General features: G+C 33.0%; 2 protein-coding genes and 1 long non-coding RNA gene across 9 annotated transcripts; 2 read left to right on the forward strand and 1 right to left on the reverse strand.

Moving 5' to 3' along the window:
- Positions 1-16,207: 16,207 nt before the first annotated feature.
- Positions 16,208-50,347, forward strand: mRpL21 (mitochondrial ribosomal protein L21). Its single transcript, XM_035357189.2, has 6 exons — positions 16,208-16,364; positions 25,681-25,854; positions 35,942-36,105; positions 36,897-36,949; positions 42,259-42,356; positions 50,200-50,347. The coding sequence occupies exons 1-6, from the start codon at positions 16,334-16,336 to the stop codon at positions 50,304-50,306; spliced, it is 627 nt and encodes a 208-aa protein (XP_035213080.1). The 5' UTR covers positions 16,208-16,333; the 3' UTR covers positions 50,307-50,347.
- Positions 50,348-56,173: 5,826 nt separating this feature from the next.
- On the reverse strand, positions 56,174-209,714 carry LOC118187008 (adenylate cyclase type 2-like). 7 transcript variants are annotated; one of them, XM_035357191.2, is made up of 26 exons: positions 209,572-209,714; positions 193,020-193,162; positions 190,267-190,410; positions 183,501-183,697; positions 179,666-179,846; positions 167,803-167,952; positions 163,854-163,999; positions 158,471-158,582; positions 146,632-146,759; positions 144,490-144,648; positions 135,749-135,893; positions 132,391-132,507; positions 130,600-130,658; positions 119,955-120,038; positions 113,947-114,114; positions 112,501-112,597; positions 110,526-110,660; positions 83,394-83,501; positions 80,447-80,616; positions 78,567-78,651; positions 76,859-77,032; positions 69,217-69,363; positions 66,101-66,193; positions 63,056-63,182; positions 59,480-59,604; positions 56,174-57,485 (listed from the first exon to the last, which is right to left on the reverse strand). In XM_035357191.2, exons 2-26 carry the CDS (start codon positions 193,152-193,154, stop codon positions 57,330-57,332), a joined length of 3,342 nt encoding a protein of 1,113 aa, XP_035213082.2. In that variant the 5' UTR covers positions 193,155-193,162; positions 209,572-209,714; the 3' UTR covers positions 56,174-57,329. The 7 variants fall into 7 exon arrangements, 3 of the variants coding, with proteins under 3 accessions (XP_035213082.2, XP_085681559.1, XP_085681560.1); XR_015043518.1 differs by having other exon boundaries at positions 57,346-57,485; positions 63,060-63,182; XM_085825433.1 differs by lacking the exon at positions 144,490-144,648.
- LOC118187010 (uncharacterized) lies at positions 187,272-190,890 on the forward strand. Its single transcript, XR_004757871.2, has 3 exons — positions 187,272-187,495; positions 189,992-190,153; positions 190,254-190,890. It is a non-coding gene; the product is annotated as an uncharacterized LOC118187010 (long non-coding RNA).
- Positions 209,715-252,977: the final 43,263 nt, after the last annotated feature.

Consider the following 252,977-nt stretch of genomic DNA (forward strand, 5'->3'; position numbering starts at 1 on the left):
CTCCATAGAATTTAGCGATGGTTAACTTTGGCAGACGCGTACATTTATTGCTTTGGATTTTAGAATTAGTTTCGTTAAGAGAGTTTTCATTATCCGAATTTGTTACTTTATTCAATTCTTTCAATTTTTTATTTGCTCTGAATTGCCATAACTGAATTTTCTCTTCGTATTCGATACAAGATAGAATTTCTGTTTCAAACTCTTCTGCCTCTGATTTCAAGTCACGCTCTATCTGAGCATCTAACTCACTCAGAGCTTTTGATTTCGTGATTAATTGATCTAAATTTTCTTCTAATGTACTTGTATCAATTTCTTCTTTTTTCAACTCCGATTCGATTTTTTTTAGAATCTTGGACACGGTGGTCCTGATAACTTTGCGTTTCGATTTTAATTTAACAACGGTCTCTTCCGCCATAGTTACTCTACAAATCAGAAAGTTTAGCCTTACCTTTTTTGACGACTTCGCACACTTGCAACGTGCTAAATCCAATTCTTGACGGCCTAATGCACCAGCTGTTTCAAAATATTCTAAGATCTATAAATCGACATCAATCACTTTTAAAGTGTAACTTTTAATATGTACAATATTTACAGATCATAGATCAAACATGGTGGTTCAGTTGACAAATAAATCTATATGCTTTCATAATCGAAAATCGAAATCAAATAGGAACCGAAGTGTTCCTAATCAAATAGTGTGCGAACCACCAGACATCCATCTATCGAGCTGCCGGTGGAGAGTCTATGGAAATTCAGAAGGCACGTCGCGTCGCCTTAACACGCTACGCTAGCGCCATCTATCAATTAATCAAAATAATTTCCACATATGGTATTACATGCAGAGGCGGAAAAGTTATTCCACAGACACATTCCGAGAATTACTCACTCACGTGATACGTTTTACGTAATACGTGCGCAATATGTTTTTCTAATATTGATTTATATTTCTACCTTGATAATTTCCACTATTAAATCCTTGCGAATGTAAGATATTAAATTTTTCGGTGCAATAAATCTCATTGATAAATTAGGCGATATTTAAAAAAAAAAAAAAGGCCAAAGGCAACGTTTCAAATACTGTATTTGCTAAATTCAACGCATGTTAGACTAAAAACTGCGCCTTACGATCTATGCGCAAAATATTCTTATCTCGATGAGAGCAGACTCTTTTCAAACTAGAAAAAGAGTTAAAGATTAGTCATTACAGTAGATGCCGAGAAAAGCTTCTCATGGTATAAAAATTTAAGTACTAACAACAGATCTTTTACTTTTGTAAACATCAAGGAGCACTCATTCATTCGGTCCAATTGTAATATATTTATGTAAGATTGAAAATGCAGAAGAAACAAATAAAATTCAAGTGACTCATATGTAATTTTGCTTGGGTTTTAATTCATTTGATTCAATGATTGTCAATTGTCTAATTTTTATTTTTTAATTTCAGGGGATATTTTTCTGTTTATGACCACATGGGTTTCCAACCTAGAATTTGTAGCTAAAAGTGTGTAACCTTGAGAACTGGTAAGCGAAAAATCGCTTTAGTTCAGGAGACAGACACGTAAACTTGAGAAGGGTTAATTACCCTTTATTGTTCAAAGTAAAGTTCACAGATGGCGCTTTCTCAGAACGTACATAAGAGCCTTTACTTGGGCTTGAACTCAGAAATACTAAGAAGTAAAAACTTTACTAATGTTTAACTAAAAAGATATAGGCGAAGCTATCAAAATTCTACAGGAGTTGGCCCCTTAAACGCTAACTAAACGGCGAAGCTATCAAGGGCCTGAATTACGGCCGAGCGTAGTAATAGCTATAGAGAGCGTAGCTAAAAGGCGAACGCGCGCTAGTCAGAATCTCTGGCTCTCTAAGTCAGTGGAACTTCGCCTTTAAATACTGCTCTTCCTTCCTTTGCATTTAACCACGATTCTGAAAACGCATTCTGGTAGGAAATTGTAAGCTGAAATTAAGAATGATAGGAAAGTGACTTTAACTAAAAATTAACTGTTAACAACTTAGGATAACTCTTGCAACCATTTTAAGTGCATTTTCTGGCCGTTTTAAGAAAAATTTTCAGTAAGTAATTTTGAAGTCATCAAAATCCGGATCCTAGTAATGATTATATACGTAATAATAACGTGATTGTTATTCATCCGTTGTTCTTCATGCATGCATTTAGTTACGTTTTAAAATTTTCATTAATATTATTTATGTGTCGGACAAATACTGAGACTTAAATGTCAAAACAGGTCATGTAAAATTTTGCTTCCCAAATGGAAAGAATTACTTTCATTCCTATTTGCTTTCTCATATTGTTTTATATAAAAAAGCAGTCAGTGGCTAAATATGTTTATCAGCAATATACTTCCATATAAGGGATCAGCAATAGGCTCCTCTTCTTGATTAATGAATACTAGATGATTAAGAAGCACATAAGTTCATTTTATATACATTTTCAGAATTCGATAAGGTTTTTCAGTTTTAATAAATATAATTAGAAATGTATAATTATTACTTGAATTAATAATTTTGATTTTTAGTTTACTGTTTGCTAGATATTATCTAACTTTACTTTCTTTTTAAAAAACCTATTCCCTTACTTTCTAGTTTGCTATATTTCGTATGGGAACGAACTTTAGGAAAAACTTGCTACATTCAATTTTTGGAAAGAGTTTTATGACAAACAGCACATAGAAATACAAATTCCGACTCATTCCCTGCTTAAGAAAACTCTAAAGATATGAATTGGTAGTATATTTAGGGTAGACATTTTTGTTAATGTGTTAGTTTTCTGTTAAAGCTTAAGCGAAACTTAATCATGTTCCATAGACTTTGCAACTTTTTTTTAACAAATCGTATTTGTTTAATTAGCTCTTTATACGTCTCAAATGAGTGGTAGAAAGAAATTCCATCTGTTTCATTTCTGAAAAGCTAAAAAAAATTCAAATGAAAATAGAATAAAACTAAGAGGAAAAAGTCTAAAAGGTTTCCGATTTTAGTGGTTACCTGAAAGTGTCTGTGAAGACTTTTGACGCTCTCGCTGAGTTCCCCGGCCACTCTTGCACAAATACGCTTTTTTTAAAATTTTTTACGTCATATTATTTTTTAGTACTGTTAAGAAATGTACAGGCGCGGTAAGATGGCTTCCCCGCAAAGCAGTTTTAGAGTTGCCATAAAATGGCAAAAGAAGGCAAAGTTGCCACATTTGGCGAGTAATCGCCCATTTGGCGACAAAATTGGCGATATGCCTTGGACGGATGGAGAACCTTCTGGAACGAATTCTGTTTAGCCCAGAATGTTCTCGAACACAAGCCGAAAGCTATATAAACCCTGCTGGTCCGCAGTCAGTTAGTGTGTGTGTGTGTGTGCCTCGTCTAGCGAGCTGATAGTCAGTCATTGAGCGAGTGTCTCGAAGTCTAGCGCCGAGGTGGTCGTCGAGTGCATCGAGAGAGTCTTTTAGTGCATCGTCGAGTTTTGTCTTAGACTGTTCTGAGTCGAGACCTATACTCTTGTGTATCGTCGAGTGCATCGCGTGGAGAGTCTCGAGAGTACGTGAAATTCCGAGAACAACCAGGCAGAGTTGGGAGCTGTACTCGGGTGCTTTGCAGTGAAGCTGTATCCACCGTTATTGCTTGACAGTGTGAAGGCTGTATCGCTGATCGTGTCAGCCTGGTTAAGTAGTTCATCGACGACTATAAAAGTGATTTTGGATCTATCTGATTAATACTGGCTAAATAAAGTGTGTTTCGATACTTCATCAAGTGTCGTAGATATTCACTCCAAATCTACGAACACCGTACGAACGTGAAGGAAGAAAATAACGTAACAACTGGTGTCAGAAGAAAAAGAAAAACGCAACAGTACTTTTAGTTCTGCTAATGAACATCTCTTACTTCGCACTTGCAAAATATACAATTCAACAGAAAAATACCAAAAATTTTAAAAGCGGGTTAGTAGCATGAACTCATGTTAAATGCTGGAGTACAATTTTCTATTTTTTTCAGTTGTTTCTCAGTCTATCACATCAACTGTCACTTTTCTTAGAAAGATGGCTAACAAAAAATATTTTTTCTTTCTATTATTAACTTTATATGTGTTAACTTTAGCTATTAAATACCTCTTTCTTCACACTTACGCCACATAAAGTTCAATTCAACAGTACAATCACAAAACGTTTAAAAGCAGCATATCTTTAAAGAACTTCCGATAAACAATCTCGTGTGCTGGAGATAGAAATGTTTTATTCGGTACAAATTTGCCACTGCTACTTTTCAAGTCGTTGAGTTTGCTAATTAAAAATTCATTAAAAGTTTTACAAAATATGAAATAGATAATAAAAAATTTATTAAGCCGTTCTATGAAAATTTGTTCAATCATTTTTATTTAGGGTATTCAGTTCGTATTTGCACTTCATCTATTTTATTTTCCCTTGTATTTATTATTTGAAACATATTTTGTGATAATCTTCGCTAAATTATCCGGACATGGTAGGTGTAGTCACAGTTAAAATTTTTTCCGAACATGTGATTTCCCCTTACTTCTATTATTTACATCCCAACTCATTGCACCCCTATTTACTGATGGTGTATTCGATCTTTCGAATTCTTTGTTTCTTGTTCACTTCCCTACATCTACGTTTCTCCGATGTCCGTCTTGGTAGCTGCGGTCGAGCCTCTTTTATACTCATATTATTCATAATTATACTATTTATACTCATTCATACATAGCATATATATCATATTCATACTTGTACTATTCATGCTCATTCATACATATTCACTTGGTAGCTGCGGTCAAGATGCCCCTGGGATTTTAAAAAGTAAATGAGCCGGAGCAATCAGTTACCGTCAGATATTAGCTAAATATCCGTCAGATATTGTAATATTAATATATTGTGTTCTTATTGGAATGTAGATCTCTTTTAAAGAAATCATATTGTGATAACTACCAGTAGTTTTATCCATGAATACTTTTCGTTCGTTATGGTCTTACAGTAACCGCGTTCTTCGGAAATTTAATTACTTGTATAATTTTCCCCTCTTAATTTTCGAGTGATAAAATTTATTTAAAAAAGAGGAAAAATATGCGTGGAAGTATGGTGTATGTTTAAGAACATTAGGAGCATTGGAGAAAAATTTTGTAAAATAATTCGGAGGAGAAAATTTCATCATTCGCCTTGACATCTCTCCATCGGGTTTATTTTCTTATTACTATGATAATTGTTTTTGATTAGCTGAGCATGACATTCTCACGAGTATTACAGTTTAAATAATATACAAAATGTATTATCAGTAAGCCCGTTTATAGTTTTATAAAATTTAGATGACTTACAATTTAGTAAGAAATACTGTTTCCGTTTGAAAGATCTGCGAAACACAGTCTAGAATTTTAATACAAACTATATTGACTAAATTTAAAAAAAATTTAACCAGTTGAACAAATTTAAACTAATTTATTTGAAAAAAATATATAGTATGTACGTCATGAAGTATGCACTATAAACTTCTAAAATTTTGATGCAGGTTATTTATTCCCTGAGCATATAAAACCTAATTAATCTTTCGGAATATGAATATTTGTTTATTTCATAACATCATATGGGCATAACATTTGGTTACTTCTTAACATCATATATCATTACATTACGTCATTTGCACACATTCATCATTCCGTAACATTTGTTTTTTTTTTTCATAACATCATAACATCATATATTTCATAACGGAGGCAATAGAATACAAACACTGATTATTTCTTTATTTTAGAAATATTATATGTAAATTGTAGTTAATACAAAGACATTTTAAAAGAGTACCTGGTACCAAGCAATTGTAAAATCCTAAGTTATTAAAAGTATATTGTATTATTGCAATGTCCACGCTGGAATTCGAACTCCGGACCTACCAAACAACGTGTCCAAAGGGCTTCCAGTTACAGCCCAAAGACACGCCAAAAGGAGGAAGAAAATGACTTTAAATAGAATTATGTACTTAATTAATGTACTTCCATTAGAATGTATAAATTTCCTTGCTGTTTCAGTAGAAAATCTTACAAAGCTTTTATCACTTCCTTAAGTGTGACTGGCTAGGCTCAAAAACGGTACACTGCAATAGAAATTTTTAGCATTCATCCGTTATAAAAAAATGAAAGTTTCTGTGTTAAATGTTAATCAGATATTTTATACTCTGATGATTAATCAATATCTTCGTATTTTGTAAAAGCAAGGTATTTGTTTTCGTATGGGATAATAGGTTTCTACTTCATGTGACTTTCATGCCTTACCGCATGTCTTCGGGGTGTAATTGGAAAGCACATCCGGCAAGCAATCGGAAGGTCAGAATTTTGAATCCTGGCAAGGGCATTGCATATTTTTCATGTAACCTGCTCCAAAATAAAATGCCTGATGGTCTCTACATAAACTGTTTCAGGTATAATAAAAAATATATTCATTAACAAAGCTGAAGTTTGAACTTATTACAATGAAAATGCATTCCTTGCATTACAGATACTTAAAAATGCCTCAATGCATAATCCGTAAGACTTACTGTAGAATGCATATTTAATTCATAAAACCAACTGTTTCATTAAATTTTCTATTTGTTGGAATTGATTTTAATTCACTATGATAATCTTCAAATGAGTTTATACGGCATCCAGAAGTACAGGAGAATTATAAGCACAGTTTACTGAGGTCACTGGAAGTTAACTTTAAACTACTATCTACTTATATATGACCCATGAATCATTTGTATTCTCTGTCATGACTGACACCAAACAGTGGCGTAGCTAAGGTGGGGCAAGGGGAAACATCTGTCCCAAGACGCAGCATCCAGGCGGCGCCAAATTGATGCTACGAAATTTTTTAATGAAAAACGTTTTCCATTCATGGCATACAGAAAGGGGCGCAAATTCTTCAGTTGTCCCCGGGTGCTGTAATCCTAGCTACGCCACTGACACCAAAGAATGTAAAATGGATTTTATATTCATTGATTTTAACCAAGAACCACATTTCATCCATGAATGACGCTTGAAATGGAGATTATCAATTTCAAGTTGAACAATCATCTGTAAGGTCAACTTAATGTATAGTCAATTTACGCATGAACAGCTCAGAAATTGCCCAGGATAAATGAATTTTATTGGCTTTGTTGAAAATAGTATGCAAAACATAACCAAATGATAAATTTCTCGAATATTTTCGAATTGACATTGCTGGGCAATAAAATGACGTCTATCCATTGTCCAGATCGCTATTACACTAATTAACATTGTACTTTTGTGCTATTTTGAAATGCATTTTCGAATGTATTTAAGAATGTAGACTTGATAGGAGTAGACGTCTTCAATAGTGTATCTCTCCAAAAATATTTGAAGAATTCAAGTTAGGTGAAGTCATTGATCCAGGATTATGATGGAGATGTTTACTTCAAAATGACTGCTGGTACAGGAATAATTAACATTTCTTTCGTAGGTATGAAGATGGTGTATTGATATGCCTTTTCAGTCGATCGAGAACCAAGCCTGTTTTTCGAATTTTTGGATTCAGATTTTTAACATTGAAGGACATGGTTGTGACCTGTTTTTGCACTTTGCTGACCATTTTATAATGAATTTTCTTCTTCTTTACAGAGGGCCAGTGTGTTGTAATTAGAAAGCAGGCCAGGCTAGCAGTCGGGAGGTCTAGAGTTCAAATCTGGGAGAAAATATTGCTTGTTTCTCATATTTTCGCTTTCGAAAGCCTAATAAAACTCTAAAACTGGAACTCGAACATAGTGAACGATAATTTGTCACCACCATAATTTGATAACTGGATCCTCTCTTCCCCCTTAAGTGGATAAAAATATAAGAAATTTTCTCCTTCCTTAAGCCTGTGAAGCACGCCTGTAAAATGTCTGTAAAGCACGCCGAACTAGCAATCAGTAGATCGGAAGTTCAAATCACGGCGAAGGCATCACCTGATATCTCATTTTCTGCTTCTAAAGCCTAAATACACTCTATAACAATTATCCAGCTAGAAATTCGTCATAATAATATATTTCAATTACAATTATTCAATAATCGTACTAGAATTACTCAATTCTCATTTTAAACAAAAACAAAAAAAAAAAAAAAAAATCTAGTGATTGGTGTCAATTATCTTTTCAATTTATAAAATGTTAAGGTAAAATTAAAGTCATCTGTTGAGTATGTCTTGAATTTTTCCCTTTTAATATTTATTGACATTAAACGTGAAAGAATTAGTGAAACCTTATAAATAGAATTAAACAACTTTTATATTAAGTTAGACAGAAAGAAAACCTTAGTCTGGCGTATATTTTGAATAAAACCTAATTGATTTCGATTGTAATCAGGCATAGATCTCTTCTCTTCAGAAACATTTTTTTTCTCCCGAAGAAAAAAGATTTATATTGTAGAGTACTTTGTGTTAAATAATCCATTATTATAAATTAAACTTTTACTGTAACTTCTCCTTTTCTGTTGTCTTCTTCAGAATACAAATTAGTTGGTAGAGTGGAATGTTTTAATCGTTTTAGATATAGTTTAGCTAAATGTTTTACGTATAGAGCTTTTGGCAGCTTCGCCTGTAGTTTACTTTCTATCACCCAGCTATTGTCAGTGAATATTCCGGCTCCAGCCTTTTCGCAAGACGATATTAAAACGCACCATTAAAATTTGGAACGAGCTTAAGTAAACCAGTTTTCTGTAGTCTCCGACTACGACACCTTGATTTTGAAATTTCAACTTACATTATTTTAAGTATTCGAAAATGGTGGAGTTTATTTGTACGCAGAAGCTTCGCTTTCTGTTCAGTTTAAAAAAATTAATAAAAAAAAATTAATTTTAACCATCGTAGGAATCTGTCTTAATGTTACAGACCGAAAGATAACTCACTTATGATTCTAATGTTGTGAGAAGGATATTTAATTAATGTTATATAATTTGGACCCTATAACATCTAAAATTTACAGCTGTTTAATTTTAAATTTAAAGCTGTTTAATTTAAAATTTAAGGCTGTTGTTAATTTTAAATCTACATTAGAAGCTTTTTCTTTGACTTAATTATTATTCATCGATAGAAACTCACTTGATTTTTGACTCAATTTTAGATTATTTGTAAGCTCTGTTTCTATCGATTATAAAAAGATTTTCACTTTTACAGGGTAAAATTTATTTATTTATAAACACTTTTGGTCATTAAGATTGCAACAGCAGGAAGGAATGATTTGATAAACGTCAAAATCACTTGAAAGGGATTCGCAAATTGTTAGAAATTCAGTGCATTTAGACGACGCGCGAGGGAGAAACGACATCTTCAGCACTGCATAAAGGAAAAGTTGTGTGGTGGATTTCTCATTCGGAAAGCGCTTTGCAAGATCTGAGTTTGGCCAGAATATCGGATTATGCCTCGAATAATACTAAGAAATGTTTGCCAGCAAGTCTCGGAATTCGATAGAGGTAGGAGCGTTGCATATCGAGAATGTGGTTTGCCGTTCTTTGATATCGGCCTTCGCATTCGTCGACATCCAACCACTGTCATGAGAATATGGAATCAATGGGTTGATGAAAGTCATACAGAACGGCATGTACGATCTCAACGCCCTCGATGATTAAAGCACGAGAGGACAGACATAGTGTGAGGTCATCCCTGCAAAACCCTACAACCATATCACGGATCATTAGGGCATGTTTGTAGAGCGTCCAGTATCCGTTAATTCGACTTCCCTTGACAATCCTGCACAGAGAGAACCGAAGACTGTGCGTCGAACGACAAAGCTGGATATAAGATGGAGTGGCACAATGTCGTCTTTTCAGACGAGTCCCTGTTCTGTGTGAAGTATTCTGATGCCCGTATATGTGTCTGGAGGCTCCTAGGAGATCGCACGTTGCCTGCTTACATTTGATATGAGCACAGGGACCCTACACCTGATGTGATAGTTTGGGCAGCTATTGGGTACACAACACGCACATCTCTACTTCGGATTGAAGGTAATATGAACGCGTTTCGGTATATTCTAACATCTTACGTCCAGTGGTTGTGCCCTATTTTTGAGGCCTGCCAAACGTCATGTTCAAACAAAATGCATGACCACATATTGCAGTCTTGTTCTGACCTTCCTCGATACACTGGGTATTCGGCTGCTGTCTTGGCCTGCACGGTATCCAGATTTATCTCCCATTGAAAGCATCTAGTCATGGGTTGCCGAGAGACTGGTCCGCCATCTCTCTGCAGCTAATACGGTTGATGAAGTGTATTAGCTTGAAGCAGCATGGAATGAGGTGCCCATTTCTGTATAGTTCGACTCCCTGCCTAATCGGCTAAGAGTCGTTTAAGCTGCCAGGTTTGGTAGCTGTTTCTTTTAATTCCCCCCTGTAAACCCCCAAACTGCTTACAAATTTAATCATTTTGTCTTCATACCATACTGTTTAAGTACAATAAATATATTTTTTGTATTTGCTTTTCTTTATGGTGTTGAAATTTAATGGCCAGCAGTGTATCTTCGACTTCTTATATTATGTTGTAAAATTTTTGTGTGAATATTGTTCTGAAGAAGACAGAGTCTTATTTCGTTTTAAAAGCAGCACTGAACAGAATATTTTAAAATAACTGCTCTGCATAAAGAGATTATTAAGAATACAAAGGTGGCAAAACTTGAAAGATAGATAAACCAGAAAATTGCGTTTGATGTTAAGAACTGTTTTTATGTTAACAACCTTTTTCGGTATTGAAATAACTAACAGTGTTCACTCAGATAGGATCAGGTCTTATATTTTTATGGCACATTATGAGAACTGCTTTAAAGGGGAAAAATGGCAAAAATTTTAGAGTTGTAGGAACACCGCGTCTGTATAAAATGGCACATAAAACTCGCAAAAACGTTCAAGGAAACATTCTAAACACTGAACAAAGCATATTGTAACGAATTTTAGCGAAATTATATGTGAAATTGTAGTATTTTTTGTGTAATGTAATATGAAATGCTTGAAAGGGACGAAGTTCTTCCGGGAAAATATGATTCCAGGGGCAAGTCTATTTAACATTGAGGTAAATGTCTATTTCGATAAACTCGCCAGATATCGCCAAGCTGGCGATGGTTAAGGGGACTAAATTTTATCCCCAAACTTGGCGAGAAATCGCCACACTTGACGACTATTTGGTGACATTTGAGTCCGGTCCCTGTATTGTACTGTAATTGAATTACTGTAATTGATTTCTATATGTAACTGCAATCATATCTTGTCCTTATTTGTGACTTTAGCCGTATATACCTTCCAGTAATTTCGAGACATGGAAGGTACTAGAGATTTCTCGGCGGTCGGGATAAAACTATATATAACACAGAAGAGAGCATACGCTCTTAGATTCTCAGTCAGTGCCAACTTCAGATAACCAGGCTATCTCAGTGTGAGATTCGCTGTTTAGGTGTTCTTTGCACTGCGTTGCATTTAACATTATTTGTAGTTTGAAGTGTAACTACTGGTTGTGCTCTGGGATATTGAGAAGAACTGCACGAGGAAAGTTTCAGAACTGTAAAGTGTTTCTTTTGGTAAAATTAATTTTATCAAGCTACCATCGGTTGTGTGTGCATTCAATCCATTACTAGACCTTACGCAAGCAACAATCTAATGATGATTATATAAATCGTTCGCAGTGCTAATTGGTTTCAACATACTAAGGAGAAAAAGCTCTTGCCGAAGATCCAAGGACTGGAGGGCCTTCCACGTTAACAAACGATTAACATGTTCAGAGTGCACAATGAATTTATACCACACTGTTAGACAGTAGACAGAGAAGTCTACTAGATAATTCTAACACGATTGACATACCCTATAACTAGATGAAAGAGACCTGAAGTGCAGGGTGTTGTGGATATCATAATAATGCTCTAGCTTACGCATAGCTCTTTTTTACCAACTACCTGAGAAAAATTCACACTTCACTTCCGTTGTATATTACCCACCCTGATTTTTGGATTTAGTTCCAGTAGAGTTTTTTCTGTTTCAAAAACTTAAGTCCCTTTGAAAGGACGCCGTTTCCAGTCCATAGAGAAATTTTAGGAAAATGAGGTGAAAAAAATGCAAGCCATTGAAAAGCAAGAACTCCAAAAGTTAAAATAATGGCAGCAAGAATCTCAAAAGTGTAAACAAACAATGGGAATGGTGAATTGACACTAGAGGAAAGTACTTTGGAGGGAACAGAGTTTGATGGTTTGTTATGATTATCAATAAAGGACAGAAAATATGTGGCTATTTTTTTCACGGTCCTTGTAGTAATATTATAAAAACATTCCGAAATAATGATTCTGGGGTAACTTAAGCATATTATCCTACGAAAATATAAAGGACCTAAATTGTAGTTTTTATTTGCAAGTTATTTATAACTGCGTGATTCATAATTCCGTGATACATAACTGCGTTAGGGAATTTGTCCGGTATTTTTAACTGAGACTGTTTATAAATCTAGTTAGTCATTTTTGCTGCTAACTGTATCAGCTCCAATGCAAAGGAGGCCCTCAGCAGCCAAGCGGTAAAATTGTTCGAGATAAAAAAATGTTGAATTGAGTAGTTTTTGTTTTTACTCTGGAGAAGAAAATTTTAAAAAAATTTGAGAGATATCGTTTTAGGCAACAAATACAGGAACTGACTGGACCTATTGTCGGAACTGAATTATTAAAATCTTTGTGGCTTCAACGCCTTCCAGCCCAGATGCAAGCCATATTGGTCCCTTCTGGTATCGAACTTAGAAAATTAGCAGCTATGGCTGACAAAAGCTCTTACATCACAATGCTTGCTTAGCTTCATGACATAAAAGTCAACTCGAAAGTAACTAATTCTACTGATATAAGTGGTGCTTTTTATATTTTGTAGCAACAAATATCTGATTTATATAAAACAGTATATAAACTTTTTAGGTTTTATTCTCGTATTCGATTTCGCTCCCATGACCGTCCTAATTCTAGATCTAGATTCGTGCCCGCGAATAAAAAAATCGTAAAATCATCCATGTGTTTGTACCACGTCAAGTTTGATGATAAAGCCTTTAAATGCAACAACACTTGCAATTTTAAATCGGAAAACTAGAAAGCCAAGCGTGTGTGGCGACAAACGCTATAGGCCAAAATAATTGTCGACTCCTTGCATTATAAAACAAATTTTAAGAACTCATTTTTTGGTTGTCCGCAGGAGCTGATTTGTCTGTCTGGACTGCTAATTCACAAGGCTATTTTGAATCAATATCTTTGTTCAGTTTAGTTGCAGTAAACAGTACAAAAATTTATTTCCATGTGAAATGACTAGTACATTTAGAAATAGGTCTAAACAGAATTTTCCATGGACTTTTACTACTGCTAATGTCTGACGCCCAATTTTGGGCACATACATTTTAAGTAATTAAGGTATTGTTGTAAATTTGAAATCCAGAAAATTAATTGACAGTATGATTAACGTTACGTCATTTGGGAAAATATGCCGAGTTATTGTACCCAAAATTCAAATTTTACAACCGTTAAATATATTAAATGCTTATTTAATGATTATGTCTTTATATGATTTTATCTTTGAAGATGTTTTAAAAGTGCTTCTGGATAAGAATACTCATGGTATTACACATGTAATCGAAACTGAAGAATCTTCAGTAGCTTCTGACATATTGGCTGTCGCCTAAGCAGAATTCACTTTGTCACAGACAGACAAATAAGATAGATGTCTTGTTTTGCACCCGCTAAGTCTTTCTACACCGATGGGCGAAAAATGAAGCATAGGTGCGAAGGAAAGGTATATAGAAAGAGGTCAATTTCGTATTTGAGGAGAGTAAAAAGGAACTTCGTACATTTTGTACGAGTTCAAAAGGCCAGAGAGAAAAGATGGGACAAAATAAAATTTAAAATAAATGACCCAAAAATAATAGAGGGGAAAAAAAGGGCCTATAGAAAGAAAAGGAAAAGAAGTAGAAAATACCCTAATATACGATTGTGTCCATGAGTGTAGTTAAGGAGTTCATCTGCGAAAATTCGTGTCTTTAAGAAGCAAACTTTAGCTAAGTTTAAAAAAAAATAAATAAATGAATGAATTTCTACATGGTAATGTGTATGCCCTTATCTTGAGACCTAACTAGAAAAGACATATATCATCAAAGGGATGTACATAATATTTTAACTAAAGTAACATTAAATATTACCGTTCCCAAAAAATTCATGTATATTTCATAAAAAAAGTAACTGACAAAATCATAAATCCATACACAGTGTGAGAGCATTCCAGCAAAAATAAATTATACAGTTTATTTTTCTTAAATATTAGTTAAATATAAAATTAATTTATTAATTTAACCGTTGTGATTTATTATAGTACAACTTTACCGAATTCCGTCACACTGTATTTTTATTTGCTCATAATTCTAAGTCTGAGACCTGAAAAAAAAAGTCGGAGATCTTAGTTACAAAAATTACAATCTATACTCATCGATGGTCAAGAGATACCCATTTTTCCCTCTCAAGAAATTCCTAAGCACGAAAAGGGAGGGTCCTCCGAAGGGTGTGAGTTGCTGATAAGAACGGACTACTGATAAGGAATGTGGCGTCTCGACGGAATAGTTACGAAGAAAAAAACCACATGACCTGCTACTATTAACAACTATTGTATAATGCTAGAATCTTATGAAAATAATAAATAAAGAAATTTAATGGCACTCTAGTGATAGAGAAACAGATATTGTATAGAGAACAGAATGTTACTTATCTGAATATTCCGTGTCAGCGCCTCTTTTGGATTTCTCATGTTTCTGCTAAGTCTTTCTGCATCGTATTTGAGGAGAGTAAAAAGGAACTTCGTACATTTTGTACGAGTTCAAAAGGCCAGAAAGAAAAGATGGGACAAAATAAAATTTAAAATAAATGGTCCGAAAATAATAGAGGGGGGGAAAGGGCCTTTAGAAGGAAAAGGAAAAGAAGTAGAAAATACCCTAATATACGATTGTGTCCATGAGTGTAGTTAAGGAGTTCATCTGCAAAAATTCGTGTCTTTAAGAAGCAAACTTTAGCTAAGTTTAAAAAAAAATAAATAAATGAATGAATTCCTACATGGTAATGTGTATGCCCTTATCTTGAGACCTAACTAGAAAAGACATATATCATCACAGAGATGTACATAATATTTTAATTTAAGTAACATTAAATATTACCGTTCTCAAAAAATTCATGTATATTTCATAATAAAAGTAACTGACAAAATCATAAATCCATACACAGTGTGAGAGCATTTCAGCAAAAATAAATTATACAGTTTATTTTTCTTAAATATTAGTTAAATATAAAATTAATTTATTAATTTAACCGTTGTAATTTATTATAGTACAAGTTTAACAAATTCCGTCACACTGTATTTTTATTTGCTCATAATTCTAAGTCTGAGACCTGAAAAAAAAAGTCGGGGATCTTAGTTACAAAAATCACAATCTATACTCATCGATGGTCAAGAGATACCCATTTTTCTCTCTCAAGAAATTCCTAAGCACGAAAAGGGGGGGGGCTCCGAAGGGTGTGAGTTGCTGATAAGAACGGACTACTGATAAGGAATGTGGCGTCTCGACGGAATAGTTACGAAGAAAAAAACCACATGACCTGCTACTATTAACAACTATTGTATAATGCTAGAATCTTATGAAAATAATAAATAAAGAAATTTAATGGCACTCTAGTGATAGAGAAACAGATATTGTATAGATAACAGAATGTTACTTATCTGAATATTCCGTGTCAGGGCCTATTTTGGATTTCTCGTGTTGATAGTGAACAGCTAACAAAACACCTGAAGTTTCGAAGAAGCGAAGTTTCCTTTTTCAATTTGATGAATGAGACATTGCATAGGAAAGGTGCATTAAACTTTTTTAGAGAGTTGAAAACATTTACAGAAACTTTTATTTAAAAAATTTCGGAGCTATGTTTAGACACTACTTTCGTGATCGCAGCGCCAGTCCCTCACTTTGTCAGACAGAACTACGCCGAGACTACCCGTCAACGGTTGTTATGAACAGGCTCTTAATATACGTATTAGTAATAATTAGACACAATGAGTCTACTATTAGAGGATCTGTTTATACTTTCAATATTTATAGAAAAAGAAATAAATTTTATCTACTTGGATTCTGGACATGCTTCTTGACGAATAAAAATTTTATTAAACACTTGATATCAGCAGCTTCACAGTTTCCTTGAAAACAATAATTCTGTATTTTGGGGCAGAAAGACTAGTAACTAAGAAAATACTAAATGGCCGTTCATTATTTATATTTTCTTGAGTTAATTTGATCTTTTAGGTGGCTTGTTATGTATAACATATAAAAATGAATTACATGCGAAAATTGGCATTAAAATGTAAGTTATTCGTACAAAGTTCATGATTATCTTTACACATATATTTGAAGTAGATCCTAATCCATTAATTTTGCTACGTACCCTAACTTTAGTTTGTGCAGTTTTGCTGTTGTCTGTTTTTCTGTTTACCAGGATATTGTGAAATATTTTTTCTAACTTTTTTTAAACATCAGAAAAAAAAAAAAAAAAAAGCTTAGGAAATCTGAGAAAATAATCTCGTGTAAACGATTTTATAGATGTCCATGTATGTCGTTTTTTTTTTTTTTTTTTTTTTTTAAGGGATGGTGAAAAAAAGATAATAATAATACCCATTTTAAAAATGCACCTTATAACTTCTGAAAAAAGAGCCAAAGAATAATAGAACAAGAAAAAAAGTTTCTGAAATTCGAGACTATTATGTTCATTTTACTGTTATTAGGTTCATGTCTTGTGGATAGCAGTATTAAAATTTCAAAACAGTTTTTTGTTAATCAGAAGTAAATGATAAATAATATAAAGCTATTTCTTTACATTATTTATCATTTACTTGCAGAATCGCCCACTTAATGGTTCGTATCGATGTGTAGATGGACAAAATCGGGGTTAAAGTGCAGTATTTCCTTACTGTAATTTCTCGTGCAGTTACACTTAAGAAGGATTAGTCGCTGATCTTTCTACTTCACAAAATTTACCTGCATTGAATTTTGGTGGTCAAATTTGAATTTACTTTTCTCTCTTGAAGTTATGTCAAGCAATATATTTGTAACTAGAAGTTAAGTTTGACTTTAGGATAATTTGTCTTCATAGGAAAGTGCGTTTCTGAAATTTGTTGACAGTATTTAGTTGACCAATCATTGCAGAGATGAGGTGGCATTTTTTCCGAAGAAAGAAATTTTTTTAAAAATTATTATCAGAGAGTATATGAAAATTACCATAATGCAATTATATGTTCTTAAGGAATATCTGGATAAAATATAAGTAGTTAAAAAAAAAAGGGTGATTCATCTGGATTAATGTTAAAAAAAAAAAGTGAAATCGATCTGGCGGTTTTTAATTTTAATATTTCTTCTTGGCAGAAGAATTCACTTCCATTAGAGAATGTGCCATGCAGCAAAATGTGTGCAAAAATATGACAATGAAATTGTCCTTGTAATTCATAAGCTAATAAAATTGTTTTTTTGTAATGCAAATGAAAGAATCTTGAGAAAAAATAGGTGATTGATATAGAATTTTAGAGATAAGCTGAAGTCTGTTCATCCATTGTTAAGCATTAGTATGGTTATGCCATAATAATGGTTAACTCTCCTACAGCAACCCTCTATTTTTTTTTTTTTCCCCGCCGCCATTTTGTCTTCACGAAGTAAAGACATGTTTCTTTTCTTTTTATCTACTGAACACTTCTTACAACAATCTACTAGCCGAATTACACTTATGCTAGAAATTTTATCTAACAAAACTGCTTAATCATGACAAGTATTCACTGCAAAATTGGGAAAAAGTGCACAATACTATACTCCTTACGTGTTTTTCAAAATAACACATACACATAAACCATGTACACGTCGACTTATTTTTACTTAAAAAAACATCCCAGAATTACACAAAAATGGCATTGCGCACACTCTTCACTATATTCATGTACACTGCTTTTTTCTCATAAATTAGAAAAATTTCACGAAAATACATGACAATTTTCTGAACCTTTAAACCAGGTAAAAAGAACATATATGAAATCACCTGATCGCGAAAAAGTATATACCCTTTCCAAATATGAACATTTCCACATATAAAATATCCAAAAACTTTTACCTCTAAATCATCTATTATATTATAAACGTCACCAATGAATTCATACCGCAAGCATTACAAATACTTACGTGTCAAATATTTAAATTATTTCCATGCACGTTTACTTCAACTAAAACGTATACCAAATTCCTACAAACATAAAATTCACAAAATAACTATCATTTCATTAAAATATCGCTAAACCATGTACACGTCGACTTATTTTTACTTAAAAAAAAAATCCCAGAATTGCATAAAAATGGCATTGCGCACACTCTTCACCATATCCATGTACACTGCTTTTTTCTCATAAATTAGAAAATTTCACAAAAATGCATGACAATTTTCTGAATCTTTAAACCCATTAAAAAGAACATATATGAAACTACCTAATAACGAAAAAGTATATACCCTTTCCAAATATGAACATTTCCACGTATAAAATAAATAAAATATCCAAAAACTTTTACCTCTAAATTATCTATTATATTATAAACGTCACCAACGAATTCATACCTCAAACATTACAAATGGTTACAAATACTTAGTGTCAAATATTTAAATTATTTCCATGCACCTTTACTTCCACTGAAACGCATACCAAATTCCTACAAACATATAATTCACAAAATGACTATCATTTAATTAAAATATAATTAAATTCACAAACACTACTTAAATATAAATAAGCACATACATGAAATTAATAAAAATTAGCTCACAATCCTAATTACTTTAAACTAAATCATTGCTAATAACAATTTTCCAATAATACCATAAAAATAATATCCTCAAATAATTAAAAATACTAACTTACCTAATCTTCTTCAGGATCTTGATTACGTGGCCGATAAACTTTTCTTATTTCTTCCGCTAAATAAAAAGCAAGTGTATGTGCACCTGTTTCAGGATCTTTAAAATCATACTTATAGTTGTTCACAGCAAGGTACCAGGTAAAATAAATAACTTAATAAAACATCTTTACTTCTATATCGCACAACCTTAAAAAAACACCTATTACTACCCCTTTCAATCCCACTAAATACCCATTTCGAGTTCACTTTAGTTAGGGCCATGGGATCCAAAAATTAACCAACACTGTTTCACACAACACAGAATAAAGCTAAATACAAAATTTCCAGATTTCCCCCCTTTTCCGATTAAAGAACCGTAATTCGTCCATTAATATCACATGACATATCCCATGATCTCTCATTTCCCTCACACAAAATAATGCGTAATCGGAACTGAGTACCGCTCACATTATTACCAAAGTCCCAGGTAGTAACCTTTATCGCCTCCAAAATGTTGCCAAACTACCAGTTACCATATTCTAAAGATCAGCCAAGTGCTTAATCATGACGGAGATTAGGTGCGAAATTGGGAAAAAATGCAAAATCGCAAACTGCTTGCCGCGTTTTTAAGAATTGCACGTACACGGTAACCATGTACACGTCAACCTATTTTCACTTAAAAAATGTCGCAGAATTGCACAAAAATGGCATTGCGCACACTTTTCACTTTATCCATGTACACTGCTAAAGTCGGTACAACTCTAATATACGCCCTAATTTCACCAAATGTGGCTATATGTGTTCTGCGCTGGTTTTTGGCGCGATTGCGTGTTCTATGGCAACCCTGTTGACGTTGAAAAATCTTTCGCTGGAGCTCGTTGGTTCGCCTCTGTGTCTGAGAAGATGGGAGGGAAAGATAAATTGGTAGTTGTTGAATTGAAGTTCGGCAAAAGGAAATATGATTGTGGCTATCCTTTTGAGAGGTAGTGGGTATTTGGAAGTGTGGAAAGAGGGTCTGGGAGATTATTTTTAATGGCAGTGCATGATAGAAGTAGGGATTTGTAATTTTATTTATTTGTGAACCATAGTATAAATTTTCTGGATAGTGTGTCTGGCTGTCATGTAAATACGATAGTGATTACGTGGCGGCATGTTAAAGGCGGTATGAAATTTATATTTCTGCTATTCGAAAACGCATTAATTCATGGTAAGTGCATTTTATTTTATCCTTGTTCTTATTTTGTAGAATGCTATGTTCATTGGTTCTTTAGTATGAATTTCTGTCCTTATTGTTGTTTTTTTTAAATTGTTTGAAATTTATTTTAGTTTATTTTGTTGTTTAGTGTCTAGACTGTACAATTCGTAGATGTTTTTTAAAGTTGAAACAGAACGGTGTGTACATGGTATTATTTGAAATTTATTGTTGTTATGTTATTTTATTAAAGCGAGGAGTGCGTAGATCGTAGATTCCTTCCTTGCCTAAATTGTGCAATTTGTAGAATTTTTTATAAGTTTAAACAGGATGCTGTGTACATGGTATTCTTTGAAATTTGTTGTTGTTATGTTATTTTATTAAAGCGAGGAGTGCGTAGATCGTAGATTCCTTCCTTGCCTAAATTGTGCAATTTGTAGAATTTTTTATAAGTTTAAACAGGATGCTGTGTACATGGTATTCTTTGAAATTTGTTGTTGTTATGTTAATTTATTAAAGCGAGGTGTGCGTAGTTTGTAGATTCGTTCGTTGCCTACATTGTGCAATTTGTAGATTCTTTTAAAGTTAAAACATGTCGCTGTGTACATGGATTCTTGTCAAATATTTTTGGTTAGAAACTTTACGTTTTTGCTATCTATAAATTTTTTGTTTTTGTTTCAGATTTTTAGCTAAATTGTGTGTTCAAAACGTAGTTTTTGCATGTGCGAAAAACGCGTTTTTGGAGACATTTTAGGCTAAAAGTTCAAAATGTAGACAAAAAATTTAGATAGTAATATGGCATCGTGAAGTTTCTCGCCAAAAATATTTGGCGACTTGAGGGCGCATATCAGAGTAGTTCCCTAAAGTCCTAGCTAGTAACATTTATTGCCTTACCAAAATGTCGCCAAACTAACTGTTACAGTCAAAAGTCGTTAATCCGGACTCGTCGGGACTTCAGCGATTCCGGATTATCGATTTTTACGAATTATAGATCATCAGTTTAAATCTGGTAAGATGGCATGCAGAAATTATAAAATTAAAAATATGAAACCGTAATTTATGAAATAAAGAACAATTATGATCTAAAGGGTATCAAAATTTACAAAAAAAAAAGCTTAATATTTATTTGTTTACTTTATTAAACATTTCTTTCAATGTAAGTTGTTTAAGTTGCTTCATTTTTTATGTGATAATACATTCTCTTTAATTCTATAAACAGACATAATTTCTTGTTCAGTTACAAAGTTCCGCTGTTCAAGTCCTATAATTGCTGTGTCGAGAATACCGACTAATTTGTCAATCGAAATTTTTTCGTTTTCAATAACCTCTGTGTCACTTTCTTCACTATCAGAAGCGAATTATAATGACGAGGAACTTGATTTAAATCATATCAAAGACGGAGTACATCGAGATGAAGTACTACATTTAGTAAGGAATTATAAGCCAAATGAAATAAAAACATCTGCCCTGAAGATAAGGATAGTGCTGACAGATCAACTTCCAATTCATTGCGTACCGCGCCGTTAAAGATAAACAAACGTTAAAGTTTAGATAAACAAAGGATATGCCTTTATCCATTTTTTGCAGCAATTCCACTTTTTGTTTAATGGATTTCAAAACATACTTTCGCTTTGTAGATCCTTTACATATTAGTAAATATATATCAGAAATTCTATTTGACATAATCGAAAGTTCAAGCTTACTTTTATAAAATTGCTCTAACAGTCTGCAAAACATAATAAGTGGAATCCAATTCGAAGATTAAGGAACAACACAATCTGCAACATTAACTGAATTTGATAATTTTAACTTAGCTTATACCGTCCATTATACATTAAACGCGCATTCGTAAACGTATTTTGCGCACGCGTATTCGCAGCCGTAAGGGTCTTACGCGCATGCATCAAAGCGTCGGAATGTTTGTAGCTTTGAGGTCCGGATTATAGATCATTCCGGATTATGGTTGTCCGAATTAATGACTTTTGACTGTACCATATTCCAAAGATTAGCCATGCAGGGTTACAGTTTCAATGGAATTTACAAAGAAATCCAAGTTTTTTTTTTTTTTTTTTTTTTTTTCAATTTTTTCTGGAGGCAAAATTCTATGGCTATTCTATGGCTATCCATATGGCTATTGGAATTGAGCATAAATTTTTCTTATTAGCCTATAAGACGAATTGGAAAAGGTAAGATAGATAAGTGTCATTTCAGAGTCAACGTAAGTACAACTTCGGAATTCCTATACCTGGTACTCACTTAGTAAAAACAGAGTTTTCATCAATCAGATTTTTGGAATTCTTCTGTTTTATAGGCAGTTCAGCATTCAGAATAAGTTGTCTTTTTTTTTTTTTTTTTTTTTTTTTTTTTTTTTTCCCCCTCTATTTTCTGTGATTGCACTGAATAAAGGTGTGGTTTTTCAGTTGGGCACTGCAACAAGAAAGTTCTCTTTTGTTATCTGGCTGATACCATGAAAAGTACATCTAGGTGACAGAACGTGGCTAGCATTATATTTCTTTTTAAGAACAGGCTTTCATCAATCTCTATGATTAAGTCTTCACTACCTATTTTTTTATTTTCATTAATCTGCATCTCATAGATCCATATTTTTCTCATATAATTGTTTAAGGCTATATCAGCTATGTTGAATACTTCCTTGCAGAATTTTATTGATGTCATTTTCTCAGACAGCAATAGATGAATATGATAACAGTTAACAAATGCCAATCTACTTGCTGCAAACCAGTTGTCGACTTTCATTTCCACCAATTCCTGTCTTTTGAATATCACCATGCACTCTTCGATTGACTTATATAAAACTTTATCTTGTGTTAATATGGTGGTATATTGTATATACATGGCAGAAACCTGTCATTATATTGTACCATATGGAAAGAAGAAAGTAAGCATCACTGTAAGAAATTAATAGCATCATGTTTACTGTTTGTTAGATCCCAGAGACCCATGATCGAACTATCTGGTTGTAATGAAAGTTTTCCATTAGAAAACATTCTTAATAAAGTTAGGGAAAAAAAACATGAAAACAGTACCTTTAGTGCAGGTAGTAAATAACCACCAAAATTGATGATTTTCTGAAAATGTTTTGGTAGTTTTTCAAAGCCTTTGGCCCAGAAACTTAGTGGAAGCAAGTCCAAAAACAGATCAACCTCATTTTAGACATCCTGTGCAGAATGGAAGATCATACCAGCAAGATATAGCTACAGGTGGGAAAAAAGGTAGAAATCCGAAGGAACGATCTTGGGGCTATATGGTGGGTGTTGCTTTTGCGTTGATATTTGAGCAGATTAGTACAGGCCCGAACATGTGTGTCTTTATCAACTTGAGTCAGCTCTTGCGGCACACAGGGATTAAACTTGTATGTCAAGTTTATGTGATGCATAGCACGACTAATAGACATGGAACAAACGTCTTAACTCTTTAGCAAGTTCTCAAGTGGTTGCATACTGATCTTCTTCCACAAGTTCTCACAGGTGGGCTCGCCACCATCAGTAGAATGGCTAGAGTGCTCGGCTTCTTGAATATTATAGTCCTTGTTTTTGAATTTTCAGTACGAAACCTTCAGCTTCGTATAATACAACATTAGTACCTAAAGCTATACACATGATTTGGTGACATTCTGTGCTGACTTTTTGCAGCAGAACTGGAAGTATCTGGTAGCATGATAGTTTCATTTCATACACATTGTACTTATACCAATATATATTTATTTCAGTACACAATGTTCGAAGCAAGTGTGTTTCTTTCAAACGGCAAAAATCATTTGACAAAATAGGATTAAACATGCCAATGTGAACTGTTAGTGCAGACGATATTTGCTGTGGTGGAAAACTTTCGTTAAAACCCAATATGAAACTCCGTTCTTAAAACTATAGCTTATGGACATTCTTAAAACTTAGTGACATCGTATGATTTTAACAGCAATTAATTTGTGTTGTGATTCCAAAGTTGGTAACTAATTGTTCTTTTTTGGTGAATTTTAGTTTTTTCTCCATTAGCACACCTGTATCTTGATATTATGAATAAGCAAGAAGAATGATCATTGTTCTGTTATTTTTTCTTTGTAATATTTTCAGTTTTTTTTTTTTTTTTTTTTTTAATGAAAAGGATCAATATAGATTTTGCAGTTTTGTAATTGCGAAATGACAAAGAGTTACAATTAGCTACTTGCAAAACATCTGGGATAATATTGTGCTTAATAAATTTTGTTAGAAAATATTTTAACTTAGTCTGTGCGGTGTAGCTAGCTGTAGGGATTAAAATATTTAACTTAGTCTGTGCAGTGTAGCGAGCTGTAGGGATTATTAAAAGGAAATATTGACTCTTTTGTATGTATGCCGCAGTTTGCTTTTGTATTATGACACCTATCTCTTTGCATCATTTATCTCTTTATCTTTGCAGGAGGATCATCCATTAATCTATGATCTATTTTAAATTATCAAAAATATCTAATAGCTAACTAAAAGCCAGGTCAGTGTAAACACTCACCTGGCCTTTGATCTTTGCATAATAATTTTGTGCACAAACACATGTTACAAGGGTGAATTTTAATTTTATAGTTTTTCTCCATTTCATAACATAGTTCTTGAGACAGGTATTTTAATTATGCAAACAAACATCTTGGGATAAATATTCTAGTGAAAACTTTTTGTTTTGAAAGATTCTTCAAAAACTTGCTTTCTAAGCCAAATTGACCTTGTATTCTTTTCCTTGAGTATTTTACTGTTTTCTTACTTTTGGTTCAAACATGTTTCTACCTTCGAGTTTTTTAGTCAAAGTGTAATATTTTTTATTTTATTCTTTCAGGAAAATTTTGTTAGCAGTTGGGTAATTTTATGTAGCAACTTTATAGGGTTCCTCACTTTGTAAATGCTAAGTTACAGTTGAACATGAAGTATCTTAAGAACTGCTAAGCGAATAATCGCTTAAGTTCGTGTGACAAGAAACAACAAGATGGAAGAATAACTAACCCTTTATTATTCAAATAAGATTTAACAGAACTCTGTCTTGGAGTGTACAATAAAAGCCGACACTTGGGCTTGAACTTAAGAGGCTAAGAAATAAACTAAAACTAATCTAAACTAAAGAGATAAAGCCGAAGCTATCAAGATTCTAACCGAGTCATCCCCTTAACGCTAATTGACTGCGAAGCTATCAAGGGCCTGAGTACGGCCAAGCGTAATAACAGCTTTGGGAGAGAGTAGCCAAGAAAGCAGGTGCACACAAATCAGAAACTATTCTCTCTAACTCAGCAAGTAGAACTTCGCGGTTAAATACCGCTCTTCCTCATTATGTATTCAGAGTGATTCTAAAACTACGTTCCGGCCGTAAGTAGTAAGTTGAAGTTAAGAATTTGACAGGAAAGGAACTTTAACTGTTAATAAAATTAACATAATCCTTACAACTTAATGAATAAAACTTTATAAATTGTTTTTATTACTAATATCTTTTCTGTATATTTTTCAACAGGTGTGTTTTTTTTTTTTTTTTTTTTTTTTTTTTTTTTTTTCCCAATGCACATTGAAAAAAAAATAATTATTCATTTCAGATATTAAGAATCCTTCAAAATATGCACATGTACTATTGAGAAGTCCAGCAGCTGTTTGTTCAACATTTTCTAATGAAAATTTTTATCGAAAACAGTCAAGTTATATCCCTAATAGTGCGCAGAGTATAATTCTAGATGATGTCCAGTCTGAGGAAGAGGAAAAAATTTCAAAAGGTAAAATGTATTCAAATTTCTTTCTTTCTTTTTTTTTTTTTTTTTTTTTTTTTTTTTTTTTTTTTTTGTTATTTGAGAAAAAAGAGGTTTTACATCATATTAATATTATTGAACAGAATTTATGAAGGTGCAGAAAGTGAAGATTAAACTATGTTTCTTCTTTAATTCAAAGATTATCATTAGAAATGTGTTGTATCAATCTTCTATTAAAGGATGTATTAATGAATTTTACAGTTGGCAAAAAGTCTATAGAAGTCATGATTTGTTTTAATGTTTTGGCATTTTATGTTTTTAATATCAGACAAATATGTTGGTATGTTTTCCTTTGACTCTCTTTTATATTTTATACTGTTTATATTCTAATACAACAACTGAACGAAATGTTTAATAAAGTAAACAAATAAATATTAAGCTTTTTTTTTGTAAAATTTGATACCCTTTAGATCATAATTGCTCTTTATTTCATAAATTACAGTTTCCGTAATCCGGAATCGCCGAAGTCATGACGAGTCCGGATTATAGACTTTCTACTGTATTTCACTTTATTGGTTTAGATTTTAATAGCAGAATCAGCCTTATAAGATGAAAATTGCAAGTCATAATAAAATTCCCCGAATCATGCCATCTTCAGTAGTTGGGATCACAAGAGTTCCCTCTGATACCCCATTGCAAATGAGTGAGAAAACTCACTTAATTTATTTCTTATAAGGTATATGATTGTAGAACACATCGTGCTTTTTCCTGTAGTGAATTGAGCAAACTTGATGAAATAAATTAGAGCCATATTTTAAGAAGCTGGCTAGGTTATTGCTATATTAAAAAAAAAATATCCAGCCCATGTGCAATATTGCCTATTAGTGCTTTTCTGTATGATTTATATGATGAATATGATTCTGAATTTAAAATTATATGCAGAGGGGGTTCACACATTTTTGGAGCGATTTCAGGGCTGTTTAATAAATGTTTAAAATCTAAAGAGTTTTTTTTTTAAAGGCTCACTCTGATAGTCTTTTCTCTGGACTCCTGATTTCCATGATAGATTAGTTCCATTCAATTATTTCCACGATAAAAGGACTTTTTGTAAAATCTCCAGGAGGGTTGATTTCCATTTCTGTGGTATTACTTCCCAGAGTTAAAAAAAAAGCTCTTTTCAAGATACCAAAGCCACATAGTCTATAAATGAAACATCTTGGGATTTCACAGGAATATATTTTTAAAATATATACAGTCAAAAGTCGTTAATTCGGACACCCATAATCTGGAATGATCTATAATCCAGACCTCAAAGGTACAAACTTTCTGCGCATGCGTCGCGTTGACGCTGCGCATAGGCGTTTAAGCGCACGCGTAAGACCTTTACGGCTGCGAATATGCGTGTGCGCATGCGCATAATACGTTTACAATTGCATGTTTAGTGTATAACGGACAGTATAAGCTAAGCTAAAATGATCTAATTCAGTTAATGTTGCAGATTGCGTTGTTCCTTAATCTTCGAATTGGATCCGGCTTATTATTTTTTGCAGACTCTTAGAGCAATTTTATAAAAGTAAGCTTGAACGCGATTATGTCAAATAGAATTTCCAATATATATTTGCTACTATGTAAAGGATCTACAAAGCGAAAGTATGTTTCGAAGTCCATTAAACAGAAAGTGGAATTGCTGCAAAAAATGGATAAAGGCATATCCTTTGATTATCTAATCATTCCGAAATATGTTTATCAATTTCACGCTGCTCTGCAGGGGGAGGGAAACGACGCGGCATGCAATGAATTGGAAGTTGATCTGTCTGTCAGCACTATCCTTATCTTCAGGGCAGATGTTTTTATTTTATTTGCCTTATAATTCCTTACTAAGTGTAGTATTTCATCTCGATGCACTCCGTCTTTGATATGATTTAAATTAAGTTCCTTGTCATTATAATTCGCTTCCGATAGTGAAGAAAGTGACACAGAGGTTATTGAAAACGAAAAAATTTCGATTGACAAATTAGTCGGTATTCTCAACACAGCAATTATAGGACTTGAACAGCAGAACTTTGTAACTAAACAAGAAATTATGTCTGTTTAATAGAATTAAAGAGAAAGTATTATCACATGAATCGAAGCAACTTAAACAACTTACATTGAAAGAAATGTTTAATAAAATAAACAAATAAATATTAAGCTTTTTCTTTTTGTAAATTTTGATACCCTTTAGATCATAATTGTTCTTTATTTCATAAATTACGGTTTCGTATTTTTAATTTTATAATTTCTGCATGCCATCTTACCAGATTTAAACTGATGATCTATAATCTGGAAAAATCGATAATCCAGAATTGCCGAAGTCCCGACGAGTCCGGATTAACGACTTTTGACTGTATATGCAATATATGTATCAGTGTTAATTTTTTCAAAGGAATGCAGTAGTTCTTTTCAAAGTATGACTTTGCTTTGCAAGGCATGACTTTCAAAGTTGCTTTTTCTTATTTAAGTTTCAGTCTTTGAAAGTCATTGGGATAAAGAAGTGGAATTTCTTCTAGATGGTTAGAGAGAAGGGTATCCTTTGTATTATCGGGAAGTTGTTTTTTCATTTATCGTTAAATTGTTATTTCGTTTATGGTAGCCTGAGTAGTTGAATGTTATGGAAATCTTGTTATGATGTAATCAGTTGCATGATTGTGGTAAATTTGTAAGGGCTTGTGTGTTGTGTTGGTTAGGAAGTATAGTGTTTGTTTTGTGGTTTAGATGGTAAAATGCCTGAATGTGGTAAGATTAATTTGAAGTTTCTGTATGGTTTGGAAAGAAAGGAGAAAAGAGCATTGCTTGACTGGTGTGTAAATAAATGTTTATTTAGTAGTCATTATTAAGTGTCTTGTTTGTAGGAAGGAAATGCATATGATCAATAATAACGGTGCTACGGAGGATATTTTTTACTCTTATTTTGTGAATTTATGTAGCGATGCCAGTATACAGATTCTAGTTCAGATAATTTTCGGAAGTTTTTGGATGCTGTTACGGAATCTTGTTTGACTGAAGACATGTTAATTTGTAAATAAGTTAAGTGGATATTTCCTCTGTGTAGTGCAAAGATGAATGTCCTTTTTCATGTTATTTCTTTGTTTGATTTAAAATTTAGTTTATTGAGATTATATATTTTTTTGTTGGCTGCTCCTTTGATTTTTTAAGTGAAAATAGATTGATGTGTACATGGATAAAGTCAAGAGAGTGCACAATGCCAAGTTTGTACAATTCTCTGATGTTTTTTTTACATGGATACTGAGTTTGTGCAATTCTTTGTCGTGTTGTTTTGTGCCGCTACACAAGCCAAAATAACAAGACCTTGCACAAACTCGGTATCTATGTACCGCCAAAAATTGCCAATTTTTTTGCCAAGGGGTACCTGTAAATATATTTTTACCCTTCTATACACATATTGGATGTAAATATTTCTCTTGGTGAAACATTAAGTTGATTTTAACATTTTCTTCTTATTTTTAATTTACCGTTGTTAGAGAATCAAGCGATGATTATAAAACCTTTACTGAAACTATCTTTGCATTGACGAAACCATGTTTGTACATTTTTTTCTTTATTTTTAATAATAAATAGACTTTTTTTGTTGTAGTCTTTTTGGTAAGCCCATGCTTCAGCAAAAGTCATTGTGTGTTTTCATTTATCTCATACCCTGTATGTTTTTCATACAGGGTTTTACAAATTATTTTCCATTGAGCTATATGACTTGGTGAAACTCGGTGAACATAATGCTTAAGTAACAAATCTTGGTTTGTTGCTACAGATGTATTTAAAGACTTTGCAACTGATTTCTGCATTGGTGGGTTCTTACTTGCTATCAATTAGTTTTTAAAACAAATTTTGTATCTTTTTTGGGTATTCGTTTGGAGTCATCTTTCCATGTAAAATTAATGACTGATGATTTGTCTCCTTCCAATCAATAATGTTGCTTATTTTGCCTTTCAAAATTTTAATACCTTACATTTCACATTTTTGAAAAATGGAATAGGAATATTTCTCTTCAGAAAGGGCAAAATTTATCCTTCAGTCCACAACTCATTTACATGAGACATTTTGAAAGAAGAATAAATTTAAAAGTAGCAGATAATATTTCTTATTTTAAATAATAAGCTGTTGCCCAAGATTTTTATTAAAAGATGTTTGCTTTTTTAAAATTCTATATTGAAATTGTTCTAAAATGTGTAAACACCCTCTGTATATGCACACATATATTTAATGATCAACCTTGCAGTTAGGTATTCATTGAGAAATAAGGTTCAACTTATATATCTTTTACCTGTGTCATATCGAGAATGCTGTTCAAGGTATCCCACAGAATATTCACCGAGGAGACAGCTAACAACATATAAGTAATCACACATTACATGAGAACTAAATCAGCAAATTCAATTTCAGTCTGGCAGTTGCTTACTGTATCCACCATACCATATAAGGAAAAATTTAAAATTATGAACACAGTAATTCATCACATGCTAGTAAGATGACTACATTGTGCTCGTCAGTGAGCTTAAATAAATTCAAAAACTTTAATTTCATGTAAATTATAAATAGTAAATTTTAGATTTGATGATTATATGCAAACTTGAACTTCAATAATTGACAAGATTCCATTTTTATTTTGCATTAGTGGCTAGAAAATCTTTCTTAACACGAGTAAAGTGACCACATTTTCACTGAGAAAAAGCGGGACAAGGCGAGAAATATAATTTAGTTATGAAAGCAGACCAATAATTCAAAAAAGTATATTTTATTGTATACATTCATATATTTGTCTATAAATATACAAAAATGTATTTATTATTAATTATTTGTAACTATAAAAATATTTGTAAAAAACAATAATTTGAACATTATGAATTTTAATTAATTAACATTTTTTATTTAAAAAGCTATGATTTTCTTTCATGGTCATATTTTTGAGCCAAGTGCAATATATTCAGATCATTTATTGAAATGTTGTGAAATTTCTCACATGAATTGGTCAAATCGATTAATATAGATTTTAAAGTTTTAATGTTCAACTGCATTTTTTCAGTTGTCCATATTTTAATGGTACTAGAAAAACACTTTCTGTTGTTGCATTTGTTCCTGGAAGAGAGAGCGTGTATTCTACAGTTTACAAAATATTTTGATAAGGAATATTATTCTGTTTAAAATGAAGGAATAACTCTGTCCATTTTTTGTCTGTTTGCACATTTGCAGACAACCAACATTTAATGTTTTCATTAGTAACGTATTTTCTTACCAATGACACCTCATCAAAAAGATCATTTTCGCAAATATTACTTTTCGGAAAATGGTTACTAGTATATTCAAAAGATTTTTCCACATATTCCCATAAAATCTCCCTTTTTTAATGTCACCCAGTGAAAATTTTGAATATCCCTGAAATGAACTGTCCATTCTTCAAGATATTTCAAGCAGTTATTATAAAAATTTCTGACTTCTTTCAGAAAATCAACTTGTCGTTTAATGGCACTTTTTTCTTCCAACCTAGTCATGTCCTTTCGAATAAATAAAGAAATGTAATCGTTATCAATTCTGTCTCGCAATTTTGTTTTTAAATTATTGATTTCATTTGACACTTCCATGTAATTGAAATTTTGTCCCCTTTAAAAATTTTCACAGCATTGCGAAATAAAACTGCTTGGTTGTGGATGAACTGAAGCCAAATTTGTGTTATGTCATTTTCAAAAAAAGAGCTGCAATATTCTTAGACATTTATCTTGTGATAAAAAGTATGATTTTAATAGTTTGTATAATTTAAAAATATTTTCTACAGCTGTTAATAGAGCTAGCCATCATGTTCACAAAATTCCTTCAAACTTTCAACACTCACAGAACATATGTTACAGTGAAAGACCGAAATTGGAGATTGTCGACTTTCACTGAAGAATGTCAACATTGACCAAATATGTCGGTGAAAAATCGAATATTGCATTACATTCGGACCGTCATTGGTGTATGTCGACAATCACAGATATGCTCTGGTGTAGGTTGAAAAGAGAGGAGTACATGTACACACTGTCATTGCAAAAGGAAGTGTTCCACAAATAAATGCAGTTTTAAAAGCAAGGGCCTCTTGTGCAATTCAAAGTGTCATAATAGCTTAAGTTGTTGTAATAAATAAGATTTGAATCACCTAATTTAGTAAGTTTTTAACTTCTATTATTTTCCTTTCTCATTTTGAATGTAATGTGTGTTTTAAGTACTTAAGTTCTTATTTTAAGTCTGAAGTGCGTTTTTTCGCGACTGAATTATGGAGAAGAATATATAATATTCTTATATATTCAACATTCACCATTATTACATGGTGAATGTCGATATTTACCGGTGTAAGTCAGAAATAAGAGGATTTGGAAAATATTTCAGACATACATTAAGCAACTATGTGAATGTTGACATTCACTGGTAAAAGTCGACGTGCTCCAGATTTCGGTGTTTCACTGTAACACATATATATACAGTACAAAGTCCGTGATCCGGACTCGTCAGGACTTCAGCGATTCCGGATTAGGGGTTTTTCCAGATTATAGCTCATCAGTTTAAAGATGGCATGCAGAAATTATACAGTTAAAAATATGAAACCATAATTTTTGAAATAAAGAGCAATTATGATCTAAAGGGTATCAAATTTTACAAAAGAAAAGCTTAATATTTATTTGTTTACTTTATTAAACATTTCTTTCAACACGCGCATGCGTAAAGCATACATTACGCAATGTATGTGCATTCTTTACCAGCATGCATAATGTATGCGCATTCTCTACGCGCATGCATAAAGTTTGTGGCTTTGAGATCCGGATTATAGATCATTCCGGATAATGGACATCCAGATTACAGACTTTGTACTGTATATAAATACGAATAAATTTTTGCAATAATATTCTCAACATCAACTGGAAGTAAGTCAGATGCTGTTTGAATAGTATTGTGTAGAATGTATGCTGCACAACCTACTCCAATAATTTTTTGGTGGAAATGTTAAGTTTCGTAAAAACGTTATTGATGCCTCTTCTAGCTTTTCCACCAAAATTTGCGTTACTGTTATCCGCATAATAGGCAATAATTTTATTGTTCAAATTATTCTTTATTAGAATAGTACTTATTGAATCAAAAATTATTTATGAAGTTTCACCCGGCAATAAAACAAAATGTAATAATGTAATTTTAATTCCTGTTTCTGAATAAAAAAAAAATCTAACAATTATGGGAAATAATTTTAAACTTTTGTAATTGGAAGCATCAGAATATATGGAAATAAATGTGAATTTATCTAATTCTTTCTGCAGTTGTGAAAACGAATATGGTGAAAACACATTTCAAATAATTGCTTCTGTTTTCATCCTTGCACATGCAAATTTTTTGTTGTACGATGTTTTGATCATTTGCGACATACAATCCATTGATCTGAAACTTTGATTGTGGTTTATGGTGCAGAAAGCAAATAGTCCTTCAGCTAATGTTAGCTGTTCCTCTGTGTTGTCAAAGCTCTGCGAAAAAAACTGCTCCATTTTAGAGGAGGAATCGGCATTATTCAAAAATCTTCTGTGCCCCCTAGATGTTTAGTAATATCATTTTTTCCGCCATGTGAGACCAAAAATTCAGTTTTGTATTTATCACACCATACCATATACAGTACAAAGTCTTTAATCTAGACTCGTCGGGACTTAGGTGATTCCGGATTAGGGGTTTCTCCAGATTATAGATCTTCAATTTAAATCTGGTAAGATGGCATGCAGAAATTATAAAATTAAAAATATGAAACCGTAATTTATGAAATTAAGAGCAATTATGATCTAAAAGGTATCAAAAATTTAGAAAAAAAAAAAAGCTTAATATTTATTTTTTTACTTTATTAAACATTTTTTTCAATGTAAGTTGTTTAAGTTGCTTCGTTTTATGTCCTAATACCTTCTCTTTAATTCTATAAACAGACATAATTTCTTGTTCAGTTACAAAGTTCCACTGTTCAAGTCCGGTAATTGCTGTGCTGAGAATACTGACTAACTTGTCAATTGAAATTTTTTCGTTTTCACTAACCTCTCTGTCACTTTCTTCATGCCTTTATTCATTTTTTGCAACAATTCCACTTTTTGTTTGATGGACATCGAAACATGCTTTCATTTTCTAGATCCTTCGGCAGCTCCAGAATTGGAAACTCTTTTCGACATAATCGAAAGTGCAAGCTTACTTTTTATAAAATTGCTCTAACAGTCTGCAAAAAATAATAAGCCGGATCCAATTAGAAGATTAAGGAACAACGCAATCCGCAACGTTCACTGAAATAGATAATTAGATAATTTTAGCCTAGCTTAGTTTATACCGTCCGTTATACATTAAACGCGCATGCGTAAACGCATATGCATTTACGCATGCGCAGAAAGTTTGTAGCTTTGAGGTCTGGATTAAAGACTTTTGACTGTAGTTGCTGTGGTGATAAGATCAATATTTCATTGTACGTGTGAATTACCAAATTGCCAATTTCTACAATTTTGCCTTTTGACATGACTTATCTCCTTTAATTTATCTTTCAAATTATAATTTTATTACTTAATAAATTGAGTTATTTGAAAGTAATTAGCACATTTCTTAATAATTTAAAAGAATATTTTATTTTTAATTATACATCCTAATAACTTTTATGAGCATTTATACCATTATTCTCATAAATAAGAGATACTGTATATGGTGTATCTTGATGCAGAATCATTTGATTTTGTTTTGCTTTAGTAGTGTAAAGTAAAGGACAAACATTGGATGATTCTATGTGTATTTTTTTATTTTTTGTGTTTGCCTAGCGAAACTATTATTTTAAATTACTTGCATTTATTGTAGGAACAGTCATTATAGCTAAACATTTTGGAGGTTTTTCTAATATTTTTTGCTTTTATCTGCAAAACTACAATCATAATACAAATTTGAAATTACCAGAAAATGATGCTGTGCTTTAGATTGTGGGTTTTTATATATATATTACTTTATTATTTGATACTTTCCTCGCATGTTAATAGATCATGGTATGGCCCATTGGGAAACAAAGTAACTCATGCGTAAGAAGAGACTGGATAAAGCTGGTGTAAAACAGATATTAAATTTTTTGGTACTTTTCCATTTTGCCAGCGCAAGTCTCGCCAAGCAGACTTTATTGACGACAACACACAGTATACACATAAATTATGTTAACAAATGTTAGTTCTGTGAAATTTTTATTTTGAAGGCATAAACATTTTAATATAATTCAAAATTTTGTAAAAAGACATTAATTTAAGAATTTACTATGCTTTCATGGTACAATATTCGCCATTTCATATCACGTGATCCCAAGTGATCTCATCTCAGGTAAACTACACTACAAAAATCTAATTCTGTTAGTAATTATCTACATTAATTTCAAGTTAAATCTTAATTTGGAATACAAGTACAAGAATTATTTCAATTCGTACGAATAGCTTACTCAGAAATTATATAAAACCTCAGTGCTTTACTTTGCTAGTGCATTCTCATTAGAAGTGATGAATTTAACCCTTGACTTTTCTGAGTTTTTGCCTTTGGGTTACATCCTAATTGACTTAATTATTGCGAATGGGCTTAGGATATAAAATTGAACTATCTGGTAAAAATTCTATGTAATTGTATGCCAGTATTGAAAGAAACAATCAATCAGTCTGATAAGAAAAGGCTGTGACTTGTTTTGAAAATGAGGCATAAAAGGTTACCAGTGAGGATATTCCATTTGGCATCGGTTGTACCATTTTTGGTGACTTTATCGCTTGCGCCAGCAAAATGGAAAAGTACCAATTTTTCATTCTTATCAATAATATATAATCATTTTTCATTCTTATCAATAATATATAATGTAATAAGATATCTGATAATTGAATATCTTATTACATTTTTTAGACTCTTGCATCCCAGATGTGAAAATATGCTATTTTAGTGTACGAGGGGCTATTTAATTATCTGATATACTTATTTAAACCATTTAGTTTTTCCTTATTTTGGTGAATTCTATTCTTAGCTTTTTTAAAAATAGATATTTGATGATATTTTTATTTGTAATTTTTTTTAGAGGTGATATCAAAAATCAATGACCAAATAAAGAACAAAACCCATAGTCGCCTTTTTGCAGTTATTCAGCTTTGTGAAAGAAAATTTAAAATAACTGATGAAGATATTATTGCTGTTGGATCATTTTTTCCTGCCGGTGTTGGAGACAAAATTCGTCTGGAGAAAGTATGACCTTTAAAATGTTAAATTTATTCATGAATTTTTAAAGATTATTTTCTATTCTTACTATCCATTTCATTTTCATATATTTATTTAAATGCTAGTGTAGATTTGACTGCATGAAATACAAGTAATATGCAGATAATCCTCCCAAATGGTTTTCTGTTGTGATGCAATATATATTCTGTATATTCCGAACTTCTGATTATTTATGTCTGAATCAGCCATCTGTAGGTAAATAATAATTAAATAAAAAGAAGTTTAGAATAAGTTCTTAAGACTGATATTTGAAGAATTTTATGTTATTTTGATACAGTGAATTTCATTGAATAAAGGATTTCCTAGAGAGGAGTTAAAGAAGTAAACAGAAATTGATATTTGGAGGGGACTATCCCTTAACATTATAAAAAAGGAAGTTTTTTGCTGATAAAGAGGTAATAGAGTAAAATTCTGTTAAAACCTTATCTGTATTGAGGGATTTCAAATGGTTAAAATTGCAGTATTCTTTTTTTTTTTTTTTTTTTTTTTTTTTTTTTTACGATATACAGAATATTTTCATGATCTCAAATTATCTTTATGTTATTATATAGATAACTAAGAGTTCAGTATATTGAGAAATAAATTTTTTGGTATTGATAAATAATTTGAACTTTCCAATTTTAAGATATCCTGGTTATATTTTAATTTAATAATGTGTGGGAGGCATATGTTTAAACAAATTAAGTTATTTTATTTCAGTATGTAATATAATTGTGTATGGTTAAGTGCTATAATTTTTTCCAACCATAATGTTACAGGTATTGGCTGTTGGGAGCACTGATTTTACCCTCTTAGGGAGGCCTTTATTAAGGTATTATATCTGTTTTTTTTAACTAAACATGTTATTTGTTATTAATTCATGTCAAATTTTACTGCTTCTTGTCTTTTTAAAAGACAGTAAAATTCAGTTTGTTTATAAATATATGAATAAATTGATATATAAGGGAAAAATTGTTACATGCAGCACATTGAAAAACTCCTATGTCTTTCATTCTTTTGATGGCACAAAATGAAACAAAATACATTGACAATTTTAATATGCTATATCAGGTTCTGTGTGACAAGGAAAAAGAAAAATCACTAGTACCCCTAAAGATAGTGTAATATTTTTGAAGAACGAAATTAACTTTGCTAATCCAACTCACTGCTACCATTTATCCTCTTTATTTTTATCTTTTTTTAACTTCAAATTTATAACTCTCAACAAAAACAATTCTGACATTTCTTAGCAATGGTTACAAGATACAAAATACAAACAATATCAAATGTAGCATTGCCACTCCAATATTAAGGACATAAATGTGGATAAAAAAGAGAAATATAAATGGGAAAATACTACAACCAATATTACAAGACATAAATTTGTATAAAAATGAGAAATATAAATAAGAAAATATTACAGCCAATATTATAATAGAATTCAGAGTTCTGTACCAATTGCCCTGTTAATAGTGTCTTCTTAAGAGGACTTAAACAGTGACAGAATTTAAGGGATAACATTTTACAGAGACACTGCAGTTGCAAAATGCATTAATTAGGATTTGAATTCAATCCCATCAATAACAGCCCACTTCTGATAAACACCATATTGATTGGAACAACATATGGTTTGAAAAAGCAGGCAATAATTTCAGAATAAATTCTGTTAATGCATAGCTTTTATTTTGCTGTGTCTCTGCAAAGACAAAATGCTATTATTTTAAGGTGCTTGTGATAAAAGATTGATAATTTAATAATTGAAAAAAGATAATCCCTTGAAATTTGAACAATATCATTATCTTAAAATTAATATTTAATATTTATATGCCTAAGTACCTCAGCGTTTTCAATAGATTATTATTCTCATTAGAACTAATACTAAATGTTTTCTGATTCCATCACATAATACTCTAACCTATATTGTAGCATGTTCATGGAACTGATGGAAGAGTTTGTATATTAAGTGAAATTACTTCTAAAGTTAAGTTAAAAAGTGATTTAAAAATTTTCTGAATTTACTTAATAGAAAGAAATCTTACTGAGCTCTCACACAATATCTTGATGATGAAATTCAACATCAGCACAGCTGGCAAATTTTTGCTAAAATCCATCATAGTGTAGTGCAGAGTTTTTTAAATTGAACAAATTCAACCAAAACATATACATGTATTTTAAAACTGAACAAATTCAACCAAAACATATACAGTCAAAAGTCGTTAATCCGGATTCGTCGGGACTTCGTCGATTCCGGATTATCGATTTTTACGGATTATAGATCATCAATTTAAATCTGGTAAGATGGCATGCAGAAATTATAAAATTAAAAATATGAAACCATAATTTATGAAATAAAGAACCATTATGATCTAAAGAGTATTAAAATTTACAAAAAAAAAAAAAAAAAAAAAAGCTTATTATTTATTTGTTTACTTTATTAAACATTTCTTTCAATGTAAATGGTTTAAGTTGCTTCATTTTATGTGATAATACTTTCTCTTTAATTCTATAAACAGACATAATTTCTTCTTCAGTTACAAATTTCCGCTGTTCAAGTCCTATAATTGCTGTGTCGAGAATACCGACTAATTCGTCAATCGGAATTTTTTCGTTTTCAATAACCTCTGTGTCACTTTCTTCACTATCGGAAGCGAATTATAATGACGAGGAATTTGATTTAAATCATATCAAAGACGGAGTACATCGAGATGAAATACTACATTTAGTAAGGAATCATAAGCCAAATAAAATAAAAACATCTGCCCTGAAGATAAGGATAGTGCTGACAGATCAACTTCCAATTCAGTGCATGCCCCCCTCCCCCCGCTGCCACAGGGCAGCCTGAAATTGATAAACATATTTCAGAATGGTTAGAGAAACGAAGGATATGCCTTTATCCATTTTTTTTGCAGCTATTCCACTTTTTGTTTAATGGACTTCGAAACATACTTTCGCTTTGTAGATCCTTTACATATTAGTAAATATATATTGGAAATTCTATTTGACATAATCGAAAGTTCAAGCTTACTTTTAAAAAATTGCTCCAAGTCTTCAAAAAATAATAAGCCGGATCCAATTCGAAGATTAAAGAACAACGCAATCTGCAACATTAACTGGATTTGATAATTTTAGCTTAGCTTATACCGTCCGTTATACATTAAACGCGCATGCGTAAACGTATTATGTGCATGCGCAAACGCAATTTGCAGCCGTCAAAGCGACGCATGGGCAGAAAGTTTTTAGCTTTGAGGTCCGAATTAACGACTTTTGACTGTACATGTATTTTAAAATTGAACAAATTCAACCAAAACATATACAGTGTTTAATCAAAAGTCACACAACAGCAGATTCGCCACTCAAGCTCTTTTTGACTTTTACCATAAAGTAAGAAGAAGTTCACTTTCACTGCAGTTTCAAACCTTAAAGGATTAAAAAAAAAAAAAAAAAATTGTTTCAAATAAATGAAAAGTTGGAGAGTGAAACTTAGTAGTGTTTGCAGGTAGTGTCATCGCTGTACAATTAAGATTAGTCATTCTTCATTTACATTGTCTTCAACGTAGACTGTATGCATGCTGAAACATTTTGTAAGACTTTGTTAAAGAAATACGATACAAAGTCTTTAATCTGGACTTGTCGGGACTTCGGCGATTCCGGATTATAGATCATCAATTTAAATCTGGTAAGATGGCATGCAGAAATTATAAAATTAAAAATATGAAACCGTAATTTATGAAATAAAGAGCAATTATGATCTAAAGGGTATCAAAATTTAGAAAAAAATTTTTGATATTTATTTGTTTACTTTATTAAACATTTCTTTCAATGTAAGTTGTTTATGTTGCTTCATTTTTTGTGCTAATACTTTTTTTTTTTTTTTAATTCTATAAACAGACATAATTTCTTGTTCAGTTCCACTGTTCAAGTCATGTAATTGCTGTGTCGAGAATACCGACTAACTTGTCAATTGAAATTTTTTCGTTTTTAATAAACTTTCTGTCACTTTCTTCACTATCGGAAGCAGTACATCGAAACATGCTTTCGCTTTGTAGATCCTTTGGCAGCTCCAGAATCGGAAACTCTTTTTGACATAATCGAAAGTTCAAGTTTATTTTTTATAAAATTGCTCTAACAGTCTGCAAAAAATAATAAGCCGGATCCAATTAGAAGATTAAGTAACAGCGCAATCTGCAACATTAACTGAAATAGATAATTAGATAATTTTAGCCTAGCTTATACCGTTCGTTATACATTAAATGTGCATGCATAAATGTAATATGTGCATGCGTAAAGGTATTATGCGCATGCGTAAATGCATATGCACAAATGCGCATGCGCAAAAAGTTTGTAGCTTTGAGGTCTGGATTAAAGACTTTGTACTGTATGTGTTAGAAAAAAGATCTAATTTTGTGTGTAAAGCTATGATGTAAGGCACAAAATATGTGTTTAGGTCATGGAGTAATGTTTTAGAATTTTTCCTCCATACATTTGATAATTTGGATCTGTTGTACTTTAAATGAAGCATACGAATTAGCATATAATGTTAAACTACTGCCTGATTTTAACCATCTTTTCAGAAGAGATGCTCTTTATTTTAAGAAGTCTCTCTATTTATTTAGTCTCTTTATTTTAAGTGAACTGAGAACTGATGAAGTTCTGCAATCTTTGCAGATGCATTCAGATATTGGCTGAAGAACATTACCAGATGTTGTTTATTATGATGAGGCATCCATTATTATCCCAGTAACAAAACCATTTTATCAGAAGCTACATTTGTATTTCTAGTAGCATTTCTCTGAATGAGCATATAGAAGTCTGTTTACTAGCAGGTGAAAGCTTCAGTGCTTGAAAATGCAAAGACGATATTCTGAACTTTTATGAATGTTTTTATATTTATCCAACAGGGAAAACATTTATGTCAAAAGATAACTGTCATGTAATCACTGTGAGCTTAACACTCTGAGTGGCATGACCGGCTTTATCCGGTCATGAGATTTTTTGTCACTTGATACATATTAAGCTTAAGATATTTTGCTTTTCTTACTTTCTTTAATAATGTAAGTGTATTCTTAATGAATATAAATTTGTGAAAATAGTCTAAAATAAGTAATTACAGAAATTTAGCTAATAATTGCTGCATAAATACAGGCCTTCATGACAGATCCAAAAACCTGTGTCACTCAGAGGGTCAACAAAGGAAAGTCATTTTTGTCAAACCTGGGAGGGATTGGCCAACTAGGTTTATAGATTTAAATATGGTTGAGTATGTATGGCTTTCTTTAGGGAACTGTGATTGTACCAATGAGAAGCTTCTGCTTTAAAAGAATAATGAATGAAATTTTCTTCTGAATTATTTATCAGAATTGACAGGTGACATCACTATTCATCCTGAATTATTGTAAGATGACCAGTTTCACATTTAAGTACTTTTTATATAGCAGTATGACCCAATTTTTAGGCAGACCTTCTTTAAAATTCATGATAAAATTAATATTTTCTGTAGATTTCTTAAAAATATTTTCTATCTTTTCTTTTTTTAAAATTGTTTGTTTTATTTCTTTGCTGAGATCTAAATTTTTTTATTTTTTATTTATTATTTTTTTTTATGGAAATTGATGTAATTTATATCAATGATTCGATGGTGAAAAATGCAACAAAGTTTAAAAAATAAATAAATAAATAAGGTAAAAAGAACTTGCACAATCCAAGTAACTATTAAAATGTCAAGCTCGTAAAGAAAGGAATTGGATTAAAATCAGAAAAAGAGTAAACAAAAGCAATATAAGAAGCTAAAATAACAGTTGCAAGAGTTATACATTAATCTGAAATATAATAGCTGGCAAAATATTTATTCTGACATGGAGTTACTTTTAATGCAAAAAAGTGTCAAAGGCTTAGTGCATTTTGGTGAACATCAGGGCAGGAAGGGGATTTATACTCCTTAAAAAAAAAAAAAAAAAAAAAAAAAGTACTGAAGTTCAATTTTAATAAACTTTTAATTTTCAATTTAGAAATGTTTCTTGAATCTGTTTATAGTTATTAGTACATGATAATAATAAATAATTCTTTCTTATGCATCACATGTGGTTTGTATTTTAATAATGTTTACTCAATTGTCATAAAATAATATGTATATTTGTCTTTTAGCAAAGATTTAATTCGTATTGATGCTACTGTAATAGAGAAAACATACATTGTACCAAGACCATTATTTAGAATGGGAATCCATTATCAAAGACTTCATTGTAAGTATTAGAACTGTTTTAATGACTACTATCTTTATAATTAGTTATTTTTAAAATAATTTATGCAATGAACAAATGGGTAATTAATTTATTAAGTACTTCTTGGAATGAAAGTATTTTTTATTTATTTTTATATATATTTATTACATGACTGATTAGCATTATATGGACTTAGTCAAAAAGATGGACTAGAATTTTGAAAAAAAAGAAAAAAGAAGTAGCAATAATTCAGTAAATTTTGGCACTTTGCGTTATCAGTGTAGCAGAAAAGAGGAACTGGAGATTTTGTGCTTTGGTAGTTTTCAATTAGGGTTTTGCTGCAAGAACTCATTGTAAGAAAAAAACCAGTTCTGCTGTCAAAATGTTTAATCTTTTGTTTAAAAGTGTATAAACATTGTTCCATGTCATTGATCTTTGTTTATGCATCATTTATTATAACAATTTTGGCTCTTCTAATTAAATCCTTTATTTCTTTGTTTATTTTGTAAGTGAGAGCAACTACGAAAGGGAAGGTATTTTGCATTGTGAAGCTTTTGTTTTAAAAAGTCGGTTATTTCTATATGTTGATCATTTTGAATTCAATAACTTAAATCTGCACTAAGAGAGAAGCATATTCACAAGTTGCATTCTCAGTCTAATGAAATAGGCTACATATCAAAGGAAAATCACCAGGTTAACTGTCTGTGTCTGAAGACATTGCAAATCAAATTAGATAATTATGCCAGAGGAGTCCTAAAAATGCATAACTACAGCTACTCTGAAATTCACACAGAGAATAAAAATTATGCAAAAGATTATTACTGAATTTGTCAACTAGTGCTGTTTTTTTGGAATACAAAATCTTCATGAAATTATAGAACATGTCTGTGGAAAGGGGGGGGGACTGGGGAGATGTTTTACAGTCCATTTGCCTTCTCCCTGCATAGAGTTTTAGGAATATCATGCATGGATGTGCTTATACATACATTGATTTTGGGGTTTTCCTTATTTTACATAATAAATTATTTTAAGTTTGGTACCTTTCCTGAACCTGTCATTTTCCCTTCATATTTCCTCGCCAGGAAGCAAATTTAAAGTCAGGTGAAAAGAGTATTTAAACAGATGAATCTTGTAGTTTATTCAGAGCGTGATTTTGCTGCCAGCATATGTTACTAGTTTGTCCTTGCTGTTATGCTATGCTGAGCAGGCCCGCACCGACAATAGGTGCAGGGTCGAGCGGCGCACGACGGCGGTGTGTTAAAAAGCTGCCGGGCAGTCATTAAAACAAGAAATTTCTATCCTCTCGCTGACCTAATCCAAAATGGGCCTCCTAGTGGCCACTCTGGTAACCAGATTCGCCTGTGCCAACTATGTTCGGATAACCACTCCTGGGGTCGATTGGGAATGGCAATCCCAGCATACTGGCTAGATCAATATCTAGAGAGCTTCGACTTCTGGGGTAAATAAATTGTCTTTACAGTGACTAGAACCATCGGTTATTCCGTGGTAGGTTCAGGCTCGGCAGGGATCGGACTGTTGCTGTCTTGTCTGCCCTTCCTTTTGTTGTGGAGGATTACATGATCAGATATCGAAAGTTGCCCTTGGGGAATAGGCTCCCATTGGTCAAAACTGGGGGACGGTTGATGTCATAACTATGACCATGTTCTGTGTGAAATATTTAAGGCAGCCTGCTTGGCCCGGGGGAGGAGGAGAGGGATGGCACCTCCTCAGATAGCCTCCAGGGGCTGGGGCGATTTAACAGTGTAGCCAGGTCTAGATGTCCCATTCTTCTGGTGCATTGTCTGGAATACTGGTTATAATCTATACCTAGGCAGTCTCGGCCACAGAGGTATAAAATTGGTCTTCACAGGACTAGCATCATCGCTGGCGATGGCTGGTTCAGGCTCGGCAGAGTCTGGTATTTTTAGACTGCTTGAGGTTTTCAGGGAGTGCATGAAGCCTCAAAACTGCATATTTATATTCTCCCTTGGTTCACCCTGGGGTTGCCTGGAACCGACGTCTATACACCATGACGTAGGGTTAGCAGGCCCGATCTATCTGATAGTGTTTAAGTGACTTCGTTCTGCTGTCTGGGGTTGGGGCCCCTTTTGGTGGCAGATGTTTTTACTTTCCCTCCAGAACGGGGACGTGGAATCTGAGTTGCTGAGTATTCTTGTCGGCTCGCTTAGTCTTGGTTCGTCGGCTCGATCGATAGGTTAGTGGCCCTTGGATCTCCTCTACGGGTTGGGGCGTTTATAAGGCAGCCTCTAACTGGTCAGGTCTGGATGCCCTTTTTTCCTAATGCACTGCCTTATTTGAACGAATGTTATAACTAGGGCATAAGTTTGTTTCTGGTGTTCTCTTATGTCTTAATGGACGTGAAAATACGGGGTGTCGATGCGTATATAAGGGTAGACACGTTTGATAAATTGCTTAATCTTTATTCTGTGCCTACTGTTGCAATCGTAATAATTTGTACAACTTTTATCTTTTTTTGTGATTTTCTATTGCTGATTGCTTGTTGTTCTATTTTCACTTTAAAAAAATCATCATTTCTTTTGAATTATTTGTTATTGAAACAACGAAAGGCTAAGTTTTATTTATGTATAGTACAAGATCAGCTCAACGTATGTCAAAAAATGCAAAAAGCATTAACTAATAAAAATGAAAGTGATATAAATAGTATACATCTTGTGCATGAACTGCAGTTTTTGCAAATTTTTGGGAAATATGTAGCATCACAGGTTGAAACTCTATATCGTTGTCAACAACATAGAGGTGGGCAGAAAAGAATTTTGAACATCAACCCTAGAGCATTTTTTTGGGCCCTACTGTAATCACATTTCGGACCTTGTCAGAAACAACCCTGCAGACAATAACTTATTCAGTGCAAACTTATTAGTTATGTAAATTAATGTTTTTTAAGTTTAAGAAAATAAATAGTGTTAAGCAGTATATTTGCTATCCAATGTGTTTAGTATATTATTTGCTTCACTTGCAATGTTATTTTTTGGTATAATTCTTCAATAAATATGTTTGAGTGTGGGTTTTAAGAAAGCACAAAATGTTTACACATTTAGAAAAATTAAAAGAGAAAATGCAATTTTTTTTATTGTTATGTTAATAATACATCACTTAGTTAGTGTTATGTAAGACAGTAATGACAGTAATGCAAAACAAGTGTTAACCATAAGCAGTTTCTCTTTAATATCGTCACTGCATAAAAGCGCTCGCTAGACATTTGCATGACGGTTCAGATTAGGCTTGGCACGGGCCTGATGCTGAGTTGCTGATATGCTCTTTTGGCCATTTAATAAGTATATTGCCAGATAGGTTGTTGAGTCAGCCTAGTTAGCCTTAAATTAGATTGTTAGTCCAGCACTACATCTTTATTTTTGAATTTTATTGAGAAATTATTCTCAAGTTTCACTGCAAGTCATCGATGTTATTGTAAGAACATGTTTAGAGGCACGAAGCATGTGCATTTGTGTTAAGAGTTGGATAATAATGAAGGGTTATTTTACCCTTCTTCTGTGCTGGTATTATTCATGCCAGTGCGAAAAGTTGCCAGGTTTCCTTAATGAGATCTATTTTATGATAGCAAAGAGGGTGAGATCCCATAGCATATACTAATACCACAGATGCAAAAAGCTATAGATGTATTTATCTAATGAGCCAGATTGAGTTTGCCTGTGAAAGTACTACAGATGGTTATGTTGTTTCTTAATTTCTGTATTCTACAGTTCTGACACCAGTGACATTTTTATATGGGTATAGGTGGAAAAAGGATGTTCTATTTCTTTCATTTTTACAGTTATAAGATGATCTGAAGAGGCACATTGACATGGTTGTCACTACTGTTATGTCGGTAGTAGGATAAATTAGACTCAGGATTACATATGTTGCGCGACAGATGGGACTCTGCAAGTTTGGTAGGAAAACAAAATTCATTATTCTTCGATAATTTCATGTCTGAACAGTGTGATTCATTAAGAATGCATACTGTTGCTTTCATTTCAGATCTTTCTTTTGTAACTCTCCAGTATTTTAATGTATGAAAATAAATAATATTAATAATTGCATGCTACTACAATTAATATGAATTAAGTACTTTATGTTTTAACAAATTTATTGGTTAAGTGGCAAAAAATTGAAATTCATAGTAATATAATTGCAATATGTGTTACTAATTTTGATGAATCAAATTATCACATTGTTCAACTATTTAATATGAAATATATAAAAGATCTCTTTTGATGCATCATATCTGTTAATTTGATTAACTTTCTACTAGCTGCTAATACTCTTCTTCAACCCTATAACAAAGCACACGAGTAATTATCTATGCCAATGATTTTGTTTTGATAGTCGCCAGCAAAACCATCATTCAAAATATCCTTCAAGAAAGCATGGACACCTTCATAACTTGGACAAAAGAGCAGAAGTTCACAATTTTAGCAGCTAAAGCTCTGCTATTTATAATTGGACACTTTGGCATTTTAAAATATAACCCCAGTATGAAACTCCATGATAAAATCATCAGATTTGTCTCACAAATTAAATAGCTCAGAAAAATGCTAGAACATACATGGCTTCCCCATATTCACTACACAAAGCAAAATGTATTCCATCTTTCCAATTCAATACTCTGTGCAGATGCTATGAAATGGGAAATACCATTGACTCTTTTGGTTATGGCAATGGACAGTAATGCAACACATTGTGTTTTATGGGGCTTCAGCCTTTGCATGAGACAAAACTTCAATTCTTCACAGGAACTTCTCATCATCTGCAGAGCATATCACAACAATGTCAATAGCAACACTTCGATTTTGGTACTACAGTCAAAAGTCTTTAATCTGGACTCGTCAGGACTTCGGCAATTCCGGATTATCGATTTTTCCCGATAATAGATCATCAGTTTAAATCTGGTAAGATGGCATGCAGAAATTATAAAATTAAAAATATGAAACCGTGATTTATAAAATAATGAGCAATTATGATCTAAAGGGTATCAAAATTTACAAAAAAAGAAGCTTAATATTTATTTGTTTACTTTATTAAACATTTCTTTCAATGCGCGCATGCGTAAAGCATATCTTACACATAGCCGAAATTAGAAAATTGCAACCAGAAAACTATTTGATTTGTATTTGTGATATTTATAATGACGAGGAATTTGATTTAAATCATATCAAAGACGGAGTACATCGAGATTAAATACTACATTTAGTAAGGAATTATAAGCCGAATAAAATAAAAACATCTGCCCTGAAGATAACGATAGTGCTGACAGATCAACTTCCAGTTCATTGCGCGACGCAACGCCCCCCCCCCCATCGCGCAGAGCAGCGTGAAATTAGTAAACATATTTCGGAACAGTTAGATAAACAAAGGATATACCTTTATCCATTTTTTGTAGCAATTCGTTTTTTGTTTGATGGACATGGAATCATACTTTCGTTTTCTAGATCCTTTGGGAGCTCCAGCATCGGAAATTCTATTTGACATAATCGAAAGTTCAAGCTTACCTTTATAAAATTGCTCTTACAGTCTGCAAAAAATAATAAGCCGGATCCAATTCGAAGATTAAGGAACAATGCAATCATCAACATTAACTGAAATAGATAATTAGATAATTTTAGCTTATACCGTCCGTTATACATTAAACGCGCACGCGAAAACGTATTCTGCGCTTGCGCAGTCGTAAAGGTCTTGCGAGCACGCGTAAAACGCCTATGAGCATGCGTCAACGCGGCGCATGCACAGAAAGATTTTAGCTTTGAGGTCCGGATTATAGATCATTCCGGATTATGGGTGTCCGAATTAACGACTTTTGACTGTATAACTGTGGTTAGGCTTAGCTGTAGAATGAGGAATCACCTGGTGCAGTTATCACTATGTGATTGCTTCAGTGTTTTCATAGAACATATGATCTCTCAGGCCAGACATGTTTACGTACTTAAAAACACAAGGTCACTTTGCATCGCCACCTTATACATTAAGGTATGACACAGAACATGTGTGTGGACCTACTGCAGTGTACTGCTGTTGCCGAAGCCATTCAAATGGATGGATCCAAGATGAAAAATTGTGCTTGCAATGCCTTTTGCTACCTACAGAGCAACATCATTCAGAACAGTGTACATGCAGGTTCAGCTTAAATAATTTTTTTGGGTGGAATTCGCAGCTCTATGCTTCAGTCTACTGTGAATTCAACCATGTACCAAATGCCATGATTTTTCATGTCTCAGTGGCTAGCCTTCTGTTTAGGCATACGCACAGAAATTCATGCATGCATGCCTTTTGTCACCTAATGTTGGAAATTTCTTTTTACTAATCTTCCTGCTAAAGAAATAACTGGAAATGATCTGGCTGACAAGTTAACTAAATAGGCAACAAACAATGTTTTATGATGAAAGAAATCTTAACTCTTCCCCACTCACATCTTAAGTGCGACACTCAGGAGCATATGCTCAGGAAGTGACACGAGAGATGGCTGATAGTCACTATGGATCCCATGACATTCTTGTTTTTTCCCAGAGGTGGCAAAGATATGTACCAAAAGCAAATATATGTATGGCAAAGATATTGTTTTAATTATCATTATCATTGGGCTATTGTTTTGTATATTTTCATTACGTTTGCTTATCATGATAAGTGTATTATATCCTTCTACATAGTTATACATTAACTTGAGCAGCTGGAATTTTGCTGTGTTCGTGTTGTGCTGTCATGATTTTGTCTTTGCCTGATTGCTGAAGGTAGTGCATGGTGATGACTTCAGCTAATCATTGTATGCTCTCATTATGAGCCTGTTACTAAGCTACGTGCTGTCAAATCCCAAGAACTCATATCACTGTCCTAGTACCATGCAGGTAGTGTATGGTGATGACTTCTGCCAATCGTTGTATGCTCTCACAATGAACCTGTTACTATGCTATGTGCTGTCAAATACCAAGGACTCATATCACTGTCCTAGTACCTCTTAGCCTTAGAATCTTCAGATAAGCTAGCATGTAAACTCTGCATGGCTAACAGCCTGGAAGGAAGGCAAGTTAACTGTCATAAATAAATAAATATATATATATATATATATTTGAAAATATTTATATTCTGTGAAATTATGTTGTATACATTATACTTATGTGAACCAAATGACCTATCTTAAAACCTATATGTGTAGAGAACTAATAGTTCAAATAAGTAAGCATTTATTAATATTTTGTAATAAAATATCCCTTGTTATAGAATTAGCTGTAGCACAGCTTTTTTCATTTCATTTGTGTAGCATTCTATTCATGTTAGCTGAAATATCTTTACGTCAAATCAGATTATCAGAGAATTATGGTGTTTTGTATCAATACTACAGAATACAGTTTTTCATTCACAGGCTTTATAAATTAAATTACTCTCTATTGGAATATGAATAACTGAAACTGGGTTCAACAAAAAGTTATATATGATAGCTTTTATGTATTTCTGTATGCAAAGGTTACAATAATTTAGGAAGTAGATAAAAAACATACATGTTAATAGACTATTTTAGAAATCAACAAAATCAAGGACAACATTACCTTTTAAGGTGAATCAGTTTTGATAGAAGGTATTATGCATTTTAAAATGTGTTACATGTTTAATTTGTATAAATATTTTATTCCATACTACTAAACCAAATATATACTATCTTAAAAATCTAGAGCAAATGGTATTTTATCTGTTGCTATGTAAATTTTTTATTGGTTGAAAATGCAACTAAAAATGTAAATGGTTTTAAAAGAATTAATAATATTTTAGTGATAAAGATATGTTTTGTTCTAGTTGCAATTATGATTTGTAATGCTTTCAATTTTTCTCTTTTCAGGGTTTCGCACACCATATGTTTTAATAAGAATTAATAGTATCAATTTTCTACACTCATTGGATGATCTTCCTTCTGTAGAAGGTGTTGAAGACAGAGTTATTTATTAGTTTCTTGTTCATTTTGAATAAATTCTTCAAATTTTACTAAATCTGTTTTTATTTGTTTATTTAATTAACATGTTTACATAAAGAGAAGAGGTTTAGAAAAAAAATTATTAAAGACTAGTAAAATTTGAAACAATTTAACCATGAATTGGCATTTTCAGAAAAAAACTTCATTCTATTTGAAGATGCCTGTTTCAAATTCTTTTGAAATAAATATATATAACTATTTTCATAAAATACATGCTGCCCATGAAGTTGGATTTTGTGTGACTTTTACAAAAATAAATAAATAAATAAATAAGGCATGATCAGTATGCAGTTGATATCAGTATAGAGAGGCTAATACATTATTTATATAGGGCTCTAACACTTTTTCTTGCTTATTGGATCACTGTAAAATTTTATATCCCAATTTTCATAAGTAATGGGAACCACAGATCATCACTGATACTTACTTCATGGCCATGTGATATCTTTGAGGGAAGTGAGAAGATTTGTGTATGATAGGAACTTTATCAAAAGAAAGACTGAAAAATTACATTTGTGTTATGTTATGCAATTTTTCAAAAGAAGCGAGAGTTGAAATCGCAGCAAAAGTCATCTGAGGTATGTATTTGGAATGTGCTTCTTCTGCTTAGCGTGATAACAAAATTAATTTCATAGATTTTGAAATCGTGATTTTAATTTGGAAGATAAACCTCACTTTGGACAGCCTTTTTGCATGCTTTAATATAAAGTAACTCAGGGATTGATGTATTTTCACAATTAAGAGAAATTTGGATTTAGAATATTGATTTATTTTCACAATTAAGAGAAACTTCGATTTCCTTCAAAACTTGAGGTGTGTGTGTATTTTTTTCTGGAAAAGAATAGATTAGAACATTTTTCTGTGGCCATTTCTTTGATGAGCATCATATGAAAGAGCTATTCTTAGATCATGCCATAAGAGGTGATGAAAAGTGAACCCAAAGTGAGAACATTTAATGGAGAAAGTGCTGAAAACAGACGGATAAAATTGCCAAATTCAGGACAATAGCTAATTGGTAGAATTGCAGAAATATGAAGAGGTATTGCTATCTGATTGGTTGGATTACAGGAGAATTATTTTCTTTCATTTTTTGACATAGGCTGAAACAGTTATGGCTGCTTACCAAACTGAATGTAGAAATTCTCAAAAAAAAATCTAGTTTTAGCCTCTTGAAAGGCATGTCATCTATCATGACAATGCCATACATACCACATGTACAGTTAATGGTATAAAAATGAAAAGCCCTACAGAAACCACCAAAGTTTTTAGACCTTCTTGCTATACAATTTTAGATGTTACAGTTTCTACCAAAACGTTCGAAAATAGCAAGAAATCTGATTGGAGGAGTAAAAATGGAAAATCCTCCAGAAGTCATCATAGTCTCCAGACATTCATATGACGTTCCAGTCTCTGCGAAGTATTTGAAGAAGTTTGATTTTGCAGAAGTTGTCAAAAACTATCTCACATCTCTCTTTGTAGAAAAACCATGTATTTTTTATGAAGAAGAAATCATAACAACAAAATAAAAGTGAAAAAGGAGCGGAGAAACGATGTCTGGTGTAGTCTGTGTCACCTACAAAAGAGTTGAGATCTAATGGTTGGCAAGTTTCATAGCATTTCCTTTAATCATAGCTGTAGGAGTGTACAACATTCTTCATTTCATTTAAAAAAACAATTTATTACTTTCTTTGATATCAGATTTCTAACAATTGTTTTTTAAATGAACTGAAGAACTTTGTACATTCCTCTGTGATTAAAGAAACTGCTGTGAAATTTGCCATCCCTTAGATCTCAGTTCTTTTATCGGTGACACAGACTACACAAAACATCATTCCTCCCAAACTTGGCTCCTTTTTCACATTTATGTTGTTATGGTATCATTAATTTTTAAAAAGCTAAATTAAAGTTTATGTTCTGATTTAGACAGTTAAATTAAAAAATGTGTAAACAAATGTGTGCCATTCAATTTTGTTTTTTCCTTGCATTTACGCTTCATCGATTTCTTTTTATTAGCAATTTCTATATTTTCTGTAATGGTAAAAATGTAGTGTTTATGCTGCATTGTTTTTTTTATTAGCAATTTCTTAATTATTGAATTGTCATTCCCCATGACTATAATTGGTTTAACCTCGATAGTTTTTTGAAGTTCTGGATTTTTAATGAGACGTAAAAATATAAACAATAAGTTTAAACAGGTATTTTTAATTATCAAACAATATAAATATTCAAATTTTATTTTAAGGTATAGATTCACGTTTCCTGTTTTTTATTTTTATCTGGCATCTGTTTCATTACTTAAATGAGTTACTGAACAGCAACACTTTTATTGTTTGAAAGCTGTTTACATTCTTTTCGTGATGTCACTGTAGTTAGTTTATCATTATAGGTAGGCCTGAACCCACTAACAAAATTTTTAAAAAAATCCAGTCCTGCACTCTACCTCTATGCTATCATTTCATCTATTATAAATAGGTTTTGCATTCTTCACTTTCGCAAAGTCAATTAGCATCTGGGTGGCGTGGAAACTGGTGATCGATGCAAAGCCATCTATTGGTGATGTCAAATGCTCATAATGAGTATTATTTGATTTAATCTCAATAATCAGTTTCTTGAAGTTTTAGATTTTTTCCTTTGTATATACCTAATGGTGGCAAATTTCAAGTATTTAAGTCATTTAAAAGTAGTCTAGGTTTTTGATTAGTGAGTCGTGATAAAAATGGTATTTTCAGACCTTAATAATTCCATAACTATAAGAAATAGATTAATGAAACTAGGGATTCCAAGTGTTCAAGGGATCTCTATTTAATAAACAAAATTTCAAGTTTGTAGGTCTAATAGTTTTTGAGTAAGGGGGAGGTAGAAAGTAGCTTGAAATGGTTCATTTAAGATGCACGTGGCCGGCGTCTCGCTGTTTCCTTTTCCATCTGTTCCAAACTCGGTGCGTCATACATAAAAGGACCAGTTTTCTTTTAAGATATCATTGTGCTTTATTTTTAAATAGAGCATGGAACTTTGAAGTCATCTAATACTTTCAAGATGTATAAAAGATCTTTATTATAGATATAATAAGCTCTGCTTAGAGTGATCTCCTTTGTGCACGACTATTTTGATAAAATTAACCAAATAATAATATTAAATGATGAAAAAAAGGTGTCCTTCAAAACAGGTATGGAATTTAACTAATTTAATATAAATGTAACTAGATACATAAAAATATGTACTTTCATAGTATTTTAATTAATTAAGGAGAAAATGTGCTTACTGATGGAATGCCTGCAAGTGTTTTCCAAGTATTCATTTGCAAATTACTTATAATGTTTCTGGAAATTATTTGACCAATGTGCTGTACCCCTAATCTTAATAATCATAGGGCATCCCTCATCTCAGTTTGTAGGGAATTCGCTGATTTCATCATAATCATTTTCAGATAGTTTATCATGTGATGTGCTTTCCAGAAAGTGGATATATTTTTCAGTCAGCAATATTATAACATAAATTTTTTCATCTGTACCCGTCCGTCCACTCGTGCATTAAATTCCTCACAATTCATGTAATTTGGACATATTGCTTTGTCATTTTCAGCTTTCTTTATTTGATCATCTATTAAAAAGGTTTGTTGTGTTTAAAACAGTTCTTTGTTAACTTTTCTGAGACATGATTCCAAGTTTTCTTCGCTAATAATTCATTTGCATATATAGCCATAGCATCCATGTTGTAAAGGACTCTAGTACTCATGCCACGGTAGTAGCATTCTTTCATTGCTGCAATAAACCATTAATCACATTGTTGAATCAAGGCTGTGGTGTTTACTAGCAAATACAGTAGTACTAAGTCCAAGATCGAAAATCGTCAGGGCTTCGGAGATTCTGGTTTGGTTTATTTGATTACGGCTAAACATTCTAGGGCTGTTATGTTTAAGGGGAAGGAGGATTTTCTTAGAGAAACTGGCTCGAGGATTCCGAATATCGGAAATTTCTGGAATGTAGATTATCAATTTAAATCTAGTTAAATGATACGCGGAAAATACAAAATTTTAAAAATATGAAATAATGAAGCATTTGAGCACTTGAGGAAACCAAAACTTTTAAGAAAAAGTTTTGTTTGTTAACGAAATTTGTAAAAAATGTTTATTAATGAAATGTACAAGAAAAAGTCGTTAGCATCGTTTCGATCATAACAAACGTCGACGTTTGTTTTATTTAACATTTCTTTCAACTAAAGTTGTTAAAGCAATTTTATGGTACGTGTCTCTCTGTCTCTTTAATTTTTTAGAGATATATTAATCCTTATTTAAAGTACAAAGTTTGCTGTCCTCATAAATTTTATCGAGAGACGCAATTTCTTTGTTAGGTACAAATTTACTTCTCTTTAAAGTCTTATAAACGCTGTCTCGAAAATTCCCACTAAATAGTCAATAAAATTTTTCCATTCTGAACAACCCCTTTATCACGTTCATCACAATCGGTGGCAATATTTTCTGGATTTAAAACCATATCACAGATTTCGCCATTTGTTAATTAACCAGTTAACTGTGATTGACGAGTATACTCGTCATGCATATGAAATGGAAAGATAAGAGGGAGATTTATTTAGTAAGTACTGTACATAATGACAATGTAATAGAAACAGAGAAAAGAAAAATAATAACAAAGAAACTGGAGCTAGTGATTGATTATAATAAAAAAAATGGGCGGAGTGGATATGAGCGATGGAATTATCATAGCGTACTTCACAGCAAGAAAACGACCTAAAAAGTACTACAAAAAGATATTTCTCTATTTCTTAGATGTTATGTGTCTGAATGCATTCATATTACTTAAAAAAAAAAATAATAATAATGGAACATTATCGTGTATAAACTTTTTACTTAAATTTATTGAAGACACTTTTGCGACGTATCCTGTTGAAAGAACTAAATCGACATAAACTCGGCCATTTAGACCTAATGTAAGCCAATTAGGCGGGAATCATATTCCGGATTATATAACCCGGAACATCGAAAAAAAAAAAAAAAAACCCTACGCGAAGGTGTTCGCATTACTACAAACGTAAGATCAGGAAGAAATCGCGTTACTGGTGTTCGATTTGCAAAGTCCCATTGTGTATAGTTTCGCTGAATATCACTCCTTAGCAGAAATTTAAATTCTTACTTTCATATGTATAATAGTTAATTTAATTTATTGCGTTTTTAGTTTAATATGTATGTAATATATGCTTATGTTAACCAAATAAGTAAATATTAGTAATAAAATTTTCAATTGTATAAAATAAACCCATCTTTTTCATCCAATATTTTACCAGCGCAACTTGCTTTGTGATTGACGAGTATACTCGTCATGGCTCGATTCTGGCGACACAAAACGGTGCGCACTCTTAAACGAGGCCGCCACAGTTAATTGGTTAAGTGCTGATAAGGACGTTGTCATAGCAATAAAGACTTAGTTATAGCGCCTTCATTTAGCATTTCTTCACATATTAGTCGTAAATTTCTCATTTCTTTTCTGTCAGTCTTTTTATGTGTTGTTGTTATTGTTGTTTCTGTATTTCCTTGACGGCAAATGTCACCACTTTGGTTAATTTTCATTTTCTTTTTTTTTTTTTTTTTTTTTTTTCTTTTTTTAAATTGAAACGGATTTTGACGATTTGAGATTTGCCGAGAGATGAAGAAGCCTCTATTTTGTTTCTTTAAGAAAGAGTTATTGCTGCACAGTTTGTGCTATTTGAATAACACCCCCATAAAATAAAAATGTTATTGAAGCCCCAAAATGGCGATATTTTCTGCTAGTATCTTTTGGATGATTGATCGATGAACAGTTTTAAAGAAATAAGTAAAACAAAGATGCAATGTTTTACTAAAAGTTTATTTTTGATAAGATAACAATAATAATAGACTTAATAAAATAATAAGCTGGATGAAATCAGAAGGAGTGCAATTCGCAATGGTAGCTGAACTTAAGTTAGTCGAGGTCTAATTCTTCCTCTCTTCTCTGCAACTGCCAACAAATGAAAACCAGTCTGCGTAACATTCCATTTCAACAAACATTGGTTATCGGGTTTCATTTACTGTAACTAATAAGATGCTCGTTCTCCCCCCCTCCCCTCCACATATACAAACACTTGCTGAAAATGAAGATGTGGTTTGTTAGCTGGCAGGCGAAACAATATACTGAATTCAGTCATTCAATACAATTTTCGATAATGATGCTTTTTGGAAAAAGAAATAGCTCAGCTAATCGGTTATTTTGTTGAAGCTCGGGATGACCGAATCATGGGTCATAGTGCTACTTCATGGCCAGGTGGGCAGTCTAAATCTCCTTAATTAACAGTTTTATCATAAAAATTTTAATTCTTCATTGAAATTCTTTATGATTATCCGATTTTTGTAATGAAAAGCTGCTCATATATTTAAAAACGCATCAATTTTCAGAATTTTTGTGTTTAGGTGAATGAACTTTCAAGAATCTTAACTCAGAAGGAAAATGCATAATGAAGTATATTTTAAATTTTTAGGAGATAGTTTTTCAGTACTTTTCTCATGTTATTAATAAAAAAAATTACTTTGTGAAATAAAATGAGATGCGATATCAAAACATTTCTTGTTTGGAGCTATCTTTGTTTCAATAGCTTTCCACGTGCATTTTTTTCCAGTTTTTTTTTCATTAATTTTAAGATTATGACTGATGATTATATGACACTTAAAAACGTTAATGACTGACTGCTTGATTTTAGGTTTTTTCTTATTATTTCTCAATTTACATATTTTAAGAAAGTATATCAAGTTTCATGGTATTTAAAGTGCATAATGAAAATAAATGCATGTCTAGATGCAGTTTAGATATTTTCATATCAATTGCTTTCTGACTTTGTCATAAGTTTCTTTTATGCTGCTGATATTGAATAAAATTCACATGTTCCCATGTCATGATGTGATCTGTAAATGAAATCCTCTTAATGAAGTTCAGTTGGTGGAGAAAAGAGAAACTAGTGATCGATGCTCTTTACAGCTGCGTGTCTTGGATATTGGGCTCATCATAGGGTGTCTGAACTAAATACGTTTTCAGTTTACCTTTGCCTTTGACGAAAATATCCCCTCGACATTCACACTTATAGGGACAGTCTGAAGCTGTTATCAAATCGGCAACTTCTTGAACGACCTACAAAGAAGATAGAGATATTTAAAATAATATAAACATTTTATACATCTAAAATGCATATAGTGTTTTTCCTCCAGTATTCCCTCCTTTGTTCTACTAATTTTACTGTCTGAAAGTCAAGAGAGAAAAATTATGCGAATATTTTAATTTCCGAAGGACGCGATTACAGTAAGATGAGATCATGGATAAAGTGTAGGTAACTATCATAATATTATTTCTTTAAAAGAAACTTAAATTCTAACTGGAAAACATATTAATATTAGCATTACAATATCCATTAAAATATCTTCATTTCTACTTTCCTGTAACTTGAATCTCACCCGTTTTCAGTGTTGTCTCTACTTCTTCTTAGGTCTAAAATCATACATAACTAATTAGAGAAGGTTGATTTAGTACAGCTGACTTAGTAAAACCGTAAACTGAATGTCAGTTCTTGTTTGTTTCGCTATGAATCGTCGGTTCCTTTATTAAGCTGGCATAAAGTTCAACAGTTAAAAGGAAATGATTCGGGGTGACGTTCCCAGGTAGTTTGGGAGAATTTGTTTCGAACGATGAATACAATCAGTACATGAATCTATTTTAAAATTTAGGGAAGTTCGTTCTCTGAACGCACTTAAAGAGGGGAAAATTAAAAAGCTGCTGCTAAACATCTAGAAAAAAAAAATAAGTTAGGAAATACGGAAAAAAAAAAAAAAAAACTATAAATGGATATCTGTAAACGTATGTCTAAAAATTTATAAATGAATGTTTTTGTTTTATTCGTATATTTGTTTTATTCGTATATTCGTATATTAAACATTTTCAAAGGTTCTTCGACAAGTTGCATTTCTTTAGCTATTTATGTCATTTGTCTCTATTGTTAGCTGGATGTAGTAACTTCAGATATGGAATTCAGTAACTTAGTATCTTTGATACGACAAATACCGCTATTACTTTTAATTCTAATACAGTGAATTGTAAAATGTAGCCTTTAATTGTAAAATATATTTGTCAACTTTTTGAATAATCTACTTCGGTCTATTAAAAGTAACAAATATTTGTTTGAATGAATAATTTATGAAAATTAATTACTTTAGATCAATTAGTAATTGGAAAAATTTGCGATTCTAAAAAGCCATTGATTCTGATTACATTTTTAACGACTTGATATGGAGGGAAAAGAAATGCGAACATTTTTAAATCAAATCATTGTAAGAATTTTTTTCTTGGATAAATAAAATTGTTTTAAAAAAAATAAAAATATGCATTCCTTTGGGGGTATCCTGTCGACCATCAAACTGTCGTCATGATTTAGCACCAATTGCGGGTGATGTAACAATATATTGACAACATCTGCGCTTTTGTTAGATGTAAACCCAATTGATTCTGGATAAGCTACGTTATTACTATTAGTATTTTAATTAATAAGGATTTAAATTAACTGTTATTGCTGTATTTTACCTTTACATTAAAAAAAATTAAAATTTGCGGCCTGCCTTTTACAGAATAGTGACCAGTTTTAAAGTTGTGGGATATTACCATCATAAAAGTGTCTATTAATGGACACTATTTTATAAGCTGAATATGGTCGACAAATCCGTGATAAATTGGATCAATTACCTGGGAGATGTTTGCAATCATAAGCGTTCTAAACGGAGCTTCCGGAAAAATCGGAGGGCCTAACAAAATAGTAGAAATTGACGAAAGCCTCTTTACTAAGCTCAGAAACGAAGTGGCTCGAATACTGATTGTTTATTAAAAAGAAAGCGTTACTTTTTTCAAAATTCCGCGGAAACGATTGGCGCAGCTTTGACCTTATCTCCGTCAGATTTGATGGTAAACAACTTTCACAGTCGATGGGATAATGCGTTACTACCAAAAATATTAAAATACTCTTGTAGTTATACGTAGTAGTACGTAAGTAATGTCCAACTTACTGACTGAATACATGGACATTCCTTTACCATTAAAAACACTAGAATTGGCATATAACTCTAAATGAAATAAATAATTACTTGAATTCTTCCTGGAATGCCTGTGGTATCCATCCTACTAGCAACATTTACAGTATCTCCCCAAATGTCATATTGTGGTTTCACTGTGCCTACAACTCCTGCCATAACTGGCCCCACTGAAATTCCTGTTAAAAGAAAAAAATTATCTCAGAATTAATTTTTGTTTCTTAATTTCTTATTTCAAACACGATCTGAAGCTCAATCATAATGTGAACATTTTCCCAAGAATAAGGTAAAAGTGTTAAATATAAATTTTATGAAAGTGTTTATAAATCCAGAATCTGTCTCTCCGTAGAAAATGAAACGTGCACTTTTTATTGGCTTATAACAGAAAAACCCTTTCATATTAAGGTAATTTTTTTTCTTTTTATTATTTTTTATGTTAAAGGTTTTTCTAATAGACATATTATGAGTGTGTTCTTGCATTTCTGTCAATATTTATATGATAATCTTAACATTTATGTAAAATATTATTAGATGAATTCAATTACAATATAATAGGTTGAGAAATTCTCCTTTCTCTCTCAGTTTTTGTTGTTGTTGCTATTCAGTTTATAGACATTGTATTTGATTATAGTATTACACATATGAAACTGGGAGGTAATTGAAAGCAAGCAATCTGTCTTGGCAAAGCGTTCGAGAATTTGATAATTTTCTTCAGTACACTCCAGAGGTCAGCTAAGTACTATACCCACGCATATTCACTATACTCATAAGAAATGCCAATAATACCTTATACTTTCATATGTTTTGCTTCAAATTTAATTTCCTATGTATTGCAAGTTGAGATACATTTTAAAATTTTCTAAAAATGATTTTTTCATGGATATTTCAAATCGATCATATAACAAAGTTTGATTTGCTTTCTTAAATATCATTTGTCAAAAGTAATTTTATTTCTTTTAGTGCAAAAAAATCAATTTTTTTTTTCAGTAACACAATCTACGTAAATAATGTTTGATAAATAGTTTCCAAAGTCTTGATGAAATCTTTTTAGCAGCCATATTAATTCTATGTCCATTGTAGGTATTTCAAACAGATATATAAAAAAAAAAAAACACCCACGGAAAATTCTATGCAAATTAAAAGTAGTATTGAACGGGGAATATGATAAGCTCTAGTAAAAAAGAAAAAAAAAATTTTTGAGGGAGGGGGGTTATAATTATCAAATATTGTAGCGATTGACTGGAACATAAGGTAATGTTAGAAATACTATAAAACTACTAGTGGAAAAGTTGTCCGCCCAATGACATACTTCTATGGATATCATACAGCAAATATCTCATAAAACGCAGTTAGTATAATTATTGGATTACGCTTACTTTAACTCTTATAAGGCCGTGGAAAGCATATTTACCACCAACTTCATCAATTTTTAAATGTCCATGGTAAGCTTTTCGCTACTTTTGAATGTTGCTGCAATCTAGTAATAACTTCAGAAAATACAAAAACAATATCAATGAATGCCTTGATTATATAACGTGAGTTTAACAATAAAGGTTAGCATGGGGCAAACAGAGGAAAACGCTAGAAAACCGTTTTTTTCCATTGCATGACCCTTTATTCATTTGATCGTTTCTAAGTAGCTTTATTTGTGGTTATAAAGCACAGAATTTATAAACACAGAAGTTCAAGTTTATGCCCAGTTCTTTACGGTAAGTAAAATCTTAATTATATTGGGCAATGTTTTATATTTGTCTTCACTAGAAATCTTAGTTTAGAATTAGGTGTAGTTCAATTATTTTTTACACTTACTTTGTAAATGAATTTAAAAAAACGCAAGAAATACACAGCACATGGAAGTTACTGAACTATTTTTTACTTCGCAAATGGCCCTGAAGATTCAGACAAAGGTCCACATAATATAATGGAACAGATGAGAAATTTTCAACTGAGGAAAGAAATATATATGAATATAAAATATGCCTAATTTACAGTTCCTTTTGCGGACTGTTATTTACAAAATATGTTTTATAAATTCCATGTAATGAAACGGAAAAGGAAATAAAAAATATAAAATATCCTGCATATAATGGGCGATGGTAATCCTGCATATAATGGGTTTACGTCCCACCAAAAAAAAGTGAGTCCTAAAAATCAAATTTATTTGATCTAATAAGTTAAATGAATTTCTTTTCTTAAATTAATCTAAATCCCAAAAATATTTTAATATACAATCACTATATTAAATACTTTGAGTGGTATACTGGTGTTTAGCAGAATGATTTTTCCTGCTCTTGGCAGTTAGTTCACTGAGGGAGTCCCTTTGAAGAAAACGTGAAGGAAATTCTCCATGTGAGAAGAAACTTAGCCGGACTAGATTAAAATGGCCTTATAAAGGGTTAATTCTTTAAAAAAAATGTTTTTTAAAGTGGTTTCTAACAAAAGTATTAATAGTTTATTTCTAATTATCGCTATCTTTTTCCCCGCTGTAGCTTCTTGCATCCCGACTCTCATCGGGCTCGGGAATATCTAAGGGATCACCGAAATTTTTTATAACATTGTTTACGTTTTCATACTTGAATTAGTGCCGTTTTAATAATAATGAAAATTAATGTACTAATGAAACGCTCTTCAGCGGTAGATTGGTTCAGACCGTTAAGTATTGGGAGTTCGATACCCATAGACTATACGGGGCCCCTTCTTTTGAGCTATGGGGACACTTGTGTCCAGGTGGGCTGAAGGGAGGGAGCCTCCAATTCTTACAATTCTTACCCATAGACTGTGGGATACAAGATCACAAGCTTCGATTGGGAATTAGACTGGCGGTATGTTTGGGTTTCATATATTTTCCCATACGTAACATGGATAGAAGTCAGTTTCTCTTAGAAAGCTCTCCAGAGGTCTCTTTTTTTGTTAAGTAGAGAGCCTTCGCCTTGTTCAAATAATCTGATTTAAATCAAAGATGAAACTTAGAAATACTAACTGCTGAATATAACTGATATTAGCATATGTAATTTTAAAAAAATGCATATTCAATTAAGATTGCTAACTGCAAATTTATTTGTGCTTGCGATCCTTAAAGGCAGATAATTCTTCGGTAAAATTGTATTCATTTGAAAATTTGTGCAGTATTGGTTTACTTCTCTGTTTCAAATTTTGTTCCAGGAATTTTTATCTCTGTGTAAGCGAAAGGAATATTAATTGTTTCGTGTACAGAAGACTTTAATTATATTTCGTACACATGTACACAAAAGCTTGCAGAAGCACATTTAATGTGCACTTTATTGAATTTGAAATTGTATATTTCTAAATTTAATCCTAGTACTTCATTAGAAAATTCTATACTTAAGTTGTTTACAGAAAACTATTTCAAATTAATTCATCTTACAAATCGAAATTAAAGAATAAAATTTATATCGAAAAGGTACTAATATATAGCAGAACCTTTGCATAATAATATTGCCTCGTATTGATTAATCTTCAGCATATACGTTTTTGGTTATCTTTTAAAATTAATAAGCAGTTCCTATTCCCATTCGATTTTTTAATAACTAGTTTATGATGTTTATTAACGCCAAGTAATAACAATTACTCCTGAAATCGGCATATTATGAAACAAAACTGTTTTCTCACCTACTCTAAGTTGAAAATCTTGCATAGCATCTTTGTTTAGTTGTTGCAAAGAAGACATCATAGCAACCGAGAACTTGACGAGTGTTACTACATTCTGTGTGGGATTTTCTTCCGTAAACAGAGATCCCTGTCGATAGAAAGACATATATATACTGTATGGTTACAGCTTTAAGGGGTAATAGAACATGGCAAAAGTAACGGTTTTCGGAATACACTACGAAGGAATGTGAATGCAGAAACAAATTAAGTATGCAGCTCATGGAGAAACTAAAATCGCGATGATCAAGAATATTTACATGAAACGATGTTTGATATTTACAAGATAAACGACCAGGAACTATAATAAATGCATCACAACGAAGACGGCTCTTGTTTTTCAGACATATATCGACTATCCTAGAAATTACCGGCAAAATTAGCAATTATGTTCCTTAATAAAAGTATAGAGACCTAAGGCACATGTAAAAAGTTATATTTCGTATTTTAAATAAAATTAATTTCTTTAAATTTAAAAATACAAAAACGTGAATCTTTGCATCATTTAAAGCATTTACACAACTGGCGAGTTTCTTCACAATTAACTTCTTCTAACTGTAAGTTTCTTCACAACCAATAGAAAATTATATAATTTTCGACCAAGAATCCTGTTGAACAGTCAGCCTTTGGAAGTGGAGAAACACCCAAAATGTTTGGGTTTCATATTGGATCCTGAAATTTTGGGTAATAGTCACTTGGGATATCTTGTTTTGAGAGCTAGGAAACGCATTAATATCCTATCCTTAAGTACATCTCGGGACGTGATTGGAGTGCCGATTCTATTACCCCCAGAAACACCTATGTTTACTTATTCGACCCATTTTGGAGTACGGCTTCTTCAACTTCTGTTGTGCCTCTGATTCAAACCTACAGAAACTTGAACGTGTACAGCTTAGTGCTGCAAGGATTATAACTGACATTCGCAATTCATGCCCGAAAGATATTGTGCTTTATGAAGGCAATCTGCAGCCTTAAGAGAAATGCATGTTTAGTGAAGTACTACTATAAGCTCTCCAGTCTTGGCCTAGAGAATCGTACCTCGAAATTTCTAGGGTCATGAAGCAATAACCAGAGGCTCAAACGTGGTAGTCCCTTTGGACAGTTGTTTCTGACCATCTCATCGCCAGTTCTGTAGAACATCACAGTTTTTCTCAGATTATCGACCCCTCTGAAGGTCTCGATGGGATTTACTTTCATGTTAACCTTTCTGTCCAAGTTAGCAAACAAATGGAACTGCCGTGCTGCTTGAAACAGTTAGCTCTTGAAATAATTAATAATGGCCTTACGGGCGCTGTCCACGTGTATACGGACAGCGAGTGAACTTGTTAATGACAGTTCTGGCAGTGGCATTTATATTAGATTTCGGGATCAAGAAATCAGAATTCAATGAAGAAATTCAGACTTCTGATAGGTATTTCGAAGCGAGCTTATTGCATTTCTGGAGGGTCTGGACTCCATCATGTAGCTTCCTCAGTTAAAAGATATCTGGAACTTTTCGGATAGTAGAAGTGCCGTCTAGCACTTGGCTGATTGGCATAATATGTAATACAAGTGCAGACATCCTCAGGAAACTAAAACAACTTTTCCTTTCTCATCGAATCCACTTTTAGTGGATTCCGTCCCATGTCGACGTTGCTGGAAACGAAATTGCGGAGAGATTGGCTAAAGGCTGGTGCTAGCGAGACCACAACGCCTGCCGCTCCTCCTACTTATATGGAACTATTTTCTAAATGTAAGGCAAAGAATAAGGCCATTTGGATGGTTCCACCAGTGCACCCATGGTATCAGAGTAAGTGCCCTGGTGGGTCCTTGGTTCAGAGCAGCAATAGACGAGATCAAACTGCACTTACTAGATTCCTTAGTGGTCATCTGTTATCAATGACTTTTGTCGGTGGTAATAAACACTTTGAAATATGCACTAAGTTTTCTACCGCACAGGCCAATCCTGAAAACATTTTATCTTGTCTGGGGCTTACCAGACAGGATCTGGTTCAAGATCCCCTTTTTGTACTGGACTCTTTCAGGGTGAATGGGCTCATGGACACAACAACATAACTAGTAGCATATATCTATTATCTCCGGTTGCAAAAATAAAGGCCGGGTAAGGATTTTGTGGGCATGGTATATTATAATAGCAATAACAAACAATAATACAATTATTTTAATATAAAAGTTAATTTTAAGCTGAAGATTTCTACTATATTCCATTAAGTACGTATTTACAGTTTCCCATAATCAGTATAATTATAATAGTGTTACGACGTTTGAAAGATAATAGGTGACGTTACTCTGTTACAAATTCCATTTACACTTTTTCGGCATATAGCTTTATTAAGAATATATATAAAAGCCAAAATTTCTATTATCCCATTTCTACTTATTGAAGTAGTTTAACCATCTTAGTGAAACAGCGTTAGTGAAGTACTTTAAATATTTTACAGGCATATACTTTTATACATAAACTAATTTTAAACTAAAGAGTTTTAAGAAACTACTTCTAATAAAATGCACTTAAAATATTTAAATTTATGTAATCAGACTAATAAAAAAATTTATGTTTGGATTTACTGACTTTTAAATACCTGAGTAGCTTTGTGATCATACAGTTCAGATGACGGTAAGAAATAGTAATTTGTGTATTTCTTTGAAATCGGATTAAAATCTTACGTGCACACATATTATGTATTATTCGTATCCTGTAAATTATATACATATTAGACACGCGCTTAGACATATTAGCCAATTCTTAGAATTCTAATCTGGGTACTGTACTTATTATCAAGAATTAGTGATTATGATAGAAAGCATTGTTCACTTCAGCTTCTTATTTCTTGCATTTGATTGCTTTCGGTGAATGAAAAGCTAAATGCACTTTGTAAAATTAAACTTAAGAGAGCATTTTAGATATTTTAAACCGTTAACACTTTTTTTTCAGACTTGAGATGTATTTGAAACGTTATTTGAGTTTTACGTAAAAGGCTTAAGAGAAAACTGGATTAAAAATTTTACCTTTTCCTGGCTCCGAAGCCCACAAGCAGCCATATAAGTGCTACCTATTGTCTTGATTTTTTCTACTGAATGAAATCCTCTCTCATATAATAACTGGAAAGAAACGATGCTGGAAATTAACTAAGTTATTGAATTAGAAATGATTAAAACAAGAATTCATATACTCACATTTAATTTTAAAATCTTTTAATTAAAATTAATGATTTTCCTATAAAGTTGGTAGCACTGCATTATATGTTATTGAAATTAAAGAGAAATATACCCAGATTTTCAGACATATCCAATGTTCAAAGCTGATACTTATTTCTAAGTAATTTGTTTGGATACTTTGCTTAGTGTAGAAACCATTTTTCGTTTCATTTAATTTCATATAGCAGATCAGGATCTCGTTATTCTTTTTTTGCCTCGATAATCCCCATAAATATCCCTAATAAAATAATGTTTTAAATGAAGAACGACGTCGTTAAAAAATTACCGCCCGGGTAGACCGTCTTATCCGCCTCCTTCTAGCTATGCTGTTGTTCTACTGTCAGCGAAAAGAAAGAAAGCAATCGTATTTTTATATAAAAGTAATTTTGATACAAAATTTCGTTAGAATTTCCAAAAAATAGACTGGTAATTAACCGTATTCCTAAATCTGGACTAAAAGAACACATTCTGAATCGTCCTAAGTTTTCCTGGACTTCCAAATACGAGAAAATATTATTTCCCAAAGTATCATTAAAGTATATATTTTTGAACCTTCCCTTTGCCCGCGCTGACAACCAATTTCCATGTCGAATAAGTAGAGTATTAAAAATATGTTAATAAAAAAGCACTGTTCAATTAATTGGTAATCTTGAATTTTTTCCCAGAATCTCATTGGTTTAAAAATGTAAGCTTAAATTACAAATATATAATATAATTTTTATTGAATTGCATACTAGTTATTCGTGTTATTGCCCAGCTTCTGTTATACGTCGTCTACGAAAAGTTAACATAAGCCTACAATTACGAAATATTTCTTGAAGTTGTTAGTATAATTCCCAGACTGCGAAAGTTTTGCAAATTTTCGCTACACAATCACTTACTTTTCTCGTTATAAAATTTTTCCCTTATACCTATAATATCATTCACAATAAAATAACGAATACTGTTTTTTTTTTCAGAATAATCGAGGCAACACATATATGAAATTAGTAATACATTTTATTGGATTCCCAAACGTGAGGAAGCACAATTTAAGAAATGAAGTTTTGGAATTATTTTATTGCTCAATCAGATCTACTGATATTTAATTCAGGATATCTCACGCCAGTGCTCTCAGACTCAAATTGCATGTAGGACGAAAGTACGATCTGAAAACAGCTGACGGGTCAGAATTTTTATTTTTTTATCAAAAATTTCATTAACAAAATAAAAAATATTTTAAATCTCAAACAATAATACTAATAAGGAATAAATGGTAAAAATTCAAATTAATTTTTATTTCCTATCTGAAATCTAAAGTTTGGTACCTGAAAGACATTTTTCTTGGTTAAACTTTGTAACTGAAATATGTTGCCAGATAAATTTTAAATTCTCAGACTGCCATGGCTTTCAAATAATTCTAATATGCTTATCTAATCATTAAATAAATTAATTTAAACTAAAAATAAACATAGCATTTACCAGGCGAAACAAAACCCGAGAACAAATTATAACAGCTCTTTCTCTTATTTATAACATTCTTCGTCGACATATAATTGAAAATTCATATGTTATGTTAAATAATTATAAACTTCTTTACTTCTTACTACACCTTGACTCTGATGGCGTTTCAGTACTGATAAAATTTGTAGGCTTGCAAAGAAATTACTAGAAATTATCTTCCTAAAGGATTGTAGAAGCTCATTCGTCAATCGGGTCCTTTTGTTATTAATTTTCAACTTTAAGGAAAAAGCTGTTTACATATAAATGTATTGTAAAATAAAGCGATTAGACAAAAAATTCGTAATTAAGCTTAGTAATTTTTTTGAGAAGTACTAGTAAAAGTTATTAAAATCTGTATTGTCGAATCTTTCAATAAGATTGATACCATATTATAAATTAATTAGCGCCTTTTATAGGTTTCCTGGTGCGTTATTTATGTTCGTTTTTAATTAAAATGAAATTAATATAACTCGGTTTTGAAATAACTACAGTTTTGAAATCTTTGCAACATCGTATGTGGAACAAATACATGATTTAAATTTCGCGCGCCGCATAAAATTGCCTCGACGGCTTCCAGAACTTTGGCCTTGTTATATTTACAATGTACCGGGCTAATGGCGGAGAAGCTCAAGGAAAACTGAAAGACACGTGTAATCCAAAATATTAGTGTTCTTAGATATGGTATGTGTTTATTTCTTAAAAAAATAGTAGTTTTATTTTGTTTTTGATAGCGTTTTGTCGAATTTCACTGCGCATTTTTCGAAGTGTTATTTAATCATTTTATTCGAATGCCCTTTGGTCTACTAAGTCTAGCAGAGTTTCGACAAAAGTCATTGCTGTCTCACGACTAAATTAATTATTTCAATCTTCTTCGTTTTCATTTTAAGTATCACTCACTGCCTCTTCTATTCTTGTGACATTTGAAACGATATCCGCGTCACTGAAGCATTGAAAGCTCACCTCAGTCAAATCGCCGTCGAACCATTCCCCGATGTTTGCTCACACAACGTTTTCGATATTTACATTTTCAATTGTTTGGTGTATAACTTTAGTTATTGCCTCGTTTGGCATACAGCTTTCTTGCATTTAGTACTTGTTCTTCATTCAATTTTTTATTTTTAAAACTTTAAATAAACTTTTAAAAGAATAAGAAGAAAATGTACACGAAAATACGCACGCAAGATAAAAATTCCAGTGATCAACTAAAACGATGCCTTCGATCTGCACATGCAGAACGAATTGTATTGCGTAATCGTTGCTACTAAACATAAAGATGCAATTCAGCGGTTTTTAGATCATGCATGGATTTGCATACGTTTGTTTTCTATACATTCTCGCGCATAGCTTTGAATATACATGCGCCGGCACTGCCACTCACGGAAAACATCTGTACCTGGTTAATCGAGAGTATACTGTATATACATATACATTACATGCTTACTTACGAGATCGAAATCGCATATAATTTCATTCAGGAGTTGAATGCAACGTAATCCTTCCTCGTTTTCTCCATCCTCGTAGTAAAAATCAGCAAAGTTTGGAATGGATGCAAACAACACTGCAACAGCAGAGTGATTTTCATGATAGGACAGCTTAAAAGGAGAAATTTTTATCAGTATAAATGAAGGAATAATAAACTGTCTACATTACAACGACTTTAGCAATTTCTGCTTTCTATTTCTTAGCTGCAAAATTTTAGTTTTTGGTACATCAATATACATATAAATTACAAATGTACGGGCTATTTGGTCCGCAGAAAGAACTATTCCCTCCCTTTCCCCACAAAAAATAATTAAATATGTGGTGAAGTATTAATTAGATGTTCATTTTTTAGCATCAAAGGTACTTACTGTTAAAATAATTACATAAAAACGGAATGCTCTAATTAGTACCTGCGGTAAAATTTTCTTGAAAAATATGATAACTATAAAGGTTATAGGGTTGCTATTGTTACTGGTAGCTAGAATTAAATGTTCTGTATATCCTACTAGACGAAGAGCGAGTTATCGCTACGTCTTAAACAACTCATAAATTACTGAAGAAGGTTTAAATAACCTTTCAGTCTTAAATTGAATACACAGGCACAACTTGTACTACAGACGACACTTCCACTACTTGTGGATATTTTTAAATTAGAATAACGGACAATTAAATTCAAACATTGATAACCTAGTCTAACACCTATACCTTAAGTAACTTGGGTAAGGAACTAATTAAACTTGGTCAATTAACTTTTAATTAAGTTAATTTATCCATTAACTTTTGCAAATATATCAATTAAACTGATATAAACAAATTAACAATACTAGATACGGTAAATTACTTTACTTGGATGTCAAACAATGTACACTGCGAAAAAAAAAATTGCGACAGTTCTATAGCTCTCGTTCTACTGGGCCGATTAACGAAATTCAACTTGTGTTTTTCATGTCTTGAAAGCGCGACTTAGGATATACATTAGACTTATAGCGTTATTCTAATGTAGATATTTTGACACGAAATCGGACTTCTTCCGGAATCTGAAATTTAGGCTTCAGCCAAACAATTCGCACATTTTCCATGATTTAATTTTTAAATTTGTATTTTTAAATAATTTTTATAAATTTTTTGAAAAAGTGTTTGTATAACGTATAAAAAGTTTTAACATCATCTTAAAGTAAATGTATTTCTAGGCACACCTGCAAAAAATTAGAGTTTTTCATTCAAAATTTTTCTAAGATATACATGAATTACATATTGGAGCGTTTTGAATTTTGCTACCTTTCCTTTGAGCGATAATAACGCCAAATGTGGTTTACGCATGTTGTTAAAATAATTTGAAAGCATGAACGATGACTTTTTCCGCTCACCTGCAATGAAAAAAAGAAAAGGAAAATAGGTTGCCATAAATTAAGAAGTTCGCCAAGTAAATTATATTTGGCGAAAACTGAAAAAAAATGCCAAGATAAATTTTTGAATTTCACCGTAAATTTCACACCAAATTTTACAAAATTTAATACTTAGGCATAATTTGAGTCGTAGAATCGAATATAAAATGGATGTCATTTCAGAAATTGTCCGATTTTGTGTCGAAATACCTATGTTAGAATGATGAATAAATCTAATACGTATCTAAATATCTAAGTCGTGCTTTCGAGGCATGAAAAACGCAATTTGAATTTCGCGAATTGGCCCAGTAAAACGGCAGATACAGAACTATTCCATTTTTTTTTTTCGCAGTGTACCTAAAAAAATTTGGAAATTGTTTTGTATATCAGATCATGTTATTATATTTCTTAGATGCAAAAAGCGATGATTAATAATCCATAAATAGATAAACTGTGTTCCCTTGATTATTTTTATTCAGTATATTCAATTTGCATATTTTCATTCTTGTATTAGTACTGCATCCATTTTATTTTCTCTTGCAGTTATTATCTGAAACATAATTTGTGCAGAATCATCGTTGACCTATCCGGAGGTGGCAGGTGTTATCACACTTAAGAAACTTTTTAAAGATGTGATTTCATCTTATTGCTAATGCTTACGTTCCAGCTGATCGTAGTCTTATCTCTTGGTGATGTGTCGATCTGTTAAAATGCGGGGTTTTTTTTTTTTTTTTTTTTGTTCCCTTCCCTTCTACTTCTTTCCCCCGATATTCCTTTTGGGAACTGCAGTCAAGTGACTCATGCATGTGAAGCGTCCTTGGGACTTTACAAGGTAATTGAGCTGTCAAATATCGGCTTGTAGCTATTTCGATAGCCAATCAAATGCTCGCATTACAAAGCACTGCGAATACCAGAATTTTCCGCATTTGAGTTCGTTTGCATTAGCAGCATAACATTCGACTGCCACCTAACAGACCTAGGAACAAATCCCAAGATCATCGTAATCCTGAATAACAAACAAAACTCGTGAGCTATTGCACTTCTTATCTGTGGTAGTAAATGGCGACACGAGCAAGTAACTACATACAGACCAGCACCAGGGAGCTTACAACTAAAGTGATCGCTACAGGCTCAGTATCCACCATCTATTATAATGTTAATATTATCATGTATTCTTACTGGAATGTAGATTTTTTTAAAAGAAATAATATTGTGATAGTTACCAGTAGTTTATTCATTTTGATTTGTCATATACTTACTTCGGAAATTATATTAGTCGAATAGTGTTCTCCTCTGGATTTTCGGACGATAAAGTTAGTGGAAAAGGAAAAAAGTGTGCGAAAAGTACGGTATGTGGCAGCTTTTTAAAGGGCAATAAAGTTTTATCTCAGAAATTTTTCTTCAATCTGTAAACATTTCTATTAAAAACGGTAATTCAGCATTCCTGAATGAACGGTAAGCAGAATTCCTGAATATTTTTTAAATCGAAAAAACTGCAAGCAAGAAGCTTCAAATTCTTTACTTTACTCACATATGATGATTGCAGAAATAATAAAATGGGATTTGGTTTTTGTGAAGAAAGTATTGCACCTGTAGACGCGATCCTTCTGATGACTTCGCCGCTCAATGGATCCATTCTGTAAGCATTTGTTTTCTCTTAGTGAATATTTTCAGCTATAGTCATAATATATTTAGCAGCGCTATTTTGACTGCATACATTTCACAGTTAAAATTACACCAAATTAAAAAAAAAAAAAAAAAAAAAAAATCGATTAGTAGTTGTATAAGTATGCAGACAACTTTCGACTTAGTTTTTAAATAATTTCGCTGAATTATTAAAATTTTAAAAAAAATGATTACATTCCTTCCTTTTTCTCTCACGAGAGCTTTTCGAGAATTCTTCTGTAACACTCTTCAGTTAAGAACGATGATAATTTTTTTTCTTTCTTTTTCTTTTCTTTTTTTAACAATAAGAAGTATTTTACGTTTAATTGAAACCTTAATTTGACGAAAAGCGTTAATTTAATTCGTTACAGTTTGATTTGAATGGTATTTGATACATATAAAAATAAAGAATGTTATTTTGCTTGAGTCTTTTGGTGTTAACAAATTTATTGTCACAAAAAAAAAAAAAAAAAGTATAGGGCCTGCAGATTATCCCTATTCCAAATGAAAGAAACGATCATAAAATATTTCATTCAAGCTTCATATCGTATATATAAAAGAGTATTTATGTTATTATTTTAGCTAGTTTCCCCTAGAAAGTTTTTCACGAAGGCCTTAACGACTAATACTCTTTAAGCATTCCCCTTAAGCCATAAGCAGAAAGCCCTCGTGTACTTTGCCATTTTCAAATAAACTAACTTTTGTTTCGGTTTCGCATTTTTTTCTCGAAAATTGTAATTTGTTAGAAGGCAATAAATAACTCAGAATATGAAATAAACACAGGATGATTTATCGCGGGAAAATCCCTCATAAGATCACTTTGTACAACATTATAGTGCTGCCATCTATTAAATATAAAACGCAAAAGATGATTGTATAGTAGTGCTGCCATCTAGTATCAATAAAGCAAAACACAGGGGACAAATATCTACATTAAAAAAAGTGGTATACTTAAGGGAAGCAGAGGGAGAAAAAATTCCATTCTGAAAACTTTGCTTTATAATCAGTATCTTAATGTATGTTACATATGTATGAGGTATTAATGACTTTTACTGATACAGGAAAAATAAAGTGAAATATGATAAACACAAAATTTTCGTCTTACGTGGTTACAAAATATTTTAAGAAACTTACATTAGAGGTGCCAGAAACATTGTTGATTTAAGGGTATCATTCAGATTATTTATGATATTTTTTTATGAAACTAGAAAACTGTATTCGCTGTTAAAAATATTTGTTCGAAATTTTTAAATTTAATATTACAAATACACAAAGAACAAAGAAAACTCGAAATTTCGAAATTTTATGTTTATTATAAGGCATATGACAAAATATTTAACTGATTCTGAATATGTACTGCTATTTTTAGTATTTAAGCAAAATTTAAATTTAATTTGCAGTTTTTTTTTTCTGAAAAACTGTATGAGTGTCCATCGAAAATTGAATTATTCGAATAAAATTCCCTTCTCAATTTTCGGAAGACAAAAAAGAGGGGGAGAAATAACGTAAGGAAATAACGCTATCAATCGAAAGCTGGTCAGCATACAAAAATCAATTCAAAGGTTGAATTATTAAAAAATTTTGAAGTTTTTACTTTGATTAGTTACGTTACGATATTTGATTTATTTATCGAATTCTGAAATCGAAATTGTGTTTGATTTCTTTCCATTTGCGTTTGATTATGTGATGATTATATATGTGATGGATATGACAATTATTTAACTTTGTTGAAGATTAAGAAGTTCTTCAATCCTTCTTGGTTTATTCCCTCAAAGTCCGTTGGACGTTTTCGTGGAACTAGAGTATCCAATTCATGAATTTCTCGGTGGATTCATGCAATGTAGTGTAATGTAATATATGACTGTCCTGCAACGCGCCTGGCCCATAATAATAGGCCTCATAGTTAAAGAAGCACACCCAACACAGATTAAAACAAAAATACAGTTAAAAAAAAGACAAACTAGCAAAATTCTGATTCATGTATTCCACGTAAATTTTGTAGCAGGAGAGGTCGGATCGCTAATGGAAAAATCCGATTTCAAATAGGAATCGTTCTCAGTCAGAGTCACTGGATTGAGAAGAATCGAGCAAAACTGCCAGGCAGCCCAGAGAAAGGCTCTTCGCTGGAAATCCAGTCTCTTCGCTGGAAATTAAGAACCGTTCTCACAGATAAAAATAGGTGAACGAAGAAATATAAGTCGACTTGTTTGAAATGACGAAAAATGTTAAGCATTCACCGATCCCAGACCCGATGTTTTTTGGAGGGACATCATTGATGGATTTGAAGGTATTTTAACCAAAGAATACGAAATCTTTTCTTCAAAGCTTCTCGGATGCACGACAAGGCCATCGCCATTCTCGGTAAACATGAAGTACAATTTTAATGTTTTCAAATTTGAATAGTTTTCTCACTATACATATATCTCGCAGTAATACATATATCTCGCATACATATATCTCACTATACATATATCTCGCAGTAATACATTATGCTAACTCCCTCTTCTTGAAATAAGTTCCCAATTTCAAGCTACAGAAAAAATTTCATGTTTTAAAAATTGACTAAGAGCATCGAATAATTTTATAATTTTTTAAAAGCCTTAGTTTTTGTCTATATTGATATCTTAATGGCTTTTTCTACACTTTTTTATTAGTCTTTCCGACAGTGAGCCAAAAAAAAAGCTTTTAAGACAGAAACATTTTGAAGCTCTTTTCAGTATTACGAAAGAACAAGAATATATAGAACATCAAAAATGTACATATCCACCTATCTCGACCCAATATTGAATAACTTCCTATTTACATTTTATCCACTCCACATCCAGCAAATAGTTCCTTGTTTCGCTGCCATTTCACCGCTTGATTCATCTCAATGTGTCTGTAACACCTGCTGTGGATTCCAACATATGTAGCGATGACTAGGCACCCTGGTGCTACACCGCTTCCATGTGCGATGGCGAATGATCCCCACCCGAATACCTAAGCATCAAACAAACAGATAAACAGAGTTAAAACACTTTTAAGTTTTTGCTACATCACCACTTGCGAGAGATTAAATTAAAATATACAAACATAAAATTACAAGACAACCTCGGCCTGGTTTCAACACAAAGCTTCCTTTCAAGAAATGGCAATAAGTCCAACATTTTTAATCTAACCTAGGCAGAAACCACAAGATTTTCTATACCGCGACAGAATTTCGAACACACACTTACCAAGCAGGACCTAATATGGCCTAAAGAAATCCCGACAAGAACAGTCTTATTCTCGTTCGGCAGGGCAACGAAAATAGGCCTGACTCTCACACTCGTGTTCATAAAATTCTACTACTTGTATTGTGGCGAAAAGAGGCAGAAAGGAAAGAAAATAAGTAACGTTCCGCTAGCAAAACTTAAACATAAATGCCATATGTTTAACAGTTTAAGTAATACGTTCTTATAATCCAGCATTCTGTTTCGATGGCTCTGTTTTACACACGTTTAATATTCAATGAAATACTTATCACCGAAGAGACTTCTTTTGAGCAACTTAGTTTATTTAGTAAAGGCTTATATTCTACTGAATCAATATTACGCAGTAAAATGTAACAATAATTCAAAAAGACACAAAAGGATTTCAAGTCTACTGCTATTACTTACTGTTACTGATATTCTCATAGGAAAATGTTCAATGAAAATGTATGTCAGATGTCAGCAACAACACACTCCACTCACAGACAACTAATGATTAAAGCCCTTTCAAGCATAACTGAAGGGAACTTGTACTGTAATTTACAAAGCTGCGAAACTTTACATAAAATGCTTGCAATAAACTGTCTGAAACTGTACAAATCTCTAAACATACATCTCATGTTAATATTGTACTAATACATTGTTCTGATACACAAATACTATATTAATTTATAGGTAACTTTATGCCTTATTTTTAACTGTATTCAAATGTACAAAAACCGACTGACAAGTTTATGCAAATATTATCACATCTACATTTTACTACTGTGTATTCTGCTACAGTTTCCGTTCTTATAATAGTTTTAGTATCTTTATAATAGTGTATTTATGTGTATTGTATTAACTATTTTTTTTGTTTCTTCTCGTGCATGAAAATAATGTAATGCATAGAATTGAGTTATCTGAACACACTGCATGTTTTCCTTCCCTGCTAGACCTCTAACCATTAACCGAACGACAAGTTTCCATCTTTAGACACACGTTTGGATTGCATCCCAAAGACAGGTCATCGCATAAGAGAAAAGTTATAAGAAAGCTTCGATAATGGGACTTTTGGCCGAAAAGTTAACTAAGAGGATGACTGCTCCATTATCGGTGGAAAAGAAGACATAGATATAGTAACTTCAGGCAAGAATGGAAGCTAATTAAAACACATGTTTTTTAAATTTATATTCTTCATTTTCTAATATTGCTGTTGAACTAAGTATTACAAATTTTGCAAATAAATAAATAAACATTGCAAATATTTAATATCATAAAAAGTGGGTGTAAATTCATAAATTTTATGCAAACAAAAATATTCATTCACAATTTTTTTTTTTTACCTCGACTCGTGAGTTTTCTTCCTCAAGCTGCTTGCTAAGATAATATTGTGATACATGCGGCGGCAAAATGTTGAAAAGCAACATGCGGTTGACGAGTTCCATTGTTCGAGCTTCCTCTTGCTCCGCTTTTAGCTTCACCTTCATGAGATAATCCAGGCGGCACACATATTCAACCTATGGAGTTTATGAAATGGTGATAGATAAATAAAGTGATCAAATTTTTCTTTTTATAATTACCCTTTCTGAAGAGTTGGTACCCTGCAATTATTTGAATATAAGGTTATAAAAGTTTAGGCGCTGACTGATTGAAAGTGGTCCAGTATTCAATTTTTCAAAGCAATTTAAGAATAAATTTCAGACTATTGTATAATTTAAGCGAAATGTCTCTTTGATTTCAGCTGTGATATATACAGCTCTTAATAACGTATTATGTTACTGGCAATATATGAAACGCTGGCATTCTAAAGAATACCTGGGCATTTTATAGAATGTCTGCCGATTTTAGGCAAAGTATGAAATATGAGAATTATGGTATACTTGCATTCTTAGAATTATTATATACTTTCCCTAGTTTTCGTATATAATTCCTACAAATTCTACAGAATACCTGGCTTTTTTAGGCAAAGTATGAAATATGACAATTATTATATACGTTCTCTAGGCATTGCATAAAATACCTAGGCATTCTGTACAATTACAAAATGTAACACATGAAAAAAGTTGTGATAAGGTTATAAGATATTTTCTCCCTCCTTCCAAATATGCCTTCGTGGTGTAACGGTTAGCACACTCGGTGAATATTCCAGATATCCAGGTTCGAGTTCCGGCGAAGACATTGCTCATTTTTCACGATACTTGTTTCAAAATAACCTAATGTCTCTACATGGTTATTATTTAAAAGACATTCTTTCCTCAAAAATACGAATGTTATGTTGAAAAAATAATGAAAGAGTGCCATTAAAAAATTTTATTCAAAAAACGTAAAGAAAAAAAAAAAAAAAAAAAAAAAAAAAACAAGCTGTGTAAAACGAAATTTGTGCCTTTCTCATTAAATGAAACACAAAATTCATATAAAAACTAAGAAATTAAAATTAATCTACTTGTTACAACATGGTAAGCTCAATTACACTTTACTGCTTTTTTTTCCACGCAAAGACATTTCATATTTCGGCATTCTTGCCCTTACGGTTTGCGAATCCTCAACTGCTTTCACTAGACTGAGTAAGTGCAACCGAGGGAGAGGAATTTCGTGATCAGGGGATATATTTTTAATCCTCTTAAGATTATTTTCAAAACTTCTGAGATTGTTACTTTACTTCAATAGGGTAAGACATAAAAGTACTAGTGACGTATTTGAAACTGATTCTCGAATTTTGGAAAATAAAATAATTAAATTATTTTCTTAGACTTTAAAATAAGCATAAAAGAACGTTTTTTGTTTATCAAAATTTTGTTTTTATTTGTTATTTGAAAAAATAAAGAATAGAGCAAATAATGATATTTTTATTTCCCTAGATAAGGCAACAAATGATTTAGCTTTTAATTTGAGCTTAAGTTAAAATAACTTATAACAGGTTATATATATCATCCTTTTAGATTTTTGAGAGAAAATAATCACAATCTCACAAAGCTAATATACGAATACAATGTTATGTAAAATTTGCATATGATATCAAATTTCACTAAACATTTGCTATGATAAACATACCTGTCTGTCCAAAACGTGCAAGATGAGCAGGACAAAAGTAAGATAATAACAATGACTGCGATCAGCCGGAAGGCCAAATTCTTCCCTTTGAAAAATATAAAAATCAAATGTCAAACAGACGTTATAAATGATTTAAATATTTAATACAATAACACTGAAAACTAAGGAATGGCGTTTCATTAAATTCATGCGAAATTTCGATTGTAGCAAAATTTCCGAAAATTAGAGCTTTAAAGCTGATCATTTCTCAAATATCTACTACATACTTAACTGAGCCATTTAAATCATAAAAATTCCCTGTAATATCTAGGCTTATGTTTAAAATTTCAATAAGATTGTGAAATGTTTATGTATTAACATGCTTTTAAAAATATACAGTGATAATTAAACTCCTTTATAATCAAGGAAGAAAACTAAATCATTATCAGAGAAACAAAGTTTGTTTAGCTTAATTTAGCTGATTATGGCATAGCACCTCTAGGACTATCTTCGTAAGGGCAAGGATGCCTTCGTGGAGAACATTTTATATAATAGAAACAAGATCGAATGGAAACATTTGGATGTGCAAATAAAAATAAAAGCAGAAAAAATACTACTACACTTCCTTTTAAACAAAAAATGAAAAATCGTCAATTTCATATATATCCAGCATATTTAAATTAGATTTAAAAGAAATAAGGAATTTCGCTGCTAAGATTTTCTTCCGTTAATAATCAAATACTCTTCGTTAGGAAAATACAAAATTTTGCAAATAAGAGAAGTTGAAATTTCCTGTCATATTTTTTTTTACAAATGGTTGCATTAACAGGACCTGATTAAGGCAGCCTGAAGCTTTTCGCAGAGCCTCGTTTATGGATCCTCAACAGTGGCGTAGCTCGAAGGGGGAGGAGCGGCGGTCCGTCCTGGCGTCACATATTACGAGCGGCAACTTTACTCACATGGATAGTCGAGATAGGTGAAGAATAATGAGATTCTTAACTGCCATATGGAATTATATTGAGAAGAAAAATAATTTTTACTCTAGATAATCTATTTAAGGGAATCATCGTAGGTTTCAAACGATGCATACCTTTGTTTCACCTATTTTATTCCGTCCATATTGAATGAAAATTACGAATATTAACTAAATTAGATGACGGTGACATGAATAAGGAAGAATTGCAATTTAAGGGAGAATTATTTCAGAATTTTCTTTCCATTATTGCTAAGAAAAATATAACAGAAACGTCGAAAAGCGGTTCTTATAAATTTTCGCAGTTTATTCTAAAATACAATTTCTAGAACAAAGTTTCAAGCATTGTAATATTACTGCGAACTTTCCTCGCAACTGCTGCTAATTATGAGAAACGTTTTCTAACTAAAAATAATTTAAGAAGAACATCGTTTAAGAACTGCGAGTGCTCATTCTGCATTTAAGGAAAGCAGAAAAATCTAAGAAGAAAGAAAAAAATTGAAAAAATCTTTATATACCCTCTATATAATTGCAAATGGAGCAATCAAGTAGAGCTGTACAATGTCACTGATGGTTTTGGTAACAGAAAAAGAAATAATAATATCATTACAATTTACATTACTGAAATTACAGTTTTTCTTCAAAAACGAAGGGAGAGTTTAATTTATTCTTCTATACGTTATTTTGGCACTTTTTGTTTGTTTTTAAATCAAGAGAGGCGACAAAATCAAGGATCGCCCCGGCTCATCTAGCTACGCCATTGTCACTCAATGCCTATCTTACTAATCCTTTTTTGCGATCGTTAAAATCCGAAATCTTTCAGACTTTTTTTTTATTTAACTCGATGCCGTTAAATGGGAAAATCTAATATTAATAAAGAATTTTTCAAAAATAAATAATTTATTATAAAATTTAAAGAGACACTGACCAATCAGCGAGCTTTGCGGTCCGTTGCCGAAAGACTTCTTCCCCTCGAATATCCATAATGTACCAGAAGGCAGCCAGTGATATGCTATTTAATGTAAGCTTCATCAAGAAATGAATTCGTAAGAAAACAGACGTAGTTGTCATGGCAAGAGCAGCACAAAGTGTGTAAAACTAAAAACACAAGAAAAGAGGAGAAAATTATAATGCATCTTGTGCAAAGCACTAGAATCATACTTCATGCAAAGCACTACAATGTACTCAATCAACATAATGATATATATCTACCGTATTTTCCTTGCATATTTCCCCCCCCCTAGCTTTTTAACTCTTGGTTCTGAAATTTTAGAAAATATTCAAAAAAATTTCCCCTTCCTCTATTACATATATTATTTTCCTGTCCGAGGACTAGCATATTCGTAAATAGCATTCCCTTGATTATTTTTATTTTTATTCAATGGGTTCAAATTCTATTTTCATTTTAGTATTAGCATTTCATACATTTTATCTTCTCTTGAATATATTGTTTGAAACGTATTTTGTAAGATTCTTCATTAAGCAAGCCGGACGTGGCAAGTGTTCTCACATTTCAAAATTTTTCCAAACACGGGATTTCACAAAGAAACTTCAAAACATGTGATTTCTCATTAGTTCTGTTATTTATGTTCTAGCTCACTATAACCTTATCAACTGCTGATATGTTCGATTTATCGAAATAGGTCTTTTGTTGGGCTCCTCGTATTCCTTCGTTCCTACGATGTCTCTCTTGGGATTTGCAGTCAAAACTCATTCATGTGAGGTGAGCCTGGGACTTTAATTACCGTCAGATATCGCCTTCATACCCATCAGCTAGTTTAATGTTAGCATTACTATGTATTCGTGTTAGAAAGTAGACTCCTTTCAAAGATATAGTATTGTAATATTTATTAATAGTTTATATCCATGACTAGTTTTTTTACTTGTGTTCTTACTGTAACCGTCTTCTTCGAAAATTAAATTCGCATAATTTCCCTTTATCGGTTTTTGAATGATCCGAAAGCTTTCAGATTTTATATTACGCTGAAAGGGACTTTTTTTTAACGTTTCGTGTGTTAACTTTATTTATTAAATTGCATGTTCACTTAAACCACGTAACATTCAATTCAACAACAGTATTACAAAATATTTAAAAGTCGAATATCTTTAGAATTTCCGATAGACAGTCTCGCGCGCTGGAGATAAATTTGTTCAGTCTTGCCATAGCTCGCTTCGAAATTGATAATCAAAAATTCATTTAACTTTTACAAAATATGAAATAGGTAATAAAACAGATTCGAAATTCAAAATTCGTGCTTCCATTTGCCCATGTTCGGGTGGAGGATGACGTTATTCAAAATTTGATGGCTCTAGGTACCGTCATTTTTTCACAATACGAGACATACATACATTCATGCAGATTCTTCATTATTTAATTTCTTTAAATATAATTCACGGCGATAATATTTGGTGGCAACAGTTTAAAAAGTGATTCGTTGTTTATAGTGAAGCGTCACAAAATGCCGCTTTCAGACTAATAGCCGTTCTGGGCTAAGGAGAAAATTACGACAGAAAATACGGTATTCAAACCAGTTTGTCGACTGCAATCGTATTTAGTACACGTAGTACTTTGATTTTCAACCTTTGCCCAGTTGACTGCTAAATATTACAATCTTAGACTGGTATTTCTTTTAAATAATTCTAACACTTTCAACTAAAAATTAAATCACTTCAATTTACACTAAAAATAAAAAGTTATGTAAACTTTCTAAGTTTTCAAACACAATTTTCGGAGAAGGACAGAACTTGAGAATAAATATAACAGTTTAATTCCTTTCTCTTATTTATGTAATTTTTCGTCGAGGCATAAGTAACAATTCATATGTTTGAACGCATATAATTCTAACTTCTCAAGCTCAGCTCGGTCTTCAAGCTCAATCTTCAGGCTTGGCGATTTCTGAGCATTTATCGCCAAGTTTGGCGACAAAAAGTAGTCCCGTAAACTATTGCCAGCTTGAAGCTATCTCATCTACCTCAATGTTAAATGGACTTGTAACAATATTTTCTAGCCGATGCTCCGATTATGAGCTAAATTATTATACTAAAGCTACTAAAATTTAGACATCATAGAATTTCTCTAAAATTATTTATATGTGTAACAAAATTCGTAACAATATGATAATTAATGCACTCAAAGGAGAAAAATTTTTTATCATATAGTTTAATGGGAATAATAGATAAAATAATTATGTTTATAGAATTCATCTATAGTTTTATATCGCGAATAATTAGAAGCGTTGACTGTTTCAATAACGCAATTTATCAATTTAATTGTATTGTGAAATGTTATTTAATTGCCATTATTATTAATTGTTATTATTTATTTAACTGCCATTATTATTAATTGTTATTATTTATTTAACTGCCATTATCTTTTTAACCTGTCTATTAATTTAATTGCTTTTTTAGATGTATAATGTGCAATCTTTTTAAATTTATCATGGGTACCCCATGTTTTTATTACATGCAATATCAATTTACACATGAATTCTGTTAAATAGAATTATTTAATCTATTATTTCCGTTAAAGAATATGATACATTATTTTTATTCTTTTGATGCGTTCTTTTGATGCGTTATGGTTTAAATAATAGCTTATCACATAAAAACCTTCCTTTAATTGTACTCATATTTTGTTTTTACTTTTAGAAACAGTTTAAAAGATGCAGAATCCCCTTCTAATAAGGCGGTCTTATATTGAAGCCACTAAGATTACGCATATTTACGTATTCAGAAATCATAATTTTCTATAGTTATTCATCTAATTTTTAAGATAAATTTTAGATATCTTTGACATATATTTTTCTTACACCTGCGTACTGGCATTCATCTAATTTATGAAAATTTTCAGACATATTTAACATAAGATTTCTTACCCATGGATACTGGCAGCTCAGGTCGTGGTGTGTGATTTTACTGGTTTCGTTCATGGAAGCGTTATGGTGTTTAGAAATCTGGAAGATGCCTTCGTCCAGGCATTCATTCTGAAATAAGAAAGAAATGTTTAGAAGTTGGTTTCAAGGAAAGTTTCTCTAATTTTAATCACTAAATCAACAGGATGCTGGAGTTTCATTAAGTTGGGGCTTTAACATTACCAACAACCTATTGCTATTTAAATTTTTAGTTCCCGAATTTTTTATATGTTTAATACAGCCATAATGTTTGTAAATGTTGTATCGGTTTGTTCGCAACGTTTTAATTCAGAAATATTTTTAAAATCTGAAATACGTTTGGATTTCCATTCTATGATCTTGCGACAATCATAAATCCTTTACTAAAATTTTTTTTACATTGACGGAACCAAGCTTGTATACTTTTTTTCTCTTTGTTTTCGGTAGTAAATAGCGCAGTCATTTAGGTAAACCCATGTTTCATCAAGATTCTACAATGCATTGCCAATTATCTCCTGCTGAACGGTTTCCGTAAATAGTCTCCTCCTAAATAATTTCCACGGTTCTACACATTGCTTTGCGTTGAGTTATATGCCTCGGCAAAAGCTGGTGAACATTATATTTATTAGCCTTTTAAGTCGTAAATCTTGATTTATTATTTTATTTATTGTTATTACAGATATATTTCAAGAATTTGCAACTGCTTTCTACATCGGCGGATATTCTCATGTCATTAATGATTTAACATTAAAAACATTTTTTACCTTTTTAGGGTATTTTTGGGTATCTTCTTTCAATGCAGAAGTAATGGTTAATGATTTCCGCTTTTCGACTGATAATGCTGCTTATTTTGCATTTAAAAATTTCAACACCACGCATTTTATAAGATTTTTGAATTATGGAATAAGAATATTTCTCTTCGCAAAGCGCAAAAATATATCCTTCAATCCATAACTTGTTTACACGCGACATTTTGAGAGAAGAAATTTAAATATAGCAGATGATGTTTCTCATTTGGAATAGTAAACTGTTGCCAGAAAGTTTTATTCCACAGTTTTTTTGTTTTTTTTTTAATTTTTCGCCGAAATCGTTCTAAAAATGTGCAAACACCCTCTATATTTCGGTCATTCTATGATTTTTCGAAAAAAAAAAAAAAAAACCCTTTGAGTCTGTTTTATGCTTATTAATAATTTAAAGCACTGAAATAAATCGGAGAATAAGTAACGCATGTAATCAGTTGAGTTATTTTAAGCATTGTATTTGTGAATATGTTACTTGGATTGAACTTCAGAATGATAACAGGAATAGACTTGGACATAAAACAGGACATGAAACGAACATATTTTATTCAAAAATTACAACAAAAATTATGATGAAGAAACTCGCACATGAACTTTTCTCCTGGAAGAGTATTTCTATAATAAACCTGATTTATTTATTGAAAAGTATAACTCTATTTTAACAATGCTACAAATAGTCATTTTTCTTTTGCAACTGCAAAACAATGACATTTATTTGCTATTTTCGGTGCGAGACAAAGGAACAGATTGACCTTGAAGGATTTTATCAACAATCTTTTTTAAAAACAAAGAAGATTCTTATAACATTAATATGTTAGTATTTCTAAAGGGCTGAAGTCAAACTTTATCTTTTGACATTATAAATAAATTGTCAAAAGACGTTATATTTAGCTTTTGACATTTTTTTAAAGGATAAGTTTGTCCAAAATCCTTGAAATACGTTCGAGAGGAACAATATTAGACATTTAGTAATACTTATTGTTTAACTCAAGGAAATATTGCTGGAAATATCATCAAATAACAAGACAGAGCAAAATAAATTCGCTGAAGTTTTCTATCAGTGGAATAGAGTTGGGATATTTTCATACCTTCTCTAACATTTTTTCGTCACCAAAATTGCTCATTCAGTTAGTTACCGTTGTAAAATTTTTTATTCCTTCGGAGATCGGTACTCTTTTGGGGAAAAGTACAGAATCACCCACTGCTCGGCATGTTTTTAAGAATTGCACAAACTCGGTATCTATGTACACATCGACCTATTTTCACTTTAAAAATAAAAATCCCAGAATTGCACAAAAATGGCATCGTGCACTCCCTTGACCTTATCCATGTACACATCGACCTATTTTCACTTAAAATGTCAAAGAAAATTGACAAAAATCCAATTCTTATTACGCTTGTAAAAAGCGACAAGCAAACGCCAAACAAATAAGTGGGCGATTCTGCACTTTACCCCTCTTTTGAATAGTCTACAGAATATTGAATATTGTCTTATGCTACTACATTTTACTTATCTCATAATGATAAGTGAAATATCCATATTCTTTTTGAATTGAATCTCACCTTTTGAATATCCATATTCAAAAGTGAGAGCGCCATAGAAATGCAAACGATTGTAACAGATATCGCCAAAGAAGCATCACAGGCGTTTTCGTGGTTTTCCCCATGTGTAACGTGTATACAAGCCAGTTTCCCTTAGAAAGTCCTCCACGAAGGCATCCCTCCCTTTAGGCAGATAACCCTCGTGTGCTTTGCCATAATTAAATAATCCAATCCAATCCAATCCAATCCTATTAAAAGTCTTTGCGTGTATTACTCCCAAAATTTACTTCTGAGCACAATTTTAATTATTAATATTTTAAATCCATTAAAGGATTCCAGGATAACTGCATATAAAATGTCAAGTTATTTTGATGAATCCGCAAAATACTTATCGATGTAACAGAAATATTATACATGCTAAAAATATAAATATTTCCCCCTGTATTTCATTAAAAAAGTTTTTTAAACTTTAGGTGCTATACTGATGTTTTGAAAATAACTTCTTATTAGCTTCCAATTCTTCAACAAGCTAACAACAATGGATCTTAGGCGCAGCCATCTAGTCAACATGCACTTTAGATGTAGCTAAAAAAGTCTGTTAGAAAACTAAATGTTAAAATGCTCAAAAATAAACAACTGGGATCAGCGTAACATCAGTAAATTTTCAAGATTATAATATTCGAACTTGAGCTACGGGAATGAAATAGACAAAAAAGAAAGACATATCCACATGAGAACAAAAAAGAAAAATTCCAGATTATTGTGGCTAAATAAGAGGAAGACCAAGTCCCTAACGCTGTCTGCTTATCCATGATTAACAATAAAGCAAGCAAGAAAATTCTTAAGCTTAGGGTAAAGAGGAATTAAAACTAAGATCAATAACCAAAATGCGAAAATTTTTAAAAATGTGAAACGCCTTAATTCGCCAACAGAAAACATTTTTGACAGCTTTCAGCTGCACAGAAATGGAAAATTTGCTTTTTTGAACCAGAAGTGATCAGCAAGAGAGACTATGAATTTCTTTCTGCGAACGTGAGTCTCATGCTCATTAGTATGCAACTTCAAAGTTGTTCATTTTCAGTAGTTCTCAATCTATTTTGCCCCATGCACACCTTTCACCATCGCTAGAAGATCTCCCCCCCCCCTCCTTTTCAAAACTCGAAAAATGCAAACACATACACACACACACACACACATATATATACACATATTTAGATTTAAACATTTTTAAATGTGTTTTGTAAATTAAAAACTAAACAACAAAATATCTGAAAGCTTTTAGATTTTACATTACGCCCAAAGGGGCAATTTTTTTAACGTTTTGTGGTTACCTTTATTTATTAAATATCATGTTCTTCGCACTTAAACTATAAAATTCAGTTCAACAGCAACATCGCAAAATAATTTTAAAACGAGCATATCTTTAGAATCTTTAGAATTTTTAGAATACTGGTGATTATTTGCCGGAGATGGTCATCATAAGAAGGTTAGTGCCTATTGAAAATAAAATTAAGTAATTTCCCATCGAAGAATTCGACTACAAACTCATTGAAAGAGATTGAAGGCATAGACATGCTTTTTAGTTTTTGAACTGTGTTACTATGCTATCTAAGGCCAACAAGTAAATAAAAAATCTGATGTGTACACTAAATGACTTTCTAGTACGGAACATTAATTTATACGCGATTTTCCTGCATTTCATTTAAGCATATTGAATTAATAGTTAATGAATTTTGAATTAAGTCTACTTCCTCGATAGCTCATAAACCGCAATAGAATAAATGCACTCTTTAAAGTTCACTATATTCATTTACCATAGCGACACTTTGGCGCTAGGTTCACTTAATAGCGTTATATCTCAGTGATTTTATAACTCAGAGTGCATAAAAATTATATCATCTGAAGAACTGCAGCATGTTCTATTAAAATACTATAATGAATCTAAAACGATGTATTAAAGAAATTAAACAAATAAAAAAAATCTGAAATGCTTCAGATTTTAAATTACGTCCAAAGGGGCGGTTTTTTTAACATATTTCCTTTATTTATAAACCTTTATTTATTAAATGTAATGTTCTTCGCACTTAAATCATTAAATTCAGTTCAAGAGCAATATCGCAAAATAGTTTTAAATTGAGCATATCTTTAAAATTTCCGATACAGTATCTCGCGCGTTGGAGATAAAATATTTTTTTCTGCACAGCGTTGCCACTGCTCACTTTGAAATCCTTGAGTTTGTTAATCAAAAATTCGGTAAAGTTCTACAAAATATGAAATCGATAATAAAAAAATTCCAAATTTGCCCATATTCGCAGTTGGATTACGTCATTCAAAATTCGATGGCTCTATGTACCGCTGTTTTATCACTATGCGAGAACTATACATACATTTATGCAGATTTTTCATTATTTAATTTCTTCAAATATAATCCAGGAGTCTAACATTTGGTGGCAACAGTTTGAAAAGTGAAACGGTCATTTACAGTGAACCAACGCAAAATCGCAAAACGAAACAATAGTCCTTCAGGGACAAAGCCTCTTTGGACTAAAAAGGAACAGTTTTTCACAGACGATTCAGCGCCGCTTACCTAATGCGCATGCGCTACTAATTAATTCAGTTCTCACTTCGCGGCAAGGCAAAAATATGTAAAAATTCAAAATATTTTCATTTAAAATTGAAAGATATGGAAAACCTGGAAACACCAAGTTCGGTTAAAACAAATTTAAAAAAATTTTTTGCAAAGAAAATTTCAGTTTCTACGTAAAAACAAGCAATTCGACCAGTGGGCAAGAAGGTAGATTTTTCGGTGCACAAAACTGAAAGTTTACTTTTGGTCTCATTCTGCAAAAAGACACTGAAAGCACACTCCACAAAAAAAGACACTTAAACTGCCTTAATTTGTTGTGAACGCTATGCTGAGTCAATATATAAGATTATTTAATAACTTAAATGATAGTTAAAAAATGAATTAAGCATAATTTAATTCGCAATAATAAAAGAAGATGTTACTTTGTTGCTGCGAAGCTTAATTTCTCTAGATTGGCAACAAATACACTATTCTGCTAAGTTTCAAATGCAAACAAATATGGTGGCTATCGTAAACAAATTAGGCTTAGCCGCACTTAAACAACTTTTAAATTGTTGATTATAACATGCAGGTATATAGATAAATAGATAGACAGCATAATTCATTCATTTCAAAGCAAAAAATGCACAATTTACAAACATATAAGAATAAAGAAACTGAGCTTACTGAGCCGAGTAACAGAGTGGATATATATATATTTTAACAAACATGCATATACGTAAAAAAGTAAATTTAAAATAATGTGCAAACATATAAAAGATTTAATTTTCGAAATAATTTACAATATCATTTAAATTCAGATAGCATAAGTAAATTAAGTGCAAAACCAAAACATGAAAAAAATTCACCAATTTAGCAAATTAAAATTAATCTAAATTTTTTTTTTTTTTTTAAATGCATAAGTGAATGACTGTTGAGCAGGCAGGAGACAGACTTATCAAGGGGAAGTTGCCTCCTAAGCAAACTCTTCAATCATTCAATTCGTGTTTCGTCATTCATGCAAGCAATGGTAAAAGTCAAAACCAAAAGTAGTGAAGAATGTCCAAAAAGAAATACCAACATATATATATATACATGTTTTTATATACTTTTGGTGCGGCCGATTGGCAACCAAAATCGGAAGTGCACATCTGCATGTTATAGCAGCCCTATATACAAATTTCAACGTTCTGAGGCTACTCGTTTTTGAGTCATGCGAGATACATACTTACATACATAAGTACGTACGAACAGACTCCATGAAAAAGTCTCTTCAGAATCCATTTTAAGTCAGTTTTATAATTTTGTGGGGGAAAGTGTCCTTTATTCTGTCCTTACGTACAGATGTCACGCAAATACATCATTAAATTGCCTTCGATAGCAGCCAAAATGGATATCTTCGTTGAAATATGGTATCTGAAATTTTTCGCGATCACAATACATAATTTTTACTTTGTACAAAGAAGTAAAAAAAGTAAGTATCCAAAATTAAATCAATCCAAAAATTTGAACGGGGGTGGGATGAATTATGTAAAATTATGTAAAAGTGAAAAAAATAGAACTACATTTAATTCTATTTTTTCACTTTTACATAATTCCGCTTTGATGACACAAATCTTGAAATTACTCGACAAGATCTAAGAAAAACACGATTCAACGAATTTGATGGAAAAAATACTTGAACTATATAAAGTCGATTCACAGAATGATAATTATAGATAAAAATGAGGAAATTCGAATTTTATTTTAAACGGGATATCTATCTGTCTATCTATATACTATGTATAATGAAAACATGAATTAGCTGACGAAAAGGAAAAATTACTCCCCCCTTCTCCCCCCCAAAAAAAATAGAAAAACCTATCTCTTATTTAAAGAATTAAAATTTAAAATATAACTCAAAATTCACACATTTTTAGTTTCATCCGATGGAATTTGTACGGATCTGCCAAAAGATTAAAGGTGAAGGATAATTTTTTTTAAGAAACCTTAAAATATAAATTATAGTACTGCACAGTAGAACTCAGAAAATGATGATATTATGCCAGAAAGAAAAGCTTAATGGTACTTAAAAGCTGCAAATAATAAAAAATGAACGTGCATTATTCAACAGTAAAGCATTATATATTTGCATTAATGTACGTTACATTAATACATATAATACCTTTGATTGTTTTCATTAAATATAGTATTTATTCTAGTATTTCCCCCCTTTTTTAACTAATTTTATCGTCTGAAAATAGTTTTTTAAGAGTGAAAACATCTGCCAAGTTCGGGAAGCTTAAAGAGGATTTGCATAATCATAATACTCTGTTTCAAATAATAAATGCAAGAAAAAGTAAAATGGACGAAATGCAACAACTACAAAAATGTAAATACAAAATAAATACACCGAATAAAAATAAAATTAAGTAAGGGAAAAAATTTACCAATAAGGCTAGTCTTTAAAGAGAAAGGAAAATAATGAGAATATTTTTTAAATTTTCAGAACTTAGTGCTGAAAATGCTAGCGAGAAAATGCGATAATACTTTTATTCAATTTTACTGATACTTTTAATGAACAAATTTCATATAATTATGAAAGAAAAATCGTGCAATACTGTTAATTTTTACAGTCTAATCTAAGTCGTTTTGCACTAGAACTTGCTGACTTTCAAGTAATTATGAATCTTTCATTTACATAGCTAAAACTAATATGATACTTTTAGCTATGTAAATGAAAATTTTACATGAAATTAATTTTTATTTATAGAAAACTGAATTTATAATTGCTGTTATAGCTACGGGAAACTAAAGAAAACGATAAATAACGAGCGAAAACTTGAGACATAATGTTCTCTCTTATAGCAAATACCTTTCAACTCGCTTAGTCGTAATATAATAGTATCTTTATCAACATTATAAGCACACTTTTCCACATTTTAAATGAAGTGGTCAACCTTATTCTATAGTTAATAGCTTTTTTATGCCATGCAAAAGTATCTAGTTAATGAAGAGGAAATGCATTAATGTTTTAAAAGCATTAAAAAGCACTTATTAAAGCCAATTATCGACCAGACGTTGTGATTAGCATATCTTTCTGGCATGATGTCCTATCCTTTTGCTCCAATTTTCTTTTTTGTTCACATTCGCATGGCAACGGTATGGATAACAAAATGGAGAATGGTATTAAGTTTAACGGTTACATTTTTGCTTCTTTTTTTCTAAGCACTTATGTAGTTCATTAATCTAGGAATCTAGATAAGCCCGGAGGTAAAACAAAATAATGAAATATTTTACGTTAAATTTAAAACAAAATTTTTAATTCTTTTTAAAATTTTTAATTCAGAGCACAATTTTTAATTCTTTGTAGCATTTCCCTCTTTCCATACCTATAAAATGATATTTTGATGAGTTTTTATTTAGTTCAGTCATGATGTTTTTATGAGTTTTTATTTAGTTCAGTCATCACTGTGAGTAGAATTTGGTCTTCAAATTTTAATCTATTTCAGACTGACTCAATTAATATATTTTTTTTATTATTCGTGTTTTAAAATAGAGCGAAAGATTGTTTCAAAATTGAAAATTTCACAACTTTATACTTAATACATTTTTAGACGTTGACATTTAAAAATCATAAATGCCAAAATGTCTAAAAAAATCTAGCTATTGCCAAAAATTCAGTAATTAAGTTGCATTTTTCATACAAGTTTATTGAAAAGACACTTTACCGCTATGTTATGATATGCTTAGTTTGTTCGTTATGTACGAATATTCGTTAAAATATTAATTAAATAAATTTAATTGAATTTTGAAAAAAAAAATCTGAAATGTTTCAGATTTTAAATTACGTCCAAAGAGGCGTTTTTTTAACGTTTTGAGTGTTACCTTTATTTATTAAATATCAAGTTCTTTGCACTTAAACCATAAAATTCAGTTCAAGAGCAATATCGCAAAATAATGTTAAATTAAGCATATCTTTAGAATTTCCGATATACACAGTCTCGCGAGCTGGAGATAAAAGTATTTTTTTTTCTATATAACGTTGCCATTTCTCGCTTTTAAAGCATTGAGTTTGTAAATCAAAAATTCGTTAAAGTTTTACAAAATATAAAATCTATAATAAAACAAATTCCAAATTTGGGATTTCAGATGCCCATATTCGCAGTAGGATTTCGTCATTCAAAATTCGATGGCTCTATGTACCATTGTTTTATCACAATGCGAGAAATAGACAATCATTTATGCAGATTTTTCATTATTTAATTTCTTCAAATATAATGCAGGACTCTAACATTTTGTGGCAGCAGTTTGAAAAGTGAACCGACGTTTATGAGTCCGACGCAAAATCGCAAAACGAAAACAATAGTATTTCAGGGACAAAGGCCCTTTGGACTAAAAACATCGTTTACACTTTGCATTGTCATCGACAAATAGCGCATGTACAAAATTTGAACACTATAGCCTACCTTTTTTTAAGCGTGTTGCAGTCTGAAGCAGACGCGGAAAAAAAAAAAAAAAAAAAAAAAAAAAAAAACTGAAATGTTTCAGATTTTAAATTACGTCCAAAGGGGCGTTTTTTTAACATTTTGTGTGTTACCTTTCTTTATTAAATATCATGTTCCTCGCACTTAAACCATAAGATCCAGTGCAACAGCAATATCGCAAAATAGTTTTAAAACGAGCATATCTTTAGAATTTCCGATACAGAGACTCACGCGCTGGAGATAAAAATGTTTTTTCTGCACAACGTTGCCATTGCTCGCTTTGAAATCCTTGAGTTTGTTAATCAAATATTCGTCAAAGTTTTAAAAAATAGGAAATCGATCATAAAACAAATTTCAAATTTCAAATTTGGTCTTCCACATGCTCATATTCGTTGGAGGATTACGTTATTCAAAATTCGATGACTCTATGTACCGTTGTTTTATCACAATACGAGAAATATACATACATATGCAGATTTTTCATTATTTAATTTCTTCAAATATAATGCAGGACTCTAACATTTTGTGGCAACAGTTTGAAAAGTGAACCGACATTTATGAGTCCGACGCAAAATGCCAAAACGAAACTAATAGTCCTTCGGGATTCAAATCCCTTTGGACTAAAAAAAAAGCGTTTCTCGTGGCAAAACTGCATTTGTGTTTTCCTTGTTGGCGCATATAATAACGAATTGGTAATATTCGATTCTTTATAAGTTTTCTTTTTTTAATGATAACGTGCAACTGGGATTGAAAACAGAAAATGAAATACAATTTAAAAAATGGTTCTTATACAATAAATTTTCATTTAAAATGGATATGATTAATGCACTAAAATAAGGAAAATGATTTATCACATAACTTAATGGGAATAATAAATTAAATATTGCTATTTAAAAAATTCATTTACTAAAATTAAATTAAATTAATTAAACCTTAAAAAATTCATCATAATCATACCTTCCAGAATAATCAAAGAGTGAGGTGCCTAAATAACGAATTCTATTAATTTAATTACATTGTGAAATGTATAAACCGTTTCCTTTTTATAAAAAAAAATTGTCATGGGTACGAGAAGCATTTCAAAATTTGCTGTTGAGCAGTCGTACATGACTGCTGCCTATACATCACCGCACATAAGCTGATAGATAGCAAAGCTGCTGTTAAACAGTACAACTACTTACTATACTAGGTTTCTGCAAAATAAATATAAAGATATGAAGTGTTTGAAATATACCGCTATCCAAAGATTAAGCACAGAATAACAAAAATGATGCAATTCACGAAGTTGTGACTTTATTGATTTTAAATTCGCTTAAAATAGCTAACTAAATCACTATTCATACGTATACACAAAAGTTATACTGTATATTTAGGATTTTTGCAATCTTCAAATATGGATATACTAATTACGAAAAGCTGAACTTCTTCATTTGTATCTGTATTACAAACAATGAAGTGTGTGGAGAAACGAAATAACCTTCCAGAAGCCTAACAGCTTACCGTGCGTTCTGTAATTAAAACAATTTGTTTCCATCTAACCTATCTTCCCGCTCGTAAAATCTATTCCATTAGTTTTGAAACACCCTGCACTTGGGTGACCAATTTATAAAGGGTAAAATTTAAATAAACTATTGATTTCGAATTTTCGATGTAAATGAGATTTTTTTAACCGCCCCCCGAAAATAAAAATAAGCGTGCAATTTATGAATGGAGATGAAACTAATAAAACAGGAGGTTTTTAAGACTAGTAAAAATCAAGCGAAATCTCTGAAAGACATTACATTTTCCAAATTTTTATTTATTTACTATCTTAGAATTAGAAAATATGGATTTTTATTACTTAAGTTTTTTTTCGTCTATTTTATCGCACTAAAATTTTGTAATATATTTGATAGTTATTAATGAGATAAAATTATATAACTGAAACATGTAATTATTTTAACAATATAAATACTCTTAGTTACAATAAATTTGGAATGATAACAGATAACAAATTTCAATGTACTCAATAAATGCAAAGTGATAATTTTGGAATGACTTTCTGTAATAATTTAGGCTCTTGTATTTCCCATTCTACAGCTAACATTTTAATATATTGAGCTATCTTCTACAGCTAACATTTTAATATACGCCAAAATTTATAAAATCATTCACGTTTCATTAAAATGTTACTCAAAGAACTAATTATTCTTTTCATTTAAATTAAATAAAAACATCATGCAATATCATCTGAAAATTTTGTGTAATAAATATCATTCATCGTCATTGTTACTGTAATGGGCTTCCGCAGTAGCTAGTTATTAAAATTCAAACTCATTTACAACTTTTAGCATGTATTAAATAAAATACCATAGTACAATAAGAAAACTATAATCTGGGATCTTGTAAATGCAGTTTAACGTCTCGTAGAATGTACTTACGTATTAACGCAAACCACTTGGTATAATCTGGCGACTTTTTGCAGATGAAAAGGTAAAAGTTAGTTATCGAGACAAATTGGTGGTTTTCGGGACTTCTTTTAAAAAGATTCCCAAATTATCGATATTTATTGTAAATTGGAAAACATTATCAAAATAAAAAAAGAACCAATTTGAATACAAATTTTAATTATTAACTAAGAATTACATGATACATTAAAAATAAACACATTCATCTCCAAATTTTTCTGTAAGTTTTAGCGCTTTTCTTTTCCTCATGTACACAGCGATCTGTTTTCGCTTAAAAAAATTAGACTCGCAAAGATACAGCCTCGGAAACACGGGCTATCTATCGAAAGTGGCAAAATTCGGAATTCTTGCTGAAATTTTACTGAAGAAAATTTTCCTTTGACTCATGTATTATTTATTATACATTATTGTATTGAATTATTTATTATACATTATTGGATTCAATTATTTATTATACATTATTGTATTGAATTATTTATTATACATTATTGTATTGAATTATTTATTATATATTATTGTATTGAATTATTTATTATATATTATTGTATTGAATTATTTATTATACATTATTGGATTGAATTATTTATTATACATTATTGTATTGAATTATTTATTATACATTATTGGATTGAATTGAGGGATGTAACATAGCAGGCCTCCACGTGGTGCTACCTGGGTAACGCAAAATCTGCTGCTGCGACTGCCGCTTTCCTCGAATCTTCTTTTGGGATGCATTCAAACTTTAGTACCAACCATCCTTCTAAGGATTTGCAGCGACTGAGTGTTCTCCGGTGGAATGCTGGTTGTATTTCTCACGAAAAAAACTCAGTTGCTGACTATTCTAAACTCTTATGATATACATGTTTTTATTATTGTTGAGGCTAATTTGTCTCATGAATCACTGAAATTCCACACTTTTGGACCTTATTATCTTAGAATTCTTCCCAAATCGAGAAGAATCGCTAGTGGTATTTTGGTTCGTGTAAAGAGTGGCCTGATTTCTGATTTTCATGAAGTTAGTGATCTCTGCTCATATAACGGAGCTGAAATAGTGAAACTAGATGTGTGGAATGGAAGAAACACTTTAAAATTCATAGTTGTTACAGCCCACCCAGTAACACAAACTTGACTTTAGCCCATTGACTCTCTCCAGTAAAACAATTCTTTGTGGAGATTTTAATGCCCATAGTCAACTCTGGAATTATAATGACACAAATTTTGCTGGATTAATGAAGGAAGATCTTTTGAATTCTGATAAATTGGAGCTTCTGTATAATGATTCAGGCATCCCAACTTATTTACACAATAATGGCAGGTGACAGGTGACGGAGGACGGGGACGCCTGATGTTTAACAGAGGTAAACAGGCATATGTCCCGCGCCCTCCCCTATCTAGTGGCAGCAACTCCCAGGAGCCTCATGAGGCCACCTTGGGAGTTTATTGAAGAATTTTACGTAATTGTACATGGCCATACAGAAGCGTCTTAGGAATACATTCGTTTTGATCGATAGGCGGATGATTTGTTACATCTTGGTTTTTAGACACTGTTAGACACTAATTACAGCATATACATACACATACAAGTACATATAATTGCACATATAAAGATACATACAAAACACTTGTAAAACACATATAAAAGCACATATATAACACATATAAAACATGTAAGCACATTATATAAAAATAGAAATTAGATACTAGTTTGCACACACTTATACAAGTAAAACACATACTTATAATGAAACATATTTAAGCTAATATATAGTATACACTTACACTAAAGACACATTTAGATCATTTAGACACATTTAGATCACATATCACATGTAAAATGCGCAAATAAACATACATAAAGCATGCAGGCACACTGTAGAATATTAAATTTTGTTATTAGATGATATAGTAATTACAGATGAAACTTTACTCTGGAGAATACATTATGCAATACGTTATATCAGGTACACAATACTTATTTAATTTGAATAGATATGCAGCGCTTTTTATATACATAATGCTTACAGAATTGATACACAATGTAAAAACAGATACACTATGCTTGTAAAGCATTAGATATTAGAATTTATACTGCGCACAATTGTACAAACGAAATAAGACACTATACTACTATATACAACACAGTTATGGTGTACAATTATGCAAACACAATTATACTAACGTATTAAAACGCAGAATAAAACACTATACTATGGTATATAACACAATTGTGCACAATTATATAAACACAATTATACTTACACATTAAAAAAAAAAATTTACTATTGTATACACACAATTATAGTACGCAGCACCATGCATGCTATGTTGCCAAGCTATATATTTCTATGCGAAGCTATGAGATTATACAGGTAATGCAGATACAATATTGATAGATATAGATGAATTATACATTATGCATATGTCATATACAGTGCAGATATAATACAGATAGTTTGAGTAATACAGATATGATGTGCAGGCAATAACTGTAGTGGAGACACTATGTTATAGAATGCGCTGAGCTTATTTTATATTATATTAGATGCACAGTGTTTATTAGATTAAAGTAGGTACACAGTACTTTTTATATACACATTGCTCACAGAACAAATGCACAGTGCAAAGTCAGATACACAACAGGTTGTAAGGTATTGCAGGTAGTGCACACGCAATGTGGATAGTTGCATAGTAATTATATGCTTTATATACAGCAGATACTGTGCAGAATTTGACAAATTCAGTGCAGAATGAGGTGCATATTTATTGCAGATAGTTTGTATAACGCGTTTGTGTAATACAGTACTGGCAATGACTGTAGGAGAAACACTATGTTGTAGAATACACAGTGCATATTAGTATTGTAATAGATACATGATGCTTGTTATATACACAATGCTTACAGAATGGTTACACAATGCAAAGTCGGATACACATTTGTTTTACACTGTTCAGTTAAGCATGGACTAGCATGGACATGCAAGTAGTAATCTGTGATTAGTCAGTGTTGAGCTCTGTACACTGTTGATGAGTTCTGTACACGATTTGTCAGGGCGTTCCAATTACTCTGCGCACAGTACCTTATACACTGATATATAACTTGCAGTTGTTGTAATAACTGTGGTTATTCCAGGAAATACTTCTATAGATATTTCAGTCGTTGTAACTACTACAGAGACACAATGCAGGTAGCAGTCTGTTCATAGTCAGTAGTTTGCTCTATACGCCGTAAGTGAGTACTGTACGCAGTAAGCAGCTATGTCTGCAGTTATGTTGCAGTGCAGTTATGTTATAAGCGCAGCACATAATTTAAACATATTGTAAGTTGCATTCAGCTGATTGTCAGTATAAGAGACTGTCAGAATTCTGTTGATGATTTGGTGAAAGCTGACTGTGGTTGCTTTATGAGACGCCTTAATTGACGCTAGTTTGGTTGGCAGATATCTTGCCCTAGGTCGTTGACCTGCCTAATTATTTGGCAGATCTTTTTGACCGCTGGTGGGTACTTAATGATGAATCGTTTATATGATTCTATATTTGTGGCTGGGAGTGGTAGGTGTAAGTTGGATGTAAGGCTGCATTCAAATATGTAGTGGTCTGGGGAGCCAGTTGCCCCGCAGACGCATATATCTGTCATCGAAATTGCATGTCTTTGAAAATAGGATGGAAATGGGCCGTGCCCCGTGATATAGTATGTCAAGGGTGCAATGGCCTGGAGACGTTCGTTGTCTACTATTGGGTAGAATCCGTGTGTCCTTCTTCCTGTATCACAGTTATCCCACTCCTGTTGCCACTGTTCTTTGCTTAGTTCTCTTAGCTTTCGCTTTAAATACGAAGTCGGGATTGGAGTTGTCATTTCTTGCGCGTCGTTGTTGAGTGCCGCCTCGTTTGCTAACTGGTCTGCCATCTCGTTACCCTCTATGCCATCATGTCCTTTCACCCAGATTAGTTTGATGTGTGTTTGCATATTGTTACGCAGGAGCTGTTGGATTGCTATAATTGTGGGTGAGGTATGGTGGTGATTCATGATTGCCTGTAGCACTGACATGCTGTCTGTGTGAATTTCGGTTGCTGCTAGATTGATATCCTGAGCATACTGAATTGCAGCTGCTATTGCCACAGCTTCTGCCTGGAAAATGCTGTTGTGGGTAGCGAGATGGCCTTTCCATTTGCTTTCCACTCGGTCATTTTTGAAGTGAACGAAGGCGCATCCCACTCCATTGTCATGCTTTGATCCATCGGTGTAGAATCGTGAGCTCACATGTGGAGTTTCTCTGAGAGGCGTTGGGTGTTGTGCTGTCACGACATGGATGCCTTTACTTTTGTGTGCCGGGTGCACATACTGCACACTCCCTGGTAATTCATACTGTGTTGCATGGAAGGCGGTGCCAGCAAAGTTGGCATCTTGTTTTAGCCTAATTAGGCGCTCATATGCAGCTTCTATGCTGGCCTTTATGTGCAGGGGTGTTAGTCCCGCAAGGACCGTTATTGCACTTGATGCCGTTGTCCTATATGCCCTACTTATGTTTAGAGCAAATGGCCGTTGTATTGTTGTCAAGAGTTTGATCTTGCGACTGCTCATTGGTTGCGCCCATATAGCAGATGCGTAAAGAACAATTCTCTCCGCTACCGTTAGATATAGCAGTTTCTGGATGTGAGGGTTTTGCCCCCAGTTTCTTCCCTGGAATTGTCTGGCTTTCTTAGCTATATTTGCTGTCTTGACTCTGATGTCTTGAAGGTGGGGCAGCCATGTGAGACCCTGATCCCATGTAAGTCCGAGATACTTTATGGTTTTTGAGATCTTTAGATTTCGTCCCATCAATTTTATACACGGCCGTCGCGTTGGATTAGTTCTCGGTCGTGGGATGACTACTGCCGTTGACTTCTGTGCGGAAATGATCAATTTAAGTCTACTGCATTTATCTGAAAATATGGAACAGGTTTCCGTACCATTTCGTTCGAGTTCTTCTCTTGTGCGGCCAGAGACTAGCAATGCCGCATCATCTGCATATGCTATCACTCTGGTATGGGTAGGCCATTTGATTTGTAATAAGGAATTAAACGTGATTATCCCGGCACATGACCCCTGTGGGCACCCTCTTTCCTGCTGTTTAGTGACAACACCGTTATTATTGACTATAATTAGACTTCTAGAGTGGAGATAGTCAGTGAAGATATTAAAAAGGTTCCTTGGACACTTTGCCTCCCTGAGGGCCTGCTTTATTGCAGGCCACCAGAGAGTATCAAAGGCACTTTGAAGATCTAAAGAGATAAATGCAGTATGTAGATTGTTGATTCTGTTGTCATTTATATGTTTTCGAATGTGTTCTAGAGCATGGATGGTAGATGTGCCTGTCCTGAATCCATATTGATGTGGGCTAAGAAAGTTTTGTCGGTATAGATGGTGCTTCAGCCTGTTGACTAGCAGTTTTTCGTAGATCTTACCCAATGCAGATAACAGACATATGGGTCCTAAAGGATCTTGGATCTTCCGGGGATTTGTGCTTTTTTAAAAACAGGACGACCTGTCCTTGTTTGAATGCAGTAGGGAAGATTTGACAATGTAGAAGCTTGTTAAACAGAACTTTAAAGTAAGTGGGTCGAGCGTTGAAGGCGACCTTGATTATTGCATAATCCAGGCCGTCAGGACCTGGTGCCTTTTTGACTGGAAGCTGTCGAAAGATTTGCTTGATCTCTTCCATTTCAAATGGTTCGTCGTCTGAAGTCTCTGGGATAGTGGTGTTTCCCCTTGTGTGCCTTTGCTCTGGCGTGTCATCGTCCGGATCTTCTGCTGGGAAGACTGTGTTTAAGGTTGTGGCTGCCGTGGATTCTGCTATGTTGGTGGTAATGGGTTGGTTGGCAATTTGGGCATAGAGTTGATCCGGCTTAAAGACCTTGTTGGTGGCAAGCTTGTGTAGAATTCCATATGGGTTGTTATTTTCTGTGCAGAACTTACGCCAGCTGGTTATTTTGGCTTTAAGGATATTATTTTTATAATGCGCTCTTTCCTCCCTAAAGGTTGTTAGTATTGCATTCTTGGTGGTTTCGTTAATGTTGGTGCGAAGGCGACGTCGTAAAGCCCTGCACTTTTGCCGTTGCTGTCGCAGTTCCTTTGTCCACCAGGAAATTCCTTGCAAACATTTTGCTGCTCTGGTGGGCAGGTGCTGATCGCAAATGCTCCGTAGAGTGTCAAGCAGCCGCTCGGTATAAGTGTTCAGATCATTGGGGCTCTTGTATTGACTTAGCTCCTGCTCTTCTTGCTGTAATGTTAGAGAGAAAGCTTTGTTAAGTATTCGCAATTTGTTACCCGGAAGTTTGTATCTTTTAAAGATGCTGATCCTTGTGTCGCTTGCAATATTGAAGTGTATGTAGCGATGGTCCGAGCAGCTCTCTTCATCTGCTACCATCCAGTCTTGTAGGTTATTGGCTATATCATTAGTAGTCACTGTAATATCTGGCCATCCGTGGTGGTACGTGTTGTCAAATGTGGGTGGCGCGTTGGGGGTGTTTATGATTTGCAGATTGCTGGCCAATATGTAGTCTTCCAAGACTTGCCCTTTTGGAGTGGTAGCTGGGTAACCCCATATGATGTTGTGGGCATTAAAATCACCGCCTATAACATGTGATGTTGTGGGGCACTTTGTCTTTACTTCTTCGATGCTCATGATGGTCTGGTGGATATCATCCGGTGGGGGACTGTAGATGGAGGAAATGATGATCTGTGAATTTGAGAAGCTGAGGAGGATTGCTACATGGTCTCGCTTCTGTGTAATTATCAGCGGGGACCAGAGCGGGTTGCAGCAGGCGATTGCTGCTCTTGGTGGTGGCTCATTCTGTTGTGCTTTGCGCTGAAATATTTTCCAACAGAGTGGCAAACAGGCGACTTCCCCTGCTCTGCAGTAAGGTTCTTGAATCAATAGTATATCAGGTTGATGGTTGATTGTATGTTGGATCAATTGTGACGCGGCGGCTTTTGCTCTTTGTAAATTAATCTGGATGCATTTGATAACTTCTCGTTGGATGTCTGGTGTTTGCATTATTTGAGTGGGCGGCTGTGGCAAATCACTCGTATCTGGTACTGCGTCTGTTATTAGCGATGTATCTTCCGTACGAGGGGCAGTTGACATCATAGGCTGGATGATCGCAGGGGATGCTCCTGTTTGTCCTATAGTTATAGTCTGCGCAGTTGATACACGCGGGCTGCTGCGCTCGGCATTCACGGATGTCGTGTTCTTCTGTGCAGTATGCACAATAATGTTTGTTGGAGCACTCCTTTTGAGTGTGGCCGAGTTCCTGGCATCTGTAGCATCGCTTGGTGTTGTAGAAGTCTGCAATTCGGTATGCCCGCCAGCCGAGGTAGAGTCTGGGAGCCTGCATGATTCGCTGGTAGACTGTAGGTTGGCAGTCAAGAACCCATTTAACTGTGTTTCTTCTATCTCGGAGGCGGTAGAGGATCTTGACTGTTGATTTGGTAGCATTGTGCTCCGATGCCAAAGCTCGTTCTATTTCGTGTTCCTGGACTTCATGTGGGACGCTGTGGATAGCAACTCTTGGAAGTCTTGTGGCGGGAAGCTTGGTCTCTACCAGTTCTTGTCCCTTTGCACTGTTCAGCGTATTTTTTAGCTTGTCAAGGTCCTCCTTCGTGTGACAGTCAACGGCTAGCCCTCCTTTTTGTATGTTTCTGACTGTGGATACCTTTACTCCTATCTTGGGGAGTGGGAATTCCTGGCTGAGTTTAGCCTTAAGGTCTTGACTGGTGGAGCAGGTGGCTTCCTTAGGATATAGTAATAGTGTGTGCCGGGGCGTAGTTATGTGACAGTGGAACGAATCCAAACTTGACTTCTGCAGACATTTCCATATTGCCGGGAGAGAAGTAATTTATGATCCTGTGGCTCTGGCCATCGCATGACTGTCACTTCTTTCAATTTTACCTCTAAGAAATCACTATTCCATTATCAGGAATTCCATTAGACATAGATAGAATTTTACTAACGCTAATTGGAATGCCTTTACTCTAGATCTTGAATCTATTTTTGGATCTAATTCTAGTTTCTGTGGAGCAGGCGAGAGAGAGTATTCATTGCGCCTTTTCTAGACTTACTAATATTGTTCTTAAAGCGGATACCGAGAGGCAAGCAATTTATCTCTAAACCTGTCTGGAATGAAAGTCTTGCCATTCTTAAAGAAGATAAACCTGCTATGGCTTGTACTGCTGCTGAACATTCTAAGAGACCTGAGGATATTCAATACTGGAGAAAGTATGCTGCTATCCTTCGTAAAGAAATTCTTTCTGATAAAAGAAACTGTTTTAATGATTTCATTTCTAAAATTGACTATAGGAAGTATGGCAAAAGAGTTTACAACTATGTAAACAAATTACAGAATAAGAAGATTTGCATCTACTAGAGAGCCGTTGAAAATTGGTAATTGTGTTTTAACTGACGACAGAGATATTTTATTTTCAACGCTTTTAATTCTTTTTATTCTTCTAGACACCGCTTGAGGAGAGGCCTCAAGATCCAACAGAAGTTTATTAGACGGGAACTTCTTCACTCTGCCTCTTCCCTAAATTGTGAACACGAGATGTTTTATCAAGACTTTAATACGGTAAAACTTATAGAAGCTATTAGACGTGTCAGGAGTGGCAAGAACCTTGATCCAGTAATTTCCACCCCGATTTTCTGAGGCACTTTGACAAAAATGCACTTTCTGTATTACTGGAGCTCTACAACTACAGTTGGAACACTGGTGTTTCAGCGATTTGGGAAAAAACAATGATAATTCTTATACTTAAAAGAAATAAACCTCTATAATTTTTTAAATAGCTATCGACCCATTTCTTAAATCAGCGTTTTACCCAAGTCCATGGAAAGAATGATTACATCTCGTCTGAGTTGGTTTCTCGAGGCTAATATCCTTATTCTCCAACTCGGGCCACATTTAGGAAATGGATACCCACAAACTAACAAGTTATCTTGCTGAGTCAGTTCATAAAGGACGTTCTAGATCAGGGATGCTCTGCTTGTGGACTTTGAGGCTGCTTTTGATAAAGTTTGGTGATTCAAATGCGTCCAGAAATTACAAAACCTGGGTGTGTGCAGCAATATGCTCTCTTGTATCAGGAACTTTCTATCACAACGTTTCTGCGCCACTCGTTTTGGTGATTCCATGTCCAACTTTAAACAAAGTGAAACTAGCTTACCACAGGGCACTGTGATCAGCCCTATTTTGTTTAATACCTTTATTGATGACCTACCGAGTATATTGACTTCTGATGGCTTGAATAACGCTGCTCTTTTTTCAGATTATCTTGCTATTTGGTGCTATGCTTTTAATAACTACTTCTGTACTTGCTATGCATTTGCTTTGTGACCTGCAGCCAATGACTAAGTTCGGAGGAATGCAGCTATCCTTTATAATAGACTTACTAGACTCCTAAATATTTCTTTTTTGCGTGAATAAGATAGTAACACAGTATGTAATCTAAAGACTCAGAAGGGCTCCATTCAATGAGTCCAGGAGAACGCTCAATATATTGCCACGACAAAGTCTATGAATTGTATGAACTCATATAAATCCACTGGAGTTTATGGTTCTCGATGTCAGATTGGACTTGACGTTGAATACGAGGTAAAACGACCTATGCACAACTGCTCTTCGTGCCATCGCTTTGGAAACTATTAATACTCGCTATCCTCCTGGTGAGTGGCTTCATGTTTACACTAATGGTTCCCTTTTGGATTTCACACAGGGCACTGGTGCTGGCGTCTTCTGTGATCTGTTTTCCTTTTATCTACATGTTGGCTATCATATAACCCATTTTGACGATGAAGTCCAGGCCATCCATTTAGCCCTTCAACAGCTTTCTGCCCGTCTTTCTTCTCTTGATAAGGCTGTAATTTTATCGGACTCAAGTTCTGCTCTCCAAGCAAGTAACCTAGGAAAACAAAGTGCCCGTAATAATTCTAGAACTGCAGAAAGCTGTTGAGCAGAATTTAGACAAAGGTTGCTTTTCAGTGAGTGCCATCACATTGTGGCCTTTGGGGAAATGAGATGGCGAATCTTTTGGCAAAAAAAAGGTACGGATATTCTCCAAAGGTCTTCCAGAGACCTATCTTTTCATTGTGTTAAACTTGAAATCAATAGGATTTTTAAAAATCCTTTCGTAATGTTGCTCTTAGTGCAACTAAAAATAAGCCATAGAGGGTGATATTAAAAGCCGACTGTGTTTCGGATTCTCCTCGTGGTACTGCTGTGAATGAGTGCTACTGCTTAGACTATTGACTGGATATGACTATCTTGGTGCTCATTTGTTTCGTTTTAATCTAATTGCTTTTATGTGCTTTGGGTGATTCTGGACAAGTCATGGACGCTGTTCATCTGGGCGTGTGCTCTACACTTAAGAGTTTGGACTCTATTCTAAAGAAGTACTGGCGAGCTCATTGCCTAATGACCTGATGGTCAATGGCCCGGCATTTATTAAATAAATAATAAAAATGTATTGAATTGTTGCCTGAAGAATGTTTAAGCTTAAGGCTAACAGAGTTTGGTACATTCTGAAAAGTTGGCAGTTTATGTTAAGGTGGTTCACATAACACGCAAGTACCTCGAGGACTTTACCATTAAAATCTTAAAACGATTAAAAATTATAAGAACAAAATTAAGATATAAGTATTACGAAATTGAAAAGAAACTGGAATCTCATCTTGACATGCAGACTTCAGTTTAACACCTGAAAACATTTTATGTTAAGAAATTATGGATGTCCTGTTAGCTTATAAATTAATCTACCCAGAAATCAAAGATATAAAATATAAAATTTTATGCTAAAATAAGCTGTTCAAAATGATAATGTGAAATGACACGAAAAAAACTATAAAGTATTATTTTATCGTAAATTAACGCAAGTTGGAGATTTATGTTCTTATTTAGAAAGGAAAAAACTTTGTTATTGAAATGTAGGTGTACACTTATCTTACTTGCAAATAATTCTCTCATGAGGCTATCATAGCATGAAATTAGTGAACCGAAAACAATACTGTATTTCCTTGCATATTCCCCATATTCCCCCCCTAGCTTTTTAGCGCCAGGTTTCGAAATTTTTTAAAATATTGTCAGAATTTTTCCCGTCCTCAGTGCGTTCAGACAAAAAGCATCTATAATTTGTAAAAAAAAAAAAAAAAAAAAAAAAAAAAAAAAAAAAAAAAATGGATTCGTGGACGTAGTCATCGTTTTCGTCTTACTAACAAAGAAAAACCCTTACAAACTAACTGCAAAGGTCACGCCGAACCTTTCTCATCGACTCATCACAATGAACAAACACGAACTGATATTCGGTTTGCGATTTCGCAGAATTAACTACACATTCACCTTCTATAATTACTTATCCATATTTAGAGGTCTAAGGAGGTGCAGAAATGATAGGCGATATTGAAGTTACAAGGAAATGGAAACGAAAATATCTTATTAGATACTCTAATGTTAATACTTATTTTTATTGGGATATAGGTTTCTTTTAAAGAAATGATATTTGATAGTTATCTGTAGTTTATCTAGGATCACTTTTCATTTGTTATGTTTTTACTGTAATTGTGTCCTTCGGAAAATAAATTATTCGCCTAATTTTCCGCTCTTGAATTTCAGACGATAAGCATAGTAAAAAGGAGGGGTGGAAAAAAAGAGTAAAAATGAGATAACGTGAGTAACTATGGTATATTAGTTTCATTAGAGATTTTAAAAAAAATATTTTTGAGTAATCATTAAAAACTCCTTCTTCACTGATTCAGTTGAGTTGATTGAAAATTCCTTCTTCACAGATTCAGTTGAGTTAATTGAAAGTTCCTTTTTCATAAAAGCATAATTCTGCCATGATTAGGATGTACCTTTGTAAAGAATCCCATTAGTATTTTTAGTACCCATTAGTTAGAAGTCTTAATATTTAGTCTTCAGAAGTCTCCCATCTTTAAAAGCCTTAATAATTTTGAATTAAGTATAATAATTAATTGTTATTAAGTAAATTATAAAAGCTTCTTGATTAGTAACAAAAGAAGATGTTGAATGTGATATATCAAAATGCTTCACGTAAATTTCTAGAATGAGTTAATATCCAAAATCGATATCACCGTATTTCCTCGTGTATCACTCCCTAACGTTTTACTGCTAAGTTCCGAAAATTTTAGAAACATTCTCACCATTTCCCTCTTTCTCTGTAGAATAAACTGTGTTCCCTTGTTTATTTGTATTTTTATTCAGTGTAGTTAATTTGTATTTACATTTTTGTACTTGTATTAACATTTCACCTATTTTAATTTTGTACATTTATTATCTGACACGTATTTTCTGAAGATTCTTCGTTAAGCCACCTGGACATGGCAGGTGTTCTCACACTTAAGAAACTTTCCAAACATGTGATTTCACTGTACTCCTCTCATTTATGTTCCAGCCTAATTGTAGCCTATCTACTGCTGATGTGCTCGACATTTCGAAATCCGAGTCTTTTATTCGCCCCTTCTACTTCAATCACGGAGATCAGAATAAAAAGATAGGAAAATTTGAGGTATTTGTGTATTTAGATCAATTAGCTGTTTTAACTGTTTTAAAACATGAAGCAATATTATGCATACTAAGGTAAAAAAGACTGCGATTTGATGACAGTAAGGTTAATGTTTAAATGTGAAATGCATAGTTATTGTTTATTATATTATCAGAGAAATATTAAATCGCTAAAAGTACCCAGTAGTTAAAACTAGCTACCCATTAGCTAAAAGTACCCATTACTGAATCCCTGAATCCTCTGCCAAAATATATTTACTAGAATATTTGAATCTGATAATGAATGTATCCTAAAACGTGTTTTAAGTCAAAAGTTTGAAACTTGTTGGCTAGACGTAAATATAAAATTATGCATGCTAAAATATTTGTAATTAGGCACATAGGTCAGGTTAAGTTTCTATTAAATAGGGTAAGCATGCAAGGGCTGTCTGCCTAAAGGGAGAGATGCCATCGTGGAGGAATTTAGAAGGAAAATTGACTTTGAATGGATATTAAAATAATGCATGTAATTTTCATTCAAATTATATTTATACATATTTCTTATGTAAAAATTTATGGTATATGCTAAATTACTGTAAATTACTATAGTCGAAAAAAGAACGTGAATGCATAGAAATTAAAGATTTGCACACGGCGAAAATGAAAAATACTAAATATATATGGGTATTTATGCTTATGCTTGTAAAAAGTATGTATCTGGCGTTAACAAAATACGTAAAATACATAAAATTATTTATAAATGTATCTGGAAATGAAGGATTTAGTCATTCATAAACTTCCGTGAAAGTTACTGTGAAGAAATTTAGTTATTAAATATATCTAAATTTATAATGATTATAAATATTATCTAAATATATAATAAATTTAACATTTAATTATAAACATAATTTGAAATTTTATCGACAAATATGTTTATAAAACTGTTTAAGCAAGACTTTTCGTACTAAAAAAGCAATCTGTTAAAAGGTATTGTAAAGCAAATTCTATGAGAAGCCTACTTAAGGAAGTAGTAAAGAAAAGTTTTAGAATATATATTGTTGAAATTAAGGGTGAAAAAGATCTGATAAGTACTAAAAGAATTATTCCGTTACATTTTATAATAACTCAATTACACGTTTTAAATAATATTAAAAAAATCCCTTTTTTTAATTCCCTTTCAAAAATATTAACAGAAAGTTAAATACATGGAAATAGCACCAATATTGAGCGTATTTCAATATTAAAATAAAAGGTGCTCTAATTTGGAATGGACCAAACAGAGCATTAATTATAAATTGACTTAGATTTTTCGATTTAAAAGATGCCTCAGAAGCTAAAAAATCATGTCATATTTGAGAAAGCTGTATAAGCTGTATAAATAGAAAAGAAATAATGCATAATTTTAATATTAATAATGCAATAAACTCTGTTCTTAATTTTTGTAACCCTTAACCGAATAAAATCGAATTACCTTATTTTTTTCTAATGTAATTAACGAAAACTTGTGAAACTATTTCATTCAAATTAAACTGTTCTGGAAAAAGTATAGCACTTAATTCCGCTCGGAATGAAATGTTGTTTAAAAATGCATTCGTGTCACATACTTAGGACTCTGAATTATTGTAGAAAAGGAAAAAAAATACACATTTATACGTATATTTACGACGTAATTACAAAATATTTACATTCGATATATACAATGTCAAGACTTATGGTAAGTCACTGAACGTTTTGGTCTTCACGAAGGGATCGCCACCAAAGAATTTGTAGGGAGCAAAATTCCCTACAAATTCTTTGTCGTCACTGCTTCAAAGCAGTGAATGGGGAAAACCGATTAGAGCCTGTCCTCTTACTTCCTACCCCATGACTTCAATCCTCCGATGTCTTTCTTGGAAAATGCGGTTAAGACTTATTTATGTGACGCGCCCCTGGAGCTTTACAAGATAATTGAGCCAGAGAAGTTGCGCAGTGAATTACCGTCAGATATATTTTCTATATATCCATCAGATATTGTAATGTTAACATTACCAATTAACATATTCTTAACATATTCTTATTGGAATATAGGTTAATAGAAATAATATTGTTAGAGGTACCAGTAGTTTATCCATGACTACTTTTCATTTGTTATGTTGTTACTATAAGCGCATCCTTCGGAAATTAAATGATTCGCATAATTTTTTCCTCTGTATTTTTAATTTGATGTTTTGATGCTTAATATAATGAGATAAATGATCTTTATGTTACGAGTTGCCAATTTTAGTTATTATTTATAGTAATTTTAGTTATTAATTTCAGCGTCAGCAGCGACATCAACGTCTTGGTTAATTTGATTCAAGATTAAAAAAGCGAAGGAAAAGAAGGGAGAAGAGAAAAAAAGGTGTGTGAGTGTGTGGGAGGGGGGTTGACGTACTTAGCTAAAAAATGTTTACGAGTAATACTTTCGAAAATGAGAGTAATAAAGAAGTCTGACAGAGATCATTGAGCAGTCAAAAATTTTAGTTATTTCCGTGCTCTCAATAGTTTAACATAAATATTAATAGATTAAATAAATTATTCGAGACGGATCATTAGGGATTGAAAACAAGGGTTGAATGTTGGGCAGGACACAAGTACGTTGATTGAATATTTTAATTATTTTGATTGAACATTTTAAACACTATTCGATTCGTCAGGGAACTGGGGGTTCTCTAGTATTATAATGAATTATGTAATAACATATTAAGTTCTTTGCTCAAAAGAGAATGTCTTAAAAATCTTTTTCTTACCAGTCCTGCTATTGAACAAAACAGTATAGTACTAGAGATCGCTAGCCATATAGCTACTCGCACGGAGGTTGTTTTCCACACCTTTCTGGATATCTTCAGAGCAGTAGAATTCAGAACAGGATCGGTATCATCTTTCTAAAAATAGGAAATACATTATTAAACAGTTTCACAGAACTGTTTTCATTTGCGGTTTTGCAGCTGATGATGGTGGTTCGGTAAAACCATCGAAACTAGTCCTGTGAAAATTTTGTAAATATAACGCTGATTTTTGTTGTTTGACTTCTGAATTAGTTTCACAGAAGTTCATAGTTTGTATTTATGTAATTAAATATAAAAATGTCCGTACTTACGAACTAGCTGTTAAGTCTCCATACAAAGATAACTTATAATAACTAAGTAACTTATGAACTACTATCTCCAGCGTATTTAATTAAACCTTCATGGCGCAAACGGTTTATTGATAAAACATCTTTATACCACGGGCTAGTCCCATTACTTATATATTTACATTTAATATAATTAGAAAAGGCAAAGCCCTATGTAAAAATGCCAGGCAAGAGAAACAAAACCAAATAAATAAAATAATAAAATATTAAAAAGACTGAAAAAGGCTCTGAAAGGGTTCAGATTTTAACGACCACCCAGAACAGCTCTTTTAAAGTCTAATATGGTTTATCAGTATAGAATATCGATAGAGATGTCCCAGGTGAAATAGCGAAATATGATATGTATTTTAAAAAGTGAAAAAATATATAATGCAATTGTATAAAAATATTAAATGTTTTTATTTAGACATATGATGAATTAAATACATTTTTATTTAAATCAATTCGATTCAGAAATAAATAATATTTTTAAGAAGTGTATTTGTTGCTTTTAAATAGTTAAGTTTGTTAACGAAGAATAATTTCTGGCATTTTACCGAATGGAAAGTGAAACAATGCAAAATCGTATTGAGACTAATAGACCTTTTGGATTAATAATTATTAAAATAATAATTAATGATGTTACTAATTATTAATTGCAATAATAATGTTTTAACTAATTAAATCTGTTGTTAATCAATAATATTTTGACTTGTCTTAAATGTCTGACTATAACATCAGAACAAGGCTACGAAATTCATCGTGGCAAGGTGTACAAGATTGCGCCTGCCGTTGGCAAGAGCCCCGATACGAGTCATGACTTTTTTCTTTTTAGTTTAATGTCCACTTTTATTCAAATAATTTTAATATGCTTAATTAACCATTTAATAATTTATTTTAAGATATTAAAAGCTTAATTAAACATATTAACATACTTGAATTTAAATTTCAATTTGAAAATTTAATATTTAGCTATCAGTATATTTAAATTAAAAAATAGAGCCTACAAAAATTTCTCGCATATATCAAACTTTAGTTGTTATATGGAAAATAAATATAAATTTGAATTTTTTCCTTTTGCATTACTATTATTATTGTTTAAGTGTGTTTTCATAAATATTTTGTAAGCCAAATTTAAAACTGTTTTTACTGTGTTGAGAAAAAGTTTTCTTTTTCTTAAAAAATAATCAAAAATTCTGGCCCGTCAGCTGTTTTTAGACCGTGCTTTCGGCCTGCGTGTTATTTGAGTTTGAGGCCACTGGTCTACAGTACACATTACAAAATTTAATTCTCGATTATAATTTATATGAAAAATAAAAAGAGTTCATAATTTATATACTGTCTTTTTTAAATATTATTATTAAACTCACTAATTACTAGATCATATCTCGTAATCCAGCAAATGCACTAACATTTCAAATATTTATATAAATGCTTCTCAGTATAGTCTGAGTCAGCACAGTCTCAGTATATTTTACTTATAAATGCTTCTCGGTATAGATGCATTTTCGTACTTTACATTTGATCCATAATACTATATATATATATATATATATATATATTAAAAAACTTTTTTCTAAGCTTTTAATAAAAAAATGAATAAATGTCACCTTCAAGCATAGCCAGATGTAACCGGTCCATGACGGAATGCAGGCTGCAAGTATCAGCAGTAAAGCGACACCGTAAGTGACCCAGAATTCCACGGTTCTGTCAAAAAAGAAAATTAAAAACTAATTACGCCATAACAGACGAAATAATGGTACTTTAATGAATAAAAATAGAGAGAAAATATTACTTATGTTTATATCCTTAAGATAATGTATTGTTCTATCTGAGAAAGAGGAAAGTATTCTTTTATTCTCATATCCGAAATATAAAATAATGCATTTTCAACTCTAGCCAATAAATTTGTGGATATAATTCACATATTTTTATTTCTATATTTCTTTTATAAATTTGCATGTATCCAACCACGTTGGTTACATATTTAGTTCTCACTGCATGAATTATACGTGCGTGAATATATGCTGCATAAAATATGCAAATCGTAAGATGAAAATTTGATGTCGCATTTTAAATCAAAATTCATTTTCGAAAACATTGTTATCGTTTAAGATTCTGAGTAAGCTATTAAGAAAGTAAAATTAATTTTGTTTTGTTTTATTTGATTATGGCAAAGAACGCTAGTGCTGTCTACTTAAGGGATGACTTCGTGCAGAACTTTCTAAGGAAAATTGCTTCGTATCCACGATACACATAGGGAAGCCATCACAATGACCATACAGCCAGCTCTTTCGTCTGGAATCGAACCCTGTTCGAACTACTATTATTCAGTGATTTTACTGTTTGGCCGCTTGGGGTTGGCAGCAAAAAACGAATCTATAAAAATAATAAATTCTTCAGATGTGAAATTTTACCAAATTAAATACTTAATTACATAAATGCTGTACTGTATCGAATATAAGATGACCTTATTTATAACAGATCTTTAAAGAGTTTTGCAATAAAATAAGACAATAAAATAAAATAATTGGTATACGAGTTTGGTATGTTAAAGAAGTTCTAGAGAAGAAATAATTAAATAATCTAAATACTTTATTTTAAAGTAAAACTAAGTAAACATGATTTATTTTGACTTTGAAGTAAAGCGATAAACTTTGAATCATTTTAATGTAATTTTTAAGACCTCTGCATATAACAAGGTGTAGGTTACAGAAGGGCATTTTGAACCAATGTTTTAATAAAATACCCATACACTTATTTAATCATACAGTTTATGCTACTAAAATTATAATTACGGGCACAAAATTAATAAAAAAATATTTGACCTAATTTTAGTCGTCGTCAAAAATCGAATATCTTGCTAATATTATGTTATAAGCAAAGTAATTAAAGTAATATTATGTTATAATTAGTTTTCTTATTATCAGCTTTTCAAATTCTTGATGAAAATTCAAGCCTTTTCTACTTTTGTTGACATTTTATATTAGATACTTTCAATACAGTGACGACATTAAATTGGGGAAGTTATAAAATACATTTTAATTCCTACTTACTCGGACATGATGAGCAGATGTATGACGGTTATGCCTCCAAAGATAAATAGCATGCACAGCAAATAATATTTAAACAAAGGATCTGGCTGGTTAAGATAAGGTTTTTCAGTTCCAGGTTCTCGAAATGTGAGTAAAAGTGGCTGAATGCCAATTCTGGAGAACCACTGGCTGAAAATATGGAAACATAATTTAAGATTCTTCAATGATTTAATATGAAAATGGAATGCATATGAAGGCAGTTTCAAGTCATGCAGTAACCAAACTAATGGCTGACTTGCTTGATAACTGCATGTTTCATTCATAACAGTCAATATAAGTATTAAAGAATTATCTTCCAGAAATTTCACTGAAACATCTTCAGAATATACTATGAAAGAGCTGTAGCCTAAGTTCTTATATCGATATCCAATTAAAAGATAACCCTTAATAAGTAGGGAAAGCCCTGAAAGACATATTTGTGTGGAACATTTTTCACCCCTAACAGTGTTGTTCGTTGTAAAAGATGGTAGTAAGATCACATCTGCGGGTTTATAATGCTTTTCCGGTAACCATTGGTCATCGTTTTAAGTACGTATACCCTGATTCTTGCTGAAAACTTCTGTATATTTGTGGGGTATACTTATCTATACTCAGGGCCAGAACTTGGCATTTTGCTGCCCGGTGCAATTTCAACGAGTCCTAATTTCTGTTGCGTGGTACCTTCCTAAATTTTGAAAATATTTCCACCCCTAAATTCAGTTGCTCACTGTCTTTAATAAATTCTAAAAAAAATCCAATTTCTAAATTTTGATGCTGAGTGTTTCTCTAAACTGTAAAAAGTTTGGCTACGCTGAACGCCTCCGGTGCAGTCGCTCAGGATGCACCGGTTCTGGCACTTGCCTCTTCGTACCAAGAGTAATGGATACGAATAACGAAAAATGCAAATTTTGCCATTCTAGAAATTTTATTTAAATCACTTGGAAAAATCCAGTGAATATTTTGGTTTTCTTTCATTTAGGATAAGCAAAATCAGCTAATAGCTAAATCCAGAATATATTATCTCTTCAGAGGATGTCATTAGAAAACATAGAATTAAAGCTTCTGTTCATTTGCAAATTATGCCACCAACAGAACCTAAATTTATACCTCAATAAGGGTACTGCGTCATCAATAAACATACAGTATTCGAAAAAATGAAAAACTTTCATTAATTTTTTTATTTTTAAATTTAAAACATTGAAAACTGAGTAACAAAATTTTTCTTTGAGGATGAAACTCGCCCTTTGTTTTTCAGTATTATATGATCCTAGTTTTAAGTTCTGTTTTACAATTAGTTAAAAGTTAAGTTCAAGAAATAGCCTTGCACTAGATACCGTCCCGAGTTAGCCTTCACTCGAGTGTAAGCCATGCGGGACTTTGATGCTAAGTTTGTCGGATGGTTTCTATGTGACAGCAGTAGCTATGCTGTAGATTTTCTGATGCATAACATGGTAACGAGTATGAGATCCTTAGCAGAAGTCTTAAATACACCAACCACGTTGTGAACAGTCAGGAATAGATAAAATTGAAACAAACATGACGTGAGCATAGCAACAGTGTATTTAGTTGCTTAAAGTAGTGTATACTTATGTAGGAGAATATAACGATTAAAAAACTTGAACTATTAATAATCAAAGCAAAACCATTTCAAAACAGAAAAAAAGAACACTTTGATTATGATGTCTGACATGAAACAAAATACGCGAGACAAAAAAATAAATAAATAAACGAATACCTAAATCGTGTGATTAGAAAATAAATTACAGAATTGAGAATCTACTCATGCTCAGTTGTGATGAGTAATAGCACTGCACACAAGAGAGAAGTGTGCCCCGCATTGATATAACAGCCCAAGATGAGAAGTGTTAAGGTACTATTTTGATGGCTGTCTGCAATCAAATAAAGTGGGTTTAAAACTGCTTGTGCATCACATAGTGTCACGCAACGATTACAGAGGTAAGCAAAAAAAATGCATCAACACAGAATAAAATAAAGTTACAAATTCACAAATGAAAAGGAAGAAATAAATTTACAGAAGAAAGAGAATGCTGTTTTGTCTTGAAGAAACACATACAGAAGGGAAGAAACTTAATGTTTAAAGAATATAACTGGGAAATAAGTTCTTTTCTTTCTTCTGTAAGTTTTGGAAAATAGAACTATAGGATTCTAGTTAAATTGAGTGTCCTTGGCAACTAGAAACTTGAGAAGAGTGTAGCGACTATTCGCTAATCTTCAGAAAACTACAAGAGCAAAGTCCAAAGAAGGGTTAAAATACCCTTTTATTTAACTCAAAGAATATTTCCCACTTGCCCCTCTCAGGCTTACAGGTTACCCTCCATTTGAGCTTAAAATAAGAAATTAAATTATTCTAACTAACTAAAACTTAGCCAAAACTGTACACAAATAACTAACCGAGTTGACCCTTATTTAAATCTTACCGACGACCACTAATAAGTAAATAAGAATATTGCCGAATGTAGTAAAATTAGTTTAAATCAACGATGTAAGCAGAAGGCAGAAAACGCTCTACTGAGAACTTCTGAACTATTCTACGGAATTGACCAACACTTCTATAAATACTAGTTCGATCTCATTTACATAAAACGCGATACTAAAAACTCATTCCGACAATGGGAAAGAAGAAAGTAAAGAAAAGGGTTTCAAAATTAAAAATAACTAAATGGTGTCCCAAAATTAACGCAAGATTTGAATTCAATATAAAAGAGAGTTTTTAGTCTTTAGATATTTATTTTTTAAGTGAATCATAAAGTACATAGAATAGGGTTATTTATGGAATAGCACATCAGGCAAATGGCCTCCACGCCTTTGCTGGCACATATGCACTCTTTCATCGAAATTTTTCATGACCTTTGTGGATAATTGTTGCTTAATTTCGTTCATGCAGCGTTTAATTTCCTCTTGTAATGCACGTGTGGTTGTGGGATTGTTGGCATAGACCTTTGACTTCAAATAACCCCAAAAGAAGAAATCTAATAGTGTTAACTCACATGATCTAGGGAGCCAATTCTGATCACCGAAACGAGAACTTACACGATCAGGAAATGTCTCATGCAGTAATTGAATTGTTTCATTGGCTGTATGGCATGTGACACCGTTTTGTTGAAACCACATATTGGCCACATCAATGTCATCCAATTTTGGCAGAAAGACCTGTGTTATCACGTCGCGATATCGAGCATCATTAACAGTTGCTGCTTGACCAGCCTCATTCTCAAAAAGGTATGGTCCGATGATGCCTCCTGCCCCAAATCCACACCAAACAGTGACACGTTGTGGGTGCATTTTTTTTTTCGCTAATCACACGTGGGTTCTCCGAACCCCAAGCACGACAATTTTGGCGATTAACAAAGCCATCGAGGTGATAATGTGCTTCATCGCTTAGGATTATTTTGCTAGAAAAACCAGCATCCACTTTTTGATGATTAATAATCCATTCCACTCTCTGTTCATGGTCATTAGGCTTCAGTTGTTGTGTTAATTGAATTTTGTAAGCCTGAAAGCACAGATCTTTAGTGAGTATACGGTGTAGAGAGCTTCTTAAAATTTGCAATTCTTGTCCACGACGCCGAATTGATGTTCCTGGGTTTTCACCAACACTCTCACGCACTGCTTCAATATTGACATTTGAACGGCTTGGTTTTGGACGCCCGTCCAAGTGATCCAGTCTCCGCGAATTTTCAATTAATCTTTTCACAGTTGACGACGTTAAAACACTATTTTTACCATATTTTGCATAAAATTTTCGAACTGCGGCCGCCAAACTTTCATTATTTTAAAAATATTCTTCAATAATGAAGACACGTTGTCGTATCGTATAACGCTCCATTTTCACTAACCCTAAACTCTCGGCTTTCAAACTGTTCTTTTTCAGGGTTGCCAACAACTTAATGCAAAAATAGCGCCAAATTCAAATCTTGCGTTAATTTTGGGACACCCTTTATTAGGAAATTAAAATAATCCCTACAGAATAATTGTTCGACTTTTTACATTCTCATGAAGCTACAAGAGCACAAATCTGTATGAAATAGCCTAAATCTCTTCAGATATGAGTTTGGATTGTTAGAAATTTAGTGTCCAGTTAGAAACTTAGTAATTTTCAAAACTGAAAAATAATTGAGTCTGTGAGGAACAAAAGGGAAAAGTAATTTAGTCAAAGAGGCAGCAGAAGAATTTTTGTATAATTTATTCCATTTGAGAATTGCTTTATACACACTTTATTTCTTGAAGAATGACTTACAAAGAGTTACCTTGATGAGTGTTCACATCAAGGTTTGTAGCTTGTTTTCTCAACCAATCAGCCCTTTCATTTCCTAGATTACTAGTGCGGCCACGTACATGAGAAGAGATGATATCAATACCTTTATATTTAAAAACTGCAGGAGAATTGACATTGAATTTATTACAGGAGAAGATATTCATAAGAGAATATAAGGATGAAAGAGAATCAGTAAAAATTAGAAAGTTACAACATAAAGAAAAATGATTAGATGTCCACTTAACTGATTTATTGATGCACAGTAATTCGTTCGTAAAAAGATCTTCTCACGCAAAAATGTGTTGCTGTGTCAGATTTTTGTGCAAGCGACAGAACCATTAAGATTAGGTAACATACAGATATGGAGTCGTGGACAAAGATTCATGCTTAGAGAATCCGTGTCAAGCACAAACATATGCATCCAGAGAACTGCTAGGCCAGCAGATATTTTATAGCTCTTTTGCCATCTTAGGCATGAAGAGCATTTCTTTTGTAACACCCCTTCCTTTAAATAAGATAACGTAAAGTCAGTGCTTACAACGGTATAACACTTTTTTTCTCGTGATATATCTTTTTGCTATAGTATCTGAAAAAAGAATAATATAAATATTAACTCTGATAAATGAATATTCTGAAAACAGTAATAAATGCTATTTCATACAGATTTCAATTTTATTTTGTATTATTTTAGTAGATGGTTTTAACTTTATTTTACACGTTTCCATAATTTTTCTTTTACATGCATCTTCGGAATAGCTGTTAATTCTTTCCCAAATTTTCTAAAACAAAACATTTTATGGTTTTGTATATCAGTTTTTGTTTCATCGTTCATACATACATATATTCCATTTTTCTAAAACGTTGTTAAAAGAACTCTTAACATAATTAGTATAGAGCAGTGCGACAAGCTAACAAAAGAAAAAAGAAAAGGAAGAAACTGCTCTTAGAAAGTGAAAGATCAAATGCGAAACCAACGTTAGATTTTTTGGTACTACGAACGGAGGGTGAATATCATAAATCTACCCTCCTTTATGTTAGTTTATAAGAGTGGATGGAAAACGAAAGCAAATATCGAAATGGTAGTCAAAAGCTATGTCTGATTCGGGTTACATCCAGAATTAAATCGTCAAAGCTCTTTTGGTATAAGGCTATTTTGAAATATCACCTGTGATCTGGTGTAATCCGTTTAAGATGTGTTTTGATATACTCTACTTTATCTATATTTTTGATAGATTATTTTTGAAATGGAACTGAAATGTTTAACAGAGTTAAGCAGGTTTAGTCTTGCACTTAAGTAACTGAAAAACTAATAGCACTATACTTCTTTTTCCCCGAATAATGTTAGAGACGTTTATTCAGATACTATTAGAATTCTAATCATATCCGTGACTTATTTCTCTAACGGCAAAATTAGTGTAGTTTAGCTCACTAATTTTCACATTAGTGGATTAATAGAAAATAGTAATTTCTTGGAAAGTGATTTCTGTCATTTAGGGCCAAAAATAAAAATTAAAAAACATTTTTTTTGGGTTAACAGTTTATTTGAAGCTACAAAAATGACTTCAAGGATTCAGATGTAATTTGAAAACGCGTAAAATAATATACCGTTATTCAAAAGTCATATCACAGTCTCCTTCTCGTTTATATTTTTCAAAAGAAGAACATAATATTTCAATTAAAAAAATCCCCATACAGGACACCGTGTGATACTTACTCTCGTTTGCTGAGAGCCATCTTGTCAATGGTGTTCTCTAAAATTTTATTCACTTGACTCACCATCTTGCGGTATCGAAGGAGGCTGAAATGGAAATATATTATTAATTGCTTTGAAACTGGAAGAGGAGGTTTTATTTAACTTTAAAAATTTTTTCAAAAAATATTTTACTGAAATCTATTAGTTGCAGTTCATAGCGAAGAACATCAAAATGATGGTTTTAAATAAGATCAAAATTTACATATGCCATATATTTTTTATATTTGTAAATAAGGAGTACTTAGATACTTTTCTTATAGCATCCTTCATGATATATTTTATTGCAACTGATTTGAATAGCCGCATACTAAAGCGAACACATGGAAGCGCGAAGAGTTAAGAAATTTTACATTTTTAGATTTCTTGAGGAAAGCAAAAGCTTAGTCTCAATAGCATATTAACCCCCTGAAAGCGATACCCGTGAATAACACCTTAATCTTGTAGAGTCATTAGGTTATTCTGAAGCAGGAGACATGAAAAATGAGCAATTCCACCGCCGGCATTCAAACCTAGATCTCTCGAATATGAGCCAAATGTGCTACCGTTACACCACGGAAGCATTCGAAAAAGGAGGGAGAAAATACCTAAAGGGCGACTGGGGATTAGGGGACCCAATTACCAAATCTGGTGTCGACGAATTATCGTTTACCACCTTTAAGTTCGGTTCGGTGGCACTGTAGAGCCATTAGGTTATTTTGAAGTAGGAGACGTGAAAAATGTGTTCCTTGCTGAGACTCGAACCCGGATTTCTCGATTACACGCCGAGTGTGCTACCATTAGAAGGATGCTATAAGGAAGGAGGAAACACCGTGTAACATTTTATTCTGAATATACGTGGAGAACGTCATTACCGCATTGGCAGAAACTGGGATTTCAACACTAGCAGTTTCGCAGGAAGAGATGGTATGAATTTTTTAGGCTTTAATAAATTTTGTACCCGTGGTCAGAAGGTTAAAAGGAATCCGATTATAAAGATTAATTATTAAACGGGTAAGCACGGTTAACACTCAAAAGATCCTATGCATATGCAGCACAGATAGGTTCCTCTTAAAATCATAGTAAGATTCAGATATAAATTTTCATTTTTCTTCCAGAGAAAAGTATTATGCTCTTTCGCTTCCGCTTCATGCTGCATGCAGTTGAAAAATATGAAGAATACCGACCTAAACAATGAATTCATTAATTCAAAACTTTTACATAATCTGACAACTTATTTAGATGTTCCAACGGCTCATTGGCTCTTGGTTTTTCATTTTACCCACATTATTTTTTTTGTACTATATTTTTTGTACTATAGAAGCATTTTTTGTAGTTTCCTTATTGCCAACTTATTTGCTGCATTTGAGACAAAATATCTGAGTCTAATATAATCCAGTATCCTTAGTTTAGTTTTTTTGCAGATGCATATTTCAATGTTTTGTTAATTACATTTGAAATTCATCGCCGCCGGAGGTGATTTTAGTAGGAACTGCATTGCATCTCATCGGCAAAACTTTTCTTCTTCATGTTATTAGGGATCAGTTTAATTGTGAATAACTTGTTTCGTGGTTGCCATCTTATTTCTTCGATAGATGAAGCCAGTAACTCGACTCCTCTTATTTTTATCGCCTGAGCACAGGATTCTCTTTCATCATTTGCATTTCTGCAGCTGAAGAACAGTTCTCTACATTTAAACCTCCAAAACTAGCTCCGAAAATTTATGAATATTACACTGATTCTTGTTGCCTTAACACCTTCAATAACCGTTACTCGGTGTGTTATTTTAATTCATATTGATTAAGTTATCTCAGTTCCCATAAAAATTTCCCAAGGAGACGACAGTCTCATGATCAACAGATTTCATAATTAGATCCATATAGGATCATCATGAAAGACAAGTTTCGTAATCAACCATGCTGCAGTCAGAATAATTATTCCGTCCAGTCTACATCTAAAGATCATTTTAAGGATTTGTTGAAAAGGTCAGCTCTAAGATCTAACTTCCGATAATCTGTATTTCGCGCATAAGAATTTAATGTTTTGATTAACTAGCACTACAATTTTATTCTTAAAACTTACGGCCATAAATATTTCACTGAAAAAAATAATACTTGAATCACTATGTGTATTTTTCCAGTAAAATATTTCCCCAAAAAAATTTGTAATAAAAATTTGCAAATTTATTTTGTAATAAAGCATGTTTATTATTTCAAAATGTATCCTAAATATTGTCTAAACAAAATATATTGTATTGTCGATGATGCTAAGGTACATACTAAATTAATTCTGGCATGTAAAAAATGGCTCCTTTGAAGTAAAAAATAACTTCGTTAAATAAATACGATTCTTAAAATATCTTCTCATTATTTATAAATACAAAAAAAAATGAACATAAATTGCAAATTTTTAATAAAAACAAAAACAAAAAATAGAACATAAGTATAGAAAGTATGCGAAAACCAAAAGTGCTACTATATTTAATTGAAGGAGAAAATATGGCTGTCTGTTTTATGCGAAAAGTACTTCAAATTTCGTTCTCACTCATATACAACCCGACTTTTATTTCTAATAATTTTAATTCAATTTTTGTGGTTTTGGTGGTTTTCCCATGTGCAATGTAAATACGAAGCTGTTCTTCTCAAAATATCCTCGACGAAGACATGCCTCCTCTTAGGTAGCCTTTGAGTGCAACCTAAGTAACCAGAACTAATTTGATATCGTTCGACAGTAAGCAGTTTTGTTTTTCCCGGAGAAAAGTATTTTAGAATTTTCCACCAGACAAGGCCCGGGTCCGAATCCTGGAAGAAGGCATGGATGTATTTTTCCGTCCCTTCATAGGAGGCAACAGTGGTTCTCATATTAGGTACCTCCAATACGAAGGAGACCACCGCTTTAGTGATGGCCAACCCCTATAACCGGCTAGAGCCCGCCATTGGAAAAAAAAATATATTGTACAATTTACTTTATCTGTGACCTTTAAGAAAAACAACTGACTATACCATTAATTTACTTAAAAGCGTTGTTGATGAAGAATATAAAATTATAATAAAAATCTTTAATAAAACATTTGCTGTTTTCTACTACGTTGTGAGTTAATTGGTTAAAAAGGGATTTTTCAGAAGCATTTTTTGTACTATAGTAGACGGCGCCGCCGAAAACATCGCGGGAAAAACGTCTCGGAGAAAATAATGCAAGGCGAAAACATCGTCATGCAAAAAACCGTCGGAGGAGGAAAAAAAGCAATGATAAAAACATGGCAGTTTTGAAACATCGTAATATAGAACATCGTTTTAAACACATGTTTTGACCTGCGGTGTTTTTGAATCCCTTTATTTTCGACGACAATGTTTTATAACCACCATATTTTAAAACTGCGATGTTTCTTTCTCGCTTTTTTTTTTTTTCCTCCTAGGATATTTTATACGACGATGTTTTCGCCTTGCGTTGTTTTCTTGGCAACGATTGCGTCTGCGATGTTTTCGCCTGTAACCCAGTAGACGCCGCTTCATGTGACCACATTTAAGATTATCATTCCGGGGGGGGATATTGCTATCCAATTGTTGAAGTTCCGCCTGTAGTATACAAAGAGATGGAGAATACATTGCTTATTGTGATAAAAATAAAAAAAAATAATAAATATAGTCAAAGTATTGTAGAAAAAATTTTTTAACTAAAATAAAATCGTCAAGTAAATTTAAAAACAAAAAATTAAAATTGCCAAATGGTACAGAAATTACGTTGGTAAACTGCTTGATTTCAATTTCAGTTAAGCATTTAAAAACTTGGCCCAAAAAATAGATCTAATGATGTATATTTTCATAACCTCTATCAATTTTGAAGGTGATCAAACGCAGGTCGCCTCTTCATCAAGAGTTAAAAAGAACTCTGAGGGGGGGGACTGCCCTGAAGATATTTACGCCAAACTTTGGTTGTTGCTTTGAGTAATTGTAAATTTTACATTAGCATGCCCTTCTTCCAAAGAGGGCTACTCTCAGAGTATTAAGATTAGAGGTATAGCATCGGCCCAATAAGTTCCACACATGTTATGAATGGTTGATGTATTTAACTTTTGCATTAAAGATATTATGAATAGTTCATAAAAAAGCTTTTGCGTTTTTCTAATAAAAGTGCTGTGAAAATATTTATTTATTTGTTTCCATTTACGTTTGTATTCACTTACATACATCCAATTGCAATTCTGAAGAATATTTCTTCTCATCTTTTAATGTTATCAAAATAGCCGTGGAAAAGTGTGTAATAATATTAAGCGACGTCATTGAAACACCCAAATGAAAGTCAGCAACTGTCAAAATTATAAAAGATACAATTTTGCTTTGAATGAAATTGCATCTTTCATAGAGACAGGCTCGTAATAGTAGAAATAATAAAATTTTGGTAGTTAAATCATGAAAGAAAAAAATATTTTGAAATCTATGAACTAAGTTATCCTATCGTATTTAAGAACCCAGGGACTTAAACGCAGGCACGCCCTCTTTTAAACACTTAGCGTTATCAAGCTGAATATTATATCGGCCTTATCATTCCGTTTAGTTTACATGCGATAGCAAATTAAGCCCAAGAGAATTTTAAAAATGTCTTATGGTGAGTAATGTTACATCTAACCTAGTTTTTCTTTCTGATAAGGGGTAAATGATTCGATGTTTTACCGTTAATAAATCAAACATAAAACTTTTAGGACAATCTTAAAAATACTGTTAAAAAATTAACACAATTCTTCGCTACAAGTGCAAAATATTTATTAAGACTTCGAAGAGCTAGATATGTTATAGCTTACAGAATAATCTAAGTAATATAAATTATAGGCAGTTTAACTTTCTTACCCTCCTTTTTAAAGATTAATTGAAGAGAATAAAATTGAATTTAAATTTCGCATCAAAGTTGAAATCATCTTCGGACTCAGTATAACAGTTTAAGCTTTTAATTGTTGTCTTCGCAATTTTTACTAGTTACCATCCTGCTAAAGATTATTATTGGAAAATCATCCAGTTGATAACGAAAACAATGACGATTATCGAAAGGTCAATCAGGCAGAAAAGTAGGGTCATTTCCGTGACTGAGGACAAAAGGATGCTCAAGAATCCATCTAATATCCTTATAGATTCTCGATGGTAGAGGCAGACTTCCCTTTTCATGGTAACTTTGCGGAATGACGTAATTACATTGCCTATAATATAACTAGTTTCTGATGGCCACACAGGAATTATCGGAAAGCTGAATGTCACCTACAATTGTGTACCGTTCTCGACTCATTTAATGGAGTTCCGATAAAAACATTGCTCCGTTCCTGAGAAAAACTGAAGCGTGGGAAGTCCTCACTCAAAGTTTGCACGCACCTAATTGCACACTCACTGTCATGCATCAGTTACCTGTCTTCGACCACACTTGTAGATGGTAATGAATTGCGTTCCACGTCAGAGCCTGGGAATTTTCAAAAACATTTGTCAGGCCTGTCAACATTAAGAATGAAAACAATCAGAGTGCACTTGCCAATCGAGAGAGGCCCTGAAGATTTCGGGCAAAGGAAAATCCAGGAAACCTTTCCGATACCCCAGAAATTCAAAAACTAAAACCATGAGCGCAGCTTCATTGTTGGCTAGTTAGTGACAGAGAGAGATTGCTTTTCTTATGATTTCAGTTCTTCCAAGAGCATCTTCTGCTAATTCTGCGAAAAGATATGGTTTCTGACGCTCCGCTATCGACCTAAAAACAACTCGTTCGGAACCGTCAACTGCAGCGAGAATGTTGAGACAAATTGCCTCTTCGAACTTGATTTCACTACGGTGAGAAAAACAAAATCTATTAGCAAACTTTCTCCCGATGTGAATGAACTTCAAAAAAAAGATTTTTTTTTTGTGCGTATTTTACACTTAGTCTAAAAATTTTAACAAACCTCTGTCGGTTTATGCATTGTCACAGCGAAAAAACAAGTGCGGCCGCCGATACAGTTCCTATTCAAACCATATAAACAGTGTCTCTATATGCGTGCACTTCGCGGTTTTTATAGAAGTGATAGAGAATACTTTGCATTCTCCAGATTAAGAGTCGTCTGGAATCGGGTTGTATGCCAAACCATAAAAAAATCACAGCGTCCCATTCCCGTAGAATTCATTTAAATCAATTCAGTTGAAGCCAGTTCTACAGTGGAAAAGTTTGATTTATAAAAAAACGCTTGGCCTCTTGAAATTTTCTAGAGATCAGCTTAAGCCGGCTTTACATGAAAATGTTTTAGAAAGTAAGCATAGGGACTTTATATAATGCTTCATTGGATGAGCACCATCATGGGACAGTACCTGTATCACCATATGATAACGTTATGATCACCCATACATTTATTTTTGTGCAATAATGTCAGTGGAACGAAAACGTTAGTCGCCTTACATGCAGTTGATCCGTATGAAGCCATCTGTAAATAGTTTGTATTCGTACTGCTTTTGTTGCCTGCAAGGTCAGAATTGTAATCGTTGAATAGCTATTTATCGGTCTTCTGTTATACTTTGATACAGGTTTCACACGTGGCAAATCACAGAAAGATCTGCATTTAGAGCTTGGACTAATTCCAATTATCCGTGGCTCCTTTCAACAGTCTACGTTATTTTCTATCATCTGACGTGACCAGAGCTAGATTAATAGTTAAGCAAAAAGCACGTGTTTAGGGCATTTAGAAAAGGGGGCACAACAAACGGTTACTCAGAAACTGAGGAAAGAATATACCACAAAGTGGTGTTTAGAAATTGAGGAAAGGGGGCGCCACAAAAATTTCTCAGTTTTACCATGGAATGTATGGATGAAAACCGACAGAGAAGAAATGGGAAAAATATGGTATATATAGGGGCATATATAGAGCGAAGATATAGGTTCAAAAGTCGTCTTTATACTAAAAGACATTTTTTCTTTTTGTCTTTGTCCAAAACAAAAAGGTGGCATGTATGTTTTTTCGGCAGGGTAGTTATCGCATTTATTATACTTCTAAATTTTGTAACTACAAATGATTTCTTTCATCAAATACGCTATGCTCTAATTTTCTGTTTCTTATTTAGCTTTTGGATTATGCTTATTAGCATCAATGTATTTGCTACTTATCTACTAGTTCTTGTGAATACTATTCCCTATTTTTGGATTTATTTTGGAGCAATTTTCACGTCAGCACAGTTTATCTGGCTCTTAATCCTGCACTGTAATGGAAATAAAGAGAGGTGCATCGAGCCTATGAATAATGCGAATGGTTTCTTTAACCCCTTGGGTACATTTGACGTCTGAGACACGTCATTCACTATTTTTCCCCTAGGAGCGGATGACGTGTCTAAGACGTCAAACCAAATATTAAACTCTTGGGTACATTTGACGTCTGAGAGACGTCATTCACTTGTTTCCCTAGGAGCGGATGAACGAAACATTCAAATGCTGATTTGATAAACACAGGCAAAAGGAGAAAAAATGAAGGTGGCGATAGCGAAAATATTATAAAACCGGCATCTGTGCTTGAGTATAATAAAGGTATGGGAGTCGTTGATAAACAAGACCAATTGCTAGCGTGCTTCTCAGTTATGAGAAAATTTGTAAAGGGTTATAAGAAAATATTTTCTTATCTAATAGATATGGCCTTTTATAATGCTTATGTTTTATATTCTAAAATCAACTGCACAACTAAGGCAGGCATTACTTTCTTTCGTTTAGCTATTACCGAAGAATTGCTGGAGCAATTGTCATTGCCAAATTATAAACGTCGTGGACGCCCGTCAAGTAGCCATACAAAAAACCATTTCGTTTCGCAGCGAAAAATTGGGCACACTTTCCTGAGAACATTGCATAATATTAGGAAAGAGACTACGTGGCAGTGCAAACAATGCAAAGTAGCACTGTATTTACTTACTTGCTTTGAAAAATATCACACTCTGCATAATTATTAGTAACTGGTTTTTTGTTATAGCTTGAATTTATTTCATTTAGTTTTATTTTGTCGTCATTAATTTATTTTTGTTTTGCAATTATAATTACTTGAAGATATCTTAATACTACATATGTCACCAATATTTTAGAAATAAATAAATTCTTACGTAAAATGTACTGCTTTTACATTCTACTCCAAGCAACCAAAAATTATATCCGTTCCACATGCAAAGATTTTCTCAAATAAATCCGTACCCAAGGGGTTAAACACTCAGTTGAAAGCACAGAGCACTTACAGGACACTGGATGATTTCAGACTTGGATATATTCGAATATTTAAGATTATATGTGGTGTGAGAGAAAATTCTTACTTTGCTGATTCATAATTTCCTGCAGCATAATTAATTTCTCCATTTCAGTCATGAAAGCGAAAAACTGTATTTTGAGGTAAGTTTAAATAATATAAATGTTTTGATTAATATATAAAAATAACATAAGTTGTAGTTTATAATATCCTAATTAAATTATAAGTCTTCGAGTGGTATAATATTGAAGAGCTAGGTAGCGACTATTCGCTGAGTTCTTGTAAATAAGAAGTCCAAAGAAGAGTGAAATTTACCCTTTCTTCCAACTCAAAATAAGTTGACAGATGGCTCCTTTTCGGGCTTGCAGTAAGACTCCACTTAGGATCTACTTAACTAGGATAGGAAATAAGAAACTAATCTAATACTAACCAAAATAAACCAGCCGAAGCTGCACAGAATTAACTAACAGAGTTGAATCTTATTTAAGATCAACGACGGATTCTAGCGGGCTCATAACAATAAGGTCAAACAGCAATAAGCTTAGACTAGTAACGATATGGCCGAAGGCAGAGCACTCTCTCCTACGCTCTTCTAGGGAAGTGACCCAGACTTCAGCTTAAATACTGGTTTCTACCTCATTTACATAAAATGTAATCCTGAAAACTCATTCTCGCAGAGACACGTAGATGGAAGATGAGAAAGAAACGGAAAGGCTTGGTCCAAAATAAAGTTAACGATTGGAAATTTTAAATAAACCCTACAAGTTATTAATATAATCTAGATCAAAAGCATTCATCGATCAATATACAACGACTTCAAAATCTGGATCTTAAAAACATAATATATACGCAAGGTTGAAACAAAACCATTAATGCTTTCTTGAAGTTTATATATTCATTTCTATTATGTGACATCGAACTTTTATTAAGATGCACTTAGGCACAAAGGACATTTCAAAACGAGAAAGCAGAATTTACTCACTCACAAATACAAAAGTATTATTTCTTGCAGCACAAAAAGTGATTAAAAAGAAAAGTGTTAAAAAGAAAAGAAAATAAATTGTACGCTATGAAAAACGCTACGTAAGCACATCTGATAACCTTTACGGTGCTGAAAATGGTCGGCATTCACCCGAATGCTGACCAATTCCTAATGCACATTGGTATGGCAACTATAGGAGTGGCTTTTAAAATGGACTAATGAGCTTTAACTGGAAATTTGCTGACGTGATGTTTTGTGATAAGGAGAATTAAGAATCCATTTTCTGAATTTCTGTAGCGTATTTATACATTCATGTTCTTTCTAAATTCAATTAATCAAGAACTGAGGCCTTCTTGCACATCATTGCAGTTTTAATTACTTTGCAAATAAAATTTAACATCAAAATGTTTCCCTCGATTAAAAATCAATGGTAAAATTCTCAAGAAGCAACAAAAGTTGATAGTTAATTCCCAGAAACAACCATTACACACCCATTGGTCCTCTCCTATCCGCTGAGAATAACAATGTGCAGTTAGGAAATTCGCATTCGGGTGTTCCATACGAAGTTTCTATGTCAGTTCGTAGGATGATTTCTGTATCCTGAATAATTCCACGCTTCTCACATTCAAGTTGAGTAGCAGTTATGAAAAGTACTGTTGAAGTTCTTGTAAAGTGGTGTTTTGGGGAGACGCACATTATATCTTTAATAAATGCCCGTCAGAAAAATGTCAGTTCTCCGCCTCCTGTTTTTTAATAGCTTTCATGCTAATATAAACACACTAACTTGCCTCTAAATTTTAAAGCCTGAGCAATCAAGAAAAGTTTTGCATAACACGTCAGTGAATTATTAGATTTTTGCTAATTTTCAAGTTTTTGTAAGCAATGTAGAAAGCAATCACAAATCAACTCGTATAACATTGTATTTTAGGTTGCGTTAGTTTATTTTAATATGGTAAAATCCTGAAAGCTATCCGCCTAAGATGCTTTATGGAAGATTTTCTGAGGTAAACTCTCTCGCATTCACATTACACATGGGGAAATCCACGAATCAACCCTGCAGTCAGTTCATTCGTTTGAGATCGAAAACAAACCAGTTCTAATTATCAGTATTCAGAAGTCTTAAACCCTCGGCCTCTTCTGCGGTACTATGCAGCATTATACATTGCAGTTCAAATTCTTAAATGAGCTTCAAACGGTGCTTCATACAGTAGCTTCTTCGATATTCATTCACTCTCTAAATATAAGTTTTAATGATATACATATGTATATGCTACCGTTATTGAAAATACAGCACAGAATATGCTGCCTCAAATTTTTTATTTTTACATATTTTCGAAAAGTATTTGTTTTGGTTTGATACTTATAAAATTTTTCATTTATATTTTGTCAAAAAATAATTTATACGTTTCAATTACGAAAACATATAAATAAACCTGTAACCAAGAGCTCCTCTTCTGGACATTGGTAAAATCGTCTCGCTGCTTGATTGCCTCTACAAAAATAAAAATGAAAAGAAACTAAAATTGTATTAATCAGAAAATTGTAGCAATAAGCTTAACAAGCACAGCAGTATTTACGCATCAAAATATTATTGAAATGCTCAGTTCAAAACAGCGAATAATACGTTCAATAAAATGAAAATATTTACATATAATCACACGCAGTAATAATGTCAGAATTAATGACTCTCTTGCGTTAGGTGTTCTACTATCCTAGAGTAAATAATTTGAACAAAAGCAAAGAGCTTAAAAATGCAGTACTCAGTTGATTAAGAAAATTCTGTATTTTTTTGAGACAAAACCTTATATAAGTATTAGATATAAGTTTTTAAATACAGTTTCAGCTCTATAATTACTTTCAGATTCCGAGTTTTGAAATCTTGTCTAAAACTCGACGTAAATAAAAATACTGAAACTGTAAACAGAAAGGACTTATATTAAAAAAGGAAAGGAATCATAACGTATACAACGAATGCATTCTAATCTTTTGGGCTTCAAACATTCTTTCCATCAAATTATTAATTTTTTAATATTTAGTGTCCCCGTTTTATAACAATCTGTACAAACTTATCTCTACATATAATAAAAGGAAGAGTCTGTCTCTCTCTCTGTGTGTCTCTCGTTTGTGCTGCGCGTAAGCTAATAGACCCAGAGCTACGAAATTCGGTACATAGGGTGCATTTAGACAAGAGTCAGTGCACCTAGAAGCAAGTTTTTCAAAGTTCGGTAGAGATTTTTTCTTTTCTTTTGTATTTTTTGATGAAATCGCATCAAATCGATAATTCTCTCTCATTATATCAGCAACAATGGCACGTAGCCATTGTTGCTGATATATCACTGTTGCCATTCGGAGAAATGAGGGCGATCATTCTGTGCAGTTTTTAAATTTAATGTTTCTCTTGGATACTGGACGTTTGTCGAGAGAAGACAACGGGAAGTTGGTTAATTAATTTATTAGGATAATTAGTATTTGCCTTAAGGGATATTGCTTATTTTGTTGTCATTTTTTTGATATGTAATACATATTTATTGAAATTTGTATTTTTTTTTAATAAAGTTGTTCTCCAGAGTAAAATTCTGTGCAGTTTTTAAATCTAATGTTTGGTGTCCCTTTAGGCATTTGGGACCGGTACATTTAAAAGCCAGACGAGGGCTGGCAGCGTAGCGGCTAGTAGTAAATAAATTCTTGTACTATAAAACATTTCACTGTGCTTTCGAAAATGACAAGTACAATGCACTATCTTTCACTGAATTCCGATCACAGAGAGCTTGCACGGAATCACACAACAATAATCTAAATTTCATTATAAAGGAAACTGCTCTCTTGAAAACAATTTATTACCTTTTGATTTTACTTTTTAATTTCATTTGTCGGACTGAAAAAAGGCCTTTCTAAACGCATCAACGGTAACAATAAGCGCCGTAAAAAGAAATGTTCATATGATTGGTAAAATAAATGTTCAGACGAAAATTATCCAGTAGCTCAATTGGGAGACTTGTGTTTGCGCAAAGTCATCCAAGCAGTAAAAATGTATTTAACTATAATTAAGGTTTTACCAATTTTAAAAATAACTATAATAAAATTACGTATAGTGATTTAGAGAAAGGTATTTTTAAAAGTTTTCGAAACTGAGAGGGCATATTTTAAAGTGGGTAGCATTTTTTTGTTTTAAAGAGTTTAAAAATGAAACGAGGAAATAATATTTAAATTTTATTTATACTTACACTGGACAATCTTTGAATATTGGATCTGACGTTCGTCACTGAGGTTTGCCTTTGTAAGTAAATTCCATTACTGTATTTGTCAGCTTTAGGTGTAGAAAGATGTGATCCACTGGTCTCCTAAAATAGATCACTAAACTGAAATATTTCTTATGAGATAATTTATTCAAATGGTAATATAAACTTAACATAAGGGACACAGCATGTCTTGCCCTTGTACTACTATTTATCCAAATAAAGATATTCATTATTTTAAAGCGCTGAGCTTCGTCCATTCAAAATTTATTTTGAGAAGAGTAGACAGACAATGTTACCTTCTTTCAAGTCAAACCTTTTTTTCTCCATGCAGCCTTTTCCTCACTGCTAGAAGATCATTCTCCACCCTTTACTTTCCAACACGTGGAAAGTACATGTACAATTATTTAGATTTAAAGAATTATTTAACGGCACAGCAGGAAGCAGGTGAAATCAAGCTGATCGTATTCGCGCTCTGAAACTATGAAATCGCCCCCCCCTCCGGTTGAGAACCACAGTTTAGACTGTGAGATGTATCCTATCTATCGGTTCAGAAACGTCATTTTCCTCACAGAAGTGACAGAAAACTTGCTTTGGAGTAGGAAGTCGATGTCACCACCCTGGTTGATCTTGGTCGAGAAGAGCATACCCTTGTAGTCTAGTAACCTTGGTTTATTCTTTACAAAACGATAAAAGAAAAATAACACCAATCTGAAGTTCATTACAAAATTCAACTTCATATCAGAGTTGGTTTCAGAAAGCTGTACATTTTGCTAGAATTTGGTAAAAAATTTATTTTTAATAAAAATTTATTTTTAATAAAAATTTTTTACACTTTGTGCACATCCGAGACAAATTCTTTTCTTGCAAAACTTGTCGTGTAGACTTTGAGTATGCTAAGGTCTTTTGTCGACTAACAAAAAAAAAAAAAAAAAAAAAAAGGCAGAGCCTGTACCAGACGAAAACTCTGCCCATTCTGGAAAAAATTTCAAGCGAAATATATATTTATTATTTGCATTATCTTTTCTCCGGATAATAAATCTGGAAACACAGTAATGTGGCAAGGCTTTGTATGTGACTTTCAAAAGTATTTTCATGTTATTAACGTCATTTGCATATATTATTATTTTAGCCCAAAAGAGCTATTAGTTATGACACATGATTTTACATTAATTGTCTTTAAATGTTGTCCACTGTAAATGCGTTGTTCCATTTTTCATCCTAATCTGTTGGCATTTGACAAAATGTAACATAATTATCTTTCATATTATCTGACTATGGATTAACAAACTAAGCTATTTGAAAGTAATAGATGCAATAAGAATATAATTTTCTTACTTTTTAAATGGAATGGAATATAAATTCATTTAATTCATGCTATACCTAAAAAAATATAATAAAGACGTGTATAGAATTTCATTACGTATTTTTTCACTTTTCAACTACACAGAAGTTATATCACGTTTGCGAGTTAATCTAAATGTATATTAATTTAATATCACATAAAAAGGTTCACCATTCCACTTCGGTGATCTCTACTGACAAACCATAGTAAACTTTAAAAAACTCATTTTGGGCGACAGTTAAAATTTGGAAATATTCATTTTTTTTCACCAAAATTGCAATAAGTTTACTTTTGTTAACTTTCAGCAGGTTTAAAGATTAGTTTTCAGTTAGCATATACAAGAAATTAGAGGGTCGAAGATGAAGATAAGAAGAAACGAGAGATAATATCAATATTCATAGACGTTTAGGAAGTTTTAGAACAGACTAAAACTTTTTCCTGTTCTTAAACTGAAAGGAAGCCCGATGGATTAAACAATTTCTGTCGCGAAAAGTCTGTTTCAGCTGAAGATGATTCAGCCAAAAGGCAAAAAATAATATATGACGGTTTTACTAAAATGTAGCATTTTTTAATATAGTACATTCACGTTGAAAATAATAAATGTAATCTGTTTAAAATGCGCTATCTATTTGCATTGTGTAAGTGTTTCCCAGCTTAATCGCTTTCCCGAATTCATCGTTTTTTCCCTCTGTCCTGTAAAAAATGGGAAGTCAAGAATCTACTCTACTCAAAGCAGGATTAGATTAACCCGCGGATATTATGTTGAATTCATATCTGAAAAAAACAATTTTTGAACGCATTCACTCGGGTGCGCAGAAATAATTTAGTTCGATGTACCCGAGTTAACTCAATTAAGTACACTAAGAGGTTAAGAAATCTTTCAGTCATGCATTATATTTATAGAAATTAAGAAAACCTTAAACGATTATAAATCAACTAATAATCCTGATTCCTTTGAGCAGTATATGAAAAAAAAAAACAAGTCCTAAGAAATGAATAACAGTCTGTTCTTTTAACCAGTTAACTGTGATTGACGAGTATACTCGTTATGGAGAAGCGACACGATTTTGTGTATTGACGAGTATACTCGTCATGCGTATATTATGTTAATGAAATGGAAAGATAAGAGGGAGGTTTATTTAGTAAGTACTGTACATAATGACAACGTAATAGAAACAGAGAAAAGAAAAATAATAACAAAGAAACCGGAGCTAGTGATTGATTATAATAAAAAAATGGGTGGAGTGGATATGAACGATGGAATTATCATAGCGTACTCCACAGCAAGAAAACGACCTAAAAAGTACTACAAAAAGATATTTCTCTATTTCTTAGATGTTATGTGTCTGAATGCATTCATATTATATAAAAAAAAATAATGGAACATTATCGCGTATCAACTTTTTGCTCAAATTTATTGAAGACACTTTTGCGTCGTATCCAACTAAAAGAACTAAATCGACACAAACTCGGCCATTTAGACCTAATATAAGCCAATTAGGCGGGAATCATGTTCCGGATTATATACTCGGAACATCGGAAGAAAACAACCCTACGCGAAGGTGTTCGCATTGCTACAAATGTAAGATCACGAAGGAATCGCGTTACTGGTGTTCGATTTGCAAAGTCCCATTGTGTATAGTACCCTGTTTCTTTGAATATCACTCCATAGCAGGAATTTAAATTCTTACTTTTATATGTATAATATTTAATTTAATTTATTGCGTTTTTAGTTTAATATGTATGTATTATATGCTTATGTCAACCAAATAAGTAAATATTAGTAATAAAGTTTTCAATTTTATAAAACAAACCCATCTTTTTCATCCAATATCTTACCAGCCCAACTTACTCTGTGATTGACGAATATACTCGTCATGGTTCGATTCTGGCGACATAAAACGGTGCGCGCTCTGAAACGAGAGCGCCACAGTTAACTGGTTAATATCGCTTACCCTTCCATAACACACAGCAACAGGTATTACAAGAATAATAAAGTACCTTTCCTGTATTGAAGGGTCTTATGAGGAATGTCTCAATCTGCTCTTTCTGCAAATATGGATCTCGTAAGTGCCCATTTCCTGGTCTGATGTCGTACCCATCGTCCAATAAATTAATTCTCGTCTTCTTCGTAATATGAACCTGGCTAGGAAACAAGACCAATCTTTATCTTGCCTTTTTCTGCCAAAAATGAAAAATACTTCTTCAAAATGCGATAAAACAATGAAGAATCGTTATAGTATGGCTTCATTAGTCTGCGTGATTTGCAGTGCCCAGACATGAAGTGATAAAGACACGATGTCAAATTACAAAATATTTCTTTTTGAAAATTAATAATGATGCAACAAAATGCACATTTTTCTTTTAATTAACTAATTTTAATGTTACTTTAACTGATAAATGTAATATCTGATTAGTAGACTTCATCGCATGTACTACATTGGTATGGAAAAACTAATGACAAGGCGGATAATTTAGCATAAAAACAAGGCAAAAGAATGGAACCAGAAAACGTCAGGAGATAGACTTGGGATCAGCGCAGAATTGTAAATATGGACCAATGGTATATGCACGTGCGCATATGTGTGATATAATTTAGAGGGAGGAGTGTCGGAATGATATAAAGCTCAAGGGCGGTGCACGCTGAGCAATTCGATGAAAGTTATTACACAGTGCACAGTGACTTCAAGAACGTCTACTTGTTGGTACTATGTGTTATGGCCAACAAACTATCCAGGAGACATCATCTGGATGACTTTACTGACGTCAGATCATTGGGAAATTGAATGAAAGTCATTGTGATCAATATAGCTGAGGAGTCGGGATCACTCACAGCATCATTTTACGAATCTCGAGAACATTTTAAACGGCAGGAATACCTGTTCGAGAGTTCAAAAATGGTCGTTCAATGGCGGTGGACCGATCAATATATTGTCTTTCTGAAGAGACGAAATAGTCGGCAGGCAGCGTAAGATACAGCAATGCACGTACAATAGACTACTGAATATCTGATATCCTGTTTACCGTTACCAGAAGACTGCACCAACGGAGAACGACCAGTACGGTATGTGCCGTTAACGCCTAGTTACCAGAGACGCTGGTTTCTGTGTCGCAGGAGCACAGAAACTGGGCACAATAGAAGTGGGGTCGACTGGTGTTTAATCCCTTAAGGACCAGCGCCGGGAGAACGAAGCGCAGTCATGGGATCGGACCCTCTGAAATGGATAATTACCACCGGCTCGCGCATTTTCAGCAGCCTAATTTTACAAACAAAATCGTATAAAAAGTATAAAAACAGCATTTTGATATTATCACTTCAATTTTTGATGCTGCGTATTTAATTAACTTGTTTTTAATGTGTATTAATATAAAGAATATCACATTAATAGAAATAAATCAAACAGGCAAAATACTAAAATCATAACTATACACACAGAAATAGTAAATACTATAAACATGAAAAAAAATTCAAAAAATACGATATTAAAAAAAAAAAAAAGAAAGAAAGAAAGAAAGAAAGGGGGGAAAAAACTAAACAAGAATTACCTGTAGGTAATTAAATTCTAGTTTAAAAATTCTGCTTGTGTGAGAAATAATTCAAAACAAGGATCGACACACAGTCCTACATTGCATATTTCGCACTCAAAACACGTTGTTTGCTTTCGCCTTTCCTTGGTTTTAGCGCATACAACGCATCTTCTCCTACCTTTATTACGGCCCACCAACGGCCGAGCGGTAAAATCGCTAAACACTGGTAGTTCGGTTTGAGGTTCGAATTCCGCGAACGGGCTTGCTGCATGGGCGTTTTTGTGATTTTCCCCATGTGTAACGTGTATACGAGCCAATTTCCCTTAGAAAGTCCTCCACGAAGGCATCCAGCCCTAGTGTGCTTTGTCATAATTAAGTAAACCGAAACCGAAACCTACCTTTATTACCTCCTCCGTCAATATAAATTTTCGGAAACTGTCTTCCAGTTAGACGGAAAGGTGGAGTGTCCGGTGATTTTGGACAAGTTTTTAGGTAAGGTCTCTTAGCCATGGCTAACGGAATGAAACTGAATATAATCCCAACACATATCACAAAACTTCAAAAGAAACTCAGAAATATTTAATTCTCAAACACTGTGTGACATCAGGTTTATATTAGAAAACTTCCTGTTTTTCTAAATCGAAAATAGCGTCCACGATTACCGGAAAGTGATGAAGGAAACACCTCCACTGGCGGGATATCCGTTACTTATCATGTCAATCTATACATTATATATAATTACATTATATGTAAAGTAAATACATTATATACAAAAATATAATGCCTGTTTCATTATAGTATATAGTGACCATTCAAGGCATTATATATTAAATCGAATAACAAAACCAAAACGCTGGCTCTTTCCTGAGAAATGCGAGACGCGTCGAGAAAGGCTGATAGTCTTTCCCCTTCTGTAATAATGTTGTAATGTTACTTTTTAATTAACCAAGAAAGCTTATGTTAAGTTTCAAAATAAATAGAAAAACAAACAAATAAATAAATAAAAAAGAAAGTCCTATCGAAATAAACAAAAAAGCCCTTTAATTCACAGGCGCACTTATAAAGAGCCGTGATTTCCAGTTTATTTATTTCAATAAATCTCTCAAAACCAGAAGCACAAAACAGAAACTAATGCCAATACAAGAAGATCAAATGCCGTATGAATCAATCCATGTGAAAACGATTACCACTTAGCTCCATTTACTGGCTTTTAAAAATTCAAATAAATCGTTTCGTTTAAATGTCATGTATACGCGACGCTGGGTTCCTAGGAGCAGAATCGTTGGGTCGCGTGTACGGGACGCTGGGCTGGTAGGAGTGGAATCGTTGCGTCGCGTATACGCGACGCTGGTCCTGAACGGGTTAAGGATGAGATCCGATTTAATCTGATGAGCGACTCTAGACCTGTATACATCTGGTGACAGAAGGATAAACAGTCACCCCTCCAACATCATTGAAAGGGATCGCGAGATGCCGGGGTTCTTGTTTGGGGTGTTATCATGCTTGGTAAAAGTACTGAGCTCCGCATTTCCCAAGTAGTGTCCGCTATTGAAATGACGTTCTTTCGAATCATGTATATCTGTTTAGAGGTACTGTGGGCTCGGACCTTTTCTTTATGAAAGTCAACGCTTTATGGAAGCCAACGTACGACTTATCGTACGGTAGTTATCCCAAAGCTCTTGAAAAGGGAAGACATTGAACGACCGGATTGATCTGCGAGATCTCCGAATCTAAATTCCATAGAAGACGTGTGGGTTCAAGAGACGTTTTGCAGCACATAACTAGCAACCCAGCAACGATTCCACAGCTAAAATTCGTGCTGAGAGAAATGAGGAGCGATGTCTCAACAACTCCTTGACTCCTCAGCATAGGCAGGCACTGTAATTCCTGTATCGCAGTCAGGATTGATTACATCCCCTTTAACGACTGGATTTTCCTTGCAAGGCGCCTGTCATATAGGCGTTTTTTTCTTTTCCTTACTTGTGCTTGGAGCTTCTTTTCTTTAAACTGTTTTTTTATCTTTTTGATTCCTTGCTCAGAGGATTTTGTTCACTTGTCTTATATTTCCATATCTTGGCGATTTTTATTGCATAATTTAGGTCGATGTGAAACATTTTTCGCACAGCGTTACATTCAAAAAACATCCCGTTCGTAAATTTTGCATACCAATGTATTACAACTCTACCTATCCATACTTATGAATACTAAATCCATATATGAATAAATATTATGTTCCTAACAACTGGGCAGTTCCCTCGGGGATGGTCTCCTGTTCTCTTCCCCTGCCATAAAGCCTCTCGAGAAGACTTTCGGCTCTCCAGTATTTTAAGTGCCGCCATGTCGCACAGACACTATACAGTTATAAACATGTAAGTCAACAGTGCTAACCATTATACTTATTAGGCGAGCAATTAAGTAACTTACTTAAATTTAAACTGCTGTTAAGTATTATAACAATTCAATCCGCATTTCTGTGGGTTGTTTAATTGCTGTATATGAGAACAAATGAAGACATCTGAAATGAAGAGACAGTATTCACTTATATAACTTTGTAAGAAATATTCGCTAAATTTTAGGACAATAAAATACCCAACGATTAAAGGCACGAAATTTTGGCAGTTCTACCCAGCTTCGTGCCTGGGTAGTTAAACATATTGGTTGCATGAGATTTTGTGGTTTTCCTCGAGTTGTAACACAAATACGAGGCAATTTCTGAGAATCCTATTCGAAGGCCTTCTTTCCTATAGCTTTGGAATGTTCAACCAGGATCTAATAATAAATATGTAGTAACATTGCAGCGGCATCGCCAAACAAGCCCCAAACAGCAGAGCAAACCGCCAATGGGCGAAAGACAGTCTAAACCTGTATGGCAACCTTACAGGCTGACGGAGTGGGACGAGGTTCTTTCCAGCAGCTTGACCGGAATGTGTGAACCCCGGTATCCGTGTCTGTGTTGGGTTCTGTCTTTTTCAGGCTCTTAGAGTGTATCCAACTCTGGCAACTATGTTGTTTTTCGTTATTAAATTTGATTAGTAATTGCTATATGTCTATTTTAATTAAGACTGCTGTTTGTCTAGTTAATGCTGTCGATACTCTCTTAGGCACGTGTTACCCACACGTACCTCAACATGTTAACGCAGAAAAGCCAAAATTCTATAGAAAAGACAGAATAGTTTCCAAAGGCAACATAACATAAATTAATCGCTGTTGCAACCATAAGACGTAGCTAAATTTTAAGAATACTTACAAGCCGCAGCTTTTAAAAAAATCCCCCCCCCTCGGAGTTTATAGGTCGATCATGGGTCTGTGGGATATACCAAGTAATAAAGGTGATGCTATTAGTTTCTTACAAGAGTATAATGTATTTTCGAGTAACCGTTAATGTTCCACTTTGCACTAAATCATTTTATTTGAATCAATAGCGCATGGCGATGTTCGAAGGATATGGAATCGGTGGAAATGCGAGTCGACAACTTTTCAACAAGTAGATTACAATTTGTTACTGTCATCAGATTTATCAACTGCTGGTCTAAGGAAATGATATCAATAAAATATTACATGGAAGATTTCAAGATAGCTGATACTATTGTTATAGATTGGAACACAATAATTTGACAGAATATGCGTCTACGAGACGCAGTGATAGAGAAATGAAAACGCGGAACAAGAAACATAGGGATGCAGTAAGACACATTTTGAAGTCGTACTTAGCAGGAAGTTGTAGTTTGAGTAAAAACAATTCGTAGCTGTTTTAGAAGTGATTACCAAATATTTTCCACTAGAAGTAAGAAAAACTAATCGTATTACCGCCAAAGTTGGCCACATATGGGTTTTCCGTTAAAACTTAACTACCAATAAGTATTTAAATTTTAAGGTCAGTTTTTCTAATGCAAATCTGTCTCGTGGAATTTGGAGTCATCAATGGCCGAATGGTTTAAAACCCCTGAGTACTAATATTTTAGTCCTGACTTGAGTCCCAGCAAACGAACTGGATGTAGGAATTATTTTTATGCTTTCTTATAACATAAATATGAGACATTTTACCTTTGAAAGATTTCCACCAAGAAACGCCTTTCAGACAGCCCTTCATAGTATTTAAATTATAAAAATATTTCCTGTAATTCAAACAAACAAACAAACAACTCGTAAAACTTTGGGTAAATGTATTTTAACCAAGCACGTTTTCAATATGTTATTCTTACCAGTTCCTTCAATATAAAGATGTTTGAATTTGCTTTTTTTTTCTTTATCTTGCATCAGTTAACTTAAAAGGAATTCCCAGCATTTGGATTTGCATTTGAAAGTTTCAGCTTGAAGAGACATGTATTAAAATGGAGCAAAATAAGAATTTGTTCATTTAAAATATTCCGATTGTTGTTATATTTATTATTGATACTCATAAATGCATTTTCTAACCTTTGCATCTCTTTCATCTGTGATATATATCCGTTTTTTATAAATTTCTCTTTAACCGAATTTTATGCATATGTAACCGTTCGTATCTCATAGAAACAAAAATATTTACATAGAAGGAAAAGGCATTTTTACTTTACTGAATGTACATGCGGATATGTGTTAGAACCTTTCTTAATCCTGCTGAATAAATAATACTGCATAATGCCACATATAAATCACTTGTTTCACCCATTTTGCAAAGCGAAGAATATTGGTTATTACATTTTAAAGGGCGTTAGATTATTATACTAAAAATCCCTAATTGAATATTGCTTAGCTATTCATTTTTGCTAATCCATTTAATCATTAATAGTATAAGTTAATGGCCACCCACAGCTCGAGATGAACTTTGCTTTCTGAGGAGATGGATATCTTAATGAGGATATATATGTTCAACGCCGATTTTGATTAATCTTCTCAAAAAAAACCTGACCACTTTCAGAGATGGTCACATATGGGGTTCCAATATGACTGTGCGTCTACCCATGGTGGCGTATAATGTATCTACCAGCATTAAATAAAAACAAAAAGATGGTGAGTTTTTGAAGTAAATTCATATGTTTGTGAAATTTTAGGATATATATAGGCATTTATTGCAGTGTTTAATACCGACAATACAATATAGACATCAGTGAACCTTGGAAAAAATGTCCTCTAAATGTCCTTGGATGCACTGTTCGAGGAGATGCGCAAAAGTTTCCCAGACTTCTCTTAACATGTCCTGTGGAAGAGCATCGGACTTTACAGCCATACTTGTGCTTGCTGTTGCGCTCTACTATTGGAATCATACTATATCCTCCAACTATACTCCCCACATTTCCACAATTCCCATTGGTAGATAAGATATGCGCAGTATTATATACACACTTTACATCAAATTCTATTAAAGCTTCACCAAATTAGGTTAGGTATGTTATTTTAAAAAATATCATATTTAAAAAATAACATACCTAACCGAGTCTACCCGAGACAGCTATCTGTATGAGGCCTCAAATTTCTGTAGGTTCGGACTTCCTCTTTATGACCGACAACGCTATGACTCATTGTACAATAGCTGTCGCAAAGCTTTTGGGGAGTGATTATATTCAATCCATGGATTCAATGCTTGACAGCACGTGAACAGATGCCAGCAACGCTTTCGTAGTTGAAATTATTTGAGTTTCAAAGCTTCAAAAGCTCCCTGACAACCTTGTACTCAGCATGGACAGACGTTGTGATTTCTGCATCTCAGTCAGGGGTGATCATATCCCCTCTAAAGAGTGGATTTTTTTGCCAAGCACCTGTCACATTGACGTTTCTGTCTTCTCCCCAGATGCGCTATGAGCTAGCTTTTCAATAAAGTGTATTTTTATCTTTTTTATTCCTTCTTCGGATGGTTTTTGCCATTTATCAAATCTCTTCTTATCTTGGGGATCTTATGGTATGATTTGGACCCATGTAGAACACTTCTGCACGAAATTACATTCGAAAATCCATCTCATCCTTAAATTTTGCACTTATGTATTTGCACAAATGTATTCTTATAATTGTGGTGCCAAGATTATTGATAAATCACCAACGTGCGTCGAAAATCATCGCCAAGGGACCGACAATCCTAAATATTATTTCTTAGAACTTTTTCCTTTCGAAAAGAGCTCTGAGTAGGCCACGTGTTATCATTGTATTTCTATCTCAGTTTCTAATATTTTTCCAAAATAATTAAACATTATTAAATTTGCCGAGGAAGATACCGAGGACCGTTAGCCGTTTGGGGACAATTTTGACATATATTAGCAAATTATCGATAATGTTGGCGGCCATAATATTACAGAAGTATCAGATTTCATTCATAAGTTCACAATTCTTTCGCGTAATATATTTAGAATATTAATAAATCTAAATCACTGAAAAACATCAAATTTGTTAGGGTAACTTCAATTAAAAATAATTTGTCTAAAATTCTGTAATCACAACAACATGACAGTCCTGGTGCACTTTGTTATAATTATTTAAGCAATGAAAGATGAAAATAAATTAGTTTGCAAAAGAAATGGTTAGACAAAAGGAAAAATATAACTACGAGAAAAAACGGCATATTGCACTGCATTGTTCACCTGAAATTCATTCCGAGGTTTTGCCAAGAACTTAAAAAAAGAGAAGAAAAAGAAAGGGAAAAAAGAATTCCATAAATTTAGAATTTTTAGAATTTGTTTTAAGTTCTCTTAAAACAAATTCTAAATTGCTAACTTGTATTGTCTTAGTACCCTATTGAAATGTGATGGTATGAGTAGCCTTGTAATTCAATAAAAATATCTTCACGCTATATTTTTTATGAAGCACATTATAAAAGTTTTCTCTCTTAAATCACGTATCCTTAGTCACGAAATCATAAAAAAATGCGAGAAAACTTAAGCAAGTGAATATGATAATATATTAAAACTAAAAGCACCTTTTTAATGCAAATATTTATTATTTTTAGCAATATTTAAATTTTTTCTATTGTAAAAAATTCCATTGTTAGACAGGAAAAACTTCATAACATAATAAACCAAACGAAATAATAAAAAATACATTCAGAAATAACAAAAAGATAGTTCGTGATGTTCGAATAACATCCAGACATGAAACCGGATATTCATGACATGGATTTCACGAGCACTTTTTTTTTTTTTTTTTTTTTTTTACCTTTTTTATTCCGCTATTTATGATACCATGTTGTAAAGCCCTGCTATTACACGGCAAACCTGCAATCACGAATTAAACTTATTTTTAATACGTACCCTGGTACACCTGCTTGTTCCATGTGACTCGCAATAGTAACGTCTTTAGACCAGATATCGAACTGCCATTTTCGGAGTCCCAGCAAGCCTCCAAATATATTACCTGTATGAATACCAATCCTCATATCTACATTGATGCAACGTTTTTCACGAACACTTCTGGAAAATATTAATTGTAAAATACGAATATACTACTTTAACTTACTCATGCTGAACATTAAAAATTTTTATAAATTTAGGTAATCATGATTTTCACACTTACATCTTGATAGTTCAGACTCTGGAATATTCATCAGTGACGTAGCTAGAGGGAGGCGGTATGCCCCGTGTGGCGGATTTTTAGAGGTAGCACTTTTTGAGTGAAACATTATTTTATAGGAGTTGTTCAGAGAGATCATCGAGATAAGTGAAGAATAATCAGATTCTAAAATTGCCGTACAGAATTAAATTGAGAAGAAAATAGTATACAAGGTGAATCTGATCAGGTGGACAAACTTTAGGGGGTGATAGAAGACTAAAGCAACATTTTTCATAGAATTATGGTAGGAAACCAAGCGGTGAGAAGTGAAAAGGTAGTTTTCCACTGTCATATTTAAAGAATTAACACAAGAATGAGAGGAGATACTTCAGAAGACATTTTAACAGAACATACTCATAGAAATTGCTCAAAAGACCGTCTGCCAGCTGTAATGCAGGCTTCACACCTACAAGATAGGGATTGATGCACATTTGCGAAAAGACCAGGCATTTCCCGAAAATCGCCGGCAACAACGGCGATCCTGGCGACTAGATTCATATCAGTTTGAAATGACCACTCGTAGATTACGCTTTTCATATGGTCCCACAGGAAAAAGTTCAAACACAAGAGATCCGGTGATCTTGGTGGCTAAGCTATAGGACCATCTCTACCAATCCATCGCCCTGTAAATTTCGTGGTTCGTATAACCAGCAATACTCTCGGCAATCCACGGTAGAAAATGCCGTTGGGTTTCAGTTTCAGTTCTGATGTTAAGCCGCGAGTAGCTTGCAAATTTGCTCGCTTTTTTCCGGCTGTCGCAACATAAGGTGCTACTACGAGCGATGCAGTGAGTTGAATGCTCAGGGTGTGTCCGGAGGACAAACTAGGAGTTGGAAGGGTCGGGACCAATAGTCACATGTGACGTGGCAAGGCATCGGGTTGGCTGTCCAAGACGAAGTATCTAAAATATAACATGCAAAAATAATGCTGTTGGGTGGTAAGACCGACCCTTTTTATATCATTTAATTACAATGCCATCTAGCGGTTCGCCGTTTGTGTTCCGATCATATATTCTATGATGAATATTGCTGGTACAGCTGACTTGTATCGCCCACTTGTTCAGATTCACCCTGTACATAAAGTATTCAAAGAAATCACGACAGAATTTCAAAAGGTAAATATTTTTGTTCCATCGAAACTTTTGAATGCAAATTACGAATATCAACTCAATAATGATCATGGTAACATCCACAAGGGAGAATTTCTCGTCAAGAATGGAATATTTCAGAGTTTTATTTCCATTATTGCTAGTGAAATAGAAACAGGAAAGCGGAACAGTAGTCCTTTTGAATTTTTGCAGTTTATTCTAAACTACGATTTCCAGAACACAGCTGCAAATATTGTAATGCTAGTGCGAACTTTGATCGCAATTGCTGTAAGTGTTGCAAATTGTGATAAGCATTTTCTAAATAAATATCATTTGAGAAGTATTAAAGGATTGAAAATTTCTATTTTGTATTTAAGAAATCTTTCTGTGCTGTCTACAATCAAACAGACTTTACAATGTCACTCATGGGTTTGTAAATAGAAAAAAAAAAAGAAGCAAAATGATAATATAATTTTAAAAAAGTTGGAAATTAAGTTTTTCTTCAAATTAAAGCATAGAGTTTAACTTTATTTCCATACAAGACGTTTCGCCAGTTTTTGTAGTTATTTGTTTGTATATGAAGAACAACGGCAAATTCAGGAACCGCCCCACGGTAAATTCATGGGCCGCCCCGAGCAACTAGCCCAGGCGGCCCATGAGTAATAAGCCTGCGATAATTCTAGCTATGCCACTGGTACTCATTTTCAACCAATTTTACTTGCAAAAGCTGGGAAGTTCATATGAAAAGTATAATTACCTAATTATATCGATCATTTCAAGGCCGGTCACTACGCAATTATCCGCATGCCTAGGGTTTCTGTATGGTACTCCACTGACACAATAGTAACAGTCGCCAAGCAACTTGATTCTCATACAGCCATTGTTCTGGAGAACGGAAAAATAGATTGCGTTTAAAAATTAAGTGCATTAACTATAATATTTTCACTTGTGCTTAACACGTTCGCTGCCATGTGCGAGAATACTCGTAGTTGCCAAATTTAGTTTACTTGATAGCTTATTAATCACCATACCTAAATCATAGAGTATTGCCTTAGCAAATACATAGGGGTTTTAGGTTTTAGGCATAGGAGTTTACGTTTACGGGTTTGGTGTAGAGGAGGGGACTAAAATGGCACACTAAAATGGGTCATTTATTTTTTAAAACTTAGACACAATAATTAAATGTTTAGAACGTAAAGCGACTGGGGAATTTTTCACTTGGAAAATGTTAAAAATGGACTGTCCAAAGTCTTGTTCAGTGACTCTGTCAGATTAAAGGTCCATTATGCACTAACGGAACATTGCTGCCAAGAAAAATGCTGTAGCTTGAATGCTGTGCTTAACCTAAGCCTAATAATTGCAATTTTCCGTATCTTAGGCATGCGTCAACCGGCTCAAATCCCCTTTCAAAACTGGTCGCTCTACTTCGGTCAGACGGAGCAACTGAGTTAGCGTACGTTTCTTGGATTGGTTTTGGTTTATTTAATTATGGCAAAGCACTCGAGGGATATCTACTTAAGGAAAGGGATGCCATCGAGGAAGTCTTTCTGAGGAAAGCTGGCTCCTATATACGTTACGCATGAGGAAAAACACGAATGCCATGCAGCTCATTCGCCGGAATTCGAACCCCGGATCGAACTTCCATTGTTGAGCGACATTACCGCTCGGCGCTGGTGGGCGTACGTTTCTTGAAAGCAATGTTTCGTTGGTGTTAACGGCCTTAATAGGAAATAACTTATCGTACGTATATGAATTTCGCCCTGAATGCTCAGAAAGGGTAAGTATTGTTCATCTAATTCCAGGTTAACTAGCAATTGGGAGGGACCAAAAATACTATTTCGGTACTTTTCCGTTTTGCCGGCGCAAGCGATAAAGTCGCCAATAATGGTACAACCGATGCCAAACGGAATATTCTCGCTGGTAACCTTTTACGCCTCATTCAAATAGTTCAGTTTTATGTCTAAGGCCATTTTCGGCAATTAAATCAATTAGGATGCAATCACAGCGCTTACCCGAAGCCGAAAATATAGAAAAGGTAAAGTCAAGGGTTAAATTCATCAATTCTAATGAGAATGCATTAGCGAAGTAAAGCACTGCAGTTTTACATAATTTCTGAGTAAGCTATTCGTAATACTTTCAAAACATTTCAAATAATGAATGCAAGGGAAACAAAAATGGATGAAAAACTTATACAAATTGCAAACACAAACTGAATACCCTGAAGAAAAAATCAAGGGGACACAGTTTAACGAAAGACCAACCTTCAGCTGGAAAAACTATGTACAACAGAGGAAGGAGGAAATTATGCGAATATTTATATAGTACGTAACGCTAAAACTGCTACGGGGAAAAATACACGAGGAAATACGGTATATCAAAGGGCAGATAGCTGAGAGGTGATTCATAGAAAAACTAACACAAAGTTTTTAGTATAGCTAAGAAACGAACCAACAGAAATCATTGTAGAAGTTTTTTTTTTTTTTTTTTTTTTCTCCTGATCACGAATAAGTATATGTACACTGCTCAAAAAAAAAAAAAAAAAAAAAAAAAAAAAAATGGGACAGTTCTATATCTCCCGATCTACTGGGCCGATTGACAAAATTCAAATTGCGTTCTTCATGTCTCGAAAGCGCGACTTAGGATATATATTAGATTTATATATAGCACTATTCTAACATAGGTATTTTGACACAAAATCGGACTTTTTCTGAAATAACATACCAATTTTTTTACATATTTCGATTCTACGACTCAAATTACGCCAAAATATGAAATTTTGTAAAATTTGGAGCGAAATTTACGGAGAAATTCACAAATTTATGTTGGCACTTTTTTGTCAGTTTGCGCCAAGAATACTTCACTTGGCGAACTTCTTAATATATGGCAACCTAGTTTCCTTAGGAAAAAAAGTCACCATCGTTCTTTTTTTCCAAATAATATTCTTTATATTATATTTTTAATTATAACTTATTATTTTAAGTAATTTTTTCTTTTTCGAATTTCATTTTAATTGTTTAAGTTGCACTTTTTTTTTTTTTTTTTTTTTTTTTTCGAATAACTGTTTTAAAAATTTCTATTTACCTATTCGAACTGCGTAAATAAAGGTGCAGCGTTTATTTTTTTTCAAATAGTTTTCTTTATATATATTTTTCGTCATAGCTATTATTTTAGGTCATTTTTAAATTTTTATACTATTATTTTAATTGTTTGTGTTGCATTGTCTCTTCAGATAATTGTTTTAAAATTTTCTATTTATTCCTTCGAACTGAGCATTTTAAATATATTTATTAATATCAGTTTTCCAGAATTTGATTTTATTTATTTGAACTGCGTTTTTTTTTTCGGAAGAATACTTAACCCATAACCAGAATTAGTAACCCAGACTACGATGCGTTTGAAAACTGCATACTATATTAAAAGAGAAAATACAGTAAAGCACAGTTTTACACGCCTTTCAATGTTCCGTTCAGAAAAAATATATATAAATAAGAGAGATGTATAACCGATATTTTAAATTAGGATGACTTGCATACACTGCTTTAAACAGTTTTATCATTGTGCCCATTGCTTTACACAATTTTATCCTACATTTGGTTTCTTAAAATGTTATTCATATTTTAGACAAATATTTTATTTTTGAAATCGCAAGAATCAAATATCATAAGATTGAAAAGTTTTAAATTTAAAAAAATACGAATACTAAATTTTACGAAAAAATTTATTTTTCTTCTCTGTTTCTTTAAGCATTCTGAAAGTATATTGAAAAGTATCCAACTTTTCGAAACATTTTGGTATTTCTGACAATCATTTTAAATAAAGTTATTGCCTTCCATTTCATAAAGGCCCACAAACGGCCGAGCGGTAAAGTTGCTGAACACTGGTAGTTCACTCCGGGGTTCGAACCCCGGTAAACGGGCTGGTTGCATGGGCGTTTTCGTGGATTTTCTCATGTGTACCGCGTATGACAGCTGGTTTCCCTTAGAAAGTTCTTCACGAAGTATTTCGTCAGAGCCTTTATCAGTCTTTAGAGGCTAAACATTTTGAAGCTATGAGATGAAAGGAAAGACTGGTTTCATCAAAAGGTTTTGGTTCATTTTATTATGACAAAGCACACTACGGCTAGCTGCCTAAGGGGAGGGATGCCTTCCTGGAGGACTTTCTAAGTGAAACTGGCTCGCATACACGTTACACATGGGGAAAACCACGAAAACGCCCATGCAGCCAGCCCGTTTGCGGCATTCGAACCGCGGGACCGAACTACCAGTGTTCAGCGACTTTACCGCTCGGCCGCTGTTTCATCAGGAAGGGAAAAAAAACATCTTTAAGTGACATCCACATACATCACTGGATAAACTCCTGAATCTTCAAATAATTCGACTGAGGAAATCATGGGATTCACCATTTATGATACGATATGATGTTTTATAACGTAATTTACACAACCATATAGTTTAAAACCAGTCGCTCTTCACTTTAATCTGCAATGATATCGTTTTGTCTTTTCTGTTAACACAAGCTCAATTGATGGTATTTGCTGGTGTACTCGTCCAAGTTCTCTTTGAACACCTAAATTCTTTGAAGTATCCTGAAAGTATATTCGAAAGCGTCCAACTTTTTGAACATCTTGGTATGTCTGACAGCCAAATTTCCTTGCAAATTTTTGCTTACTTTTCTCCCTAATTTTCTTCTTTCCTTCTACAGTTATTTTCAATGCTCACACAAGAAAATTAAGATTTTTCGACTGCTAGACTTCCATACATTTTGCATTCTTGTCAATTTTTTAAAATATCAATTATATGAATTGCGTTTCAGCTAAAGACAGCTTTTCATTTTCTAGTCATTTTAGCTATAAATAAAGTTTAAAGCGAAGTCCAAAGGATAAATATTTTAATTAAAAGATTTTTGCTAAATGACAAAGAAATAAAACAATCCAGCAGGGTTTATTCTGTACCACAGAGTAACCCGATTCTTATATCGGCTGAAACAATCTAAATCATATTAAAGATCATGTTTTTTTATACAATCTATAACGCGAGAGAAAAATTAGCTTCTTAAAACATGCTTTCTAATAGAATTAATATAAAAATTTATATTTATATATATATTTTTTAAAGTTGGGACTTGAACCAAACTGTCAGACTTTTAAAGCTTATTTTACATGGTGGTTATTATTAAAGTTCCACTTTGAAATGGTCATAAAAGGAAAACTACCGGACCAAATGTTATCAAACTTGGGAATCGTGTAAAGGAGGTTATGAGAATTTATTTTCGGCGAAAAAAAAAAAAGAGTTCAAAAACTCACCATCAGGGGAAAAATGGCGCTGTATACAATATTGTTAAATGAAATAAGACACGAAAACATCTGTTTAAAATGTGTTTAATATTTTCCGAAACGTGTTACAAAGCATGTTCAATGTAGCGTCCAGCATTTTCCGAAAGCAAGTTAAATCATGTTACTGCATTCTCAACAGCAGCTCTTAGCATATCAGGTTTGGTTTTGGTTTGGTTTATTAGATTACGGCAAAGCACTCGAGCGCTATCTGCCTTAAGGGAGGGATGCCTTCGTGGAGGACTTTTTAAGGGAAACTGGCTCGTATACACGTTACACATAGCATATCAGGAGGAATGTTATCAGTGTATCACATTTTTCATTTCTGCCAAATTGTTTAGATTATCACCATAAACAGTGCTTTTGAGATAACCTCATAGACAAAAGTCACAGAGGTTGAGGTCTGGTGGGAAGAGGGGAAGTGTTGGCCTATAAGACCTTCATTCGTGAAATGTTGCCTAAGTAACTATGCGACACTCTTGAGGTGGTGCCCAGCCCTGCATAAAAATCGTAGTATCTAAAATGCCACGTTACTGCAGTTCATGTATCACGAAACATTTTAATATTGGCTCTAAGTGAGCTGCAATCGCAGTGGTCCAGCTGTCGACTGCTCTTCAGAAAAAAATGGTTGTTATAAAACTAGCTGTCATTCAACAGTAAACGGTGTGAAATAACTGTTATGCAATCGAATTCAGTAGGAAAATGCAATGGAACTAGATAGATAACATGAGAGATTTCTTTGGCCCAAATCGATTAAAAGCGTTTTGAATCAGTATCTTCATGTTTTAGTACCGAATTCAGGCTTAAAAAATTACAAATTAGCGATCTGTAAGAAAACGATTTCCAGATTGTACGCACTTGTGAGAGTGATTTGCGATCTCACATTTTCTAATCGCTAATTCGTGGTTTTCACGGACGAAATTTTCACTTACAGGGATGGCGCACTCGACATTTATCCAATTTAACGTCTTTAAATGGTAATTTGCCTACTTCAAAGTTTCTTAAGGGTATACAACATATTAAACACGTTTAACAAAAGGTTAAGTTAGATTCCGACCCATATTTCGTTTAACAATATTGCATACAGCGCCATTTCCCCCCTGGTGGTGAGGTTTCGAACTTCCTTTTTTTCGCGGAAAATAAACTCCCATGACCTCCTTTACACGATTTCCAAGTTTGATAACATTTGATCCAGTAGTTTTCCTTTTATGACCGTTTCAATGTGGAACTTTAATTATAACCACTCTATATATTATTAAATTTTAATTTGAAGCTATGCGTTATATGTATACCATGCGTAAAATTTTCGCTTTTATGGAAAAATAAAAAATCTAAGCAAATATAGTTAGTATAATGGACCAAAACTGAAAACATGTCCCCTCCCTCCGAAAATAAAATATTGAAATTTCGAACTTGAATTTACTGGGTTATCGAAATATTTAATTTGACTTATCTTCTAAGTCCTAGTTCCGACAACAATTCCGTCAAAAATTCCGAATTACTTAAGCTAAAGTAAAAGATTTAGTATATATTCACTGTATGTTAATAAAGTAATCAGAGTGTAGTAAAAATAGATTATAGAATTTACGCTGATGTAACTTTTTGTCTGACTGCACAGCATGTAATGGAAGAGAAGGTTTGTAGAGATCTGTTTTTGACATGCCTCTAAAAGTAGATGTCATATTAATTTTGTCTCTTCAATGTCAAAAAACTTTCCTTTGAGAGGCAACTTTAGTTTTTGAGAAAGAAAAAAAATCACAAGAAGACAAATTTGAAGAACATGCAGGACGATTGAATATACATACTTATTTTCCGAACACAAGCGGTTCTCCGACTGGTTATTGAATAATGAAAAGATGCATTGTCATGCAATACAAAACATTTGGAATACGTTTTCTGGCTGAATAACGTAAGATTAAAAGTCATCTGCTTAATTCACAACCATTTACAAGTCAACTACTCGGGCAATTGCAGAATCGTTTTGATCCTGAGCTTGTAAGACAAACCTAATATCACTGGATTTAAACACTTCTTTAATCTTCCGAGAACGTTCCTTCTTTAGCTCATATTCCAAGAATATTAAGTGAATACAATTATTGCCAAAGAAATTGAATACTCATTTGCACTACGGCTTGGTAGTTTACTAACGAGTTAACAAAACTTAAATTCTGCTTTTTGTGTCAAAGAATACAACAATATTTTAATTATTTACAAATAAAATATTAAATTGGAGATTTAATTGGAGCCTTATCAGTTGCCTAGCATTTGAAAAAGAAAAGATTGTTAAATACTAATTGTTTGCTGCTCAGTCTAACCCAGGCTGCATGGTTGGTTTTCGTAGCTTTTTAGGTTCTCTTTACAAAGATTCTCTATGAAAGCATCTTAATCAAATAGGTCCCATGTTCTTTCTATGTTCAAATAACCAACTAACCTAGTTTAAGCGCGATTTCCAAGTGAAGTTACTAGTAAAATCCGAATACTCATTAAAAATCATGTAGCTAGCCAATCGGGAGTAACATGAAAGATACGAAACCAATAATTGAAATGCTGTTACGGTACGTTGTTTCTTAACTTAGATGGTCATTCCTTAATTAAATAGCCCACCAACGGCCGAGCGGTAAAGACGATGAACACTGGTAGTTCAGTTCGAGTTTCGAATCCCGCGAACGGGCTGGCCGCATGGGCGGTTTCGTGGTTTTCCCCATGTGTAACGTGTATACGAGCCAGTTTCCCTTAGAAAGTCCTCCACGAAGGCATCCCTCCCTTTAGGCAGATAGCCCTCGTGTGCTTTGCCATAATTAAATAATCCAATCCAATCCTTAATTAAATATAATTGATTTGTAAATTCTACTAGAACTGACGGTAAGAATTGAAGTGGAAATAAGTAATATGGTGTGCAATCTTGATTAATATAAAATTTAAAATATTTGCATAGAAAAATGTTTGCATTCAGACAGAAAGTTTTTTGAAATATTTGCAATTACTTTATAAGAAGGATTTATTAATAACCGTAATAATTACTTATTATATTACTGATGATTAGGATTCAGTTCTTGACAATTACATTCTAAATTAGAATTTTAAGGATATAATGAAAATACGCTACGCACAAAAATACATTTTAGGAAAAAAATGAGTTGATTTTTTATGTTTTAAAACATCTTAAATTCATTTAGTAAACATCGTATCCTCGTTGTTTATTGAATCCAGAATGTTGGTGTCGTTTATATAATTATTCTTACTTGTCCACAGAATCTGCTGACTTATCCAGCCATTAAGTAGCTGCAGATCATTTCTACATAACCATTGAACTTCCATTAATTCAGTCTCTAGAGGGTTGTATGTTTATATCATAATTTGACTTTTATAAAAAATGATTATTCTAAATATTATGTTTCTATAAAAATATATTGTGCTTTAAAAATATGGATAATAGTATCAGCCGCTCTTTCAGCCACTTCAAAAGCAACAGTTTGTTTAGAAATAAATTATGCAGTTAATGTCATAAAATTCAAATAAATATCAAACGAAAATTCTCAGTTTTAGACAATTCGATTTAAACGAAGTAAAGTAGCAGACGATAAAACGCCGAAGGTAAAAATTTACTCTTTCAAAAACTTACTCTTAAATTTTTTAAAAAAAGAAAAGATACGAGAGAAATTTAAAAAAAAAAAATAGTTAAAAATTTTAATAATATCATCTATAATTTAAAAAAAAATAACCTTTCATATAGTATTAATAAATATTTATTACGCATCATTGAGGGAAAAAATGTCATATAATTAATTATCCGTAAAATTTTACTTGAAGATTAAGGTTAAAAATAGCTGTGGCAATTCAGTGTAACAAAAATCTATAGACCACATTTGGCGTTATTATTGCTCAAAAAAAAGGTGCCAAATTTCAAAACGCGAAATTATGTAAATTCGTGTATATCTTAGAAAATTTTGAATAAAAATGTCTAATTTTTTTGCAGATATGCTTAAAAATACACCTACTTTAAGATGATGGTAAAAATTGTATAGGTTATAATTCAAAATTTTTTTCGAAAAATCTATAGAAATTATTTAAAAATAGAAATTTAAAAAATAAAACGCAAAAAATGGGTAAATTTTATTTGGAATGAACCAAAATTTCGAAATGTGAGAGAAAAAATCAAAAAGGTTTAATAAAAAAAGAGATATTAATAAATATTTGCCAAATTCAATTAACATTGAGGAGCTAAAATTTTGAGAGCTAATATTTTAAAAACTATTCGTACGATTTTTACAAAACTTGGTATTCTGGCATAATTTGAGTCGTAGAATCGAAATATGTAAAAAAATTGGTATGTTATTTCAGAAAAAGTCCGATTTTGTGTCAAAATACCTATGTTAGAATAGTACTATATATAAATCTAATATATATCCTAAGTCGCGCTTTCGAGACATGAAAAACGTAGTTTGAATTTTGTCAATCGGCCCAGTAGAACGGGAGATATAGCACTGTCCCATTTTTTTTTTTTTTTTTTTTTTTTTTTTTTTTTTTTTTTTTTTTTTTTTTTTTGAGCAGTGTACCTCATCTTTTGCTATAGTTATCTACGTCCTCTATCAATGTGACCACATCCCTTCATATTCTTGCTAAACCAGACAAATATTCGTATCATCAATGTTTCTAGTCTTAACGCTAGTTCCTTAAATCTTCAAAAGTTAGCGAAAACGTCTTAGTAAGACAAATTTACACGATAAAAGGAAGTCCGGGCTACTCATATGGAGCAAAAATAATGCTGATAGTTTCTTAGAAGTTATACAATCATTAAAAGTTTTCTTTATTATTAATTTGGATTCGCAGCAACTTCGGCATATTGTTTTATTTTACTGTATCAGCTCCACATCAACTAGTTGTTTCATAATCTCGAACACAGAACAAGGTCGACAAAACCTTGGAAAGAATTTCTTTTCGGTTTCAGTTTGTGGATGCAAAGCAGTACGGGACTGACGAGGGACAAAGAATACTTCTGGCACATGAATGTGCATTCGACACAGAGTAAGGCAACTTTCTGAAAGTTTTTATCATATTTTTTATTCATTATTATTAAATCCCAAACCCCTTGCACTCAATTTTATTAATCACCGGGTAAAAGTATCAGAATTAAAAATGTTAAGTAGAATTATTAACGTAGTACCTGTAACCATTAAAACTGGGAGGGTACTTACGTATTATCGGTCGCCAAGCAGTTCCATTTTGTGCCAAATACAGATAAGCGCGATTTCACAACACAATCATAATATCTGCGCTTTCGTTTAATGTAAACCTGATTGATTTTCAGTAACACACCTTTTGTATTTATGAACAAGGCTATAATTTAACTGTTACTGCTGCATTTTTTCCTTGCATTTTGAAATGACTTAGTCGGAGGAGTGTAGAATCACATTTGTGATTGCACTCAGGTTCATTTACAGTTGATTGATAGAAAATTAACATATGTTTAATGGGAAGAACAGTTGGAATAGGTTTGTAATCATAGCGTTCTATACAAAGCTTGCGGTAAAATCGAAGAGCCTTTCAAAATAGTATTTAGAAATCCAGGAAATATTTTTAACGAAGCGAGTCAAATACTTCAGTTGCAGTGGCTATTTGGTGGATTGCCCTAAGAGACTGACGAGTGTTTTCTTGCAAGAGTTGCAGATAAGAGTACGGAGCAGTGTTGCCAGAAAATTTTCAACTAAAGTAACAAAAGTTGACTAAAAATGTAGCAAAAAAATCACAAATCAGGGAAGGCCCACCAGCGGCCGAGCGGTAAAGTCGCTGAACACTGGTAGTTCGGTCCGAGGTTCGAATCCCGCGAACGGGCTGGCTGCATGGGCGTTTTCGTGGTTTTCTCCATGTGTAACGTGTATACGAGCCAGTTTCCCTTAGAAAGTCCTCCACGAAAGGCATCCCTCCTCTTAGGCAGATAGCCCTAGTGTGCTTTGCCATAATTAAATACACCACCACACCACCACAAATCAGGGATTTTTGTGACGTCATAGTTACGCAGACTCACATGACCTTTGACGTCATCACAAATTTATCGTCTATTGTTTCTGTAAGTTAAGAGACTGTATTCGATTCTTAGTCTTTTTAATTACATGTCTTAGGTTCAACGACAATTTTAAAACTATATTGCTCATTTTCAATTGTTTAAATATCTTTTTCTTTTTTAATTAATTCTCATTTAATTTAGTTTCAATTTTTAAATGATGCAGATATCGATTCTTAAGAGATTTCTCACGTTTAGACTGTTAGCTCTTTTGTATTAAACTTTTTTTGTTGGCAATTAATTTTTTTTAATTGATTGTTTTTTTTTTTTTTTTTTTTTTTTTTTTTTGCTTAATAGTGAACATTTTTATTGAGAAATGCTTTTCAGTGAGTTTTTCCGTTCTGTGTGGGGGATCTGTTTCAGATTCTGATTACTTAAGAAAGCCTTGTTCTTTTACTGTTAAATTTATTTTTGTATTTTTGTTGCTATTTAAAATAACGGCGTTGCTTTGATTTTCAAGTCATTTCCATTGCCTAGTTCTTAGCAATATTACAATCAGGAGTATGAATTTAAATTATTTCTCTGTTTGAGTACCTAATATATGGCGTGCAAACTGCAAGTTCTTTGGTTCGATTCGTTATCACCTTAGAACTGGGAGGGGAGAACTGACTTAAAAAAAAAAAAAAAAAAATGCACGGGGGGACGAGGGAGGTCCCGAAGCAATTTTGTTTTCTTTCTTTTTACTTTTTTCACTTCCCTTAGCCTTTTTTCGTTATACCGGCATCAGGCTGCTCAGCCTTGAAAAGGAAAGCCCACAACTAAATAAGATTGAAAGATGTCAACTTCTGTTTAAATAAACTATTTTTTCACATAATTTTATATTTAATTGATAAATTTTTTTAAAATGAAAGCATTTTACGATAAATTAAAAAAAATCTTTGAAGTCGCAAAAAGTAGCATAAGAAAATGATGGATGTCGCAAAAATTTCGCAAATTGCAAATACTAAACTTTTAGTAGCACAAGTTTGTCAGAAGTCGCAAATTTTCGCAAAATCGCACGATCTGGTAACACTGGTGCGGCTCAGAACGATTAAACAATTTTGGGGGATCATCGCCAACTTTCCTGATTCGATATTAACCAAGTTTGACGGTCAACGAGATAATTTATTAATACCAAATTTAGATTAAACTTTGGTACGGCAATTTAAGTATAATTTTACAATAAAATCGCTAAAACAATAAAATAAAAATAAAATATGTACATACTTCTGCAGAATAATCGAACCGTCCAAAAAGGTCGTTCAGAGTTTCTACCAAATCAGATACCTTAAGGCTTGCACCCAAAAGCATAGAATTCACGATATCAGCATATAATACGCTATGGGAAAAAGTAATTTATTATTCTAAAATTCAACTCTTTAGTAGCAACTTTTAAAAACTAAAATGAGCTTACAATATATAAAGTAAATATTGATATACAAATAGTAACAGCTTTCATTACACATTCTAAACACCATAGAAAGGGTGTTTGCACGTTTTTAGAACGTTTTCGATAAAGAATTAAAAAAAAGAAAGCAAATGTTTTGAAATAAAAAAATTGTTAACAGCTCATTATTTGCAAGAGAAATATAGTCTGTTATTTTTTGATTTATCCTTCTTTCAAAATGTAGCGAGTAAATAACCTGTGGATGGAAGGATATGTATTTAATATTTCCGAAGCGACTCGAAACGAATACCGGAAAAAGGTTTATAATTTTCCTATTGTTTTTATATCGTTGTAAGATAAAATATGCTAGCTTAGAAATCAATTGCAAAGCTTTTAAATACGTTTGTAGGAGCAATAGATAAAATAATGAACAAATATTGTGGGGAAAGGCAACGACCATAGTTGATAACACACATTTATTACTATTTACAAATATAGATTACATTAGGATTACAATTAATGAAAATGGTATACGAGCGATCGAGCGACGTCTGCTCGGCTCGCCAGCTAATCCTCGTCTTCTCCCGAAGGCGGGAAACACATGCTGACGCAATGCATACGTCACACAGTAGGGGATTAGGGAATATCATGACATAACATTTCCCACAATATTTATAACTTAGAAAAGCTAAAAAACATAATGAGCACCAGATTTAGCCGACACATATGGCTCAAAGCAGAATAATTTGTTGAATCCTGTAAGATAAACGATTTAGCGGGAGGTAAATGGAAGCACATCGCGACCCTTAATGAAGCATCGGTTTAACCCTAAATGACTGCAACAAAAAAGTCTATTATCGAAAACGAAGAGAAAAAAATATACAAACCTGGTTCATCAATTAAAAGAACGTTTCAGTAAGGGGTTTATGATTGTCGCAAGATTCTCTTACATTGCGAAAACAATTTACTCCGATATTTAGAGATGAAATTCCATTTCATTATCGCAATAACTTTCAAAGAGTGAAACATCAATACAAACCAGCAAATCGTACTTCGAAAAGTAGCCCTGCATTCCTTGCGAAAATCTGAGACAGGCATTGCGCTTTTCTTTTCAAATGTATTCTTGCTAAGTCTCTGGCATTTCACCTATGAGCTATTGTACCTTTGGTCTCTTGTACAGAGCTCTTTTTAAACGCAAATCCACCATGATTGATGGACTCTGGAAAGTAGTGGAAGAGGAATGGAAATCGATATTCCTAAAAGTTTTACAAAAGACCTTCAGTGATGGCTATCACAATGAAGACTAACAATCCAAAAGAAAGGATATCAGATCAAACGTTTAAAAAGCACTGTTTACATTTTAAACATTAATTGAACAACCCCGAAATCATTTTTTAAATTAACCATTTTTAAAAATGTGTAAGCACCCTCCGTATTTTTTAGTTTGAATGCATTTAATACTGTATATTATAAAACAGTTTTAAAAAATTTGCAAGTAAACAAACTTACTTTTCAATTGAATTTCCTTTAAATGCAAGTTTTAATCATTAAATAAAGATTTTTGGATGCATTTAAAACTAAAACACTTGCATTTTTCTCGAAAAACCTTTTGAAATTTTTCTGCACTGTTCTTCCCATATACACATTGATCTGTTTCCACTTAAAAAACATCAGAGAATTGTACCTAACTCGTCACTGAGCAACAACTATCTAACAAACATATCTCATCATTATTCTCTTTACCGATTTTGAGATAAAATACAACTAATAAGCTACTGGACCTTATTTTAAAATTTAGGCTTTTAAAAAATGGAAAGAAGCATGTGTTATCTGAAATTAATACTGCCATGAAAATAATTTTGGGTACTTTCCTACTAGCAGTGCCACCTCAGAAAATTAACAAAGTCCTAAGGTAAACAGATGTAATAGCTTCTTTTAATATATGCACTTCAAGGTCATTGCCACTCTCCATTTGCGATCATAACTCGTGTCGTTATTACCGCCCAACATTTATTTTTCCCGCGCTATCCGAAACTGCAGTTCAAGTCAGCCAGCCTTCATTATGGAGCTTATCATAAAGCGAAAAACGCTAAAATGAATTAAATAGTGAAAAAAATCAAGCGAATCTTTTTTTTTTTTTTTTTTTTTTCTCTCTATAGTTGTTGTTTCCATAGTTACGACGGTGGACGGTGTAAAATAGCCTTGAAGTTCCTATTTTAAAGTAACAGACTGAAGTCTGTAAACCAGATTTACTTATCTTTTAAAAAAAAATAGCTCTAGTGTTCGAAATGGTTAACAAAAACTTGAAAATGGAAACAAGAAAATTTCTTTAAGATGTTAAAAGAGCTATTATATCATACGTCCAACATTAATCCCATATGTATGTTACCGGCAGTGTATGAGTATGTAATACCATATACATGTTACCGCATTTTATAGAATATTTAAGTCTAGAATATCTGACAATTTTAGGCAAAGTATGAAATAGAAGCATTACTATATACTTCACCTAAAACAGTGGTTCTCAACCTTTTGACTAATGCGTACCATGTAAGCAAAAATTGAAAACCTTTAGGACCACCACTTACAAAGTACTACCACCACCACCACTCTTGAACAAAGCTCAGATCGCATAAATTTACGAGTGTTAGAGAAAAAAACTCCATCAGGATGTTGGGGTTTTAGTTTTTGAATTCAATAGTTAAAAATACTTTGCTTCTTTGCCGTACCACCTATTTTTCTCTTGCGTACCACAAGTGGTACACATACCACCGGTTGAGAACCCCTGACCTAAAGTATTGCATATAATATATAGGCATTCGACAGAAAGATAAATATGTTTAGGCAAAGCATGAAAAATGGTCATGATGAGGCTAAAAAGTGTGCGTTTTCCTTAAAAATACAAATTTTGTTTTGAAAATAAAGGAAAGAGTACCATTAAAAATCTTTTATTCAAAATACATAAAGAAGAATGAAAGTTATACAAAATTAATGTCGTTTTCATTTAAGAATGCAAAGCATGACAATTTATGAAATGTATGGAATTAGGGAAAGAATGCATTAAACATATGTATTACATATGAACGATACAGATATTGGAAACAAATCAAAAATGTATTTCCTACTCCCCCGGTTTGTCGAAATCGGAATTTATTTCCTGTTTTGCCGGTTTCCTAGGCATTCTATATATTCCTAGGAAATGTGAGAAATATTAATCGTTTCATACACTGCCAGCCGGTTTTCGGCATTTTATAAAATGCCTAGGTATTCTATAGAATACCGGCATATCATACATTTTCGGTAGTAGGCAAATCGAAAATGTATTTCATATTTTATCAATCTGTCAATTGGCTCCCTAGAATGGCTTTCAAAATATATAAAATGTTAATCTTTTACTACGCTGGCGGGCAATTTTCGGCACTCTATAAAATGCCTAGGTATTCTGTAGAATGCCAGGGTTTCATATTTTGCCGGTAACAGACGAGTCGGAAATGTATTTCATGCTCTGCTGGTGTCACTTGATATTTTATGAAATGCTTAGGAAATGTTAATCGTTTCATACATTGCAGGCCAGTTTTCGGCATTCTATAAAATGGTTAGGTATATGATAGAATGCTGGTTTTCATACACTGCCGATAACATTTCCAATGTTACGAGTCAAATCGGGCATTGAAAGTCACCTTAAATTTTCTGTTTTAAAATAGCAGACTATATTTTATATACTTTCTTTAAAGAATAGCGGTAATGTTCGAAGTACATGTCTTAAACCTCAAAAAGAAAAGAGCAATATTCGTTTGAGTTGTTAAAAAACTATTATATCATATCAGTCCGAGATTTAAACCTTAAAATAATATTAAACGCAAAACACATACTATAGATACAATAACCTAGAGAAAAAAAAAAAAAAAAAAAAAAAAAAAAAACGTGCTTGCGACGCAGTTTTAGCTTCTAGAATCGGGAATACGCCTTAGCAAGTCTGATGTCTTATAAATAAATGCAGCGATGGTAGTGCACTAAACTGCAGTTTTCTAAATTGAAGTTTTATAAATCATATGCTGAATAACATAGGCAGAAATAAATAAGCAAGTAAATACAGCAAAGCATAGTTTAATATAGTTCAGTAATTTAAATATGTTAGTTTTCTTCAAGACTAATAGGACAGAATATTGTTTTTGAACAAAGCTTTAAAGCTTACTCAAGTCATGAAACGCATGCTGGTATGACGAATTGTATTTGATTACTTGCTTATTATATGTGGTTGATACTAAGAGTTACAAATTTATTTGTGATTTCTTTGTGAACATTCCAATTAACTACAAAATTTAGTTAATTGATTTATAAAGTATTTCCAAAAGTTCAAGTGCTAACGTTTTCGTTTGCCTACAAGTTTTCCTCTGCACGCCAAGGAAACACCAGCTGCAGCGAAACCCTCATATGTAGAAGTCCAAAGAATGTACTTAAAATAAGATCTTGCTTGTATATTCTAGTTTTGAGTATTTGCTGTCAAAGAAAACATTCTATCTGAATAAATTTGAAACGATATTTTACTGACTTTTGCAAAAGGAAATAAAAAATTAAAATAACTGAATTACATGATTTGAATCTTTTTAATTTTTATTTATTATTTAATTGCACAGGTGTAAATTGACTTAAGGCTTTCACGCAAATTTTCAGGTTCCCGAAAAAATATTAAATTCACTTTAATTGCCTCGAGCACACTGCTAACGACAGATGATTTAGGGTATTTATTACTTAGCACTTTTGTAACATTATAAAAGGATCTCCAAATTTAGCAAGAAATATTCTTCAGAAAGTTAGAATTTCCAGTACGTTGTTTAAAAAAATAAGCTGTAATTAATAATAAATAAAAAATAAGTCTTCTTATGCTGACCAATTCTTACGGATATTTCACTTATTAGCCCAAAGGAGGGTTAGCATAGAAAGGCTATTAGTTTCGAAACGGCATTTTGCGTTGAATCAACTCTAAAAGTCTGAATCTTTTTTAAAAATGTTGCCACCGAATATTATCGTCCTGTATTATATTTAAAGGAATTAAATAATGAAAAATCTGGTAAAGTAGCTCTTTAGATTTGTCCCTCAAGTTGAGCGATTCTTACAGCAACGTTCAAATGATAGTAAAATGGCGGTCAGAATTTCGTTTTTAATTACAAAATATTTTCAGAGACTTTATATAATATATGAAAGTCAAATAAATTTTCATACCTAACATCCTTATGCTTTTCCACATAGAGTTTGTTAAATGGTTTATGAGTCATATGTAGTCGATTCATGTTTTTGATCACCTTTCGGATGTCCTCACGCACCTCGCTTGCTATATGATGGGGCAAAATACTTTGCAAGAACTTTTCCTGAAAATATTAATTTCAAATTATGCAAATAGCGTACAAAATTGCATAAGTCAGATAAAATGAAAAATTAAGATATTTTTTATGCTTTTATGAGCTATTTCAGTTAAAAAGAAAATGTATATAGCTTTTGTTTTTTACATTTTGAGCATTTATGGAAGGTTCTAATCCATAAATTTATTTGACGTTTAAAATTATTTAAAAAAATCAAGTACTTTTTAAATAGTATACTTAAATCAAAAACAAGGGATTGATTAACTTTGCTATAGTAAAGCCTCGCCGAACGAACGAGTATTTAAAGAACATGATTTAGCTTATATGAATTATCGTTTTCGTTTCCATTTAATTTGTCTAACGCTAGAATTTCATTCGCATGCAATTCAATATTTCTTCATCAGCTATGAATGCTTGCTGGCCTCAGCTCTAGCCAGAAGTTATCAACAGTTTTAAAGTGTTTTCATTGACTGAAAATGAATCAAAAGAAATCATACAAATTTGCAAAAGCAGCTGATAGGAAAGGATTTTCATATATGGATGAAGAAGAAGTGAACGGATTGATCGAGAAATGGAGATCAAGAAATGACGAATGAAGGATTGAGTGATCTTCTAAAGCAGCCGACAAAGAAAGTAGTGATAGTAGTAGTAATAATAATAATAATAATAATAATAATAAAGATAAAGCGCTTCTGACTTGTAAGAAGTAGGTGAATTGTTAAAAAAGACACGGAAACTGTTTGATTCTGCAGTGGAGATTCAACCAAATGGAGAAAGAAGAGGACACTTTAAGCTCTGAAAACCTCTCGCTCCTTGCCGCGAAACTATGAAAGAGTTATCGCAAGCAAAAATGAACAACTTTTAAAAAGAATAATTGATATACTTATTAAGCAATAATAAAACCCCTTTCAATGAATATTTATTTCATTTCTCTCTTTTAATTACAACATTACTCAGTTTAAAATCATACATACTTTCTTAATCTGAATTAGAATTAACACATTTTGCCATAGAAAGTTAACTTCGCGAAAAGCGATTTTGCCGTATGTACAATGTGTTAACGACGTAACCCTCGCGTTCGTCAAGAATTTACTATATTTTAAATTAGATACATTTACTTTCGTAATTGCAGATCCACATGCGACTTATAGGTAACGTAATCAAGTACCGGTAGTTCGCTCCAGGTTCATATCTCGGCAGATGGGATTGGTTGCATGGAACTTTCCAGGGATTTCCCAATGGACATCCCATAACATCCAATCAATATCCAATGGACATCCAATCCCATAACATGGATATGAACCAATTTACCTCTCGATTTATATCTTCTGCAATTTACCTCAAAGGATTTCAAGAAGACATCTCTTTTCCTAAGCAAAAAGCCCTCAAGTACTTTGCCGTAACCCAAATAGAGTGTACTGTCGATTATCCGGTCTAATGCCAGTGACGCATGTCATGGATAACTAAAAAACACGAATCATCCAAACTATCAATTTTTTGCATATTGTATGTGTTTATTTCTTAAAAAGATTAGTAATTTTACTTTTGTTTTATAACTTTTAAATATTTGTCGAATTTCATTGCGTACTATTTTATCATTCCATCCGAATCCCCTTGGTCGAAGAGTTTTAAGAGGTTGAAGTCCATTAGAACTTTAACAGAAGTCACTGTTGTCTCGGAACTAGTGCCAATTGTCCGTACCCACTTCGCTTGTATTTTCAGTCTCACTCTCTGCCTCTTATGTTCTTGTGACATTTAAAACGGTATTTATTAGCAGAAATCATTCACTGAAAGTCCGGCTCATACGAATCGCCCTCCAACCATTCCTCGATGTTTTCCCGACCAACATTTATGTAAATATGATAATTACGTAAGCTCCCAGTGATCAACAGAAATGATGCCTTCGACTATGCCCACGGAAGAACGAACTGTATAAGGAAATCACTGAAACTAAACCACAAAAACGCAATTTAGCTGTTTTCAGCGCATATTCGGACTTGCGAGTGTTTGTTTTTTTTCACGCTCTAGACTCTAGAGCATGGCGTTGAATGTGCGTGCGTGGGCAGTGCCACACCGGATAATCGGCACCCGGAAGTTTGAGAGTACTCTGTAATACAATCCAAACCAAGAGAAAAATGTAATGTAAAATGTATGAAAACAGGTGCATGTATAAATGCTGACATCTACAATAGCTTATTTCTCTATCATTTTAGAAAAATTTTAAAAAAGAATACAACTGTTTAAATGGTCCCTTCCTTTTCGATTCCATGCTATGGAGTACTTTCCGTTAAAATTGCGATAGCTTAACCCAATAGTCTTCGTGAGTTTTGTCTGGATAAGTAATATAATTCTATGCAAGTAAAACAAATAATTTGACACATCAAGACTGTTGTAGTATTTTAAGAAGGGTAGAATCTCTGAACATTCAAAGAAAAAACTGTGACCTGCGCGCTTTAAAACCGGTGTTTTTGTGATGATACGCACCGTTTATTTAAAATTTTGTTTATATTTGCGGGCTACTTCACAGTCTGCTATTTTTTTTTTTTTTTTTTTTTTTTTTTATTTGCAGTAAATATTTTTTTAAATAGTTCTTGTTATTGTTGTTGTTGTTGCTAATGCTCATTTCTCTGACGTATAGTCAGCCCAAACCCACGAAATTTCTCGTGGCAAGAAGCGCAAGTTTACGCCTGTCGTTGGCAACAGCCTTAAGGACCCCACAGGCGACCTCAGTTTACCTCAGTTCCGCCCCCATTTTGATGGAAAGCACCCCAGGAGGGGACATGTCAGAGGGTCTCCCATCCCTCTTTCCCTACCACCAGCTTCTTGAGAGGATTTTCGGTTCGCCGCCTATTTAGAGTGACCCCATGCTGCACGGAAGCTACACATTTACAAACATCCGTGCCTTAGGGATTCGAACCCGGGCTCTTCGGCACGGCAGTCAGCGGCGCTAACCACTATACCGGTTGGGCAGCAAACAATTCTTGGAGTGGATGGAAGTGTATAAGCTGATAAGCACAACTCAAATCTGCGCTATTGGATAAAGGAACTTATATTTTTTTAAATAGTCATGTCACCAAAATACATATATACATACACACCAAATACATACATACGTCACAATTTTGTAGATGACTTGAAGCGTTAGACGATGGCGCAGGTCCATAAGGTGACATAATAACGAAGAACTTACCCCGATTTCGCGTTGTTTCAACACAGATTATTTTTCGCAATTAAAGAGGGCCACATGTTATTATGGGCACGATATGCGCGCGCACAATTTTGAAAGCTTACATTCTCAGATGATGGAGACACAGCGCGGCGGCAAGCACGTGTCTAAGCAGCAGCGAGCGGAGTAGAAAAAAGAGCTACGCAAAAAAAAAAAAAAAAAAAAAAAAAAAAAAAAGTAACAGATAGTAACATATTTAAAGACTATATTTCTTAAATTTTGAGCTCTGCGACTGGATGAGAGCCATCTACAAAAGAAGGAGGATAAGATGACATAAACTGGATTAGTTTTCAGATATGACGGAGTTTAAATTCCAAGAAGAGGACATAGCTAAATCAAAGCTAGTAATTTTGAGTTTGTTGTTGTTGTTGTAGTTGTCTTGTCCATATAACATGGAATAATGTTTGCCAAAGCCTACTCCGAAGAGAGGTCATTTTGAATTTAATATATATATATATACATATGTATGTATGTATTTTATTATAAATGAGTACTGAAAAAATGTAGGCTTCAATTTAATTTTTTTTAAGAATATTTACACAAACTAAATATATAAACATGTATAAAACAATTGGTTTCGACATACCTGCTGATTCTTTTCAGTTTCGATTTTAATTCTTGATTCAATGCATTCCCTTCTATCTAAAAATGCTCTTCTGCTCATGATTTCGATGAGGTATCGAATGAATAAGCCAACAGAAAGAGTCGTGGCGTAAAACACAGCATCAGCACACAACTGAAAAGAGCAGTAAATTTATAATACCAGAATCTTTTAAGCAATAAATTAAAGAGCAATTATCTAATATTTATAATGTGATAGTCTTTGTATAATAAGGAACTATTATGCTGCATTGACTTTGAACTTAATCAAAATTATTAATAAATTTTGATTAAGTTCATTATACCTATTTAAAAAAATTAAGAGAGAACTGTTATTATAACTACCACTTAGTATCTATTGTCTTCAGATGCAATTAAACTGGATGCTTACGTGTTAACTCATTCGTCTTGGTAGGAATCGCCACATTTTCTGAAAGTGCCAAACTCACAACATACTCATAACAATCCTTTAGTCAAAAAACATCGTCATTTCCGTATGCCTTCTTTATGTTGTATTTCAAGTTCCAACGGTTTTTTTCGGCGGTTAAATAAAAAGTGGTATTTTACCTTAAAATTAATTTTAAAATAAGCGCTTGTAGAATTTTCCAGCAATGGAAGAGACTGCGGTAAAATTTCAAAAGGAATATAGATTTTTGCCCCACAATTTATTAAGGGAACAACGAGGAAATGCATTTGGTAAAGAGGCAGTCTTATCGAGGTTCGCGCGATGCCTTGTATCTGCAATTTTCTAATGTTTTTGAAGCAAAACTAAATCGTTGTGTACTTGGGGAGAAGAATAGCTCAAAAAAATTACAAAAAGGTTTAGAGAAAAATGTAAGCGTTTAATTTTGAAATGTATCACGTTATCTCTATATAATATTTAAAATTTTAGTTTAAATTGCTAAAATAAGCTTTCTTTTCATATGTTGGCAATGTTTTTCGATTTGTTTACGATAGTTATCGATAGTTTGAGAATAGTTTTATAAAACCAGCAAAAACCAGCTACCTGCACTCGATAAGAAACGTTTACCTTTTCATTTGTAAAAAGTTGCCAGATTGCGCCAAGGTGGTTGCGCTAATATACAAGTACTTTAAACTTGCCTATGTATTCAATAATATGATCAACTAGCTATCAGACCCTTCCCTATACATTCAGTAATTCAGCATCATGTAATTAGTACATATAGGGTGGCCCATGTAATGCATCCAGCCTCCGGCGATAATATGATAAGACTAAGGGGCTACAGTCTCCGATGCATGACACTGGTAATGAAAGTAGGTTACCTTTCCATAGGCATCCTGTGTAATCTGCATGTATCAACACAATAGTCTTTCTGGGCAAATTGCCCCTTTGGGCTCCCCCCCCCAAATAGCATAAGAAAACATGACTGAAAGATTGTTATGAGCATGCTCGCCTAAAGAATGTTTATGCGCATGGTTGCCTGAAGAATAGTTATGCGCATAGTTGCCAGAATGTGGCACATTCTGAAATTTTGATCACTTCTACTAAGGTCATTGCGATAACATATGAGAACTGTATAATTTGAATGTAGACGAAATCCTACCGAGTTTAACACTTCCAAATACAGTAAATATTTTGTACCACACTTGATTTACCACACTTTAAAGATGTATAATAATTTGCTTAATTACTTTGTAAATTTTTATAAACAGGATTATACTTAAAAATTAAATCAAAAAAATAATTTTATGTTTGCGTAAATTTTGAATAAAATTCTATCGATTTTGAGGGTCACTAGAGCTAGGTCCATCTTTTTCAAAAGCAATCACGATTATGTTATAAAGGAATGAGGAGAGATATATATTTATATATAACACAATTAGAAATAAGCAGAAGATTCATTGAAATTTACATAGTCACACGCTAAAAGTTATCTTCTTAATTCAGCTTGAACGCTTTACATAACACACTACAATAAAGTTTCTTAAACTGCAGGGCACTATCCCAAATGTATTTGCAAAGCGAAATGTTGGGTCGTGAAAACTTAATTCAGATGCATGACTTTAAAAAAGTTACATTCATTATAATTTAGGAGAAATTATATTAAGGGACATTAATGAGATTAATCATCTCCCGAAAAAGAATTGAGTTATCAAGTGGCTCAAATATAAAAACTTGAATTTCCCCGAAAATTCCTTGATTAAATTCTGGGTTCGGAGCTGGAATGATGAATTTCTCAAAATCTTTAAAATGACATTCAATGTTATTCTGCCATTCAGAGTTTTATGAAAAGTGTTTATGAGAAGTGACTTTTTCAGCTTTAACGCTCGCAAAAACCCAAATGCCGTTCAACGTTGAAAAATGTTGAAGATATTTTGCGTCTAGTTATCTCAAATATTGAACCAAATATTGTATTGTTATATTTATTGTAACAGAAACAAAACTCTTTAATATTATTTTTAAAACATGAATGCGTCTCAACAAATAGCAATATACTTCTCTCATATTTCTAGCATAACTCATGTATGTTGCTTCATAATTTCGCTGCATTATCTGAAACGTCCCCCTCCACCTTGCATAATCAGTATTATCTTAAATCGCAATCCAAAAACCTTCAGATATCATTTTCAAAAACGTACTTAAATGCACTTATTTACATTGGCAGATTATTCACGGGAAAGAAATAACATAAAAGTGATTTTCAAATGGTCACTTTTAGATTTTCAGTTTTTGCAGCCATCAACTCCGTTCATCAGATTATGTGTATGCTTTGATTGAACTTTAATTTCTTGAAAATAGTGCCGGAAAAAATTAAACGTGCAAAAATATTTCACATATGAATTCCACCATCTACCCTATTTCGAATATAAATCACTCGGAATTGAGCTAACCATGCCACACTGAGAGATGATATTCTTAAAAATTTGAAATTTTCGGTTCCTGTCATTTCTCAGTATACACTGACTACCAATAAGTATTTGGACACCTGTGATAGAAAAGAAAAACTAACTTTATTCAAAATCAATAGTTGGTAGAGCCTCCACGAGAGGTAATTACAGCGTGGATGACAGCTAGTGGTATTTTCTTCCACTCGGCTTGGAGAAGACATAGAAGTTCCTTCACCGATTTTGCACGGGTAGTGCACCCCTGAATTCGGCGATGCACTCGTCCCAGAGGTTCTCGATAGGGTTCAGGTCTGGACACTGGGCAGACCAGTCCATTGGATGAACTCCATTGGCACCATACCAAGCCTTGGTTAACGTCGAAACATGACAACTGGCATTGTCGTCCTGAAAGCAACAGGGGTCCAACCCGTAAAACTGCCACAACGTAGGAAGCACATTGTTATCCAAAATAGTGCAGTAGACATCGGAGTTGAGCTCACCATAAATGGGGACCAAGAGTCCCAGCTCATAACCAGGAGAAACACCCCCAGACAATAGTTCCACCTCCGCCGAACTTGACTGTTGGCACAATGCATTCTCGCAGGAGACGTTCTCCAGGTAGACGCCAGACCCAGACCTTGCCATCCGAATGGTAAAGGGTGAACCTTGATTCGTGTCTCCAAAGAACCCGTTTCCACTGATCTACGGTCCAATTTCGATGTGCTTTGCACCACATTAACCGAGCAGCGCGGTTGGACTTTGTGATCAAAGGCTTATGGGCAGCAGCACGACCATGAAAACCAAGCAGATGTGCTTCCTTACGAATGGTATTTATTGAAAGAATACTCCTGGATGCCTGTTGAAACTCCTCACGGATGAGGGCCATCGGTTGGGTGCGGTTCTTCCGAATTTCTCTGGACAGCACTCGTCGGTCTCTATCTCCCAGTTTCGTTGGTCTGCCGACTCGGGGCACATTCCGACAATCACCGCTCACCTTCCACTTCTTAATCACATAGGCCACTGTCGATTTTGGGTAGTTCAGATCGCTAGATATGTCCCTTAAGGATCGGCCACATTTGTGATACCCGATAATTATACCTTTCTCGAAATCAGAGAGCTCCAAACTGCGAGGCATTTTGCATGCGACTAAAGCCGATGCTGTTTCCTACACGATATATACCGGCGGAGTCCGTGACGTACCTTAGGACCGCAGATATCGTCATTTGCATAGGTGTCCAAATATTTATTGGTAGTCAGTGTAAATTGGCGTCATTTCCCATTGAAGCTAATATGAAATAGGAGAAAAAAAAAGAAAAAGAAATTAAGAAAAAAGAAAAGAAAATTATAGTGAAAGGAGTAATAAAAATCGCTAGTAAAAAATTCTCATGAATGCAATTATTTTCATTTTCATTGCCTTCTAAATACAGACATTAATAATTCGTAAAATTTACCATCGCACACTTAAAGCACATTTCTGAAACCGATAGAATAGGAATTCTAGAGAATAATTAATGACCAATTTATTTTACTGCATACATTAAAATACTTTAGTAATTTTTCCAATTTATGGAACAGTCTGCATTTCTGATTCGGAGAAAATCAAATTTTTAAACATATTTCGATAAAATCTTTTTCAAAAAGCATTAAAAAATGAGAAACAAAATTTCTAACTACAGCACAAAGAAAATACTGCGTTTACGAAAATAAATATGCATCCCTAAGATTCGTTACTATGCAACCATTGTTAATAAATGGTACCATTTTACTGAATCTCTTAAAAATTCTAACTTTTCCCTTCAGAAACATTTCTTCAAAATATTCAGTCAAATTCCATTCAAGTTCATTTCATTGTATCTTCAGCGAATAGAGCCGTTTTATTCAAGGGCTGTATACACCACAATCGGTATTTTCAAAAGCTGTCTGTATGTGTATTGAGAAATTGAAATCATACCAATGCAATATCTAAGCGCATTACTTAGTTACTTAGTTTTAACACATATGGATCGATTTTCGCCCGCCAGTGGCCGGATAGAGAAAGTCATTGAAACATTGCCATTCTAGTCCGGAATTCTATTTCTGTTCTAAATGAGCTGATTGCGTGGACTTTTCGTGACTTTAATAGACAACTTAAAAAAAGACAAATAAAATGCATTAACGTAAGGTAGTTTTTGCAAAGTGAGCGCTTTTATAGCTTAAATAAACTAACTAATCGGCATTTTGTATAGTGGAACTTTTTGTTCACTTCAGTTTTACAATTAAATTAAGACTATAACCTTCTGACATTTTCCACTACATTTCCCGCTTAATTCTGCTTCGCTTAACACTGTTTCAGTATTATACGATAGTCTTGGGATTCTCTGAAACTGCATGCGATTTCGGTACTGCTAGGTTGCTTTATGATTTAAAGCAACAATACATCGTTTAACACTTCTGCTGAGTGATAACGCTAAAGGAGACTTTAAATTAAAAACTATTGCTTTCTTATCATTTTAAAACCCCAAAAGCATTTATGCGAATTTTAAAATAATCTTTTCCAGTAATTTGGGAGCCCCCAAAAAAATCTTGAATCGCTACAAAAATTTTCGAGAACTGCTTTACCGAACATTTTTGCTCGTCTGTTAAACGGTACTGCGAATTTAAGGAACTATAACCGAAAGCTCTATTTTGATAATGCTCCAAGCCATCCCATGGATTCGACCGAAACAGAATGCATTCCAGTAGAAGTGGTTTTCTTGCAAACGATCCAGTGGGTATTTTTGAAAAAACTACATTATCACGGACACTGTAGACAGCATCAATCTTTCCTGGAATCAGGTGGCCGAGAAATGTTTGGAAGCAGTATGGAAGAATGTATGCAAAATAAAAATAAGCAAGGATTTGTTAACACAATAGAATTCATTGTTGATGCCCCAGAAATCGTCAAGGTAGGTAACAGTAGCCCATTCGGAGCGTATTCGAGAGGTCCAGGGCTCGACTCCCGGCGAGGGCACTGCTCATTTTTCATGTCTCCTGCTTCAAAATATCCTAGTGACTCTGCAGTCTTTCCAACGACAACCTGAAAACAATTATTTGAACAACAAGTGCACGAAGGTGATGAAATTAGTGTTTGTGAAGATGAGGAACAAAAGAAACTTCCAATGAATTTAAAAAAATTATCCATTATAACGAAAATTACGGATCAATTTATACAAAAATGACATAATTTTGTTAGAATATCAAAGACAAAACGAAATGTCATTGATGCGATATCTTGTTCTTTACAACTACTTGCCTAACGAAACAGGAAAAGGCAAAAAATGCTAAAATGACTTCTTCACGTAAAAATAAAACATGTTAAATGAGCAAAACCTTCCTCATCACAAACATAACTTATTTTCTTAACATAATATATTTTTTTTATTTTAATAGATTTTTTATGAATAAAAATAAATAAGTTTATAATTAATGTAATGAAAGATTAGTTAATAATAAATATTACAAAATAAAACAAACAAAACAAAAAAACTGCTAAATTTTCTTTTCTGTTTCATTTATTCCCATTTATTGCGTGTTAAAATCAGTTCGCTTACCGCTGTTTAATTGAGCGCTGGATCCTGTTGGAACATATGCCCCGCTTTAAACGGGTTCTTACTGTAGTTCAAAATAAACAAGTTTGCCTTCCCCCGAAACAAAAATTCGGTTTCATTATAGGATTATCACTTATTTCTTGAATAAATGAAGAAAGCCGCAGCTTGTCTTCAGCTTTTAATATAATATCTGCGTCAATTACGAAATTAATATTGACTTAACTAATGTTCCTAGGCCAGTGGTCTCGAAACTCAAATGGCATGCACGCCGAATGTGCTATTTGAAAAGAACTGACGGGCCAGATTTCATTTTTAAACAAAATGAAAAAATTGATTAATAAAACAAAAAATATTTTAAATAGATTTTGAAATTTTCCCCTAAATATTTATCAAACATGCATAAAAAATAGTAATAACATCGAAAGAAAAAAAAAGAAAAAATTTGTATCTGTTTTCCATATGAACTTTAACGTTTAGTAGCCTATATGCAAGACATTTTTCTTGGTTACACTTTGTAATTCAAACATATTGACGGCTAAATATTAATTCCTTAGACTGACATTTCTCTCAAATAATTCAATCAAGTTTCATTAATCATTAAACAACTTGCTATATTTGAAACTAAAAACAAATTAAGAAGAAATTCAATTTTCAGAGAAAATTTACCAAGTTGCACAAAACTCGAGAATAAATAATGATAACCAAATCTCTTTCTCTTATTTATGAAATTTTTCTTCGATGCATATATAAAAATACATATAACTGCATGTAAATAATTCTAAACCTCTTTAATTTTTACTACAGCTTGATATTTGATAGCGTTTCGATTCTGATAAATTTTTTTAGCCTTAGAAAGTAATTATTAGATATTATCTTCATCAGGGATTGCAGATGCTGATCGGTCAATCGGTCAAGTTCTTTCCTTATTCATTTTCAACTTAAAAAAAAAAAAAAAAAAAAAAAAAAAAAAAAACTATTTGCTTATAAATGTAGCCCCAAACAAAGCGATTATTCTTAGTGCAGAAGTTCGTAACTGAGTGCATTTAGTTTTTGACAGGTACAAAAAATTAAGCAAATCTGCATCGCCAAACCTTTGAATAAAATTTATTTAACACTGTAAACTAATTAACTCCATTTATAGATTTTCTGCTGTGTTATTCATGTTGGTTTTTAATGAAAATGAAACTAATGCAAACACGGACTTTAAATAACTAAAAATCCTGAAATCTTTGCAACACTATATTTTTAACAAATACATAATTGGAAGGCCTTCGCGAGATGGATAAAATTATTTTAGGGGCTGCATACTGCTCGTGGGACGCAAATTTGAGACCACTGTATTAGATAACGCATTAAATATTGAAAAATATCATTTGTTCAATAAGATGGTCAAGCATTATGAAGAATAGTTCAGACATTAATCTTTTGGCAGTTGTGTTAACGGAAAGGGATTGACTAACTTAGTCGGTATTTTGATAATTTTACTTTGATACAAATTTTTCTCTATTTCAGGTAGAAAATGTTTGCTATAAAATTTCGCTTCTAAAATAGCTTCGAAAGTTTTTTTTTAACCGATTTCATAACTTATCCACTACGTGTGATTTCATATGGTGTCTTGCTGTTGCAACGTATCTTTCTATTGCTATCTTGATGTTGCAACATATCCATCCGCTCTTCGATTCACTCGAATAAAACGTCATCTTTTGCCAAATTGGAACATTGGCGGATACTCGACAATATATTATACTCTTCTAAGAAGCTAACAGCAGCTTTAAAAAGGTGTAGAATCACTGCGCTACACCTATCGCATTATATTTAGGTCGTACAGAAATGAATGACACAAACGCTGCCATAGAGCGAAATACAATTTATTAACAAAAACTGATAATACATCAGTTAGAAATAATCCCCGCCCATGTCGATACACTTCTGCCATCTGGCTGGGAAGTTCCGAAGGGCTTTGGTAAATCAGTTTGTGCACCACCTAGGGACAATTGCATGCAATTCGCAGAAGATTCAACATGTTGACCTCTGACTGCGTCCTTCATGTTGTCAAACAAGGCGTAGTCCGAGGTCTTGGTTCGAGGTCCACCCACTTTGCACACACATTTGTCATTCCCAAATCACCATGCACAAACGCCTGCAGTTCCTTGAGGAAGTCCTGTCTCTTCCTGCATCTTGTTGAACGTTATGCGCCTGTTCGCCATGATCAAATCCGGCAGGACTGCCACATTTGCTGCTGTACGCAATGTTACTGGTCGTTCCGCGCTGACACCTTTGGCTGCAGTCTCCACTCCACTGCTGAACTTGGCCAACCAACGGAATAAGTTACGCCTTGAGGGTGCTTTGTTCCCGCACACCGACACCATGCGACGATGAATCTCACTACCCTATATTCCTTCCATCCATAGGAACCCCAGGCTGTCCAACAATGACCGTGATAATCACTTTCCATCATTGCTGTCGACGGCGAAAGGGTCGGGCGCTGGCTTAACCGTTCGGCTTGCGGCCAATTCCATCTATGCATTCTGAGTAGCTCATGCACCCTTTTGTCTATTTCACTTGTTTTCCCTTCGCATAGTGTAATAGTTTCGTTGTGACAGTCATTGTGTCAATCATTTCTGTACGATCAAAGTATTATATTGCGCCACCCTCGTTGAAGTACCCGACATTTACTCTGCGTAAAGAGGCTTCATTTAAGGGAATGGGGGCAACTTTTTTGAAATCCCAAGTAGACACTGATATTCCTCTTATTTTAGTGCATGGGGAATTGTGCAAAATTTTCCAGCTCGAATAAAACTACAGAACAGTTTAGAATAAACAGTATGCCAAGTAAGGGTTTTAGTAAGAACTGGTACTTGCTTTGTTACTGGTTATGTCTATTTTAGAAATGAGCTTTGAAAAAAATCCCCCTCCGTTTTGGCCAATTTCTTCACTGTTTCCGAAATATTCGCGAAAAGATGATAAAGAGTGACTTAGATTTTGCTTTAATGTTTATACACTCTTTTAAAGAGCAAACGAACACGTCACAATTTAATAATTTAAGTATGAATTGATAGCAGGTATGCAACAGCGGCGGCGTGAACTTAAGATAGCCTTAAACTTGATTATATACTTAAAAGTTGTCAACATAAATTAATTCAAATTATACATTTCAAATAAACTTCATTTAAAAGATTTCTTTTTACTTTGTCCGGTGGTGTAAATGGTAGAGTTCTGAAATTATTGATTTGTCAAGTGAAGATTCATATGAAAAATCTAAAATATAAAAATCATATATAAATCATTCATATAAAAAATCTAATTAAAAAAAATCTAAAAGACATGTGAAAAATATACATCGAAGCGCAAATATTCACCACCCAAAGACATGTGTGCTAAATGTTTTAGTTATTGGCTTATCCGTCTTTGCAGTGGTTTGATTTTGTTTGGTTTACTTGATTACGGTAAAGCACGTAAGAGCTGTCTGGTTAATCTGTGCACTGTATAGTGCATATTCACAGGTATAAATTGTATATTCTATAATTATAGATTAATAACGATTCATTACCAGGGAGAGAACGAAGAAGAAATGAAACCTTTTCCTTAATTTGTCATATTCTGGCCTAATGCCTCAAATAAAGAAAGTTGAGAATTAGCTTGGAATAAATAATGCATGATATATTAATTTGGTTCAAAAGTATACTGAATAAATCTGCTACTAAAACACACCATTTAGTTCTGCTCTTTAATTAATGCTCCACCTTAGATACAAAAATATAATAAAAACTAGTTCACGACTTTGGAAATGGGAACTTGTGTTGTATCGAGTTCAAGGCATTTCGACCGTAAAATGGTTATGCGGTCCTTTTCTAGGCTGAAGTCTGAATGGTTGAACCTCGACCCTATTATCTTTGGTATCTACGGTATTCACTTTATGTTGAACTAGTTACATCTGTATCCATTATTTTTCATGCATTTTAAAAGATTAGCATCAAACAAGGAGAGAAGAGTTGCTTATATCCATGATCAGGCAGTGGGCGTAGCTAAAGGGAAGCGAAGAGGGCGGTCTGCGCCATTTCAAGGCCGGCATTTTGAGCCTGAAACATTATGTTATAAAAGTTAATCATGTGGATCGTCTAGGCAAATGCAGAATAATGAAATTCTAAATTACCATTTGGAGTTAAATTGAGAAGAAAAATAGTTTTTTATATAAAATATTAAAAGACATCATATGATTTCAATAGCTACACTTATTTTATACGTACCTTTTTGGTTCCATCGAAACTTTTGAATGATAATTATGAATATCAGCTATATTATTTTCACGGTGACATTAATAAGGAAGAAATCCTCGTTAACGCAGAAATATTTCAGTTATTGCTATGGAAAACGAAGCGGAAACGTGGAAATTCTCAATTTTTGCAGTTTATTCTAAAATACAAGCTCCAGATTAAGGTCCCAAATACTGAATTATTAGTGTGAACGTTTTCCTCAACTGTTGTTAGTAGTTAGAAGCATTTTCTAAGCAAAAATAGTTTAAGAAGTATTTAATAACTATAAATTTTTATTTTGCATTTAGGAAATCTTTCTGTGCTATCTACATAGTAGAAAATAGGCTATAATTATGTTATATTAGCAATAAATATTTATTTTGCATTTATATATCCTTCCTATACTGTCTACAGAACAGTAAATAGAGCAATCAAATAGACTTTGGTGGTTTTACAAACAAAAAACAAGCATAATAATAATGTAATTTAAAAATATTAAAATTAAAATTTATGTCTGAAAACAAACGTAGACTTTTAATTTATTTCCCTAGATGTCGTTTTAAAAAGAATATGGAGCTGAAGAAGAACACCAGGTATGTAAGTATGTCTTCAAGTTGTTGTACAGCATGAGAGTTTAGCAGTGGCCGAGCGGTAACGTCGCTGAACGCTGGTAGTTTGACCTGGTATAAGTTCCTGCGAACGCACTGTCTGCATGGTTGGTTTCTTTGGTTTTTCCCCTTTATAACATGCACTCAAGCCAGTTTCTCTTAAACATTATTACACGAAGGCATCCCTCCCCATAAGCAGATATCCCTAGAGTTGCTTTGTCTTAATCAATTAACTTAACCCGTACAGCACGAGTAGCCATTCACAATAGCCATATGCTACATTAAAAGTTTCCTTAACTATTCAATTACATTCATCATGCAAGTGCTGATATTCTAGGCACCGCGCCCATTTTTTTCCTGTATTTTTACCGTGGTTCAAGAGTACCCTAATCCTATTTTTCGGCATTATGGTCTCCTCTTAGCTTATATGTAAGTTTATTTATGATATTTAATGAGAATTAATTTTGAAATAATAGCATAAATAGATTTATCGCAGCCAAGCTATATACCGCCAATGCATTTATATCCTTCAAAATTAGCATACAGTTTTAACTAATAAAATCAAAAATTCATACCACAGTAATTATATTCTCTTTATGCGAGGAGCTAAGACTGGATAGCATGAGGTCCACCGCAATGACTGCTGCGGCTAATATTCCACTGTACAACTTCCGAGGAAATGGTAGTAAGACGCCCGTTGTCAGTACGACATAATAAGTATGTCTTATCAAGGATTCTGGGTGGCCTGCATATAATCTGTAAAATGTAATTTTCTGTTATATGATATTAGTTCAATTCAATAATTATCTTATTCAGAATATAAAAGAAAAATATAAGCTTCAGAATATTTAATACGATATTGTTCTTATTTATAAATCAAGAACAGCGTTTCCTAAAATATGGGCAACGACCCAGCGAAATGTTGCGGTCGCGACATTCAGATACATGAATTTAAAGAAATTACATTAATGACATTTTTAAAGAAATAGTGTTACTTGATGTTCATGAGAGCAGTCACACGATATATAAAGCACAAAAGAAGTTTGCTATCGAGTAACTTAAAACTTGAAACTGCGCAAAACTCCTTGATGGAATTCTGGATCAGAGCTAGAACTGAGTTTCCCACAATTTGTAAAATATTATGTTCTTCTACCATTGAGCACCACATGCTTATATGAAACGACTCTTTCAGATTTAACGCTTATTAAATCCGAATATTGTTCAGTACTGAAAAACGCTGAAGATGCTTTACGTCCAGTCGTGTGAAATATTGCTCCGAGATTTAATTTCTCATGCAGCAAAAAACAAGAACATCACTCTCATTAAAACATTATTTTCTTTGATTAATTTGCGTATACTTGAAACAAAATCCTAAAACTATTACTTGACTAATTTCGCTTGTCTAACATCAGAACAAGCCTACGAAATGCATCACGGCAAGGGTATATACAAGATTACGCCTGTCGTTGGCAAGAGCTTCGAGCACTATATAGGTGACAATATGGTTTTCCTCAGTTGCACTCGAGGTTTGAGGGAGAGGACCCCGGGGGGGTTAGTTCGAAAGTCTTAGAACCTTCCTCCGTTACTACCAATCCAGATGAGAGAACTTACGGCTCGCCATATGTTTAGAGTTACCCAATGCCCCAAAGGCAGTATACATTTACAATGTCCATGCCTTCTCCGAAATTCAACCAGGGCCCTTCGCTACGATAGTCAGTCATTAACCACTATCTTATTTGGCCGGCATCATATGTATTTTATTTACCAAACAATATTTACCAAAAAGTAAATTATTTATGAGACAATATTTATTTTTATAGCTTTAATCTGTATTTAATAGAGGTCGAAAAAAAAAATATCGCGTTGACTAAAAAGGGGTCATGAATGAAAAAAGCTTAAGAAGCGCTGCCTTAATATAACAAGTTTATTTTTTCCCTAGTCATGTAACTTCACTCTAAATGGGAATAAATTCGAGGATTTCTTCAAAATGTACATCATGATGTCCCTCAGTGGAACCTCAGTAACTATTAAAAGTTCGAAAGTTGTGTCATTAATCATTGAACTGCGAACTGACTTTAATTCAAGGTGGACGTTCAGTTTGATGAACAAAAAACAGAAAGTAAAAGGGATGACTCTCGATCCAGAAAAAGCAACGGAGGGTTATTGCAAGCATTTACTTGAAATAATACAGACAAATTACGCATACGCAATACTCGCAGCTCTTCCACTGAATGAAAAATGGAAATGATGAAGCCGTTCGTTTGAGGTTGTTTGCTGTATGACGGGCCTGTCAGCAGTGGTCGAATATATTAGCCATATAGTGAGGACAACGTGATTGCCAAGAATTGGTTTCAGAAGTTCACGCAGGTAGATCCGAGCTTTGTTATTGATCCCTCAGTGAGTGACCACAGTGTTGGATAATGAAGCTTTGAAAGCAGTCATAGAGAAGGAAAACAGTCAGAAGTATGGTGAAGTTGCAGAACACTTAATTTGCACCATATAAAGAAGGTATACAAGATGTGTAAGTGGATAACTCATGCATTGTCAGCAGTCAACAAGGAGCAATGAGACACAGCCTGTTTGTTACTGCTGTCTCGGCACCTCAACAGACCCATATTTGGCTGAATGCTGAGTAATGAAACTTGAGTCCAGTATGAATCTCCCAACCGTATCAGGCATTGGTTATCATCCCGAGACTATGTGCCTCACACTTCAAGACCATCTACGCCCTCAAGCATGATCATGATGTCTGTCTTGTGGACTAGTCGTCAGGTGTTGCATTACGAGTGACTATACCAGGCCACACTAGAAATATTGCTATAATCTTTCTGCTACTAAATCAATATGTTCTTGAGCTGTCAGTATCTGTAAGATGTGATCTTAAAGGATTAATCTAACATGCATTATGTTGCAACCATATGCCAGGAAATGAGCTATTTTATATTCCTTTATGAAATTCTGATTACAGTAAAAGAAGTATACAATCCCTTAACCAATGCTTCGTCCGAGATAGAAAAGTAAATTATCATTAGCTTATTTCAATATTCGAACATTCATTGTTGAAATACTCCGCAACAATCTAGTAACTCTAAGTGACGACGTAGGCTTAACTCCATCCCAGCTGCAAAATGTTTAGCTTGGAAATTTGAAAACTAGCATCTTAAAACCTTTCTAATGTCGTTTTGGTAGAAATTATCACTACTATTCTATTTATGGAAATGCCTATTTCATTCACAGCTGCAAAAGAATTAGACATTCGAAGAAACTGATTTTGTTCCAAAATGAAACTTAGAAAGATCATCTCTCTGAGTTTAAATTATAGACAACTGTTGGGATTATATCCCGCACATGTTTCGATAGTTCTTTGGAATAACCCGATATTCAGCTCTTTAAGGTTTATATTCCGCTTTGACTCCGGTAACTGCTGGTAAACAACACATCTCTGAACACGAGACATCATTGGATCATCATAACAAAAACTTTCTTCTCTCCTTCATGGCCTTGCAAAGCCAAAACTAGCATATCGGTTTCTGAGATGATTTCTCTGATTTCAGTTGAACACATGAAAGCGATCGTTTATTTAAATTTTACAGACTATTAGATAATTTAGAAACCAAAAGCACGAAACATCATTAATACCATTGTCGGCATTCGAAACACAGATCTTCCAGTGCGAGCTGGATGTGTAACAATTATACGTAAGGAAGAATTAAAAAAATTCTCACAAATTTAACTATCCTGTCAGTTTAAATAATTTACATATTTTACAATTTCTCTGGCATATTGTTTCAATTTTGCTGCTGATAAGCGTATTATTATTTACCAACAATGAGTTATTGTAATTATAAGGGAAAAAAATGGAGCACATTTTTTCTTCTTTTTCTTTGAGCAGTTTTTATTTAAAATGTATTGCTCTTCAGTATTACCAATAATTAAACTTAATGATAATAAAATATATTTTAATATCACAAATAAGAAATGGTCCTAAACGTCGAAAACTGATTTTCATATTTAAAGAAGAAATTATATTTTAAGTTCACTATGTATTCTCGAATACTACTGTATAATGACGTTTCAAAATAAAATATATCAGTTCAGAATATCATTAGATCACCTGAAGTCCTTATTTAATATAGTTATTTATTATATGGACATGCAGTGTAATTTCATTTACGACAGAGAGTATCATCCTAATACACTAGTTTTAAAAGGCAGTTTGTTTAACGGCCGAAAGACGATAATTTCAAAAACGTGTTGCCAACGCAGGGCACTGAAAAAGGTAACTTAATTATGCGAGGCATGAAAGTAAATAACTACATTTATTTTAACTGAAAAGAAAAATTCTTAAAAAAATTAAGCGTTTTCTTTACATTAGACTACATTTTCAGCGAATGTATGTGTTATTCTTACCTGTAAATAGTAGTTGCCATTTCTCCTAAGCTCATGCAGAAAAGAACAATACACGCAACTACTATTTTAGAAGCTGGATTTCGGAACAAACTCTCTTTGTACGCAGCCACAAAGATGCAAAACTGTACTATTAAGATTGTACTCCTACACCATTGTCCAGTTTGTACTGTTCCACGGGAAACTTCTGAAAGCTCCTCCTACTTACATCAAATAGAAGAAATTAAACGCTCTAAAACATTTCATTGGTTAACAATAAAATAATAAAAAAGGCTGAGTAAAATTTGCAAGAAAGAAAGAAAAAATTAAGCTCATTACTTAAAATAGAAGATAAAATAACATGCAAGTATTCGAAATCAAAAATCACTGGTTAGGTATACAAATTATCACTAGGGTTTTATATTAATAATATTCATAATAACGCTTTCAATGAATTTATGGAAGTTAGTATTTATTACGGTTATTATAAAAACTTTCAGCGTCTAATGTTAATTTCAAATTTATTTATCTAACCTCAGACAGATTTCAATTGTCTTTGCATGCTTTCGTCCTCAACAGAATTTAAGTAGGTTTAAGTTAAAAATAGCATTACTAAAAATAATTAAAATTTGTTGGTAACTGATATAAAAATTCTCCATAAATTTCCTTTCTTTATCTTTTATCTTTCTCCACAGAACAACAGAAAGGAATATGAAATAGTTAAAAAGCAAAGATCCTAAATACCATTAGTTCATTATCTAGTTCAGGTGAGATTGAATCTTAAACATTTCACTGTAGCAAGTAGCCTCATATTTCTTCTTTGAGAAGAAATTTGAGATAGAAACATTCTTTTGCAATTGTTTAATGAAATTGCTCTTGCTTCTCATTATAATGCATTTCATATTCCATAGACAAGTTAAGGTAAATTTCAATTGTGTTCTGATGCGATGAGATATCTTAGTGTAATAATGAAAATTATTTGGAATATCAGTTAAAGTACCTGAAAAACATCTTCGTTTTACCTTAGCTTAGGTGAGTGCAGAAACTATAGGCGTAGTGATCTGAAAAATAAGAAACGACAACTGGTATCGCTTGAACACAGACATCCCTCGTTTTCACTCACTTCATTTTCATTTGATGAAAAAAGGTCTTGTAGTCAAACCTTCGAAACTTGTACCGCAAAATTATAAAAATTACCGCTGATTCCTGTTGTTTGAACTTTCCAATAACGTTTTCAGTGTGTTATTTTTACTTTAAAGAACCGTACTAATTTTAAAATCGTCTTGTTTTCCATTAAATTTAGTGCTCTTGTAATGGTTAAAAGTTTGCGTGTTTGATACAAATAAAAATGTGAATCGCGTATCTCTGCAATTATCTCAAGACTACTGAAAATGCAAATACAAATAAGAAAATCACATCCAACGAAAATTTCATGCATCGAAAACTTTTTCTCTCGTGCTTGTCTAGAAACTTAGAATTTATGCCTAAACCAGTGTAGTTCCTACAACGTAAGATCAAGGTTAAGTTGTCAAAGCAAGTGCGCAAAATAGGAATATATTGGAGACCTTGAGAAAATTCACAATACAACACTAACTGCACCATTCTTATCATTTTAACTGATAAAAGACTAAATGAAATTTATTACTATGAATAGGATAATTCTCACTGAATGACGTATTAACTAATCTTAAAAATAAAGATAAAACATCATAGATTTTCATAATAGCAACGCCTCGCTACCTGCACGTAGCTTTAACTATCAACTAACTCATAACAATACATTTCATCCTTATTTTATTAAATTCCTACTATTATCTCACACTCTCCCTATATCTTGTTCAAATTTTCACTCGTTAATAAAATACTTTTTATTCATCCACTCAAGTTCAAATACATGTTTTTAAACTTGTAGTGGATTATACTTGATGTTAATACAGTTTTTTCACATATTAAAGTCAATTCCTACTTATTTATTCCTGTTTAAATATATTATAAGATTTAGAAATAATGACCGTTTATTAGGAATTCTCGCGTGCTGTAAAATTAATTTTATAATAACTTACAAAAAATAGTACATGACTATGATAAATGGGATTGTAATATTTAACAAAAATATGTGGCAACAAGAAGACAGAGTTCTAAAGATTGCTAAAGTGTATGGAATTAAAGAATTGTGGTTTTATAGAGTTGGATGAAGTGGATGTAATATCCCATTATGCAGAGAAAATTCTTCCCATATTTCTAGGTTAACGTGATATGGGGATTTGGCAATAATGGTGTTCACAAAAATCAGTCAATATCAATGCAATTCCCCGCCAAACGCAGCTATGGTACTCCTAAACGAAGAATGCTACCATTAATAGTATCATGGAGAACAACAATATATAAAATGCAAGGTAGCACTGTAGATTATGCAGTAATATATCTAGGACGAAACCTCTTCGCAGCAGGTCAAGTATATGTAGCCTTGAGTCGTGTGCTATAATATCGGGAATCGATAGATGGAATATTAATCGAAGAACCGAACTGCTCGAATCTCACTGGAAAGCTTCCTTGCAATAATGAAGCATTACAAGAGATGGGTAGAATGAGAAATTATAGACCACAATCAGCTTCATAGATTAGATACGAAAAAATTTAATAAAAAGTAAATTGTTGACCTAAATAGGAATTGACTTTAAAAAAAAATTTTATATTACTTGTTCTAAGTAATTTTACGTTATCTGGATGATATAAATGTTTTTGACATATGTAAGAATAAACTTAATTGAATCTTTAATTTTTAATTTAAAATAAAATCTCGAAAGGTAAGCAAAAAGAAATATTATCACTTTTTAAGTGAATTAACACTTAAATAATAGCTACTGTAATATACAATCTACAGTTATGGTTATCCTTTTTGTATATTAAAATATTGGTAAGATTATAAGGGTTAAGTAATTTTGCTGATTAAATAAGCACCTGCATCAAACACTCACCCCTTCAATGTTACTTTAAAGCGCGTACTTTCACCTAAAACTTAATCTGACTCTAAAAGTAACAAGCACACAAGATAGTTAATATCTTAACTTTATTTTGCCTCACTAGTTGCAAGATTCAAATTAAAATAATACAGAAAAAGTTCTTGATTTTTCAGCATATGCCTGGACATACAATTCAACTGGATACAATATCAGTATTTCTATTCCAAGGTTACAACACTAGTTGGGCAACCTAATCTAAAGCAAAACCTTTTACAGTCTGGACTAATTTCCGACAATACTTTTACTTCAACACAGGCTTTCTGGTACAAGGTCATTTAGTAAAGAATATCTGTTAAGACAATGCTTGCGCTCTTTCAGAATGGAGAACTAGGTTGAGCTTCGCAAAAAAATAACTCAGGGCATAACAATTTATTACGCTCTTTATTTTATAGCATAACAGTATTTCCTAAACGGATAATGTTCTAATGACATTTAATACATAATATCATAAAATCTCTGTAGCGTAAAAGACGCATTAACTGATGTGATTTGACTCTCGAACATTTGAACTGAAGTTTCATGTTTTAATATGAAATTTTCTACATTTGTCCTTTACGAATTTAGCATTTTACACATAATCAAGAATCAAATTTGTTAACTATGTCTATGCATTAATTGCATATACGTAATGCATATTGTTTTCTACTGTATGCATATTACTTAACGTATTGTATTCTACTGTATGGATTATACTGTATTTCATTGCGAATTTATATTACTGTAGCTTATTGCATGTTACTATATTCTTTTGTATATTATTAACATCTTGGTATCATTCAGTGTGAGCACATATACAGTGCTATAGCTGCTTGCTGCCAGATGAATAATGGAAATACAATTGCAGATGCCTACTCGTCTACTGCCAACATTTGTCTCCCTAACGGGCGTTCTTTCACTCGATGGTGGCAGAAACGCGGCAAAACCGACTCGTCTACGATAAACAGACGATGCTCCCGCTCTCCATCAACAGTCTGCAACAATAACAATAGTCAAAAGGTAAGATCGGCGGACGAAAGAACAACCAAATGTGTCTCTCTATTACAAGTCATGCGATACTTAGTTTCAATTTAAACAATGTTGTTAATAATCAGATTAACATAAACCTTTGGACTGAGCGATAAATAACGAAACGAGGCGTAAAGGAAAGGTATAAAATAAACTTGCAAATCTTAGTTTAATTCGGATGAAATGTTACAAGGAAACTAAAAAATTACCATTCCAAATTTTAACAGGAAGTGCCCTCTTAGTAATTCATTTTCCTCAAATATAGATTCTTTTTTTAAAAATTATATACAAATCCCGAGGGGGAAGTTATTTTACATGCTAGAAAATATGAAATTTAAATAGGATTATGTATTTCAGTTGCAGATTAATCTTAATATTGAAAACGTTTTTCTTCTGCATCTTCTGCAATATAATTAGTACTTGTTCAATATTTTTTGGTCAGTTTTATGATCATATCATCGATTTGTGATTTAAAATGAAACATAGATATTTTATCAAACTTTTATTTCTTTCTGCATTAGCAGCTAATTCTATAACCAACTAAAATGGTTCCTGTAGTTAATTTTTTGAGAGAATACGTTATTTAAAGCAGGGATTCTCAACCGGTGGTACGCATCACTGGTGGTACGCAAGAGAAAAATAGGTGGTACGCAAAGAAACAAAGTATTTTTAACAAATTCAAAAATCTCCTGAAGGAAAAAAAAAAAAAAAGAACAATTGATAGAAATTTCTGTGATCGACCTCTAACTGAAGATTGGAAACAAAAAAAAAAAAAAAAAAAATTGTTAACTTTTTGCTGAACCGAAAAAAAGAATTTAAAGGCATTTAAAATAAAGCTATTAAATTTTTATTGCCTTTTTGCACAACCTGTTTGTGTGAAAAATGATTTTCTACTATGTCATATTGAAAAATAAATACAGAACAAAATTAAAAGTGGATCCTAATTAACGGTTAAAGCTAAGTGAAATACGACCAAAAATAAAGAAATTGATCTCTCTTAAACAGATCCAAATTTCGCACTAAATTTTAGAATTAAAGTATTATAACTTAAATTTTTATAATTAAAATGGTAACCAATTTTTAATCTAATGTTTTAATGTGTTCCTATTTAATACAAATAGCCAATAGGTTGTGCAAATGGCAATATATATATTATTAATATTTCTATTTAGAAATTGAAAAATAATCATTGTAAAATATAGTGGTGATACTAAAGTTTTTAAATTTTTGTTTAGACGGTACACGTTAGTCAAAAGGTTGAGAACCGCTGATCTAAAGGTTTTCTAACTCAGTGACATTCTATAAATGGTAATTATTTAAAGCTGAATACAGTATTTATCAGTCACAGCTACAACGCTCGTTGACATTCAAATCGAAAGTTCAGAAGATGAGTTTAACTAATGAGAAAATATTCCAAGCGATTGGGGGGGGGAATAGGACAATAAAATAAATATCGTTTTAAAATTCTCTCAAAAATGAATTCAGAACTAATACTTTATAAGAGATAATTATAAAATATGTCTAAATATGTTTAGAAAAGGGTACTAAAGGACAGGCAGGTACTAAAGGACTGATTACTTCTCTAAAACATTGCAGTGAGTTTGCATTGTGTTAACAGCGCATTTTGTGCTATTGCAATCAATAGCCTTTAATGTCATTGCTGTCGGATAAATTTTTTCCGTGGTATGTTCAGTTATGTGTTATGACATCCTAAGTGATTTTAACAAGAAACTGCAACATAAGATTTTTACACCTTTCAGCATATTTTGGAAAGAAACAAAAATTTGAAGCACTTTTTTATATTTCTACAAATTATTATCTTTTCCTGTGCAATTGAGAAAACATTTTGCAGCCGATTGCATTATTTGTTTGCTCATTTGTTTATTAATTAGAATTTATCTTTTGAATTCCGATAAATAAATAAATGTGGCTACAGGATGATGATGAAATGATGTACCACAGTAAATCCTTGCGGAACAGGACCGTTACGTCATTAATACCTGTGCGTAAGGCAAAATTGCATTCCGCCAAATTAACTTTCTACAGGCAAAATATATTAGGTACAATTAAAATTAAGAAACTAGTTGTATAATTTAAGCAAACTTCAATACTGTTGCAATTAAAAGGAGTGACAAAAAATATTAATTGAAACAATTTTTGTTGCAGCTAAATAAATACGTAATACAATTATTTTTAAAGAAAGCTAGTGATTTTGGCTTTGGACAATGTTTGACGCAGTTATTTAAGTAGAGGTTTTGAACGCCTGTCATAAAGTGTCCTCTTCTTTTCTTTTCCCGCGTCAATATCCATTTCTAAATCTGTCAGTTCCTATGCCTTTTTTAACAACTCGTTAAATTTGCTTTAAGTTAGAGGCAGTTTTATCTTTTCCTTTATCAACACTGCTTTCACTGTCGTTGGTGTTATAAGATCTTTCATTTCTTTATTCGTCATTTCACTATTAATTCTGGGTTCTTGCTTCCTTCGCAGCCAGTTACTTTTACAGCTTTACGATTTCTTTGGCTTCATTTTCATCGAAGAAAATGCTGTAAAATTGTCGATAACTCCTGACCAGAGCTGATAACAGCAAGCATTTAGTGCTGATGAATGCACGCTGAACCGTATATAAATGGAATCCACCAAGGATTTACGGTAAGAGAGTGAATATCATAATTTATCTTTTATAGAAGAATATGTTTAGATAACATCCAGTGAGTTATGGTACAGATAAATGGTGTGTCATATTTTACAGATAAAATAAATACCTGAGATGGAAGGAACGTGAATGCTAGGAAGGAAAGTGCATTGTACACCAGATTAAAGACCAGAAGTTCCAGGAAAAGAGCATGTTGCACCCGGTCTTGGTATCTCCTGAAAAGTTGCGGAGATTCTTTGAAAAGAAGTTGCTCCTGTATTTGAGTACAAATAAGACAGGAGTATAAGATATTTGAATGCTAAATGCTACTCTGTTATTTGAATTGAATAAAATATCTATTAAACTAAATTTTTGTCATTCTTACTGCTATTATTGTTCTAAAATACACTAATCCTAGTGAAAAATGAAGCACCATGAAGGAAATGTTGGAAGTGAATGAAATTTATTCCACACACTACTGATAGTAGTACAAATAAACAATAAAATTTACAAGACAAAAACAAAACGAATGTCGGAAATCGGTACTTTGTGTGCCCGCCACGCCGAGTGATGACAGCCTGTACACATTGTAGCATTGAATCATACAGGTTCTGAACGTAATCCTGGAAAATGGCTTTCCATATGGCTTCGACTTGACGCCAAAGGTAAATCTTAGTGTGTGCCCCCACCAGCTGTACGAGCGAGTCGCCGGCCGATAAATTTCCAGACATCCTCAATGGGAGACTCTGGGGGAATAAACAGACTATAGCAGAATCAAAACCCGGTTGCGCCACAAAGAAGGCTTGTGCAGTTTTAGAAACATGTGCTCAGGCATTATCCTGCTGAAATACAGCTACCGAAATGAGTCGAAGAATTGGAAGGACCTCTGGCTCCACAACTTCCCTTATCACTGTTATGGTTGTCTGCAATCTGCACTAGATTGGATCGACAATTAAAACCAATAGCTTTCCGTACCATGATGCCAGGCATTTGTGCGGTGTGACGCTGGATAACACACTGTGGGAGCAAACGTTCTTCTCTGTAACGTCTGACGCGTACTCTTCCATCATTGTACTCCAGATTATAGCGAGATTCATCGGAGAAATCAAATTCTTGCCAAAAGGGCACACCGCGCACTGCGTTGCCGTGCCCACTGAAGTCGGGCGCGTCTGTGATTTAGTGACAGAGGAATCCTGCGTAGAAGAAATCAAAAGTATAAGTTCAAAGTACAATTCATGCTGCAGCAGAAGGCGACGAACCGTGGAGCTATACAGCATAACACCTGTAGCCTTGGTCTAACGTTGGGCTAATACATGAGAGGGCGCTGTACGATCCGTCACAGCCATGAGGATGAGGTGTGGGTCGTCCCGTGTCGTTATGCTATTGCGTACCCACTGCCAGGATTTTGTCTTTTTGGGTTCTCTTCTATCCATTTCTTCCAAACACGCATCACTGTTGTACTAAAGTCCATCTTGCTGCATACCGAGAATGCGGCCTCGTTCGAACTCCGTTAGTTGTTGGTATAGCAACCTCCGCTGTTGATGGAGGCACATTAACCACTAATTAAATGCAATCGCTTTGTAATTCTAATCATTTGCATGTCTTACTTCACTTTACATTTCCTGTAAGTTTGTTTCAATTTGCGTAATTCCTCCATGGTGTTGCAATTTTCACAAACATTAGTGTAAATCATGAATCCATATTTAAAATGAAAGACAGTTAACAAAAGAAGAAGAAGATTCAAACATTTCGACTTAATTGCTGCATCGCGTTTTATTTGTATAGTATACTATCGATTATCTGGGCTAATGCCGGGAAAGTTGGTCACAAACAAATGAGAAACACGGATAATCCAAACTCTCAATTTTCATGCATATTGTATGTGTTTATTTCTTAAAGAAATCAGTAATTTAATTTGTTTTTGAGAACTTTAAATATTTGTCGATTCTCAATGCATATTTTCCGAAATGCTATTTTATCATTGTTTTCGAATCTCCTTTAGTCGACGAAAATCAATAGAGTTTCAACAGAAACCATTGCCGACTCGGGGCTAAATGTACTTGTCAGTATTTTCAGCATCACTCTCTGCCTCTTCTGTTCTTGCGACATTTGAAACAATATTCGCATCATTTGAGCAATGAAAGTTCGGCTCAATCGAATCGCTATCGAACCATTCCTCGACGTTTTTCCGATCGCTGTTTTCAAAGAAGTTTACACTTTCAATTTTTTGGCCTGCAACTTCAGTTAACGGAAACTGGAGGAAACTTAATTTTTAGCTGGTTCAACAATACCTCAACCAAACGTGCGACTTCAGAAACACGAGCAGCATAATCTCTCCAACTTGTTTAAAATACCTGACTTTGTCACCAAGAAAAAAAGGGTTGTGCAGAGTTTATTTTAACACAAAACTATAAATGTAAGCAACAAGAAGATTAAGTTTAAGATATTGGATGTTTCTTAGAAATTATTAATCATATAAAAAATATGATTACAGCGAAATGTGTCAGTGTAATCGTACACTTTGATTTTAGTCTTGTTCAGATTTGGCACAGTTACAGACATAGAGTTCACAAAAAGAAGCTGATAAAATTATAAAAGGCATGTGTAAAAAAAAAAATTATCTGTATCAATAGGATTAATATGTGATGTGAAGTAATAATATATGCGGATAAAAAATATTGTTAAAAACCACATTTAAGCCAGTAGCTTACAAAACTCTATACAATCCAGAATTGTTTTGCACACAGTTAGTTTATAATGAGAATTATTATATTTAAATCACTGTATTTCTTTGCTCTTAATCTGACAAGTAAGCTATGATTTTACATAAAAATAAAACCAAGAATTAATCTCAGAATACAAATGGTAAATACAAATACTGACCTTAAGGTATGAGAAAGACCAGTTTCTCTCATCGTCATCTCTGTTATAAACTTCAGAAAAGTAGTTAGCAGCAGCTTCGGCATTTTTCTCGATTTGAGACGCACTGTCCCTAGCTACTAGTTCTAATCCGGACATTCACACATCTTTTAAAAGAAGAAAACGTATAAATATTAACGGCAGTGAATGAAAGCCGGCATTCTATAGAATACCAAGGCATTTTATGAAAGCCGAAAACTGACAGGCAATTTAAGAAACGATTACCATTTCATACATTTTCTATTCATTCTATAGAATGCCAGATGACAAACCGGCAAAGTATGAATACATTTTTGATTCGTTTCGAATATCAATATATTTAATGCATTCATATACAATCCATACATTTAAGTAATTTATTCCTTTAATTCACACATTTTCTGCATTTTTATATATTGTTTTTCTTAATACAAAAGGCATAAATTTTGTTTTGTAAAACTTAAATTTTTCTTCACATACTTTGAACAAAAGTTTTCTAATGGCATTCTTTCTTTATTTTTTCAAAACAACATTTGTATTTTGGAGGAATGCATTGTCTTGACCTGTCATGACCTCTTTTCATTCTTTGCCTAAATTGCATTTCTCGTTCTGTGGAATGCTTAGACATTGTACGCAATGACTAGGGAAAGTATATAATAATTCACATATTTCATACTTTGCCTAAAAATGATAGTCATTCTATAAAATGTCTAGGTATTCTATAGAATGCATTGCCTGTAACATACAGAAATTTATTACTCCTAAAAAACGAGAACACGTTCGATACCAATTGTTATGTTAACTGTAACTTTCTGAAATATAAGTGATAAAACTTATTAAAAATACTGAAGTGTCATCAGTATAAACAAACAAATTTTTGTAAAATGAATGAGAAGATAAAAGAATGTTATGCTTTAATTTTTTAAAAAAATAAACAATCTATATGAGATTCAATAATTAAAAAAAATGTAAACATTCGTATCTTAAGCACTGTGACGCACTGAAGTATTTTATCTTTCGAACTATATTTGTAATATTTAGTGCAAACTATTCAACTGTTTTGTTGACAAATGCTAACAAGCAAGCTAATATACACTAAGTTCTGACGAATTTGCAGGTTTGTGTAAATTGCGGAAAAATCACAAAACACAATTACTCGTTTAAAGGTAATGCGGTGTTTAAACCGGACTTCGTTCTTGTAAATAAAAACGTTTTAACAAAGGTAGAATATCCCATGCATAACTTTATTTAATCTAAAAGCAGTATTTAACCGTTGAGGAGTATCGTTGCTTCATATTCCAAATGAAAGCAAAAATATTCCGAACAACTATTTTATAGAAATGAACTCAAAATATTTTGCTAAATATACTACGGTGACTGGATTCAAAGCGAGTCAAAATCAATCAGACGCGGCACAATGGAATATATTGACTGACGAATCAATCGTAGACATAGATTCTGAGTCCCAAGATGAATTATGACTGTTGTAAATATCAGGTATCTGCGATTAGTCCGCGTAACGCTAGAGGGCGCTGAGAGCGCCATTGACTGTGTTCTGAGAGTTGATGGAAGATGTGACGCAGTGATGATGTGAGATTGTGAGATTATTATATTAATTAAATCAATTTATATTTTATTGCTTGGCGATTATTGATTTCTGATTTATTCATATTTGATGTGATATTATGTTTTGCTGAACCACCATATATTAGAAACTTGGATTACCACTGAATCTTCAAACCACTGATGCGCAAATTACATGAATGAGAAGAGATTACTCCAATTAAACTGTGATCACTTTTTGCAGTAAATAAACTTGTGAAATAAGCTTACAAGATATAGCAACAATAAACAGCGGCGTACTACTATACATATCTTAACAAGATACAGAAAAAAATAAACAGCGGCATACTACTTTACTATCTTGAACGAGAAATATTTCACCACCAATCTGCAACAAATAGCCTTGACGTGATGGCAACAGGAATGGGATTGGCGTGATGACGGTGCGCTGCAGTACTGAGGAGACTGATGTAAGGATTGGCTAAGCTGCGTATGACTTATTACATATAGAACTAAAAACACATTTATTATAAATATACAAGAAGCTTTATTAACAGTACAATAGCGAAAACTAAAAATTAATGTAATGCATAAGAGAGATAAGCACTGTTCTTATTATGCGAAGAACTTGCTAGCGGCAAGAGTCACTCTGTTCGAGATTTCACAGCATTCTGGCATCTTGGTCTGTCTGAAATAGTTTGCAGACTGAATTAATCACACCCTTTTAATTTTTCGGTTGTATTTTATGTCCGCTCACTGTTTATAATTGAAACGATATAGTTTATAGAGAATCATTAATGCGTCAGCCGCCCTGAAATCGAGAGATTTTAATGACAAATCCCGTGAAGATCACTAAAATCTTTTGACACTGGTGGTGAAGTGATGACTCTTGTAATGGCAGATGGAAGTTGTTATGAACAAGTTATTGCTCCCGCAATGCCAGAGCCTGTCGTCTCACACCTCGTAACAGCTGGAAGATTGTGAATGGGACGAGACCGCACACATGAATTTCTTATCTTTGTGTGGTCCGCCGCAAGATATTATATAAAAAAGAAGGACAACATTCAATATATTTAGAAACTGGGATACTAATAGACTTGTAGGCATTCCACAGGTTCTGTAGGCAATTTCGAAATCCATTTCCTACCTACGTTTACTCCCAAAGCATTTTATCAACAGAAACCTGCATCTTCTGCGAATTAGAAAACGTTCCACGTTATCATTCAAATACCCTACAACAAAGAATTTCCTCATTCGTCATCCATCCAAAATATATAACTTTCCTTGTAAAACTTTTCCATCCAAAATATATAACTTTCCTTGACAGCAAACATAGGGACAAATTTATATCATTCTGAAGAGTTTTTCTACCTAAAAAAACACTCCATTAAATCAACAGCTTTTTCTTCTTCACGTTTTTCGTATGCATAAAACGCCCGTTAAGTCATTAGCTTTCGCTTGATAAGATTTCTAATATACTACATTCCAGGCAGGCAGTCATCAGAGCAAGCTATGCATCATCGTAAGTCCAAGAATCTCGCGTATATTACAAATTCATTCTCACAAATCTGCTCAAGCATTAATGCTGGATAAATACCGAAGCTTGGAAAAATATCCAAGTAATTGAGAGTTGCAGTCGAAAGGCAACACCTGTTGATCCCATGAGTCAAGAAAAGAACGTAAAAGTTATTCAAAGAAAGGCATTAATTTCTAGATAATAATGGAAAATACATGAAGCCTGAGAGAAAATTAATGTATTTTATTACGACAAAACGAAATTGGTTCATTGTTCGCAAGTTCCCTTCATGCCATTTATATCTTATTTACAGAAATAAATTCAAATTCTTTTCAAAATGAACTGCTATTACACGATTAAGACATCGTGGTAAGCGAGTGGAACAAGTAATTAATATCGATTTGAACCTTAATTTATTCACAGTATTAAGCAAAATCTCATTTTTTAAAAATGATTTTCTCATAATCGACAGAAACTGTAACTTTTGCTTATTTTAAGCGATATATTTTAATTGTCTGCGCATTTGAATCAATAATTAAAATATAACCATAAAAAACTTCAGCTTAGGTTTATCACCACCCTTGTAACTTAAAATGTTATGATAATTCAGTAGCTGAATAAATTAACATCGTTATCACCAACAATTAAGAGTTTAAGTCCGTACATTTTCAAAAGTATCTATCTTTTTTCAGTCCGAACCTGATACAACCCTTTATTCTTTTCAGAGAATTCTGAAGACTGCTAAGTTCTCACATTAATTGTATACGTAATTTTTATCATTCATGCGATATAATATTCATTCGATACGTAATTTTTACCTGCTTCAGTTTGTCATTTAGACAGAGGTGACTGGTAGTTTGGCGGCATGTACAAGTATAATTTACGTGTACAAGTAGTAATAGGCATGTACAAGTAACCTAATTTTAACACATTTATTACGATATCAGCAATGAATTAATTATCAATGCTAAATGTATCAATGCTAAATGCAATCGGCATTTAGTCAGTTTACAGAAGTAAGTATAATAATAATCTTCACTGCACGAAGACACAATTCTAGCTAGCGGCAAGAGTACATCGAAAGGTTTAGCACGTTCTCTTTTACTTACCGTCTGGCACATTTTGCAGACTGAAGTAGTCACACTTTTTTTAGTTTTACTGTTGTATTTTACTTCAACTGATGCATTATGGTTGAAGATGATATCAGAGCTACAAAATTATTGGTCGAAGAGCCTCCTAAGACCGAGAGGCTTTGATGATAAACATAAAGATCGCTAAAATTCTCTGACACTGGTTCTGAAATTATGGCTTTTTTAGTGTCAAATAGAGATGTTACTGAACAGGTTATTGCTTCTGTAACGTCATAGCATGTTGTCCCATACATCTTAATGGCTCTACTGTCTGGTGTAAGTCCTATATTACTATTATCTTTCGGGGGGGAGGCACTCATGAAATTCTGAACTTCGTGTATTTTATATTACTGTTGTGTGCATGCGGGGTTTCAATGGATTGAATGCTCACAGGATCGATTGATAGCTTTAAAAACTTTATTTTACCACCGCCCCCCAAAAAAACTGAAAATTTCTACAAAAGCACTCGTACATTTTTCGCCGAGAAATCTCTAATACTTTCCATTTCTTGAAATTATGGGAAGTCATATACGTATAAGGGTAGGATACTGTTATACTTATATACAGGGATCAATTACAGTTATTCAATTGTAGTACCAATTACAGTTATGCAGATACCGGGCTACAATGTCGCAAAATTTGGCGATATTTCTCCAATTTAGCAAGATAGGCATTTACTTCAATGTTAATGATTTGCCCCTGCAACCTTATTTTTCTCGCAGAGTTGCACGCTTTTCAAGCATTTCATGTTACATTCTGCGAAAGATACTACAGTTTCACAAATAATTTCACTGACATTATTTACATATACAAAAAATTCGTAGTAGATTCACAGATGTTTATTTTGTATTATTTTTATGAACAAATTGATGCTTCAGCTAGATGTCTTCAGGATTCACACACCGCTATTCTATGAAGGAAACAGCAATGATACTTTGTAAATATTATATAGTCCGTAAAATCTCTTTATTATATGCTTTATATTTATTGGTTTCTTGCTGTCTATACTCATTAGTATTTTTTGTAATCTAGTTTTAGCTATTTTTGTCAATATAAAGAATAGAATAGCTAATTGCTATAAATGCTATAATTTGTGTATTAAAGCTCTTTAGATATCCATAACGTGTTTACTGTAATAAAATTTTGATACATGATGAATAGATTTCGACTTTAAACTATTTTGTTGGAGTTATACGAGGGATATTTCGAAAGTTCTAGGAATTAAGTTATAATTTTTTTCATTTTATCAATTATCATCAGTATTACAATGCGGATTTACAACATAATCTCAGTTTAACTGAATACACTTATCCCAACGAAACATTTCTTAAGAAGTCCTTAAAGAACTTTTTCGATGTCTTCTCATGATTAAACTCTTAAAGAACACTCCGTAGAAGGTTTTCAAATGTGACATCAAGAATGTGGAAACAGAATACTCCTCAGAGACGATGAACAATTTCTGAAGTTTTCCCATTTTTTGCCACAAAATAAGACCGCTCTTCGCATCTTTCATGGTCTTGCTACAAAAATGAGTCTGTGTTAATCAAATATCTGAATCGCACTAAACAACAATGGAGTCATAATTACATAAATATGTCAAGACTTTGCACTTAGGCAGCTGAAGAAGTTGGCTCTGTATTTAAATCATCGAAGCTATTCCTGCAAAATTTAGAAACTTATACTGATTTTTGTGATTTTTGTTGTTTAACATCTCCAATAATGTTAAGACTTATCAAGACAAGGCCGATGGCGTTATCTGTAAGTTCCAGGAATTGAACTCAATTCATAAAACTTTGGAAAAATTCTACGAATACTGACAATAATGCATTATAACATATTTCAAAAGTGAATTCTTATTTGCAATATTTTATTTAATTCCTTCTAATGCTAAACGCATTTTATTTACTTTAATAACAAAATCTGGAAAAACACATCTTTACATGTTCCCTATGCTTTTCCTCTTGAAATGTTTCATAAAAAAGGAGGTATAGGAAATTACGAAAATGGTTGATTTCTTTTTTAGTGTCATTCGAAATTAAATTTAAATATTTTGATTTTTAATCCACTTAGTAGTGATAAAAAATAGTTTACATAAATAACGTTCTCAGTACCATTATAAATAAATATCCGTTTGATCAATTTATTAAGAGTATTTCTCTGATGAACATTTTTAAGCCATTGTTTGGAAAATAGCTGTCCTGTAGCTATTGAAAACAATTTGTCTCGGTAGAATGCTCTGAAGAAAGCGATAAAATGAATACCTCAGAATTCTACGAACGTATCCATTGACAACAAATTAATCACTTTAGGTGTAGAAAATGATGTTGGTATGGTCTGGTGATTTTACACAGAAAAAGAATCAGACTGCAACAATTCAAGCGGATATTCAGGATGCGGCTGATAATTTTGCGGAAATGTTTAGTACCAAAGCCAATTGACAATAATTTACGAGATTTAAGGAAAATCTGGAAATAGAAATGTAAGAAAAAGAGAAAGAAAAAGAGCCAAGAATAATTTTAAGACTGTAGCGATGTTACTGAAAAATTCCCACGTAAAGATTTCTTTAAAAAAGCAGATAATACTTCTTTCAAATGGAAACTGTTTTATACTGTTTCAGGTTTTATTAAACTTGAGTTCGTTGACATTATAAGAGGGAAAAATTATGTTTTTCCATCTAAAGCAGCTTTTTTTCCCTTGGAAGATCCAAATAAATATATTATGAATACTTTCGTATTGTTTTATTTTGCGCAACGTGTAATTAAATTTTTCTATGCAGAAATGTATATATATATATGTATGGATACCCAAAAAAAGAAAAGAGTTTAACATGCTTCAAAACATACTTTACTTTTAGAAAATGGGATATATTTCTATATACTTAAAGCAGGCAAATGTTCCGATTTAACAATTTCAAGTTTGATTTGACTAGGCAACTCTGGTATTTTATCACTGTCAGTTTATTTCGTAGCTTAGGAACAACATGTTCTTTGGAAACTTATGACAAAAATAGAGAGTATTATGCACAGATTGTTATTAAATTTCGTGCGAACTTGAAAGTGCGCCTCATGAATAAATAGTTCACAGACTGATAAAGAAATTTGGGGACTTTAAATCACTACGCTGTCGATCCAGTCGGTCTGTTGAAAACTGTTGTGCTTAGCAGTGTTATTGAGAGTTCCAAAAAATACTAATTTAGAACTGTAGAAAGACTAACAATGAAGGAAGTTAACACTCATGGGTTGTGGAATTAAAATTCCATATAGAAGGATGGCTTTCCCACTCGTTACACATAAAAATTTCTGATAGATCCTGCCGATTTCGAGTTGGATGTGTATTGGCAAAAAAGAAGTCAAAGTGAGAGAGTCATTTTCGAATTATAATTAGAAAACACCGCTTATTCAGGATATTTTAAGGAATTCTGAAATTTCAGGGCCAAACCCTTAGCGCTCAGAAAATTCATTGAGTGATTAGCCACACTCAGTAAGCAGATATGTTAATAAAAGATTACGAATTTCATCGACGGAGTGTGGTGCTGGAGGGCAAGTCGTAGAGAATATTGCTCATTCTTAAATAAAGACATTTACTAGTTGTACATACGTAAAGATATTTTCCAGTTTCAAAAATAGTATTTGATTCGGCATATTAAATCCGGCGCTTTGGGGGGGTCACCTTTTATATATGATGCTGATATCCAGTAAGAGAATGTGTTGAAAGCGTTCATAATGTAGTATTTATAATGTAACATAATGTGTTCATAATGTAACACATTTAACTATATTTTATATGCATTACGAATAAAATAAGTAATTGCACGACTGTGTTTAATTGCACATTTTGAATCAAACTGTACAAACTATTTGGCTTTAAAAGCTAAACACGTGAAAATCCACTGCATCCTCACCAAGATTCGAACACCGGATCTTCCAAATGCTCTTTGGAATTACTAAACAGTTAGATTATGAGGCAGCATGCTCGAGGGAATAAGATGATTCCTTACTTCCTCTTCATTTAAAGAGAGATTAGGGAGAGGCGAAAGAACCAATCAACCAAATCCATGTGGGGATGAATTATCGTCCACCATATTTTAGTTTGGGCGCTACTACGCAGAATATGGAAGCAGGAAACATGAAAAATCAACTATGCAGTCGCCAGGATTCGAACCGCACTTCATCCACTTGCTAAGTAGCAGTGCATTGACACATTGAGCGCATGTAGGAAGAAATGTGAAAAATAAATAATGAGCAATGTGAATGTAAATTATATAGTAATAATAACAATCTGAAAGTGTTTAGATTTTTAGCTTTCGTCCAAAAGGGCTTTTAAAGTGGAATATGGTTTATCAGCCGAGAATATCAGTAGAGATTGCCTAGTTGAAATAGCGAAACATTTTATAGGATACTACCTGAATATACATTTAGACTAACATGGGAACGTCTTATATCTCCAGTAGATTTAGAAAGGGAAAAAATGTATAACTTTATTCTATAAAAATATTTAATATTTTAACTAAATATCTCATAATTAAATGCATTTTTATTTAATTAAATGAGACTTAAAAATAAAACAATAATATTCTTAAGAACTGCATGTATTTCTCTTAAAAGCTTAGTTTGTTCATCAGTAGTACACAAATTAAATTTGAAAGATAAATATTTTACATGTTCCGAATGGCAACCGACTCGAATGAAAAGTGAAACAAAGCAAAATCGTATTTCGAGATTAATAGCCCTTTGGTGCTAACAAAAATAAACAGGAAAATATACTAAAATTATTTATATATTTTAAAAACCAATACTATTTTTAATGTATAAATTTTTTCGTGTAATAAGTGCAATGTACAAAAATAAAATGCCTGGATCACAGACCCTATGAACTATGATATAATATTTCATCTTGGTACGATGAACAAGAAGAGCTGATTGCATTGAAGGCGAATGTTCAAACACAAGTCTTGTTCAAAACCCACGTGTAAGCAATGTTTAGGAATTTAAAAGTTAACCGAGAGAATTATCCCAAAATACAAGGTTGTTTTCAAATCAACATTTTTGCTTTTTCACTTTTCTTATCGAACATAAATAGGTTTGAATCAAGTTAATAATTTCTAACGGAAAATCAGAAACAGATTAAATATTTTTGAAGAAGTGATATAAGAATTAAGGTAAGCAATTTTATGCTAAATAAAAAAAAAAGTGTCAACACATAAAGCGCAATCATTCCATTAGTTAAAATCGAGCTTTTGCGCTTTTAGAATCTGTAATTTCCTTCTGAAAACTTGTTTATATTTGTAAAATTGATAATGATAATACAAACAAATAACGAAATATAAATTTAATAATCGATTTTTATAAAAATTGTATTCATGTGTTCGTCAAGTCGTTATCTCTTAAGTTATTATGTGAAATTATTTGTATATGTTGTATGCTATATATTATAGAGGAAAATGAACGGTGGTCGATGAAGAAAACCATTCTTTTAAAAGGGATAGCTGGAAGGAAAGATTCGGAATCCCTGGTGCTGGATGGTCGATCGGTAATCCTTAATATTATTTTTTGTTTATGTTCTCAGTAACACTGATTACTTTCGTAAGAGGTCACAGATTCACTCTAATTTTATAACTGTTAGGAAATTTTCATTTCCCTTTGCATCAGCGAAGAGCTGAAAAGGTGAAAAGTTCAAAGCTACTTAATCTCACGTCGTAGAAGCCAAGCCTGTATGTCGTCCTAATGTTAGCTGTTTAGGGTTGTGCAATTCTGGTTATGGACGAGGCAGGCAGTCGTGCTTCTTTCTAGCGAAGTGCAGCGATGTAATGCATGGATTCTTGATACGAAATATAACTAGCGAACCTAGGAACGGGAATAGAAAACTAGCAGAATAGCTCGCCCAAACTCGCCAAGTTTGGCGATCGTTCGTCAGCATTTTCTTTCTACCTCTGTGTAACGGTAACTGATCCAATCCCCGTGTAACCGTAACTGTATCCAGTCCTATAACTGCAAACCCTTAGCAATTTTGAGAAATCAAAGGTACTGAAAGTTTCTCGGCGAACGATGGAAAACTATATAAGACCTGAGAGAACATGAATTTAGTTTTAGTGCAGAGTATTGAAAGATCACCGTGAGAGCCTTTCATTTGCATTGCGTTGTGTTTAACATTCTTAGTAGTTTGAAGTGGTAACTTCTAATTATGCTCTGTCATGATGAGAAAAGCTATACGAGTACTTTTGTGTAAAAACTTTCAGCAATGAAAAATGCTTTTGGAAAAAAAAAAAAAAAAAATCAAGTTATCATGGACGCATTCAATTGGTTCTACGCGCATTCAATCCATTAGATGCCTATACGCATTTAATAATATGTTTCTGAATATTCTTATATTAAACTAATTAAATTGTATCGCTATTTTGAAGAATATTTTTCCTCGTCGATTAATATTACCAAAATAACCGTAAACAATAAGATGATATTAAGCGGCACCTGCAGTGTATAGGGAACGAGAAAAAATAAATTCCAATGGGGAGAATTACACAAAAGTTCGAATTTTACTTAATATGATGGTGCGTTTGATGTATTGATGAAATTTTTTTAACATTTAGCGTGAAATTCCTTCATTCAATTTTTAAATCATCTTGTTCAAAAATATTCAACCAGTTTCTTGCTGCTTATTCTAGTTTTACGTTCTTCGTAAATTTTTTGTTTTGTTTGTTTTTGTTTTCTTGTGTTCTAGCGTTTTACTTCGTTGCCTTTCTTTAAGTTTATAGGGTATTTCTCCCGCCTTCTTAGCATGCGTTCGTGGTGTAATGGTCAGTACACTTGGCGCGTATTCTAGAGGTCAGAGGTTCGAGTTCCGGTGAGGGCGTTGCTCATTTTTCATGTCTCCTGCTTCGAAATAACCTAATGTCTCTACTTGTTAATTAACGAGTTATTTATGTTTTGGATCTTTATTGTTACTTTTCCCTTCCGTTTTCTCACTAGAATGCACATTTAGTTCGTCTGTATTTAGGAGGGGGTTTTTACATTGCAAGACAAAACGTATTCTGCTTCTCAAGGCCACTTCATTAGGTTGCTACATAAGATAAGAATTGCAGTCCTCGGCCTTGCATAATAATTGCTGATAGTTTATATCTGTGTCGATTGATTTTTGAGCCCACTTCGCGTTAATTTGATTTGTGGAACCTTCGGCTACTAGCCTATTTGAAATTAAATTTTACATTTCACTTACTGTTACATTTCTCCCCACAAGTGGTTGGCTGAGTTGTATGCACAACGTGTGCCTTCCGTTTTTATCTAGTTTTAAATAAAGGGTGTTTTACACCCATCTCAACTTTCAACTGTTATTTTAGACTTGATAATATGATTAATATTATATAATATGATTAACGTCTATCATAAGTTTAGAAATTTTGGATGGTAGCAAAGAACACTAAACTCTAAACTTTCTTTATATTGTACTTATTGCATAAAAAATTTGTATATTTAAAAAAAGATATCGATTTTAAAAACATATTAAATAATTTTGGTGTATTTTCCCCTCATATTCATTTTATGATTTCTTCCTCACTATATGATGCATTGTATATCAATAAATAATTCATTATAAATTTATTAATATTTCTTTTGGCAATCAATGGGAGCTTGATTTTTACGATCGATTGCCGCGTCAAATTCGCTATCGACCCTCACTCCCCCCCTTGATTATCCTGACCTCTTTAAAATTTCATCAACCCCCAGGGGGTCAAAGCCGACTTCGTTGGGAACCTTGGAACCCCCCCCTACTCTAAATGAACCATTGAATACTGGTAGCTGAACCTGAGTTTTAATCTCAGTGTAGAGGTTGATTACGTGAATCTTTTCGTAGTGTTCTTCATGAGCAACATAAACACGAGACAGTTTCTTTTAGAGAGTCCTCCACGAAGGAGAACCGAACCTTCTCATAGGTATAAGACCTTCATACGTTTTATTGCATTAAATTAAGCAAATAAACATCTATTAAATGAATGCTGAAATACGTATTGCCAGACATTGATTAATATGAATGACATTTTAAACGTCTTTGAAATTCACTTTCTTAAATTCTACATGAGTAGAACATTGATAATTTATTAAAAATATTGCGCACAGTTTTGGTTCCTTTTTTTTAAGCTATGCCCCAAAATTCTGCGCAAATATAACATTGAAAGGAAATGGAATGTGAATTTTCCCAAATATCTGTAGAATGGATTTTTTTCTGCTATAAAATGAAGTTAGAATTTATAAAATGCATTTCATGAAAGCTGTACATAAAGGCTTAATAATTATATTTTTTTTTTTTTTTTTTCCCAAGAACTTTGCCGGTGACGAACATTATTTTGAAAGAATTGTTTTCCCCTCGTAAATGATTTCTCACTTGAACTTATTAAATTTGGTATCATGCTTTCTTTTTTGTTTAATATTTTTGGTTTCTATAAGGAAAGTAATAGTAATAGGAATTAAGTTACATATTGGATACCATGGTGATAATATAACAACAGTCCGTAGCAGCACATTTGAATATTATGACCAATAGAGCTAAAAGATAAGTTATTTTTAAGCTGAATGTGCATTAATATCGATTGCTATGGGAAAGAAATTTATACGTTTTGTTCCAAAATTGGCCAAGAAATTAATACTTGCAGAATTTAGCTAGAAATATTTCACACTGGCTACTTTTCCTAAGATGTTTTTCGAAAGATGAAAAAAATTTAACGCATTGCTCGATTTTCTGTTTTTATGAATTACAGAATGTTAAGCATTGAAAAAAAATTATTTGTAAGCTACATATGTACTCGCTGTTGATAAATCACAGAATCTATCGGCTGCGGAAAATTTGACATTCAATTTGGCGAAGCCATGAGAGCTCCTAAGAAAAAGGATGCATTTTGAAGGAAACTGTATTCATGCTACACATAAGAAAAACCACAGAACCAACTATTCACCCAGCCCTTTCACCTGGGATTGAAACCAAACCAGATCGAACTACCAGTATTCAGCGCGCTTAACCCCTCGACCACTAGTCGGGTTTGTGTTCTAAAGCTGGACGACCCATTCCGAAGCTGATTTAAAGAATAGATTCACTTTACTGAGTGAATTTACTTCGATTCCAGAAAATAGAATGTAGCTCTTTTACAGTTCACGGAGAGCTGTTTTTGGAAGTGGGCCAAGAATAGAGGTCTGCTGTTCGTTCACGAACTGAGTAACTTTACTGAGCGACCTTACGTTTGACTGATGATAAAGGAACCGAGCTGTTGTTGGAAGCGTGCCAGGAAATTTCGATTCTCATGTTAGGGAAGAAAAAATGTTTATCCTCTCATGTTTCAAAGTATATTTAATTTCATCATTTCCCAACTCTTCGAAATATTTTTATTCTAGCAGTTTATTGTTAGTTCTGTGTAGAAAGAAATTCGGTATGTTAGCGTTTAATGGAGTCAATCTCACAGTACCACTCCTCATTCGATTTTTTTTTCCCTTCTGTCTTCGCTAAACGGTCCCGATTCCATTGTTCGCTAGATTCTTTCTGCTTTCTGCTCATCCTTACTAACTGCTCTTGATTCAACACTCGTTCCGGATTATTTTCATCAAGGTTTCAGTTATTTTTCAGTGAGTTATAGAAAAGAACCGATTCATATCATTAGAGAATGGTTCCGATCTCCTACAAGAGCGGTTTTTCCCATCTCTATTCTGAATTTGCAAGGAACTAATTTAAAATATGTGTTGGTCCTCGGACTGCATAATATGTTTTGCTGCGGTAATACAGAAAATTTAAGAATAAACTTTGGAATAATGAACCCGAGTTACTTCAACGTATTTATACTATGTATTTAAATATATCTGTGTACGTAAATTTCACAGATAGAACGACGTCATGCAAAAGAACACGCATAAAAATCCTAAAAATTCATTCTGAATACATTTTAGATAGTTCAGTCCTTATATTCTAGTTAAAATATTTTTAAGATAATGAGAAGATTGTAGAAATTAATGCAAAGCAAAAAATACCCCGAAATCAATTTCTGACTCCATATTATCACTATTTCAGAAAAGAATAATAATGCACGCTCATTAAATACACGATTTACAATAATAAATTACGTTAAACGTTTCATAAACAGAAGGAAATGAGCTCGCGGATAGCGGCCTGCAGATGTCCATCGTTGGTTTGTTGCCGTTGATTACAATATATTGTGTTTTTATCTATTATTTTTTGTAATTAAAAACTATATATAACTATCTGTGTTTGTTTATAATATAGTAAACAAACACAGATTTGGGGATATCTGTGTTTTTTTACTATATTATAAACAAATACAGATATCCCCAAATCGTCATTGAGTGCCTCAGGAAGGTAAAATCAAAAGCAATTTTTCCGACAGAAACGCTTCGTTTTGGCCTGTTTGCTTCTGACTGCAAGGCACATTTTAAAAATATCTGATTAGGAAAACATATGACATCCTTGTACAGCCTTCTAAATTATAGACATTTTTTACTGCATTTCATTTAAACTTATTTCCTCGAATTTCATTAGCGATATATTTCTAATTCAATCAATTCAGTTCTCACTTCGCGGCAAGGCAAAGATTCATAAAACTCCATCTTCATTAAAAATTTATTTATTTATTACAATATTTACAATTAAAATGAGAGTTTCTATGCAAAAGAGCCAATACGGTCAACGGGCAGGAAGAAAAAATTTTCGGTGCACAAAATTAAAAGTTAAATCTGGGTCGCACTGGGAAAAAAGACATTGATGTTAGTGCACCAAATGACGTAAGTCACTGTTTTACTCAGAGTTTCAAATATAAACAAATGGCGGTTAGGCTTAGCGGTACTTAAACTTTTAAACTGTTGATATTTCTACAACTATTGCATGCAGGTTAACTAAAGCATAAAAACCCTAACCGGAACATAAGAACATAATTCAATCACTTTTAAAGCAAAAAATGCACAATTTACCAATATAAGAATAACAAAAATGGACTCATCCAGTCGAGTGACAGAGTAGCAATATATATATGTATATTTATATATCTTTGGGGCTGCCGACTTGCAATGAAAAAGGGAGGTCCACAACTACATATTATAGCAGTCGCATACAGAAAATTTCAACTTTCTACGTCTGTCTACTCGATTTTGAGTTCTACGGCTATCTCGTCGTTGCGAGATAGATATATACGTGCGAACGTACATACATACAGACGTCATGAAAACGTCTCTTATGAATCCGTTTTAAAATCCGTTTTGAAAAAAAGAGAGTCTTTTATTTCGGTCCATACGTGCAAAAGTCACGCATAAAACATGGTTCAGCTAGATTCGAGAGCGGTCAAAATGGATATTTTCGTTGAAATATGACACTCGAAAATTTTCACCATTACAATATTTTTTATACTTCGTACAAAAATAAAAAAAAATGTAGAAAATTGCTCTATTAATATTTTTTATCATTCTTCTTTTAAAAGAGAACGAAAGGTTGTTTAATCTGTAAAAATTTCAAAACTGTATATACCTTTAGATGTTGAAATTTTAAAACCATAAACGTCAAATAATCTGATAATCTGAAAATCGAGCAGTTTTTAAGTTAAAATTTTCATATAAGGTTGGTTCAATAATTTTTTTTTTTTTTTTTTTTTTTTTTTTTTTTTTTTGTTGTTGTTGTTTTTTCGAATGCGTAAAGAGGAAAATTCGGGTATTCTTTGTTTATTCGTTAAGCGAAGATATATGAAAAAAAATTGTTGAAATTAACATTAAATTAGAAAAAAAACATATATCGAATTTTACAGAAGTCATGTCACCACACTGTTTTGCCATTGACCAACAGTGTATGTACAAAACTTGAACTTGAAAAGTAAATCAGGAAGTAAGATTAAAAATTAACGACAAAATTTCATTCTTTGTAGAACACCATGAGTGGACTAAATGAAAGCTTTTAATATCTGAAGTCAAAACATGAACAAAAAATACTTTTTAAGAAAGCGTATTATCATTGCCAGTCACTTCCCATAAAATTGTCTGAAATATCACGTCTGCAGATTGATTATCTTAACTGATCAAAAGTGCGACTGAAATTACGAAATAAGATGTACAAATTTCGGACATCTTAGACTGCGAAATTCTAAATAACATAATTCTAGATTTTCAGCTTTAAAAATATATTGCTCAAAAACAAACGATTTTTGCCGTCCTTGGCAGTAATTCCACTATTGCTTCTACTCGAAACTGTTGAGTCATTAGTAATCTAAGCTGACTAAACTTAAAAACTCAATACTTGCCTTCAAAAATAGCCATTTTCGATGTCTAGACTAAGAAATAAATATTTTATAGCTTACCTAATGTAAATCCGAACTTCCCTTCGCTTTCATTGCAATCAAAATTTCTTTCTTCTTACAGATAGCATGCGCGATCTTTGATCCGTATGACCATTGACTATGATCGAAAGCTGATTGCCTTACTATCTTGTGTAACAAGTTGATTGTTCTCCAACACATTCTATGCAGAATGCTACATGTGATGAAGGAAACCAAGAATGAAGTGTTATTGTTACTGTTGATAACACACTGAAGATTAGATGAAAGAGTAGAATTACCTGATAATAGCTGATTCGGATTCACTTTAGTGTAAAACGCAAGCTAAAAGATGGAATTTAAGTACAGGATCTATCAATAACTGGGACACAAGCATTAAATTTCCCAGTTACTTGAAAAATATTGATTTTTATTTCTTTGTATATGAAGTAAAGGAAGTATTGTAATCACGAAAAATTTCGGCTATCATGTTTCAACGAAAATATCCCCTTTGACCGCTATCAAATGCAATGTAACGATGTTTTTGCATGACATCTGTACGTAAGGACACAGTAAATAACTATTTTTCCCAAAACGAATTACAAAACTGATTTAAAATTGATTCAGAAAGAAAAGATTTTTTCTTGGCATCTGTGAGTACATATGTATCTCACATAACTTAAAAAGAGGGGAAATTGAAAACGTTGAAATTTTGTATATAGGACGGCTATAACATATAGTTGTGCACCTCCCTTTTTGGTTGCAAATGGCTGCACCGAAAGTATATAAATATTTAGAGAGAGCCACTCTGTTACCCGGCTTATTGAGCTCAGTTTTTTTATTCTTATATATTGGTAAATTGTGCATTTTTTACTTTAAAAATGATCGAATTATGTTGTTCTTATCTTCTGGTTAGGGTTTTTATGCCTTTAGTTAATCTGCATACAATAATTGTAGAATTTTCAACAATTTAAAAATTGTTCAAGTGCGGATAAGCCTAATTTTTTTATTATAGCAGCCATATTTGTTTACATTTGAAACTTAGCAGAATACTGAATTAAGTCTTTACCTTCAGTGTCTTTTTACCGAGTGGGACCAAAAGTAAACTCTTAGTTTTTTGCACCGAAAACTCTGCTTTCTTGCTCGTTGGCCGAATTGCTTGTTTTTGCGTAAAAACTCTAATTTCAATTGCAAAAATTGTTTTTTAACTGTTCTAAATATATTTGGTGCTTTATGTTTTTTTATATCTTTCAATTTTTAATAAAAGTATTTTTAGTTTTTATGTATTTTTGCCTTGCCGAGAAGTGAGAACTGAATTAATTGAATGAGAAATATATCCCTAATGAAATTTAAGGAAATAAATTTAAATGAAAAGCACGAAAAAATGTGTACAATTTAAAATTCCGTACAAGGAAGTCATGTGTTGTGTACGCATCAGATTTTTTTAGGTAGATAACTTAGAAGTGGAACGTAATGTACATAGACAGATTCTCTTTGTTACATCATCTTAATGCATTTTACCACGCACTATCTATAATCAGATAAGCGTCACCGAATTGATGATCACAATAGGTAGCGATAGTCTTTGAAGACGTCCTTTCAAGCTAGTTGCATATTATTAATGTGATTGATGCCTTCAATACAAAGGAAGTAGAAAACAAAAATTGTACAGTGAAATCAGCTTTTTATCGTTACAGTGTAGAGGTTTATTTTGAAGGGGAAAAGGATAACATTTACTCTACCTCTGTTATGTTTTAATATAGATGACAAAATTAAATAATTAATAAACAGTCTCTGTTAATAGCTCAGCAATACAGGGATTTCCTCTTTCAGCTTGTTCCATATATTAAGGAACAGGGCACTCTGAAAAACTGGAAATAAACGTAAATACAGTTTTTCTTTAACTTACAAACGTTAACTTGCAAATACTGATACCGAAAAGAGAAAATAATACATCTCTCAACATGCGAAAACTAATGTCCTGCTTTATACATAGTGGAGCTATAGGCATGGTTCCCCTGAGGATTGCATTTTAGGGGCAGAATTTTTTTTTTTTTTTTTTTTTTTTTTTTTTTTTTTTTTTTTGGTTGAAAAATTATTTTATAGGTGTTAATCAGTGTGTCATCGAGGCATGTGAAAAATAATTTTAGTCTCCAAATTGCCTCAAGGAATTAAATGGACAAGAACTCTTTCCTCAAGTATTGGAAAAAATCACCACCTTGTTTTAACAATCCCATAATTCCGTCGAAGTTTTTGAATTTGCAAATTACGAAAATCAAGTAAATTATGATCATGGTGATATTCAGAGAGAAAAATGTTTCGTTAAGAGATGTATTTCAGAGTTTCATTTCCGTTATTACTATGGAAGTTGAAATAGGAACCTAGAAGGGAAGTTCTTTCGAATTTTTGCAGTGTTGTTTGGCAGGTTAATTTGTTTTCGCAGATTTTGAATAAATACAGTCCTCCAGTAAAATACAGTCCTCCAGAACGAGGTTCTAAGTAATAGCGCAAACTTTCTTCTCAGTTGTTGTAAGTGTTGTTAGTTGCGAGATGTTTTTCTAAATAAAATTGTTTGTAAAGTATTTAAGAATTAGAAATGTATATTTTAGATTTTAAAAATCTTTCTCCACTGTTTACATAACAGCGAGAGCAATCGTATAGATATCTACAATATGTAAGGTGTAATTAAATTTCATAACTGTTGTTTTTAATTTTGAAATCTTATCCTTTCAATGCTTGTTTCCCACTTACCTACTCACCTGCCAGAATGAGTTTCTGGAATCGCGTTGAATGCAAATGAGTTACAAGAAGTATTTAAAGGAAGTTTAAATTATTTCGAAAGAGAGTACTTAGGAGCCTTAAGTGGCGCGTGTTTGCCTTCTGGGTACTTCGTTCTTAAATCTACTACGCTCGGCAGTATTGTACGTGACTGTTGAAAATCGCCGGCTAGGTTAATTTGAGGACCAACTACGTTACGTATTTGTGTCTAGCTTCGAATAAGTGTATTTAGTTTAGTATTAGATTAGTTTCTTAATTTGATTTAAAAGGTGGAGGCTTTCATGTAAGCCCGAGAAGGAGCCATCTTTTATTATTTCTTTGAATAAAAGGGTATTTTAACCCTTCTCACGTCTCTGTAGGGACTACTGGAACTCAACGTATATGCGATAATTCGCTACTTAGTTCACTAGGTTCCTCGACGTTATATCTTGGCAAAGTATTGTGGAACATTATATGTGTCACTGATGTTTTGCAAACAAAAAGAAAATAAAACAGCAGCAGTAATAATAATAATAGAATTTGAAAAGTTGGAATTAAAATTTTTCTTCAAAAATAACAGGAGCGTTTTATTTCTCTACATTACGTTTTGACACTTTTTGTAGTTAATTGTTTGTACATCAAGACCTGCGGTAAATTTAAGAATCGTCGCAGGCTGCAAACAAAAGAAATAGGCTGCAAACTAAAGAACTGCCTCGGGCTGCAAACATTCCAGCTACGCCACTGTTTAGATATAGCAAAGCATGCTTTTTGTATTTATCAAAATAAGCCGGGGGCTTATCTTTAAATTAACATACGAGTATTATGAGAAATTAGATCGACACAGAGGCAAGATATACATGTCGGCATAGCATGTGTGGGTTGTGTTTACAGATGTTTGTTTTTTTAAACTTTGTGTGGGGTGTGGTTAAAAATATAATTTAAAATCTTTTTTAATGTTTTTTAATGCTTTGCTTTTAATCAATAATGCCAAATCATAAAAAGGCTGTCTCCCTAAATGGATAGAGAAAAAATGTCTTGTATTCAAGTTATCCAGAAAAAAGAAACTTAAGTTACAAACTTGCATGGGATTAATGAACGGATATTATTGCACGCGGGGAATATACTTTTACGTATTTTGAAGTCTATCAGTACAGCGCACTATCAACAGCGCAAGTACGTATTTAGTAGATTTGTGCTGGACAGGGGGTACCGTATAAATACGACAGGCACTGTATTGATTTATTGCGATTTTAATAAATAACCAATCTCGAGCGAAATTCATGAAAAAACGCGCCCGCTACACGAGGAAAAATCCGCGGCGAAATATAATCCGCATACAATGAGTTAAAACACTAATAAAATAAATAATTACATCATCATATTTTTAGTTTGTAAGGATGCCTGCATAACCTTAACTTTTGAAATACAGGATTTTTCTTAATTCTTTTGGAACAGCAAAAGTTGGTACTAATATACATAAAAGCTGCATATAGATACATTTTCACTCCCTTAGTCTCTTTGAGACTCTTTTAGTCCGCTTTGAGGAAGGATGGAACTTAGGCGAATACTTTTAAAATTTGTATAACTTGGTAAAAAAAAAAAAACAGCTGAAAAAATACGGTAGTTTAAATTATGACAAAACTAGACAACCAGCCTCCGAGTATCGCTTCTAATTGTTCTTGTGTTAATTACATTCAAATACACTGAATTCGTATAATTTTCAGAAAAATAACTTTTTATAAACGAGTTCTAAGTGATCTACGATAGACATTATTTCACATGCTTAATAAATATAGACCAACAACCGATAAAGATTGAACATCGCTACAAATGTTTTTCGATAATACGGCGACGTTTAAAATCATAATTTCACTGATCCTTTCAAAACTTTCACTATAATTATGAGACTGAATAACCATAAATCTGAGTGCAAATAAAACAAACTGCGTATCCTACTTTATTAAATTCTTAAGTAAGTAGACTCAAAATAACTACTCCTGTAGCAATTTTGAATGGCCCGCGAATATATTTCAGTTTTACGCGGTTCGCATCGTATCTTTTACATCAGTTCTCAGTTTTTAGTTCACACTTCGGAGTGTTGAGGGAGATCCGTGTAATCTTCGCCCTTTGAATGCACTTTGAACTGCGTTGCGTTTAACGTTCGTAGTAGCTTAAGGTGGTAACTACTAATTATGCTCTATCATACTGAGAAGAGACATTCGAGTACTTTTGCGAGAAGTTCCAGAACTGTAGAGTGTTCTTTTCAGACGGGGGCATTAATTTTATCAAGCTATCATTGGTTCTATGTGCATTCAATCCATTAAGAACTCGTATGCACATAACGATAAGTTTCTAGTCATTTTTCTCCATTGTTGAGAATCTTAACGAAATCTAAATGCTATGAGGTGTTGCAGTTGAAAATTGTAATAAGGAATAAAGAAATTTATAATCTAATATTACATGCACATTAGATATTAGAGTAAATCCTTGCCGAGCACAGACTTCTGGAAAGCTATTTCGCATATACGCCGTAATCTTATTTGTTTTCATTTAATATGCCCAAAGCTAGAATTTCATTCATACGCAGTTCAACATTTGTTCATCAGCAGTGAATGCTTGCTGGCATCAGCTCTGATCAGAAGTTATCAACAATTTTAAAGAATTCCCGTTGATTGAAAGCGATTGGCGGGGAAGGATTCTCAGATGTAAAAGAAGGTGAAGTGAAAAAATTATCGAGAAATCACGAATGATGAACTGATTGGTCATCAGCCGACACTGGAAGTTTCCTTCTTTAGATATACATATTTTAAAACCAAATATGTGTATCTAAATAAGGAAACTTAATTGGCCGAATATTTTTCTTTTTTAGACAGATATATTTGGTTTGCATCTTTAGGACAAACCTGGCAGATGTGGCACTAGTGGGAAGCTATTAAATAGTTCCAAGAGTGGGGCATTTCACCGAAAAGCTAACTAAAGCCGGGGGCTGGTATCTGCCCCATTATAGGTGGAAAAAAAAGAAAATGAAAGCAGTAATAATGAAGAAGAAGATACAGTATCTTTAACTTGAAAAACGTTAAATGATTTGTTGTAAAAACGCACACGAACTGTCTAATTTTAGAACGCAGATTGGCCCAGATAAAGAAAGAGAGCACTATAAAAAACATTGATAACTGCACTCCTTATTACGAACTTTTTAAAGATCTGTGTCAGCTTATGTCTCAAGCAAAAACCACAAAGTTTTTTTTTTTTAAATAATTGTATCACTCTCTTATTAAGCAGTAATAAAAATTCTTTCAATGAAATTTTGTGTGTGTTTTTTTTTTCTTTTAATTACAGCAATATTTATTTTTGTTTAAGCTATATATATTTTCTCTGATCATCCGAATTACATCCATAAAATGACTTATGTCCATAAAAAGCTAACTTTGTGGAACGCGATTTTGCTTTACGCAAAATGTATTAATGACATAATCCATGACATAGTTCGGTATGTTTTTATTGTACACAACACGTATTCTAGAAAACAAAATATTAATCGAAAAAAGTCTTTTACTACCTTTGCTTAATCGGATGATCAGAGCCGCAAACAAGATAATAAATACGGCACCGAAGCTTACAAATGATAAACAATCCTGTCACAAGTCATTTTGCGTGACCTTCTTTGAACGGAAGTACGAAAAATTGCTTGTCAACTAAAGCGTACCACAGAAAGTGTGATGAAATAAGAGCTCTAGTAATTGAAAAACTTGCGGAACGAAATTTATTACACCAAACACGTAACTTAAAGCTTTCTAAAAGGAGAAAGTTGTCCTCTTATACCCGTATGTGCGAAAGAGTTTCCGAAATTGCTTGTGGCGTAAAGCAAATATCCTGCTTGGAACAGCAGAGGAAAGTAAACTCCCATGATATCTGCTATCTATTACACCCGGGGGAAAAATAATAAAGATTCGAGCAAGAAAACTATAATAGAATAAGCTGTCGAAATTTTAGGTTTACTGTTTAAACTAAAGGAATTTTTAAAGCTCTAATTTGTTTGTTAGAAATTCCTAATGCTCGGGGCTTCCAAATCTCTGACTAAAATTCTACATTTTAATAGCACTGTCCATATATTCAAAAAATCAGTTATCAGTTACTCATAGAAATGTAGAATGCATTTTAAGATAAATTGCATGAAACGTAAGTTGTTTTTAGACGTAAGTTGTTTTTTCTTTAGTCTTAAAATTTTTGTTTTCCAAATCTGTTTAACTATTTAATGAAATAAATGTTAATTATATACTTAAACCAAACGTTAAGCATGTAATGCAGATTAGCAGTTTTCGATAGCGTTGTTGAATTTGAGTGACTGAAAATCGCTCCGGATGGCAATATGCAAATATCGTATGTTACAACCAGTCACGATTGACTGCCCAAACATATGCTAATTAGGCAGTCGTTGAAGATGCCAGCATTCTGAACAGTTAGAGGAGGTTCATTTAAATGTTGATACGAAGTACTTATAACTGTCACAGGATAAGTTTTGATGATATTAGTATTTCTATGGCTGGAAGAAGACGAATGGTAAATACTTAGGGCTGGCGTGACGTTGAAAGTATTGGAGCAGGACTGTCAATCAAAGATGTTTCTCCTTTCTTTGGAGTTGATTATCCGGTAACTTCTCGAATGTGGAAACAACTCCAAACATGTAAAACAGTTGTATAGAGACTTGTCATATATGTTTAAAATGTTCATAGAAATTAACAGTTTGATATAAATTCCAAGCTATCAGAATGGATTAATTGTCGACTCCTATTCCTCCTCACGCCATCCTTTGCCTTCCATACGACTGTCGTAATGGTTGCTCCTTCTACCAGTTCTGCACTCAGTACTTAACATGAAATATAGTCACATTAAGAGCTTTTCTTGGGTGAATTACTCCATCATTTAAAATTCTTATCTTTCTCTACATTGCTATCGACCTTCTCTACAACTGTACAGTTTTCAAGTAATTGCTGTGAACTTTCACGTGCTATTCAACTCATCGAAAATCTTTCAATCACCACTCTGGATAAGGTTCAAGCCCAGCCATCCTTATCAGATAGGACTGTTCAATCGACAGTTCAGGAGGGGCTTCGGCTCAGAGACCTGTCTCACATCACATGTTCATCTAAATCAGTTAGTTAGATTTTGCTTAGTAAGTGAGTGCTCAAAATTCTGTCACAATCGAAATAACCTTGTAATCTCGGTATAAATTAGATTTAAATTGTTGAATATATACCCTTTATTTAAAAAAAAGGCTTTGTATTGGAACCAGATCTAAGTTATCTGTAAATTTTATGTTTGTATATTTTAATTTAATCACTCACAACTGGTGATGTAAAATGAATTTGAAGTGCTTTAATTTTGTGTCTGTTTTACGGTTAGCTATTTTGATAGCCATAATTAATTAGAATAAATGTAACACCTTATTTTTATGGTAACTGACATCTACAGCCAGTAATGTTGTAATTTTCATGTTTCACTGGTGGTAGCTATACCGGACCTCGATGAATTCTAGCTTTTTGATACCACTTACATTTAAAGATCGTAAGTATGAAATCGGGTAATTCATTCTCAGTACTACTGTTTATTTTCCAAATATCTTATTTTCTCATGTATTTCAGCCTGAAGCTTTGTAGCGCCAGATTCTGAACATTTTAAAAGTATTCGCATAATTTTCACCTTTCTCAGTGCTTTCAGAGAGGAAGCGCTGTTAAATTTTTAAATCAGATAGTTCGTAGCGATTAGTTTCATCTTATTGACGAAGATAAGTCCTTGTAAGTAAAATTAAAAGTAATAATAAATAAAGTATCAAATAAAATAAGTATAAAATAAGTCCTTGTGATTCAACTACGAAGGTCACATCGAAACTTTTCCTTCTAACTATCGAACTTTATATGCGCCTATTACAAGAATCGACCCATAAGAACGGACCAAACACGAACTGATCTCTCTGAGTCAGCTGCACATTCATATTCTCCAATTATTTATGGATTGATTCAAAGCATAAGAAGTAAAAGAGACAAACGAGTAACGTAAATGGACGAGGTCCAAGATACAGGGAAGTAGAAATGTGGATATCTTTTTAGATAATGTAATGTTAATATTACTATGTATTCTTACTGAAGTGTAGGTTTTTATAAGGAGATAATATTGTGATAGTTGCTTGTACTTTATCCATGACTACTTTTCATTTTTTTATATTCTTACTGTAACCGAGTCCTTCGAAAATTAAATTATTCGCATATTTTTCTCTGCTCGATATTTGGACAGTAAAATTTACATAAAAATTGTAAAAAATAAGCGAGAATTATGGTAATTAAAGTATTATTATATTCTTAGTCTGCAAGAAGCAGTTGCAAGTTTTGTTAATGTTTCATACTTTAAGTCTTAAAAGAACTACTGTACTCAATTCTAAGGTATTCTCTCTCTCTCTCTGTTCTATGGCATACTCTTGTATTCTCAATTCTAAGGTATATTCTTATATTCTAAGATAGGACAGGACAAAAAACTCATATGCAGTCTATGGATATTAAACAGGTACTTAAATTTAGTGAAACTTGGTTTACCTTACTAACTGCAAGAAATTCTCCCTCCCCTCATTAAGTCTCTGGAATTGAATATCTTTAAGAAATATCCTTTTCCCTCAACTCGTCAACATCAAATTTCTGTAATCAAATATGTGGTTCATATATAATGATTTATTATTAACAAAATAACACTTGAATATTAATAATGCGCTTTAAATCTAAGAAACAAGAGAAAGCCTTTATCGTTATAATAAAGATCCGTAAAAAATTATGATTAACTTGAATCAATATATACCATAAAGCTTTCGTTTAATCTTTGTACCTATATGATATAATTTTATTATAGAACTTTTGAAGACCCTTTACATAGGATTCTATGTTATAGGTTTTCAAATATTGTATTGGTCTGTGTATGAATTGTATCAATATCTAAGCCTTGGTCTAACATGCATAAGATTGGTCTAACACACAAAACATATCTAATACTGGTCTATCATGCTAACAGTTCAAATGCATTTTGATTGCGTGTTTTCTGTAGTGTTGTGTGCGTAATGGATTGAATGCACACAGAGCCGATGAAAGCTTGACGAAATTTATTTTCTAAAAAAAGAACTTTTCACACAAAAGTATTAATACAGCTCTTCTTAGCATGATAACGCACAATCAGTAGTTACTACTTCAAACTATTAAGAACGCTGAACACAAAACAATGCAAAGCGAAGCTCGCTCGGTGATCTCTCAATACTCGAAACTCAACTGAAAAATGATGCTTTCTTAAATTTGAACAATTTTCTTTCGTCCGCCAAGAAATTTCCAGTACACGCGATTTCTCGAAATTGCTGAAAGGCATACACAGATAGTTTCATAGAGACCGGACGAGTAACGGTTACACAGGAATCGGACCAAAATATCACTAAATGGTTACCAAACTTAGCAACCTCTGGCTATTTCTTGCCACATTTGGTGACAAAAATTATTTGGCAAAACAATAGCCAGCTATTAGCGAGATAGCCATTAGCCTCAATCTTAATTGGACTTACCCCTGTAACTCCATTTTCCGGCGATGTTTTGCGCTTCGAAGCTTTTCATATTACATTATACGAGAGATGCTACAATATAATTTCACTAAAATTAATATTTCGTAACAACAAAGTAATTCCTAACAACAATCTCACGTGTTAGAGCAGCGGTCTCAAACTTGCGGTCACGAAGTAATTTTACATGGCCTGCGAAGATCTTTCAGTTTTGTATTTGTTCTTAAGATTTTAGTTATCTGAACTGCGAGATTATGTTATTTTTTTTTCCATTAAAAACGAACATGAATAATTCACCAGAAAATCTATAAATGGAGGTAATTAAGTTACACTGTGATTTAAATTTCAATCAAAGATTTCAAGCTAAGGATTTTATTAGTCTTTATTCGCACTTTTCAAAAAATAAAGAAACTCAGCTGCCAGTTTTTGCACTAACAATAATAGCTTTTTGTTGAGGAATATATATGAACAGTAGGAAACAATAGTGAGCATCTACAACCGTGATGAGGATAATTTCTAGTAATTTCTCTTCGAGATTTGAAACTTTATCAGAATTGGAACGCCCTCAACTGTCAAGCTATAGTAAGAAATAAAAAGTTTTAATTATTACATATAAGTATATGCATTTTTATTTATGTGTTGAAGAAATTACCAGTTTTGTTCCACCTGGTAAATTTTCTGTGAAAGCTTACTTAATTTGTTTATTTTTAGTTTGAATTAAAGTAAGTGTTATTTAATGATTAATTAAACATTTTAGAATTATTTGAAAGAAATATCACTCTAAGAATTTAATATTTAGCTGTCAGAATTAAAAAGTGTAACCAACAAAAATATCTCGCAGATATTAAACTTAAGATTTCAGATAGACAATAAATATAAATTTGACTTCTTTTCTTTTGAGATATTACTATTATTATTACTGTTATTTATACACGTTTTAATAAATATTTAGTAAGAGAAACTTAAAAGTTATTTAATATATTTTTTATTTCATTAGTAAAACTTTTCATTTTGTAAAAAAAAAAAGAAAGAAAGAAAGAAAATTATGGCCCTTCAGGAGCTGTTTTCAGATCGCGCATTCGGGCCGCATGCAATCTGAGACCACTGCATTAGAGCCATGAGAAAGATAAATAAAAATCAAGCTGAACGTTATTGTCTGACCCATTGTTGCAAAAAAAATGTAAACATCCAAGACAGACGTTAATGATATACACATTTCGTGATGATGATGTGATCGAATGTGGGGCAATGCATATTTTAATACATGGCTGCAAGGCCCACTTCCGGGTTTGAGCCCAAAACTGTACCCCACTTGGGCGAATCAAAACACGGAACACGTTTGTTCCGCCGTCGAGGTCTTTGAAGGTCATTGACTTTTACCGTTACTGTCACAGCTCCCCCGAGATGCAAACGCATGGATTCTTCTTCGTTCCCGTGACGTTATTTTTTGTTCTACCTCAATGAAATGTGAACTGAAATGCCCTATTCTTCGTCAGACGATAACAAACTTTTTCTTTTGAATAACGAAACATGAAAAGCAATAAATAAATCTGAAAGACTCGAACGACGTTTTGACTAGATGAAGAAGACATGTTGATGAACGGAGTTAGGCCTCAAGCATTTGCTCACAGAATATTTTTACATTTTTACATTCACATTATCATAATTAAGAGCTTTTGCTTCAATGTATAAGGCATTTGTGTAACAACGCATAGCTAATCGTAAAGATGGAATAAACCTTTGCCGAACGCGGCAACTACGTCACTAGTACTATGAGCAAAATAGCGTTCCGCAAAGTTAACTCTCTCTGAAAAAAAAAAAAAAAAAAAAGATTCAGATTAAGAAAATGCTGTATAATTTAAACAAATAAACAAACTGTTGAAAAAGGTAAAACGTGAACTTAATTAAAAGGATTTTTATTACTGTTTAATAAGTATGTGATATAAAATATAAAATATCTAACTCAAAATCATTTAACTTTAATTTGGCAATAGTCCTTTTTATTATCCATTTTAATTTGGCTATCTCCCTTCGTGTTCTAAATTGTTTATAAAAATGTTTCTGGACTGGGTCTTTCCATTTCATGCTTGTCTGTGTAACCCTCCTGCACTGCGACAGCTCGTATCCAACGGCAAATCCAGAATTTGAACAAAGGAATAAAGTTTATAAATATCACTGGTAGAAATCCATCGAGTGAGATCGGGGCAGTTGCGGTTTATAGTTCTAGGGTTATCTGAAGTCTCAGGTGTACACATCCAATCCCCGAGATTCGACACAACTGAAAGATGCATAAAACATGATTGCATTTCGTCATTTTTGTCGTCCATTTGTCATTCATTGTTCGTTATTTTTGTCAACCATCTCCTACATGCAACGCGTTGTCGTCTGCGAAGGTGCGCCTACTGAAAATTTGTAATTCCAATAAGAGTTTTTTCCTCTCTCCTCTCTTGCGTTGCATGTGGTCCTCTAAAACGCTCTTCTTTGCAAATGTGTCCGCAATGTTCTTCATTATCTGTATCATTCCAACGCCATTTACGGTTTTTAAATGCGCTTATACGTTTGGGCAGGGAAACAGTGGATACAGCCTTTCGAAAATTTCGAAATGTTTCACTTAACTATGAGAGCTGTATTGTTTTAAATCATCCCAATTTCGAGCGCATACCTTTAATTAACAATGTCTGAAATTTCATTTCGATTGGCTGAGCGGATAGGCCGCTAGAAATTCATATATCGGTGAAGTTTTTTATGACCACCCTGTATATATATTTTAAAACTAGTGAATTTTGCTTCGGATAATAAATGAAACAACATTTTAAAAGTTTCGCAGTAAGGGGCACAGAGTTTCCTAATGCCTTTCAGAGAGTATTCTCTTCTTTCTTCGCTATGTTCAATTTCCATTGCAAAATCAGATAGTTCATGTGCCTTTTTTTTAATAATTCGTTTAACTTCTTCAAAGCTAAAAGCGCTTTAAGATCTTTATAACTGCTTTCATTGTCGGTTGGCATGTTAAGATGTTCCAGTTCTTCATCCATCATTTCTCCATTAATTGTTTGGCTTCTTTCATATCTGAAACTTCCTGCCGTCAGTTGCTTTTGCAGTTTGTATGGTTTCTTTCTTCATTCCAGTCGATGGAAATCCTTTAAAACTGTTGACAACTTCTGGCCAGAACTGAATGCTAAACCGCGTGTGAATGAAATTCTAGCCTTGAACAATCAAATGAATACAATTAAAACACCATGTGTAAGTGAAATTACGCTTCGCAAGTTCGCGCTCGGGAAAGTTTACTGTATTCGGGGAAGGTTTTTTTTTAGAAGAATGTTTGCATGATGTTCGGTTACTTTCAACGAAACTGATGGCAGTGAGAAATTAGAAGTTTATTTTGTGAACAAAATTAAGTTAGCTATCTATATGGTTATTATTTTTCACTTGATAAATTCTGTAATAAAGTTTTGCGTAAAGAGGATCTCATTCCTTTCACTTGCCATATAATCCAAATGTGTCGTGTTAGCAGCCTGAAAAATATATCGAAAATCGTTATTCACCGAGAGTCTTAAAAACGAACTGACTACAAAGATACAAACCCTTATTAAAGTGCGATGACGCATTTTTTTAAAAGAAGATTTTGATCTTTAAATTCCTTTGCTTTAAAACCTCTGCCTGACATAATCGATTCAGTGTATGTATATATCTTCTGATAAGTGGTTGATAGCCCCAGAGCTTGCTGCAAAGTTCATCTGAAGCCAGCTCTGGCTCTATACTCAGTTTGTAAATTAAATTATACTAATTCCGGCCGATATCCTAAATAAGCTGAGCTCTAGTATTTTAATGTTATTATTTATGTTTATATAATTAATTTAATTTAATTTAACAGTATTTTTATTTATCTTTTTAAGTTTCATTTAATTTTAACTATCAGTTATTTATTTTCCGCCTACACCAATGACCTTTCATAGGACTTCTAATTTTAGAAATTATGCCTTGCCGGTGTTTAGATTAAAGTCTAGAAGAGGATAAAAAGTACGAACAGCAATAGCAACGCTTACTAATACTATATTAGCAAATTTGATTGAGAAGGGAATGAATAATGAAACATCTAAAAAATAAGCAAAAGAGTTACTTGTGTCACATATTAAGTAGTGTCACTTGCATTTTTGAAGTATTCAAGAGGTAGATATTCAATGATAACATATTAATTAAATAATAATTATTTTTCCTCCATACAAAAAATTTCATAAAATCATTGCTTTGCCCATCTGCAAATCTGATTTATAACACAAATTATCTCTATAAAGTACAGCGTGAATACTTTTTATATATCTCATCAGAGAAAAATACATTGGAAATCATAATTACTGTTATCCAAAAAATATTTATGAAGCTTTTGATTTATATTTATAACAGTGATACAGAACACAACTGGAAACATATAAGGTGTTTCTCGCCCCTTCCTAGTGTGCCTTCGTGGTGTAGTGGTCAGCACACTGAGCCGGTATTTCAGAGGTCCGTGGTTCAATTCCCGGCGTAGGCGTTGCATATTTTTCATCTCTCTGGCTTTTCCAACTAACATAATGTCTCTGCAAACAAAACGACAAAGCAAACATTTGCTTCATGGGAATATTCATCAATGAACTACATTTCTTGTACAAATGCCCCAATTTTATGTTTTACTAACTTTCTCATCAATAAATATTATTGGTTGAAAAAAGGTAGTGGCATGTTGAACTTTCATAGAATCTAAAAATGAACAGTGACAATGTTTTTACGTCACAAGCAATGACGTCATGAGATTTTTACTTATACATAGCTATGTGGAAGCAAGCCAGTATATTTGCAAGAAACGCAGTGAAGAAGCCGAAGAATGGTGTTGAAATGTCTTGACAATTTAACAGAAAGTACTATATTATCAGAGATAGCAAAATTAATCGATTATTTGGGTTGTACTGCTCCTTTTATCATATCAACAAATGTAATTTACTGGCAGAATAATAATAATAATAATAGCAGCCTTCAAAAGTATGCAAAATTTTCTACATACTGCAAGACTCACAATCTTAGCAGTTCAAAAATTATCTTTAGAATTCTTTCTGATTCTACGAATGAAACCGCCAGGCATTCTAGTAATTATGCCATCCAAAACATCATTGCTGAATTTGATTTCACTGAGTTGTTATTCGTGTTTCATGCGTATAAAGCTAAAGTGAACCAAAAAAAGAATTCCATTTTTTTTTTTTTTTCGTTTTAAATGCGTAATTTTTGTTTCCATTTAAACCACATTGGAAGTAAATTCGTTTGTTCATATTTTCCGGATTTACCTCGGCAACATGGCTGGAATTCATGGTGCTCGATGTCTTTTAATTTAGCCTATCTGTAAATGCTTGATTAGTAAAAAGTATTATCTGTAAATGCTGTTCTCACACTTCTCGATGATATCCCTACATCTGTCGTGCGTGGAGACTTTTCTTGAGAAAATGGGTATGGAGTTGAAGGGCGAAGCACAAGGTGTCCACATAATCGGGAAACCGGGTCGAATAACCAGCGTTCAGCGGGGGATTTTGAGGTTGGGAATACTGAATAAAAGGTAATGACATTTGGAAGATATACCTACGAAATCTGCTTTTGAAATGTTTTGATACATATCAAGCATAAGATAACAGCAACAAGCGCCATTTAAAAAGCAATTGTTTTGTCAACAAAAAGCTGCGTGTTCTACTCTCAGTAGATAGATGGCGTTATCATCCAATCCTTGTAACTCACCATGTTCAGACGCATATCTTGCAGCGTCAAAAGGGTGAAAATTTTATAGCGCTACTCTTGAATATGTGTAATTCTGGCATACCATAATATTGTTTTGTGTGTTGGCATTGTAATAAATGTTGTCTACATTTACAAACACTCTACATTTACAAACATCCATGCCTTACCCGGGATTCGAACCCGGGCCCTTCGGTACCGTAATAGGCTCCTCTAACTACTACACCATCTGGGGGACTTTTGCGGATTGGTAACTGCAAGTGCTTCTGTGTTCACACTAAAAAAGTGATACAGTATTATTTTGAACTCATTAAAAAATAATCCCTAATCAATGAGAAATCAACGTGATTTAATATAAATGTGAAATGATCACATATGCACTAAATACTGAATCTTAGACGGAATTTACAGGCTGAATGAAGCTTTCAGAACTTCTCTTTCATGCTATAAAAACACTACTCTCTCTCAAGAAACTCAACAAACGCATTTTTCTACTATACAAGCAGTTAGTTATGTTATATTTTACATTGATTTCAAAAGCGGAACAAAGGCAAAACATTCTATGCTACAGAATGCTAAAGAATTTCTTAGAATTCTATGCTCTACATTCTATGCTAAAGAATTTCTTAGAATTCTATGCTCTACATTCTATGCTAAAGAATTTCTTAGAATTTTCTTCTAAGAAATTCTTTCATACCTTTATACTTCTTATTTCTTCTTATACCTTTGTACTTCTTAAGAATTTCTTAGAAATTTCTTCATTCCTTTCTTAGAAGTCTTAAACTGCGATTTTGGAATTGAGGTTATCTTTTCCTCTTCCATACAAGCTTAATTACAAAGCAAGTACGTAAAAAGCTGCTGACCCACATTTAATACAAAAAAGTGGTATACTGCGAATACAGTGCTTCATGTAAATGATTAAAAATGCTAAATTTAAGGTGTAAGAACGTTTAAGGAACGTTGCTTTTAAATCAAAACAAGTAAACGGTGTATAATGGTCGTTTATTGTTGTATAGATTATTATAAAAGATTTATGGATTTGAATCCTACAATTTCCAAAATTCTGGATAGCACATTTTCTTGATATTCATGTACCTGAAGAAAACATTTCCAGGTTTTAAATTCAAGAGTTCAGAACTATTCGGGATAGTCGTATAGATATGCTTTCCAGTTTCAAAACGGCAAGTTTACAGAAGAAAGTATTTTTTTTTTTTTTTTTTTTTTTTTTAAGATTATGCAAAGTATTTATCCATTATTACAATGTAAATTCTCTTTCGACGGCAATACGGTAAAAATCCACCAAACCATCAGAGCGTTCTGCGATGGTATCGACAGTTCAAAAACCCTGATTATCTGTGTTAAGACAAGAGCCCCGAACGGCTGAAGATTTCAAGCGGAACAGGTGAGACAGAGAAAGTTTTAGGCATAACCCAACATAACCCAAAGGGAACACTTTACAACAGCGCTAGCCGCAATCATCTGCAAGATTCTGAAATGGCAATAGCAAATGAAACCATAACCCAGAGATTCCCAATCTTTTCCTGCCGCTTTTAAAAGAATCGTTTTCTTCATCTACCTCTTATTCTTTTCTCTATAATATACAAATAATTTCACATAAATAACTTAAAGGTAACAATTGCATTAAGAATATGAACAAACATTTTGGGGAGAAGAAATAGTTTATTAGATTTATGTTTTATTATGCTTTGTATTAGTATTTTTTTTATTTTTACAAAAATATAAACAGGTTTCAGAAACAACAAAATTACAGATTCTAATTGCACAAAAGCTCGATTTTATTAATGTGATAGCTGTACATTTTTATATGGTACTTATTGCAAAAAAAATTGATACTGATCTTAAAATATATTAAATAATTTCTGCATATTTCCCCCTTATTTTATTGATTTCTTTCTCGCTATATGATACAGCATTTTATCAAAAAAATTTAATTATTAATTTTATACATCAGTTTTTTTTGTAATCAATGAAATCTTAATTATGCTGATCTATTGTTAGCGCATATTCGGCTGTCGACCCTTGATCATCACTGACAGCATTTAAAATTTCATCGACAACAGGGGATCCGTTCGGACACCGCTGTGAATGTCTGTATGACAGTTTACATATTACAAGCTTTCAGAGCCAGAAGATTATTCGAGCAATACTAGTAACTGAAAGCAAGAAGCATCATAAAACAATAGTTTTACCCCTTAGAGTATACAGAGACGAAGCGATGCTTCATTTGTGCATAATGGTTGACCATAAAAATGTCAGGTTATAGCGTATAGAAAATTACCATGCTCTCTTTGAAGAGAAATGGTATTTCTTAAACCTAAACATCCTCTGTGCCATTTCACAGAAAAATATATACGGGTTCTACAATTTTCTTCGAGAATATTGTGATGGGTCTGTCATATTTTGATACGTTGCAGCTGGGGTCATTTCTTAAAATAAAAAAGATGCAGCTCTACCTTACCGGCAATGGTATGTCGCTACCAAAATGATACGTCACTTCCCGTATCACTGGATTTCTTGGTATGAGGAAGTTGACGTAGCGTTTTAGAGATGGCCACCAAAATCTTCCACCCATATACTCGGTGATTTTTTTTTTTTTTCTTTTTTCTGATAGGGATATTTTTAAGACTATCTTAATGTCTTAACAACTTAACAGAAGAGCTCGCATTACAATTGCTTTGATGGTCATCAGTTAAGAAATGTTATAACGTGTGTGGGCAAAACTGGAGAACTACTTGTATGCGAAGAATGCATTGAGTATTTACTGTATTAAGACTAAAATTTGAAAGAATTTTATGTCGTTTCAAGTAGTGCTGTTTTTTTTTATTTGCAATACTTCAAGAATTACAGCGTTTCAAAATTCGAGAATTACTTGCAGCGCCTTTATACAAACATTTAAAAGTATACGTAAAACGGGCTCAGTTGTAAGAACTAATAACTTCCCTCGTAAAATATTTTTAAGAAACTGCCTGCAAAATTTCTGAATTTTTCCAAAATATAAATGTAGACATGGCTTTCTTTCTCCTGCATGGAAGAAATGTTACATGAATCTAGCTATTTCTTTTGAATTTGAGTAAGAAAGAGTGATGCACAATGCTGGACTTACACAAGATTTAAACTAGCTCGTAGGTTTCAACTCATTAAAAGAAATATGCCCGTATGCATGCAGGATTCTAGAAAGATCATGAAATACGTCTTAGTTCAAGCTCTAAGGCATCTTAAATCTGATTTCGATCATACAGAGTTTTTCAAAAATACTGCGCACGACTAATCTCTTGGATGGTCGGTCATAGAATACAAATCAAAGAAACACAAATCAAAGAAAAATGTCCCGTTTCTTTAAAGATTCGGGAAAAAAGGAAAAAAAACAGCTTTGAGCATGTGATAACTTTTAATAAAAATACAGGAAACTTAATGTTTATGTATGTTAAAGAGAAAAGGCTGTGGATATCCGGGCTTTGTTACGTCGAAAAAATTAAATTAAACTTTTACATTTAACTATCTTTTAAATGACTGCTTGGTGCCGCGACAAAAAAAAAAAAAAAAAAAAAAAACTATTCTAAACTACTAAACTTTGTACATACATAATCAAAACTTTTAAATCTAAAAGACATCAAAGAAAGATATCCTCCCCGGTGTTTTGGTAGAATCACGATTATTTGCCAAAAACGAAATTCGAAAATGCACTTCCACAACAAATCTTTAACTCGCTATCTCTCACTAAATTAAAACTAATTTAAATCTCCAACCTGAAAACACATAAATTTCAATACAAAATCTAAAGATAGCATTAAACCTTTAACATTTTAAATACCACACACATCTCTTCAAAACACCAGGGAAAGATACAACCTCACAATTAAGAAGTTTACTCAACAAAATCAAAATAAATTCAGTAAACCGATCGTGTAGACACCAACACTAAAACTGATTTTTTTTTCTACTACCGCAATATAATTACCCAGGTTCGGCTGAAAAACCATGTTTCCGTAAGGATCACATAGGTGACCTACAGTAGACCACAATTAATACACAAAAGAAACATACAATATTAAAGATAATAAACACATTTATTGAAAATTCCCACACATTATAATTTAAGATAGCTGGCCAGACTACCCCTACAAAATCTTTTAAAGTTATTCATAGTTTTTTTTTTTTCATATCAATCTCATATTTAACATTAATCCATTAATACAAAAATCATAGCGAAACACGTCACAGTTCTTAACCATTTTAAGCAGGAACTCAAGAAGATTAAATTCATTTAAAAAAACTAATTTAGAATAAATCATATTGAACATAGCACTTAAACATTAAAACAAAGATTCACTTCCCCCAATTAGTTCAATTAACTTCTGACTATTAAACATTAAATAAAAAAACCTTCTCAGCTAAAAATATAGTAAAAATATTCAATTTTTATCTACTTAACATGACAGCTCTTGCTTTAGTATTAAACATTTCCAAATTTAAAAAGATTAATTATCAAAAATAAAGCACCAATGAAAATATAAAGTCACTCACGAAATCCGGGGACACAGGAAGCTGCCCGGAACCAGTTACAAATCGCCGAAACAATAACTGCCAAATCTTCAGCCCTTTTCAGGAACGGGACCTTTTCACAGTTCCACCAGTGACCACAGTCAAGCAGCATTTTAACTCAATCAACTTCCCGATTTCGAAGTTTCACTGAAGATAAGAGAAAGAGGACAAAACTGGAGACAAAAGACCAAGGCAGACCTCAGGTGATGACGACCTTCCATATTTCCATCTTTTCTAAAGCAAAATAGAAACTCCAGCACGAACGAGCAGTTCAGACTGTTCCACAAATGGGAAAGAAACATCAGCGACGAAATTGAAAATAATAAGCCGCAAGAATTGCCGCCGTCAACATGTCGAGCACCCGCACTGTCTCGGACCCTCCGTACCCAGAATTCTCGGAGATAAAAACTTAACTGTATACCGCGGTCGACCCCCGAAGAACCGCCGCGTTTTTCCTCCGCTCCATCCCAGCACCTCACTCCGCGGCCGGCCCCGTAGGGGCCGCCATCAAAGTAGCAAACCCGCTAAGGCTCAAAAAAAAAAAAAAAAAAAAAAAAAAAAATCTGTTAAAAGTCTTCTCTAAAAATCTCTTTTTTTCAAGTCCAAAAGATCCCTCTCCTTTTCCCGTGCAACGGCTTAAGAAACCTCGGTAGACGCTCACCAAGAAACGCCTCAAAATCACTATTGGTTCAAACAACACTAAAATTAAAAAATTAGGCAATCTTAAGGAAACTTGGACTCCCTTTCGCCAATTAAAAGAAAGGTAATAAATAGCCACTGAAACTTCAGAAATTCAGAACTTTCTACAAGTTGACAGACCCTTTCTTTCCCACGCAACAGAAGAATGTTTCCAACCTATAATTCTGTCAAAAAATCGCCGCCCCTTAGAACTATTCGATTCTGAACGAGCAAAACACGTGTTTTCAACCCCCGCGAAAAGGGGAATATGCAGCTGGACAGTGACCTCTATCCTCCAAAGAAGCCTACGCGTGAGAAACGGAAATACACCCGCGCCCTTTTAACTGTAACACAATTCTGTCAACTTAAGGGAGCTTTGCCGTAAAGTTTAACAATTTTAAATATTATACATTAATTTTAAAATAAGCTCAATAAAAATTCATTAAACACAGTAACTAATATAATAACTAAGAGTACAATATGCACAGTAAAATAACACGCAATAATTATACACAACAAAAAATACATAAGAATTTTCCATAACAGCTTCATTGCTTGCTAGGCTTCCTTGAATTTCATGTCGTATACCAGAGCGCCTTTGTAAATCCTTGATATCCGCCATTCGTAGAGCTTTCTGTATTTTAGGATCCCGGATGTTTTCGATGAAGTATTGCAAGTATAGGATATCCCTTGTTTCTGTCGGACATTCCAAAAAGGCGAGATGAACAGACTTTCAGCATCCTTGGCAAGTTTCTGGAGTGTTTCCGTGGGCTTCTGTTGACGGGATTTTAATTGAAGCTTCTGCTTCTTCAATTTTAATTGAATTTTTTAAACAATTCTCGCCAAAGCACAGGTTCAACGCGTCGGATAGAGCTTCGAAATCTAGTCTCTGGTTTTCTGGAAGAGTCTGAAGAATATTCGCAGCTTCTGGTCGCAGAGAAGCGGCGAGATGACAGGCCTTCGCTTGGGAATCCCATCCATTCGCATCCGATACTATAGAAAATTGTGTCTTATACACTTGCCAGAAAGTCTTCCCATCATATGTGTATAGTTTCAGAGCATGGGCAAAAATTTGAAACAGTCAGAAGTGCTTCCTGCTGTCGCTATACACTTCTTTAAGGTGTCGACTTGTTTGGCTACGGCAGCAGGTACCCTATCATCACTTTTTGTTGGACGGCAGAAACTCTTCCTTCGATTCGTTGCTCCACAGCAGAAACTCTCTCTTCTGTTAGTTCTTTTACAGAAGAAACTCTTTTTTTCAACCTGTTCAACATTATTCTCAACAGCGTCAACTCTGCCTTCCATAGCCTCAAATTTGTTTTCTATTATGCAGGTAATTTCTCTTTTCATTTCCGCTTGACCTGTTTCAATGTTTTCTTGAACAGCATTCATCTCTTTGACCCATTTTCATCTCTTCTTTAAACGCAGCGAAGGCTGCGACCATCTGCCTTAATTGTTCTTACATCGCTCGTCACTGGCATTCAATCCCTTTTCTAACACCAAAACGTGTTGAGTGCGTACGGATTCTTAATAGATTGAATGCACAAGTCAGATAAAAGGTTAGTAGAAATTATTCTCATCAAAAGAAGCGTAACAGAACGCTGGAATTTTATTCAGAAATATTCGTACAAGTGTTCACAATATCACGCAATATAATTAGTAGTTATACTTCAAACTACCGAAAACATTAAAATACCACGCAGTGCAAAGCGTTATTTAAAGAGAAAGCTAATTCAGATATTTCAATTCACGCGGAACTAAGCAACAGCAAAAACAATAACTAAGCAACTATTTAAACAACTGATCGGAGATGATCTCTCTCTGGCTTTTTATATATTTCAACCGATCGTGAGATATTGCTAGTAATTTCTGCTTCTCGATATTTCTAGAAAGAAATAAGAGGATGTGATTTCGGTTACAGCTAACATAGTGGTCAATTACATTTATTCAATTTCAATGCAAAATAACAAGATACCGATTTATTCAAAGTTAAATGCACGTGCTCCTATATTTTTACATTTCCGGCTTAAAATTTGTCTCGCGCTGCTTTGCACGGGGAAATAACAGCAATTTTAATTATAATTCTACTAAAATTAGCTATTTAAATTCAAAATTCGCAACAATATTGTTAATGCTATGTGAAACGGAATTAATTTTTTCAGCATTTTCCAAGCAGGATCTGCATAGACTCCGGGTGGTTCACAAGTCAAATTCTATTTCGAGGATCCATAATATGACTAAATGGTTCCTGATTAAATAATATTAATAAAATAATTTCATAATAATAATACTATAAATTTAAGTCTTAGAAAAGTAAGAAATTTGCTGTTAAAAGATACTCGTATTTTCTGAAATTTGCTATAAGTAAAAGAATAAAAAATCCAACCATAGGAAATTCTCGAAAAAGAAATCAGCAGCGCCAATAAGCACCAACTAATACAGTCAGTGATTCCAGAGGTAAATGTTTCTTTCTATATCTATCAATCAGTACAAAAACAAAGCAAAAAAAAAAAAAAAAAAGAGAGAGAGAGAGAGAGAAGAGAGAAAGAGGAAGAAGGGGGGTCAGCCCCAGCACTCCTTTCCGACTTAACTAGGTCATATAGCTAAAAAAGGACAGGCCCATTCAACAACGCACTAGGCAACCAACGACTCGGCTGCGTCTCAAGTTCATGACTTAATTAACTATGAAACATAGCATTAAATAACTATAACTCATATAAATTACTTTAGTAACCGAATAAGGTATAGTTACTGCAACGATACCGATTAATCAGTATCGTTCCGGTGAAATTTATTGTTATGTTATTAATCGTTATTGTTCTACTGAAGAATGTTTTCCATAAATACCTGCAAGAAGTATTGCAACTGAATCCCTCCTGTGAAATAAAATAAAAAAATATTAATTTTCAGTCTATTTTTTAATTTTATATATATTTATATACATAAATTCATATTTTAAAATTTCCTTTTCAGCATTCAAACTTTGATCCGTGAAGTTGATATATATTAAGATTACTCTCACAAAATTTGAGCCAGATTAATATATCAGCCACACGGATCTCATAAGTAGGGCCTATTTATTTAATTTGATTCTATTTAATAGCATTACGAAAAAATTCGCATATGTTGTTTGAAACATTATATTTAATACACATATATACAGAGTGCCCATAATTAAACTTGAAATTTGCAAGCAGTCAGTAGCAAAAACTATACAGCGGAATCGCATGAAAATAGAATAATGGCAGAATGAAATGATGGGAATTTTATCGAGGGGAAAAAACAAAAAGAAAAGCCACCCCTTTTTAAAAACCACCCCTTAATGGTGTATCATAGCTTTATTGAGAACATATAAATAATCTACAGAAGTTTACAAAACATGCTCGATATGACAGCGCCGGATCTTTGATTTTTCTGATGTGGGGCAAAAGCTAAAACTGCCGCCCTCACCCATCATCCTTTAAGTTTCTCTAACAAGTTTTAATTTGTTTAATAAATACAGAAATAGGTAGGGTTTGAGGTAAAAAAAACCTAAGCTCTATTTTATACTAAATTCTTTACTTGCCTTTTTTTTTTTTTTTTTTTTCTTTTTGTTATAAAGGGAAAATACGTACCAAAGCTACATAATTAGAAAATTGTCCCCTTCGAGGAGAACCGCCTTTCTGGTGAGCTTGCTTTCGGATTCAATCCTAATTCTAACTCTAATCCTGAAGTGCTTCTAACCCTCTAGTCCTCGAAGCCATTCGTTTTTCCGTTCTAGGGAATAGGGGCATCTCCAAAGCTTCTCACTATTCCATGCTATTGCATACTGGTTAAATTACGTTAGGTTAGATTATATGAATATGGCAAAGCAGGAGGGCTATCTGCTTAGAGGAGAGGTGCTTTCGTGGAGGAACTTTTTAAAGGAAACTTTTTAAAGAAAACTCGTATTCACGTTACACATGAGAAAATCCACGAAAGCAAGCCATACAGCCAGCCCGTTCGTCTGGGTTTGAACACAGGCAAGGTCGAACTACCAGTATTCAGCGGTCTTAATGACTCGCCCACTGCTAAGGACATTTGTCTGATTATTTACTATGTGTTTCGCCATTAGGCACTGCATGGAAAAGGGGGAATGCCCGCGGAAAAAAATTTTGCAAGGGAAACTAGCTCTTATGTATGTTACACACGGGGAAAATAACGGAAATGCTCATAGAGCCATCACATTCACATATACTTGAACCTTGGACCGAACTACAAGTGCTCAGCGGCTTCTATTGCTCAGCCACTAATGGGGCCATTGCATACAAAATATCGGCTATTGCGGAAAGGAAAAATTCTGAAAAGATTATACAGAATATGGGCTATCACTCAGAGTATTCGTGCTTCCTGTCTTGTTTTTCATAAGTAATTTTAAGTTCTTACCTGCTTTAACGCTATTAAAATATCATGGAATTAGAAACGAAAATTAAAATTTTACTCTGTAAGCCTTTTGTTCTGGAAATAAGTGCATGGAATCGTCATAATTTGATCTGCGCTTTGATTTTCGGTTGCCAGAATCGCGAGACTTGATAACGCTCCTGGCTCACCGATGATCGTAGATATTTTTTAATGTGTTTTAATTTGCTGAAACTTCGATCTGAACAGGTTGAAGTGTTCGTGATTCGTCCTCAAACAGTTCATCAGATTGCTTTTTGTGCTGCGGAATTTTTTCTTCGTTAGAATAGACTCAACTACAATTTTTCGGCTACTGTTTTAGACTCTTGTATCCAATATTCCATAGAATTTTTCTCTCATTTTTTATAATTCCTCAGTTTTGGTCATTTCTTCCGTTGACTACACAGAATGCGGAAGAGGAATTCCTTTTGAATTTCTATATTTACTCGATAGAATTTTGGAAAAATATTAACTCAAATTTTCAGGTTGATAGTAAATTCAAAAATTTTCACAGCATGTACCAGATCTCCTACCTCGTGGTTTCATTCCACATCAAGAGAAATATCTTTAATTTCTTTTAAATATTTTAATATTTCCGATAAATTCATTAGAAGGATTTTCACAGCCACATATTTTGCCGACCATCTTGTCTGGCTGCTTCCTTTTAAGTTGTATTTTGTACATTTTTTCATAATATACCATCGAGTAGTGCATCCGACAAAAAAGCGAAGTATTTTTTGAGTAATTCCAAACAGATTAACTGCTTCCGGGCACGAAGAAGTAGAATGCACACCGACAAGATACGAGGATTGATCCAAATACGGTACAAATTCCTCCAGCTTATTAATTTCTGCTATCCTATCTTGTACTGTTTAGAAATGCCAGCCATATTAGACCCGTTGTCGTAAGACTGACACCGACATTGTCCGATATCTAAACCATTAAGTGTCAATTAACAGACTAATTTTTTACAATGCATTGAGAAATACATTCTCCTATCTTTCCACCAACTTCTATGAAATGAATTAAATTTTCCTTTATCTCACACGCATCACCACACGTTTTTACGTACTGAATCACCTGGTTCATGTTTTTCCGTATGAGACACATATGGAGTGTAATCGAGCATTATTGTGTAGTATTTGGCTTCTTTAATATCTTTTAAAATACTACTTCAGACTGTTTTGCCTTTAGGTTAATAACTTCATTTTGAATTATCTTTGATAAATATGATTCCTTTACCTCTGTTTGGTGCTTTGACTGATACTTGATTAATTATGTTTGGCAAGTTGAATTATGTTTGGTTTGGTTTGGTTTGGTTTATTTAATTATGGCAAAGCACACTAGGGCTATCTGCCTAAGGGGAGGGATGCCTTCGTGGAGGACTTTCTAAGGGAAACTGGCTCGTATACACGTTACACATGGGGAAAACCACGAAAACACCCATGCAGCCAGCCCGTTCGCGGGATGAATTATGTTTGGCAAACGGAGAGAATAAATTCAGAAAATTTCCTTCGCTAGGTCGAAGACACTTTGTGAACAGGCTACTTGGGATATCATCAGACCCAAGAAAAGAACGGCAGTTTGTTGAAAGATACAGTACCGCATCTATATAGAAATTCTCTCCATTTTTCTTTCTCTGTGTGAATGAGTCGCTCAATGTCGTGATCGATACCTTGGCACGATTTCATTTGTTGTACTCGAATTTTCCACTTAATGATGCACCTCCTTGGATTCCAGACGCTTCCTGCTCAGCTAATTTTCTTAAAACTTTTTTCCAATTAATGAATCCTGTAGTATGGTGTAGCGGCAGCACCATGTTTCTGATAAATCTTGCAGAGTGTACAAAAAATTGCATTCTTGTTTTTAGAATATATAAACCAAGATGTCCTAAGCTTTTCATTATTTAGTAATGCTCTGTATTACATGTCAAATGTCTGCCATCACGTTCAATGGGACTGAGGTTTACGTTTTCTGGACGTTTACTGGCTTATAATACTTATTGACTGGCTTAGAAAGATTGTTGGTGATCTTTTATTTTTTTCTATGACCAGCCAACTGCATGGGTCCAACAAATCAAAAGTTTTTAGTTTCTCGTCTTTCTGCTGGCCGCTCCCATCTAAATGAAGAGATCTTTATATCATGGTTTCATGTCCTCCAGCTATTCGTTTGATGTCGAAGAAGGTTATTATTTCAAATGCTGACTTGTAGATTGTTTGGGGATGATATAGGCAGTCATGTTTGGTCGTGCAAATTGAAAGAAATATTAATACCCTCTAGAATCTCAGCATAATCGGAATTGCGGCAGGGTCAGACAGTTTACTTCTTCCTTAAAGTTGTTTTTTCATCTTAGCTGAAATTTGTTTTCTCTGTTTGGCCTTATCTTTGACTTGTTTTCTATATTCTGCATTTCTCCCCCTCAGCGCGCAGATGGTTTCTTTTAATCTAAACGAAATTCACTATGAAATGCCTTAATAAGAATAACTAAGAATTGACATAATTACACTGAACAGTCCTAAATAAATGGTCGCGTCTCGCTAAATATAGTGCGGGCTATTAAAAGCAAGCATATTAAAAAATAAGAGTACATAAGAGACCTGAAAACTAAAAAATAACCATAAAAATAATTAATCTAGCTTTAAAATCCAAAATACGCTCCACCGTTTCGAGTCAAACCAAAGGTGAGCCTATGTTGCCGACTGGCTGCAAAGAAATCTAAATGCCTTGCTTCATTTTGAAGACATAATGGTTGTGTCTTGTATATACTCGACGAATATTAATTTGAATTATTTCATTTGTCCGGGATGGCCAAGGTTAATTTTTTTGGATTAGATCTTAGAAAATAGTTACAATGCTTCTCCATTTCCCAGCAGACTTTGCTATGGAAACCAGGCGACGCCTTCAACAATCTATCGTCCTATTTCTTATTTGAATACACCCCGGCCAGACAGGAAACGATAGAGGGACTTCAGACGTTACTGTTAGGGTCAGTTTGATTCTATCAGTGACTCCTGGAGTCCCTCTATTTGCATATTTCTGATCTTATATTTATAGTTGTAATCGGCTGTACTTAACTTTATTTTAACTCATGTTACTTTAAACCGTAAAATCGCATCTGGAACCGTAAAATCGCATGTTCGACGGTTGAAAGTAGCATGAACTGGGGAATTCTATGCTTTCTTTAAGGTCGGGTAGAGATGTGATGGGATCACGGTAGACCATGGCCTTGACGTATCCCCATAGCTAAAAGCCGCAAGGTTCAAGTTGGGGGATCTAGGAGGGCAAACTGTAGGAAATTGCCGGATGATGATTCTGTCGTCACCGAAATGGCGGCGGAGCACTTGTTTCACACAACGGGCGATGTGTGGAGGGGCATTATCTTGCATAAATACTGTGGTTGTGTCGCCTTGCCTGAAGAGCCGGAATAACGGATTGCTCTAATAATGAAGCGTATCGTTGACCGGCAACGATGTCACAGGCCCTGCGGCTCTGTGCTCTTCGAAAAAAAAAAAAAAAAACGGACCCACAATGAAGGTTGCAGTAAAGAAGCACCAAACCTTTACATGCGAAGAGTGTAATGGATTTTGTAGGAATTGATATGGGTTTGTAGCAGCCCAAATACGGCAATTGTGCGTGTTAACCAAAACTTTCATATGAAAGTGGGCCTCGTCAGTCCACAAAATGTTCCATGGCCATTCATCCTGAAACTCAACTCGCGCAAGAAACCGCAACGCAAAAGTTTGTGAACTATCCAGATCAGCTGGTAAGAGCTGCTGCACTAGCGCCAGTTTATAAAGATAGTAGCGTAAGACCTTTTGAAGCATCTCATGAATCGCGGAACAAGGTTGGTCAACATATGCTGCAATATGCCGAACACTAGTGCTGCCGATGGTTTGCAATCTGTCTTCCTCTATTTGCGTCGCTACATAATCCATTACCTGTGCTGCAACACACTTTCGTCCCCTTCCTGGCTGAATCCCCAATGTTCCCGTTGCTTCAAATTTCCCAATCATGTTTGTTAGTCCTTGACTAGTGAGTGGACCGTTTCGTAACCGCTTCAAAGACCAAAATTTCCTCAAAGGTTCGGTAGCAGAGTCTCCGTTTTGGTAAAACAATTTCACCAATTAAAGCACGTTCCTGAAAAGTCAACGTCATCTTTCTTGACTTGGGAACGAGTATGACTGCGGTTCGCTTCTCACATCTTTATAGAAATAGGGTTGTTGTGTGCGTACAGGATTACTATGGTTGCGACATTTGCATATGCTAATAGTTTATATATTGCACAACGTCATCTAGTGGAGGTTTTTGAAACTCATTGTTCCCCCCCCCCTCGATAAAATCCCCATAGTTTCATTCTGTCATTACCCAATTTTCATGCAATTCTGCTGCTTAGTTTTTGTATAGAGTGCTCGCAAATTTCCAGTTTAATTATGGACACCCTGCATATATAAACAAAGGTTGAGAAATTTCAAATTAAGATAATATATTATTAAAATCGCGCAGTATGCTGAGAAATTAAGTAAATAATGAAGCAATGAATCTGAATTAGATCATGAAAGGAGGCAACATTCCAAAAGGAAATGCACATAACAAGACTGTAAGAAAAACAATTCAAAATTTAAGCATAAATACTTCAAAAATATTAATAAAGCATAATAAAATTTATACAAAGTATATAAAATTGTTGAAAATTCATTGGTCTTTTTCAAGGAGTAGTTGAAGAATTTTCAACAGAGCCACGTTTCTGAATTATATCTAGATGATTGTAAATTTCTTGAAACATTTCAAAATAAAAATTGAAAGGAATGCCAATTAAGGTATTTTAACTACAATTAAAATAATCAAAATGCTTTAAAAAGGAAATCAAAAAGAAAGGTCTTTTTGAGGTTTTTAATTTAATTAATTATGAAGATATAGCCTGGGTCACGTCGATTATTTTGATAAACTACAATTAAAAAATGTTTAAAAAGTCTTGACCTTGTAGCACTTTTAAAATTAATTACTAATGTAATTGATGTATTTTTTATTTGTCATTTTCTTTTAATTTTTTCTTACGAAATATTTCAAAAATTCACACTCACCTAAATATATTTCAGAAACGCAGCTCTGTTGAAAATTCTTCAGCTGCTCCTTGAAAAGTCCAAGGTATTTTCAGCAATTTTATATATCTTATATCAATTTTATTTTGTTTTATTAACTTTTTGAACTTCTGAACCATTTTTGTGCTAATTTACCTATGTATACTAATTTTGATAATCTTCATCAGAATGTTACCATTCTTCATAGAGTAACCTATCTCTTGATTACACACACATATATATATATATCAGTAAAGACATAAAGTAAGAAATTTAGAACCAATTTTTCACAAAGACCAAAAATTGAAATTTCAAATAATCCTATAAATGCAAAAAAAGAATTTAATAAATGTTAAAACCAAAACACTTCAAACAAGCAATACCCCATTTCTAAAAATCAATGAAATTTAAAGAAAAAATAACATAAGAGAAGAGGAATTCAATCAACTTCAATGTCACTTGGTTAGGTGGAAGGACACTGAAATCAACTGAAATCTCTCTTCCACAAAAATCCCTGATTTTCTATATCCAGAATTAGCCGATGAAGCATTTCAATATGTTTTAATTATAATTGTTCACCCGAAAATTCTGGTCCCTCCCCAAAGCAAGGAATAAATAGAGTATTACATTTAAATAAAGAGAACTCTATTCAAAGAATTGAAAACGCAAGTAAAATAATAAAATAATTTAGTGAAAAATTCAACTCAAAATTTTACCTTTAATCAAAGAGAGCATTATCCAAAGAATTGAAAACATAAGTGAAATTATAAAACTTTAGTAAAAAGACGTAATCTAAAAGGAATTCAAATAAAAACTCACAAGAAATAATATATAGTAAAAAGTACCTGTTTTTAGTTACTAAGTTGCATTTTTTTCGGTTTGTTATTTGCGATTTTTTAGTTTCTTAGGTTTTTTTTCAACTTTTTTAAATTGTCAGTTTTTTGCAGTTAGTATTACTTGTTTAATTTTGTAGTATACTTCTTTTTTTAGTTCTTTTTAATATTATTAATACTTAAGTATTTGACCTGTTTTTATTTACTAATTTCCCCCCCTCCCCCCGATTTGTTCATTGCGATTTCTTAGTTTTCTCGGTTCTCTTTTTAACTTTTTCAGTTTTTTTGTAGTTAGTATTATTTTGTTCATTTTTGTAGTATACTTATTTCTTAATGCTTTTTAATATTCTCCATACTTAGGTATTTGTCGCTTTCTATTATTTTTACGAGAGTATTTTGTTTTCTGAGAGTATGAATGAATGCACAGAGGGTAAGTTCTGAACTCATTTGGCACTCGTTGTAATAATAATTATTATTATGAAAACTTATTCAAAACGGCTTTAAGTTTCAGATGATCGAGAGGAACGAAACATGTATTCGGAACTCATTAATCGCCCAGGTTTGAAGTTTCAAACACTCTTCCCTTGATAAGTTCTGTTTATGTGATATGATGAAATCATAGGCTCCCTTTTCTGAATTGATAAGTTCTGTTTGAAGCAATAAACAATGGAGATTAATATTGTGATTTTTTTCCCCTTTTTTTTTTCAATGTTGTACCTTTCATTGCTGCTTTGATGTACCTTTCATTTTAATTTTAGTACACCTTTCAGTTTTACCAGTTCATGTTTCCCGTACAGTAGACTTACTAATAATTACTTCACTACACCTTTTAATTAGATAGGATAATCAGGATTCCCTTATACCCTTGACCTCGAAATTGATTATATATATATATATTGACCACAAAGGTCTTTTTTTGGTTTGTTTTCCTTTCTTAAATTATATATATATATGTGTGTATAAGAGACATTAAGCTTTTTGGAAGCAGGAAAGATAAAAAATTAGAAATCGCCTTCGCGGGGAATTGAACAACGGACCTCTGAAATACCGGCTTAGTGTGCTGACCACTACACCACGAAAGCACGCCCTTTAAAAGGGGGAGTACACGAAAGTACTCCCCCTTTTAAAGGGCGACTGGGGTTTTTAGGGAATCCAATCTCCAAATACTGGGTGTGGAGATTCATCATCCACGACCCTTTTAGTGCGTGCGCCACTGTAGAGACATTAGGTATTTTTTGAAAAAGTCGGAGAGAGGAAAAATTAGCAATCGCCTTCGCCGGGAATCGAACCTCGGACCTCTGAAATACCAGATCAGTGTGCTGACCACTACACCACGAAGGCACGCCAAGAAGGTGGGAGAAATACCTTATAATGTGATTTTATATATATATATATATATATGTATGTGTGTGTGTGTGTGTGTGTGTGATTATAAATTCAAAATAAAGTAATTAAAAGTAAATTAAAAAGCCTAAAACTAGCGACGTGGTTATATATATATATATGATTATCTATGTGATAATAGTATATGTAATGTGTGTGTGTATTTACATGCATACATAAAATTAACTATTTCTGTAAGTTACCTACAAATAAATATTTTCTTTATTACTATTACATATAGACATACGGAGATCCATATACTTAGGACTCATAGAGATTATAAGGAAAAAGAAAAATAAATTGCGAATTCTTCATGTAAATAAAGCACGATGAATGAAAAATGTATGCATTTTTAAAGGCTGACATGTTGTTTTATTTCCATTTTGAAGGTCAGTAGAGGCAAAAATATGGCCTCAGAACATTAGCTTTCTCCTCCAAGAAAGATTGATTTTGACACATATCATTACCAGATAGATCACTTTTGATGTTACGTCACTTTCTGGTGTCGAAAAGCAAGTTACGTTTGATTTATACTAAAATTAGCATCCAGTTACTTTAATGTCAAGGGTATATTTTTGTCCCATTATTTATTGGAAATAGGAAGGTGAAACGGTCACGTACATTTTTGTCCCACGCTTACTTTTTTCACTCCCAACCTGTAATATAAATTCTAGCTCACAATATAATAAACTTCAAAAATGAGGTTAAAAACTTATAATTTCTGCTGAAAATTGAAAAGGGCCTATAGATACCATAATTTGATAAATGTAATTTACAAAATTTCCCTGATAAGGAATTTTTCAAATTGAATGCTCAGTATTTCGAAATTAGAAAAAATACAAATATCTGGTCCTTGGTAGAAAAAGGACTAATATGTATATGATATTTTCACCAATAACACCTCTTTTAACAACTTCGTATTCTAGTATTAGATTACAGTATTATATAAATATATTTTTTAATAATAAACGCTATAATATTTAACTTTTGTTTTTCTTTTCTTTTCTTTCTTTCTTTCTTTTCTTTTTTTTTTTTTTTTTTTTTTTTCCAGAGGAGTACATAATTTTATATAGAAGGCTTGAAGAATTTTTTAGATTATGGCAAAACACATTAAGGTTATCTACTTGGAGGGGGGTGCCTCTTGGAGGACTTTATGAGGGAAGCTAGCACGTATTTATCTTATACATGAGAAAAATCGCGAAAATCAACCATGCAACCGGGGGGTTGCCTGGATCTGAACTCATTTCTAAGTACCAGGGTTCAGCTTGTTCGGCGCGACTGCAGTGAGCAGTTTTAAGGAAGACATGGGAAACTATAAATTAAAGCTTGAAAATATTTTAATAAAAACGATGCACGGTATTATTGTAAGGTTATTATTTTAAACTAACCAATTACCATGATTTGGATTTATACTTTAACTTCCCCTTTCCGTATTTGTTATCAGAATGTGAGATAGTCAGTATTTAAACTGAGGCTTTTGGAGTTTAAGACACAGCACGTGTTCTGGATTTGCGTGCACGTTACGTGTAAGTTTCTTATCAGCTCAGATAGTTGTAATTATTCGGCTTTGCGTTATATCGCTGCTGCACCGATTTTGACGCTCTGGTAGAATTACTGAGCCAGCTTTGAGTAACATATAAATTTTGTATTCTTCGTCCACTGTTCCACGTTTAATAGAATTTTTCTAATTCTTTATCTACATCACCATGAGCTGTGGCTGATATTGTTAGCACAAGAGAGTGCGTTTACGTTCTAAATTCTTTTTAAATAAAGAGGTTGTTTGAGACACTGTATAATTTCCAAGACATTGTGCTTACTTCAGACATAGCATTAAGTCGCTTTACGTCTGTTGCGATTGGACTAATTACCGGTTTCAGCTCAAGATAAAACTCCACAAAATATTACATTAAATTTAGCGCAGTGAAATAAATAAATATTTTACTCATTATCACATTATGAGAAGTTCTCCGTTCTATAAATGGAAATGCCAGCATTTTAAATTTCAATCAAATTAATATGAAGGATCTAAAAGAGTTAATTATTATTACTTTCAAATTACACCACGAAAGTATGCAATACGAAAGGAGAGAACTTCTTGCATGTTACTGTATAAATGCAACACAAATTTGTAATAATCTATAAAACACAACTGAGGTTCCTGTTTCGGTCTGGAAAATTATAAATAATTATGTGAATATTTATTAAATATCAGCGGACGGAAATTTAAAACAAATATTTAGTGCTTTGTAAAATTAAAGATAAATGTAAAGATCCCACAAGAAGCTTACAGAAAGCTAACACTACCACTCTCAACACGTATATATTCAAGGTTAGAATTCTGATAAGCTTTCATTTGGGCTGTTCTTTCAAGCAGATTTCGTTAAATCAATATCTTAATCGCTTGATAAAAAAGAATAAATACCTCGTGACTAAATTATCTCGATTTAAACGCTTGTATGTATTCTCATTGCTTCAAATGCGATATCATTACTTTTCAGTCTTTTTCCTGCAAAATATAGTCTTAGAAAAACAGTCCTTGGCCATATTTTATGAACTCATTGTAAGGAATAAGGCTGCACGGACACTTTCTAAAAGGACTGTATAATTAAATATATTCGTAATGATGGTCATAGACACACGGCTCCAATCTTTTGAAATTTTTAAATAAGAATCAGATAGAATATAAAACTAATTTAAATAAGAATCGGGAAGAAATCTGTGACCTCTGTTTAGAAAATTCTATATATAGGGTGTTTGCACACATTTAGCACGATTTCGATAGGAAAAAAAAAAAAAAAAAAAGAGGAGAAAGGGAAAAAAAAGAAAAGAAAAAGAAGAAGAATATGTTTTGGAATAAAAATTGCGGACAATAGCTTATTATTTGAAATGAGAAATATAGTCTACTACTTTCAAAATGTCGAGTGTAAAGAAGCTGTGGATTGAAGGATATACTTTTATGCTTTTAGGAGAAAAATATTCTTATTTCATAATTCGAAAACGTTATGATATGCATGGTATTAAAATTTCTAAGCGCTAAATGAGCAATATTATTTATCGGAAGGGGAAAACCGTCAATCTTTACTCCCCAAACGAGTACTCAAAACAGGCACGTACCGTTTCTACAGTTAAATCAAGAGAAAATCCACCAACGCAATAAATCAATTATACATTCTTTAACAACCAAAAATAAAATTGTTGCAAGAAAGCCTGTAGCAACAAGCAACAAGTAGAAGCACCTGTAGCAACAAGAAATAAAATAATAAACCAAGATTTACAATTTAGAAAAGCTAAAAAACATAATATTTACCAACTTTTATTGAGGCAAGTGGCTCAACGCTAAATAATTTGTAGAACTCTGTGTAAAAATGTATTTAGCGGAAGATAAATAGAAATGCGTTGTGATTCTTGATGAAACATGGTTTTACCTAAACGACTGAAAAAAAAAAAAAAAAAAAAAAAAAACTATTCAGTATCAAAAACAAAGAGAGAAAAGTGTACACATTTGATTCCGTAAATACAAAATGATTAATGATTGTCGTGGGATTCGCTTACAACTGGAAGTTAAAATAAGAAGAGTGGGAAAAATGTTAAAATCAATTCAACGTACTATCACGAGAAAGTTTTGATTGCGTAGTACGCTAATAATGTTAACTTAATAATATCCAAAGAACTTGGCAGTCGAGGCAGATTTAACTCCATCTTTGTTTGCAATTGATAATTTGTGGCCACATTCACTTGGCACTCTAGTCGTGCCTTTCCATAGAAGACTTACATTTTTGATATTGTTGAGATAGAAAGCAAGGCAGCGAAATTACATTTTAGTAGAGTAAAGAGCAAAGCTGAAGTGCGTCGTTATGAAAGATGGAAGCACGCGAAGAAAAAGGTTTTGTTTTGCAATTTGGTGATTGGTCAAGAAGCATCTGCAATCTGCATTAACGGTTACGTAAGATCGCATGATTAATTTGAATGACGCAGTTTCGACTTAAGCGTTATTTTTAGGAGAGATAGATGAAGTTCCCAAATGAAATAGAAAATAAAAGAGGTTATAGTAAATTAAATTTAGAAGTTTGCTTTCATATTTTTCATCTTACATATATATATATAATTCTGGATCTATTGGGAAATTTCATATATACTCTTCTTTTCCGGGAAGATTAAAGTTCAAATTGTTTGAAACTTTAAACTTCCCGGCATGGTTCCGCTACGTAGATGATACTTTTACCCTGTTTGAAGGTAATAAAGATGATTTAAATAAAGTTCTTTCAACAATGAATTCTATTGATCCTGCTATACAGTTCACTTTTGAACGTGAGACTTGCAATTCTCTTCCGTTTCTCGACATTCTGATCACACGTGACACATCCAACTTCAGTACTACGGTTTACCGTAAAACTTCATCGGTTTGCCTTCCACCACACTTTAAATCATGTCATCCGACTAAACAAAAGTTAGCTTCATTTTATTCCTATGTTTTCCGTGCTCTTCAAGTTTGCTCCTCCAAACTAGCCCTTGATGAAGAACTAAATTATTTAAAAGCAACAGCTATTGACAGGGGCTTTTCACCCAACATTATTAATCAGGCAGTTAAAAAATTCTCATCTCAACACACTAAAAGGCACACTCTTGTTTTAGGAGATTATACAAATTCTGTTGTCATTTCCTTCTTTCCATCAATTAGCTATAAAGTTGCACATATTTTCCAGAAATTTAACTTTCGGGTTGTTTATTCTCCCATCAATAAAATTCCGAGTTCCATACTCAAGGAACCCATTCCGGATATGAAATCCTGGGGTATTTATAGGATTCCTTGCCAGTGTGGTTTAATTTACATTGGCCAAATTAAGAGAGCCTTAAAATTTCGCGTCAAGGAACATGAGGCATATGTTAGAAAAAAGGAACACAGAAGTCTTCTGTTGCTCAACATTGTTGGGTGCGAAAATCACATTTTCAATTTTTCTGCTGCCAAAATTATTCAAAAATCATCTTCCATTGGTGAACTAGATTTTTCTAGAGGCATTTAACATTCAAAAAAACCTTTCTGTTCTAGTTAACGATCCTAGCTCCAATCCATCTTTGCTTTCGGCCTTTAAAAAAATTATGTTTTAGTTCTGGTTTCATCAACAGATGGCGACACTTGCTTATTCTTGTCCAGGCTTTCTTTTCTTATCTAATCATTATTTCCTATCTTGTTCATTTGCGGTTTTGCAGCTGAGGATGGTGGTTCGGTAAAACCATCGAAACTAGTCCTGTGAAAATTTTGAAAGTATAACGCTGATTTTTGTTGTTTGACTTCTGAATTAGTATGCTCTTCTTGCTTAACAGTTAAACTATAAACTAATACAAGTTAAAAAGAAACAGATTTTCATTATCTACAGATGACTGAATACAATAAAATTTAGCTGTTAGATAAAAAAAGAGAGTTTAAATTTACTATTATTAAATTAATTAATTGGCAAACCAATTAACAAAAAGTTATTAGTCATACAATAATAAATCAAATATTGATGGAATAAAAAATATCTGTACAAAAATAGACGATTTAAAATATGAACCAATTTTGCTCACACAAGTTCTTGTAGACAATCAAATTCCTTCACGTTTTATTAATTATTCAATTGATAAAGCAAGAATTAACTTTCAAATTTAGCCCTTAAACAAATAAGTTATGATGGGCTTATCTTAAGCGGTCCACAAAGGATAAGCCCGGATGGTTTGTTAGCATTAAAGATTTTGAATATTCTGTATTTAACTGTAAATTACTTAAATGTATATAGCTCGGACTACTTTTCTTTTATCAACATCAAGCCATTTAGTTTCTAAAGATTCAAACATCGCTGATTCTGGGCAAAGATAGTTAATGTTACTTTAATACTTGATTTTAAGCCACATAACTTTAATTCTAATTAATAATAATTCTTTAATTTTGATTTATTTGTTTAAATCCAAATCAGTTTATTTACATAACAGCCAAAATGGAGATTAAAGTGTTCGCCTATTACCATTACATTTAATATTTAGATTTTTTCGGGTCGGTTCCAATGAACATCCTTTTCGATTAAAAACTTAACAATACCTGATATGGAATTTACATTGTGAGTTAGTATTAAATTATATTTTTTGTATATGCATGTAATAAAGACATTATAATCATATAATAGTTTAAATAGTAAAATATTCTTACATCGGTTTTATATGCATTGGTACATCTGGATTACCCATTAGTTTTTATAATAGTCTTTTTGTAAATAATATGTTCTTTTTTGATCACGTCGGCGGAATTAATGTTTGAAAATTATGAATTATTCATTTAAATTCAAATTTTATATGTTGGTCTTTTGCAAATAAAAGAATTCATTAAAACATAGTAGAGAGAAGAAACGTGAACATAACCAAATTATTGCGAATTTCTTGGGGAAGGTTAAATTTTCCTTGATAAGTCAAGAAAATCAGCAGTAATTTACTTGCTTTTTAACGCTTTGCGGCACAGTGTGTCCCGTCTAGACACACCTAAAACTTTCCTTCTGTATGGACAGAAAAATTGAATGAAAAAGGATTTATAGGTTACTATAGGTTACTCTGAACCGTTTTTTATTTATAGTAGATAGCAGCTCAACACAAACCAGTCCATATATTTTAGCCATGTTTAGTTTTTTTTTAAGACCCCATATTTTTCAGAGAAATCTTCCAGATTTTTTTAGGGTATAAAAGGAATTGTTTGAAAAGAAATTTCTATGTTATTTCTTTTGGCCGTATGCTAATCTCCTTATTATATATTAGTTTTAAACTTTTACTTGAAATCTTGCTTAAAATCAAACGGCAAACCCTAGGTACCGGGCTCACCGATAATCTAGGACAACTGAGAGTCTGTATTCTTTGTTTCTCCGCATCTCATCGGTCATTTCATTGACATGCTCGTTTCAGCACTCTTTTCGAAGCTCTATTCAATCGGTGTGCCTACTTTGGGCACACCCACAGAATTAAAATGATAAGTGCTACCTTCACAAAATTTTACTTGTGTACTCCTCTAGACCTAATTAGACTGCTTACTTTTTTTATTTTTTTTTTTTTAATCAAAACTCCAACTTTAAAAGGTAGCGTGCCGGAAAGTATTATAATGTGCGTACTGTTTGTTCTGCCTTATTTTTGTGTGCGTATTGTTCCTTTTTCTCATTTATAATGTACGATTTTGATGCATAACTTTACGAATCTAAGACTTCTTTTGGGTATATTACTGGGTTTTAGTGGTTTTAACACAGTCGCTCTTGAGTATTAAGGTTTTTACTTCCTTGAACGAAATAAAGGAAGTATTGTAATCACGAAACATTTCGGGTATCATATATCAACAAAAATACTCATTTGCGTTGCATCTGCACGTACGGACAGGATCTGCACGTACGTAAGAACTCTTTTTCTAAAAAAGAAAAAAAAAAAAAAAAAAAAACTGTAAAATGGATTCAGAACGTACTTTTTTCCTCACGTCTAACGATTACCCGCAGAACGTTTAAAAAAAAAAAAATTATGAGACTGCTATGACATGTAGCTGTGCACTTTGCTTTCTCATTGTAGCCGTACCAAACGTGTAAATTTAAAACCAAAACTACAAAGACATGAAATAAATGAAATTTAAAACCAGTAAAATTCCTAAATCTCCCAATAAAAAATGCAAAACAACCTATCTATCAACTTAGTGCTTTTAAACCAGAAGAAATCCCCAAAACAAAAGAAATACATAAAATTACATATAATAGGAAAAGTAATACAATCAAATCTGATTCAACATTATCAAGAGGAAGTAAATCATATTCAACCGAAAACTTTTTTTTTTTTTTAATTTTTTTTTTTTACCGTATATATATATATATATATTCCCACCTCGTTACCCTTCTCGGTGGCTCGGATTTTTATTCTTATATGATGTTAAATCGTGTCCTTTTTCTTCAAAAGTGGTTTATGTTGTTCTCGTGTTCCGGTTAAGGTTTTTATGCCTTTAATTAGTCCGCATGCACAAAATGACATTGAAGTTGTGCACCAACTTCAATGTCATTTTGTCCAGTGGAACAGAAAGCTTTCAATTCTGTGCACCGAAAATTTGGTGTTCTTGTCCATTGGCCGATTTGCTTGTTTTGAAGAATAAAATTTGATTTTAATTATAAAAATTGTTTTCAAATTGTTTTTAACTGTATTTGATGTTTGAGGTTTATCTATATTTTATAATTTTTATTGAAGATGTTTTGAGTTTTTATATATTTTTGCCTTGCCGCAAAATGAGAATTGAATAACACAGTGCAATTAGAAAAATTTGTCAGTCATCAATAATTATTGGACCAAAAAGTTATTAAAATTTGATGTATATGAAACTCTAGCGATTTCAAGAGCGATTGATTAAGTCCCTCTTCTTCAAGGAGGAAAAATTTTTGATTTTTTCCCCTATGTACACATTTTCATATTTCACTTGTTACTGAATATCATTACTTATCTGACTTGTTACTGAATATCATTGCTTATCTTACTTGTTACTGAATTATCTGACTTGTTACTGAAATATTATTAAATAATGTAGTAATGCATTTTATTACTAGATTGCTAACTGTGTGATAACAAACAAGTTTTCATCGTGATATGTATTATAAATTCTAATCGAAGTTTCCTTCCGCTGGTGCTACTAAAATGGTAGCTAAAAAACAAATTCAGTTGAATTCTGAACATGATTGCGAAGTAAAAATACACAATTTTGAATTACTCTTCATAAAACACAGTATTTCCCCCCACCTTTACGGCTATGTCCTGGAAATTAAAAAAATATCCTCTGTTAACTTTACTCTGTTGTACATACAAGTAGTTTTTCTCTATGAGGCCTAGTTTGTAGGTAAATTGATTTTTATTCGGTGTATTCAATTTGCATATGCATTTCATTCAATTTATTTTCCCTTGCACTTATTACTTGAAATATAATTTGTGCAGATTCTTCCTAAAGCTATCTAGACGTAACAGGTGTTCTCACCCTTAAGAAACTTCCTAATTATGTGATTTCACTTTACTTCTTTTATTTGCGATCGATCTTTCGACATCCGTGTCTGTAGTCCCCCCGATGTCCCTCTTCCGAACTCCGTTCAAGACTGGGTGGGCTTCCGGGCGATGTGTCTGGCTCAATTACCGTTAGATATTAGCTCAATATCCATCAGGTATTGCAATATTAGCATGTATTCTTTTTGGAACACACATTGCTTTTAAAGGAATATTACTGAGATAGTTATATACCAGTAGTTTATCCGTTTTTACGGCAACCGCACTATTTGAAAGTTAAATTACTCGCATAATTTTCCCCTCTCGATTTTCGGACAATAAAATTAGATAAAAAAGGAGGGATACGCGAGGAAGTACAATGGTGCATACTGCCATTCCAAAGGAAGGTACTAAGAGAAGTATACTGCGACTTTTTTTCACAATATTCTTCCAAATTAGCTAATGAAGCAGCGATTCATAACCGAATTATGCATTTTAAATTTAGAAGGAAGACGAAAAAATTACTTTCCATTTATAGCAGGACGTTTTTAAAAATCTGAGTCTTAAAATGGCATTAATTAAGATCCCAGTTTCCCGAAGTCTTTCAATTATTTTAAGAATCCTTAATATTCAGGTTAGGGAAAAATAATGCCCTAATAATTCAAACTTTGGATGACTAGCACGGAAGTTAGTTAATGGACTGTTTTCAGAACTTACTGCTTTAAATATCTAAGGGAAGTTGAAGCACGCAAAGTGAAACACTTACAGTCGAGTGTCATTATCATAAACGGACGTAGAATAAATTCCACGTCCAGTTTAGCCAAATTATTTTTTAGTTAATCGTCACTGAAAAAAGGTAACTTTGAATTTTATTTATAGCACTCGATTTACACGCAATATAGATACGAGGAATGTCTCTACAACAAATTGAAAACTGCTGTAACATGGAAAATACATTTTTATAACTTAATAATAGAACTGAATTATTTCTTACAATTTTCACCGTTCTGAATATATAAAATATCTAAAAAAGAGTCAGGATTTATTATGCTTTAAAAATACATTGCTTTTAGAAAACGCAACATATTTTTACGTACTTTTACTAAGTTATATGAATGTTGAGTTTGATTTGACCTGTCTACTTTGGTATTTTATCACTGCCCATTCATTTCGCAGATTAGTAGACATGGAGCGTTACACAAAGGAGCAGCAAGTTTTCATTGTCAAAACTCGTTACAAGAATGAAGAGAATTATGCACAGATTGTTAAGAAGTTTTGTGAAATCTTTGGACTGAATGTGCATCTATTGAAATAAGAGGCCGCAGACAGATAAAAGAAATTTGAGGATCCAGGTTCGACAGCAGACTTTAAATCACCACTCTCTCGATCCAGGCTGTGACAGTGTCA

This window comes from Stegodyphus dumicola, chromosome 10 (genome assembly GCF_044657685.1).
Source record: "Stegodyphus dumicola isolate Sdum_Otavi_A_Nest chromosome 10, ASM4465768v1".
Lineage (NCBI taxonomy): Eukaryota > Metazoa > Arthropoda > Arachnida > Araneae > Eresidae > Stegodyphus > Stegodyphus dumicola.

Coding starts and splice junctions, on each gene's coding strand:
- mRpL21 (XM_035357189.2), top strand. CDS start 16,334: ATGAATTACATGCGAAAATTGGCATTAAAAT. Junction 16,365..25,680: donor GCGAAAATTGGCATTAAAAT/GTAAGTTATTCG, acceptor TATTCATTTCAG/ATATTAAGAATCCTTCAAAA. Junction 42,357..50,199: donor CCATTATCAAAGACTTCATT/GTAAGTATTAGA, acceptor TTCTCTTTTCAG/GGTTTCGCACACCATATGTT.
- LOC118187008 (XM_035357191.2), bottom strand. CDS start 193,154: ATGTCCGGATTAGAACTAGTAGCTAGGGACAGTGCGTCTCAAATCGAG. Junction 135,894..144,489: donor GAACAAGCAGGTGTACCAGG/GTACGTATTAAA, acceptor CTTGTTTCCTAG/CCAGGTTCATATTACGAAGA. Junction 77,033..78,566: donor TGCACGTTTTGGACAGACAG/GTATGTTTATCA, acceptor TAAACTCCATAG/GTTGAATATGTGTGCCGCCT.